The sequence below is a fragment of the Amia ocellicauda genome, chromosome 17, assembly GCF_036373705.1.
Source record: "Amia ocellicauda isolate fAmiCal2 chromosome 17, fAmiCal2.hap1, whole genome shotgun sequence".
NCBI lineage: Eukaryota > Metazoa > Chordata > Actinopteri > Amiiformes > Amiidae > Amia > Amia ocellicauda.
In genome coordinates, this window is record NC_089866.1 from 6,311,301 (window position 1) to 6,599,658 (window position 288,358).

Sequence of the window (288,358 nt, forward strand, 5' to 3'; positions counted from 1 at the left end):
GGGGGATCTCACTTTCAAAACTACCAGATGTTAGCCTGGAGTTTAGACAGCTGTTTTCTCAATCAAGTCCTATCCTTGGGCTTGGTTTTAAACAGTACAGCGCATTATGAATGACACCTTTTTCGCTAGTAGTATAGAAAAGGGGGCACAGTCGTAGTAGGAAACCTTTTTTTCTTGTTCTTCCTTTTTTCCTCTAGCAAAACAACAATCTTAAATTGCAAACCACACCCCACCGTCACAGGAGTGGGAGGAGAGCAGCGCCAGCCCGGCTATACTTACCCCGCCGCTACTCCGGCGCAATCACGTTTACTTACATCACTGGGGAACCACATCTGGCTCTAAAGTTTGAACTGCTCTTCTTCTTTCAGCGCTACTTTTCTCTGTCGGTGAGTATTTTTGAGCCCATGGATTGATCAAAGACTCGGTTTTGCAAAGGTTACAGAGATGTGTATGTCTTCAAATTGTGTTTATTTCCGTTTATTTGTTAAAACATCTACTTTACACACAAACACGAATGCACGTGTAGCTCAGCGCGCTTCTGAGATGAATAGATAATAGGGATTGTGTTAAGGAAGTATTTTAATGAATGTATTAACTTTAATTTCAACCACATTTGCCTTATGGTACTTAAAGGGGCGTTGCCCTCCGTGTGTTAGTCTGCATGTATGAATATGGAAGTTATGGCACTGCTGTGATAGTGGACTTTACCTTGTATTGTAATGAAACAGTGTACTAATACGTATTATTATTTGATATTGAGGACATTATATCCATTTTTCTTATTGATGTAGGATTTTTCGGCATTACTTTTTCTGATGCAAGTGTGGACATGACAGCGTGGACAGTCTGCTGTGCGTTTTTGCGCACTAATCAAGGCTATTGATTGGTTTTTGCTATTGCTGTTCTGGTTGTATGGGTTTGGGAAGAGTTCAGGGAGGTCTGGGGGTTGAAGTTAGCAACTTTTCTTTTTCTCATCCCTCTCTTACGACGCCGCCTGGTGTCACAAAGTGGCGAGGTTGTTAGAAAAAAAAAGTAAAAGTAGGAGGGTACTTTACATCAGTGGAAGAATAATAGAAATCCTACCTCTCCACGTAGGCGTTAAAGTCACCAAGAATGACAGGAACTTAGCATCTTATTTAGCTAGTTATTTTAGCATTATGTATGTATGTATGTATTGTGTTTAAAATTTAGCTTTTAGGTACAGTTTAAGATGTTGGGATGGATATAGCCTAGCATGCCTGGGAAATAGACTGTTTTAAGCTGTTAGTCATTCCAAAATACTATATAAAATCTCGTTGTCATATGTAGGTTGACTTTTACATCTGCTTTGCATGTTTTTTTTTTTTTTTTTTTTGCTGGGGAGGGCAGGCAATGGGGGCAGGGAGGAGCAGGGATAGGCATGCAAAACGGCAGTGGATATTGAAGTGTTCATGGGCTTGCCTTGATACACCATTGTCATTGCGTCCCTGTCCCTTAATCAATGACATTTGTGTCTAATATCAATGCCACTTTTCACAGCAGAATATATGCCTTGTTATTAGAAATCACACCATAGTGGTATTTCTAATTCAGTTTAAATCCACAATTCCTGCGCATTTTTATACCATTGTCTTGTTCAAAAGTACATCTTTCAACATTTCAGTGGCATTCAGGTCAGGTGACTGGGAAGGGCAATGCTTTAGTTTCAACACCGGTTATTCATATTTCTGTTTTAGATTATGGTAAATATCAAAACCACCTCTTGCTTATATCCACCGCATGAGGTTGAGGCATGGCCTGATTCTGCACAAATGTCCCTTCTGCTTTTTCACTGGCTGTTTGCTTTGGTTACTGACAGAACAACACCCATCCCTGGTTACCACATGCATGTTTTACAGAAGCACTACACATTCTGTCAACCCCTCCCATGTCCTTCTGCTCACATTGCCTCTGGGATCTAAAAAGTTCACACATTGTTTGAAGTGGCCATAAAACTGTTGTCCACTGCTGGTTTAAACATACGGTCCATTGTCTGTTCGTCTGTCTGTCCAGGCAGCTGATCTCTCTGAGATTTCTCATGGCTTTTTCTGTGGGGGTTGAAATGATTAGTTTTCTATCTGAAATGAGGCACAGTAGTTATATGGAACTGTCCAAGATGAAATGACAGTAACAATCACAGGATCCGCAGCTTTATTTTCTTTTAAATTTCATTAGTGTGGGATATTAAAAACAAAATGTATTTTTCCACATATTTATGTATTTGGTAGTGCAATATTGTGTACTGTGTAATGTTTTTCTGTGCTTGGTTAATTTGTTTCTGCTCTGGCACATTCCTCTGTGGTGCACAGGAAAGCTTTGGGGGCAGGGGCTGTGTTGTGCTTTCATGACTCTTAACAGACCTCGGCACAGTGGATTTCCGCAGTTCTGTCAAGTCTGAAGTTACTACAAAAACAGACTGGTTAGGGGGTGAAAGTTTGAAGCAGTTCTTGCTCTACTGACTTAGAAAAACACGTCTTTCCCTCCTTTTTTCCCCTCCTTCCACTTGAAGTAAGATTTAGTGCAATTCACAAAAGAATTGATTGATTCATGTCCTTGCAAAGTTTGCACGTTAATATAGCGTGTCGTTGACTGGCAACTTTCCCAGATGTGCTTTTCCTTGATGAGTATTTTTCAGTGTGGCTTTAAGATCAGATGGCAGTTAAGGTGTCACTAAATAAACCTAGGAATTTTTACACTGCTAACAAAGGGTGAGATTTACTAAGATTACTGTATATGTACATAAATCTAATTTATTTACAGTAAGTCATAAATCTTAGTCTTAATCTTATATAGCAAAGAAAAAGTTAAAAAAATGAATTATGTAGGTGTAACTAGAAGGTTTATTTGCAGAAATTTCTTATTCTCCAGGCGTTAAGAATATGCAAGAATACTCAGTTCTGTTAGGATAAACAATTTTGCTTTTGGTGAAACATTTTGACAGACGTTATTGTTTCCAGTTACACTTTTTAAAATGTTTAGTTGAACCGTCCGAGTAAAGAACGGACCATGATGCTTATCTGTCCATTGAAAACATGCTGTTTACTGCAATTTTTGAGATGACATTGTACATTTGCGCTTGGGCAATTTGATGGAATCGATGCTGTGAAAGTTTGGAAGAGGCCAGTCTCTCTTTGGATCTGGAAAAGCTGACGAATCTGTGATGATAAAACTTGATGGAAAAACATAGCATTCGTCTCTCTGACTCATCTGTTTAACCTCTTGGTTCAGGTCAGTGGTGTTTTATGCGTTGCTGGTGTAAAACGGCAAAGGTACAGTTTCTCCACTCATGTGCGCAGGGTTATGAATGTGAGTGGTGCTGTCCTGTTAGCCCTTTTTGTAATATAATGAAGCTAAATTGTATGAAAGCCGTAGTGCTCAACTCCTAACAGAACTATGACAAAGGCTTACAACAGTAATAACACCCACAAGAAAAATAAATGTATAATTAAGATAACGATAAGAATCCATGGTTAGTGTATTAGAGAGGCACAAAGGAATATCAGACTTCCTTCCTTGGCTTCCCCATCTTAGCCATGTTTGTTTTTGCCTTTTAAACTAAGAATGTGAGGCACATCTGGCTTTAATAAAGGCAGAGTAGAGGTCACGGGCGTATGTGTGTGTGTGTGTCTCAGAGTTTGGGATAATCTGCAGACTGCACTGATCAAACTGCACTGATATTGGGAGGGTTATCTCTGTCCACGGAGAAAGAGTCCAGAGTCTTCACTGTTACTAGAGTAAGTGGCTGGAGATGAGGTTCCCCCATTCAGAGGATCTGCCAGGACGTTTGGCCATGTGGAGCGGGATGGGGAGAGGCCTACCCTCACAGCGGCTCTGTTTCCATCACACAGTGACGGGGGAGGGGAGGGTCAGAACCTGTGTGGAGACTAATAACCGGCACATATGGCTCGTGCATCCGCCGCACTGCAAACAGAAGCAGTTGGTGCTTGAAAGCCATAGGCTTTTTACTAATGTGGTATTTGCATGAGGAGGCAAAACAAACATATTATCTTGATAGCTTATAACAATGGGAGAGGGAGCAAAAAGTTCTGCCTGGGAATGTTTTTTTTTAAATAAACAAAATGAATGACTGAATTTACCTCCTGACTCTATTATACATTTAGTTTTAGTTTTTTTTGCCTTTTTACTGGACAAATTTGAAAAACAATTAAGTCAATGGAAGAACCATTTTAAAAAGTGTGCAAAATAATTAGTTTGTGTAAAAACACTGATCAAAGTATGTGTTTGTGTTACTAGTGTGTGTTTGAGAAATTCCAAATGAAAGAGTGGAAAAACGCCCAGTAATATTTAATGGATTAGGCCTAAACGGTTTGCTTTTGTTACATGTGGGATTCATTATTTACATCAAGAAGCCTTCACCTGAAGAATTCTTTGTAAAAACAACACTTGAACACCTGAGAATGGAGGTTTTCTGTCAGACGTTTTGAGCCTTGAACTTTTTAGCAGTTGGTGGCAGATGTCTGGTAGATGAAAGCCAACAAAAGAACCCAAATAGTTCCTAAAACACTTTAAACACAGCTGGATTTAAAGGATTATTTTTCTTTGCTGAAGCGGTAGGGGGAGGGCGATACAGAAATGTGACTTAGTAATAGACAGCCCTGGAAATTCAAATAATAATGCTATTGAAAAGCACATGACTACTAGTTAAGAGGACAAATACGGGCCAGGGGAAGGCCAAGACGGTGATACCTCAAACAGGAAAACGGATTAATGGAGAGCTGACTAATGGGAGACAATATTGTACACAATGAGGCCCAGCCAATTTTCCACAACTTTGGCAGACCAGATCTACCCAAATCAAAGGTTAATGAAGTGTGCATATCACAATGCAATGTCATCATCTGAGCCATGCAAGAGATGCAGCCACTTTTTCCCGCCTGCTGGAGCAAGATAGTGGCTGTGTATGGGTGTGGCACTATCCAGCAGAACCACGTGCGACGTCTGTGCCAGCGACGGATATGGGTCACTGGTGGTCTGTGAAGGAAGTGTAACTACGGCACAGAACTTTCCAGACTCATCAGACAGGACCTTTGTCACAATCTGCCCAAAGATTGGTCTCAAATCCTCCTGCGAGATTGTTTCAATATCATTTGTACAGTACGCCACACAATCATTATTCAGCTGCTCCTATTCTTTGGTCTTATTTACATTTTATTTGAAGGACTCAAAAACCCAGCCCTCCCCTGGGCGGTGCCTCTCACTTCACAAAATATTCCTGCTGCAGGCCTTTGTCGAGTTCATTGTATTATAAAACAGAACTGGATACGGGCCAGAGAAGGGTTTTTCTATTTTTTCCCCCCTCTAAAAATAAGAAGTGGATGTGCAATATTTGGCAGAATTATCCAGTTTTGTTGGATGGGGGCATTGTCTGATCTGTGGAATAAACAGAGTACTTAAAATGGAGCCAGAATTTGGTCTACTGATTTTATTTAAAAATGTTAAATGCTCAGTTTCACATACATGCTTTATTTAGGACAGAGCCAGAATTGTACTTCTGCAATGAAAATATGTAAATTGTCGTGAATGTTTAGGGCAGCCGAGCCCACAGTTTCTCAAAGTGATGAATGGCTTCTTTCAAGTCCAGTGTTACTGTGTGGCATATACATAGCTTTGTCAACACAGGAAATGGTATGAAAAAAAATCTCGCACTGATAAAAGGAACCAATGGTCTGGCCCAGAGAAAGTGTCACCTAACTCCACCAGGTTTCTGAAAGATCAGGCAGTAGCGCCCATAGTGTTTGGACTTCATTGTTACTGTAGATCTGTTCAAGATATTCTGCAGCTTATGGGATATTTTTTGCATTTAAGCTTTCTAAACTGAGTGATTAATTATCTAAATAATTGGAGTCTTCTAAACTGAACTTCTCTGTCTTACAGGCACATCATAGCTATTTTACATAACCTCGATCCACTTTGATTGTGATCTTGTTGCTTGACTAATTTAGTCAACACATCAGAGGCCTAGAGACTGGAGTTATTTTCTGTCATACGATATCTTCACGTAATGTATTCCTTTATATATCGACTACAGTTCAGTTTCAGCAATACCACCCCACAGCTCCCAGTGATATAATCCTTTAGCTGGAGTCTTTAATGGAAATAAATAGAAGTATCCTTTCTGTGAGCCGTCTTGTGCGTATTTGGGCTTTGAAGATGATGAGAAAACAAAAAGCTCCTTTAAATAAGTTATATGCCTCTCCTGCCTATACTCAATATGAAAAGAGCAGTAAATCAAGAAGTACAGTAGGAATCCCGTGAAATCTGTAACTGAAGTTACTGTGGAATTGTCCATTAGCAATTTGGCATCGGCCTTCTAAGTATTGTAGTGTTTGGATTGCCATTGTGTTGTTGAATGTGTGTTATAAAGAAATAAATTCAAATACATTAATAATGCTGTTGGGAAACAAAACACAAAAAAATGGATACATTCCATATTGGGATTTATGCTCTTGTTGAATGATTTTCCCAGCTGTTGTAGTCATTCCTTGCGGTTTCTATGGATGATATTTGTATCCTATCTGATGCCTGCAAATTACATTTACGTGTTGCTCAGGCTGTTGAAATGATCTCACAAAGTCAACCTATTTGTAATGATGATGTACCTCAGGTAACCTGCTACTTTGTTGTGATATGTTATTTATGCATGATAGGAGGTCCATCTTTTCCTATATATTGTTTTCACAGTCCTGTATCCATAGACTGTCATTCTCTAGTCAAGGATTTATTCCAGTTTTCCCCTGTTGTATGTCTATATTTGGGGGGAGGGGGCTTTGCTGCTCAGGGCTCTGAATTCATGTTTCGTTTGTCGCTGTTTGGCTCCTGTACGTCACGGCTATTCGAACTGGGTGACTGTATTATTGTTATTCCAGCGATCGTGATTACACCTTCAGACAGAGCACAAGCTGCTTCAGTGTGATAGCTTAAACAGACTGCTGTTTTGGGTGCCGTACAAATGTACCAGTCCATAAAAAAACAACTTGAATAAAATCTAGTAGTACAAGAGACATTTCCCTTTCAGTGAAGCTTATGGATCAAACGCTGTCTTCGGTAATAATGCATTCTTCTGTCATATTTTCTTACCCAAAACCATCTCTTCCAAAATATTGGCGTTTGTGTTCCGCGCTGCTAGTCGCGGTGCAGATTGTCATCACAGAGCTGTCTGAGACGTGCAGATGTGTTTCACAGATGAGAAGCATAAGGGAAAGCGGTTATCTGGTCTCCTTGACCAAGCGAACTAGCTCAATATCTGTCTGCAGGGGAGCCAAAGAGACAATTGTAGTTTTTACTGCAGGTTTAATTGGGCCGCACACACAGGCCTGGTTTCCTGTTTGACATTTAAAAGCAGAGTTGTTATTCAATTCAGGGATAAATCAATTTCTGCTCCCTCCCGCACCCAGATTTTCCACTGTCTGAATAACCAATTTAGCCCGTGAGTCCCAATTTAACAGTTTTCTTTTTTGATTCATATCTGTTCCTAAAGACAACTTTTTTTTTTCTGAGGGATGTTTACATGTTTGTGGGCAGAGGTTAGAGGTGCGAGTTTTGTTTATGAGTTTCCAAGTAAATATGGCTACATGTGGCCATCATGTAAATTCCTGAAGGTGGGGTAGTGGATCTCCCCGGTGGAAAATCAACGAAGTTTTCCAGCTCCCAAGACCTCCTCCTTGGTTTTCCCTTTCCTGTCTCCTCCCCCCTTGAATGTCTTTCAAATGGCATTCCTTCGCAGACATTCACAGACAGTTACTCTGGGGGAAATCTTGGGCCTGTGCCTTCTACCTTAGAGATTTCCCAAGGATCTGACAGTTTAATGCTGCGGAAGGATTGAGCTCAGATATAGACAGACATATGTAGAGTGACAGAAAAGTCCTACGATTTTAGAAGGATTGCTCTAGGCTGAATGTAAATGTAGGCGATGCGTTGAATGATGAACGTCACGGTGAATTGGCTGTTCTCATTTCAACATCTAATTCAGATTTACAGCAATCGGTTCTAGGTGCAAACAAGCAAACAAACAAACAAGGAAACTAGATCATTCATTTGCATTTGAGTGGTGTGCTAAGATAAAGGTTTAGCCAAGCGGTTGACTTTCTGAGCCACCCTATCAAAAGACCCCTCTGAATTTTTACAGGGACGGGGGATATTTCTTGTCTTGGTAGTATCCTGAACCAGGTGTGTTTGTCTCATTTTGTGACACAAATGTAAGAGAAAGCCTAGGTAACATTATCACAAAAACATTAACCACCACACAACTGTAGTCACACTATATAACACTGTTATTCTGTGATTCATTTAATCATTTTTATTGAAATATACTTAAACATATTAAAACGTTTGCTTGACACTGATTCAGACTAGCGAACGCAGTAAAGATCCCACTTAACGAATTTAACTGATTACCACATATACGTTTTCGGTGAATCACGTTGCTTTTGTACTTTTAGTTACAGCTTGATTGAGAGTTAGAGGGGGAATCCGTTTCAGTGCGTAAGTAAGGAGCTGAAATGGGGTAAAACTTAAAAACAATAATGCATTTACAACGTGAAGCCTCGTTTATTTAAAGCGTGTGGGGAGATTTCTATAAATGGTCACGTTAAAAACCGTGGAAGGAACAGAACGCAGTTATATTGAGTTTTTCCACATTTTGATCATTTGTTCCACAGTTTTCAGCCATGGCTGGTTGGGAGATCTGGAGGTCTGCTGGAGACTGTGGCTTTTGTTTTATGAAAAGTGACATTAAAAATGAAATCCCAGTCAGCATTTTCCACCCTATCAAGAGGATTGGGCACAGGCTGTTTGGCACTCAGAGGGCCTGGAAGGCAGAGAGAAAACAGCCTTAAAGAGCTGACTGCAATTAATTTGCAATGCGATTTCAATGTAGTGTTTTATAGATGCTAGAAATTCACGGGCTTTGAGGGGAGGTTGACTGTTATTATTAACCCACAGGATTTTACATACCCTTTTCAGCGTACAGTATACATACACAAGTCTCCAAGACAAATGCTGAAATGTTTTTATGTTCCATCACTTATCAACTTTAACGGGCCCTCCAACCTCTAAGCCCCATTATAAGGCAGCGCTGATCCCTGTAATAACTTTAATCAGAACAACTGGAAAGCAGATGTTGAGGGAAGGAACACTAACAGGTAGCAGTGGTGAAATGAATGAGTGGACGAGAGCTATTTGTCTTGAATTGCTATGTTGAGTTTTGGATTTCTCAGTGTTTCGATGGCATGACTTGGCATCTCCAGTGAGAATAAAGGCTCTCAGGGTTTTAAATTGTGACTTGTCTAGCGGTGTGATGTATTAGAGTATGAAAAGCAAGTGTGATGAGGGAGGCAAATTTTTCCTGACTGGATGTCATCTTTTTGTGCTCTAAAAACCCACTGCTGGTGGGAGCTTATGATTTTGATGTCTTATTGCCTACGGGGTGACTTGCCGAAGGTTCTCGTACCTGGTGAAAATGGCACCACAAGTTACACAACTCAACTCATGACTGGACCGACGTGCCTTTTTTTGTTTTTGAATTGGCGTATGTTTATCTCTGTTTGTGTTACAGACACTTCAGAGTTAAGAGGGTGTCTCATGTTGTGTCATGTGCAGTTTTTATACATGGCGATTTAGGAAAATTTGTCAGCTTAGAGAGGTTTAAACTGCTTCTGTATGGTACGGGCTGCAGAAGATTTCATGCTCCTAACAAGGCATAGCGTAGCTACTACAATGGGACTGTTTTACCATAAAACCCTTCAGGCGGCAGCTGATGATAATCTTTCACGGTTGCCAGTACGCAAATACTTCAGTGGGAGTCCTGTCATATGTATATATTTTTGCATGGTGTCATCATAAGAAGTTCAGCAGGTAAATTTGATCTTGCTACACGTTTCAACACGCTGCCTTCATGTATGACATTTCCCTTGTTCCTCCAAGCATTAACCGTCAGAGCATTCTCTGCATCTTCATAGCAATATTGCATTTTTATCCAGATTTTAAGATGTTATTGCTTTATTCCAGGTTTGCCTGCAGGTCACTAGTAGAGTTTCCCATCAGATCACTTTGTTTCCAGCTTAGTTCAGCTATTCACACACCCACTTTCTTCTTTTACTTTCACAAATGCAATAATAGGCTTAGCAAGCCATTATTTCAAACTGTGAACACAAGTGTCCTTCTAGACTACAGTGAGATTTTTATTTGAATATGAATGAAAACTCCCAGCCTCTATCCTGTGAACATCAATATAAGCAGTTTTCTAGGTTTGATATAACAGAAGTATACCATCCAGCCCAGGAAAAGTATAGGCTGTATGTTTCTTCTGGTTGATTCTTGCATATTGCTCATAGGATAATCAACAGAATGAGTGCAAAAGCTTTTGACACTAGTTGATATAAAGTTATAATGTCTACAAGGTAAATGTGTTCTATATCTGTTCATTCTTAGTGGTTCTGATGTATTTTGTAATAGGCACAGGACAGTTATACATTAGTTGGTGTGAACGTTGGGCTGCTGTACTGGTTTTATTTTCTGCATTTCCTGAGGGACAATGGTAATACTGATGTTGTGGTACATTGCACTTTAAATCTAAGGTGCCTTTATTCTTTAGACATGCAACAAAATTGTACTAACCCCTCACACACAGAGCCAGTGGCCACCCTGAAAAAGATTGGTTTGCTAGTAATTAGTTCAGCCAGTAAATTGCTACTAGCTTTATAGTTTTATAAGAAGTCCTGAAGCCCACATGAAAACAATCGGAGTGGCTATGCATTTGTTTCTGTACAAGGAAATGTGTGTAAGCAAATAAACTTCATATATAAAAGCTCCCGAACTCCTCTGGCCTCTCCCTCCCTCTTTCCTCTGCTGTCCACGGGGTCTCGTTTCACTTCGACACTCCCTCTCTCCCCCACCCCCTCTCCTTTCCTCTTACATGTAAATGAAAACCAGGTGGTGAATGAGAACCCACTGCATAGAATTGAGTAGAAGACTGACTTCAAAAATGCAGAACTGTGAAGCGAATGTTTAGATTTAGAAAGAAATGACCCGGGCCTAACATAATACAAACATGAGTGTGCAACTCCTCTAAAAGCAGGTCTTTGTGGGAGTGGTTTTCGGGTTAGTTATTTCTCTGCTGGTCTTTGAAAGTGGCTTCAGACTGTCTGAAAATGACAGGAAACAAAGAAATCTCCCTCGTACAGATGCCGATATCCAAACAGTGTGTGTGTCTTTTGGAAGGGTGTTGGTCTGTTTTGATATTAAACAATGGGGTGTTAATTCACGAGGTGGGAGTTGTGGTAGTTGATTAAGAGTGATATCGGGGGAGTGCGTCGAGTGATGTCCAGTCCTTAATCCGTGTGATCGGGGGGGTTTGGCTGAAGTTGTAGGCCAGATGAGAAATGTTCTTTTGCACTATTACTGTCCTCCCAGGAATGGAGTCGGCAGCCTGAGGGTTTCCAAGAGGCCATGCTGGAAAAAAAGTGTTTCCTGTCAGCAGGGGTGGTTTCATTCTTGCACGGCTTCGCACAGTCGAGGAATCTTAAACCTTGGCAGCCCACTTGTTTCAGTGGAGGATATGAGTGTTGAAAATACATGAGTTTGAGCGTGGCAGTAGGCCTTTATTTAATTTATTTATTTGTTTCACAGCTGTTATTTTCAGCTTCAGAAATACGCACGTGACTGTAACTATAGTGCTAAGAGACTGATAAATACCTTGAAAAGTAATAGGATGTTAGCACAAGGTTTTGCACGATTTCTACAAACAAAAATAATGTTGATTCTGTAGATTGAGCCTGCCACTTTACCAGTTCATCCCAAAAACAATTAACGTTGTCTTTCGTAAAAAACGATGGATGTGCAGACTTTTACACTTGATCCAACGTTACTTTATCCTGCATTTTGTTCTCTTTAAAAGTCCTGTGATTAAGTTACTGACCTGAAGCTAAACAGGTGGGTGTGGAGAGAAGTGCCGAGAGAAATCAACTTTAACCTCCTCTGATAGTGACAGGCAGTAGCTGAGCCATTACAGACAAAGACTGTCCATAAGCCTTAATGCACCATTCATAGTGCTGTGAATCAACAGGGCTTTAATATCATGCCGTGATGAAAGTGCTCAGCTTGAGTTGTGTGTCTATAGAGATCAAAGAGGGTCTGATTGACTTACACGCACAAGAAGTGTTGAATTGGAAACACGTTGAAGGGAACTGCAACTAAAGTGTATTGCACGTACGTGGCATTCCTACTAATGCTGGCAAAACCCATTTCTTTTAATGCCTAGTTCACAGTTGTATATATTTTGTTTCAAAGTGCTGCTTTATTTTAAGATAATCAGCTACAATTTCAAACGGTTTTAAAAGAGTAAAACAAGAGTGATAAAATAGTGCAGTCGTTTTTATTGCACATTCAATTTAAAAATAATTGATGCAGTAAAATTCCTCAGCCACTGTATATAATCCGAGGTTTAGATTAATTACTGCGCCTTGGATTCCCTCTACTATGTGCGCAGACGAAGACAGCTGAAGATAGATAAGACACTTTCCCTTCAAACACATTTACTTGAACTCCCCCTCTCTGTCTGTGTCAGTTCTTGGCTCTTGATGTGCGGAGACACCCCCCCGTCCTAGACTGGGGGCTTCTACTTGGTTCACCACATGCCAACTATTTACTTTTTATTTAACTAAACTGAAAGAATGTTGAGTGTGTCTTTTTGGGGGGTGTTTTTTGTAATCGTCAAACAGTGATATTGTGCATCCTCCTCTAATCATTCAAAGCTCAGAGGCTTTGGGGAAAAGGAGGAATGTTTTCATTCAAAGCTGATGCACTTCATTATTAAAAGTACCAAATAAAGTTCCATGGATGAAGTCTGGAAATGAATAAGTATAAATGTATTTTAGTTTTCCCATATACTGCCGAGATACATCCGTTATTGTTTGTGTAGTTCCGTAGCTCTGGGCTAACATTAATTTTAAGGTGAAGAGGTAGGATGTCTAAAATATGCAGCCTTTGTTATGTGACACAGAAGACAGGTGGAAGGTAAAGATCCCTCTCCGTACAATCTCTAGTGGAGGGAATCCTGACAGCTCTGTGGTGTCTTGTGAAGGAGCAGGATTTTTCTTTTTCTTTCGCAGGCGTACGGGTGGGGTTTCTCCGACTCGGAGATAAACAAGGAAAAAGAAGAATTATTAATTTTGCCACAGAGCCACTCCCAGCATTAAAAGAGTTCACATAGAGGAATGCAGTGTGTTGCTCAATGTGTGCAAATGTGTCTGCGTCTGGATTGGTCAGGATGCTAAACTCCTTAACGCACGTCTTTTCATTACTTGCAGCAAAACAGAAAGAAGTTACCACTTTTTATTGTATGGGATTCATATATCCTGCTTGGTTTTGCCGTTTCAAATGTGATCTGTCACTTGACATTTGTAACCATTTTCCTATTTTTTTTTCTTTATTTTGTATAGATTCTGCTCTTGCTTTGATTTCATCCATCCACTTCACAATGTTGGTAATATTAGCATTTATTATCCTGTTCCACGTCATCTCCGCAATCCTACTCTTCATCTCCACAATACATAATGTGAGTAACCTACCCTTATTATGTATTATGGTTGTGTGTTTTTATTTAGCATTTTAGGTGTATAGAGAAAGGTAACTGAATTGAATACTTCAGTAGCATAGCAGTACCTCATTCAAGAACTACTGGTTCGCAGTAGTACACTTGATAAAAGCTGCCAAATATATCTGGGAAGCACGAAAAGAGGAATAAAACATCTTACCCAATGAAAACATTAGAAACGGCCGAACCCCATTCTTTCAACCCTACTTGAGCATTTAATGTTTCGCCACTTACTTACTCCAGCTACGGCGATGTGATCATTACAAAACAGAAGTACAAGGTTAAGTGAGTTAAGAGAGTCAATAAGTGTGTGCTAGGCAGAAAACGCAAGAAAGTTCATGACTCATATCCCTATTGCAGTTCTCTCCGGAAAAGCCAAAACTAGCTCTCAGGGGCTTTCCTGATAGGTTCTCAATGATGTAACTGCTCCCATCCATTTCTGTAGGCATGGTGGACAGGCACCAACTACATCACTGACCTATGGAAGACCTGCAATGAAACGTGTGTACCGATTCCAGACAGCAGCTCAACCAGTGCAGGTAACCAAGTGGTTCTTCTACAATGCTTTTATATCTTGTATAACCTATGGTACCCAACTGTGGTGTTAAGGTTTGGGAACTAAAGTTGATCACCAGATGCTGGGCATTAGAGCTTTAGTTAGCCCTTACACACTGAAAGGCTTAGTTATTCTTCACAACAAATGTATGGTTAAGACTACCACCAAAAATCACCAGCCACAGCCGCAAGTGCCAACTACTGAACTAGAGTTTAGCAAAATGTCAAGATCCAACTCATTTCTTTGAAAGAGTACAATCCCCGCTCTCTCTCTCTCCAGGCTACCTCCAGGCCGTGCAGGCAACCATGATATTGGCCACCATCCTCTGCTGCGTGGGCTTCTTTGTGTTCATCCTCCAGCTCTTCCGCCTGAAGCAAGGGGAAAGATTCGTGTTCACAGCCGTCATCCAACTGTTGTCTTGTAAGTTTCACACCCTTGCCGGGGGAATTAATGTTCCTTACATCATGGAAGACCTCAACTCTCCTCCGATAGCTGGAATGCATTCATGGAACACAAGATGGAAACCAAATGAATTAATCTGTCCTTGTCTCTCCTCTCCAGCTCTTTGCGTAATGATTGCAGCTTCGATTTACACCGCCGAGCACAAGAGCTTTCATCCAGGGAGTTTGAAAGACGGCGACTTTGGGTCCTCCTTCGTTCTAGCTTGGATTGCGTTTCCCCTGACCCTGCTCAGCGGCTTGATGTATCTAGTTCTGAGGAAGCGCAAATGAAGGACGGTGACCCCTGTTCCGCAAGAATAACCAACTGCCACCCGCAAGTCAAAGGAATACATTTTGTATATAATTCTTTTTTAAATGTATAGTGAAAATACAATGACAAAATATTACTAAGATTGCAACAATATATTAACAGTAGCATACTGGAAACCTATATAAAACTAGGAATTGTATTATATAGAAGTTTAACCCTTTTGTACCATTTTAAAATATATAAACTTTAACCCTATTCTTGGTGAAGCCATATATGCTGTGATTAAAAGGCTTAATAGCTGGAGTACTGATCGGATGTGCAGACTTGAAAACTAAAATAACTGCAAGACATCCACAAAACGTTTTGGTATTAGACTTGCCCTCAAGACATCCATTTATTGCTTTAACCACTAGACAGCTATAAAGTTGAGAAGCCTTCCATTTAACATTTCCAAGTTGTGAAATTGCTTTTTGGTTACACTGTCACCACCCTATTTTACGATTATCCTTTGACATGTGAAATCGGGCAGCGTTAGTACAATTGGGAAATGTTGCATTTTGGTTTAAGAGTTTCACTGACCTAAGCTTTATTAGAAGCCAGATCAAAGTACAATATGATGCAGCCACATCTGCAGGGCACTACGTTTTACTTGAAAATGAACATTAAATTATTTCATTGCAAAATTAAAAAGTGGAAAACTTCATACATAGGCGTTTTCAGTCAACCCACTAAGGCCGGCCGTGAACACTATTTTGTACACCTATGCGAAGCCAAAAAGAAATTCAACGAGGTATCTTAGATGGATTGTCATTAAGCTCCAAACTGAAGCCTACTGGAGCCAGAACACATCTAAAAGGAGAGCCCTGTGTTCTTGTTAAACGCGCTTCATTCGTGTGAATATTTTTCACCTAATGTATTACTCTACACAGTGAGTTTTTCATCTTTTTTTTTTTTTTTTTTTTTTTTTTTTTTTTAAGAACTTTTATGTTCAGTGTGCAGAATTTTGATCCAGAGATCTGTGTTCAGTTTAAAACAAATTACATTTTTTTTTTTTTTTAAATGAAGTTATACATTAGTATAAGGGTAATTTGAAGTAGATAGTTGGGAATCAGATTGGATTTCTTTTGTGTGTGTAGGTCCATCTATATAAATGGTTTTAGTCCTTAGGAAGGTAAAAACCACAATTTTGAATTGAAGATGCCAAAGTAACTGAAGCTGTATTTATTTTATAGATAGGCTTTTTTGCATTAATTTAGATTTTTTTTCTTCACAAAGTGTTATTACAATTTGCTTGATTTTTCTTTTTACCTTAATGTATACAAATTAAAATGTTTTGTGTTGGTAAATACTGAAGGGCTTTTAAAAACACCGTGGCAGCTTTTCATGCTTTGGGTCTTAAACGGATATAGATCTGCATTTTTCCAGTGTTTCCAGCAGAGCTTGACACCGAATCCTGCCAAGGGTTCGACATGTATGTGGATCCAATGAAATGTATTTTTACATTAAAAAACAACTTTGAAATCTTATGCAGGTCATCTTTCTTGGAAATCAAATGATTCTGTCGTCAGGGTGACTGACTGATTGTCAATCGTACAGTTAAGCAAGACATCCTCTTTTCTGTGATCAGATCTTAATGTCGAACGCTGAAAAGCACCAGGGGAAAGTGCTCTACAACAATGGCCCACATATCAGTTGGGTACCATAGGTCATCACAATAGTCAGGGGGAATTTACACACAAATAAACTACAATGACTTTTACTTCTACATTTGAACACTTTCAAACAGGCTAAACCACAGAAATCATTGCCAATGGTTAGGGTTTTTGGCTTGACAAATATTATAGCTACACATCCATTTACCCATTCTACTTAAGTCTTTTTGACAGGTTTACATACGAATGTATTTTTTAGATTTGCACTTCAAATGCAAAATATTCATCGCACAAAAAATAAAAACACGCATGACTACATACACGTTTGCTATGAAGCATACTAAAAAAAAAAAAAAATTCACTTACCAGATCTTTCCACCAGGGTACATTTCCGACCATCATCTTGTCCCCTGCAGAAGGTTAAGGTCTCTGCACCATCAGGTAGGTGGTCTTGTGCATCCTTCTTGGATCCAATATCTAGCACTGATGAATACTTTATTTCACCCCAAAAAGTGGAGAAAAACCATTCCTTTTCAATTGCCGTAGAGATGCCAAATCTTCACAGGTCATTTTGACTTTCATCAGGATATACTTTTATCTCAGATACTTTAGTCTCTCCACCCACAGAGCAAATGGATACGGGGTTGAATCTCATGGACCACCCATTGGATCAGGTGGTAGAGTATGTGGTTACATTGTCTTGACTTCCACAACAAAGGTCTTGTGGACCAACCAGCTACATAGGTCTTCTTCTAGAGAATGGATACAGCTCAGAAATGCCAATGAACTGACACCAGGTCTCTGCCGTCGACCAATTCCAGTCTAGAATCAGAGTTGATGCCAAATGACAGCAGCCAAAAAGGTACATAAATTATACCCATTCATCACAAAAGCCACAAGGAGGATCCCAATAAATAAAAGTAACAGCAGCCCACAGAGGAGGATAAACTAACTTCTACAGTTTCCGCTCAAAGAGCACTATGAACAGATCAGGTCAGTCTGCAAATCAAAATAAACACATTTTGCATCTCATTTGAGCAGCGTAACCGTTGCTAAGCAAAATACACATGTAACAAACTTTTAATGATTTTGCGTTACAGTAGAACAAACTTCAATATAAAAGGATACTTTTAAACTTACTAGAAAGAACAAAACAGACTGGAAGGGTCAAAGGTGATTGGGAAAATAAGACTGCTCACACTTAATTGAAATGTAAACGCCTAGCTGTATAATTGGGTACTGAATCACACAGTGGGGAAAAACTGTATACAGTACTCCATCTTTTTAATAGGTTTCAGCAAAATACAGAATTAACCATTTAGGAGTCTGCCACCAAGTGAAGAATTTATCTTCAGAAGTTTGGCTCAGGCCAACAACAAGGAACTAAAGAGTTTTTCATTTTGTCGCTATTCATGAACAATCTACATGTAAATCAGTTTAAATAACAAAACATCTGAAGTAAAAGTAGTAAGAAAAACATGTATAAATAAGCTTACAAAAAGTACACCCTTCACAATTCTATAGCTCCTCTAGGAAGAAGGGTTTTGAAGAGAGAGAACCTCAAAAGTTTGAATGTTTACCATATAAAACCAATATTCACAATTACAGAACACAATTGTAACGGACGCAAATTATGACCGTGTTCATGGCTCATGAGCACTGACCGACTGGATTTCACTGTAGGGTCCGTATCGCCCATAAATGTCCTTTCCTACAATTGCAAAACAGTATCTCCTTCCCGAGGCAAACTGCGTGAGCTTACAAGCCATCGGCAGCGGAAGGGCTGCAATGATGCCGATGTTCTTCCACTTCGACACGCAGCCATTGAAGTTCTCGTACAGCACGTACAGATAATAGCTGTGCATCGGCGCGGCGTTGGGGTCCATCTGCGCCACATTCCACAGGATGCCAATTCCTTTGGGGTTTTTGATTCTAGCCACTTTGAGCTCCAGCTTCTGAGGCAGATTAGTGGTGGCAGCTATAGGTGGGAGATTAGGTGGAAATGAAGTCGCAGGAAGAGGGGGAAATTTAGGATCCTGCAAAATAAAATGCATATCAAACCAAAGAAAATGCATTAATTAATTAATAAGGGCAAGAACATTGAGGTCAAAGACTGTCCATTACCTGACCAGGAATTATGTGAGTTACTGTGGAATCTGCAGCATTTACTTCAACGTTACATGGAGGCGTGGGCTGTGGACTTTCTGCTGATCAAGAGGCACGCAACATGTCAATAAGAAATGCTATGATAAAGCACCACCCCATAAAAAATAAATTAAACAAAACTGGTTATTTCATCGTGTTGCACAGAGGACATGAATACTCACCCTTGGGAGCACTGCAGATGGCATCTTTAACAGGCTGATGTATTGACTGGACAGTCTTGGTACAAGAGGATGCAGTATTTTCTGGGCATACAGCATTCTACAAAATATCCAGAAGACCCAAGTGTCTTTCATTCAAAAATGTAGCTTCACAAAAAGCTTAATCAAGTGACGTAATAACACATGAACAAGGTCAAGGTGCAGTGATCATTACCTGAGCTGGTATCGGTTGTGCCACATTGCGTTCCACACCAAAACCACATGGCGCTTCTGGCAGACTTTTACCTGCTGAAAAATGTAGGATCTATTTTAGATTGATTAAGACTTAAGTGTTATTTTAATTTTAGTGGTCTCTGTGAACTACAGGTGGGAATTTACAGAAATTGGGTTTTGTTAACAATTCAGAAACCTCTAATATGAAGTATAATGGGATTTCAGTATACTTAAAGTTGTGTGTGGGGTGACAGTGGAATTTAAATATAAAATATAAAACCGTAAGACATTACACTGAGAAGATTTACAAGGAACTGCTTCAGGAGCGAAGTCTGTGGGAACAGGCGCTTCGGGCTCTTGTCTGTCCACAGAATTCTGAAAAACAAACGCACAAAACAGGCCTGGGTAAAAATAGAAAAACTAATATATAATTCATTAAGGAGACTTATGCCTGACGAGTTTTCCCTTTTGATTGTCAACAAGCGAATGTGGACAACACAGCAAATCGATGCAGCTTTGGAACAAATGCCCTCAGGTGTTGAGGCAAGGACAAATATGTAGTGTGTATTCCAAGTATTTCCACATGGCACTCAAAAGCCAGAGCTACACCTGGACATATTAGCCTGCCAGTTATACTTTTGAACAGATTTCTCCATGAAATTCAAGCACCTTCGGTTATCATCCACAAAAAAAAAAAAAATCATAGTTTTCCCCCCACTCACAGACCTAATTTCCCACTGAAGGTCAGATACTTTACCGTAAGTATTAACTGCACTGTATATTGGATTTATGTACATTGTTCTTGAGGTATTTATTTAGTATGGATTTATCCCACCCATATAAATACACTGCAACAAAACTGCCAACACAGGGATACTATAGTGAAGTGTACCTGACTTCGGACCTGGGGCTTCTCAGTCACTTCCGGGATACTTGCTGGCACTGGTTCTGGTGGTGTACTGCCAACTGGTAAATGGGTTTATAAGAGGACAGTTAAAATCCAAAATATGTACACCTATAAATTCTATAGAAATAGATCTTCACTGCAACACATCAGCAACTATAACCAAATATTTATGCAGTATTACAAAGACCATTAATTGGATTTAAAATGAATGACTTGTAATTTTTACTGTTGATAAAATATTATACAGGGACAATGTTCATTTAATGTATACAATTTACACAATCCAGTTTTAATACGAGTAGATAAAAATACAACTGAAGGCCTAAATCTGCACATTGCTAATGACAATTGTACTAGGTCAAATCTGAACAGCCAAAATAAATTAATTTTAAAGTTAAAGGAAAATTTGTATGGTTAAAGTACCTGCTGCTTCAGTTTCCGAAGTGAGATCAACAACGCCAAGGTTTCTCAAAACTGAAACCTTAGGACAAACAGAAAATAAATAGTGTCAAATGTAAAAATACTAAACTGGAAACATTCCACACACACACAGTTTATCAAAGTTAATTTAATATTCAGTACTTAAAAATATGAGTAAAACAAACAAAAGCACTAAAAAGCCATCTATAAAAGATTACCAAATAAAACATTCTAATACGTTTTGGAAGGGAAGGGAACTATGAATATAAAATGAATACCCGATTCGGCACAACACTCCCAGCGTTCCTTTTACTTGGCATGAGAACGCCACAAAACACCACCTCGTTTTCCTTTTCTGCAAATCACAAATGAAAAGTCAATGCATTAAAACATACACTTATAAAAGTTATAACGAATGAGTTTCCTCATACTTCAGACATTGCACTGGTGAAACCAATGCCAATGCAGCTTTTAGGAGCAGTTTGATGGTCACATCCCCCAGGTGCAAGAGGCAGAAACCATGTAATCCAATTACGTAGAGTAAAACTAAGCTTTTTAGACAATTAAAATCACAGACGTCTGCCAACAAGTGGGTCCTGTAGTCTTATAAACAAGGCCCATAAGCAAGTACCCACTACAGGTCAATCTAAAATTAAGGTTTTTTAAAAAAAAAAAAAAAAAAAAAAAGGGGAATGGTAGCCTTTCCTATCTGGGACGATGTTACCAACTGTCTGCAGTGCTTTATCTTGTGGTTTCTCAAAGCTTAATATCTCCTGGTCATTAGATTCAGAACACTTTCATTTTCTAAAAGGTCCGTACGTTTCAGGTGCTTTGAAGTCCTTTTTGACCCAATCTGTCAGATTTGGACTATGACAAATGAGGTCTTCGCTGGGTGTCACTGATGCACAAGAAAACGGCCGATTGCAGATAAAACCATTGGCAAACAACGTCCTTTTCCAAGGCAAAACTGAATTCAAATGCAGGTGAGCATTTGGAGTCTCCTGCACATGGCACAGTAGTCCTTGGTTGAATTAAGTACAAGTTTAAGTATTAAGTTGGGAGAGCTTGGTTTGATCTCGGCCTCTTTTCTCCCTGAAGCTCTGGAGTTCTGAAATTGGTTTTAACTCGTGGTAAATGTTGCATTTGACCTTGCGTCTAAAATGAGAATGCCTCCTTTCGTCCGTCGAAATGTTTTCCAGCATTACTTGCATTAAGCAATGTCCCAGACGTTTCCCAGAAAAGCAAAGCAACGAAACTGCATTAGTAGAGAATACCTCGGGAGAAGCATGCTCTTGATCCTCTGGGTTTTGTAGAGGAGAAATGGCTGAAAGTTCAGGGGGTTTAGCCGAGCCAGGAAATTTAATGTGAGAAAGGGCTCTCCTGTACTTTTATCCATTGCGAAAGGAGCATATGGGCCATTGTCGGATAACCACTTCCTAGTTTTTAATATTTCTGAAGGATGGGCTTAAAAAATACAAGGTCTGGCTCAGCTATATGATCCACTTGAAGTTTCAGATACTGGAAGAAAGCCAGGGAACACCTCCGCAGTCACGTGCAATTTCTACAGGACTTCTGTGGGAGCACTGGGAACATTTGCTTCTAAACCCCGTCCTGCTGATGACTTGTAAAGACTCACATTTAACGATTTATGTATAGAAAAAATTAAACTCAGAGAAGCAGGATTATGGGGTGTTAAGCTCAGGGGACACCCTTCTACATGTTGCTGGAAAAATGCAGAAAGGGCGTTTTGTTGTACCATAGTTGTGGATTGTACATTATCAAACAATTTTTGATTTTGTGGAAGCAAAATTATGTCAGAATTATTTAACCAATCAAAGTTGTGAGAAATGTCCTGCTCTCCCCACCAACCCACAAGATTAATAGAAAGTAGAAACTGAATAAGCTGAAATCAGTGTGGGACACTGTCAATGTGATTTGTTTCCAGGGTAGATATAGGCATTTGTATTTATGACTAGTGGAGGCCAGTCAATAACAATGAAAAAGTCTCGTCATTTTAAAATCGACACAGTGAATGGTTTGCAGAATTGGTTTGACAGGAACTAATTTACTGGAATGACCTGAAGCAATCCATCCATCCATCCATTTTTGAAACCGCTCATCCCGGTGAGGGTCGCGGGGAAGCCGGTGCCGATCCCGGCAGGCATAGGGCGCATGGCAGGAATACACCCAGGACGGGACGCCAGTCCATCACTGGGCAACACACACAGACGCACACTAAAAACACCCCACGGGGAAAACATGCAAACTCCACACAGACAGGCCCACAAGCCGGGACTCAAACCTGGGACCCTGGAGCTGCGAGGCAGCAGCATTAACCATCACAGCACCGTGCCGCCCTGACCTGACGCAATATCATTCCCAATTTATTTTGGGATATTTTATTATTTTGAACCGACAATCATTGAGCAAATCTGTTTTTACTATTGATCGTGAAGCTGGGATTTGTATTGGCACGGTCATTTTAACGTGCATTTCGATTGTATTTTAAATCTACGGAAAGTAGACTATAGTTTAATCGTATGATGAAAAGTATTTGTACAGTTTATTTGGCATTTGTGAGAAGTAGTGAAATGTTGTAATAGACATCTCCCCATTTCCAGTTAGGTTCATTAACACATTTGTACAATAATTAGAAGATAAATCGGTCACTAATAATAGAATGTTAATCGGAAGCCAATTACGTCTACATTCTCTACCAAATGTGCAATGATGACCCCTGAAAGTAGAAGCAACATGTTCCCAGTCTACATTTTCTAGCAAAATGTAGACTGCTATCCCCTCAGCTTTAAATGTAAACTTTCTGGATGAAACCATGAAGATGTAATCACTACCTGGCATCAACACATGCACAGCTTAACCTCTTTGGCTGAAGTAAAGAAAAAAAAAAAAAAAAAAAAGTATGTTCAGTAGTATCTATATCTATACGCATGGATCTTCAGGTATACAACTGTACATTTTTGGAGCAGATTAAAATGCACTCAAATGGTCTAAAGCCCCCCCTCCACACTTACCTGAATGTCTGGGGTCTGCTACACACCGACTACGCAATATGGGCTCGCAAGATGAATCACGGTTTGCTGTAGCTGCCGATGTGCTAAACGACCGCAAAAGGAAAAAGGGGGGGGTTAGGGTGTGTGTAAATTATATAAAAATGATTCTGTATACTTCCACACCATTAAAATCAAGATTCAAAACAATAAATATGCAATATTTTTGACCTGCTATGTAACTGGAGTGATTGTTAAAATAACAATGCATTAGGGGGCTTCATCCATCAACAGGGCACAAATGAAATGTAAATATCTCATCGCACAAAACCGAAGTATAGACAATTCTATGTATCCATGGAAACTAACCTTGCAAAGTGTTGCGGTTCATCCTATTAAACCAACAATCCTACATTATGTAAAGCAACTTCAGCAAGTTCTTCCAAAATGTTTTACTACACTTGACAGGGGTTGATGTACCAAGAGGTAACTTCATAGAATTCATAAAAATCCCTACTCGAAGATGAATCTTCTCCAACAGGTAACCACAGTACACAGTAAACAGGATGAATAGGACTATGAAATGGGGCAGAATAATTATTTGAAATAATTGTGCAGTATAGTTTCATTTTATATTCAAGAGTATATAAAAGCTCAGCGGCTACCGATTCCTTAGCTTGGTTCTGCACTCCTGGGAGACTATGGTTTCTGAGGATTGTAGATGTACAAATGTAGGTGCCTTTTAGGTAGTACGCGTCATTTAATAAAGGCTACAATAGGGAAACAGAACCACAGCACCTTGAATGAAGGATATTTAAATGGGTAGGTAGGCAAGTCAAAGCTGCCAAATAAAAATGCACATTTCACTTTACATTGACTTAATATTCACAATTGCATAATGATCACGAACACACACAAACTCATCCCTCAAGGATGCAGTATTTAGTCCACTTTACAGCAGAAAATAGATGTGGGATGTTGCAATAGCCAGATGTCTGCATTTACAGGATTTCTGGCAGGCAAAGGTAAGATTTCAGGTTTTCTGAAGTTAGATACTCATGTCAACCTCATGTATACACAAGGTGTGCCAAATATTGAAGGCCATAAATTAGTCATTTAAAATACTAACCCACTTAAACATTTACGTTTTGCCTTCTGGTTATTAAATTCTAAAGTTATGCAATACCCAGAGTGCTGGTTACATCTTCTCTATTGACCGAGCCAGACTCAAAACACTAGATGGCACTATGGTCCATTTGTACTTCCCCCCTCCATCCTCTGTCCACAAAACATATCCGGACACTGGAGATGCACGAACAGTCAGGTGCGTTCCATTAACTCCTCACGCATTCCATCTAGCCACTTCTAGAATTCGAACCTGAAAGGAGGAAGAATACATTAAAAAAGCAGTTCGGAAAATACCTAGACATTGCAGCAACGTTCTGAGCTTCCGAAGTTCTCGTGTCGCTCGCCGGGGACTGCATGGACAGAACGATGTCCGTGGTCAATCCCGAGGAGTCCAGGACACAGGGCGGAGACGCTGCGGTGTCACGCGGTTTAGGTGTGGCAGGATTGGAAGGATCAGGTACAACCTATAAATAGAAGTAAAAGACAACTCCTTGAGATCTCAATCCTAAATTTTAGGAATCGAGCCTCGCTGCCCTTTAAAAAGCTTTTGCGTTTGCCTACAGAGATGTAGAACACTCTCAGCGTTTTAAAACCGAATACAAGCTAAACTTTAGACGTTATTTTGGAACCGCACTCCATCCCATTTTAGGATCTCGGGACATGCCCTCAGTATCTTTCATGGGAATGTATTAATGCATTATAAATACATTTTGAATATGCACTACTTTACATATGCTTTGCAACCGAAGTTTCAAAAGCAACAAATCTTCCAATAACCAGTTTAAAGTACCTTGTCAAGAACTGGGGGATCTTTGGAGGCCTCAGGTCTGACCCTTGTCACTGAAGACAGAACAACTTGAATCCTCCGCTTAAGTTTGTTAATTTGTGCCTGAAATAAATTTAATAAAATTGCACACTCATTTTCAATTAATGAATTCACAGATTTGTAGTATACAGTACACATTTGCTGTAAATGTGTGGAAGACAAGATTAAACTATTAAAAGATGCACCTCTGCTTCGAATTATTTTGGTTCCTATTGCCGTAAAGATCAAACTTGAGATGCATCTTGGCCAGCTAGGAAGAGCCTTGCCAAGTGATAAGATGAACAATAATACCAGTCAAAACGAGCAGGCTGAAGGCTCTTTACATGCTTGAATGGAAGGAATTCTAGCAGAGCTTTGCGTTCAAACATCCATTGCTAAACGCATCTACTACAGTGCACATCTTGAAAAATGAAATTAAAACCTCACTGCTTACTTGCATGTTGTTGACCATAATTTCATGTTTGTGACTGCAGTTTACTCTCTGGATTCGTTCCAACAATTCCTGCATCTTATTCTCAGACTGTTTCACCATAGCAAGGGTTTCCTGCTTAATCAGTTCCTGGATCTGAGGAGAGGAGGTGGATATTTGCATTTTTTAAAATGTATATACACAGACACACAAAATGGGATTTAACTGAAGCCCAAAAAAGTTTAAAGACTTCCCAGCTCACCTGAATGGAGATTCTTTGATCCAGTGTACTCTCTTTATTCTCAGCTTGAGAAGTTCTGGGTCGCTTGCATGACGTACTTTCTGAATGACATCTTTTCCTTTTAGTCATTACTTGGGGGAGAAAAGAAAAACGAGTGCTATTAAAAACACAAGATGGAAAGTTTGCTACACACACAAGGGAAAAAAACAGAAATGTACTGGACTTTAAAAGGTTAAATTCTTACCCTATTTGGAAAAAAAAATACTAGCAACTGAGGTGTCAAGCCTAATTCAACTCCGACCAGATCAGACGCGTCAGTTTAGGCGGCATCTCATCAGCAACACACTTGACTGTAAAGCTTAACAACTTCAAATATTCTCTGATGTGACCTTTGGAGAACAGTTGACCTTTAAGGTATCAGAAAAACAATGCGGCCCGTCAAATTTATACATTTACGGTAGGCTTAACCCCCATGGGTTGTATCCTAGATTGACCTCCGCTCTCATTTATGTGGTTTTCCTTTATAAAAATCAGTAAAGGTACTTACCAGCATCATCCTTGCTGTGCGTATCTGTATTGCAGTCCACAGAAAAAGCAGTGTGTGTGGAGCCGTTCATGGTCCTTCTGTTGTTCATCATCACTTTCCCCAGGTGGCTACTGGCTGCAATTCTCTCCAGTATCGGTACCACATTCTCCATTTCTGATGTGCTTACAAAATTATAATTGAAGTCAGCTTCTTTGGTAAACGCCTGAGCCTTGTGGTCAGATTTACAACTTTCCAAAGTGTTGGTTGACCAGACATGCACTTGGGAATCTAAATGATGCCCTAAAAACTGGGATGAACATGCAGTTTTAGCTTTGAAAGACACATCCATCCCAGTAGATGTCATTGCAGATCTAGACCCCACATCTGCAGTTTGCTCCAGGGCAGATTTATTGCAATTAGAATGGCAAAATACGTCTGTAAACGTGTGCATGTGTTTTTGATTGCTACTGATGACTATACTCTCGTTTTCAGGTTTTATATTTGGATTAGTTGGCTTTCCGAGAACATCAAGTTGTCCCCGACTAGACGCAGGCATGGTCTTCCGTGCTCTGCAAATCTTTCTCGGGCCTTCAGAGCCGTCCATGTCTGAAAGTGCAATAAAGGGGAATTGAGCTTGCTTACCTGCATGAACTTCCATCAAAATCTAGTCATGTGAAGGCCCTTTCTAGCGCAGGTTTTTGTTTCAACCAGATCCTACGAAAAGAAAACGCACATGGTCCATGAGGGGTTACCTGGACCGAATATCAAGCTTCATTCGGACCTGGGTGAAACAAGACCGCGAACTGATGGAGGAAACCAATACAGTCACCTCGTGTGAAATATCGTCTGCATTTTGTTTGCAAAAACACGTTGAAAACAAGATGCATACACAACTACGGTTTACATACAAGTTTACCTCAACACTTATGCACCGGATATACACATCCTTTCAAAATAAACCTAGGCTAATGCGGATTTCTGCAGTCCCGATAATTTAGTTATTACATCCTCGCTGCGAGAATGAAAAACAAAAGGCCGCTGAATAAAACGGTGGCCGACGTTAAACTGCAAGGTTTGTCCCAGCTCCCTTCCCGTACAAAACGCCAGTCAAGCCGAGCGTACGTTCTGTATACGATCATTTAAAGCGAGCGTGCTCTGCCGCTGGATCACGTGTGGTTTATGATCGTAGCCATGTTTTAACCTGCATGCATATTAAAATGCATCCCTTAGAGCATATTAAATGGTCCCAATAATAATGCAAAGTATAACCCGTTTAAAATAAGCACATATGGACAAGTTTTCTGCTTGCACCTGCCTACAACCCTGTTCCTTCTCTGTTGCTTATAGGTATTAATTTACTTCTAAACCCAGTGCTTTTCACTTTCAAAATGACTTATTTTAGTTAAAGTCTCCCTTTATTATCTCACGTTAAGCACACGCTACCAAAACATGACAACTTACCTGAAACGTCTTGTTATTCCGTGCTTTCTATCCAACTCGCACCCGAGCCTTTTCTTTATTTAGGAACCCTAAACAAATCAAGTAAAACGTACGTAAAGCTTTATAGGCAACTACAAAGCAGTCTTGCACATCATAACACCGGGCTTCAGTTACAACTCACACCTGGCAGGTATCATTAGACACTGAATCCACAGCACCTGCCTGCGTTGGCCGAGAGTGCGGCTCAATTAATGAATTTGCTCCCTCAATCGTACAGAAATAGTTCCTAATCAATACACCCACCCACACGGGTACTATTAGGATTTGATTTACAAACTGATTGGACCCATGTAACTGCATTAAGATGGTTAATAAATAATCAAGCAGAACAGAATAGAATACAACACCCAGAGCTGTGTTTGTGCATACACAATTAAACATTGCACCTATGATAAAACTTCAGTTTGACTGGAATGAGACTGAAAGGGATTTTATTATTTTATTTGTCAGTCAGTCTATCCAACTCCAAAAAAAGTAGAAAAAAAAGTATTTGATTCTACATAGTTTTCCGAACATAAACAGTATGTACTACAGTTGGTTATCAAGCAAATATGGGCTTTATGATACCTGAATGGATCAATTCATGGCTGCTGGCAGACAGATCATTTTATGTTGTCTTGGACAGATATAGCAATGGCCCGTACACATTAAGGTATCTGCATCTTGCTGACATCTAACAAAACTCTGGGCCAATGCCTAATCATTCACTTAAGACTCATTTCTGAGCCCCTGGCACTTTTGAAGTGGTGTATCAAATTGTGCCAAAAATGCGATCAGTCTGGGTTATTTTTAAGTGCCAGCTGTGAAATGCAGCTCTTTCAAAGTCACTTGAACACGGTTTCCATTCACTTATTGACAATGCTCATCGTATATGATCAAAGGTGCATTGTTGTTGGTCATTTAAAGCAGGTGAGATGATAATCGCAACTCGATCAGTTGTCAAACAACAACAAGCACAATCGACGTGCCTAGTCACATGTATATACTATTTGAATGAACCAGACCAAATTAAAATGATATTATTCTCTGTCTTCTCTTACCTCTGTTTCTGATTTTGGCTTCATCTTGTCTCCCAAGCACAGTGTACAGATAATCACATGCAATCCACTTGCTTCTCCCGTTTAACACTATAACATACTTAGATCACTTTCGAGGCCTGTTTGTCTGAGCGGTGATTTCTTTTCTTTCGCTTCAGCGGTCGTGGTGGAAGAGTCCTGGAGATGGAGTTTTGCTCAAAAGCAGCCGAGTCAAGATCAAAAAGGCGGCAAACTCCAGTAAAAAGCTTTTTATCTCCTCCTAAAACTCCAATATCCAATATATCCTTGAAGCTTCTTCTCCATAATGGCGCTTTCATCTTCTAATCATTGAAATGGGCAAATTGCTAAACTGCAGGCCGTGAAGTTCATCAACGCTTGCCTTCAGTTTGTTTAGTCTTTAACATTGTGCCAAGTTCTGTGCTCAGAAGTGTCTTCAGAAGTGACCAGCTGAAGTTGTAGATTGGCCTGACCTTGAGCTGTCTAGAGCAGAGAAGTATTTCTATGGTAACTCTGATAAGAAGAGGCCTAAAACTGGGGAGTTTTTCTTTAAAAAAAAGAGGAATGTTATCCATCTTTAGCATTATAATGTCACCCCAAAGTAGGATATTTTTTGAATCAAGAACAGTGTGTGATAGTATTTTTTATCAACTACAAAAGGTTCATGAATCTTTGAGTAGTATAGTTCATTATCAATTTTGAAGACCACATATTTTAATTTTTACCACACACACACACACACATATATTATATACTGTATATATATATATATATATATATAGTTTTAACTGGTTTAGTTATAGACATGGATTTTGTTTAATTAATTATGTGTTCTAACTTTAGATATTTGAAACAGTATTTATGTAATGAGCAAAACTGAGGTGAGCCATGAACTGTCAGAGAGACCTATTGTGTTCTCCAGTTGCCTGTTGGATAACATTTGCCATCATACTGAATTAATTATGCATTGATCTGAAATTGAAATGGCTGAAAATAAATATATAATAGTACCATGTACTCTATAGATCAAAAAGTGTGACATTAAATAATCCAGCCTTTCTAACTTAATAATGTATGAGGGGTTTACATAATGTAGGTTCTGTGGAGAGAGTACTTCCATGCACAGTACAGGAGGAGAGAGATGCCTAAATATAGGATTGGTGTACAATTGTAGCACATTTAAATAGAAGGGATTCAATTTAATTTATTTTTCAAGTGGAACAGAGTGTTGCGTTAAAAAAAAACTTACTGTAGTACAGTCCATAAGTACTTCTAGGATATTCATTTATGCAAATTGTTTCATGATTTTAGATTTGCCAAACAATTAGGTTTATTGTTTTAGTTCTTATTGTGTGTGTGTGTGTGTGTGTGTGTGTGTGTGTGTTCTGTAACAGATTACTTTCTCTGTAAGATCTGTCATATCTTGGGTTCTTTAGCTAAACGCATTTCAAAAACATTAACTTGTTTACCTGTAGTAAATGTTGTCGATATATTAATACCTGGATGTGTGCAGAAACAGTTGTTGATTGTAAAATGCTGGAAACAAAGATTGCTGTATAATGACTAATACAGTATTGTGCTTCTGTTTGTATGTGGGATGGTCTGATACATTTATTTTCTTTGAATGCATCCCTTTCGTTCTTTAAAACATCTAACATTTTAGCATCATTTCTTGTTATTGTTTCATTGAAGTCAGCATTAGTCAGCTTAGTTGAATAAACCTCACCGATCTGCCTCATTATGTGGTTGCCTATGATGAATGATACCAGCTTTGCAGGTTGGCAGTGCATTCCTGGAGTGACTTTTGTTTGACTTGTTTAGGGGCATGCCAGGCATGTTTAAAAGCATGTGGGTGGAATGGGTTACTGGAATAATACAGTTCTGATTGATACTGCTGATGTCGTTGCCTTGCATACATACATGCAGCCGGACTACAGACTCATAAATGTGTAAACGTCCTTGAAAATGAAATAAAAAAGGTATGGTTGTTATATCAAAAAATGCAATTTTTATTTGCAGTGCCTTTTTTTCCCTGCTCTCAACGTGGGATGTATTTTGACACCTCCATTTAACTTGTGCTTGGGAGACAGTATTATATAATGACTCACTGTCTTTTTTTATTCATCTCAGAAGAAAAAAACCCAGTGTCAGGATTTTGTTTTTGAACACACACACGCACACAGGCACACACAATAAAAATATGGATGTACAAAACACCCACTGAACCAACAAACAGAAATGTCAGGGGTAAGAATATTCCAGTTTACCCCATCCTTAAGACATAATATATACATTTAACACTTGGACGGTAGCAATACATTATTAATCTTCGGAAAAGCAGAATTCTTTGTGTTTGTAAAAAATAATGCTCCCATTTCTCTTACAAATGAAATGAAAAGCCTTACACATACCCCAAATACGTGGTAGCCTATATAGTTAATTATGTATTAATTCTGTGACTCCTATGGTTTCTTTTTCCTCCTGGTGTTGGTGTAGGTTACAGTGCCGCCTAGTGGTTGAAGTCGTGGGTTCAGAGCCAACCCCTCACTGCCTGTAGTAACACTGGGTTGGAGTGATTGCTGCACAATTGCCTGTACTGAAATAAGTGTATATTACAGTGTTACAGAAAATGAGGCGACTGGAACCAACTGTTATTGTGTAGCAGTTTCCACAGCATGGCTTAAACCCAAACTTTAACAAACCCTCAATGGAACTGAACAATGGATTCCATTCTGGGTAACTCACAGGAAAAAGCAAAGGCGTGTAATAAATGACACGCTTTTATTTTGTGACTTAGTCGATTGTTTTGGGTGGTTTGAACAGGTGTAAGGCTTTAGACATCAATGCAAGGTACAGGACTTCCTTCGGGTTGGGTGAAGGAAAGCTGTAGGGAGTTTCAGTACAAACAGTGTTGGCCTCCTTCCACTAATACCTCAAATCCTATGTAAATTGCAAAGCACTTTCTTCCTTCCCTGTTGCTATTGCTCTTGCTTGGATTTGTCGAAGCGAGGAGTTATTGGACAAATACTAAATATTCAGCCGAGTCCTTGGGGGCGACAGAGATGTGCTTTACAAATGCATTTTAAAAGTGACTTTTAACTGCACCGTCTGAAAGGAAGGGCTGGCGTCGAGTTGGGCTTGTTTTGCTGCAGTCGGTTTGATGTTCTCTGATGTGATTGGTTCACCAGTGGGGAGACTGCAGAGAGAGACGTCAGCCCCCATCAGGTATTCGAGTTCCTCAGGACGCTGGTGAAAGCTAATAGAGTATGCACTCCGTCTGCCTTCCCATAATTAAGAACAGTTATTTGCAAGTGAGGCATGCCGAACAAGCCTGGTGTGTTTATTTGCTGTGTGCCGGGTGAACAGAGGATGAAGTCGAGGGATGTCGTTTCGAAGGGCTGATATCTGATGTCTCTCCACAAGCCCCATAAGGAGACGTGACCCTGTACTTTTAAACTGTTTGGGATTTCTTGTTTCTCTTTGAAGAATCAGTTTTGGTACTTGAAGGCTTGTTTATTTTGTTTTTTATTTGACCTTGCATCTCTATAATAACACTTTCCTAATATTTTACTCTTTTGTTTTATTTCATACTTCTAAGACTTTCATGCTGAGGTCTACGTCTTCAAAATGACAGCAAATGGTGAATCAATTTTTTGGTGTGTTCTTTTTTAGTACTGAATTGGTATACTCCTACAGCATTTATGGGCTATTGTAAACTCTAAAAAACAAAAAAGCAAGCCTTCTTTGTAGTAAAAGCTTTCTTTATTTTTTTTGGAAGACCAGATGCCAAACTTCAAACATTGCAAATATGTAATACTTATGTGTGGACTCTCAAGACTCTTGGTCATCATACAGTAGAAGCGAAGCTATTTTAAGACTTAAGAATACATGTATTAATGTTTAATTTCAAACGACCTGGCCTCAGGAAAAGACCAAAGTCAAACTGTGAAGACTTTCCTGCTGGAGACGGCAGCACCATGCAGTGAGAGTTTCAGACAGATTCCCTGACTTCAGTGTGATATTGAAATTAGTGTTCAAATTAGGCACATGTCACTCCATTAGGATGTAATGCTTGCCTCCTAGTAGGTTCTTTATCCTTCTGTTTGCTTTGCTGCAACATTTCCAATCAAGATTGAAGCTCAACTAATGTCAAACTATAGCATCTGGACACCTAAATTGCCAGTCAGACTGAACGGATTTCAACTCAGATGCTTTCAGTCCAATCAAAGCTACCTGCTTGTCTCCAAAGAAACAGTGTGATGTATGTTCGTGCATCTGGGCATTTATTAATGATGATGATTATTATTATTATTATTATTATTTATAAAACACAGCAACAACACCACCTGGGAGCAAACTGCCAGTGTATGTAATTAAATTTGTTGTTTTAAGTGGGGGTTTCTTGTTACGTCTGATGTCAGTGTTCCTGTGGGTATTTGGTCTGAAAGATGGCCTTTTGCCCTGTTTTGGGGCTTGGTCGTCACTTATTTCTTGGAGACGAGGGTTTTATTTCCAAGTTCGTGAACTTGCAAACCTCAGTCAACACAGTCTCATTAGCAGACAAATTAGTGGCATTGCATTGGTTCTTGGAAATTCACTCAGATACCAATGCGTGCTCTCAGACCTGGATGTGGCTGTTAACCTGTGTGTCTTCATCTTATCAGCTCTAATTACACCTACTAACATAGTCTTATAATCTCATTTAGAGCTGTCAGATGCGCTCCCTCTTGCATCTCTCGTTAAGCCCTAATGTTATCCTTGTTTATGCAGATACATTTTAGTTTTGTTTTCTTTAAATATTTAAAATACCTTAATATGATCATTAAGGGGTAACAACTCTATGCATCTTTAGAAATGTGCAGCAGCAACAACAACAACAACGATAATAGCAAAACAAAGAATAAATGCACCATCCAAACTCTGGTTTAATATGAGATATTAGATAATGTTGTGCCAACCATATAAGTAACCAGATATGGCAACAAATGTATTAACAAAATCAATTATTTGTTCCTCCAAAATACTCAGGACAGACATTTGTTTGAAGGATGTTGGAAAATATGCAAATATGTTTAAGAAATTCAGCTTTGTAAGCTATTAATAAGAGTTAGGGTGAGAAACCCAGTGTCCTGGCCAAACTCCAAATCAGACTTTCTCAGTGTGGTCTACCTTCAGGTCCTCCCATAGTTAACAATCTAATTCATGTTTTGCTTCTCCGCCTTAATCTGTTCTATAGTTTTGGGATAAAATAAATCAGCCTGCATTGAAGTGGATTGGAATCCTCTGGGAAGAAAATAATAAATTCAAGATTAAATATTTTGTTTTAGATCGTACCTCTATCTCACTTGCTTGATCTGACTGCACAGACCACAAACAATGGGATGTTTTTACCCGAGTAACTCTACAAAGTTGTTTGAAATTATACAGTTTGTTATCCTATCTCTTCAACATGTTGCTAAAAGGAAAGCAAAACAAACAACAACACAAAAAATCACTGGGAATGACAGGAGGAATAAAATTACTCACAAAGGGCATTGGTTCCTAGGCTGCTAAGGTTCTTGTATGCTACAACAGCCTTCCCAAATATTGAATGGTGAAAAAACAACAACAATGTGGCAAAGAGAATAAAGAAAACATGTAATTAAGGTGTCAAAGCCAAGTGCAGTTTTTATTTCGTGACACTAAAAAACTTAATGAATTCTTATTTTAATTGAAATCTTTTCTCCTCCTCACATTTTTTTTAAAGCTAATAAGAAGTTTGTCTCAGTGTGTGTTATTTTTTTTTCATTTCAAAGGCAATGGTATCATCACTTCTTCCTGGGGATGGTAATTTATTCAAATCATGATGGTAATAAAACAAAACCACATCGAGTGTAAAAGCCTATTTTTATCCCGGCTAATCTTTTGTTCAGACAGTTTTTTTGTTTCTTTTTTTATAAGGCTCTGGTATAATTTAAGTAAAATAAGTGGTTTAATTGCCTTTTCTCTTAAATTTAGCATGGGATAATTAAAGGCATTTATGCACATCAAATGCAGTTTACATAATTAGATGCAAGTTCCTGCTAAGCACCCATTTCTAGATTGCTGGCATTAGAAATGTTCATTATATTTCTTCTCGTATTGTTGCTGTTGTCAAGACCATTTTGGTTCTCTAGAGGTCCCACAATTCAATTACCGTCCAGTACAACGTTGATTAAAATATATCTACTTGACATCCTTTACACCATTCTAGAGTCCCATATTGTATTTCTGTGACATTTCTCTGATTATCATGTAATCTGTTTTTTAAGAAGATATACAGCCAATTTCTTCCTGTTAACAACACACTGCATCACTTCTACTGGGGAGGAAATTGCTCACTAAATACATTCGCACCAGTGGTCATCTGAATGCATCAGCTGTTGTTTTTCAGCACTTCCATGTTTATGTAGCTGTCTTGGGTAATATTAAAATATATGTGTCTCTGCTTTGTAAGTGTTATTCTTGTTTAATGTGACTGGAATAGCAGAATTAGTGATATAAGTGTCCCCAATATGTCTTTTGTGTTTATAACATCTAATAAATGCAGTGGCTTTTTAGGCTCCCCAAGCAAAAATTAATAAGTAGGTTAGATGTAATGGAATACATTTCATATTAAATCATGAACCAATCTTTTATTTAAAGTTCCTCATGCATGGTTGTAGTTTAACTGTGATTACATGAATTCTGTTTCAGTTTAATTTAACCTAATTTAACCTACATTAATAGACACTAGACATATACAAACAATGCAGTTCTTATTATAATATAATGTTATATATATTATATAGTATAGTAAACCCCATACTAACTATATATGTTAGTATGGGGTTTTTATCCAGTCCTACATGAAAAGGCAGATAAGATTTCCATTAATATATAAATGCTGTTAGGAATACAGACTTTTTGGTGTGCTTTGTATTCCTGATAGTATATGATGATGCTGGGAGTTATTTATATCAATATGCAAAGAAAAGACTTTGACTTAAGGAGGATTCCAATAATTTCTCATGTTATAGTGTAAGTGAAGCTGCTTGATCTTTGTGCCGATAACAGGACATAGATCAGGGTACATTTCCCTTAAAGCGCTATAAAACTTGCTCCTTGCTCAAAATAGAAAGGAAATAATTAGTCTAAACATTTCCCTCTATGCATTGTTTGAGAATTATTATTTTTCTAACCAAATGAGTTAGATGTATGACAGTCAGCGAGAGAGGGGGAAGGGGTACACGACATGCTTATTATTCAAACAACCGTGGCTGAAATTAAAATGTTACACTCCATGGAATAGATTCGGAAGGCACGATCTGTGTTGGACATGCTCAGTTTATTGCCTTGTGTACCAATATAAAGGTCACGAATGTCCACAGCATGTCCTCGGTGCTTGCACTACAGTTAATTAGTAAGTAGATTATGCCTCCACATTGCAGCTTTCCTGCACGATGACCAGTATTTTCTGAAAGTATCCACAGAGAGAGCGAGATGGCATGAGGCCAGCTATCCTTATTTCTTACCACCACAATCCCTTCCCAGGCTCAAGCTGGCTGTCAGCCACTTGGAGGAGGTTTCAGATGTTCAATGTACTGCGTTACATCAACACAACACAGACGCCGAACAGTGAGCTGTGTTCCATTTCAGGATCTTGTAGTAGATTCATAAACAGGAACAAAGGAAGGAATATATTTAGATCTGAATATGCAAAAACACTCCGACAATTATGGTTCTGTGCATCTGCCAGTTGTGAACGAAGACCCTTTTAAACCCGTCTTTGCTTCCCTGAAGTTGCACAGACTTAACCCTACTAGAGTCGTACACTAGAACTTAAATCAGACTGTCATTACCTTGCTTTACAACACTGTTTCCTAAACCTGGACTTTAAATATTATCCTTGCTGAGGCAGTGGCAGAGATCTGTGAAACACACTGTATAGATATTTGAACACTACGCTGTGCATCAAATTTAAAAGGCGGCAGTGTCAGGAAATGCATCTAATGTTAGGCTTGAATGTGCTCTTTTCTGATTTCTAAGGGCTTTTTGTTGCAGCTTTTCACAGACTGATTTTCTATATGAAGGTTGGCGTTTTTCCACCCATGTGGGTTAAGCACATCCTACCATTAGTTTATATGAAGATGTATAGCTGTAAGAAAAGGTGTTGACATCTGCCATCGCTCCCCTATTAATACTCCTGAGTTCCATATTGGTAATGCAGTTGCACAATTCAGACTATGAAACTATATAATCTCACATTGCATGCACAGACTGTACTTGCGAGTCAATGACTGCTCTATTACAAAATAAGGAATCGATTTCTACATTTAATAACTTTCCAGCTTAGAGTTATGATTTGTTTTGACATATTACATTTACATGATTTCAACATCTTTTCTTTATACCTGATTTTTTTTCTTTACTTTCTGGGATGCTGAAGTATTGCTTCATATCAAGTCACACAGTCTAGTTCTTGAGAAAAGTCTCGGAGGGAGTATGTTTTGGGTACAAACAGTTTTATAACAAGCTAAGCTTTTTTAGTTATACTGTAAATAAGCATTGATTAAATCAAAAAGTATGAAAGCCTCATCATCACTCACACTTCATAATGTCTGAAAATTACTTGAGACCAATTCCAAAATAAAAAAAGGCTTTTAAATCCATGATTATCTCACCTGTTCTCACAAAAATCTTCTTAAATTAGCTCCAAACATCTTTTGACTACTAAATGCTTTTCCTTTTTTGACAGTTTTCTGAGTTTTATAAATTCAATACAACCAATCGGCATCTTTGGCTATAGCCTCATAGATTGTTGTTAAGGCCCATTGACTGTTGTTAACTTCAGTCCTTATAAATGACAAAGCAGATCAATCACCTAACAATCTCCATTTATAGTGGTCATATCTTATGTCAGACTCTGGAAATCACAACCCCCAAAACTCCTTCTTGAACAAAATGCATGAAATAATTTGAGATGGATTATTGTACTTTATAAATCTGAGATGAAAGCCTTCAAAACAGTTCAGAAAGATATGATGATGGGTATCTTGTAATAGAAACAACAGTTAAGTATCCTATTTAAGTTATCTTTTCGATTTCCAATTGTGAAGTATCATTAGAAATCTCAGCCATACCATCAAGAGACCCAAATAAGTGACACATCCACAAACTCTTCAGAACCCTGGGGAGTGAAGCCACTAACATTTTCATACAGACAATGATCGTTACTACACAAGAAGAGTTTTAAACATTTGAAAAACAAAATATTAAATATTAAAGCACTTACCAAAGTCCTGACCTGCTGAATAAACCCAGTCTTTTCAAGATTATTATCAGTTTGTCTTGGAGAACAATTTCCTATCTTGTCTCGGAAACTATCAGATTTTTATTTTTTATTTTTTAAAGACAACACAAACAAGGATTTTAGGCAACTTTCATATGCAAACAAAAATATTTCACCTAGAGCCCAATAAGTGAACAGTATGTGTCAGTAATTGACTTGATGTGTTAGTGAATTTGTAAAGACCTGTAATCCATAGAATCAATGATGCAGGCAATAGCCATAATTACACTACCAAGAACCATCTCAGGTTAATCGGTTCTACTCAACAATGAAGGTGTAATGATAATATTTAAGACACAGAATGGTTTATTACTAAGGTTAAGGTTGTGACTTTAGATATTTTCAGGAATGCTTAGATCTAAGGCACAGAAATCTAGTAAATTGGAAAAATGTGGTCATAATAAACATCTAAATACAAGTGGTACAGTAAAACCCCTTTGGCAAGAAACTAAAAAAAAACTCTTGACATAATTAGATAAATTGGGGAAAAGTATTATTAGGGAAATCAAACTTGATTACAATCTGACATATATATATATATATATATATATATATATATATATATATATATATATATATATATATATATATATATATATATATATCATTGGAGGAGCACACATATTTACCATTAAATGATTAAATGATCACCGACTCACTAATGTGTGGCACATTTATTTTAATGGAATTACTGAGTTATAGATTCAATTCACCATCCATAGTTCCAATGTACCACAACGGAGTAATGCAATCTGAGGCATTTAAACAGGTTTAACGGAATGTGCCTTACAATCCACCATTACTCATCTTAAAACTGAATGATTGTGATACATTTGAAATTATTCACTTCGAACAACGGCAGCACTAGTATGATATGAGGAACTGCGCATTTTCGGAGTGATTTGTTCGCCAGGGCGGAGGTGCTGAATGGACAGCGGCACTGATAATGTGTGTAGACTTATTGTCTGTATATTTGTGAATTTAAGTAAAGCAGTGTAGTACTTAAGACTAGGGTGGAAAGTACAATGTCTACTCATCAGCTCACCTTGTTTAACTTCCTAGACCTCGTTATTAATGTAAAGCATTAGATCCCACGGCGATCGACATCAGCCCCTTCAACAAGTGGCATTTGAAGTCGCTCCTCTTTAATGCATACAGGTCGTATAGCAGATTACTTACACTGAACAGTCGCACAACTGAAAGCTTAGACATTTCACCCTGATTTCTGTCCTGTAGCATACATATGAACATGCATTTAGGATAGATAGATGTGTGTGTGTGTGTGTGTGTGTGTGTACTCCTATACCTATATCTACATCTATAATTGAAAACGTGTCCCCTTGAAGCAGAGCAACATGCTCTAAGCCATGCTGTTCATGCATCGCTTCATAGTTTCTGAGCTAGCGTGCTGCCAAATGAGGAAAGTTAATTTCCAATCGGGCGGCCATCTGTGGCCTCACCAATCTAGGATATAAATCAGGAGTGAGAAGTCAATCCATTTCATTATTTTACAGGAGACAAGTTTGGGAGCACTACTTTTGTTTGCAAATAGAACTATCGGCTTGCATTGATTCTTTTTATGTTATAATTGTTTTCAAATATTAAACCGTGCAGAGATAGTTTGACTTCTAATATATCTATATTAGTTGCTTCACAAATATGCTATTCATTCAGTAACATAACTGGCATGTTTAGCTGCCTGTGCCTTTAAGGGAGTCACAACGCTGTGTATGGGATCCTGGTGGTAAAATCATGTCTGTGTTGGCATGTTCGTTGCAAACATCAGATACACATTTATTCAGCATTTATTCAGGGGGTTTGTCTGATACACTTCTGGCGATCAAAACCCGAGTCATTGCATGTGACGGGGACGGTGCCACGGTCTCCTGTGATCAAAAGAACCTACATAAAGTCTTCTTTCCACGGCCTTTAAGATATCTGCATCATAAAGTCAACCATTTTCAGATGTGGAAAGAGGGACCTGCATCACGCCACTAACTCGGCTTCGCGGTGCCTGTTGTCGCACACAGAGGATAGATAACCTCTTCACTGGGGTTTGAGGCTGAGGCTGCAGACAAAGATTCGCCATGGGGGTGGGGGGTGGGGGATTTCAACCCACAGGACCCACGTCACTGAAGAGAAGTTCAAACCCTGAGCTCAAAACGATTAAGATCAGCGATTGACTCAAGTGAACAATTCCCACGGAACCGATTCTCAGTTCCCCCTCTCCTCTACACACTGTGCTCAGATACACCTTGCTTTTATTTCCGATTTCTTTCCAACAAATCCCATGATATGCTGTTGCACTTACGGTTTGAACAATGCCAGTGATACCATTAGACTGACCTATGCATGCATTTGGTAGGGATATAAGGTCCTATTTCAACAATGCCATCGGATTGATTCCTGCTGGAAATATGGAATATGGAGACTGTGCTTATGTATTGAACTAACTGCATTTAATTGCCCACGTCATTGCATCCGCACCGTGCTGTTATTAAGTTGTTTTTTTCACATTGGAGCCGAAGTTGACTGCGTTGCACGACTTCCCATTCTTCTTTGCCCATGAGGTGCCTTGCTCTGGACCAGGCTGTAATTCTCCTCTTCACCTTAAGGATGTGTTATTGACTGAAGCCCTCAGTTCCTAAGAAACTGCGAGGAATGCAGAGTAGAGAGAGAGAGAGAGAGAGAGAGAGAGCGTGTGTGTGAGAGAGAGAGAGTGAGAGAAAGAGAGAGACGGGAGCTGTCCGATACTCCTGCCGCAGAATTACATTTTTAAATATCTAGCGGATTCATTCACATTGTAATTGTCCTGCCTTTTGCCACAGAGTGGGGGACCTCGCCAATGCAGGCAGAAGGAATGAGCGTGGAAAACCTGAACCCATAAAGACTGGTGGATTTATACGAAACAGGGGTTGTTTTTTTTTGGGGGGGGGGAAGAAGTTGAAGGGATTCTTCTTTGGAAATCATTATTGAGATCTACCACAGGGTTGTTTCATGGAAGAACCGGTTGCAATGTCATCTCAGATTACTCTCTTGAAGCTATGTGGAGAAGAGATGCTGTAAGTATATCAATTCAATTTCATGTGATAATCTTGACTTGGTCTACCCAGTCGGAGCTATACCATTTTCTCTCAATTGTACCCGTATAGTCATCAAAGTACTCTACAAGGCGTATGTTTCTGTCCTTTATCTGTTAGTATTATGTAAATGTTGGTATGCAGCCGTTTTTATTTTCCCAGTAAAGGATTTCCATATTTCTGCCCAATATTCAAGCTCTGGCTTGTAGTGTAGTCTGTTCTCTGTGGCTTTACCGTGGGAAGACAGGATGCGTTTTTAAACATCCTCTTTTTTTTAAGAAAATGCAGCATTTCTGTATTCGATTCCACTTGAAGCAAAGCATGAATATTATTGTCGCCTTTTGAATCACAGCTGGTGAAGAGAAATAGGGATGCATTTATGATTTATTCTGTAAAAATTAAGCGGCTTCTTCTCTCTTTTTTTTTACCTGCAAGAAAACTCGTGTCCTGATCATGTGCGCAGCTTTGTATTCATCCACTCTGTCTTGCAAGTCGCCTGTCTTTGCGGTTGCAGTAAATAATGCAAAGGGATCTTCTTTATGCGAGAATCATGTATGGGAATTTAAAGCATATAACCAGACAAGGAGAACAACCAGAATGATGGATTTGCATTTGCATGATAGATTTTTGGGGGATTTGTAATTCACTGCGGATTTTTTTTTTCTGTCTCTTTGTAGATCAACTTTGCATACTTTCCTACTGGGTTAGTTGCTGGCGTAGGGGGATCTGTTGGGAAATGCACGCCGGGATCCAGGTTTTCTGCCTTGAGAGTTGTATGGAGGAAAATCTTACTCTGCGGTGCCAGGATTCACGACATGCCAAACCTTCCAACATGCAAATCTGCAACTACGTTTTGTGACATTGAAGGTATGTCCTGGGGAGAAAGGGGGAAAAAAACTACAGGAACTATTGATGTTCATGTATGGAGAGAGGGAAGTATTGGTTAGACCGCTAAGGGGCGCTCTTGTATCATTATTATCGTCTCCAAGTAAATGAGAAATCAAAATGAATTCACATCTAAATTTCCTTTCATGCTTAGAATACAGTCACGTTGTTGGTACGCAGTTTTTGCCGGGTTTCTTCCCCGCCTAATAGAACAAATGCCTTTATTTGTATATATCGACTGAAAATAGTGTATTATCCAGTCTACTTATTATGCAGTGGTTGTAATTGCGTAACAAAAAATCCCTTTGCTTTTCAATAAACAGCGCTGAGATAAAATACATGCACATATACCCAAGGACAACACAAAGCAAAAACAGTTATGTTAACCAAATATTAAAATAGAATTGACAAAAAAACAGTAAACCACAAGTTGTAGTGTAAAACTGTACTTGGTGATTTACAGTGAAAACAAAATTGTAACCCAATTTATATTGTTTCTATATAACAAAGGTACATGCATAGAAAGTCAAATTGTGACGGTTATAAGATCTAATTCGGTTATATACATAGCGCATCACATATTATTATAGTAGCTGTATTAATTATAGACCGTTCAATTCCATTACATAACAAGCCGGTGACAGTGTACTTCTGCAATGGCATGTGAAACTACACGACAGAAACGAGCAAGCTTGTCTGTGGGATGATGGTCAGGTTTTTCAGTTGGGATGTGCATTTGCACCCGCAGAAAGTGCTCTGTTTATTGTCCGTTATGAACATTTCTAAGCAGATGGCAAGGTTTTTATGAAGCAGCTGGGACGGAGTTGTGGAGAGAGACCGCCCCAGAGAAAATTGATGTTTTACAGAAAGAGATTGAAAGAATTTAGAATAGAGAGAAATAGGTAGAGATCTGAAAATATCCTTTCATTAGTAATTGGAAGGGGTAGGCTGTGTTATGCAAACCTGGGGCCTTAATACTTACATACATACATACATACATACATACATACATACATACATACATGGCACAACCTCATTATCAGATTTAAAGTAAAACATGCCAACAAATCGATTGAATGGTGCTATGGTGGATTTGTATGGCCTAGTAAATAATACATAGTCCTTATGTTTGCTGTGAGGCTTGACTGGAGATGTCTTGAATGCACAGTAAAATGTATCACCACCACAATAACGTCATTTATGTCCACCAGCCTCAACTACACAACACCAGTTCTGAATTCATTCACAAAACATGGAGACAGACCATCCTTTTAGTAACAGTGGAAACAGTTTTTTCTGGAAAAGAAACTTGGTGAGATGGGAGTATTTTAAATGGATCTGTCTTCACCAGTTATTTATTTTTGATTTTGCATTGTTTCAGCCTATCCCCCAATAACAATTTGTCTTAGGAAAGTTTTGAACCAAAGACAGTTGTATATGTTTCACAAGTCTTGTATAGAATTATTATGATTTTTTTAATGTCTTGATTATTCCTGTCTATGATGATACTTAGTTTCAAGATAGGTTGGCTTTGCATTTTATTAAAGACTATTATTAGGTCAGTTGACAGATTAGGTGCTAACTGTGTATTTAGCCTATATATGTAGCTGGGGAATGTTTCAATCTATTCTTAATATATGCAAAGAAAAAAAAATCAAGCACCAAATCCATTTTGCAGTCTTACTGACCTAATGTAAATTTATTTAAAGGATCATGGTTGATGCAGTCATTTTAGGGGCATTTTGTTTGGTATTGATATTTCACCCAGTTTTATTGTACTGAAACACTTCTCTTGGTTAAATCACTGAAGCAGGACATTTCATACATACAAAAAGAGGAAGGTTTCTTGTGAATTGTTCTTTCATGTATTCTTTGTCTCTTTTAGTATTGTTTTTCTCTGTTTATATGACAAGAATGCCTACCATTAAACCATATACTATTCATAATAATATACATACTACCCACTCTACCCTGACAACATTTTAAGTATTCTTAACACATGTTCATTCAGCATCTGCATCATAGGAGGGCTTTGCTGGATGGCTGTGTGATAAATAAAATCTGTTTGGCATTTGTACTCCCTGAGTTTACACTTTTTCTTTTTCTTTTTTTTGGGTCTCTCCCTATCACGCTAGGAAAATAAGGCACTTGTTTCAAATTGTAGTGTTTTGAGTGATGGTAATTACAGGTCAGTAACTGGAATAAATTATAACTCTGGAGAGCAAATAATTAAATTATAATGTATTTGAGGAACTGCTTGTTTATTTTCGAAGTGAAGCTCTCAAACCAGACACTGGCTCTGCCGAATGCAGCTGCGATAAATGTGTTCAAGCCCAGGTTTTCAAGCTGATGTGATTCAGTTGAGTCGATCTGGCTGTGCTGAAGAGTCGTCTGATTGCTCTTAGAAACGGTTCCTTATCTCCTGCTGCATCTCCGATAGTTTTTTCGAGATGCACATCCGAGTTCCCGTCGTGGTGTTTGGCAATGCCAAGACCTGAGCTGTTCTATTGACAATCAAATGCAAGTTGGATGGTCTTTGGTGAGAGTGTAATCCTGTAGGTTAATCCTTTAAAATAATGATAATAATCATAATTTTACAATCTCTTTAAACTAGTTATAATAAATATATCTTTTCCAAAAATTGGTTAAAAAACACACAAAGAAAGCAAGAAAAACTTGTGAAACACAAGAACGACCTGCTTGCACCTGCTTGCTAGTTTGATACTGTCCTCTGCAGACAACTCACCTGTCTGAATTAGTTTTGTTCCTTGCAGGGATATGCCCTGTCTATGTCAGGATATGGAAATATATATTGAAGTTTGTGTGTGTGAGGCAATTTATGTCTGCAGTGTAAAACTACATGCGTTGCGTTGTATTTAAGAGTGCATTGACCCACTTGTGTGTTTGTGCTGATGTGTCCACAGGGGATGAAGTCGACCAACATGGGGAACTTGGGGTTGCTACTCCTGATGCTACCAGCTCTTCTGTCTCACGTTGGCTACGTCCATGGACTGGAGAAGGTCCCCATCCTGAACATTGCTGTCCTCTTGGGGCGGACCCGCTACATCTCTGACAGAGATATCCGGGCTCTGTGGAACAAGGATGACCCCATTGATGTCAACGTGGTGACACTTTTGGTGAATGAGACTGACCCCAAGAGTATCATAAATCATGTTTGTGACCTCATGTCTGGGACCAAGATCCATGGGGTGGTTTTCGGAGATGGCACAGACCAGGAGGCAATTGCACAGATTTTGGATTTTATTTCTTCCCAGACTTTCATACCCATCTTGGGCATCCATGGTGGATCGTCCATGATCATGGCAGACAAGGTAAGAATCTAAATCAATTTTACACTGGCTAACAGTAAGGAACTATACAGAAAACCATTCAAACTTTTGACAGGTAAGTAATGTGTGCAAAATTAAATAAATATATATACCAAGCCCTTAATATTTGGATTTTAAGACCCTTTAAACAAATCACAATCTTTTATAAGAACCTTATGTTGAAACTCGAGCAACCATCAGTCTTACCATCTCCATACAAGAGCATCTATTTGTTTATAGTCACAAAACAATGTTTACTAAAAAGACATGAAACCATTTTAAAGTAAAGCTATGTATTGATTTGATGTGGTCTTCAATAATGTATGTTTATTCAGTGATATTCTGCATGGAACAACAGGAGGAAAAAAAGCTTTCCATACATTAAAGGGTCTCATTGATGGAATGGATGGCAATGTCAGTTCTTGAAGCGAATTCTTTGATGGAAGATCTTTGACATGTTACCTTCAAAACTGACAAATGGCAGCACAGTGTGTCAGTAAAATACTTCAAATTTGGCTGTAAAAGTGTCAGTGATTTTTTAAAATAAAGTCAAACGAATAAATAAAACAGAAAAAAGAGTATGTCGCAAAATAAGGTCATGCAAAAGCATCAGAAAAGCACACAAAGCACATACCTCTGTCGGGTTCTGTGTGGCTGTAAGCTTCACTGATGGATTCTGGATAAATGGATACCATGTCTGATAACTCACTGTGGCAGCAAGACATCCCTGGTGTGTGTGGGCTGCTCAGAGCCAATATTCCCGTCTGCTGACCTTTGCCCTCTTCACTTATTCAGGTATTCACAGCTTAGCCATCCATAAAATGTAAAGGATTGTGACAACAAACTAGATCCATCACAATGTTACCATTTATGGAAAACCCTGCACCTAAAGGACATTTTTCTCTTTTTCTCAAAATCACATGCTTTCTACTGTGGCAAAATAAAGACACCTTTTATATTTACATCTGATAAACTGAGAGTTTACAGAGCTGATTTGAACAGATGTGTTAATTCCATGGATTCTTTTGGACGATTTTCTATACATTTTTTCTTTTACATACCATTGAAAAAGATGGAGGGGATTCCTCATTCAGATGACTCTGATAGGATTGAATTTGGTTGAATAGACAGTGAGCACCATTCTGCGAGAGTATTAGCTGATTGCCGCTAATTGAAGTCTTGACTGACAGGACGGTGTTTTGAATCAGCGCTCACAGTGCATTTAGCATTGAGAAAAGCCTTTTATGGCGGAGGAGCACAACATTATTATCATATTTCTTAGCAGACACCATTATGCAGGGCAACTTACAATTGTTACAATATATCAGATTATTGTCACATACAATTACCCATTTATACAGCTGAGTTTTTAGTGGACCAAACATACCTTGCTCAAGGGTACAACAGCAGTGTCCCCCACCTGCAATTGAACACACAACCTCCAGAGTCCTAAATGCTTCTCCACACTGAGGAGAACACCATGAGAAGAATGTGGGCAGACACAAAGAGTAGCGTTGTGTAAAAACATGTATTTATAAGTCTGGTCTTAAAGGAAATAGAATGGAATAGAATAGATAGAAAATACACCTGAGAGGAGAGGAAAAAGTTCAGAATAAGTCTTTAGAGAGGGTGGGAAATATTATAAACTAACTGAACAATCACAGCATGCTACAGGGACTGGATTCCATCTTTCTGAAGCTGGGAGCTCCACTTGCTAAATCTGGCATAACCTTGACCTCACAGCCCACTGAGCAGCGACTGTCACTCTGAGTAGGCAGGGGTTCACAGAAACACAGGGGTCTTTCCTCCTCCACTACATCAGCAGGATTAGGCAGGAGATCATAATAATTACAAGCATTTTGTGGAAATGTGCAACACCTAATTATGCAATGAAAATAATGCATTTTGGTTGCCCCCTACGACACACTTTTGTCCCCTATTATATTGTTGTTTTAGTCTCGTATAACAAGTTTTGGTCGGGTGTGACATTTTTTGTTCCTGTTTAATCCTGTAGCCATTTGTTGGCTCCAGTGTGAGACTTTGTGGCTATCCTACTTTGCCTGTCTTTTCCATATGGGGCTCACATTTGCCTATTAAATGGCCAATGATGAAAAAATGTCTAAATTACAATTTCCATTGTATGATCACTTATTATGATTATTGATAGTAATTATTATTATCATCCACATCAGTTTTAGGTCCTTGCCCATCTCTAAAGTGTTATTGTCTAAATTTGTTTCTGTTTTCATGGGTTGTATACAGCGTTTTAAATCTGCTTCTATTGGACTTAATGTGATCTTGAAAATGTAAGTAGATTACATCTACATTACATGTAAGTAGATTATATAAAGCTATACGAGCTTCAAGTTTTGCTTGAGTGAAGTTGGAGAAACGCTGGTTGATTCATGTATTGAACGTCTTAGATGTATGGTGGGAAGAATGACAACTGCTTAGACTAATCTTAAAACTATGCTGCATACTAGAATACATAATAATACATATTTGATAATAATTTCATAATAATTGTTCAAACAATAACATTATATAATTCACCTTTGATAAAGAGGCCAGCTAGTACTTCTACCACTAACAAAATTAAACAATAACACATTCCGATGATAAGAAAGGAAATAAAAAAACATAATTAATAAGACCATGTCATATAATTTTTGCACAATCACCACATGGTGAAATTCATCACATGGTTATGAGTTAAAAATAAATACATCAAATCACCATCTTGAAATTTTCTCTAGGTTGAATCAGTTCTTAACAAACTGAACAAATACATCGATAAATAAGTCCTGTATAGTTCAATGAACAATATTAATTAACTAAATTAATCACCTAATAACATTATTTTAAATGAAGGCTATGAATACATTCAACGACCACTGTATTATTTTGGAACAATAGTTTGTATATATATTAATTGAACTATAAAGAAACCATGAAAAATAGGAGCCTGCTGGTTATTAAAATAAAACGCTTCCTTAGAGATCTACATTAAAAACTGTTTGGCAGTTATTCTGGTGAATAACATTGTATGTCAAAACATAATCACAGCTGAGATTTCATTCTATAGGATGTGGTTTAAGTCTGGTAGTAATACTCACAAAGGGCACTGTGTTAATTAAAAAAGGCATCCATGTTGTTCCTGCGATTTTAAGTTTGAGGTTAACAAATCTTAACAAAACTCAATTTCATGATGATGGATGTGTGTTTTGGTTGTAGGCCCCCTGAAATAGATAATGGGCCAGAGATTCACCTTGTGGGCGAAATACAAGGAGGAATCTGTCTTTACTTTCATTAATGCCTGATGTCTGTCTAGGTGGTATTAATCTTTGATCATTAGACTTACTTGTTCTTGTCCCAGGGGGCTCTTATTAATGGTGAATATCATATAAACGTTTTCCCAGTTACATAGAAAGTTCACAGTAAGGAGGCAAACCTGAAGTAAGATGCCCATTTTTTTTACAAGAAAGGTATTACACTTATTGTAAATAAACTTGCACAGAAGAATCTTACAAATGTGAACTATTAAGTTAGGTATATCAAATAATTTGCTCTGTGGTTGACTCTTATAATTACCAGCAAGCCCCAAGTCCTTCAGAATTAAACTTCTTACTTTTCCAAATCATTATAATCCATGAGAAATATGAAATTCATTTTTCAAAAGATAACAGCAGTGTATAAGGGCTATTATGTGGGTGTTATCAAAAGCAAAATGTACTGAATTTGGCCTGGATAAGGGCATCTGCTAAGAAATAAATAATAATAAACCTTGAAGAATTGAGTTATATGGCTTGATCATGTAACTGGCATTTTTATGATTTCAGTATGTTATATAAATTGTTCTGAGAATCATTGCTCTTTTACTCTTTACTCTTGTTCAAAAGTGTGTGTTTCCACTAGTAAACTGAAACATTTAAATTATTTATTTACACATTCTAAGAAATAATAGTGAATAAGACGTATTGGTAATATAGGGATATGCGACTAAATAAATGTCCACAGCTGCTGCCACTTAATCAATGCACCAATGCATTAAAATAATGACTAATTGAGATGATTACAGGAATCGGAAGATTATTAATCAATAAGTGATTGAATTAAGCAAACTACAACACCCCCTTGTGGTGGGAGGACTGAAGCGCAGCCTAAGAAAGTTAGTCGCGTAAAATGCAGGGCTGGAGAGAATGGCAGGGGTTCAGGTAAGTGATTTCACCAATGCCATGTACCGTAGTTTCCCTCGTAATCTTCAAGGCAACATTCTTGTATAGTGACATTGATTGGTCTCATTTTCATGAAATGTCAAACATTTTCATGGCCAAGGTGCCTGTTCTGTTCTTTTCTACGTATCCCAGGCACTTGGAAGCCTTGATTTATTAGCACTAACAATCTAACAATCTCTGATCTGTAGTGCACAATAGTTTTACATTAAGACAAAACTTTCTAGGAAAATGTGGTGGTGAAACAATATGAGAACAACTCCACAATAATGTAGGATACCCGCATGGATAACTCAAGACTCTTCAGTATATTTTCTCTATGCGTGGCTTCTTTTAATGAATACCATATATTTTAAAAATAAAATATTTTGTGACCTCCGGGACTTGAACCCTGTGTTTGTTAGCAGCCTTGAAAAGCAGGCATTTCCCAGATTAAGGTTTGTCACTATGTACATCCGTCTCGAGAAATAATAATAATAATACAAAATGTCCATTAAAACAACAAGTCCCTCTGAAATGTCACTGCATCTCTTTTTCATCTCTCACGCCCACACACAATATCCCAGGATGTCTGTGGTTGATGCATGTGTACAGGTTATTCCAGGGGAAGATTTATTGTAGGTTGCCCTCATTAGAACACACTGAGCTTTATTGCCTTTTGTGAATCTAGCGCACTTCATCTTGTGTGTCCCAAGAGTCAACAACATCCTGTAATGTAACCATACATCTTAGAGGACCTGGCAAAACAGAGGGTCCTGAGAAATGGTAATTACTGACGGCAATGAAACTAGGAAATAATTGATCCAAATGGACACAAACTTATACTAAAAATGAGGGAGGGGGCTGGTGATCAATCATAAATAAATCCTTTGCTTTGGATACACAAAGAGACGCATTGCTCTCTTCGGGGCCTCAATTTCATTTAGCTTCCTTGCTCGTTAAAACATGCAAAGCACTCAAATAATCTGTACTGTCTGTATCTGGGGAATGTCCTGGTGTATGTATCGCACTAATATAGTGCACTTTTGGTAAAAAATTGGTCTCGCGGCTTTCAAATGGAATCACTTTAATGCTACAGATTGGAAAAAAAATTGTTTGGCTCCCTTGAGAGGTTCTTTAAACCCGGGCAAGAGCGCTGGTGAGCTCAGAAATTGTGCATTGTTATTTAAAAGTGGCTAATGAAGGACCTCTCCTATTCTCAGCATCAATCCTGCCTTTTGGAGACATATTACACCACAGTGTTCATTTTTTCACTGATGAATAGCAAAGCAAAGCGTATGTGGAATTGGACAACCAAGCAGTCCTGTCACACACTCCTAAATCAGCCATTAACTCCTGCGACATGCGCATCCCCTTTAATCAGGGCATTTTGCTGCACAGTAGGGTTTGGCAAAGGGCTGTGATTTATTTTCCCTCGCAGCCGAACTGACTTTGAGAACGGCAAATCTGATATGTGTATTCGAGGGCTGATTATATGTCTTTTTTTTCACTACCCTTGTGCCAGATTTCATTGTTTACAACTGGAAATCACTACACTTCAAGCAGAACCTCACTGTCAAAATGCTATGTCAACAGACTGGCGATAAATAACACCTTTGGGTTTTCCCTTGAGGTGCATTGTAACAGTAGCCCTTGTACACAACAAACCCAGCAAACAAGCAGAACTTCACAGTCCCTCCAGATGACCTTGTTTGATGAAATCCAATGGGACATTTGCAGATTTCGAGATGAACATGCAACTCTCATTTTGACTTTCAAGGTCCTCCTAGATTTTGAGTTGGATTCCTTCGCTGTGCCCTGTTGGTATTGCTTTCTGTGGAGCAACATGTGATACACAGATATAGCTGTCTTATGGTGGCTTTGCAGTTTTCCATTACTAAGCTTTGGGGTGTTCAAATTTGTTTTACAGAAGCAGACGTTACTGAACACAGTGCTCAGTGTAGACTTCCTCTTGACTCATAAAACTGTGCTGTAGGACACAAGAGGAACCCTTGGGAAAAGAAAGCTTTGAGAAGATCCTGGTGTTGTCAATATGTCTGCTTACTCGATACATATTTCTCTCATTCCCTGGACTTAATGTTTCCCAGCGTCCCATTGTTTATCCATTCTCCCATAATGCAATGTTTGTTTTTGTGTTTGAGTCTCTTTCTGGTTTGTTTCATACTGAGATCAACATCATTTATCCCATAGCAGTTGCAGAGCATTTAAAATACGATTAGGGAGGTCAAAGATCTTAATTTTATTATATTATACTACCGCTTTATTAGATTATCCAAGCTTGTAATTGGGTTGAATTTCTGTGCAAACGCGTAGCTTTTCCAAAATGGGCTATTGAACCTATGTTGACTCTATGCTTTATTTCCACCCTGTAGTTTAAACTGTTGAATTTCACAAAGGTCATGTTAAGTAAGAGAATTATACAGTTAGTTTAATGAGTTTACCAACTCACTGTTTCTTATGGAGGACCTGAATTAACTGCTATGTGTGTCCTTCCTCTGACAACTCAGAAGATGTTTGGTTTCAAATGACTCTGCAGATAACAATGAATGAATAGATTTCCACAAAATAGTTTTGCCAGATCTAGAGGAATTCACCAAAAATGCAGCTAAATTAATGCCTTCTTTGGTCCGAAGCTGTTTTCTATCTGTTTTATTTTTTGCCCTGCTATTCTTCACAATGTGGATTAGTCATCGGTTTCCATTTACATAATAACCTCAGATATTAGTAATACGCTTTGCCAGATGCGTGCTATTGTTATAAAGCTTGCAATAAAAACAAAACTCCTGTGATGTAGAGCAAATTGAATCTTTGTAGTGGGTCACTTGTTTTGGGAACAGAAAGGATGGCATTCTCTTACAGTGATGTGATTTTATTTTACAGCCATGTCTAATACAAAAGTATTGCTAATAACAAGTCAGAAGGTGTCTATTTATCTGCATGCTTTTCTATGTCAACCCTTTGTGATTTTAAGCATGTACGTCAACTGCAGAGCTCAGCAGTAGAGCGCGATACTGTCTTCATTTGTCCTCAGATGTTGTAAGCAGACATAAGGATTGAAATATGGATATCTTCACTAAAACATAACTACAGTTGCCATGCAAATAAAAGCTAACACCATGTATGGCTGCAAGGACAAGGATTCATCTTTGTGCTGAAGAAGAAGAACAAAAAAAAATGAATACAAGGATTTCCGCTTTGAGCTGCTTTTTAGCACGGATCATTAAAATCACCTAGCTAAAACTGTCAGGTCGTGTTGTTTGCAGTAAGGGTTCAGTGTTCGGTGGATAACTAAGGATTTATGACAAGATTTTCTCACTGTTTCACGAAGGCAGGTTTGACATTTTGATTGTGACCTGTTTTTTTCAAAACTGCGTGGGTGCCATGCAGATATGACTCATTTATTGTTAACTCATGGGTTGCAACTGCTTATCCGTGCACTTAACGGGGCCTCGTTGTCCAGCTCCAGAAGAGTTAAATTTGGACATGTGGCTTTGTTCAGCAAGTGTAATAAAGACATTTTTTTTCCAAGATGCAGAGTGCAGCAGTGCAGACCCTGAGGAAAAAAAAACCTCAGAGCGTACCACGGTATTTGATGTAACATGATAACGTTCTCTCGCATGCATTTCTGCCCCTCTGGTTGCAAAGTCTTCAAATGAAATGAGTTCAGTAATGATGCAGTTCTTGCCACACATTCATAGGACCTGTAAATGATTTTGGGGATTAAAAAAACAGACAAACAAAAACACAAACTGTATGTTTCAGTTAGTTATTACACTTACCTATTTTAAGGGAAATATTTGACATCCATACAAAACATGCTAAGGGCAATATGACTCTACTCTTCCTATTAGCTTGTTAATTTTCTGAAAGCAGGCTATTTCAAGTATGTAAAGCTTTTTAATTAGTATTCTTAAACATAGTTTTAACTGTGAAATGTCTCTGGTCCCTTAGAGTAAGCAGCACAATTGCACACTGTGATATATACACTGTTTCTGTGTGACCATTCTGTCTTAACTTAGTTTATAACCGTACTTCAATCAGAGAGGGCTTAATCTGTCAATAAAGTGTAAACTAAATATTACACTACACTCTACTTACTCAAACGTTAATTGTGGAGCACCGTTCAGGCACTGACATGTTGCACCCCCGGGCTCTCTGACTGCTCTACTCTACAACCTTTCCTTCCTTCTCCTTCATACCCAGTGGATTTTCTTGTATATAAAAGCACTGGTAACTGAAATCTTATCCGGGATCACTGCACTTCTGTATGAGATTTCAAACTGCAGCGTATAATTAACTCAGAGCTGCCTGGATGGGGACTGAAGACGGCCTTCTGAGAAGATTGATCCTTCGACTAAAGTTGAGATGGTTTGCGATCAAAGGAGAGACATTTCTAGTCATCCTTTGGGAAGTTAGATTATTGCCATTTATTTAAAGGTTCTGGTCAAACTGTCTTTTTCAGATGTATATTGGGAATGATGCAAATATTGGATCTGTGGGCTGGAAATGAAATGTATCTTCACTTGTTATCTCATTAGCTTCAGTATTTGGGTTTCATCCACAATGAAATCTGATCTCTGTGAATGAAAGATGATTTCATTCCTGTGCACAACAGCCTTTTCACTAACAATATTGAACGTCTGCTATATGTTTCAGTTGTGGTTTGTAATTATTATTACTTATTTTTTTAACAGGAAATTGCAAATGAACCTCCTCAGTCTTTATTTTAAATTGACCTGGATCTTTATTCACTTTTCATTTGGTTGTAATTTATAGTAAAAAAAAAATGCTAATGCAACAGGAATGCTGCCATGAGCCTTTTCAAATAAATTAGTTGATTGCCTTCCTGAAATTACACACTTACCTGAGTCAGCACAGAGGCCATCTCGCACTAATAGAAGAAGTTCAGTAAAAGGACCAGAGAGGGACTGACGACTGAATCCTTGTGCTGATAAACTGATATCTTAGGATCTCAATACCATTGTATATTAAGGATTAGAAACACCCCCATTATTCTGAATTATATTTTTCATTGGAATATTTAAAGGCATCTCCAAGATCATTCCACTCGTTGTACATCTCCTTTGCAGGTTATATATATATTTATATATTTATGTATGTATATATAGAATGTGATATATATATATATATATATACACCACATTAGAACATTGTAAAAATAATGCACTAGCTACAAATTAAGTTTCTATGGAGTCCCCAGATGTATTTGCTCTAATCTTTTAAGGAATTAAGTGATCAGATGTACTTGTCAGAGTATATTTTGGCTTCGTGCTTAATTGACCAAAAAAACTTGCTTTATAACATCCTTCAGGGCATATTGATAGTCTTAGTTGGGGATAATATTGTAGAAAAATATAAATAAAAGAGAGAAAAGAAAAAGTGAACATTAATATTACAGAATAAACACAAGATTATTTAAGGAAGTCTGTAAAACACCTCTGCGTGTTCGTAGCTCAGTATCTTTTGCACCCTCTCTGACACTCTTGAACTCTGCTAGTTCTCTCTGCTAGTGACACTAGTTTGTGTGGGATTTCATTCTGTACACTTTTCTCCTAAACAATTGCAGACATGATCAGTGAGTTTTAAATAATCCGGAAATGCAGTCCGCGTCAGGGCCATGGTGTGCCTGAATTCCTGCAATAAGAGACGTAGCTTTTAGCTTTAAATCTCATGGTGAAGATTTGTTTCGTGTGTTCTTCCTCAAATATTTAAATTATTGTTCCCTATAATGTTCAATACAGAAACTTGCAGTTCCCCATGATTTAATTTTCCAGTTGTTAGCTTTCTTTCCAGCTAAAAGAACTTCAGATTATACATATATACATATATATATATATATATATATATATACATATTTTCATCAAAGTAAAAATTATAATAAATGCTTTTTGATATTTACTCAGTGTGATCCCTCATCTGGAACATGTTATCATGCCTGTCCTCGCTAGACAATGGCCAGAACAAAATCCCCCACCCAGTCCTGTAAAGACCGGAAGATAGAAAAAAAATTATTTATATTTTTCTTCTTCACAAATTTGAATTAGACCGCTGAAGCATAGAATAACTGCAGAATTGCATTGCAAGCAACTTCCATGCTACCGTGTTTATTAGGGTAAAAAAAAAAAATCTGTTATGGCGTAGCTTCAAGTATATGTTGTCCTAAGCAATTTGGGGAGCTTCTGATTTTGGTATACAATAGGATTTTTCAAGAGGAAAAGGAGGTGTGGCTATTTTTGAAATGTTGTACCCTGTTCGGGTTAAGAACAATTATTTTACTTTTCAAGTCGAGATCTTCATCCACCAGTGGTTTGACAATATATGGGAATACATCATGTGTATGTAGATACACCACAGCCATATAGAAATATGTTCCTGGTATCCTGTCTGACCAGAAGTGACTGCTGCCTTGTTGTATTCTTCCATCCATTTAGAAAGCACATTATCCCAATAAATATGCTCTTCATACCTCTGGCTTTACATTGAAATCACCTCTACGACTGATATTTACTGCAGCTCGTCACAACTACAGAGTGCATAAAATAGTTTGCTTTTCTGCTGGTTCCTCCATCCCATTTAATTTTATGCTATATGAAAATAGTCCTTCTTCTAAGCACCTACGTTGAATCACAACCAATTATGCAGTATTGCAGTGGATGTACAGGGAAGGAAATTAGATTGGAATAACTTGCCTTTATTGCAAGAATCCCATATGGATGGTATTGAAGTGAGCTACGGCACAGGAGACGGTCACAGATGACGTGTATTAAATATTTCTCCCTGTTGCACAATATACCTTCATTAGATTCTCATTTTCTATAGTGTATGGATCGCTGGCGTGATATGATAAAAATGCTTATTGTTCTCAAAAGCAAGATTTTAATACAAATTCAGTCATGCACTCTGCATAACATACAAAACAAGTTAATATATACGGTACTGTGCAAAAGTTCTAGGCAGGTGTGAAAAAATGCTGTAAAGAAAGAATGCTTTCAAAATAGACGTTAATAGATTATATTTATCAATTAACTAAAAGTGAGTGAATAGAAGAAAAATCTAAATCAAATCCATATTTGGTGTGACCACCCTATGCGTTCAAAACAGCATAAATTCTTCTAGGTACACTTGTACGAAGTCAGGGATTTTATAGGCATATAGTCAGGTGCATGATTAAACAATTATACCAAACAGGTGCTAATGATCATCAATTCAAGTAGGTTCATGTAGGTTGAAACACAATCATTAACTGAAACAGAAAGAGCTGAGTAGGAGGAATAAAACTGGATGAGGAACAGCCAAACTCAGCTAACAAGGTGAGGTTGCTGAAGACAGTTTACTGTCAAAAGTCATACACCATGGCAAGACTGAGCACAGCATCAAGACACAAGGTAGTTATACTGCAGCAGCAAGGTCTCTCCCAGGCAGACATTTCAAGGCAGACAGGGGTTTCCAGATGTGCTGTCCAAGCTCTTTTGAAGAAGCACAAAGAAATGGGCAACATTGAGGACCGTAGACGCAGTGATCAGCCAAGGAAACTTACTGCAGCAGATGAAAGACACATCATGCTTACTTCCCTTCACAATCAGAAGATGTCCAGCAGTGCCATCCGCTCAGAATTGGCAGAAAACAGTGGGACCCTGGTACACCCATCTACTGTCCGGAGAAGTCTGGTCAGAAGTGGCCTTCATGGAAGACCAAAAAGCCATACCTCCGATGTGGAAACAAGGCCAAGCGACTCAACTATGCTTGTATACACAGGAACTGGGGTGCAGAAAAATGGCAGCAGGTGCTCTGGACTGACGAGTCAAAATTTGAAATATTTGGCTGTAGCAGAAGGCAGTTTGGTCGCCGAAGGGCTGGAGAGTGGTACACGAATGAGTGTCTGCAGGCAACAGTGAAGCATGGTGGAGGTTCCTTGCAAGTCTGGGGCAGCATTTCTGCAAATGGAGTTGGGGATTTGGTCAGAATGAATGGTCTCCTCAATGCTGAGAAGTACAGGCAGATACTTATCCATCATGCAATACCATCAGGGAGGCATCCGATTGGCCCCAAATTTATTCTGCAGCATGACAACGACCCCAAACATACAGTGAAAGTCATTAAGAACTATCTTCAGTGTAAAGAAGAACAAGGAGTCCTGGAAGTGATGGTATGGCCCCTGATCTCAACATCATCGAGTCTGTCTGGGATTACATGAAGAGAGGGAAGCAACTGAGGCTGCCTAAATCCACAGAAGAACTGTGGTTAGTTCTCCAAGATGTTTGGGCCAACCTACCTGCTGAGTTCCTTCAAAAACTGTGTGCAAGTGTACCTAGAATAATTGATGCTGTTTTAAAGGCAAAGGGTGGTCACACCAAATATTGATTTGATGTAGATTTTTCTTCTGTTCACTCACTTTGCATTTAGTTAATTGATAAATATAATCTATTAACATGTCTATTTTTGAAAGCATTCTTACTTTACAGCATTTTATCACACCTGCCTAAAACTTTTGCACAGTACTGTACATAACATTTTACCAAAGTATGATTAGTAGAATAAACACGAGGATATAGAATGTACCACTAATAAGCTTCATCTTCCATCTTCCAAAACAATCAAATCCTCCTTGAGAAGAAATTAACATTACTTAAATTTACTCTAATTAAAAAAATATGTTTTTTCATTTGATCTATTTGTAGACCACACCATAGTTTTTTCCACTCTCTGTACAGTGATATTGTAAGGCAGTCCAGGTTCTTTGGATTTGTGATTCTTCAGGCAGTGTCACACAGTTCTAAATTAACGATTTCCACCTCTGTCTTTTCGATAGACACCTGCATAAAGTGTAAACTACTTTTTGTTCTACTTCCTATATGTTCTTTTTCCTGGGGACGCTTTATAAAAATAGGTCTAAAAGGTAGAGAAGATGAATGACAAAACGGCTGCATTTTTCAGGGTCGGCTGTGACAAATGAGGCACCAGAGTTTAGCACTCGGGAGAGTTTCCCAGTTAGGTCAGGTATCTCAGGAGGGAAGAGGAAAGCTATTGTTATTGTCTGCTCCTCTAAAACTGGTGCAGGCCACTGTCATAAACCCAGACCTATATACATTTTCAAAGTAGGGCTACTGAATATGTCAAATACCCACCTAATTCAGTCAACCTGTACAAGTCAGTCACAAAAGGATCATACCTATTTATTTCTAGCTTCTCAATAACATATCTTTGTAATAATTTTATACATAGAGTTTGGGTAAGAGATGAGAACGAGAGGTGGAGATTCTTGGTGATTAGCAAAGATCAAAATTTAATTAATTGCATAATATGTTAGATTAATTTATATTACATGAAATGATAACTATAGTCCTAAAAAGATATTCATAAACATTTTTACATCTGTCTGATTTTGAAAATTGTAATGTCATCACAATGTCACAGTTTTTGTCTTCGGACAAGATTGATGCCAGCTTTTCTGAGAAAAATAATGAAGAAATGTAGTGTAACAAGCTAAAATTACATTTTTTTGAGTTTGTACATGTGACTATGACGTATATAAGTCCATCCATCCATCTTCGAAACCGCTTATCCTGGTGAGGGTCGCGGGGAAGCCAGAGCCGATCCCGGCAGGCATAGGGCAGGAACACACCATGGGACACCAGTCCATCGCTGATGACGTATAAGTAAGAATGTATGTAAAAAAACATACATATAGGACTCTTCCTATATCGGAAAAAAATTGAAAATTTATTAAATTATGGTGGATGTCAAAAACCGATGTGCTTTTTAGTATTTCACGATGTGATGTATCATAGCTTCCTGCAGAGTGAAGAAATTACAAAATCACTGGATTTGTCTTCACTGTGGCAACTCGAGTCAGTATTTACAAGTCAACCTGAGTGTTTGCATTCCATTCTATTACTCCCTGATAGTAATTATCCACAGACAACATGAAGTGTTGCTGTGTCCATGGTTGTGTGAAAAACAGTGAAGACTATTATTTTCTCCTTTCCAAGAGGAGATTGATGCACAGTGGATTATTATTATTATTATTATTATTATTATTATTATTATTATTATTATTATGGTAACAGATGGTAACACATGTATTTTACAAGGTATTGCACTCCTGCTTCCCTTGTTCTCTTGTTTATATTTTATGGTGGTGTTTTCAGATTACACCATATTCACGACGGGAATTTGTTTTTCGGTTATTTTTCTAGTGGAGAAATTGAGAGTAATATAGAATAAACAACACATTTCTTTTAAATTATAAACAAATTCATTTATACATAGGTCATTTTCAGTTGCCTACAGCAGTGAATGTTTTAATGTCAGTTTGAACAAAACTTGATAAGCAATTATATCGTTAGCAATAATATCTCTTTATTTTTTGTAGTTGGCACAGTGATGACAGCAGATCGTGGATTTTTTTTCCAAAGTGGGATAGTTTACTTGCACAGTTTACTCTCCACTGCTCATCTCCTCCTGTTTTTGGAAAGAAGAAGAGTAATTCAGTTTTTGTTTTTCCCGCACCTGTGGACATGGGAACACTTCATGTTGTCTATGGAAACTATAATTACTATCAAGGTGTAAGAGCGTGAAATGCTATTACTTGTGTTGGCCTGATAATAATGATTCGAGTTGGTGTGGGGAAGACAAACCTGATGTTCTTGCAGTTTACCTCTTGTTGTATCTAAGTTATGACACAACACTTCCTGAAATACTGAAAGAGCATACATGCTAGCTATTGACATTCGCCATGATTTAGTAAGTTTTAAAGTTCTACAAATACCTTATATGATAAAATCATACAGAATAGTGCGATTCATCTTACTTATATACTATACAACAAGTTAAAATGCATTTCTCTTTAGTCTATGCTTATTTTGATATCATTAACTGTATTCTAAGAATAGATGACACAAGACAACATATAAAAAACATTGATTTGCTGGAGATGACGGATGGAGATGAGTTATTCTAGCCCTGTGATCACGCTTTGGCTTGAACTTCGATCTCATTACTGCATTTGATAGAACTGGAGATGAGATACATTCTGTGAGAATGAATAGGGATTTTTCCTGTTCTGGGGGTTTGCAAATGTACAGCCATAGACTATGAGTCACTCCTTTGTGTTTCCATGTAGGCACGGTAGAGCAAAAGGCAACTGAAATGGACACAGAAATCTGTCTGTCTCTGTTAAGGTTGAAGGGGACTGCTAAAAGGCAGAATTACAAACCTAGCTTTGCATTTTAATTAGTAATTTGTTTGTTTGTTTATTCTTCACTCTGCGGGATAGGATTTTCATGCAACGTCAGTTCAACTTTGCACTTGGTTTGTCTTTTAGATGCCCTCAAGGCAAAGGCAAAGGGCTTAAATTAACCCTTCACAGTGGACAAAGCTCACTATTTGCAGCAGGGTACATGTATTTGGTTAAAGCTTCTGCCTGCTTTTCTAGATGAGGAGATGCCCAGAGACAGGTGGAGGTGAGGTGGAAGGATCCACCAGGAAGACAGTGGAAAGGAGAATAGTGGGGATGTGGGTTTAACTGGAAACCAGGCAGAAGGCAAATGAATAATACCAGCTGGTTAAACCCAAACAAAATGATAACATACACCTGAATTGATATACTTCAGCCTCTCTTCTACACATAGCCCCAAGATAGTAAACTGAGATGACTCTGTAACCATGTCTTCTATTAAACATCCCAGTGGTAGAGTAACAACACATGTAATAACCAACTGAGTCTAGAGAGTTCTGTTATTGCTTGACCTTTAAGTGTATTAAACCCCAATAGATGCATTTAGATGGCAAATGGAGTTTATTTGGCCAAGACTGGTTGACTAAGGGGACGAAGACTAAGGCCATCAGAACCTCCCCACTAGGTGGAATGAGCCATGGAGCTGCTGTTGGGGCAGGGTTTGGGCTGGAGGAGGGATGCAAAATGATGAATGCTGGGAAAGTGCGTTTGTTACCAGATACTTATGCTTGGCAAGGTGGAAGTCAAGTGTGAGACTTGGGCGGTCTTCCTCCTGACAGTTTAAAACCCAATTTAAATCCCCACCAGTTTAAACCTTGGAAAACCTTCTGAACTCTTGAATAATGCGATGACTGGTTCAAACAGGTTCACGACTGGAGAAATGTTAATTATACTCCATAGCTCGGCATATTTGTTGGCTCTGCTATGTGGGCTAAAATGCTGCTTTTGAGATTTATTAAAGAAATGCCTGATTAAGGGAGCACTTTATGTCTCAGGACTTGAGTTGCTTAAGCAAGGAGAGTATTATTTGTGTGACAAGCAGAAGTCCCTGGTAACACTGCAAGCATTAGAGTGGTATTATAGGTTTTGATCTTGGGGCTCTGGTATCGACGATTTTATTGAAAAAATAAATCTTCCTCCAGTGTTTACTGTGATGTGCAGTTACCCAGATTTAGAGATAACAGAAAACCTGTCTTCTCTGAATGCATTCGCCAAGAAGAAAAGGAAAAAGAAAGATTAAAGTCTGAACTTCAAAGCACTACTGACCCAACAATATGGTACCTCTCCTACAGCTCCCCCTTCAGCAAAACAAACAATTAAATATGAATTGCATTGATTAGAATATTTAAATGATTTATATAAATATTCAGTACATGCTTGCAGCTTGCGGGTGGGGGGGGTGGGGGAGGGGGAGAGGGCTGATTTAAAGGCAGATCTTTTTTTTTTGGTGGGGGGGTGGTTGGGAATAATTTAATTCTTTTCACGTTTTAGTTTTTTTAAACAAATCACACAGTGCTATTCAGTGTAGATATGTTCTCTATGTGTGGTGTATCAAACCAAAGAAGAAAATGCTTTGGTGTCTTGTGGTAGATAGAAGCCATGTTAGCAGAAATCCTATCGTATAAAAGCATCTAGTTAAGACTTATAATGATCATTTCCATAAATCCAGTCCCTATTCTTGGTAGAAGTGGTATCATGCATCAATATGGAAGTTATTAGCATATTCTATAAATGGGTTTTCAGATTTTTTTGTAGTAGTATCTCTTTTTAATAATGACATTTCCTTTTATATGTTTCCTGTCCCGAGAGTGCCGAGAAAATTGCATAAATCCATCAGGGACAATATCATCTGGTTACACCAACCTGAGTATTTTTACCTTTTTCATTTTTCAGTGTAAATGTGCTGTTCAATCTTTCTAGGTCTGCTGTGCTTTAGACTTTCCACAGACTGGTCATTCTTGGTCATGCAAGGAATACGTCTATATTTCCTCGCTTTTGTCTCCTATATGCTTTTCATTACTCCTGCTCAAAGCCAACTATATCCTGTGTGCTCAGCTCTGGCTAATTCTAGAATTCTAATTCCAATTGTAGATTCTAGAATTCTATAAGCACGGGGCTGCCCTTTCAGAATTAAAATGAACCTAAACTTAGTGCACCATTGTTTTACAAACCTCTTAATGTGTGTGACGAGGTGAGGTGGGTACTATTGCAAGGCGAGTGGAGCCTTACACAAATAAATAACTGATTGTAGTCGTCGCTACACCACCTAGTGGATTTAGGGCACTAGAACCCAGAAAGGAACCTCTGCTTCTTTTAATTGCTCTTCCACACCTCTGGTTCGAATATCCCTAGTTGCACCTTTTGAACCAGGACAACCTTACAACACCATGCACAGGACAGGCACCAATTTAAAAGCAATAAACAATTTATTAATACAAAGGGATCAAACACTAAAATAATAAAACAGGAGAGTCCTGGGGGACTAGAGTCTATGCTGATGCCAAGCACCCAGCAGTCCTGTTGAAGGTTAGCGAGTCCTCCTTGACTTCCAAAGGGGAGAGGACAGAACCCAGGATGACTATGTGGGAAAATAAAACAAGTGCCCTGCGCGTTCACTGTGCCAAAACACTTGGGAATTATTGACAAGATTATACTTGGATAAAAGAGTCCCGTTGAGAAAGGGGTAAGCAGGTTCATCAATCTGAGAAGGAAAACCTACCATTGCTGTGATTCTTGGACAAACTCAACAGTGTTGCTCGTGGGAGTGTTAGAAATCTAGCTGAAAAGAGGAATAAAGATGGTAAATACCTGACAGAACAATGAAGTCGTCACTGTCGTTAAAACCGTTCATCCGAGTTGTGTGCCACCTATGGAGAGCACAGAATGTTTCATTCCTGGATGGCACTGTGATCTTAAATCTTTAATTTTCCCATAACAGAGGAAATGAGAATACGTGTGGCAAGTCTGTCTGCCTCCTTTGAGAGGCTGTCGGCGCTGGGGGCCATGTGCTCGGGCAAGGAGGTGAGGCACTGATGAAGTGCCTGCCACCACTCAAGTTTGGAGGCCTAATCCAATTACTGAAAGTAAGGATTAATTAGATTAGTGAGAGCAGGCTTCTCAGTGGCCTTTTGGTGTTGAGTCACCGCTTTTCTGGGCATTTTTATTTTTATTCAGAGGTCAGTGGTTCAGATCCATCTGATGTTGGGTTGAGAGCAGTGGATAAGGAATCATAGATAGATGGGATTGCCTTGGTACTGTCACCCCTCTGAGATCAGAAAAGAAATTGGCATGGTCTATATTTAGACACTCCCTGAACTGAATATCACTCTTCTCAGGGCAGGAGCAAGTTTATTAGAGGCTGTGGAGAACGAAGCACTTTGTAAAATAATGGATTACAAGACACCAATTGGTTCAGCTCTTACTTTCGTATTGCTAATCAAATTGGAATATTTTACCATTTATTATATTATGTAAACTGCTTTGGACAGTTTTAATGTGTGCTCTGCTCTCTCTCTCTCTCTCTGAATTTTAAGCATGCCAACTAAATGTAATCCATCTACCCACAGTTAAAAACAATACAGTAATCTTATTTAATCTAGCCTCTGTCTGTGAAATGTCCATCCCTTTTTGTTTCATCTTAATGCCAAATCTTTGACCCATGGGCATTGATTCCAATCCTGGCACTTCTACAGATGAGTGATTCCTCGTGCTTGAACCTCAGATGCCAAGCAAACTGAAAGATTTGGGTTTAGAGCTGTAAGAAAAGACCATTCCGTCCAAGTCAAATCACTAATCTAGACAATGCACCTGATGATTGCTAATCTTCTGGTGATGCCCACTTTGCTGCAAGTCACAGTTAATCCTCCCGGAGCTGTGTGGGTAGGCTGGTGTATAAATAAAGCGGATGAGGTTTAATAATAGCAAGATACCAGTGTGGAGTGCATACTGACAGAGTGAGGAGTGGGAAACCACCCCCAATGAAACACTTGGGTTAGGAACATACAGTGATTCATCTTCCGCCGGTTAACGCTTTATCTCCAAGAAAGCCGGAGGCACATCGCCTTGTAGATTTACACACAATTACTGTTGAGGCTGTCTTGTCATAACACAATTACATTTTACATTCTTGACTCTGACGATGGCCCGAAGACACACAAATAAAAGGGCTAAGGCAGAATAACACCTGTGCCGATTGACATTATGTACACTCTGGATCCCATTGGGCCTCTGAGCAACTTGGGCTGCTGGGCCTATTTGGCATGAAATTAACATTAAAGAAAAAACTCTTTATAAAGATCATTCAACTGTGAGGGGATACTTTGGTGACTGCTTTTATGCCTCTCCTGGTCGTACCCTTGAATTTCATACTACCTGAGGCAGCTGGATGAGGAAGTTGAAGATAAAATCAAGGTTTCTGCTTCACATCAAAATGAGTCTCTGTGTAGAATAACAGCAGTGACCTAGTGGCCTACAAACACATGGCTCTCAAACTGATTTTATTAAACTTAATTTGACTTTTATCTTGTGAGACTCGGCAACTAGGGAGATAATTGATCCTATAAAGAGATCTGTCCGACAGATTTTCATTTTCTTTTACAACTGTATCAATGTTGTTTGTTGTTCCTTTTAATCTTCAAGCCCTGGGCAATATCTTTTGATTGTTCCAAATTTGGCAGCTATGATCAAAATAAACCCTCTATAAATAAAATCACGATGTTCATTGTTTTAAACCGTTCTTCCTCCAGAGGGTAGAAACCCAGTAACAACAAATTCTCATGTACCTTTAATTTATCAAGCAACTCCCTAAACAAGACTTCAGATCCCACCGTTGACTTCACGAGACCCTCTGCCCCAGAGCCGATAAATCACAGTGTTTAAATTCTGCTCGTAGTCATCGGATTCGTGTGATCTGTCTCTTAGCTAATGGCTGCACAAACTGGCACACCAAGATAGCCCATTCATTTTGTTAAAACAATAAGCGGGCGTGGGGTTATTGATCGCACAAGCCGTTTTGTTCCCAGCTAACCCAGATTACTTGCTTTCTCCCATATATCTTCATAACATCAATTATATGCACAGTACGGGGCCTAGATTAATTATCTGAAGAGCACCGCCTTCTTTGATTCCCACTGTGATCCTCCCAAAGGCGAGATTTATTGACCCTCTTATTAACTTCACATAATACTGTAAACACACAGTGGAGATGGATTGTGGTTTTAGTGCTCGCTGCCATTTACAGCAAAAGCATGAAGTGAAAAAAACTATCAAAATGGGTGCCGCTGGAAACTATGCTACTTTACTTGTTTGATTTCCTGAGGAAGGTTGTGCCTGTGAATCTGCAGCATTTACGCAATGTTTTCTTTCCCTCTCCACTCATAGTTTGAGACTCCTGAGGGATGGATGGGCTCACGACTATCTGCAGCTCCTGTTTCTCTTGTTTTATTTTATCCGCAGAGAATTGTAGATGCTCACTAGGATAATGTAGCAGCGGAGATGCAATTTATATTTTGTTGCACTTTTTATTCTCCCATAATGCATTATTTTTTCTATCTCCGGGCAAAATACCATTAAAGGATGCAACAACCGTGATGGCTGTGTCTGGGAAGAAAAAAGAAAAGAGGAAAGTGACGTGTTTCAACGGGTCAGTCTATTCTCAGCCGGGTGAATGTGACTCGACATGGCAGCCCAATGAACTGTGATCTCCCCCCATACTGTCTGAACTCACAGTTCTCCAGGTTAAAATAAATAAGTATACATGCTTTATTTGGGAGTGTTTTTTATCAGTTCGAAGCATCCATTGGAGTCTGATTCCATACTTTGCTGTAGGATTCTTCTCGAAAATAAATGTACGTATGTATTTATTTATTTAGTTATGAATACATTTGACCTGAGGCTGCCACAGGCTGTTTTCTCTGTTAAAAGATAAAGTATAGTATTAAAATTTTATATAAACACTTAAAGTATAATAATAACTTGTTAATTTATTGAGAACAGAATAGGATGCTATATATGTATAAGATGTGCTCATTCTACACCTGACATTTGAGATATTGTAGGACTCTTGCTACAAATATGGTTCTTGGGAGTTTTATTCTGCAGATACTAGTCACTCTGAAAATGCTGCCTCAGGATACAATACACTGCCAATGTTCTAGCAATTAAACTATAAGCAAGCTGTCCTGGCCTTGACACTCAGCAGAAGGTGTATTTACCATAAACCTCTGTGCTAGGTGATTCATTCATGACTTTGGACACCCTACCATAAAAAATAATAAGCTTAATGATGGTCATTACTTCATTTAATTTCCCCCCTGCTTCTCTATTCAGTTAGTTAGGATACGTCTACTTCAGAATATAGTCGGACGCAGAGAGTCATCATCTTTGCAGCGTTGACTCTTGAAGGTTAATGCCCCTTCTGCAGGATGTGGTGACCAAGCCTTTATGCATTCTTTAGACATCTTTCAGGCTGCGGCATTAACACAGTTACAATATGCTCCTTTTATCACCTCAGTCTCTCCACCAGCTTTATTAGGCTGAAGATCATCACGTATAGCACCTCCACAACTGAGTCTATGAGGCCATAAATAGTGAAGGCTTTCCCTCATATTGCAAACTCATCATTAACAAATTAAGAATGAAAACCTTTAGAACCAGTCTAGTGGAGAACAAGAATGCCGGGCCATGAAAACGGTCATGACTGAGTTAAACTATACTTTGTTCTTAGAGGTCAAGAGGTTTAATAGAAGATGAAAGAATATGACTCTGTCACATGTGTATATAATTCAAATATATGTGGAGACTTATGACAGCAGCTAAAGGTCAGCGGCGAGAAAGAAAACACAGCATCGCCGGGCGAGCGCTCTGCATTTTGATGAAACATTACATTAGGATTAGGAATGCTAGCTGTACAAAAGTCAAATGTGTTTCATTCTACTTCACTTAGAAACAAGATTCAGGGGCTCTTCAGCTTCACAGTCAAACGGTTTGATCCCAGGTTTTATTTTTCTAATGAATGTCTTGAGCTAATTCCCCTTCTGTGATTTGCTAGCAGTTGGCCTCCTTCTTGGACAGCTGCTGTGGACTCTACTCCGTGATACCCTGTTATGTGGCTAGTGAGCAGCAATTTCCTTTTCTCCATGGTGTGAAGTGGCCATCAAAATTGCCAGGATCTTGAAACAGAGTGAATTTATTTTCATTTTCAGGGTCATTTCACTACGGCGTCCTGGTGACCTTGTGGAGTACCGTGTCCATTAGTTCCAGAGGAGGAATGTTGACAGCCCATGCATTTCTCTGGTACATTTGTAAAATTTGTTATTAGGGCTTCGAAGACGGTATTTTTATTCTTGCCTCCAAGGCTTCAAGCAAAGACTTGGATCTTTTTTTCATTTTTTCTTGAATTAATTGAGCCACTTCACTTGCCAACTTGAATCATCCAAGGTCTTTTATCTCAGAAGGAGTTTCATCAGTCTTCATATTTTAACCCCTTGTGGTAGCCAATTTCCAGCGCTTTAATAAAGGAAAAACGAGAACAAAAAAGCATAGCCATAGCGCATCAATGTTGTGCTAAAATAATCATACAGGATCCTATGTAGATTCCAAGCCTCCTCTGCATAATAAAGACATTCTTTTGTGTTCCAGGTACTATACATGATGTATCGGGAAGCTATTGTATTTCCAAATGGTCCCCATGGGAGTTCACAGACGAGCTGGTGATACATCCTTCCTTCAGAGGGCTTTTCACATGTAGCTCAGATTCCTGGAACCTGGACAATAAGCCACTGTACTTAAATAAATAAATAGTACTTATCTGTCATTTTGTTCCCGTTCAATGGCACCAAGCCAAGACACTAATGGAGCAGATTCCCCTGCAAAAATGGCTAGCTAGCCCTAGAATGATCCATTACAGTTTTGCCAAGAACTTGAAATAGCTTGTATCTGTACCGAGATTTATTTTAGATTCATTTAATTTAGTTAGCAGCACCAGAAACTGCTATTGAAAGATAAATTGGGTCACTTTACTCAAAAGACTTTGTAAGGTCATGATCCCATGTTACATAAATAATTTTCTGAAGATTCATTTTAATTTTATTTCTTTACAGTAATTATAAGGTTAATTATTTTATAATTATAAAGTTAATCTTATGTTAGCTACAGGCTACGGAACAAATGCAGTGCTATTATGTGATTAAAGGGGAGTGGCTGGTACTGGAATCTCAAATTGACTTATTTTTTGCTTCAAAGTTTGCAGACGATTCTTTTAGCTGGATCTCTAAACAAGATATTTGCTCTTAAAGTCTCTTTACAATAAAGCATAATGTGAGTAATGACAGCTCACAATCTCCCTAGTACCCCATTAAAGTATCTATACAGTTATATGTCCTGACCTCGGCTGGGAGGCTGTGATTAAATCAAAACTTTGACCCCCCCCCCTCTATTAGAAAACGACAAAATTGTCTTCTAATTGTAAATCCAACCGCTATAAAGTACATTTTTGTAGTTTGCTAGGTCAAAGTTTTGATTGAATCTGGCCCCTGGTCTACCAGCCTCATATAGAGAATACTTGAAATGCATACAAAACACATTTGTATATCAATGCAATGGAGGGAACTTTACCAGTTGTAGATTTGATCACTGCAATGGCTACATTAAGGTAAAAACATAACTTTCAAAAACAGGGTTTTATACACCTGTACTGACTCGTTCCTTCCATCATTTGCATCATTTAAAGCATCTAATCATTGTGAGTATAGAAGGTTTTGTACATCCCAAGCAAAGGCTGATTGAAGGTGAGCAGATTTCAGTGCTTAAGAACCAGGGGAGATTCAAATCTGTTCTCATTATAGCTGGGTATTTGGATGCCTGCCATGGCATAGTTCAGCGCACACCGTAGGACTGTCGTTGTGTATGTAGCGTGCACACTTTGCATTTTCAGAGCACCTGTGTGGCTTGCTGTCCCTGGAGTCTGAATGGACCCATTTGGGGCTGACCCAGTTAGGAAACTCTTAAGGCCAACTAGACCATCTATAAATTCTACACAGCTATTTGAAACATTTAAAAGTCATTTAACCACTGAAGGGGAATTCAAAACTGCATGTTAGAGTCACGATTATATACACAAACTAGAATAAATGAAAAATGATTGAATTAAAGAAAATTACATTCCCCAATACCCTACTCAGAGTCCACAACATCTAATATAGTGTAGAAAACCTAATTTGGGTATTTTGCTTAATTTTAATGAGTTGTCACTATAATTTTAACCCTGCCACTCATAGTTTGTCTGCTGCTCATTTTGACAAGCCACTTGCTCTGTGGTTTCGGTTGACGTGAAAAACACTGCTGGTAAATTACAGGTAAATTGAGGAATGTATTCAATTAATAATAATCAACCAAGTAAAGAGAACAGGCTAATGGGAAAGACATCTGGTATCAAGTGATTATAATTTTTAAGCTCTATTTCTCCCCTGAACTACCATATGCTTTACCAAATGTATTAAGCTGTGTTTAGTCAAACAAAAATAGACTTTTAGTCTGAAATAAAGTGTGTTAAAAACTATGTGTAATGTGTGTCCTGGTGTTCAGGGTTCTTGAAATGGTTTATGTTTATGTATTTTTTATGAAGAAGGTTCTCATCTGTGGAATCATCCTTCCTGACTCTCAAAGCAAAGCCCACATGTAGCATAGTAATAATAGCAATAAAACAACAAAAACAATTCCAAGCCACCATTGTAAAGTTGCGGAAATGTTTTATTAGTATTCAAGTACTTGGTTCCATATAGGCAGTTAAAAAACTGTATTTATTATTTATCTCTGTGTTATTCTCTGTACAGACTTCAGCCTCCCAAGTTTGATGAATTTAAAATATTTAAAACTCAATAGGCATTTCTGCATTTTCAGCTTGCTACTGACTTCTGACAGTCTGTTTTGTTTGCCGACACTTTGTGATAAAAGGAAGTTTCCTATGGCACTTAATAAAAGAAGCAAAACCAAATACAAATAAACAAACACAAATCCTTTTTGCAGTCCCAAGACACACAAACCATGAACCTGCAGCGCTGTTGGAAGACAGCAGCTGCAGAAGTTATTTTCCTCTCGAATTTGGAATCCAGTGGGTTCCATATTTCTTGGCTTGTTCGCACCTGGGATCTCCTGTTCCTTTCCCAGCTTCGCCCAAAGCGGTCATGGTTTTGAAGAGATGAGCAATCAAACATTACAGTCACCAAAATAATAAGTTTCTAACTCTATCAAGAGTGATAAATCTTCGGTTACAGTATGTGCTGGACAGCAATATGTTGTACCACTTTTAATAAACAACTATATTCTATACAGTTAATTTCCACATACATCTATATTCACACACAATATACCTTATCTCAAAGTTTTGTAATGATTGTGTCTTTGAGTACATTCTCCTGATTGAAATTGGAAATAAATGCCTTTCAAACAATTAAAAAAATATTATTTGGATCTTAGGGCTTTGTAAACATAGGCATTGTAAACACAATTTGTATCAAGTGAAGTATCAATCTAAGATCAAGGAACAGTTTATTCAACAACATGGTATTTGGCACAAAATAAAAAAGTTATATTTCTAAATTTGGGAATAGTTTGCAGTCAGCACTTCTTAAAGCGCTCCATAATGACACTAATACCAAATCAACATCCAGTTATGTTATCAGAAGCCAGTCATTTTGCTCGTTTAGAGAGCAAAATGCAAACACACAAACACCAACAGAGAGACAGATGTGGAGCTGTAACCCAAAATCAAAACAATCATTTCCCTACTGCTTCAGGATTTGTTCATAGTTTACTTAATATCCTAGATATCCCACCATGGATCTGCTGACAATGAATGATAACTAAAAAGATTTGGAAATATAAAACAGAATATTTACCTGACTGAGTCACAAAGATGGTTAAAGCATGGTATGAATAATACCACCAGCCATGTGCTATCCTATACAAATCATGGCCACTTCATGTATCAAAGGATTATAGAGATTGAAGATTGAAGATTCAACAGTTGAAGAGATTAGTTTGATAATGATGATGCGAATCTCTCGGTGTAAATGTTAATGTTTTTCATTCTAACCTGTGTGAGAACAACAAATCACAAGGTGAACACTGTTATGGAGGATTATGGGTAGCAGCGCATGAGCCAACACTTTCTTAATAGCAAAGCCAGGAAAGGAAAGAAAAAGAAGAAGCAACAGATAAACCCTTTCATTGTATTTTAATGAACCGCTCACTGAGCTACATATGGTCAAGAGAGTAATGTCTTCGTAGCGGTGATTTATGGCTCTTGTCTGTAACTTACATCATTATATAAGGAGGAGATTGAGGGCGTCTTCGTGTACCGCAAGCCAAGGGTCCTGGAATCTCAATGCCTGGAAATTGCAATTTGCATTGTTATTGGGGAGGTGCGTGGCTATGGCTGCAAATTACACTGGCCGACAGGACTGATTCATTGCTCCTGCTGTTTTTATGCTAATGCTCTGGCAAGTGTAAAATGAAGGCCCCAGCAGGGGGTACGCTGCCCCAGAAATAAAGTAACAGCTGTGGAGAGCTGAAGGGGAGCGTTGCAAAAGTTATGCAAAGTGACGGTGGCACCGTGCTGCACAAGTTTCAGCGCACCTTTCTGATCCATATGCTTCGAGTCGGCCAGTGCGACTCGCCGCTTCACAGATCCGAGGTGCTAATTAGTCTGTTTTGCTGGGCCACTAAGTGTCAGCTGATGTTCAGATCTGTTGTTGCAAACAGATGAGGGACATATCATTTTATTGGGCTTGGTGTATTAACTCATAACTCCATAATTTGATCACTCAGATCAAGAGATGTGTTTAATTTAAAATCCATTAACTGAGATCAAATATGGACCATCAGGCATCTAATTTGTGGAAGTAATTTCCTTGAAGCATTAGGGTGGGTGTCTTTGCTGTATCTTTTTAAGTCACACCTGGATACTTATCTTACATGTAATAGGATCTGTACAAACACTAATTATGATTCTGTAGCTCGCAAAGAATGCTTTCTTGTCTTGTATGTATGTATTATTTATGTATTCCCTTTTATTTTAGTTTTTGAGATTGAGCCTAGATTGAGCCCAGTCTTAAGTTACCACACAGGGTTAGGGTTTGTGTTGGCATTGTGAAAAGTTGGGAGTAACTTTTAGAGAGGGAAATTGTAGTGTCCTGGAAATCGAGTGAATGGTTTTTCCAAGCATGGGAGAACAGTACATAACTCCCTGGTGAAGAATGTGTTACCAACTCATTCAGGACCATAGACAGCGCCAATCCCTCTAGCCTTGAAATCACTTGAAAACACTTTCTATTGTTTCTAGGATGTGCAGTTTATCTGCATTGATCTGTTTCTGTCTTTTTTGCATTCGAAATCCAGTCAAGTTGCTGTACCTTTTGTAGCCCTTGTAATGCTTTAAACAACCTGTCACATCCGCTGTTCTTGAAGCCGGCAAACTTGGCTGTGTGCTGCTCGGCTGACCAGAATGAGTTGTGTACAGTGTGGTGCAGTGCAGTGTTCTGCAGTCCTACCTATTTATCTGTTCTCAGCCTTTGTTTGAAAACACAGGGCACACTCCCCTGCATTGACGAAGCCTGGCTCTCTCTCGGTTCAGGCAGCTTCTTCAGGACCGAGACTGCACAGCCAACGCTTTTTGATTTGCCTGCTGGTTGTTAATGTTAAAGAGTAACCTTGACAATCTGTTTGTCAAGTGTCTGATTTATTGTAGGTTTTTGACTGATAGGTCTCATCTGCAGCACTGCACATGGAGATAGCCAGTCTGAGCAGGGTTTTAGCTATTATCAACACAGCTGGATATAGCGCTTTCTTTGTCATCACGTTTGCTGGCTTCCCCTGGGCTCTTGGCAAACACAGGAATGAAAACTGTTTTGCTGACTTGCCTTTTTTGCGATGCCTATGTACTAAAAAATTTACACCAAACATCCTCTGTTTTAAGAGATGGTTGGGAAATAATTTGCCATGTGCGTGCATTTCTCTCCAGAGTGTGGAATCACAAGGTTTCATGGCATTCACATCAGGTGTGAGGTGCCCACTAGAGCAGTTGTGAGTGGCATTTCACATGCATGACATACAAAACATACAAAACAGACAAATAATTGACTCCTGGTTGCGTGCTACATGCTTCTGAAAGCAATCAGAAAATTACAAACCTTTTCAGTCTTTGAAGGTCAGGTTCCGCTATAAATATTTCAGGTACTTCTAAAGGGGTGTTTTTTATTGCCCTTGTTTACTGTTAATGAGAAACTAAACTGAAAATATATTAGTTAAGTGTTGCAACTGAAAATAACAAAATGTTACGAGTTTGTTTAATGTGTGAAAGATTTTTTTTTCTTCAGGCACATATTAAGATAAAAACAGAGAAACACAATTTTTTGTAATGTAATGAAAAGAAGTGGACTATTTAGTTTGGACTTTCCATTTATATAAATAACTAAAATAATAAAAATATGTATGTATAAGGAGAGATAGACCGATAGATTAGACACAGAGATTAAATTAATATTAAAATGATGAAATTTTAAGAAAACAGAAATTGGGGAAAATTAAGTTATACAATAAGTAAAAAGCTGCAGTTAAGGTGGGTTCAGTTAAAACTTAACTCATATACATATTAATATACGTATTATATACATATTAACACTTCAATTAGCCTCCAATTCTACCCTACCCTACAGTCGGAGCATGGTAAAGTGAAGATTTGCAGTCATTAAAACACAGATGGTTTATGACATCATAGCATGCCTGCTTTGGTTACCATTTCTCTTGTAAATCACATGCTGGAAAGATCTCCAAATTGACTGAGAGGTTTTATCAAGCCAATAATTATTCCAAAGAAACAAACTGGGCTGTTTTCAGTTCACTTTCAGCTGAGCCCCATCAGAAGAGATGGCTGTGTGGGAGAGATTAGTGATGTTTAAAGTATTTAGACAGCAAGCCGACTTCATTCAGTTCTGTCTTGATACATCTATGGAAAAAAATGCCCCAGAGCTCTCTTCTGCAATCTACAGGTGCCTTAAAATGATTTCAGAATTAAGCAGCATGGTTTATTTATTTTAAATTATTTTTTAATCAGTAAACCTGTTGTTTTATATATAACAAAGACACTCATGTATTTGGTATTCTCTGTGCCCTAATTCCAGCATGCTCGGTGGACTGAGACGAGCTCTGGGTTCTATCCAGTGCTAATGATCTCCCAGTAGGTCAAGAGAAACTTTCCACAAGTCGGAGAAGCTGCAGACCAAAAAGAACTGAAGGTACTCAGGGGAATTTCCAATGCCTTCATTAATTCCGCAGTCTGATTTTAGAATAACGAGCTTAATTACATACCCAAGAGCTGTTTCATAGGGGTTGCACTTCAAACATAAATGGAAGTTTTGAATCCCTCACGCATGATGGACGGCTTTTGTACTTTATTATATAAAATCAGACAGGTACATCTTGGGGGCATTAGCGTTGGTAGAGAGCACTTAACACCAGGAAAGGTTTAAGGGATTTTGTCATTATCAATTAAAGAAAGTGAGACAAATCTCAATTTATTTATTTATTTCTAATCTTCGGTTACAGTGGAGGTGCTGCAGGTAAGAGAATGTAGCCCGTCTGGACTAAAATTAGATAATTATCTCCTCGGTAAGTTAATAATGCAACAAATCAGGGTTAAAACGATCATTCTTTTTAGTTTCGAGCAAAGTGCTAGGCCCATAGTGGGTATCTTTATCAAAGTATATGTTGCTTATACACTCATTTAATATGGTTTTGTGTAGCACATGAAAAATACAAGTCTCTTGAGAGAAATAATAATGAGTTTGAAGCAACCAACACAGTTTATTTTTATTTTTTAAAATAACCTTATATAGCTTGTAAGCCCATGGTACTCATATATAATGGTCTGCAAACAATCACCTTTCTAATCTTCAAACTAATATGGGTCCCAGCTAGACACATGAGGGTTACCAGATGTTAAATTTTGACCAGGACCTTCTAAGAGAGTTCAGATTTTACTAGATCTAATTGTAAATATTTAAAGGTGCACATTTACCAAGAGACAGTGGAAATGAATTAGAAATTAATTGGACATATTTTAAATATGACACAATCTGGATTTTATATGGATAGAAAACAAATTGGGGGACAGTTTGGAATGGGAATAAAAAATAAAAATACTTGTCCTGAAAGATTCCTCCACTCTCTGTTAAAATGTTTTTAATGGATAGGAATATAAGTTGTTAAAGCCTGGTGTGACTCAGACTGTCCTTTGAAACTAAATGCCATTTGCTCTCCCTAATAGTTAAGGGGATATTGAATGTTGAGAGAATAGTGGTGCCTGTTTTTAACTGTGCACCCAAGGGCAAGGATTCACTTTTAGCTCAGTGTGAGGAAGACGTCCTGCTGGATTGCTAGGACTGTTTCATTTCAGCGAATGTTCTTGATGGAGGTCATTCAGTCTAGTCCTGTGCAACTTCCCAATTGGCAAGATCAAAGAATGTGACTTTGTACATAGAGTTCAGACACCCAATGCACCCTGGGTAATCCATACTTTGATTACAGATGGTGGCCTCGTCGTTACAATATTGCAAACATCAGGTCCAGACTTTGAACTGGGTGTTCGAAGCGGCTCTCGCAGTGATGGGTGGACTGTTGTGTGATCTGAACCTGGAAAGTGTTCGGTCTTACTCCACAGAATTAACATCCAGGTTAATCTAAAGTGATTCTCTCGACTGTCAAGGTACAATACATCTGTTCGGTATTTCATTAATTAAATTCCGTGTACAGAGAATTGTACATGTAATAAATACCTGAACAGGTGCTGTAAATTAACCCTGTGTCATTAAGCAAGTGGTTCATATAATATATGGTGCACATGAACCATAACATTTTATTTTTCATCCCCAGGACTGTGAAAGATGACAATTTACTAGGAGCTAGGCATGATGGGAAAGGATGAGAAGTATAATCTGAGAGAAATGAAAAACATAATAGTTTAGACGGATCTTGTCCTTGTATAACATGAATGCCAGACATTTAAGAATTCAGTGTAAAATAGAATTGTAATACAGACAATAATTTACTAAGCCTCAGACTGTGGCTGTATAGGATTATTTGTTCCACCTTGTCTCTGCTGCGATGTGTTATCTCTGTCAAGAATTTCCTAAGCTTTGGGGCGGGTCTGTGGTCTTCTTGTGTAGGACATGTAGGACATCTTCATATTGAATCTGTTTTATTGTGACTTGTATTTGCTAAGACATCCATCCATGTTCCCCCTCACTGCTGTCCCACTCGGCACTGCTGGGGTTATTAGGGAGGTCCATAGACACAGCAAGCTTTAGGATACCAGCACAGCCCAAATGACTGAGCTCATCTCTCAATGCAGTGACGGCGTCTCTGTGACAAGCTGCTGGCTCTCAGACCATCTCCATTGCGGGAGTCTGACCACCAGAGGGCCACACACATCCCTCATGACGAAACGGCTCTGCACCCTGGCTGTGTGCCACCGTGGTGGGAGAAACAAACTGCATCGCTTGCTGAATGCAGATGTGTCATGCTGCCGCAACAGCCCACTAATCTAAGCAACCTTGTTAAACCTCAAACTCACCACGCTGCCGTGTTTTCTCCTTATTTGGCTGCAAAGCAGGAGCGTAGGATTCAGGCTGCGTATTTAAAATAAGGACATCTTCGTGCTGACACTCACAGTTTGATCTAAATATGGAATGTAATCATTTATATGGATGTATATGTTGATATATATTCATTTTTTCATTTCTTCCTTTTAAAGGCAGCATCCAGGAAACTGCCATTCTGCACAACAGCTCAGTTGTGCACAGATGTTGAATGTGAGTTTGCTGTCGGATCCCAGGCGTTGTGTTTGCACTTAGTAATGACCTCCTGCTGTAATTACTCTGGAAACACTGTGGCCAGTCCTGCTCATGAGCTACTCATTGATGCTCTTGCTAATGAAAGTCATATCACATTATTTCTGATTAGTGCTCTAGTTGTGACAGCACTAGCCTTTAGCGTACAGCAGATGTCCAAGCGGAAAGTTTGGCTTGTTAATTTTGCTTTTTGCTAAATCTCCCTATTTATGTAACAGATATTTGATTGGAGTTTTTCACATTGGGAAGAAGTTCTGTCACCATTTTTTGGAAAACAATCAAAATCCGATCAGTGCTTTGTTTATGTAGTCCTTCTACCTATAAGAAAAATTAACCCAGCATTCGATGTCAAGGATTCCCTTTGGTTTAGCATAGAAAACTGTTTCCTTATGCCGCGCTATATAGTATAACTGAATTTGGTTTGCTCTAGGCTAAACTATTTTTACCCTTCCATGAAAATTCATTCGCAATGAGAACCATGTCTTGGTATACACATATCTCAGGCTGGAGAAGAAAAAAGTTATCCTAGGTGTCAGGCTTTATCTCAACTGTACTCAATCAGATGAGCACAGTACCCCTAATTGTGTCTGCATTTTAGGAGAGATGATAAGATCGCTCTGCCATTGAAGGCGGTTTATCATGTCGGTAGGCATTTTCATATGTTCGATGCTTTTGCTTTATTTAAAGAAAGGGAGATTTTTACACATAGAGGGAAATACTATTTCCTTTCAACCTAACTAGACATGCAAGATGCAGATGCCTTTTCTCCCTAATAGGCAATTATTAATTATTTCCAGTTTACCCTGATGCCATTGATGCCTTTTATATTGACTGATGCAGGCAGTATAATTCTTTAAGTTTGTGCTCCACTTTTAAATAGGCCAGTTTAAGTCAACACCTGCAATAGAAAGCCATCGATGCAGAGCTCTGCTGCTGCTTTGACTGTCCTCTCGGGAGGCCCTGTGATCACACTTGCTCCGGTGGTGTTTGTTACTTCCGCTATGCATTTGCTTTCATTAAGTACACGTTTGTGTAAAGGGTGACTCAATTCATCATTAAGCGACGATGTTGGATGCTGTCGTTGGTCCAGCTGCAATTTGTGTCCCTTAATTAGTAGTAATTGAAGATTTCTCCATAGACAAATCTTTACACAGCTGATTAGTGTTATTGCTTGCTGAGATGCAAAGAGAAAGTAGAAAATCCAATGAGTTTTGTATGCGTGCTGTAATTTGACAGAATGGTTCTTAGGATAAAAACATTGGTTTGATTGCAATAAATATTGAATTTTATAAAGCACATTTATTGTATACATTTCCATTTTCACTATGAAATTAATTATATTCTGTCCTTGTACTGCTTTAAAAACCATTTCTGAATTCAGAGGACAGCTACAGAACTGGCCCCATGATATTCTAGGAGAAAATGGCAGGAATGCACCCAGAATCCAAACTCTTAATATAATGGGACTGAACATATGCATTTTTGTAGGTGAGACACATCGGTTGCAGCCTAGGTCTTTGCAGACTTGCTTCCCCAAAGTGTTAAAGCATAAGTGTCTTTGTCTCAAAGCATTTGCAGGGCTGGATTGGTGCACATTAATCGAACATTTGAAAGTCTTCCACCGCTCTGCTCATAGCTGTGTTTGGAGTAAAGTCAAAGTGCATTAAATCAGACACATTTTCCTTAGATTCTATAAATGTACTTTAATGAGCATACCCCCTGTTCCCACCCCAGAGAGACTTTGGATTCATTTGAATTAGCCTGTTGCAGCTAACAACCATGAAATCAGATTTGGTCACCCAGCCGATCTGTGGACAGAACGGAAAGATTGCACATAAATATTTAAAGCAACTATAGGTGTGTGTGTGTGCGTGTGTGTGTGTGTGTGTATCTATATATATATATATATTTTATATAGTTTCTTTATTTTATATATAGGGATGAGATGATTCGTGAATCGATGAATCGTGATACTTCTCAGTATGTGACAAACACACCATTCTTGTAACGTGCTTCATGATATGTTAAGCATTAGTTCACTAAAAGATGTTTAAAACAGCCAATCATGAGAAATATTTTCAGTTTGATGTATTTTGAAAAATGACTCGGCTATCTTTCGACGTAGGCCACTTTTTTGTGAATATTTAAAAAACGTATTGAATAGATATTACAGCTTACTGCCATACAAATATTTGGTACTTAATCAATCAATTTTTATTTGGTGTAGCTCTCTGTTCAAGGCTGCCACTAGGGATGGGACTGGCACACAAGAGGTTTTCACTTATTTCGATCTATAGCTATCATCTCTTCTAGAAGCATGGTCTCCCTTATCCAATTACTGACCAAGCCCAGTGTAGCTCAGCTGGAGAGATCTGACAACACCAGCCCACAGGGTCACGTGGCTGCCAGCCATTAATTATTTCTGATTAAAACCTGGCAGTGAAATTGCAAGTTTTCAGAATTTTGAATTAACTAAATACAATTGATATAGATCATACATTTTATGACGGCATATCGGTTACTGCAAGGCTTAATTTATGTTCTGGCCACAGATTCCTGTAACGGGGAGCTGCAGGGATATTGCTTCTCCTGTAATAATTACTGCCGCACTGTGGGGAATGTTAGGGTCCTGATTAAATGTGAATGACAGGGGAGAGCAATTCATTAATCTTGTACAGTACCTGCAGTGTGTGTAGTAAAACAGACTATGTGTTGTTGGTGGAAACACTTTCTTTGTGTTTCTGTTCGGTATTTGCTTATTTGGTATTCTGGAAAGGCACAGGATGGGGGCGTTTGCAGGAAAGTGTCTGATAACCATTTCATGTTGCTCACGACGGAGAGAGAGACAAGAAGGAGCAACTCATTAGCAGTAGGGTTTTAGAAATTAGAGAGACTCTGAGATGAGGAAGGCAAGGGGAACAAATGCAGGCTTTAGTTCAATCAGGCATGCAATGAAAGCAACCTTGAGGAAGAAAAGTATCCCAGGGTCTGAGGAGGCAGAGACCGCTGGCTTACAGAGTGGCTGTCATCTCACTCCTCTGGATTACAGCAGAGGCATTAGGAACGTCTAATTTTCATTGTTTCACCCCCCGCCTGTAAAGAAGAACCACCCCCTCCCCTCCGTCCACTAAGACAGACTTTTCAAAGAGAATTTGACATGAACTACCATACTTCCATTACAAGGTGAAGCTAGAATCAAGCGGTATATTATTATGTAATGTAGCACATACCTGTATCCAAAGGGGATTTTCACATTCTACCATGCAATGTGATACATATCAACAACATGACGAGGTTAACAGCATGACCAACTTGTTTTTAAATTAGATAGAAGAGTAGAATGGTCTCTGAAAATAAGGTAAGCAGATGCATCTTAAGGCGGTGCCCAAAGGTGGGACGGAAAGAAGAAGCGTTGGCTCGAAGGAACTAATTTACCTGTTTTTGCAACTAATGTATTTGTGTGTGCATACGCGTCCCTCAATTTGCATGTATGTTTACCAGCATACATATCTGTACCTGTCTACCTTCCTTCAGGGATCAAGATGTCTCAGCAGATTTCCTCCTTCCAGGTGCCAAAATCATCTTTCATCTGATCTGAGCTCTTCTTCAAAAAAGACAAATTTTGTTTTCTGATTTCCGAGGGGAAGTGGTTTCATACGTCAGCAGTTCATTCTAGCAGCTCGCTTTCTTCCTTGTTTTTTCATTGTATGTTTTATTTTGTTGAACCTCGAAGGTGTAAAGCCTGATCCAAGCTGGAGCTCTCCCAGCACTATAGTATTGTGCCGGCTGTGAAGGATCCAGGCTGCCAGACCCTAATCACATATCCAGACAACATGGACGTAGGCCAAAGTAGGCCTTTTAAAAAAGGTTAAAATTAGGGCATACCTCCTTCTTTGTGTAAAATACCTTATAAATAGGAAAAGACATAACAATTACATTCCATGAGATCAGGTTGATCGTAATTGTCATCTCTTATGGATTAAACATACATTTAAAATAACCCTCATCCTTCAATGACTGATTTCATAGCCCTAGAGGATTGAATTGAATTAATTAATTAATTAATTGATTGATTGATTTATGTGTGTGTGCAGAGAGCATTATGTCAGCCTAGACAGCAGGGGACCAGTGGATGAATGGAAATAAGATTTTACTTTTCCTCCTTATTTTTTTTTTAAGAAATCAGAAGCTGTCAGAGATACATGGTTTACCACGGGCATGCAAAGAAGCTTAATGGAAATTTGTGAAGGGGAACAGGCTTAGTGTTTAAAACAGAAAGCCTAAGAAAAACAATATTCCAGAGTTAAGGCTCCGAGTGCCACGGTTCCAATTGGCCGCTTTCCTCTGTCGCAGGGGAACGCTGTTTTCAATCCCAGCTCTTAAACTTTTGCCTGTGAATTCAGAAAGGTGTGACGCAAGATGCCAAGGTTAACACAAGACTGGCTTCTCGTGGTCCATATAAATCAGGACCGTCGATGTCTTGGAGGGGGAAGAAGGAGTGTGGGCAAAATTTCCTCAGTTTAATTTGTGTATAAAAGCACCCAAAAAGCAGGAAGTGCATTTTGATTTCCTGTGATTGTAGTTCTATTGTTATTGACATATTATTTACAGTATACTTGCCCTTTAGCTAAGTTTGAATGAGTCTCCTAGTGGTTATATTTTACACTTATTGCGGGAATGTTTATTCAAGACACGGGGTCATTAAGACTTTTTATGGCTGCCATTATGTGCATTGATTATACTGGCACTTTTCAGTATACATTCAGTTCCACACTCAGAACACTACAGCCTCCCATTTGTGGCTTGTTCTGTTGTATTCACAGCATCATTGTCTTTGTGTTTCTCTGTTGCTGTTCTTTTCTTCATTATCTGAGAGTGCCAGAACAGCACCCCTGCATTTTCATCTCATAGTTTCTGCTGAGGTTGCAGAAACAGGAGGTTTGTGGAAGGTGCAATTGAACTTTCCTTTATTAGTGAGCGCAGGCAACCATGCGGCCTTGAATGAACTGCCAAAAAAGCAGCTTACGAAAATGTACCATCAATGGGTGCGTTGAAAGGTGGAAGCAATATATTTTAATGGGATCCACGCTCCTCAGATAAAGAGATGATCTTCAACACAGTCAGGAGTTGATGAAAGATTTTGACTCCCAGTTGCAACATTAAAGAACACAATAAAATCATCTGGTGCATTTATTTCTCTAAGGATGGTTAAGTATGCCATTACTACGGTCTACGTTCTGCATGCAGACATAAAAATGTGTAAATGATCTTTTCAGTTTCTAATATCATTTTTGCAAGTTCAGGGAGAGCAAAACGATTAATATATTTTGTAGATTTTGTTGTTCTTTACATCATTATGATATTTAATATACAACATTGTTACCCTGAGCTCAGTTGGAAATTCAAGTGGCATTTATTTCCTACTCTATGGATTTATGGATTCTCCCAGTCAAATTAAATAAATATGCTGGCAGTTTTCACTAGTTGTTTTTCTAGTTTTGTAAAATGGACTTACAATATATTTGACTGGCAATCATATACTGTACAATCAATTTCACCCAGCATTCATTTATTTTCATCACACTCATTATTGTAGTATCTCGGCCAACACTAATTGAATAACTGCTCCCTCATGACAGATAATATATTACAAATAGCGTGTAAGTTAGGTGCAGCCATATGGACAAAATGGTATCATCAGATGCACTAAATTAAAATAACCTCTGAGGATCACAGTTTTTGCTATCTGTGGATGTGGCATTTAAAACTTTTAATTAACTGAGCCTAACAAAATGCACATTTGCTGACAATAAAAATATAATGACTAATAATAACAAATTAGGTTGGTGTGTTCAAAACGACTAATTATCCTTCTTAGAAAATGACAATTCCTCTGTAAAAATCCCAGTGAAGCAAAAGAAAAAGAAAACACAGAAGCTGTAGGTCTGGGCCTGTTCGAAATGTCATGCCAATCTAATCAAACTGCAGAATAATTTAAAGTGAAAAGCAAAGGCCTGTGTCTGTATCGTGACCACTTCTTCCAAGATGGTCTTTACTGCGTTCCTTTTTTTTTTTTTCTCTCGCGTGTGACCAGAGATGATCACATATGTTTGGCAGCACAAAATTCTCCCAAGGGAAGAATTGCCACTACCACTAGCAGGGTAAATACAGTTGTCACACAGCTGATTTGCTGTTCTGGGATTATGACATAATTTCCAAATATGTTTACAAAATTCTTCAACATGTGCCTTTGGACCTCCTGGAGCAGGTGCCCACTGTCCTGCATCCAACCAGGCTTTCCAGTTAAAGGGTCAAAATGACTGTTTTTTGTGTGTTTTTAAAGCTACATTCTGTACATTCTTATTTGCTGATTTGGCATATATGAAGAAAAGCAAGCAGTTTAAATGAATATGACCAATAACAAACTTCCACTAGTGTTAGGCTATGATTGTAGAATAGGCCGATGATCTTATCCTGTAATTGAGACTGATAAAGAGATTTATTAAATTCCGACAGCATCAATTAATCCAGATTGGTCTTCTGATGGTGTTCAATTCATCTATGATTATTTAAGTGTTACCTTAACACAAATGACTTTTGAGGATTATCCACAGCTGAAATACTTTCTCGATGCGCATGAGGTCTTAAAATGCGGCTTAAAAATGAAGACAAGAGAGGCAGGGAATACAATCTGATAGGGGCAGTGTTGTGGATATGATAAATGTTGTTGAAAAGGTAAAAGCCTTCACAATAAAAGCACTTCATAATAGTTAGAAAACGCATTCTGTGTGTGTGTGTGTGTGTGTGTTTGAAGATGTGCATTGAATTATAATTGTGATTATTATCATTAGTAACAGTAGTAGTAATAATATTATTTTTGGTGGAGGTTAGGATTCCAGATATTCCCAACATAGTGTTCAAGATCTGGATGCAAAGTACACCTCCTGCTGACCTTCAAAGACCGTTTCTCCCACTACAGTATTAGCCAGGTTGGTTTCAAATAAGATTACAAGTGGTGACATGGGAGCACCAACCCTCCCAGTAAGTGACGAGAGTGACGGAGGATTACAGGTGCTGGGACAAAGACGCAGGGGGATTACACGCGCTGTGTTGTGACGAAGCCAGGGGGAAGATTGAAAGATTGCAAAAATGCAGTGGTTTAAAAGGACATTAATGTGTATAATGTGTCTGCTAAGAAATGTAATCGTAATAAGGCATTTAAAGACCATAATTCTTCTCCAGTGAAGATGCAGTGTCATAAATGCTATAAATTAGGATTTGGCAATATCCCAACTGCCTGTATATTGTTGCCTTCCCCTGTCACATCCCGCGATCTCTCATGTAAACTTAAGTTGTGTTAAGCAAACAAAAACAAGATAGCCAACTCATCTGTGGTTGGTGCAATATTGACTTAAAACCCTGTTGATTTCCAATACTCCTGTAATGGGTCATTCTCATTTATGTTGACTTGATATCCTCTTTTAAAGCTTCCTATCGAGATGGTTTTGGTTGAGCTGTTTTGCAGGGGAGTACGGGATATGACAACTTTTGCTTGTGTAAAAATAGTCCACCTCAACCCCCTCACAACTCCCATCACCCCTAGCAGCAGCTTTGTTTATCTCTCCGCAAATCAATATTTGTTTCCGTGGGGTTTATTGAGTTGCACCATTGTTTTCCCATCTCAATATGCTGCGCTGATTTGTTTTGATCAGAAGGATCATGCCTGAACGCAGTGGTTTTGGGATAACCGAGTCATGCCAGGGAGCATGCGAAGCATAGGGCTCTCCTTCTGCCTTATAGTAATGAGTACAAGGTTATCTGAGTGGAGGTAAGCCATGTCCAATTGCTGTTATGACATATGCTTGGTTGGTTGACATTTGTTGACGTCAATGGTGGAAATTGTTAGTTGCCTCTAGGCTGCATAGACCAAAAAAGTGAAAGTTCCCTATATAAATCTGCCTCTATCTTTTATTTGCAAATTAGACCACCCATTCCCCCTTCTCCTTTATCTACTTTTAGAGTTGTGAGTTCGAAACAAAAGCTATAATTGCAGCTGTGTCATCCAGGCTTAATAGGTAAAACGAATGGTAGCTCCAGGACAAGTCAAGCACGTAATTTCATTAAAAAAATAATATTAAACATAAAATTGTTAATATTACTTCAAGGAATCTCAGTCCCAAATAACTAGTGGATTATGCTATAACTATTCGATCACTTTAGAACAGTGGAGCCCAAACACTGTCCTGGAGAGCCCCTATCTTGTAAGTCAGTCAGTCCAGTCAGTCACCCTCAATCACAAATTTTGACAGACTGGGACCATGTGTAAGTCACTGATCAATTAAGCAATTAGCTTGTTCAATTAAGGGAATTCTGGTCATTGAGGGCTGAAAAGGGTAGTTCATTTTCTTTATACCAAATCTCTACATAACTTCATTTCACAAATCACCTGCTTAATTGATCACAGTGAAATGGTTCCAGGTGTTATGAAATTGATCATTAAAGGTCACCTATAAATCCTGTTGGATAGGGGCCCTCGAGCATTGGGTTTGGGCAGCATGGCTTTAGACCATATCCTTTCTTTCAAAGCAAGAATTTCATGGAAAAAGTGTGACAGCTAATTTTTAATCCCCCTAAATACTGCACAACGGCCAGCTATGCAACTCCCTGAGGCATTATTACATCACTAAAATTACCTTAATACAAAACATAAACCGGAAGTTATCATAGTGTCCAAAAATACAAGCACAATAAAGGCTGTACACAAATAAAGTCCACAAAAGTGACCTGGGGCATGAGCAGTGCGCAGACTTTGGCTCTTGGTTGTCTGTTCAACTCTGACTGCCAGCTTCATTTAATGTCAGTTTTAATTACTGCTAGGGAACATGTTTTGCAAAATTAAAAAGGACTTTAAATATTTAATCTGGCGTATCCTGAACACATGGTTGAGCTTTTGTACATTAGCTTTCCCTTGCTCTTCTACAAACTTGAGATAAACTCACATCTCCCATTTTAATCTACCCTAATACCCCTCCTTATATGGCATTTACAGAAAAACTAGAGGCCGGGGATCCATTGTAAAACATGAAGTGAAGTGTTCAGCACAAATCGCGACCTCTGATGTTGTTATCGGTGACCTATGAACTTTGAACCACACTACCGTTTCAGAGGGGGATTTTGTAACTTGGAAAATGTAAGAGTAGGTCAACTATTTGTCAAGTATTCCCATGGTCTTTTTCATCCTTTTGATGTTGTGAGCAAAAAAAATAAGGAATAAAATCATATATAATTTAGTCTGCTGTGCTGCATTGGATTCATATTAAATTAAAAGGAGAACCACAAATAATTTACCCAATTTTAATTTCTCATAAAAGTATCTGTTAAGTTATTTATTAGTATGGCAGCATTCATAGTAGGATACATTTGGCCAGGGTGTTAAAAAGGGAGAAGTTGCAAAATACGTAGGGTTATTCTTCCGTTTGCTGCTTTCAAAAGATTTGAAGATTTTTCCAATATCTCTCTGACAATTTCAGCCTTTACAACAAGCATTGGTAAAACATTTGAATGTGTATCTATAGGTATTATTGTTACTAATAATGGCTTGCTTGTGTATTGGCATCTCATACAAACAGCACAACTTGTTCAATGACAAAATGACCAAAAAGCACGCCACCAATTACTCCCGATGTTATAATCATAGTGACACCAGCAACTGTTTCATGAGACAATCCCTTTGTGTTTAAGAGCACAATGTCTGTGACGGCGGAGTTCTGTTGTGCTAAAAATAAACATTGATTTGTACACGCTGAGCAAAACAGTATCCAGGTTTAGAATATTTAATTCAATAAATTGTTTAATGCAAAGCAAATGCATCTGTCAAGCTGTTCTTTGTGTAATTTCTGTCAGGAGAAATATAATAATGATAACCCTAGACACTGCAATGAAAAAATCTGCCAGCAACACTCCACAATTGAAGTCCAAAGCTATATTTAGGTCTACTCTCTCTCACACACACACCATTGTGAGAAATTGTGCCACAACATCATAATTTAAGTCACTACTCCCAATCTCTCCCTAACCAACTAGGAATCGTTTCTTTGATTTGCTCCTCTTCGGTGTCCTTAACAGAAAATGGGAACTGTGCTTGACCTTGTTTGACAGCTCAGAGCTGGGGAAGTGATTGATTGGTGATGATTTTTCCATACTTTTCTAGCATCACGGAAGGGTTGTCACTTGATTAAAGCAGTAAATTACACACTGACAAATAAAATTATTTATTGAGTCCAAGGGCTGGCTCTCCACACAGGCTTTTTCATATGAAAACTACTCCCTGGATGATTTCTAATGCTTTTGGCATCAGAATTGTTTACCCTTTTAAACTTGGGGGCCAATTAAATAAAAAATGTTGGCATGCTCTAAGGCCAGAATCTGCGATAGAATCGCAGGTCTGCATACCTTGGGACCACGACAGGCTGTATTAAATTTAAAATATCTCAAGCAGCAAATGGGGAGGAGACACGCTTTGCTGGTGTGGCTTCTGAAACGTACAGGCAGTGAGAGAGCCAATCACATCAGCTGTTATTCAAGCTGAAACAGAAGGTGGAAGTCACAGATGTAAATAACATTTACTAACTACAGGCATTAGGCTGAAAGCAGTTTTATGTATAAACAAATTTAAGTAGAGTAGTACAAGCAGAGTATATTTAAATATTTATAAGTAGAAGAAAAAGCATCTAATGTTAAATAAAGCTGTCACTGTGCTTGTATAGTTAAGTGTATTTGTGTTGGAATCTTTTGCATACCACGTACACATGAATAAATATAATGGTCTAATTGTGATGTCACATTTGTGGCACCAAAGTCAGTTTTATTATTTAAAAAGTCAAGGGACACAGCACACCTTTTCTATTACGTAACATTTTCTGTTAAATTAAATCTATTGTATTTTGTTTGGAAACGTGGTTATTGATCATATGATAAGAACCTTCTTTTTTAAACATCATAATAATATTTAATACATAGCAGTCCCTACACACCTCTTACCACTCCCACGAAAGAGTAACTGAAAGATATGTAAAGAAACACATTTTAAGTAAATAATACAAAGAACAAAAGCAAGAGTAGAATAAATGAGTCAAACACATTGTAAATAATAATAAATTGACACATTGATGGAAAAACATTCTTATAAAATGCCATGCAATATTAATATTTTGTCTCTCTGTGTACAAATGATACATTTGGTTGTATGTAGTGTAGTGAATGCCTTTTCAGTTACTGTATGCATTCTGTATTTTCACTGTACACACAAAGGTGTGTGATTTACGTGTAACACTCAGATTTATTTTACATTTCCTGAATTTGCTTTTTTACACATTGGCTTAACCACGAGAGGCTTTTAGACAACTTCGAAAATATCTAAAACAAGAGGAGCTGGAAGCACATTCGCAGGTTGTTTTCTCGCAAGTATTTTTTCGATTTAATACCCTAGAATGTGACCACTCCCTGGGCATTGTTGTACGAAACAAAATCTGTGAGAAGGTCGTTTGGCACTGCAAATCATTTTAGAATTGATACCACGAAAGATTAGCAGCATGAAATCCATTTGCAAAAATGCCACTAATGCTTCTGCGAGCGATTCGCAGCGTGAACAGTTCTTATTTAATCAGGCCCTTGGTCAAAGTTTTAAAATGAGAAAGTTGAAAACTGGTGAAAATTGTTATACAGTAAAATGTAACCTTCTCGCACCTGTTAGGACTTAATCATAAAAGGACAATTCCAACAAGTAACTTTTAGTAGGGATTTAATCAGAACTTTGACCAAGCAGTTCTGATTACAAATTACAAATCATTCACTGATTTAATTTTCATGTTTTTTTCTTTTTCTTATAAAAAAAACCCATCAAGTACTGGGTCATAATTTTAAACTGGCCTTTTGACACTTATAGCCTAAGAAAGCAATGCTGGATTGAAGACTTTTTGTAGAAGAACCAATTTCATATCTCCTGTTCGTCCTATTGGCTGATTTTGAATTGCCACTCTATAATCCTATCTTACCCAGAGAGTTGGCGACCCCACAATCCAAAGAGTGTTCCAAACATAGCTGACCAATTGCCCCCTAGCAGCTCAGACTCTTAACAATCCTCAGCTCAATAGAGACCTACATATTATACTGACTCTCCTTTTGACCTGTCCTATCTTTCATTCTAGTCAGGTGAGCCCCAGAAGGGCAGAAGGGATTTTAAACAGTTATAGAGAGATGTGAGTCCAAAGATATGGAATCTTTTTTATTTTTTTTTACATGGAATTAGTAAGAGTATAAATTATTTCCATCTCTAAATCTTTCTGTTCCTGTGAGATAACAGTCTTGTAGACAGTACAGAATTCCTTGTATAGGTTAGACACTGTGGAACGAGCCAAACTTTTCTGACATATTTAAAATATTTTTCTAAATTTTTAAACAGTTTATATACTTCTCCTACACGGCCAAATAAACCTGGAATTAGGAAAGTTATTTCAATCTTGGTGTAACTTAAGCATCTGATACCAAACATTACATTTATCTGTTCCTCTTGCCTTTTTATTTGCTACTGGTGATTAAACTGGTGATTAGTGTTTCTATTCTATATAGTATCTAGGCTGTGCAATTTTTTCGTTCCTCTACTTAGCTTATATCCATTTTGTGAGTTAAACTACAGAGAAGGTTAAAAGCGACAGTGAGTATTTTAATTCCTCACAGTGAGGTTGTTAGTGGAGTTCCACAGGGATCAGTACTAGGGTCTTTGCTTTTTCTAATCTATATTAATGATCTGGACTCTGGGATAGCTAGCAAACTTGTCAAATTTACAGATGATGCTAAAATAGGGGGCTCAGCAGATACAATTTCGGCAGCACAGGCTATTCAAAGGGACTTAGATAATATTCAGTTGTGGGCCGACACCTGGCAGATGAAATTCAATGTGGACAAGTGCAAGGTATTACATTACATAAATCTAGGAGTCTACGTGGACTCCTCACTTTCTCTATCCAAACAATATGGTGAAGCAATAAAAAAGGCAAATGCACTAGTTAGAGCTCATCTGGATACTGTGGACAGTTCTGGGCTCCACACTTCAAGAAAGATATCGCTGCTCTAGAGGCAGTTCAGAGGAGAGCAACCAGACTTATTCCAGGTCTGAAGGGAATGTCCTACTGAGAGACTGAGGAACTGAACCTTTTCACCCTGGAACAGAGGAGACTACGTGGGGACTTGATCCAAGTCTTCAAAATCATGAAAGGTATCGACCACATCAAACCAGAGGAGCTTTTCCAGATCAGCAGGGACACACGCACCCGGGGACACAAATGGAAATTGGGCTTCAAGGCATTCAAGACAGAAAACAGGAGACACTTCTTCACACAGAGAAGCATCACAATCTGAACAAACTCCCCAGTGATGTGGCTGAAGAGACAATTTGGGAACATTCAAAAACAGACTGGATAGGATCCTTGGATCACTTAGTTATTAATGGACACCAAACGAGCACGATGGGGCGAATGGCCTCCTCTCGATTGGACACTTTCTTATGTTCTTAATTTGTTCAGTAAAATGAGAATCATTTGATGCCAATTGTGTAACTTTCCATATTCCATATTCTACTTTTTTTATTCAGGCCTAGGTGACCCAGCATTTTGGACTACTAGATTTGGTAGCATCCACATTGACCACTGGCCTTGTGGTTGCATCATGTCGTATTTATGTGTTGTGCTTAATTTAAGTCTTTCAGTGTCAGGTTAAGTTCAACAGAGCTGACTTGTCAATGACACAAAGTGCTTGACGCAAACTTCCCAAGGGTAACATTTGTCTGGTGAACTATGACAAGCCCCGATTACTCTTTAGTGTTTTCTGGCAGCCAATCAAAATTAAATACTTATCAGTGAAAAGCTGAATACCCTTCACTGAACAAAATGTAATTTAATCATTCCAGCTTTGTATTTACAACATGGCAGTTTTCGCAGCGATTCCCCATGGGGCTCTGTGACACAAGAACAACATTTTTTTTTTTAAGTTTTTTAGGCTTTTTTTTCTTTCATTAGCTGCCTTTATATATTAAGTTTTTGTCTGTGACAGTGAAACGAGATTAGTGGACTGACCACATAATTTTATGTTATGCTGAGATTTTGCTTGTGTCAAATTAATTATGTCGGTCCTAATTAAAGTTATTTGATTAAAGTGTTTGAGTGCTTTCACATAATTCATCTCCCTTTACGCTTTTCAAAAAGCTGACAATGTACTTTATAATTAAAGTTTAAATGCAATTTAGTTAAAAAAAATATTAAAAATAATATTACATAACTGAGACATTTGTATTATGTATTTGTATTACTGAATGGTGTTTGACAGTGTATGAGCTTTTTTCAGGTATCTAATCTGTAGTCAGCTGACGACTGTCAAGGAGCCATTAAAATGATTGTAAATGATCATATAGCACTCACGTAAACTATGCCTGTGGGACACTTACTCTACATTTATCTTGGGAAGACTTCCCACGCCCGTCGTGGTGTCCAGATATGCTGAGAACGAGGAGTCATTGGTCAGACCTATGACAAGTATTTTGAAGCCTTTGGTAACATTTGCCCCCATTTGTGGAGTCATCCTGTCTTATTTTAAAGCACAGAAAGCCAATCTTGACTTTAATCAAAGAACTGAAGTCTAAAATAGGTGGAATTTGATGTTCTTGTTGGTAGTTTTTCATGATTAAGGGCCGGATTTAATAAAAACATGGACTCACCCACTAATTGCAAACTACACACTTTTATGAGTAGAAGAATGTAACATCTTAGAAAAGAACCGTGTAGGTTTGTGGGTCAACTTTTTTGTTTAAGCCCAGCCTAAATCCGGAAAATTCAATAGCTTCGTCTGCCATTAGTAATATATTTTATTTTTTATTTAATAGATAGATTTCTATCTCCTGCTTCCCTCTGAAATTCGAACTTTCTGGTGTTTTGAAATGTAGAAAAGCCTGTTTGTTGTATCGTATGACTCCCGACAGTTTAGTTGACCACCTCATTTGCCCAACAGAAAGACATCTTCTGCATTTAAACCTGTTGGAAATATAACACCATTCTGCTCTTAAATGCACCCCTGCCTAATCAACCGTACCCATATTTTCTGATTTGATAAGTGGGGAGTTAAGAGGAACACTCGGTTTATCATCCGTGTTACACCAGAAACACAGAAGAGCCATTTTCGATTAGGATGAGTAACATGTCATATCTTAAATAAGGACAGTCTTACGGTGAGTGCAGAATGTGATATAATCCAATCTGATTATACTGGAGAACAGCCCAATTATCACTGTGACACACACTGTACATGAATTCAAAGTCCATTTCACCACTCATGAGGGCATAGCTGCAGTGAAAGTGGGTCTGGTTCTTCCTCCTCTCTCTCTCACATTCTCTGAGGCTCATAAAATATTGAGTGAACTGTCACAAAAATGATCATAAATGGTGCAATTCTCAGAATCAAGACAACCTGAGCGATGGCGCTATTTATCGAGAAGCCATCAAGCACGTTAATATGCAATCTCGCCACCCCCCTGCCTGCCGACCTCTGTAGAGAAAGGAGAAAATACATAGCTTGGCTGTTGAGTGTAAACATATTTGTTGTTGATATAATGAACTGTGAAAAAGTATGGAAATTGCTGATCATGTTGAATAAGAACGGACCTCTGTACTCTGTAGGCACTCTAAGCAAACCATGTCGCACATAATGAATGTGCTGAACAAGAAATGCATGTCTTGTGCCTTCCAAATCCTGACTTAAATTAGTCATACAGGCAGTACCTTAACAATAACAGTCTATAGTTTGTTTTTTTCAAAATAAATTAAGAATCAACTTCTAAAACTAGCTTATGGCCTTTGCGAATTCTAGTGAACCTTAGAATCATGAAAGTTTTGTGACACTTTACCGCGCCCTCTTTTTTCTTGATGTCTGAACAACAGAATCGATTCATTCTGCACTTTGCCTTTCTCATCAAGCACAGACAGGCTCATAGGCACGTTGTGAGTGTGGATATAGCATTGGCAAATGCGAGAAGAGCTCTCGTTTGGATCTGGTTTATTAATCCTCTGAGAAGATGAGGATAATTAACATACTGGGAGGGATGAATAAATGTGAGTTACTTTGGAGCCATCACAAGATCTATGTCCAGCTGACTCTTCAGTCCACGAACTCGGATGCTGGAGAATGCATTCAGGGATTAATTTGGTCTATTTAAAAAAAGGAAATGTCTTAGCAGAAGTGGTGTGCAGAGGCAAAATATTATGTGAACTTTATAAGAAAATATGTGGAAAAACGGAACACAGTCTTGCTAATATAACAGTACCATTCCCATTATAGATGGGATCATCGGGCCACTACTTAATGCTTTGAAATTTGGAGAACTATTATGAGATAACAGTCTCCTGCCTGTCAAGACCAAGAAGAGGGGTTTGGATTATAATATTATTTAACAGATGTAGATTTGCTATGTTGATGATAGAAGACTGATGCATTTTTAAGTGATTTGCAATAAGAAAGCTAACATTTTGATAAAGGAGTACACAATATAAGAATTCCTATTCGGAAAGTGAATTGCCTGGCTAGTTACTCCTGTGAATATGGTATATTGTTTTCATAGAATACATCCATAAACTGTTAGGATTTATGTGTTCATATAACACTGTAGTCAGGGTACTGTTATACATAATGTAGTATACGAACTGTTCATTACCAGACTTGATATCTGGTGTCTGGTGACAAAAAACACATTGTGAGTGAAAGCATCAGTTGTTTTATGTTCCTCTTTTTCACGTCTCCGGTGTCTGTTATATAAAAACATCGATTGCTGTACCGGAGATGCTAAGTTACTTAGAATTCTACTTACAGGGAAGTCTGCTTCTCAGAGATGGAAATAAATTTTGGCGTACGTGGTCTGTTTGAGTGGGCAACGCTCCAGGTTTTCTGCTGTCCTGTGTACTTGCCCTGCTTCACTCTTTAATTTTCATTTTATTATGTCTTAAATGCATTTTACTGAGGTAATATGGTCCAGTTTAATGTGTTTAGTTGTACTGTGCCTTGCTGGGTGAAGGCATAATATAATTACAATACTTACCGTATATCCGGAACACCTTAACATCGATGAGATTGAAGAAAGTCATCGAGCAGCAGTGCATGTCCTGTATTTTAGTGATGCATAATTACTACATTAACACCTTATTAGTATTGTGCCTAAAACAAGCACCTGTATTAGCACCTTAATTTCTACTTTTAGATTTGTCTATATCACCTGCTTTGCCTTGAATGATCTAATGATGTAATTAATTCTGGGATTAAAGCGAAACTTTGACCAACTTTGACTAATTGCAAATTAATCTTTTAGTTAATGGCAGTTTTTTTTTTTTTTTTTTTTTTTTAGTACAGAAGAAAGAATCCTGTGACAAAAACAAATGCTGCTACTGAGCCCTGAACATGTAACTCGTAAAAAAGAAAAAGAGTGAAAACCTGCAGTCTAGCAACAATACATCTCTGCGCTGTCACTGACCTATATATTGCGGAGTGCGGTTCAGCCCACTTGTGTAGAGAATCTTACCAAAAAATGAACTAACTAGAATGTGACATATTTGGCATTTACACAAAGAAGGCCAAGCAAACTGCAAATAAGCCCCATAAGCATGCGATCCTGAAGAACGGCCAAGCTTTGTCATGTGAAATAAAACCTCTTAGTTCAACTTAGTTTAAAGTATATGAGCCAAATGAAACTACTGATGTATTGAAACAAAAATAGATTAATACAGATTACCTTTTGCTAGCAGTAAAAAAACTGTACCTCATTTTAAGAGAAAGTCTTTAGTTCTAGTTCCATAAACAACATCAAGATAGGGGTCATAATCAAAAGCTTCTCCTTACTAGCACTATCAACAAGAACATGGTCTTCAGACTCACACGGACGTCTGATTATTATTGTGTTTTTTAACAATTATGCACCATTTGACAACTATACACTCTTTTTCCATCTCTCTGGATGGAATAATTGCTGCAGGTTTTACCTTTGCCTTTTAAGAACAGAAAAAAGCCTCTAATTACCTGAATCATTTGTTGATTTCAAGAGCCATAAATAGGAAGTTTCATTGAAATGATGACACATGTGATATTGTCTCACTATTAGCAATTAGTCAGGCCATCAATAGGGCCATAGACATGTAATGTATATTTAACATCTGACCAGCATTAAGAGTCTGCACTTATGGTGTTCTGCTACAGAAACACTATAAATGCATTTTGTTAAGTGCGTTTCGCCTTGAAGCATCCACGCAGAAGAGCTTTTCAGCAGTGCTTTAAACAAACAATTTCATCCTAAAGGGGGCATTCACCTCCTAGGTTCACAGATGTATTCATTTTTTATTGTTTATATGTAGAACATATGACATATGTTGGTGTACATTTTGGCAAGCCTACAAGGTTGCATGAGCTTGAGGTTTTTGTGTGCTTTCTCGTCCTGCACTGTATTTGCACGACATCTAAAGTACGGGATGAGTCTGTTACAAAACAATGCTGACTTCAATCCGGCAAAATTATTTTAGGCCGGAGTACGACCCCCTGCAGAGTTACCTCGGCGAAAGCAATGTCAATGAACAGAGACTGTGGAGAGGACTGAACAGAAAAGCTGGTGTTGGCAATACAGATACGCAGTCATGCACACAGAGAAAGAGAGAGGGAGAGAGAGAGAGAGAGAGAGGGAGGGAAGGAGGGAGGGAGAGAAGTCACTGCTCATACAATAATCAGTTCTCCTTGTAGGTTTCAGCACAGGGGGGTGTCTCATTTGGCCAGTGTACGCTGCTGCCATCTTCCATTTTGAACTTTTACTTCTCTTTAACATTTATCTGAATAATCTGAATGAAAAAGAAGGAGATCACACAGTAGTATGGATGTGGATGGTAGCTCTTCATAACTTGATGTTTTATGAATACAATACAGTCTAGAAACCTTCAGATTGACGTTTGAGCTGCAGCTGTATGTTTTAAGAGTAATATTTTACCTTACCAGATCAATACACATGTATGTATGTATGTATGCATGTACAAAATTATTCAAACCCTGATAAAGATGAAGAGAAAACACATATGTATTCATGTATGCATTTATTTATTTACTACAGAGAAATTACATCCAATTTCCTCAACAAAAAAATTAAAATAAAAAATAAAAAGCCCCTATGTGTTGGAGCTGCCCGTTTGGAGTTCTCATTGCCTCCCTTCTGTTTCAAAACCATCCTTCCCAATTGTGTGCTACAACAAAACCAATCTGTCCATCTTTAGCTCCAGTCATGCTTGGCAAACGGCTTGATCTCCTTGAGAAGGAGAGCGTTTTCCCCTTGCGGGGGAATGAGAGCCACATCGCAGCTGCTTCTCCGTTCCCAGTGCCAGCTGCCCAGAGTCCTGTGACTGTAACCAGTTCACAGTGGCAGCTCTGCACCGTAGCATACCGGAGCCGGCCGTGTACAATCAGGCTGTGGACTGGGGGCATGCATCTAAAAAACACACAAACAAACAAAGACAACACGACCAAAGGAAAGGGTTTCTCCGCAGCAAAAGTGCATCCAATAAACACGAACGCCTGACGTAAAGCTGATTTCCCCAAAGATGAGCCGAGCGAGCAGTGTGTGAGCGAGCGCAGTGATGAGTCTTGGCAGTCGTGGCAGCTCTGCGTGACAACCAGAAGTTCATTTCAGATCCACTTCCCTCTGCTCACCAGAATGTCCTATTAAATGTCAATGGCAGCCCTAAAACATTTCGATACCCTTTGAATTGAAGCCGAGAGAGCGGGGCATTGGAGTTATAGATATTCAAATGCAATAGATATATTTGTACATGTCTCTGTGTTTCAGTTTACAAGTTAATGAACATGCCTTATTGTGTGCTGATGTGTATAATCTGTTAGCATGATCATAAGGTCACAAAATTAACTAGGAACGATAGCATCACAAAAAAATGACCAATTGTCTTTAAGGAAACTATTTGTTTTGTTTTTCATTTTCATTATACCCCAGCTACAGTTTTATTAATGCTTGAGAGCATGTTTGTATATCAGATACAGATAAAGTGCTTTCTTTGTACTCTATGAACAATAGTAGGACATTATTTTATATGTATAACAAACCATTCTAATTGTAATTAAGCCACGGGCAAATGCATTTTAAACCAGAATATATTAAACAACTTGACCTGATATATTGTTCTATGTGGAAATTGGAGAGCTTGCTAAATGCTTTAATAATACTTCAGGGAATGGTTTCATTAATCAGAAATAAAATAATTGTACTCTTTAACTCGATATTTTGTATTTGGGTATGAGTAAAGATGCAATAATTACAAAAGCAAACACAATGAGCGATTGCATAACAACCCACAAGCAGCTGAGGAAGCAATGGATTAGAGAAAATGTGATTTTGTGAGAATATGTGGTTTTGTTTTTCTAGACACAGTAATTGCAGTGCATTGTGGAGTAATCATATTGCTGCATAAGGAATTGCTCTTTTAAATATATTTTTGGGACAAAACATCTCTTTTGACTCATAGCCGGTTGCCTTTCTTTATTGCATTTTTTCTGTACATGCAAACAATGGCTGAACATGTAAAATATCTGCACTACTAAAGAGACAACACCCTTCACCATTTTCAGGTTGAAAACTCCAGTTCGGTAGGTTATTCAGTTAAACAGGGGCGCCCTGCCAAGTATCTATTATAGTACATTATAGTACATTACTATCTGTAAACAGCAGGAACTAAATTCCATTTATGCAAATTGGTTGATGTAATATCTTCCCAAACAGAGGTCAGAGCAATGATGTATTCTGATAAACTAATGCAATAATTATAAAAAATACCAAAACTGCTTAATGACATTTAAAAACACTTTGTTATTATGTCACTATACATTTCTACATTGTGAGATTCTTGTTTCTCACATGGAAATGTGGATGTCAAGTATTATTCACTTTTAGCAATATAGATCAAAAGTATTTCAAAATCAGCCCTAGACTAATTTACAGTGCATTTTTTGTTCCTTTCAAAATGTTATTTATATACTTACAAACTGTGTGATTGAGATTGTGATTGTGTGTGTGTGTGTCCGTGCGTGTGTGTGTGTGTGTGTGTGTGTGTGTCGGCCTCTGTATAGTAGAAACATTTCTCCTTTTTCTCAGAACCAGACTTCTTTCAAAACATGTGAAAACGCTTGATATGGGTGTCTTTAAGATTTAATTACCTCGAGTCTGCTCCAGCTGAGCTCATTTTTTAAATTAATGTTAATTACGTTCAATCAAATATCAATTAAAAGAAGACCTATTATTTAAAATGTTTGGGACAAGTTGCCTGAAGAGGTTAATTGGTTTTAAATGTAAATATTGATGAAACCCTGAGATTAAAATATTGTACCTGAAGAACTGTTACATTATTTTCATTAGAGGCAATTCCATTTAATATGTAAGACAAGCAACTAGTGATAATTACTAAATATATGAAAGATAATTGATCGAAGTTGTATGGTTTTACTGTCATAAATGTAGAACCATTTGCTCAGTTAAATGTTGCATTTAAAAGTTGAACATTCAAAGACTTATATCCACCATTAGAAAATAATAATAATACAAAATATCACTCAATTCTGTTTGTCTGAATCCTCATTCAATGATTTTGAAGAGGATGATGATTACTTTTGCAGTGTAAACAAGAAATATGAAGCGAAAGTGACAGTCATCCTGTCAACTGTATTAGCATAACTCAGGAGGCAAATGTTGTTTGTTGTTGTTATTTTTATTATTATTATTATTAAAAATGGAAGTACCACTCTTGATGAGAGCTAAGAGGACTATATAATCTCATGTTAACGAGTCCCCTGACAGCACACACAGGTGAAATAATCACAATTTAATCAAAGTTGGAGGACATTTAGATATAACCAGTGGGGAACATTATAGAAGTTAATGAGAAGACAATGTTCTCATTAACAGATTGGGGAATCATTTAGCTCACTAACATATGGTAAAAGGATAAGTCGATCACTGCCGCTAATGTAGCCCTGATATTTTATTAAACACCTTCCTAAAAAATAAATGATAGACTGCACGAGTCGTCTGGGGCATCTTGTAATGAATGGGCCGAGCAGCTTACAGTACGGGGTTCAAATTAAACTCAGTGAACATCAGCGACACTTCCCAGCTCATGCAGAATGATGGAGATTTTAGACCGCCCTGCTCTGATTGGTCAAAGATGTTTCAGAAAAATGCTTCATTAAGTTTCCTTCACTACCTTCACTCACAGGACAGGCTTTCAAGTTCCTGATCCTAAGTTGTGCTACTATCTTATTTCCTCCCATCCAATTTTCTAGTCGCTGTACAAACACCTTTATGAAACGCGACGCTAATCTGTTGTCCATCTTAATTAGGCTGCTTTCACTTAGACTGTACTTACCAGGTGTGCTCTCGTGATCCCATAAGTCCAACATGGTCTTCTCATTAACTGTAAAGTGCCATTCAGCTATTCATTTGCGATCCTTAATTCCTTAACAGCTTGATCCTTAATTCAAGTGCAATCATGCACTTAGCTTTGATTCGGCGCTGTACTGAACTTTGCCGCACGCCCAGACAGAGCTTTCACAGAAACACAAGATGAATAAATCCATGCACTTAGATTCTTTTAAAGTATATTTTAAAAAATGAATACGATCTCTGCAGTAGTTTCGGCAATATTACGGTCGTTCATTACAGTATAATCACAATGAAGATTAAGTTTGCAAAGCAACACTATACAATCAGTTCAGAGTGCCAGACAGAGTGTTTTGGTGTCTTGACTTCTATATATATACTTCTTGGAAAGAGCAGGTCAGAAGAAAATATCAAAACCAAGCAGTAATGTTTGTAAAATCTGATTTAAGTCACTGCATGACACCAACGTGAGCCGTCATGTCCTAATGAAACTGCAATGTAATAAGAATGTAAATTACTCATCTCTCCCACTATCTTGACTATAAAGTACTGCATGACGAAGCGCTGGCTGATAAGATTTCCATAATTTAACAGCTGTTACCACTTCCTCCTGTAATATAAATATATAATGTTTGCTCTAAGTATGCTTAATATAACCAGCAAATATAGAGCTTGCATGTATTACCGAGAACGTAAGCATTTGCATACTGATAAAAAAAACTACTTATTTTTCCAAGCCTCTGGATTCTGTGGAATACTTTATTTCACGCTGCAACCAGCTGAACCCAATTAATATTTTATAATTGCATTCATTACATATTACATTTAATCAAAAGTTTAAGCCATTTGTTGCAGGTATTGCACTGACTGAGTATGATTTATCTATGAAGCTCTGTGCCTTAAAGCGCTCATAGAGGTATGAGCTCATGCACACATATTATCCAGATATTGCAGGTTCCACCATAAGGAAACTAGATTCAAGACATGAAATAACATTTCAATGTTTCAATTATATATTCTTCCTTACCGATGCCAGATACTGTAACATTTCTTGTGTGTGAAACTGGTATAAATGTATTTGTTTGAGTCTGTAATCTAACACAGAGTCATGATCGTTGCCCCAGGCATTTCAGGGCCTTGAGAAAGCATGGCAAATGTAAGACTTTGAAGAAACAATGACAGTATTGTTGGCATATGCTGATCATGGGAAAATAAATTGGAATCGGCAGGGATGTGGTTGACAAGCCACATAATACAGGGGCTTTGAATGGATCCCTACATAACACTGAGTAAACAACAATCCATGTTTGATATTAATTAAAACCCTTCTTCAAACGTGTCAGGCAAAGCTAGAGAGATTATTTGGCAATTTTCTATGTGGTTCCTAGACGGTTGATTTTAAATCATTTAAATATTTATACACCGATCAGCCATAACATTATGACCACCTGCCAAATATTGTGTAGGTCCCCCTTTTGCTGCCAAAACAGCCCTGACCCGTCGAGGCGTGGACTCCACTAGACCTCTGAAGGTGTGCTGTGGTATCTGGCACCAAGACGTTAGCAGCAGATCCTTTAAGTCCTGTAAGTTGCGAGGTGGGACCTCCATGGATCTGACTTGTTTGTCCAGCACATCCCACAGATGCTCGATTGGCCTGGGGAATTTGGAGGCCAAGTCAACATCTTGAACTCGTGATTCATCAGACCAGGCCATTGCGCTGTGGTCCAGTTCTGATGCTCACGTGCCCATTGTAGGCGCTTACAGCAGTGGACAGGGGTCAGCATGGGCACCCTGACTAGTCTGCGGCTACGCAGTCCCATACGCAACAAACTGCGATGCACTGTGTGTTCTGACACCTTTCTATCAGAACCAGCATTCACTTTTTCAGCAATTTGAGCTACAGTAGCTCGTCTGTTGGATCTGACCACACGGGGCAGCCTTCGCTCCCCACGTACATCAGTGAGCCTTGGCCGCCCATGACCCTGTCGCTGGTTCACCACTTTTCCTTCCTTGGACCACTTTTGATAGGTACTGACCACTGCAGACTGGGAACACCCCACAAGAGCTGCAGTTTTGGAGATGCTCTGACCCAGTCGTCTAGCCATCACAATTTGGCCTTTGTCAGAGTCACTCAGATCCTTACGCTTGCCCATTTTTCCTGCTTCTAACACATCAACTTTGAGGACAAAATGTTCACTTGCTGCCTAATATATCCCACCCACTGACAGGTGCCATGATAACGAGATTATCAGTGTTATTCACTTCACCTGTCAGTGGTCATAATGTTATGGCTGATTGGTGTAATATCTATATTCTTGGACCTTTTCCTTTTACCCAAACCTAATAATTAGTCAGTTGTTGGTGTTGCATTCCTGATGCCTTCCTCCCCATAGTGCCATTTCTTCTGTTTTGGAAGATATTAGCTGAATGAATAAAGAAATAGAGTCCAAAAGAAAGGGAGGGAGATCCCCAAGTGATGACAAGGACAATGATCTGGTTTGATAAATCAACATGGGTTTTGGTTGCCAGATGTAGGTTTTCATGAGCTCCTTATTTAGGTCTTTAGACTCTACTGTAGTCATTAGAATGATATCTGACTGGGGAGGTGGAGGAGGCGTTCAACGGGAGAGCAGTCTTTGTGCGTGTGTAGCGTAGGCTCGCAGTGTGGTCAGATTGTGTACTGCAGAGTATGACTACCATCTGATCACAGGGGCTGATTTCAGATAGTTATATAACGTGGGATGGTTCTCCGCGGATCGGAGAGATGTGATTCATTGACTTTCACATTCGGAGGCCTGTGTTTAAATCCAGCCCTGACTCAAAATGACTAATCATCGTTCTAACAACTACCCAGGCCTCATCTGAAATCAATTTGGGTATCCAGAGTCATCCCCAATAGATGTTATTTTTCCTCTGTTGTTAGACACAGAAACAATGTGAAAGGAAACTACAGGCTGGGTAAATCCCCCGCAGGAGAAATATGTGTTCACCTTTACAGCCTTATTAGGAAATCTTTTGTTCTATATGTTGCTGGATTTTTCTCCAAATTATTTTATTTTTGTAGTTGTTGTTGCTGGTGGTGCTTTTGTTTGTGTTTTTTTTTTTTTTTTGGTTGAGCAAAGCAGCTCATTTGTTTTGTTTTAAAAATAAACAAAAAGGTGGTGATAATTGTAATTACACTGTCTATTAACATGTAATCACAAGACTATTACATGGCAGCTGAGGACAGCCTTGTAAGCACTCATTGTAATGCCTTCACTTCATCAAGAATTATATAGAGGAAATATTATTATTAATAAGAATAATATTATTAAATTTATTTGTTAAATATTATGGTATTATATGTGTTATTCTAGATATACTCTTGTTTCATCTTTAACATGCCTTTGTATGCAGATATCTGGTCTATCTTCTATTTTGTTGATATTTTTTATGGTCGCATTTGCTCATTTTCTTGTTTCACTTGATTCTTCAGGACCAGAAGTCCACCTTCTTCCAGTTCGGGGCTTCCATTCAACAAGAAGCCCTCCTGATGCTCAATATAATGGAGGAATACGACTGGCATGTCTTCTCCATAGTGACTAGCAAATTCCCGGGCTACCAGGATTTCATCAGCATCCTCAAGAGCACGGTGGACAACAGCTTCGTGGGATGGGATTTACAGAACATGATCACGCTGGATGCGGTCGCTGGGGACACCAGGACCCAGATCCAGCTGAAGAAGATCCAGTCCTCTGTGATCTTGCTGTATTGTTCCAAAGACGAGGCCGCGTACATTCTGGAAGAGGCGCGCTCTTTGGGTTTGACAGGGTATGGCTTCAACTGGATCGTTCCCAGCCTGACCACTGGGAACACCGAAATCACCCCTGGCGAGTTCCCGTCTGGAATGATCTCGGTGTCCTACGACGAGTGGGACTACCCTCTGGAGGCCCGGGTGCGAGACGGCCTTGGGATTATAACCACAGCGGCGGTCTCCATGCTGGAAGAGTTTGGTGACATACCGGAGGCAAAGACCAGCTGCTTTGGGCAAATGGAGAAAACAAAACTGCCTCCCAGTGCATTACACAAGTGAGTTTAACTTTGAATATATAGTAAATATAATATATATATATATATATATATATATATATATATATAAAGTAGACAGGGAGAGTCATATCTATCTATTTATCTATTAATCGATCTATTTATGTAAGTCTGTCTGTCTGTATGTCTCCTCTTCCATCAGTCTACCTGGCTATCATTCTCATTGTATATGTCTAAGCTATTCATGTTTATATAGCGTATTATGGTTTTCTATTATATTCCTGTGCAAATCTGTGGTTGACAAGACAGCTTGAAACATTGACATAAGCCATCCGAAGCTGAAAGAAACTAGGAGGCTGCTGCCATTTAAATGGTGACAAATCTGAGCTGATTACCCATAGGGGGATAAGGATTATTGAATTAGGTACACACCAAGAACCATTTGTGAGGGATTTTAAGCACACTCTCGATCCAACAAGTACCATAGATGAATGATCGTGGAAACAGACTTCCCATTCTTGACTTTCTCCCGGGACCGAAGTGCTGTATCGTCAGACTAATGAGCTCAACTTTGTAACATCTTGCAAAAACAACAGGGAGCTTCTTGGAGGACACTTGGAACATTCATAAGATTTAAAGAGCTTTCGCACAGTTCTATCCTTGTGTGTTTTATTCTTCGGTGTAGTTTTTAGAAGTCTTAATTAATTTCTGAGGAAGCTGATATAGGTCTGCTGTCCATCTAACTATCCATGGTTATCCACCTGAAAAAAATAATAAAAACAGACAAGATCCATTTACCATGACAAAGGGCGTGCAGTTTTAATGGACGTCTGTGTCTAGTAATGTACATGTTTCCTGGCAAAACCTTGGCTGAAGATCAGAGCGTCATCCAGATGGCATTCCTTCAGCACAGAATGGCCCATTCTGACACATTCCCTCAAATTATCGCTTGTTTAATTGGGCAAACATCTTGTTTACAAACGAGGCCCTTGAAAACTTATGATTGTCTACCACTTCCACAATTATTTGGAAAACCCTAGTATATTTTATGAATCAGGTTCCATCATGTCAATTACAAATCGACAACATGAATCCAAACAACATTAACATGGCCGTGAATGTTAGATTCATATACAGAAAGGACATCTGATGAACCATTAATTTAAGTTCATAAAGTCATTCTAGTTATAATTTTTCTTTCAGCACAAAAACATTTTGATATATGAAAATATGTATGAGCTCAATTCAATTAGGCTTGCATTTTTCAACTGATGCATAAAGTGCCTGGTTTTTAATGAAACTATGTTCAAGCTATCGTTCCTCTATTCTACAATGTTATATTAACTTAAAAATGACATATATAATGTCTTTTAAGTTAACAAGACAAAATAATACTCTCAAACCACCATTTATTTTTTTTTATTTTTTTTGCTTTTCATAAAAATCTGTGCTCAACAGTATTTGGATCACTAAAACTTAGTGCCAGTTATATTTATTATCCTATACAAAAAAGTATGCCAGGGGTTCGTACAAAAATATAACTCCATACATCAATATGTAGGTTTGTGACAGATTTATGATGCATATCTCTAGAAATCTTTCAAAAGCAGTTCCCCACCTTCTTTATCCTTCATAAATCTGCAAAAAATACTATAAATACCTGTCAATAGGGATACAAGAACTTCACTACAGATGTTCCCCGCCTGTGAATTATACAGTAAGCATTATGAATAGGGTATATTTCAAATCAAATAGCTAAAAACCTCTCTTGAAGGAAAAACAAAAGTCAGCCTTTTTCCTTTCATGCAGTAATTAATAAATAGGGTCATTAAATACATGATTAAAAAATAAATTGACAAAAAGTCAGCATCACAGCAAGATCTCTGTTTGTAATACAGAGGTAATATTTCAATGGCTCGGACTGAAACCACGGAATGAATCATCCATCCAGGTCGCCACGTTGTTTGAAGGAAGATGATCCTCTGCAGAATGTAGTGAGACACATCGTATGCTTTTCATTGTGTCTTATTAGTGTGGAAAGTGATGCGTTCAGATGAAAAATTGCCTACTTTGCTGAAAGTCTAAGATTACAAAGAACAACTTGCTCAGTGTCACATGAGCGGCTAGCAGGAACACCGTTTACCACTCATGTATAAAATACCACATAATAAAGGGTGTTTGGATGGTAAATCTTGTAAACAGTGTATTCTAAGTTAGGTCTAGTACACACATGCAGTGTGCTATGTGGTGCTGTATTATATGCCAGAAAATTTGTTTATTTCATTTTTAGTGAGAATTTTATGATTGGATTGGATACAAAATTGTGAAAGTGTAGCCATGAACCATGAAATAGCTTAATAACCTACACAGGTTTTCTGTCATGGAAGCATTTGAACTGAATATTTCACCAGTGAAGGTTTGAGCTAAAATACCCATTATTGATGTTTTCCTACATACGGAAATCAATAAAATTGATTGATTTAAAACTTTGTGTCACACAAAATTATAATTGTCCATCGATTATTTTAAGGCAGTTTGAAACTGTATCTGGAAAACCACATTTTTTGGTTTCATGGCCTTTTACACAAATATAGACTTCAGCAATCTCCCCCCACCTTGATTTCCAACCCTTGTGGTCCCAATGATAGTTGTTCAAAAACAGCTTATATATTTGATCTTAATACAGTTCCCTTTACTAAACTTAATGAGATTCAATAAACTTCTCAGAAGGATTTTTGTTTTACAACAGTTTGATATTTTTTATCATAGTGGTAAATTATAAGTTTTATATATTTATACTTCAATCTCAGGTATTAAAGGCTACAGTGCTAAACTTCATTAAATTGCTTTGAAGGATATATTTAAAAAATAAATAAACAAACAAAAAGACTACCTTAATCTCACATATAGTCTCCATAGTCAATATTCCATTGGCATCAGGACACAATATGTATTACTCTCATGCCGAAAGGAAAGGCATATCTGATTTATTCAGAACATTTTGTGTTTTTAGACAATCACAGCTGAACAAAAAGAAAGATTTCAATTGTTGTTTTTATTGTAAATGTTTTGATTGTTCCAGGAGGCAATAATTACAGCTATTGTCAGCACAGCAACCGATCTTCAGGTTGCAATCAATCTGTTTGAGCAATAATCCCTGTCTTTGCTTTTAATAAGAATTTGCTAATTCTGTTTTTAACTGCTGACTATGTCCCATTGTGAAGACAATTTTAAATTACTATTATGCCCAGAGCAACATTTAAATGGTGCTATCTATAACTCCTTTGATGGCTCTCCAAATATCTGAATAAAAAGGAACCAAAGTTTTGCCCTGTAATTTAATTCTGTGTGCAGGAGAATTAATGATGCATCTGTGAGCTTCACAGAAAACAGGAAATCTGTTGATAGAAAAGCAGTGGGTCTATACAATTTTAATAGAAAGTCAAAAATGGAAAAAAGCCAAGATGGACATTTTTGTAGAGGTGGCAGATTTTCTAAGAATGTTTTACTAATGCTGTTGCAAGTGCTGATTTTGCAGAAAACACATTTTCATAGCATCCATAAGGTAAATAGATATTACAGAAATTATGGGATGCTTTGTTAGATCTATAAAACACAGCAGTTTTACAATGTAAACATTTTAAAATGTTATTCTTTTATTGATTAAAGTAATTGCTTATTACAAAGTAGTGACTCAGTAACAGCAGTAGTTCAAATAACAGCCTTGGACAAGAAGCTTCTTACTATATATGTCTTAAAGTTAGGAAAACTTTTGAAAATACTAATTGCATCAAGAAAAGATCTCAATGCAAATCTTGCAGTTTCTGGCTCAAAACCTTAGTCATTAGGGACAGCAGGCCCAGGACACCTTGCTTGTCATCTTTACAAGGCATTTACAGAAGCTGTGGGTTTCTGAAACAGTTAAACAGACTAAACAAATAACTACTCAAGCACATGTAATACTATATGACACTGAAGTACCTAACAAATAGAATGAAGCTTTGAGATACAGGGCTTGAAAAACACGATAACAAACAAGAAAGCGATGAAAAAACAGTGGGGTGCTGAGAGAATAACATCTCTACTACTCCTTGGTCATTTTTGTCATCATAATGATCACACGCCTGCGTTTTTTAAAAATTGAACATCTAAGAGCACAGATGCTGCAGAAAATTGTGAGCTCACTGTATGAGGAGTTAATTATAACATTAACCAACATTTTGTGCCTGGCAGGATGTGATTTTCAAATACTAGTACACTTAAATGTAATCCCCCTGAAAATCAATGTAACTCCTGCTGGAAAGTCTAGAATACATTGTCTCATTACTTTTACTTTTTTTTTTCTTAATAACACACCTTGTAATGTTCACGTAAAACATTGTTAAATTAAAAGTAATAACTTAGCTATTATATGATAACATGTATTGAGTTCAAATGTTAGGACAGTTTCTAACTGAGTTGATTAGCTTATTATAATTTAAGCATTGACAATTGCAATTGATATACCATTTAACTTGTCAAATATATGTTTTCCATTGATTTCATTTTTCATTTCTGACCCTTTGTAGCACAGGATTATAGACAGATGATGAAGAGTCCTTAATTAAAACTTCAATCACAAAACAAATGTGAGATTTTCCTTATTGAATTCTTTTGTAATACATGTTTTGCTTCATTACATTAATGTCTAGGAAACAAATGAAAACAGATTAATTGACCTGAATTACATCCCCAGCAGAAACAAAATCCTGTTCATTACTATATCGCTCCCCATGCTCTCCACTTCTCTGATCTGAGATTTTTTTATGCCATACTGCCCTAATTGTTACTGTTGCTGAGGTTCTATTGCCCCAGATTATGTTGAATTCTCCGAAGTAGACAACACTGGGACATGGACTCAATCTGCCAACTTTGACTCTCTTCATTTTTGGAAGCAGCAGCATATTCCCGAAGCCCTGGGGTAAAACGCCATGAACTACACCGACACAACATCACGATAGTCTCTAAGTGGTTAAAACCGAGGCGAATCCTCTTTGTGGCATTGTTGGTGATAAAAAAACGAGCGTGCAGCGTGCAACATGGTTTGTTTAATGATGTGAATCACATGACAGCACACAGATGTAGGGAATGTAGATGGAAACTAATCAAGCTAGGCCCGCCTTCTAAAGGAATCCAGTCAAAATGGCTTGTGAGAGGCGAGCAGAAAATCTTCTAAACTGCAATTATACAGTTACACAGCCCTGTGAGCACAAACAGCCAATGGCTGCTAATATTGCCCTGCCTCTTGTTGGTTGAACTCTTGTAATTAAAGCATTTATTCATTTAGCTAATCTTCAACCATAGATCAGCAATATTTATAAAGATAACTCCATTATGAAGAAAAACTATTTATACGTCAAATCCAGTTATGTAACACAGTCGTTGACATAAGTATCAATACAATGGTCTTACATTACTCAATATACTAGGTTTAAACTTGAGTGGATATTAAGCATTTATATTTAATATTACATGTAGATAACACACACATTTTCTATGTTATATAGTTTCCAGTACATAATTCCTAATAATTTTACTCCTTACTCCATATGCTGTTCAGCATAAACTCTTAGTAACAGACGAGTGGGTTAGTTAGTGTATTTCATTGCTCTTGTACAGATATTCTAAACAAACATATACAGACAGATGTTCAAAAGGGGCAAACTAATAACTTTGTCATTTGTAAAGCCTCATGTATTAAAACTAAATCACTGCATTTACTTTCAGAGGTGCAATTAGTGGATACATGATATACCCTTCAAAAGAACAGTAAGTGTCCAGAATAATGTTTTAGAAATTACATTGCAACCATCTTCTTATGTTCCCTTATAAACGCTGTTTATCTTTACAAAGTGAGCATTATGTGAGCAGTACCAAGTTAGTGTATTTTATTGCTGTCTGTAAATCATCCTAATTGATTCTTTAATGATGAATGCATTGTATGTATTGTTTGCGCAATGCAATCTCATTAAAGTTTCGCCTCGTTGCAACATAGTTCTTAATTAAAGGCCATTCTATCTTATTTAATGGACATAAAGGTCAATAAATTACAGGGTGACCCTCCAGACAGACTCGCATTACATAATTCCCCCCACCCCCATGGCCTTCCAGGAAACCAATGTGATCTGCCATTCTCCTAAAAGCACCAGGCGTTTTTTGTTTTTAATGTACAGAAAATACTGCTGCACGTAATACTTAAAGCAATAGATTATTACACTTTGAAAACATATTTGCGTTTAATGTCATTGCTGTCTTTTATCTCAACATGTCTTGTTGAAAGCAGAATCCTGTTCTTATTGTTTTGAGAGTAGTCCCTCAGTCATGTGTAGCACAGCACAGCAAGTACAGAAGTGTAGTGAAAGGAAGTTAGATTAGCCTACAAAGAATGAGGAACTTAAAGAGCAAAACCATCATTCAGATTGAATATTCTGATCTCTAATTAGGGTCGGGTCACTGCCAAAGTCGATAACTCCTCTTCAATAATTTAAAAATATATATTAATTCAAATTTAGTTCATTTCTAATTTGACATTATACCCAGTGGCCATCTTTCTGTTTGGGAGACATATTGTGTCCCATGTACTAAACTGAAACGCAGTCGAGCGCACCGGTTCGAGTCTTTTCATTAATTCATTCATCTGCAAGATACACCCTTTATCCTACTGACTTTCAAACATCTGCACAACCCAATACTGATTTATCCTCTACAGGAAACAGAGATCATAAAACAATACATGCCTCTGCTACAGCCAGCCAGACAGCCAGCCTCAAATCCATTTTGCATACTGGAAGGAGAGAGACTAGCAGCTCAACACAATACCAACCCCTTTCAGGTTTTTGGGCCGAGAGAATTTCAAACCCTCTGACATTTTGGTACAAAAGGCTTTCACGACAATCTGTGTGGACTGTTGAATATGATAAGTAATGTAGGCTTGCACAGGTCAAGTCCTCCGCTTGTGCGATTGGAGAAGCTGTTGGCAACACCGTCACTCTCTTCTGTTAAAACTTGGACAGAAGCCTAAATTGAGCTAAACAGAGCGTGATCTCTGCAATGGTCCGCTGCTGATTGAGCTCCTTGGAATCTGTGGGACAAATGTCTACAGTTCTGGATGCCAAGAGGATCGTAGTGTGACCGTCCAAAAAACAAAATTGGATTCAGTCTCTTCCTGCAAGTTTCTGATTCTAGAGTCACATAGTTAGATCACTGATGCAGTCTAGTAAGTTAAATTTGTCTTATTTGTCTTTCAAACTACTGATCTATTGAAGGCTAAAGTATCCATTCTTACAAACAATACATACAAGATATAGGAAATAACCTTTCACCTGGCAGTCTTAAAACATCTAGTTTCTGGTGTTAATGTTTAATGCTCTCTACAACGCTCTCTAGAGAAATCCTGTTAATTGGGTGTACAATATATCTGTGCCGATCTGAGCAAAACTACTTTTCATCTGCTTTCTGCAGGACAAATCAATTTAACAAGCAATTCGGCCGTTTAGAAACCTTTCCGACTCAAGTAGGCCTTGTCTCGTGAATTGATCAGCAGATTGTATATCTTAAGATTTCTCACTTTGCAACCAAGTAAGTACAAAGCACCCAGTCAGAACGGGAGAATGATAATTCTACATCTGTGTGATCTTTGAAAGATTTGCTCACCTAAGCCTTCCTTTGGGCTGGAAGGAAAAAAAAGTTTTTTGTCAAGAAGGCTTTGATATATTTGAAAAAAAAAGAAGAGAACAATGAATGAGGTTGAGAATGGTTTTACTTTTGTAACTTGCGATACATTGAACGGCTACAGAACATCAATTGTGGGTCATGAATAAATTCATTGCATTTTACTTTCAACAGCCATTACTGCAGGAGGAGGAGGAGGTGGAGGAAGAGAGGTGTAGGAGTGAGAATTTAAGTGCCTGGGGCCCCATGTAACCCATGTGTCATGAAGTACACTTTGGTTTTCAGATGCCTGAGGAATACCAAAATAAGTGGTTGCGCCGGGAATCTATGGCGGTCGGGGATTCATCTCAAGAGATGGTTTCAGCAAGTAATGTGTACGATGGAACTGTTGCGTCATATTCTAACCTTTTAATGGTGGAAATTATGTGACAGGAAATTATAGGTTTTGTCAAATGCCTTGAATTATGTCAAAATTAACTGATTTATTCCAGTTGATGGTGGTCATTTCACCCTGTGGCTCCCCTGAAAATGTCAATCTAATGTTATCATGGTCCATCATGGTCTCACATACCTGTTTCTCACACAACAGCTCAGACAGACTGTCAGATGAATGCAGAATCAGGCTATCTCTGAGAGTAATAAGGTTCCCTGCACATATTTAATCTGTGTTAATATGATGACTGAATTAGGTAGCTCATTAGATGCTCAACGGCTCATTAATTTTTCACTGAATATTTGTCTTTTAGATATATGATGAATGTGACCTGGGATGGCAGAGATTTGTCCTTCACAGAAGACGGGTACCAAGCGAACCCCAAACTAGTTGTCATAGTTTTGAACAAGGACAGGGAGTGGGAGAAGGTAAGGTCACCTCTGCTGGAACTGAATTGAATGCTGTGACAGAAGCAAGCCGTGTGTAACAATGCAGTTGGATTTGAATGACATTTTGCTGTTGATTAATTGCACACAGTTCTGGGATCAATGCACCAAGAGAAATGTGAGACATGATAAAAATGTACAATTATGTTAATCTTTTCCAGATATTGAAAAATCTAACCACAACATTGTCGTCCAGGGAGTCTCGGTGGAGATCAAGTTGCGTTTCTGCAGCATTCAGACACTTTTAAAAGATCATTTAAAACATTTTTTAACGCTGTCTTAAAGTGTCCAACAATGTGTTTAGTTAAAGTACAAATATACACATGGAGATACTAACATTGTTGGGATGTCATATTTTGTAAGAGACATTATTTAAGCATTAGTCAATTCAAATGGGGAATAAATAATAATAATGAGAAGAGCAAAACAGAGGGGGGGATTGATCTGTGGGGTCTAGCCTGCAGTTAATCAATGCGAGTCTTACTCTACAGAAATATATTGACAAGATAAAGCCAACACTCACAAAACAGATGGCATGGCTTAAAAAAATGTGATGACTTAAAAACAATTTACTAGCATTCCCAAGAGATGAATATTCCCTCAGTCTGGGAAAAGTGAATCGAGCAGTGAAATTTGCACAAACATCCAAAGGGGAATAATAAAGGCACTTGCATTTAACGGTGGACAGTTACCAATGATCTTCATTTCTAAGCCTTTTCAGATCATTAAAATGACCTAAAATCATCATAAAAACCCTTGCCAGATATTTCCTTAAAACCAAAAAAGCAAATACAATAGTAAGCTTTAGAAATAAGCATGAACTGTTAGCCAATGTTTATGCTACTACTGTTTCTAAAATTACATATTTTAGATGTGCTACCGCTTAGCTCAACGGAACAGCTGCCTTGTCAGGAATGTGACACATTTATTAACGTCCGCCGTGTATTCTGACACCAATTAGGTGTAGCTCTAGCAAAAGTGCATTAAGTAAGAAGCGGGGAAAAAAATAAAATGTGACGACTCTTTCAAAGAGGCAGTGCAGGCCTGCCATTCTCGATGCAGTGTGTAACCACAATGATATCATTTAAATGGTAGCAAGAGTGCTGTAAAATATAATTACAGTACAGTAAAGCTAAACGTACTCTGAGAGCTGCGACACTCATATTTGTGTTAAATGAAGTCCGCACCTCTCGAAGTTCCCACTTTATTATCTGCATCTCTTTCCCTCATTTCACAGTCCTTAGTTCTGCATGATGAGATATTCTAGGTGCCTCTCTTGACATCAAGTTTGCTTTTAGGTTTTTTGGTAGTGCTGGGCGATGGTGCTGAATGCGCATTGCTAAGCCGGGGATGCAATTACTGAAAGTAGCAGTTGTGGTAGGAATGCTGATCAGTGAATCAAATGCTGTTTCATTTTTTTGTTTCACGGAGTTGATCTCTTTAAGTCCCCCTGTCTCTGAGGATCCCAGAGTCAGCTCTGATGCTGTCACGCTCTGGTGGATGCCCACTGGCCACAACACTATCTTGTGCTTTTCTTCCCCGATCATCAGCAAACTGACAGGTGCAGAGATCAAGTTGTTGTGATGCCAAATTTAATCCTCAAAAAAATAATTATGTTAATTAATTCCACGTCAACATGCTGCTCATTGACGTTGATAAAAAACAAAAACAAAACTTGTGCACCATTTATTCTGTGTTGTGCTGCAAGCTTTTTCCTGTGGTTCGCCTTTTCCGAGATTTGTGGAGGAGGGAAACAAGGACTTTGCAAAGCCTGTACTTTGATTGTATTTACAAAGCCTGTACTTGACATTACTGACAAGAGATCAGGGCAATTATATATATACAACTACACTACAGGTCAAAGGTTTGGAAGCAAGAAAATATGTAGATCCAATGCATGCACCCTAAACTAATTTGTTATTATTATTTATTATTATTTATTTCTTAGCAGACACCCTTATCCAGGGCGACTTACAAAATAAGCATAATACAAAGTGCAAAAATACAGTGCAGTACAAGGCATAACATATTACAAATTCCAAGGGATGCGATGAGGGGGCCCAGGGAGTGAGTGTAGAGAGAGAACAGGAGGGGACCCAGGACGGAGCCTTGGGGAACGCCTGTGAGGAGAGGTTGGGGGGTGGATGAGGAGCCTCGCCATGTCACTTGGTAGGACCGGTCGCTGAGGTAGGAGGAGAACCAGTTGAGAGCAGTTCCAGAGATTAAAAGGTCAGCGAGGCAGGAGAGGAGGATGGAGTGATCGACAGTGTCAAATGCTGCATAGAGATCGAGGAGCATGAGGACTGAGGAGAGGGAGGCCGTTCGAGCACAGCTGAGGGAGTCAGTGACAGCCAGGAGAGCCGTCTCAGTGGAATGAGCTGTGCGGAAGCCGGATTGCAGAGGATCAAGAAGCGAGTGATGGGAAAGAAATGCAGCTGACGGTGAACAGCACGCTTGAGGGTCTTTGATAGGAAGTAGGGAGTAGGGGTGGTAGTTCTGCGGAGAGGTGTGGTCAAGGGTAGGATTCTTGAGGAGTGGGATGACAGCAGCTTGTTTAAAAGCAGAGGGGAAACAGCCAGAGAGGAGTGAGGAGTTGAGGAAGGAGGAGATGAAGGGGAGTAGAACGGGAGAAGTCAGGAGGCGAGAAGGGAGAGGGTCCAGGGCACACATTGTAGGTTTGTGACCTAGGAGGAGAGAGGAAAGATCAGAATCTAAGAGAGGTGAGAATGAAGAAAAGGAAGCTTGGTCGGTGGGAGACTTGTTAAGCAAGACACACATCCTCCCCAACTGTACAGCTTTGCTGGTAAAAGTGGACTCACTGGACTGTACTTTATTTGTATTCCTTTTAAGACAGTAAATATTTCAGCATTCTTTTAAATGTAAAAATGTATTTTCAGATGGTCTACAGATGTGTATTGCCACATAGAGCTCTATTTATGTGTTATTTTGCTGGGAAAAAAATCCATAAAATAACACACTTCCATCAGAGAAAAATAGAGAAAATGCTCGCACAAGGAATCTCCCCTGATTCCACTGGTGATGCACATATTTTTTAGACAATATTAACTTCCCATCCCCAGGCCTACTAATAACGCAGCTACCTGCTTTCACTCATCAACAATTCATTTGCCGTAGGTGAGTATTTTATTATTTATTGTAGTTGTGTCCTTCAAAAAGGGAGGAATAGTTATCTAAAGATTACTGATTGTTTTTAGAGAGAATTCTGAACTCTGATAGAAAAATCCAACTCTAGGCGATATAAAACACGTTTCCTGCTAAATTCCTGCCTCCTGGCAAGTGTCTGCCACCCTGCAATAAAGAATTACTGGGGAGAATCCTGAATTACCAACAGCTGACATTGATTTATTTTAATGGGAATTAACGTGTCATCATGTACCCAGTAGGCAATACAGGAAAGGAAAAAACTCAACTACTGTTTCTGAACTGCAAGTTAAGTTGTTTAAATACAAACGCAGTACAATTATAAAATTATTACAAATGCAATAAAAGCCTGGGTTTCGTCATCGACGCAAAGCTGAACTCTTTCACTTTTCCTTAATGGGGTCTTGTGCCCTTTCCTAAAATCTTTTAAGACGTAATGCTTAAAGTGATCGCCTATTGTTTTAGAAACAGTATTCAGAATACTCATCTGCCTGAGTTACTATAATGCAATATTCAGATTTGAATCTGAATACGTAACAGCCCTACATATACAGTGAGGGAAAAAAGTATTTGATCCCCTGCTGATTTTGTACGTTTGCCTACATTCTGAGAGTGTAGAAACAGCTGTAGGGAAAGGTGACAAATTCAACATCTGGTCTCGGACGTCTATTCAATTTAACATCATTATATTGTCTCTAGACATCGAGGCCAGAAAAGGAATGGAAAGATGGCCAAACCTAGAATTTGTATGATGATTATGATTAAATATGTCACTATGTCACTATTTCTATAAGAAATTATTTCAGAAATATAGCACAATTCCAGGGTGTTTTGAACTAAAACATATTATTTAGTGAAAATCTGATTTTTGACGATTTATTATTGCCAGTTTTCAATCTACCCTTCAAGCAATGTAAAACCCACTGTAGAACAAAACAAATATAGAATTCATTAGTAGTCATTGTTAATGTTAATTCTGTGAGCATTCTGTCATTGGGTTCAATCTTGTCTGGTAAATTAAATCATCACTGTGCTGGCAGAAAGCTGTTCTGATTGACTCATAATGCTTATTTAGCAGTAACCTAACACAAACCAGTCACTGTCACTCTGATTTCACTGTCCTGCTCATGCTGAAAAGGGATAGGCATATACATTGAGGGAAAAAAGTATTTGATCCCCTGCTGATTTTGTACGTTTGCCCACTGACAAATAAATGATCAGTCTATAATTTTAATGGTAGGTGTATTTTAACAGTGAGAGACAGAATAACAACAAAAAAATCCAGAAAAATGCATTTCAATAAAGTTATAAATTGATTTGCATGTCAATGAGGGAAATAAGTATTTGATCCCCTATCAATCAGCAAGATTTCTGGCTCCCAGGTGTCTTTTATACAGGTAACGAGCTGAGATTAGGAACACTCTCTTAAAGGGAGTGCTCCTAATCTCAGCTCGTTACCTGTATAAAAGACACCTGTCCACAGAAGCAATCAATCAATCAGATTCCAAACTCTCCACCATGGCCAAGACCAAAGAGCTGTCCAAGGATGTCAGGGACAAGATTGTAGACCTACACAAGGCTGGAATGGGCTACAAGACCATCGCCAAGCAGCTTGGTGAGAAGGTGACAACAGTTGGTGCGATTATTCGCAAATGGAAGAAACACAAAATAACTGTCAGTCTCCCTCGGCCTTGGCTCCATGCAAGATCTCACCTATTGCAGTTTCAATGATTGTGAGAACGGTGAGGAATCAGCCCAGAACTACATGGGAGGATCTTGTTAATGATCTCAAGGCAGCTGGGACCATAGTCACCAAGAAAACAATTGGTAACACACTATGCCGTGAAGGAATGAAATCCTGCAGCGGCCGCAAGGTCCCCCTGCTCAAGAAAGCACATGTACAGGCCCGTCTGAAGTTTGCCAATGAACATCTGAATGATTCAGAGGAGAACTGGGTGAAAGTGTTGTGGTCAGATGAGACCAAAATCGAGCTCTTTGGCATCAACTCAACTCGCCATGTTTGGAGGAGGAGGAATGACCCCAAGAACACCATCCCCACCGTCAAACATGGAGGTGGAAACATTATGCTTTGGGGGTGTTTTTCTGCTAAGGGGACAGGACAACTGCACCGCATCAAAGGGACGATGGACGGGGCCATGTACCGTCAAATCTTGGGTGATAACCTCCTTCCCTCAGCCAGGGCATTGAAAATGGGTCGTGGATGGGTATTCCAGCATGACAATGACCCAAAACACACAGCCAAGGCAACAAAGGAGTGGCTCAAAAAGAAGCACATTAAGGTCCTGGAGTGGCCTAGCCAGTCTCCAGACCTTAACCCCATAGAAAATCTGTGGAGGGAGCTGAAGGTTCAAGTTGCCAAACGTCAGCCTTGAAACCTTAATAACTTGGAGAGGATCTGCAAAGAGGAGTGGGACAAAATCCCTCCTGAGATGTGTGCAAACCTGGTGGCCAACTACAAGAAACGTCTGACCTCTGTGATTGCCAACAAGGGTTTTGCCACCAAGTACTAAGTCGAAGGGGTCAAATACTTATTTCCCTCATTAACATGCAAATCAATTTATAACTTTTTTGAAATGCGTTTTTCTGGATTTTTTTGTTGTTATTCTGTCTCTCACTGTTAAAATACACCTACCATTAAAATTATAGACTGATCATTTATTTGTCAGTGGGCAAACGTACAAAATCAGCAGGGGATCAAATACTTTTTTCCCTCAATGTATATGCCTATCCCTTTTCAGCATGAGCAGGACAGTGAAATCAGAGTGACAGTGACTGGTTTGTGTTAGGTTACTGCTAAATAAGCATTATGAGTCAATCAGAACAGCTTTCTGCCAGCACAGTGATGATTTAATTTACCAGACAAGATTGAACCCAATGACAGAATGCTCACAGAATTAACATTAACAATGACTACTAATGAATTCTATATTTGTTTTGTTCTACAGTGGGTTTTACATTGCTTGAAGGGTAGATTGAAAACTGGCAATAATAAATCGTCAAAAATCAGATTTTCACTAAATAATATGTTTTAGTTCAAAACACCCTGGAATTGTGCTATATTTCTGAAATAATTTCTTATAGAAATAGTGACATAGTGACATATTTAATCATAATCATCATACAAATTCTAGGTTTGGCCATCTTTCCATTCCTTTTCTGGCCTCGATGTCTAGAGACAATATAATGATGTTAAATTGAATAGACGTCCGAGACCAGATGTTGAATTTGTCACCTTTCCCTACAGCTGTTTCTACACTCTCAGAATGTAGGTTGTATAAAATCTTCCTGGACTCCTTGATAATAAAACACATTGGGAGTGGAGGGACATGACAGATGCATTGTTCTGAGAAACATAATAGGACTGTAATGCTGTTCAGCACTGTACTCTGTTGATATTAATCTGACAAACTCAATCTATCAGCTTGAACTGCTACGGGTGCAGGCTATAACCTCAACAGTGATTTACGGCATCGGTGTGCGGCACCAATATCTGTAACCCTGTTTGTGCAGACTGAAGATGTGTAACTATAGCATATGTCTACACTGTGTGGTCAGCAAAGACTTAACTAATCATATAGAATTATCCCCTTGTCCAATATGGGTTGAGCCAGTAAAAGTAAAGGTCTAGAATTAGGTGTAGATCAGTGAGTGAGATCTCTTAAGCACAAATTAGCTAATTGAACATGGTTTTTGTAGTCATTATAGTCTTGGAGACTTCGAGACATCTGCTTAGAAAACAAAAGGTGCTTCATTCCTCATTTAATACTTCAATTTAATACATCGAAACACTCAACAGCATACTGAACAGGTCTTAGGATTCACCTATCTGATGACAGTTTAACTGAGAACACTACTTAATAGATCCATAAGTAGTTGTGGTTTATTTATTTATATATATTTTAAAAGATTAGATATAGCTTTGTTTTGTTTTTTTGTCTGAAGCTCAATCTACTATAAATTCTGTACTTGTTTAAAAAGAAAAGTATGGTACAAAAGTGCATAGAAATAATTCAAATTTCCGATTTGTATTCTCTTATCATCACAGAAGGCGAAGCATTTTATTGTGATAGAACGGATGTCTGGATAGATAGTCCTCCTGGTATGATTTGCATCAAACAACACTTCTAAACATAATCAGTGAGTGTAAGGAGAAAACAAATGACAGCGACAATCCAAGCATTTAATCTTAATTGGGTTATTGCTTCATATTGCTAAACAGCACTATCCAATTAGACATTTGTGTGAAAAATGACTGCTCATTGTTGCATTTTCATATCGAGATATTATCAACAGTAGCAAACTGCTAACAACAGTTAATTTCTTATTTAAACATGGGAATCGGAAAATAATGAACTCCTTGCCAAGTTCCTATTTGTTCATCAATCCATATCATTCATTATTGTATAGATAAATGCACACTGGTGAGGACAGGCAGCTATCCTTCACAGAATATTGCACAGAACCACGGACATGAATCTTAATATGGAGACATGTTACATGTTAAAGTCATGTTGGTTTCTGATTATAAAGAATATTAATAAAGTCATATAATATATTATTCTTGAACTAGTATGTGCTACCACAGAATTAAAAATGAAATAAACAAAGCTAGTATCCAGTAGTACAATGCCAACAGCTAAGAGGGATTTTGATCTATGAAGGAGGCTTCCAATGGGGCGTAAATCAAATGAAAGTACACTCTGAGACTTTGTAATCCCGGTCAGATTTTAAGAGATGAATATAAATGGTTTCTGATGACAGATTTTGTACTACAATAAAATATCTGTTTGTACTCCAGCAAAAGATTTATGACAGTCAACAGTCCTACTGTTGGTTAGAAAATTGTTGTACAGAAACTCAACCCCATTCTTGAAAAACACAGTGGCTGTTCTTGAAGATTTCAGGATCTGGCACTCAAACAAAATAATAGGAACAAGAAGAGCATGTATGTATATGTATGTATCTATGCATGTATATATTCATAAGATATTTATGGAAATGGCTGATTTAATTTCTGTTCAAAAGAAAAATGTATCAAATTGAATCAAATCTGCGCTCCACCCTGTTCGAGAAGGAGCGCCTGGATGAAAAAGCACTGTGCCTGTCATAATAAGGTGTGCTTTACTACAGAACCATTTGTACAAAAGTTAATGTAGCTAAGAGACAGGGAACAGAAGCCACATATCAGGAGATGCACAGAGAGCCATACGCAACAAATTGAAACGGATGAAATCCATAACTATGCCGGTGTATATGGAACGCTGCTTGCTCAAGGCTTGTTTGGCAGGTAGGTGCTTATGGTGTGACTGGAAAAATTATAATTAAGTCGAGGCCTTATGTGCTTGTCAACCATGGAGATTTATAGCACATAAGGGCTCTGAATAAGATACACTGTCAAAACGGTGTTCAAAGATAATAAATAGAAAATAGAAAATAAATGCCGGTGTCCTGTGCGTTCAAACACAGCTTATTTAGAATCCCGTAATATTATTTAGTCTCCTTGAATAATTGTCTCTTGAAAGAGACAGTAGTTTTCCATTACTGAAAATAAAAGTCGACAATTTGGCCAAAGCTCAGTTCCTCTTTTGGGAGAGGAAGAGTGACAGTCACTCCATTCAGAGCTTAAGCAGTTTTATGTATTCACCGATGACAATACAAGAAGTATATACACAGATCAGCCATAACATTATGACCACTGATAGGTGAAGTGAATAACACTGATAATCTCATTATCATGGCACCTGTCAGTGGGTGAGATATATTAGGCAGCAAGTGAACTTTTTGTCCTCAAAGGTGATGTGTTAGAAGCAGGAAAAATGGGCAAGCGTAAGGATCTGAGCGACTTTGACAAGGGCCAAATTGTGATGGCTAGACGACTGGGTCAGAGCATCTCCAAAACTGCAGCTCTTGTGGGGTGTTCCCAGTCTGCAGTGGTCAGTACCTATCAAAAGTGGTTCCAGGAAGGAAAAGCGGTGAACTGGCGACAGGGTCAAGGGCGGCCAAGGCTCACTGATGCACGTGGGGAGCGAAGGCTGGCCCGTGTGGTCCGATCCAACAGACGAGCTACTGTAGCTCAAATTGCTGAAAAAGTGAATGCTGGTTCTGATAGAAAGGTGTCAGGACACACAGTGCATCGCAGTTTGTTGCGTATGGGGCTGCGTACAATGGGCACGTGAGCATCAGAACTGGACCACGGCGCAATGGAAGAAGGTGGCCTGGTCTGATGAATCATGAGTTCAAGGTGTTGACTTCCCCAGATCTCAATCCAATCGAGCATCTGTGGGATGTGCTGGACAAACAAGTCCGATCCATGGACGCCCCACCTCGCAACTTACAGGACTTAAAGGATCTGCTGCTAACGTCTTGGTGCCAGATACCACAGCACACCTTCAGAGGTCTAGTGGAGTCCATGCCTCGATGGGTCAGGGCTGTTTTGGCAGCAAAAGGGGGACCCACACAATATTAGGCAGGTGGTCATAATGTTATGGTGTATATAAATAAGAAAGGCAAGAAAAAAATGCAATTATTCTGAGCGCCTACTTTCTCAGTGATTCCAAAGTTTGGCAGCATTATTGACCAAGGGGTGCAGGTGGAGGATAATGCGCACTTCCGAGCACAGATATCAATGGGGATATCTCTCTTTCTGTTATCTTGGGGAGAGAGTACAGACAGGGACTGTGACAGCAGCATTTGGAATTAGACACAGGCAGAGAGCGATGATCCGATTCAGTTCAGAACGACCCATGCCCAGGAAGGAGATGATCTAGGGAGTACATTGTTTATAGGCCGCCTCCTGATCTGTGCCATCTGCGTTCGAACCTTGAAGACTCGGGTGAAACTCAAAAATTCAAACCATAGTATAGAATACCCACAGACTTCATAAGTAGAATAGGTCTGCAGCATTTGACAGGTGCTTTATGTCTCAGATTGGTCCCTTTCCAAAGTGACTCTTGTAGCACACCAGGCTCAATTAAGACCCTCCATTTACCTCAAATGTGGCCAGCTGGTAGGTGAGTTATGTGCTTCTGGGCAGTTACTCGTGGGGTTGACAGCCACAGGCAAACCTCTGCGGTGACAAGACAGCTGGGCATGTTTCTCTAACCTTATTCTCACCGATATCCAGCTCCCTGCCATAGGGTTGAGAAGCAGACCAAACAGTGCTGTTGAGTAAATATGTTCTGTTTCGGTAAAAGAACAAAACAAGCAAACAATAAAAAAAACAAAGACAAAGAAAACTCTGAATATCTGCTCCCTGTCTCACATTGAATTAAGGCACAGGGCCTGCGTTCGACGATCCTGTTACTGCTGAAGCACAATTCATCAGTCTCCTTTCCCAGCAAGTGCGCACCACTGCGTTCGCCTGTCCGTCTTCCTTATCATGGTGCCGATTTTTTTTCCTTTTTTCTTTCCCCGCACTCTGGGGATTGTCTGTCATTGCTTTCGATACTCCACCCACACATCTGCCCGCCACCGAACAGCCATCTGCCTCCTCCTCAGCGTTAATGTTCACACTCAGCTACCCCGGCACATTTTGGGTTTGAGAGCAGTTTACGGCTCTCCCTGGGGCCACCTTAGTCCTCCTGCTCCGAGAATGTGCATCGTGTGTGTGTGTGTGGGTTCATGATATGCTAACACGAGAGTATCACTGCTAGGAAACAATAAACCTCTTTTTTTTAGACTAATTATTATCTCTAGAGAGGAAAATCCAAGTCTAGCTACCTGCAGAAGAACAAACAAAAGGCACAAATGCTCTCTTAATCACCTTATTGAATGAAACACACACACATTAAAAGTAGATGCCATTTTACCACAATTGACATTTTATGGTGCGTGTGGGTTTAATTCCTTTTTGACAGTATATTTGTATGAAATGCACAAACACCATTGGCTTCCGAACAGCATGTCCCTAAGGGGGTGAGAATTAGTAGGCGTAAGTCATAATTAAGTCCGTACCACCTAGGCTGGCAAAAATCTCTGTGAATGAAGCTGTAAGATCAGAGACTGGAGGCAGAACAAACTAGCTGCGGCTCAGGAAAGAGTCAAATTAAAAATGGCTATCAGTGAATAGATTCTGTGGTACTGCAGGGTTCAGTATCGTTCCACAGAGAAAATTAACGAATCTGCTCCTTTACTAGGAGGAATAGAAACTTGTGGGAGACCACTGCTTTATTGATCTAGTGCTCAAAACACAGAAGGGGAAAAGAAACAGACCTCCAGAATGTATTAAAGTCTATAATTGGTAGGAAAGGTAAGGGCCACTGACCTGCACTATGTAAGACACGGAGATAGAAAGATCATTCTGTTTCAGAGGTTTGTCTCTCTTCGCTGTTTCAGAAGCCCTTGTGTGTAAATTTGGTCTGGGGCAACAGGTTGGAAAGGAGAATGACGGCACCACCATTTTTTACTTTGTTTTTATGTGCACTGACATTCAGGTATAGACAGAAACCTTTGGGGGGAGACAGCCGAGGGGATTACCGATTTCCAGCTTCACAAGAGCAGTTCAGAGAAATTATATTTGTATGAAGTCTAATAGAGCAGTTATTCTGATATTGTCAAAGAGAAGCCCTGGGAGAAATGTAAACGAATCCAAATTTATACTGTGTGGCTACTGATGGCTTAGTGCCTTAGGCATCATCATGATGACTTAACGATGACTTTAAATGACTGTAATTAATTCTGTTGATAAAGACACTTCAGAATGTAGCATTTCTCCACGTAGAAATGTTATAAATAAAAGCAGCCAACATGTCCATTGTTAATATCAAATCTGTCAACATGTGAAAATGTCAGCACCCTTGTATCAGATCAGATTAAAATAAAAAAAGTTTTAATATGTTCAGTCTTTCAGGAACTTTGTTAGGGAAACGGTCGACAGGTGTTCTTGGGGCCGTGGAAATCTCCTGCTCTGCTCTGTATGAAATGTCTTTCAAATTAATAGTGTTCGCATAGCCAAATGCCAAGATAAGGTTGTTTCCAGACAAGGCTGTTCGCGATCAAGATTAAAGAGGTTGAGAGGAGTAGCGACGCAATGTTTTCTGATTTGATGGTTGCATTATGAGGAAACCATTTTACCCCACAAGCATCGTGGATCAAGTTGTTTCCATTAGCTGCCTTTTATTTTTTTTGTAGGTGTACTTTTTATGGATTACACATTTTCCTCTGTCTTTAGGCCACTGTTATTGTACTTAGCACTGTAAAGCACATCGGTATTGGAGTGGTTGTATTGTGCAGCTCATTTGGTTTGGGGCCAGTTCTTTCTTGTGGAAATCTCTGCTGAGGGTCACTAATGGCTTACTTGTCAGGGCTGTCGGGCAGCTCTTGACATTGCACATTAATCTGGATATCACAGATGATTTTGATTCCATTCTCCAAAACTGCAATGGCATGTCTGTCTAGCCGTACTAATCCATATATCTTTGTGACCTGGCCAAGACCTGTAGCAAATTGGTGTGGTGACTAAGCTATATAAACCCCTAGCAGATACTGAGCTCCTTTGTGTTTTTTTTTTCTCATTTTTTATGAAGTGAAACTCATTCAGGGCCCCAATAAACTGGAAGACATACCTTCACCCCCATGACAATAATGGTAAAGCTTACTTGTATCACTATATTGCCCTGTAACTGAGAAACCAAAACACATATCAGTATGGTTCTGAGTCTGCCATATGCAGTGCCTTTCATCTTCATATTTTGTTGCCTTTTACACTGGAATAAACATTTAGTAAAATTGCTTTTTTGTTACCTTTCTCTACACATCCTACGCTTCCACTTCCAAGTGAAAAAAACCCTCTAGAAATTTGTTGAAAATTAATACAAATATGTACTGAAATAGCTTGGTTGGATATGTTTAATTGTAATAGCAGTCCTAAATTAGCTCAGGTGTAACCAGTCACATTCAAAATCATAGACCAATTTAAGTGGTCTCCACCTGTGTTAAATTGTAGTGATTCACATTATTTCAGGATACAGCAGGTTCTTTAGGTTCACTTGAGGGTAGTGCATTTCAAAGCAGACCATGAGCAGCGAGAGCATTCAAATGAACTCCAGTTGTTGAAAGGCACAGATCAGGGGATGTGTATAAAGAATATCAAAGGCCTTGGATATGCCTTGGAGCACAGTCAAGACGATTATTAAGATGTGGAAAGTGTCTGAAACCACCAAGATCCTGCTTAGATCAGGCCGTCCCTCCAAACTGGATGACCGATAAAGAAGGAGACTGATCAGAGGTGCTACCAAGAGGCCAATGGCAACTTTGCAAGAGTTACAGACTCCACAAATCTGGCCTGTATGGTAAAGTGGCAAGAAGGGAACCATTACTCAAGAAAGCCCACCTGAAACACTGAGGAGGTTGTGTAGTCTAAAATTGAACTTTTTTGCCTAAATGCAAAACATTGTTTGGTGTAAACCCAACACAGTGCATCACCAAAAACCACCATCCCTATTGTGAAGCAAGGTGGTGGCAGCATCTTGTTATGAGGATGTTTCTCAATGGCAGGGACTGGAGCACTTTGTCAGGATAGAAGGGAAAATGAATGGAGCAAAGTACAGAAAAGTCCTTGAGGGAAACCTACGGCCAAACAGTGACGGAAGTTCACCTTTCAGCATGACTATGGCCTAAAGCACACAGCCAAAGCTACACTTTAGTGGCTAAGGGAATACAATTGTAAATGTCCTTTAGAGCCCCAACCTAAATCCAATCGAAAATGTATGGCATGACTTTAAGATTGCTGTCTATCAATGATCCCAAGGAACTTGACAGAGCTTGAACAGTTTTGTAAAGAAGAATGGTTAAATATTACCAAATCTAGATGTGTAAAGTTGCTAGAGTCCTAGCCCAACAGATTTACATTGCTACCAAAGGTGCTTCCACCACGTATTGGGTGGAGACTTATCCAATTATTATGTTTTATCATTTTATATTTTTAAAACATATTCTTTGTTCACAAAGAATGGTGTGTAGATAAGTGGAAAACATCCTCATTTAAAGGCATGAAACTGAGGCACTGACAGCAAAATGTGAAAAAAATACCTCAAGGGGGTGTAGACTTTCTATAGGCACTGTATACTTTTGAACATGAGCTCAGAGGATTTAAATGAATAGACCACAGTCATCACTGCTTATAAAATGCTTCCCCTCAGTTGATTTCATTGCTCAAATACCTCTAAATAGGTTAACATAACATGCAGAGTAACTTCCTGGGAGATAGAAGCAGTTCATTTTGTAGTAGTCACAGGCTCTATAACCAAAGTTAATTTGATCCACCAGTTCTATTAATTAAAAAGAACATCTTTAACGAAGGAAGACAAGAGCATAAATTGTAGCTGAGTACTCTAATGAAAGTGTCAGCGCTCCATGGCATGGCGCTGATGACGGGTATGTCCCGGTGTCTGTGTATAATCTAAAAAGTCAGGTATGGCAGAGAGAACGTGTCACAGGGAGCCAGAACTTGAGACTTGGTAAAGATTTAATGAAAGGAATTCCAGTAGTGCTGCAGTGCTATAAATAACTATGTCGCAAGCTGACTTCACACCAAAGGCAAAGTTCGGCTTAAAGAAAATGAAGAATAGGTCTGCAAGATTCAAGAAACAATAAAGGAAAGTACTTCAAAGATTAAGACCAGGCTCTCTCTGAATGCTAATACAGATCTTCAATTCAAGGTGTTAAATACTTTTGCACACTTATTTATTTCATCCTACAGTTTCGATTTACGTTTAGTCTCTTCGAAGAGGGATTGTTACTAGGTTGGTAGAGGGATGTTGCTCTAGCTAAGATCTGCCAATTAGTACACTGTTTTATCAGCGGATGTGTCATTTGAGAGGGAGAGAGGCTGCTTCCTTGCAATACTTAAATATGTATTTAACTCCACCGTTTTTACCTAAAGCTTACACATCAGAGGATTCTTTGAAACGCACGTTTGTTCTGTTCTCATAATGCGGAGCAGTGAACGGGCATATTAGGAAGGTTGTACGGCTCCCAGGAGTGGGCAGCTGCCAAGCCTTGTCGAGTGCAAGGTGGCAATAGCTGGGGGCAACTTCTTTTCAACCCTGTTTAAAGAGGCACCTTCTGCCTGTCAGGATAGCTCACTCCATCAGTCAGGAAGAGCAATGCAAAGGAAGGAGTTTATTGAAGCCGTTAATAATCTCTTTCAAAGGAGAAGGCATGTGGCATTTTGTTTCATCAGGTTTCTTAAAGGAGAGATCAAAGATCGGTGCTGCAATGCTAGGCTCCCGGGGTGTTGTTTAAAGTGTAATGGGCTGGGGGAGGTGTGGGGGGGATTGGGAAGAGTAAAGTGAACAGTAACTGAAGAAATTAGAGAGTCAGGTATATGTAATTAGTCACTTGATAGATTGTTTTAATTATTATGATGAGCCTGTCTTTAACTTCCAGGTTTTCTTGTGTTGAACAAAAATACAGGCCACCAAAGCACTGGAAACTGTGATTTGTTTTAATTTGAATGTGAATGTCATATGCATTTATTTAAAGTAGGCTATATTGGTGTGTTGTTGGAAATTAAATATTAACATTCCAACAACAGCCATGGTATTAAAAAAACCATGAAGGTCCAAATGCGTTTTGTATTTCATGTTGTAATTTTAAATTAAGTGTTTTTTTGTCTGTGTCCATATTGTTCTATTGAACAAGTCAGACAAAAAAAGAACAGTGTTAACTTACATGGCTTGCCATCGCCTATGGCATCTCGTTGGACTTGCAATATCCAGTCCTAATATAACATTTTCTCATCTCCATCTTACTCTGTTGACTCGCTCGGATAGGTGGAGGGTCCCTCCTCATAGGCCAACATGTACATCCTCAATCCAAGTCTATAAACAGGCCAAATACTCCATGTCATACCTATATAATATAATCTCTGGAAAAGCAGGTTTTGTCTCGTAGAAGAAATGGTAAAAACTGAGGAAAGAGTAGTTCCAGTGGAAGAACAGAAACAGTCATCTGGAATCCATTACACAGGCTTTGATTCAGATTCCCCTGATATTGCCTCCAATCCTGGAGCTCGGTGAGTGTGCATTTTCACAGATGTGGTTCTCCTCAACAGCTGGAGAGACATTTTGAAAACATCCTGCACAACAAATGGCAGGTTAAACATACCTCCCTGTAGGATACAACTTTGAGAGACAGAGAGAGGGAGGGGGAGAGAGAGAGAGAGAGAGAGAGAGAGAGAGAGAGAGAGAGAGAGAGAGAGAGAGAGAGAGAGAGAGAGAGAGAGACTGTGTGGCTGGAAATTTTACGACTTTAATGTTTAATGTGTTACGGTTAAGTAAGGTAAGTGATGCTAAAGAACATCTGTTAAAGAAAAAGTTTAGGACAATCCCACTGCCCTTCTCTTTGTATATCAGAGGGAAACAGATTGTATACATATGAAACATGCCATGGTGGTACAGCATTGTGTTTCTTTTAATGTCATTTTTAGATAATAATATGATTTAAGGAGAGTTATAGATGATGATTTAAGTCGAGGGCATTTGAGCAAACAAGAAAGAAAATTGTCAACCTGATGCTTTGGCGTCACCTAAAGCAACACAATTCCTGATACCATTAACTGCGTTCAGCCACACTGGAAAACAGTCAACTTCTTTTCTATTACCTAAGCAATACAATTACTGTGAAATTAAGCATTAAGTGGATTGTATGCGCCATTGGTTTGTGAAGCTCTGTTTGAATTATATTTACCAAATGAGGTAATTTTGATGCACCAGAGAATGTCTCAAATTTAGCAGAAAGGTGTAGATGAATCGAAGCTCACGAAATTCAAACTGCCCAGACTCTAATTAGCCTTTTTCTTTTCTTTTTTTGGGGGGAACAGTAGAATCCTGTTGTTAATGAGCACTTTTGTTATTTGGCATACACAAGCCCTTTCTTTTGTGATTTGGTTCATCCCATTTTCCATTTAGTGGCATTTAGAGATAGTCTGCTTTTATCTATCTGATGCCTTTTCCTTCATCATCATTAAGGTGCATAGCATTTAATGAACCTGTTCTGTGGTTCTAATTTACATGCAAATTACCTGAATTACTGTATCCATGGTATTCCTTTGGCAAAGGAGATAAACACAGCCTTTTGGCCCCCCAGTGTAAAATTAAGGAGTGCGTCTAAAAATGCAGTCTTCTGCTTTGACATCACTCGGCTAATTTTAGGATAAGGCAAGACTATTATAATTACAGGACACTTGGTTTAAATATGATTGTGTGTATTACAATAGGCCAGTCACAAAAAATAGTGCAGACATTTAAACGATTGCAGTGGCTCGTGGGATGTCATGCTGTGTGGACTTCAGTCCTAAATGGAAAAGTAAAGTTTTAGATAACTGAATGCACCGTAAGGGAAACTTCAAATGAACAAGAAGCAGTGATTTATCACAGTGAAAGCTTGCGTGTACTCAGTGTAATCTATTCCATATAATTAAATAGATAATATTTAATGAAACGTTGGCATATCCATCTGTCTAACACATGTGATGTATAAGTCACATATAAATCCTAGTTTTTATTTTTTCACTACCACCCATATACCTGTTTTGTAATTAAATGAACTATTTGTGTCAAGGGTATACAATTGTTTTAAGATTAAGCATTTCATATGGTATGGAGTAGAGGAGATGTTTGTACTTTTCAGATAGTATACCTACTGATTTTTATAACTTATAAATATATACATTGTTAAAATCTCTATGAAATGATTTTATCTTTTGCCATTGCACATCTGCTGAGCATGGTTTTATATCTTGCTGCATTGAAGACGTTTCTATGAGTTTAAAAGTTCCTGAGAAGTAATTATACACTGATGGGAAAGATCTCCAAACCACCGATTCAGAGATAGCAGGTGTTTTTAAAGCTGTCAAGGGCAGTTAGTGACCGTTTTCAAAAGATGCACTTTGATGATAAGTCAGCTTAAATATGTCCTCTAAAAGTAAAAGAGAGTTGGGTCCTGTTGCATTTCAAATGTATTGCAGAATATTATTTTTTCTTCCCGTGCCGAAAGACTTAGGTGTATCTAATCTTAGGGGCTGACTGGACACTCACTTCAGTGTGTTATTAATAGATCACTTTTACTATCAGCTAGTCATCAATAAGCGATCAAGTAAATGTCCACCAAGCAAAAACACATTGATTAATGAGAGACCTGGGATTTAACACAAATATATAATGGCTCTATGGTCCCTGCCTTGCTAGAGATCACTTAACGCTGTGCTAATGATCACACCCGTGCTGACAGCAATGGGAATGCTTGGTGTCTCGTTGGGGTCTGCTCTGTAATCAAAGGTCTGCTGGAGATGTTACTATGCAGAATTGGTGTTGGTCTCTATAATACTCACATACCCTTGACAATGCATATTACAGAGAAATGTGCGTTTGTGAATATTTAAATAGTTTGAGATCATTCCCATCTTGTGCGAAATGTGGATACATTTAGTTTGGATCGGACAACCAGTTCCAACCATCCATATACCGTGCAGCTAGGCTTGACTTAAATTGTTCCACTTAGGTTACACTCAGCAAAGGAACCTCTTCAGTTAGGTCATGTGCTTTGGCCCAAGCAATTTTTCCCAGATCCTAAATGGTATATACAGTGCTGTAAATTAGCAGTTTTTGTATTATACAGACAAAAAGCACAGACATAAATAACAACTGTAATATAGGTTTGTTATGAACGTGTTTATTTGTAAAATAAAATGTCAAATTAACGTAATTTCTGTATATTAAATGCTATATTTTCTATTTACACATTCATGTAATTACATAAGAACACAAGAACATAAGAAATTCTACAAACAAGAGGGGGCCATTCGCCCCATTGTGCTCGTTTGGTGTCCATTAATAACTAAGTGATCCAAGGATCCTATCCAGTCTATTTTTGAATGTTACCACATTTTCAGCTTCAGCCACATCGCTGGAGAGTTTGTTCAGATTGTGATGCCTCTCTGTGTGAAAAAGTGTCTCCTGTTTTCTGTCTTAAATGCCTTGAAGCCCAATTTCCATTTGTGTCCCCGGGTGCATGTGTCCCTGCTGATCTGGAAAAGCTCCTCTGGTTTGATGTGGTCGATGCCTTTCATGATTTTGAAGACTTGAATCAAGTCCCCACGTAGTCTCCTCTGTTCCAGGGTGAAAAGGTTCAGTTCCTCAGTCTCTCAGTAGGACGTTCCCTTCAGACCTGGAATAAGTCTGGTTGCTCTCCTCTGAACTGCCTCTAGAGCAGCGATATCTTTCTTGAAGTGTGGAGCCCAGAACTGTCCACAGTATCCAGATGAGCTCTAACTAGTGCATTGTACAGTCTGAACATTACTGCCCATGTTTTAAATTCTACACTTTATATACCCTAGCATTTTGTTTGCATTTTTTATTGCTTCTCCATATTGTTTGGATGGGGAAAGTGAGGAGTCCACATAAACTCACCTTGATATTTCATACAACTTAAACAAAAAAATAAATACATAATAAAAGAAAGCCTATGAGCTGATACACTGTATATATGTCACCATAAAAATATATATTCAGTTATAGAATAGAATACATTCCTTTTAATAAAAGGCTTAACATAAAACTGGAGTAACAGAGCTGTGTAATTTTATTTAAACTAGACCAATGAATCAAATAGCTGTTCTGTCCAGGAAAACAATAGAGCAGAATGAAACATAATACAATACAGCCTGCTTTTAAATGCCAGGAGTGCCAGACTGTAAATATAATTTGAGGAAAATGTAATGCATTTTTCTTAGAAAATAAGATCATGGTATATTCCATCAATAAAACCCAATAGCATCCTTACAAACAATACAAATAGTTTAATGTAAAAATCTATTTACAAGATCGGTTGTTGTAGACAAACAAATGTTGAGTCTTCACTGATTTAGTGTCGTTTTTTGTTGTTGTGGGGAATTCCTTTCATTCTACAATACATCATATTTATCCACAACAACAAATAAACAGAGGGAATGATTGACTGACAGATGAGAAATGCCACAACGACTGCAGCATTGTGACTTGATTTTAAGGTTATTGGAATTTACTGCTGAGATATCATCCAGCTTTCTCCGTGTGTAAAAAGTTTATTTTATGGTAATGTGCAGAATTCTCATTTTCAAACTTGCAGAATTATTTAAGTTGGATATTTGAAACATCTTACTGGTTTTGTGAACAGGTCAAACTGTATAGTAGTGCTGTGGGTTTGGTCGCTGTCATCTTAATAGAAACACAATTTAAGCTTTAAGAGGCCCTCGTACCCATTAGAGCAGAAAAGCTTGGATGCAACAGAGGATAATTTTCATCCCATGGGAACGCTGACACGATAACTAGCATTAACCTAAATTTTTTGTGACATGGGTTAGTACCACTTGAGTTCCAGCACTTTGCAAATCAGATGATTTCTCAACCAATTGGCATTGACCCTGCTTTTCAGAAGGATTCGTTTTCTATCAGGGTTCTTGGCCACGAATGGAAAAGTGTTGCAGGGGTTCGCCTGCGTCCTTAGCAGTCTCCCTGCCTCATAGTAGGACTTCTCTTTCATTATGTAGGAGATTCTAACAAATTTATGTTAAAATCAGTAATATTGAATGGTTATCTTGCCTTTATGTGGCAATTTAAGTATCATTCAGGTCAAGTAATGCTTCAGACACCAGCTATGATCTTCAAACTAAACCTGATTGGTGCCTTTATTTTGTATTTGTAATTATTTTTTAATCTGTTTGATTATTCATAATTTTTCTACTTTTGGAGGTTTATTTCTGCTGTCACTCCTTGCCTTTACAGCTGTAATTAACCAATCTGTAAATGATGCTGTAATTCCTTCAGAGAAAAGAAGACTTGTTGAAAGCAAATGTCTTCGCGTTAACAATAAATAAATATGAATAATAATAAAAAACAAAACAACTGCAGATTAATGGAATGGATTTATTAATATATTCTTGATTCGTGATGAGATCTCTATGATTTCACTGAGAAAAAGGCATTGATTAACAACCCTAATTATAGCATTGAACAGCAGAAATAATCCACGAACACAAACTAACCTAATTATGAGAAGGAACTAATGGGGAATTTCTTACCATGTGTTTTCGTGTGTCACACATATTAATATTAATTCAATCAAATGTGCTGATAAATACCTAATTTTATTCGGACAAAGGAGGTACTGTATTAAGAAAAAAATAACTAAATGCAAAAACAAAGAGAACATCTGAACATGTGTGGAGAGCACAGCCTCGCCTGCACTCCAGTGTAATGTACCTGTGAGATCCAGGCCATTTCACTCTGTGGCAGTGAGTGAGTTATCTCTTGTGTTTAATGCCGGGTGACTTCCCCAATTCCAGCCCGGTCATAGTTCAACAAGCAGGCTGATGGAAGTGTCTTGTCGTTGCAGATGGGCAGATGGGAGAACAAGAGCCTGACCCTGAAGTACCCCGTCTGGCCTCGATTCAATTCCTTCGGAGACGCCGAGTCCGACGACAACCACCTGAGCATCGTCACCCTGGAAGAGGCGCCCTTCGTCATCGTGGAGAACGTGGAGCGCCTGACCGGCACCTGCATGCGCAACTCTGTGCCCTGCCGGAAGCACATCAAAGAGTGAGCGCTCCTTCTTTCTCCCCTCAGAGCTGTCGGTTGTTCGCATTGTGGAATATGAATCCCCTCACATTGCTACAGCTGCTAAAATGTAACTCTTAATGTATTTGTCATTAATTATATGCATATGCATTGAACATCCACAAGGACTTCAAAAGCCCCTTACATATTTCTTTCTGTCATTATTCTTACATAAATAAATACATAAATAACATTATTCTGTAAACCCCAGACTGTTTCTATGCTGAATTCAGTTGCGCAGTATTTAGCAACCTTTAGATAACCCTGTAGATTTGTATGTATGTGTTTGTGTATATTTATTGAATATATACTCTATATTTCTTATTCAAGCTGATTAAATTAACTCTAACATCCACTCAGATACTTCCTTCCTAGTTCCAGAATGTGCTGAAGGAAAACAGCGAGACGCACTCACATACGCATCCCAAATCCCACGCTGGGCCCACATGCATATAGGCCAATACACTTTCCATTACATTACTTAAATAGCACAATTCCTTTTCAAGCATTTATTGTGCCTATTTGGAGAGTGAGTGCTACAGCAGGTTTAATGATGCATGTGGAAGCATTTGCAATAAGCATAACAGTGCTGGGACCTTCTTGAAAGAAACATTTCCCACTGCAGGACTTAAATGGCTGCTGCTGAAGTGTTAACATGCTCTTTACAATCTCCCTAACTTCCCATTAAATGAAAAAAGAAGAGGTGTTTGAGCATCCAAGAAATTCGCAGATCGAGGGAATGTGCGGATGTGTTGTCGGCGATGGGGCAGTGAAGTCGGTGGCAATGCACAAATTAAGGCGACAAGTTCTTGATGAGAAATGTACGTTTTAAGCTAACTCAGCCTTTAGAAGATATGTATATAAGAAAGGTTATAACTGAAAGGAAGCTAAATTTGTGTCCATTTCCTGAAGGAAGCTCATAAGTCTACTTCAACAACATGGCGGAGTGCCCTAGTTTGTTTTGGACCCTCCATGATTCTCCGTATGAAGGATGGCTCCCGTTTTCCCCTTCACATGCTCATAATTTTCATTTGTGGACAGATACCCTCCTTTTGAGGTTGACCTGGTCAGTACCTCTGTGGATTACAACACCTGAATCGAATCCCTTGCCTCTCTCCTGTTCGTGACAGGAAGATTCGGTTTAATTATCCTGTCTGTGTAGGGAATTCCTTTGAGACCCGGAATTATTCTAGTCACTCTTTGAATTCTTACCATTACAGAAATATGTTTTTGTGTTTTTTTAAGATGGTTACTAAAATAATTGAAAGTACAGTGTCCCAAATAAGGTCTGATGTGATTCATAGTATCATTTCTGCTCTTGAAATATTGTGCAGATAAGGAAACCCTTTTGATATGTATAATGTACATTCTTCCTACCTTGCATGCAACTAAATAGAGTGTAAATCTTTTGGTATTTCCTTTTCTGTTGCTTCAATCTTTGCTGCCTGTTTGTGTATCATCCATAAATTTAAGAAGATTATTAACTATACCAGGGTACAGATCATTGATCCAAATCAGAAACAGCAGGGGACTAAAACTGAACCCTATGGTAATCCACTAACTACCAAAGTTTTCATATTTTTCCCTTTATCAGTGCTACACCATTTTTGTGTGTTTTTTTCACATTAAAAAGTTCAAGGAAAACATTTGCATATGAATGTTCTAGCCACTGATACTGAGGACGGCCGCAGAAGTACCTGCTTAAAAATGCCCACAGATTATTGTATGTTCTTGAATTTGGCGAAGGACTCACCAGACTTCGACATGATTGCAAGTTTCCAGGGAATACGGGACAGGCGGTTGTGTCCAGGCCCATCTGAGGAACACAAGCTGCAATGAAAACATGCCAACAATTCTACTCCACATTCAGAGAGCCTTTTAAATCACAGCCAGTAAAAACAAATGGACTTGGCTGAAGGTACACTAGTGTTCTCAGTACCATCTATTTTTGCGGTCAGGAAACGATGTCTGTACACTTGCTGCTCAATATGGCGTGAAGGCATATGACATCTATGGGCGGAGGACATAACCCCCGCTATAAATTGCCTTTCGTCTCGTCTGATTGGCTATTATCAAACCCTATTATCAGCATGTTCACCTTTAAATCTATGTCAGAATTTGGAAGATTGAAATGTGGAGGTGAACACGAACATCTGTATTGGCTTGGGTTGTGGAGGTTCACCATAGAAGAGGAGCAGATGACAGTACTGAGAAGATGGGGAAGAGGCTGAAGGGATTTTTCTGCACAGTTGTCAATGCAGTTTGTTCCTGTGCACCATGCTAATTTTTGACTTAGAAAACACAGAAAAACCAACCAAATACAAATGTGCTGGGATTTCTCTCTGGGTTAGGAGCATTTTCTGCAATCGAAATTGGCCTCCTTAGACTCCCGACCACAATATCATCAAGATTGTACAACATTGTTTTGACAGGGAGAAATGGCAGGCAGTAATAACAGTCTGAAACACAGGGGAGAAGCTAATACTGCACTGCAGGGAGCCGAGAAGGAATATCCCAGGAGAATATTTAGAAGAAAAAAAAAAACCTTCAGCATTGTACTTCTTGGTTTTATACAGTCATGCAGTCACACTACACAGCAGCTCACACTAATTAGGGTTTATTATACTTCTCATTAAAATCCTGCCACTGCTGTCAATAAGATATCTGTATTGATTTATATATGTGCGTATATATGCTAGGGCTACACGTATAAACCTAAAATGCCCTATTTCGCCAAATGTCTCAAGACTATGCTAGACACAGTTTGCAGTATGCTTTGCCATTCGGGGAGGCATATGCTTTGTGCCAGCTTGAAGTTTTAGATTTCAATCTTGTTTTCCATAGAAGTGGGATGTGTTTTGTAATGTAAACAGAAGGTTCTCTCTCTGTTTATATGAATGACTCCATGACACTAAAATTAGCCATGCTCAGATTGAACCGTTAACGTTGACATAATCTCCCGATCAGGCACAGTCACAATTTCAATCGATGCACTGCCAGTCTGACAGAAGATCACAATTTAAACATGCGTACCTGCTATCAGAGGCTTTGAGCTGAAGTGCACACATTACAAAGAGTATGATCAAATACCCAAGCAACTCTAGGCACTCTTAGCTCAAATACGTAAGTCTTTGTTTCTCCAATTTTTCCAATTTCTCCAGCTGACACTTTCTGCGTTGAAGGGTGTGTGACTTAATGTATACGTTTATTAAGATAGTGTTATTGATTTTGTACATTTTATTTAACTTTGACCTCAGAAACTTTTTTGATTTAATTAGATTTGTCTGAGGTTTCTTTGGATATATATTTTTTCATATGAAACATTTGGAAAACAACATGTGTGTAGTCAGTAAACACATTAAAGAATATGTGCGGATGTATCCTAATTTAAGGATTTTGATTGATCGAAGCATTCATGTACGGCTTAGTGCACCGCCACAAAGATTGACTTACGCAAACAACGGAGATTGTGTTGATTAGTTTTTAGAAGGCTAAATCAAGTAAAGCATATGCATTCTTTCATGAGTGGGTTTGAAAAGTACGACCCAAAGCATCATGGGAATGTATCTAATGCGTCAGAAATACTGCTGAGGGAAGAGATTGAATTTTAAGAGAATTTTGCTGAGATGGTAAAACTCATGGCTGTGGTATAGTAAAAGGAGGAAAGATTCTTTAATATTTGTCACACTTATAGTGTACTTTCATAGACCAATTTCACCTAAATACGGCAACGATTGCTGCAATTCATCAGTTTCTCTTCGAAGTACATTACTTCATTTTTCTATTTTTATTTTTTGTCTAAACTATTTTGACCACCCTAGGTAGAAGAAAGCCATGTGTTCTTTTGCAATGTTGTGTCCATTTAGAGGAATTTGTAAACTGAGAAGGTCTGCACACTAGGTTGGGATTATTTGGAGACAACTCCCATACAAAAACTGATTATTAATTGCATTAGTGTAATTGTCAAGTGTGCAAATGAGTGAATCGTGCTACACATATATTTATACTATTTTACTCAATTAAAAGAGACATGTAAAAAGACTGAATCATCCTATACATTTTCCTTCCTTCCTTTTCTTGTTCTCTTTCATTAATTTTCCTCCTCGGATTAATGCTTTTTTCTTTTTCACTCTGAGTTGTTTTGTCTCCCAGGAGCTATGTGCCCTCCCTCACACAAGTTTCCCATTTTGAAGTAGAACATCAGTGTTTGGGAGAGAAGCCACTGTTACAAAATGGAATTGAACACATGGGGAACAGTCCTGTGGATTAGTGTTTTTTGCTGTACATGTTGAATAAATTGACATTTTAAAGTAAAACAACAAATCCACATGTGGCTAAACACGGGAAGCTTTTTAAAGCACTCAGTCGTGTTTACTGAAACAAATTTGGAAGGACCAAAACTTGTAAACATGTAACAAAAATATATCTTGTATGGTCAAATATTGCTTTGTTGTTTTCAAATCCATGTGCTCAACATCATTTCAGTGGATTAGGTGGGCCAGGCACAAATATGAAATGTATTTGCCGGACGAGTTTGATTTCCACAAACGACAAACAAACAAACCCAACCAAAAATAATAATGGCACGGGATCTTCACATCTGTGAGAGACCTTGGTAATGGATTTGGAATTTTTCTGATCGGGTACTCATCAGAACATTAAAAGGGAACTGCACCTTTTTTTTTTGTATTATTCTGTTAGCTGTACACCGATCAGCCATAACATTATGACCACCTGCCTAATATTGTGTGGGTCCCCCTTTTGCCACCAAAACAGCCCTGGCCCATTGAGGCATGGACTCCACTAGACCTCTGAAGGCGTGCTGTGGTATCTGGCACCAAGACATTAGCAGCAGATCCTTTAAGTCCTGTAAGTTGCACGGCGGGGCCTCCATGGATCGGACTTGTTTGTCCAGCACATCCCACAGATTGGATTGAGATCTGGGGAATTTGGAGGCCAAGTCAACACCTTGAACTCGTGATTCATCAGACCAGGCCACCTTCTTCCATTGCTCCGTGGTCCAGTTCTGATGCTCACGTGCTCATTGTAGGCGCTTTCGGCAGTGGACAGGGGTCAGCATGGGAACCCTGACTGGTCTGCGGCTACGCAGCCCCATACGCAACAAACTGCGATGCACTGTGTGTTCTGACACCTTTCTATCAGAACCAGCATTCACTTTTTCAGCAATTTGAGCTACAGTAGCTCGTCTGTTGGATCGGACCACACGGGCCAGCCTTCGCTCCCCATTTGCATCAATGAGCCTTGGCCGTCCATGACCCTGTCACCGGTTCACCGCTTTTCCTTCCTTGGACGACTTTTGATAGGTACTGACCGCTGCAGACCGGGAACACCCCACAAGAGCTGCAGTTTTGGAGATGCTCTGACCCAGTCGTCTAGCCATCACAATTTGGCCCTTGTCAAAGTCGTTCAGATCCTTACGCTTGCCTATTTTTCCTGCTTCTAACACATCAACTTTGAGGACAAAATGTTCACTTGCTGCCTAATATATCCCACCCACTGACAGGTGCCATGATAACGAGATTATCAGTGTTATTCACTTCACCTGTCAGTGGTCATAATGTTATGGCTGGTCGGTATATATATTGCTATAAATATGTCGAAAATAGTCTGAAGTTAATATATATCTAGGAAAACTGTGATTTTTGAACACATAGGCAGCCACCATCTTCTCTTTAGCTGACAGTCAGTGACGTCATTGCGGCTACACAGGGCTGTGTGTCTGTGTGTGGCAGCGGCACTCACTGTCTGTGTACAAACATGCCACACTGTGTGGCTTTTGGCTGCACAGAACACAGTGGATACTGTCAAAAAGTCAAATTTCACTATCAAGATGACGAAGGGGAAAATAAAATTATTCCTCTTCCCAAAAGATCTGCAATTTGCCGGTCAGTGTGCTGTAAATATGGGTCCTGACGTCGGACCGATCAACACATTTCTTGATTTAGTTCAGCCTGATAAAAGGCCCTACAAATTCAGATATGTATCAAAGGGATAAGCAGAATTAACGAGTGAGTAGGTCTAGTGGTGTTTTTAGGATTGATTCACGAGACATACAATCGCAAAGGCTAATCACAGCTGAGAAAGCAGAGGAGGGAGGGAGAGGGAGAGAGAAAGTTTTCTGGGCAGAGTGGGGGCCACATCTGTATTAGTTTGTTTTATATTGTTTGAAAAAAAAACTCTTGACTCTTATTACTCAAATTGTAGTGCTTTGTAAGCCTGGTGTGTGAACAAAAGCACTTTGCACTTGATGCTAGTCTGAAGGCAGTGCGGGCCACCACTATGTCACGTTTGTATCATAGCCTTGTTTTGAAATCCAAAATGGCGCTGCCCATAGGGAGAAAAAGTTAGCTGAAACGCATACAAAGTTGTAATTTCTTTAAAATGGAACAGATGACGAGTGTAATGTAATTGTAATATATATAGCTAACAGAATAAAAAACTAAAAAATATGGGGTGCAGTTTCCCATTAAGTAACTTTTATTTTACACCGTATTGATTACACATTTCACATACTGGTTTCCGTAAATCTGTTTAGTCTCCCAGGCAGATGGGGCTCTGAGGCAGTTGTGCTGTTGACGTGGTTTCATTTCCAAACTGGCAGGAGCTAGAAACACTCTCTGACATCTCCCTGAGGGGCGTAGTGTTTAAACTGTGTCTGTAACTTGTATGTTGGAAGCAGCACTTGCTCTAGCTTTATACTCTGCCATTTTGAAGTACGAACAAGCTTTTTAAGAAGAAGAATTTCAGGAAAATTATTAAACATATATAAAAAAAATCCTAACCTACGAAGTCAATAAACACTGGACCCTTTCAGGCAAATGAGTATACTTCTTGGATTTAATTGAATCTTTGAAATCGTGCCTGAAAATAACTTTGAGATTGTGCCTTAGAATTACTAGATGCCAATTCAGAATCCTAATGTTCAAACTCAACTTTAATTGACTTTGAATAGGAGTACATTTATTTTTACTTTACTAATACTTAATTGATTTTTGGTGTTTGCACGATGAGTTAAATATTGGTGTATTTGCACAATAAACTTATCCTCCTAATTTCTGAAAGTCATGAAGGAATAGTAATAGCACAACAGATAGAGAGATTACAAATATAATTTTAATTAAATATATTTATATATGCACATGGCAGTTTTCCTTTGGAATTACAGTTGGACAAATTGGTTTAAAGGATTAATAAAGATCTCTAAAAACACCATGTTAAAATGACACTGTGCCATAGCCATAAAACAAATGTAATGCCTCCTCATTAAATTCATATGTGGCTGTGATGCCGTCCTGTGGAATGCAAGCTGTTCCAGGTAAAGACAACAATTCTGAAGTATGCCAGAAAAGCTTTTGTGTTTAATAAAATACAAATCTTTATTGCACTGTAAATATAGTGGTATTAGTCTTCACTTGGGGAGACTTAACAGCCCTTGCAATTAAGGCTTAAAGATTGCTTCTCTCTTTATGAAGCCGTGTGAATCACAGCCTTCTGTAATAAGAAGCTCTGATTGGCTTTTTTTCTCCCAATCAGAGACAGAGAAACTCTCAGGAGGAGCCTTTAATTCAGAATAATTAAGAAATTGTTCAGTGCCAAAAGAGCATTTTCCCTCAGAAGACCATCCCTTCCCACATGTTTTTGTTTTACATGGCTATTGTTAATTTTTATAAAATGCTAAAGCAACTATAAATTAACAACAATCAGCCACGTCTACACAATCAAGTCTGTTTTAATCTTTTTTCTAATGAACCCTAAACGCAGTGTGAAAATAAGTCAAATCTTTCTGTATGTTGACTGAGGAATGTAGTCCTTCATTTTATCAGTACAACTGAAATTGCTTCATATCCCTTTGGGAATGATAGTAGTCCATATCTGTACTCAGTGTACATAGGGTGCATTCAAAAGACAGACTTAGCAGTTTCTCGCCATGGTAAAGCATTACTAAATATCTGCCCATCAATACATTCAAATGTTTTCAGCACTGAGCAGAGGGCATAATTTATTTGGCTTTCTCAAAAGATTGTCAGATTCTACTTTACCGATTTCAGGGCAAGTTAAAATGAATTACTGTGGGATGTAATGTAGTAATAAATGAGAGATATGTAGAGATTCATGTGTTAGTCTCAAATATGAAGACATACTTGGTATGTAAATGTAATATATTATGTCTAGAATGGATGAATAGAATGTATAGGAGCGTATGGATTAAGTTACCAGTTGAGAACTACATACTTTAAATGGCATACAGTTCATTTGCACATTTACTCAAATTCTTTTTTTAATATGACTCTCCGGATTAGCAAATTATGAAGGTTTAATATATGCTGCACTTCAACTCTTAAAATTTAATTAATTGTGAAACACGAATGTTCTGAATTAAGTGACATTGATCCTTTATTATTATTACTGTTTTGGTATTAACAGCAACACCACAGAAGAGGGGGGAACGTATATCAAGAAATGCTGCAAGGGGTTCTGCATCGACATCCTGAAGAAAATCGCCAGGAACGTGAAATTCACCTACGACCTTTACCTGGTGACCAATGGGAAGCACGGGAAAAAGATCAACAATGTCTGGAACGGCATGGTTGGAGAGGTACGTGGCGTCTCTATTACTGGACTGATTTTCAGACTTGCTTCCTGGTTCTGGGCCCTGTCTGAGCTGAATGTCAATTGTGTTTTTTTTTTTGCACAGGTCGTTACCAAGAAAGCAGTGATGGCCGTGGGCTCGCTTACGATCAATGAGGAGCGTTCAGAAGTGATTGATTTCTCAGTTCCCTTCGTTGAAACGGGGATTAGTGTGATGGTCTCAAGAAGCAATGGGACAGTGTCGCCATCGGCCTTTCTAGGTAAGCATTTCTGGACAATTCAATACAAATTAAGTCGGTTCGTGTTTACAGTCCTCTAAGTATGTAGTATGTCTCTACAGGATTTAGAGAATGCACCAAAGGTAATGGGATCATCACCCTGTTTATGCTCCAAATAAGTATTGATTCCTGTTGATATAAATCCACTTTTTATGAACATGTTATAACTCACCTTACACACAAATCCGAAATGAACTCTCTCCCATTAGACGTGAGACATAAAAAGGGTCCAATCAGCAGAAGAAGTACAAGAAGTACAGCCTCATTGACATACTCCTTTTCCCAGCAACAATATACTCACGCACACTTGGTTACATTCTGGTGGCTCATATTTGAATTAACATAAGGACGGTAATTACATGGCTTTGCTGGAAAACCCCTGCAATGGCCCCCTGCCAGATTCTCATTCACTGCCCACATCCAACCAGCTTAATCTTCCAGGCTTTTCATTATCATAGGTGTTGGCATTACTGGAGTGTTGGGATTAGAGTTTTTGACGCGCTTCTGTGTCCTCGTTCCCTCTGCAGAGCCCTTCAGTGCTTCCGTGTGGGTGATGATGTTTGTGATGCTGCTCATTGTCACAGCGATGGCCGTCTTTATATTTGAGTACCTCAGTCCTCTGGGATTCAACAGGAACCTAGCACAAGGCAGAGGTAAGACAAAAAAGACAATACAGTCCAAGCAACACCTGTTATGGCTTTTTCCAGGGAGCCTTGCATCTCAAATAAAGCTCAATGTTGGGCTTGCACAACATTATGTAAGAAACTTCCTTCTCTTAAAGGAAGTAGAAGTTAAACTGAACATTGAGGAGTTGTGCTGAATGTAGACAATAGTATCTTACCTGTATCATTTCCCCTCTCTTTCTTCTCTCTCTCTCTCTCTCTCTCTCTCTCTCTCTCTCTCTCTCTCTCTCTCTCTCTCTCTCTCTATCTCTCTCAAAAAATATATATTCTGTTTAAGTGAAACTGAATTTAAATGTAATGTTTTACCTGCTTTTTGTATCTCCCATGTTTATACACACTTTACATCTAAATCACAGGCTTGATTCACATCAATGAATGCTGCCAACAGTCTTTGGTAGACATTCACAATGCATTTAAATAATCATCTGTGTGTGTGTGTGTGTGTGGGGGAATGCATTGCCGAGGACCACAGCGATTACAGGATAAAATAGAACACCATGCAGAGATTTTAATTTCTTTGGCTTGCCTTTCTATTATACAAGATATCTCCGTCAGATTTGTTTTTTTCTCAGTTTAGCCTTTCATAATCCGTTTATCCTGTTTTTATCTGCTTACAGCAGGAGTATAGGTTTATCTCACCATCGGCAATGCTCTGTGCTATAGGAAGTGCGCAAACCAATCTCTCAAAAAGATAATCTTGGTTATTCAGAGTCTGGAGTAAGGTCTTCACAAGATTGTTGAAGTGGATGTGAATTGCGTCTGCTGTGCTGGGTATCAGCTGTAATCCTTTGGAAGCATCTAACTGGAACCCTGTCTGTTTTGAATCTTTTGGCAACATGCATGAAATTGAAAAGCTTGCCGTCGGTTTGGTGTTTACTTCCCCTTGAAGCTCTCACAATGTCATATTGCCAATGGAAGCTGCAGTTCAGTATAATGTCTTGGATCTTCTTCTTAGGATTCCTAAAAACCTGGTGAATTAAATATGTTCCCTAGTCTACTTTAGGCCTCTTCACACTAGTAAGTAGACAAGCTATGAACCAGCTGCGCTGTACTGTTCTTCATGTGTGGGCGGGAGTTTTCTCCTCCAGTGATGTATTCAAATTTGATCTTTGTTCAAAGTGTGCTTATTCTTAATACATTAGGGATTGCAAAGAATCAGTGGCTTACGCATGCAATACATACTGTTCACACTCAATTTGCAGCCTTTAGTATTACCTACCCCTCCCTTATTAGGAAGCGATTAAATTATTCATTTCATCATCTTTGGGTTTTTATTTTAAAACATGTTGGTGAAACAAAAGTTCAGCAGTAAATTATGTTAGGGTGATAAAATATTCATGGTGTGCTGAAACTTCAGCAGGTCTTTAGCAGAAATGTCAACTCTAACAAATTAGCCATTTGGTACAGATGTCTGTACCTAAACCTGCTGCTACCAGGGCAAAAAAATAAAAAGCTTTTCAATTTGCATGTCCCATATTTAATGCAGCACTGTACTGTGGCTATTGCATAGGATTACAGAATATACAGTATAGATTTGTATTCCTAATTAAAAAATAAAAACCCTGATAGACTTGCAAATGGCGATGCTTGCAATGCTTTCTGTACAGCAGTCACACAACCTTTCTGTTACACAATTCAGACCATTCTTAACCATTTCGCATTGGATATTTTCCTCAGATCCCCATGGGCCTTCGTTTACCATTGGAAAAGCCGTGTGGCTGCTATGGGGTCTGGTCTTCAACAACTCTGTGCCTGTGCAGAACCCCAAAGGAACCACAAGTAAAATCATGGTGTCAGTGTGGGCCTTCTTTGCTGTAATCTTCCTGGCCAGCTACACAGCCAACCTGGCAGCTTTCATGATTCAAGAAGAGTTTGTTGACCAAGTGACAGGACTCAGTGACAACAAGGTTAGTCTCCAATAATAGAAACTTCCTTCTGTTCTATTTGCCTCATCACTTCTATGACTAATCCCAAAACGTGAAGACTAATTTGGTTATGATTGATATCGGCTCATTAAGATAAGTGTAATTGTTTTACATTCAGCAGATACCTTGTATATCTGATCATATTCCGGATTTTGTAATTAGTGCCAGTCGACCTTCTCCAAGGAACTTTTTGCACACAGCGAGGACTCCACATGATTGTCATCGAAAAATGCAGCGACATCCAATTGTAAAGAAGCCAATAACTGCCAGTGATGAGTTTCAGGAGAGACACTTAATCCATTGTCTTGCTTATTAGGTGATCTAAGCTTTTCAGTTTCTCAGCGGAGCCATGTAATACAAAATAATTACTTTCACGAAACAAAAGGAGAGGTTTAACTCTTATTAGCGGCATTGCTGCTGTGGAGGGTAAAGTTCTTTTCTCTCAAAAGAAGAGAGCAACATTTTTGAAATTTGATAAGGCAGTGCAGATTTAAATTGAAAATGGATAAAACTTCTGGTCTGCTAAATGCAATGAGCACGCTGAAGTTTGACCTAACTGGCTTTCATAGCAAAACAAGGCAATGGAATTGTTTAAATTCAGCTTTTAGTTAATCACGTTTGACAAGTGAGCAACACAAGGGAGTCATTAGATGCTGAACTCCAAATATAATAACATTGTATTGTCACTGTATAGAGAACAAGCACGATTATATTATTTATTTATTTTGTAAACACGCAGAGTGAGATGTTTTTCACCTCATTAAACAGGGCAGCTTAATCATTAGAACTATGTTTAGAATGTAAAATATGCTGGATAAATCAATTCAGAGAGAAAGACCATGTGTTGTAATTGTCAATGTCTTTGAGGAGCTTTAACACATCAGCTAAAGATATCTATAGACGCTATTCCCAAACGTAAGGGCGGGACATTTGTCCAGAATTTGTGTCGATTTCTTTCTCTATTCATCTCTTCTTGATTCTCAAGAGAGTGAATGAGGATATTCAAGAAAATTCCTGTGTCAGTTCTCCAGTATTCAACTGAAGTTGTCCTAAGGGAATGCATTCAAACAAGCATCTTGAATATTTAATTTACATACCAATATGCCTCCGTTTGGGTTGCCATGGATAATTCCCATCCCAGGTTATTCAATTACTTCTCCTAATTTCCGTCAAATGTTTTCTAAAGACAGGGAGAGGTTCTTTTAATTCTCCCTGTTTCTAGAAAGCATTCTGAATTCTGTGGGTTTTACTGTCATAGCAGTTGGTTTTAAGGTTGTAGATTGACAGTGTCTAATAAGAGGTATGTTTCCACGTACGCCATATTTAAATTACTAAATCACCTAAACTGTGGTTGTAGAACATGGACCTCTTTTTTAATGTTATTTGAGATCACAGATTGAAGGATAATGTTACATTCAACAGAAGAACCAATACAAAAGGCGTCTATTTTGGTATACTGTACTCAGTTTGTATTCGGTATCTTGTAGGATATAGTAGTACAAACATATCGTACTATGACAGTTTTAATTTAGCTATATCATAAGAACACAGAGCAATTTACACCAGAGTGTATTCTTAGTGTGTAAATTACTAATAAATTTGGAAAAGGCGACGTGACTGACAATAGGACTAAAAACATTTATTTCACTGTTGCTACTCTTTAAAATAGAGTCTCTCTGTGTCCTGGCATCAAACAAAGCATCAATGCAATAAAATCAAGGAGGCTAAAGCTGTAGTGTTACATAATCAAGAAGAAATTGCATAATGAGCAATGAGAGGTCTGTGTTATTAAGTAAAGGTCTGTGGATATCTCAAATGATGCATTTGCTAATGAAAAGGCCCGAGGCACACACCTAATTTCCATGCTGACACCAACTGACATCATTCGATCTCGGGAAAGCTGCTCAGTTAAAGACACAAACATGCAAATGCACAAACCAATGAAAAAAAGAAACCAATGCATTCTTGTTAATCAGTTATTCCCTTAAAAATAATATAGCACTGATTCTTTCTTCTTCAAACAACAGTATACACCTAATTCGCATCGGTGACCTAGATAACTGTGTTTAGTGAGCTTAAAAAAACAACAAATCTAGTTAGAACTAAGTAGAAGAAATGTGTTTACATTGAACAGGAAACCTCTCACTCAGTTTAATAGTGTTGCCAGATCAGTGTTTCGGCACACAGAGCAGGTCTTTATGAGGTTTGTCCTTTTGTCACAGTCAGTAAAGATTATGTGCAACATTCAAGATGTTGTTTGTCTTGTGGAGGCTGTGTTTCAAGACAGGGGCTGTTAAGGGCAAATCAGAAAAATAAGCCCCTTTAAGAAGCAAACATTATTATAGTGTACTATTTGAACAGAAGAATACCCGAACAAACCTAAAAAAACAATCCTTTGGTACACATGAGTTGCCAGTATGAAGGAACTTAATTTAGTTGGTCGTCTTGTCTAGCCACATCCGGCAATTCTCTACACAAGCGGTTTAACTGCTTCCCAATCTAATAGTATTTGTTTACTTCCAGCGCAATTCTGCAAAATATCTCTTGGCATCTAGTGACTATATTTTTCCAAAATGTGCAGGAGGCATCTTCTGAACTTCATATTGTCTCATGCATATTGTGTCTTTCACTGCAAGAAATGTAGCTAAACCGTAATGACACTCAAGTTTGCTTTTTTGTACAGTTTCAGAGCCCATATTCCTACTCTCCGCCCTTTCGGTTCGGGACGGTTCCCAATGGAAGCACAGAAAGGAACATCAGGAACAACTATCCCGATATGCATCAGTACATGGTCAAGTACAACCAGAAAGGAGTGCAGGATGCCCTTGTCAGTCTTAAGACGGGGTAGGTATTGCTTTATTTATTATGATCTTCCAGACATTTCCCCTACAGCATTCGTTTTTTGTTTTAATGTGACTAACTCACTTATATGTTCTTAGCCATTCATGTAGACATGTGGGGGTTTTGCTTTGCTGATTAGATTAAAATGAATTCAGCCACAGCTCAAGGGCTGTGCAAGGACATGCTGCTTTTCCAGCAAAGTTGTTTTAAAATCCCCAACATTGTGTACATAGTTTTAAGGAGCTTGTCTTCTAGAAAAGCTTAATTCTTCCACTGTTTGTTTATTTTTTATGTTGGTTTTTCTTTTGGTTGTCGGTTTTTGTTTGGAAAATGCTTATAGACCACTGAACAGACCATTGTAATAGCTTTTTTGTAACGCAATGAGAAGCAACGTTGCAGTAAAGGAATTAGAATAAAATCGATGTAATAAAGTTGTATTCTAATTAGAGTTAACAGGAGTGAATTTAAGGGAAGCTTTGAGATCATGTGGGAGGAAGAGAAGAAAAGGAAATGAAGGATAGTCTAAAAGATTAAGGAAGGGATACAATGTGAGGCACAATTTGTGCTGGCAGGTTCAATGTCAGATAAAGAAAGGGAACAACCAGAAATAATGAAAAAAATATATATTCCGGAGAAAAATGTAGCTTGAAAACAAAAAACAAAGCATATTTGTACAGCCTTTATATGATGGATTACACAAGAACGCAAACTCTTTTAGTCAGTTCGTGACTTTTTATATAGCTGTCCAAGTTACTTTTTCTGCTTGTTCTTCTACTAAGAATGATTATTTCTGTAGCATGGCCTAGAAACAACACTGATGCATTTAGGTTGAACCACAACAGGCTTAATTTAGGTGTTGCTTAGGTCATTATGAAACGCTGCAGTTAAAAATGAATACAGAATAATGTTAAATAAAGCCACACTGTGACTGTATATTCTTGTGTCTGATCTTTTAACATTAAGGAGATTTAGATTAAACTTGAATCCCAAGACCTACATATTGGATATTTAGTTATATTTTGATAAAACAGAATATCAGTAAGCACTTCAAAGATAAGCTGAATCAATTCCTAAGAGGCTAAAGACTTCCCTTGAGCCAAAATGTATTAAGTATTTCGGTTTTAAATAACTAGCTTACTCTTGAAATACACAAATGGAGGATAGAAAGGAGTCCGTCATCAAGGCCGGTCTCAGAGTAGCGTGCGAGACATTTGCTTTGGTGGGTGATTTTGTTTCGCCATGCGTGGCATTTCCCAACAAAGAGACGGAGGCAGTGCACTGTCGTTGGCCCTGTGTGTGAGTGTAGTATGTGAAGAATGTTACTTTAATAAGTTTGAGTACCATTTGTTTCCTCCAACAAATGTATTGACTACTGAGAAGCTTCATCGTGGAACAAATGTGTTGAATTATTTGTGTGTTCGTGATGGCACACAATTCCTTCAAAGCGAGTGTACAAACTGAGAAACCCTGTTGCTTTTTTTGTGTGGATCCTGTGCATTCTTTCAATGTCTAGAAATGATTTAGGTAAGCAATCTTTCAGCCGCCTGTGAACAGAGGATGGATGGAATTTCTCGTACAGGAATGCTACTCAGTCTGTGATTGGCAAGCCAAATGATCATTTAGAGATATCTTTAATTCATTTAAAGATATCTTCAAATATTTTTAGATATCTCTAAATCATTTAACGATGTCTCATGTAAAAGTAAATTTATAGATATCTCTAAATGATTTGCAGATATATTTAAATGATTTAAATATGTCTTGAAATCATTTAGAGATATCTGCAAATCATTTAGAGATATCTGCAAATTACTTCCTGTTTATTTAGAGATCTTCAAATCACTTCCTGTATGTATCACTTCCTGTTAACTTGTTAATTCATTTCTATGTAACTGAATGAGGAAACAGGAAGTGGTAATCTCAAAATACAGGAAGTCATTTGCAGATATCTCAGAATGATTTAGAGATATCTCAAAATGAATAGGAAGTAATTAGCAGATATCTCTAAATCATTTAGAGATATCTGCAAATCATTTAGAGATACATTTGAAAAGCACCTTATTTAGATATCTCTAAATTATTTTCAGATATCTCTAAGTCATTGAAAGATATCTCTAGATGATAATTTGGCTTGCCACAGTGATTGGCTTCGATGACCCATGGGCATAAATTGTCACTATATTGTCTCTTTACTGCGCAGGGAGCTCATGTGGAACTGTGAACAGCGCTTGAGGGTTATCTTGCTGGGATCTGAATTCTGCAGCAATTAGTTTCAAATGACGAGGAACTGCCGGGTACAACATCATTAAATAACGAAGGTTCTTTTTATTTTTTCAACGCATCCCTCAATTACTCCCAAAGAAGTCTCAAGGCCGGTCTTAAACACTAACTGGCAAATTGAATGCTCGTACGTGGAATATCGTGTCCTCGTGTTCACAATCACTTCCTTGTTCAGCTGCTGAAACAAAAAATTTGGTAACGTACGTGGGGGTGAGCTGTTCTCTGCTACATAAATGCTGCATTAATTATACATGTAAGAAATACACTCATTTATGCATACTTTTGAAGAAGAATGCCGCTCTGCATGTAAGCGAAATGTGAAATTAAATCAGATATGTTATGGGAATAATTAAACATAAAAAATGTATACATTCTGCACTCATAGACCGTCTGTGTGCAATTGTATCCTTGCTTGGGGGATGGAAACAGGTTTGCTTATATCAGAAGCCCAATACCTGTCATGGCTGAAGAACAATTTCCGACGCTGGTGCTGCTTCAGCCCACAGTATCTTTGTGATAAATGTGAGCGATTCTCATTGATTGACTCCTTTAATGACATCGTGACACCGTTTTTAGAATAGAAGACACCTACATGCCCGTCCTGCGCACAGTGATTACCTCTTACGTTGAACAACTAAAAAAGGAGACACACATGACTCTCTGGCTCTCGGAGGAGAAATATTTAAATCTGAAGCTCTGTGTGGGTAGTCTTTTGTGAGCAGCGTCAGACTCTTTTAGAATTTAGCTGGCCTATTTCTTTCTTCCAGTGACACTTGAGAAGCAAAAAAAAAAAACACACGCCCGGACGATCCACTAGGGATATCCTTTATTCACTGAAGGCATAACCTTGAAGCTTTCCTTTCTTTTTACACCTTCAATGCCCTTTCAAGTGCTCATTAAATTACATTAAAATTGTGCTTTAGATGCTTAAGATCATGACTTCTGTGTTCAGCCATAATATATTTCCTGTTTGTGCTGCAAAAAAAAATGACTAGGCCTCAAAAGGACACTTTGCGACTGCATCATCGACACCATCATGAAAGCCACCCTCTGACCCCTTTGCGGTTCATTTAGCTGACGTCTGCTGGTCAGTGTTTTATTATTAGGCCTATCCACTGTGCTGTTTGAATCTAACTCGCATTAAGGTTGTAAAGGTCTCATGAGTACATCTTGAAAGATCAGGGGCTGAGTTTAAAGCAAATGCAGTGAAGTCTGGTTTCATAACATTGACTCCATTGGGCTGCTGTTGTGTTTGTTTGTGTTCTGTTGTGTACCCGAGTTAACTCGTGGCACTGCTGTTTTATTGATTGGAAAGCCTTTGAAAGAGCAACTCTGCTGCGTGTCAGTGAATAAGTAAAAAAATCGTTTGCAAGTCATGTACCAGAATCATACTGTTGTCACTGACTTCAAACGTTTTGACTGCATAGACAGAAGGCATACAAAGATTGCTGACTTTAGCAAATTCCGACTAACAAAAACTTTCCAAGACCCCGTCACCTGCTTTTCACTTATTCCGTGTGGCTGGTGCAAAGACTGCACTGAAACATAGCCATTAATTAATATTAAAACTTTGAATATGATGGTGATGATGTTTTGCCATGAAACAAATCAAGACATTAATTAGCCCAAGCAAGGGCACAGCATTATAGATCAAATGTTAAGTTAATATTGATTTGCTTGTGTGAAACGTTTTATTTCACAGAATTTAATTAAAGTTCCATGACTACCTGAATTATACATAAGTATATATAAGGGATTTGTTTCAGATTATTAATGCTAACGCAGTGCACTTTTAATATTGCCCTTGTACCCTTTCTTAGGTATCCGGTCTTTCAAAACTAAGGGAGATCTTGTCACTCATCACTCATTACTGCTTACCCTTCACCTGAAACCCACTGTTTGATTGATAGCGGACAATATGTTCAGCAATCTGTTTCCGATTTCTTTGGGAGGTCATATGTGTGTGTTTTTTTCCTCTTTCTTTTCCTGAAGCAGCTTCTTCCCCTACTTAGAAACTCATTGAATCGAAAACACTTTCTATCGTGGCAGAGGGGTCTGGTGTAATGATATAAACAAAGTCTGGACTTAACAGCATCATTATTAAACTGTATAATTAACCCTGTTGATGGTGTTTGCCCCAGAGGAACTATGCTTCAATTTCATTTCTGTAAACAGAACATAAAAAAAAGCTCTACCAGGAAACACAATGGAAAGACTTATGTAAAAAACAAACAAACTGACGCACTTTGATATTCTTACAAGCTGTGAATAAGATTCTTCAAACAAACATGATTAATACATTTATTCATTTAAATGTTTAAAAAGCACAGTACTCAAATTCACTTTTGTAAATTCTATCATTTTTGCTTTATTTTAGGCAGATCTTCACATTACAGTGTACTCCTCTATTGTAACAGTGATGTGTGTGTCAGGCATCTTAATTAATTGTTGACACAGAAATGAGCAGCCTAACACAATACCAATCAGCCATGGCCATCCCTGTTCCTAGACATCCACAATCCTGCAGGTTTTATTGGCCCCTCAAAACCATCTGTCTTTGAATACCTTGAACACATGGCCATTTTGACTGATTAAGCCCAATAATTGAATCAATTAAGTAAGTTAATGGTCAGGATTAAAGAAACACCATAACACACCGTGACTCTTCAGGGCCAGGCCAGTCATGCACCACATGTAAAAATACACATATTTAAAGGTGGACTACTGATTTGTATAATCTCTCTACACACATAATTAGGTCTCTGGAGCTTGTCTTTTTTTTAACATTAAAAAATGTTTGGGAATTCACGCTCCTTTGACCGTTTTGGTGGCTGCTCTTATTTATTCTGATGTGATTCATTTTGAAGCCTTAAACATATAAAAATTGTCAAAATGTCAACATGGTTTACATATATACTTTTCAAGAACGCGTGTGCATGCGCTTCAACCCAAACCATGGAGGAAAATGTATAGGCTTTCTATGGTATACAACTCCTTTTTCAAATTCAGATGTAATCTTTATTCTTATTTATGAAATATTTTCCTCATGGTTTGACATCATCTTTATCTGAGTCTTTGCAGTCCCATTAGTTCGTTAATGACATGTCATGTAAGGCTGGCTCTGGGGATCAGACACAATTTGCCTCCTCGATGCTTCAGCATTCATGCATTTATGCAAATATTGGTAGATCCTGTTGTGTTGGTTATTCTTTTGTGTTTGCTATGGACCAACTTATCTTTTTGAATTTGCTTCTCTTTTGAAAGCTGCGGTTGGGGCCTTAGAAAATAGTTTCTCATTTTCTGTGAATTTGCAAAGAATTTGTATCTCTGCCTGGTGAAGCATGTCAATGACTCGGTTTGATCGGAAACCTAACAACGTGTACCGATTAAGATCTTTTGGGTATTTTGCATGTAATAATAACATTTGTAATGTATGGTGGTGCTTGTTTGAAATACACAGAAAGCACCTTCTTTGAATCATAGTCAAAATAATCATCTGCACAACAGAGAGAGATAGGGAGAAAAACAGAAACCAGCAAGATGCATCCCCTAGTGCCTGGCAAAATACCATATCACACTCAAGGATTCGAAACAACAAACTGGAAGCTGTTATTCTACATTAAACCCAATTATCACGTCAAGTTGGCAGTGCTTGGGAAGCAGTTGCCTCCAAAACCTTCCTCTTGTGCAGTGTTGGTTATACTATCCAAATAAGAATCTGTAATAAATGTCTTTCTGTGGTATGAAGTGTGATGGCAATACCTCCGATATGCCTGTACTCTGACCAGTTGCATTTCTCTTCCTGCAGAAAACTGGATGCCTTTATATACGACGCAGCCGTGCTAAACTACATGGCGGGGAGGGACGAGGGCTGTAAGCTGGTGACCATTGGGAGCGGCTATATCTTCGCCACAACGGGCTATGGGATAGCACTGCAGAAAGGCTCGATGTGGAAGCGACAAGTTGACCTGGCAATCCTGGCCATCATTGGAGATGGTACGCCCCGTTGAGCTCTGCAATCAAAGTGACCCTGCTTTCCACAGGGAGAGCAAGGGACTCCTTAATTGCCTGTAGAAGACGATGCATACAGGCAGAGCCCAAGGCACAGTCATAGATCGGCAGGAATCGATGCAGGCAGTACAGCAGCAGTGTCTATTTCTCCATACCACCCACATACAGTTTCACTCACAGGGTTATATCAGGAATAAGTACTTGTATTTATTTAATATGTGCTACACAACAGTACAGGGAGTATTTTTTTTTTGGGGGGAGGCAAGTTATAAATCTTAATTTCATGTGTATCCTATCTGTGCCAATCAAGTGGGCCATTATTCTGTTACTCTTTAGTTCCTCTCTGCACTTATGTAGGTCAGTGAAATGTTGAAGTGCTCGCAAATAAGATAAGGGAAAAAATCTAAAAAGAAGTCAAGCCTGAATGTACACAAAAGCATGATGTTCAGTTCTGGCTCACCCACATTATTCTAAGTAAGCAGGGAGGGATATGTTCGTCCTTAGCTGAGCAAAGGCGTCATTTTACTTAATCCCAAACTGAAACTGGAATAAGTGTACGGGTAGAAATTATTGGAAAAAGGATTCCCGTTTAGCTGCTGCTACAATGAAGACATCATCATGTCACATCATCTGTTCAACTTGCTAGCACTGTAAGATTGTTGCCAAATGCTGGGACCAAGGTGAAATGATATAGTGCTAATCTTGATAAATGATACTGTCACTCACTTTGCAGCTGCACTTAGTACATAAACATTGCAACAAGGCATGGATACTGCAATAAATAATTACATTCTATCACAGGAGAACTTATCATTACACAATACTGGAAAAGGCAATGTAAACGCACACTTCAGAAACTGGTCTGTGCCTAGTTTCATTGACGCCTTGAAAACTGAAAACAGATTCCTCAAATACAGCGTGAATTTTATGCACAGCCCACCAGCATGAGCCAGTGATAACGGTATCCCATTAACCTCGTGCGCTGAGAATACAAGACACTCCTCAGATCCTGCGATACACACCTGGGCTGAATTTTTGCTGTCCCCCACAGGTGAGATGGAGGAACTGGAAGCACAGTGGCTGACTGGTATCTGCCACAATGAAAAGAATGAAGTCATGAGCAGCCAGCTGGATGTGGACAACATGGCTGGTGTCTTCTACATGCTGGCGGCGGCCATGGCCCTGAGTCTGATCACCTTTGTGTGGGAGCACCTGTTCTACTGGAGACTCCGGTACTGCTTCACTGGGGTCTGCACTGGGACACCTGGGCTGCTGTTCAGTATAAGCAGGGTAAGATCAATGCTCCTCGTAGTTTATCATCTTAAATCAGTATATTTTAAACTGTGAGATGTTGAAATGGTCCCATTGTAATCTTTAGGTCTTCAGAACTTTAGGATATATGTATTTGTGAACTTAATATATGTTTATTAATGCATGAATGAAGGGGCAATGCTGTATCGCCTTGTGCTCTGTAGTCAGTTATGCAGAGAGCTGAATACAGTATCTGAACATACTTCACGCCACACTGAAGCCTTGCCGATGTTCTTAAAAGATAAACAAGAAAAATCTTTACAAGCAAGCCCTCCCACCATTCTTGATAAAGAGCACAGTATTTTTCCTGGCTGTATTTAACTTCTCGGTCAGTGAGTTCCCAATCGATATAAGTTTTATTGTCCACTGTGGTGTCTGTCGACCGCCTCTTTCTCCTGAGACAGTGCAAGTCAACAACCCTGTGATTTCTGATCCGCATATGTTAATTTTAACAGACGATTAAGGGGAAGAGGAAACGTGATGCATGTTATAGAACAGGGGCTGTGGTATCGCTGAAATCTGCACTAAAATACAGTGGGATGTTTTTGTGAGTTTCAAAGATGTTTTGCTGGGTACTTCACGTTGCAACGGATGCTCTAGTTGCTTTGTAAAAGAACAAAATGCTAGTATAATGTGAAACCCAGTGAAAGTTCACATTGCACATATGTGTCTGTTAAAACTGGCCTGGAGGCAGTAAAAGCACAGTTTGGAAAGGAAAAGGAAAGTAAAAGCACATTGCAAAGTGAACTTGTCAGCCGCGAAGGCACAACATGATCCGTCCAAGAATAATTTCCCTAAGATGCTTTTGAATTAAATTGAAAATGTAATTTTGTGAATAAAATAAAAAGAGGGGGGAAAATATATAATTATAATAATAAACAGGCTAAAGATGCTGTTTCACCTTTGTGAGTACATTTAAGTTGATCTGCTTAAAGAATTTAATCAATCAGTCCATTATAAACCTTACCTTTATAGAACATGGTACTAATTAAAAAGGATAGATGGTTCTGTGAAATTATTCATAGACTGGTTCAAACAGTTTTTCGTTTTTTCACAATTCAGGTTGAGAAATTGATTAAAATCAGCGACTTTTCTATTGCGCAATATATGTCCTCTAGTAAAAAGTTCAATTTCCTTTGATGTAATGGTTTTGCTGAATTGGCCAAATTAAAATGAATACTAAAGTCTAAACATTTCGTTTCTTTATATTTTACCATTTTATTTAATTTCCTCTCCGGCTGGGTATGGATTATTATTTTTCATGACCTGCAATGAATGTACATGCTGTGGCCTTTCAGTGATATAAAATGCCTTGCCTGCTTCTCGTTCTAGTATAATGGTGACTTTGTTCATAGGTGACCTTTTTTTATATAATCACATTGCTAATTAAAGCTCATTAATAGACATAAACCTGATAAAGATAATTCATTAGTAGTATTTTTCATCATGACTTATGATTCTATCTTATGATTGTGGTGCTTAATTATTAAGTATTAGTTTATGTTGAATTAGCTAGGTTAACCCTGTGAAATCCCAGTAGCCTTTTTAATACCTTATCCAGTCCTCAAACTGGACCCTAGAGGTTGGGATAATGCATGAAAACTTTTAGTCTTAGGGTCCCTAGTTAGGCCAACCTGTTTATTTGGCTCTGTGTTTCTTTTCCAGGGCATATGGAGCTGCATTCATGGCGTTCACATTGAAGAGAAGAAAAGGTCCTCTGATTTAGATTTCAGCAGTCCTCAGGCCAACATGTTGAAGTTGATTAAGTCGGCCAAAAACATGACCAACATGTCAAACCTTACTGCTTCGAGGATCAACTCCCCGAAAAGGGCTGCGGACTTCATGCATCACGCTGGGCCGATGATAATGGACATGGTGGTGGACAAAGGGAATTTCATATTCGCTGACAATCGGAGCTACCCCCCAAAGGAGGCGCTCTACGGCGACACGGCAGACCTGCAGGCGTATATCGGGAACCGGCACAAAGACAATTTGAACAACTATGTTTTTCAAGGGCAGCACCCTCTAACCCTGAACGAGTCGAACCCCAACACGGTGGAGGTGGCGGTCAGCGCCGACACCACGCAAGGTGGCTCCAAGCCTAGGCAGCTGTGGAAGAAAGCAGGTGAGACTCTCCGTCAAAGCCAGGGCTCTATCCAGGACACCCTCCCCCCAGATGCCAGGCTCTCGATGAAGAGCCAGCGCTATCTCCCCGAAGAGGCGGCCCACTCCGACATCTCTGACTGCTCGAGCCGCGCAACGTCCTACAAAGACCCTGACAACAACCAGAAGCACCACAAGCCCAAGGATAATTTTAAAAAAAGATCCATGACGTCAAAATACCCTCGGGACTGTAGCGAAGTTGAGTTGTCCTACTTAAAGAGCAAGCAAGGCGTACCCACACGTGAAAAGATATATACCATAGACGCAGACAGGGAGCTGGGTTTGCATGTAGATCAGCACCATTTCAGGGAAAACAGGGCGCTTCCAGAGGATTTGGAGTACCCAGAAATGTACCAGGACCACAATGACAACTACAGGAAAGCAGAACCCGTCATCCATCTCAACAGCAGTCCTCTCCACACCGACGACCTCATTCCCAACAACGAAAACAAATACAACATGTACTCCAAGCATTACACTTTGAAAGAAAAAAACGTGAGCCCCCACGAGACAAATGATAGGTACAAACAGACTCACTGTCGGAGCTGTCTCTCCAAGGTGCCAACTTATTCTGGCCACTATGCTGTCAGATCCCCTTACAATCGGTGTGAGGCCTGCCTGCACATGGGGAACTTATATGACATAAGTGAAGATCAAATGCTTCAGGAAGCCATTAGCCCAATGCACCAGGATGAAATGTTCACTCACTACTGGCCCCAGACTGATGGCCCACAGGTACAGAAGAGGAATAGACTGAGGCTCAGCAGGCAGCATTCCTTTGACAATATCCTTGAGAAGCCCAAGGAGATTGACCTCGGTAGACCAGCACGAAGCGTTAGCTTGAAGGAGAAGGACAGGTTTCTGGAGGACAGCCCTTATGCAAATATGTTTAACATGAAACCTGACAAACTGTTCAGCAGCAAGACTATGCTCTTTAACCACAACCTGGAGGAGAGCAAGCGCAGCAAGTCACTTTATCCCGACCACACCTCAGATAACCCCTTCCTCCATACCTTTCGAGAAGACCAGCGCCTAGTTCACGGGAGAAGTTCCTCGGACATTTATAAACAGTTGGCGCCAGTCAAATCCAGGAATGACAACAACTTGAGGTCTTCAGTAAAGTCAACAGCTTCCTACTGTTCTAGGGATGGGCGGATACCGAATGACATGTACATTTCAGAGCATGTGATGCCTTATGTAGCGAATAAGACTAGTACGTACACCACTCCCCGTGTTCTAAATTCTTGCAGCAATAGACGCGTATACAAGAAAATGCCTAGTATCGAGTCAGATGTTTAACTTCTTCATTCATCCGGTTCTATATTATCCCACTTTAGGATGCCATAGTCATCTACATCTCAAAAAAAAGTACCCAAGACTCTCTTAGAAAACAAAAAGTAAGAGAAAAGAAAGAAAAAGAAAAAAGTATACTGGATAATCGCAGCTTTTTCTACCTGCGATATGCTACACTTCCAGGTTTCATTCATGTATCAATAAGTTAATGCCATACGGGGCTTGCCAAAGGTTTTCAATGTTTTAATTTAACTGTTTTGGTAACGTTTCTTGGACTCGGGATGATTTTGAACAGACAAGAGATTCTGGTGTTAGCCAAAATAATTGCGGATTGTCTAGCAGAGGAGTGTTCGAGTCAGGTGCTGGCTGGTCCGACGGCAGGGGCAGCAGCTCAATGTCTTCCTAAAACGATGACGTACTGATAAAGCAGATGGACCTGATGAAGTCTCTTCCAAACCTGCAATGGTTTTAAGAAAAACAAAATCAGAGCTGTGCTGCGTATAAAGATATCTCCACCAAATATCTGGCATGTCATGTACAGAGATAGTTAAAGCAGGAGGAGGATGTCTTGGGATTGAAAAAGTGCTTTCACAGTTGGTCTTAACTCCAGGTTTACAGCTATGAACCCTAGGCAAATGAAAGTATGGTACTTAAGAAAACACAGCAACATCGCTTTTATTGTACTAATATAGATGTGGGATTTTTGGCTTTCTAGTCCCTTTTTTAAGATGGTTTAGCTTTTAGCTTATTTAGTAGCACACTTTGACCATTAGTTGACATCCCGTCTTTGTTTCTTTAAAACAATTATTTCAAATAACAATCAGGAATAGATTTTGTTTTGCATGTATTATTTTGGTATCAGAAAAAAAGTAAATACATGAAATCGAAGTGATTTTTGCTGATCTAAGGTGGATGCCTGTGCAATCATAACTTGACCCGTATTTTTTAGCACAGTCTAATGAAACCCATTGTTTAAAAAGTTTAAAGAAATCGAAGCAGTGCTGATGAACATTTGCCAAGTCCTCATCGGACAACTGATGCTTTTAAGTTGGGTTCTCTATCTTAAACAGGGTAATAAAGGTTTTAATTATATGTAAAAATATATTAAAATGAATCTCACAATATCATTTTGCTCAGAAAGTATGTTTGGGAGCTGTACACTGTGATAATGGCTGCAGTCTATTTTCTGATGTAAATTGCCCTCTGGTAGTACTAACTCAAATCTGTACATCATACAGATTTTCTTTTTTTATTTGTGAACACAAAGAAGACATGTCTGTTTATGCATTACTTTAAGATAAAGAATGATGCCACAAACTGTAAAAAAAAAACTAAAAAAACACAGTTAATGAACACAGTGATTAATTTCTTGGTTGTCCCTGTATAGTCACCGAGACATATCAATGTTATGCCTGAAATGATAAACTTTGGGTAAGCTAAAAGTTTTAGGGAAAACTGAACTGAAGCCCCCCGAGTCCATCATTCACTTAAAATGACCACACTATGGGACATTTAGCCGGATGTCTTATTAGGAAAACATAACGGTAAGCTAATTTTAAGCAAAAAAGCTTGCAGTATTGTCCTGAAAACAACTAAATAAAACAAGGGATACGTCTTAGAATAAAGAGAGGTGTTTTGAAAGGTGTATAGTAGATATAATTTAATTTCTCAACCAATCTGCATCACTTTATAAATGATAGGATACATACATTATAAATGAAGTCTTAATATAGCACAAAGTTGCCACAAAATATAACTGGGTTTTGTGGCTACGTGGGGATAAACCAATATACGTTGGTATGTATATATATTTTTTCAATTAGGATACTGGTACAATACTGTATATGCAGATTAGTAAAATATTTATTTTTCTTTAGGTAACAGGGCCAATACTTCAGGCAAGTGATCACGTGAGGAACAAGCATGCTAGTGATAGAATTAGTAAAATGTTTGAAGGAATGTTACTCTGTTTTATGTTATCTTCACTTGTCTTGTCCTGGAGTATGCATTGCATATGCTGCACAGTGTATTGTAAGTCTAATTCAACGTCTTCCAAGCACCTGTCTTCCTGTGAAAAGCTCTGTCACACTGTCAAGGGAACTCGTGAGATACAGGAAGCCTTGCTTTATTCTTACCCTCTTTGCATACAGCACCTTTCCCATAGCCAAGCATTCAAGCACACAGCACCTAAAAAGAAGGCAAACACGATCTATAACACACAGCTCACGAGAGCAGACGACACGGTGTGGAACACTAATCCCTTTCACCATTTTTATTGACTTTCAATAAGCAAAATATTTATCTTTGCAGACGTCACTGTTAAAGTCCATGAGAAGACAATGGAATCAGCCCTTTGTTACAGTGTGAGCAGACCCCCTTACTGCACAGCGAGCATCGGTGGCATTTGAACATTGTCTCCCTTTCTCAGGGTGGATGCCAATGTTCCTCATTTTACATCTCCAGATTATTCTCTCAGAACACCGCGTGTTTTGGTCTGAGAATCCCTTTCAGCTTACCCACAGTTAAAAGCACATTTCAGCGCGCACTAATGCCCTATGTTATGTGCAATACCATGGGAAGATTCTCAGTCGTTAAAAAGAAAAGCACTTGTTTGTGTCAAAACGATTACATACTGTACTCCCAGGGACAGCCATCTTAATGTTTGAAAGCTGCTTAAGGACGCTGATATTTGAGCAATATGCACATGTAAAATATCAAGTTCCAATTTTGTCCATATTAGGTATGTATTGATTTCACACTATTGATTATCCATTACTAGTCATCTGTTTATTTGATTATTTTAAATGGTTTTAAGAACCCTAGTGTAACAAAAAAAAGTAGTTTATTTGCATATTAAAGAGTAATGGCATGTTAAAACCCTACCTGTAATATGTCCAGTAGGTTTTTATAATTTTATGAGCACTAATGATTTGTAACAAGGATGTATATATACCGTACATATTGGAAGATAAACATATTATTCCCCATTTGACACTATTGGTTTCAATGCGACAGAGTTGGCGTACCAGCCAGCCTGGTTTTCAATATATTTGCCTATACTGGATCTTTACCTCACTTCCTGGTAACGGTCCATGCTGTAGGGTACATATGTCCTAGCTCTTCCTTGCTTGGCTGATGGAAATGGCATCAGCTTTGCTTTCCTATTTTTTTTTTTTTTTTGCTTACATGCGGGTCAAAAACTTGCAGATTTTTCAGACTTTAAATATAAAGAAGGAACCCTCTTTGATTCTGCAATGCCTCCAAAGATATGACCTTTTATTTCTTCCTTTTTCGGGGGTGGGGAGGGGGAATACATTTTCCATTCACATTGATTGCCGTGGGGTCGTTTCTTTTTGGTTGGATTGTTCGTTCGTTTTTTAATGTAACAAAGGTTTAAAGAGATATTTTGAATTTAGGCACCTGTAGATCACTTGTAAATGAATATACAAAGACTTCATCATCTTGAAAATAATGATTATATAGAGTAAAAGCTTTTATTTTTATGTGTGAATATCATAGGATTCTATATAGTTAGCACCAGAATTTCTGTAGAATAGGACATCACCCACAGAGTCTGCATTTAAGTGACACCTTAAGAGATTTTGATTCTCCACTGGGCTGGCGTAAATGATTTTCAGCCTTGGACTTTTGTAAGCTTGAGAAACATTTGGCAGTGGGGGGGTGGGGGGTCGTCATCTGTAAATATCCTCAACCTAATTCCAGGTAGGCTTGGATCAAGCATGCCTAAAACTGTTACAGATGCTTCACAGAACAGAAGGGATACAAACAATATGGGGACTGAACAAAGAAGAAAAGCTTTATGATTAGACTTAAAACCAACAAAACGTTTTATAAAAACACAATTTGTACTTGTTTTTCTTTCTCTCTGCACCGTACACAGTTGATATGAACAGAATTAACGACAGCCTTTTCTCACTGACAGTAGTGTACACCACTAATTTATTTACTGCGTATTTAAATCATCTCCTGCCATTCCTGTCACTAAGATCTACACCGTTCTTAGGTTACGTGGAATCAAGTATAAATAGCTTTTGTAATATAGCAACGAATGTGAAATTTAGTTATCTCAAACACAGATGATTTAAATTAGAAAATCATTAGTTTAGTGTATGCAGAGCAGTTATTAAGCAGTCAGTAAACTGAATAATCGACTTTTCACAAAACAATTAGTACTTTCTCATCTGTAAAGGAATGGCCATTAGTGCTTGGTCTTTTATATATCCGTGTGGATGATGTTCATCCCCTCAACAAGGTACTTTTGCTTGAGGAGAACGGCTCAAGCACTAATCGTACCTCTGTGAATTTCCATCAGAAACCAGTACTGAAAACTACAGAAATGGGCCACGATAAAACATCGAGAGCTGGTACTGCCCAAAAGCATATAACCTGGATAAGGCTGTCTGCCAAGAAATAAATAATAAATAATAATAACTTTAAAGCAAACAAACATGTCTAAACTAATGAAAGAAGAGGTATCCATCCTCTGTTTAATTAATCAGAGCTGAAAATAAAATGAAGTAACTGTATCCTCACATAGCTAAACTTCGAACATTGTCTTAATCATGTCTCATAGAGAAATTAAATCAATAAGGCTTTATGACAAGTGCACCTTTGGATGTATACAAAAAAACACAACATGAGACCAAGCTTATTTCTAGAAGCCCTTCCACAAAGCCAAGCATTTCAGTGGATTGTATTTTTAACAGGCTACTGGTTAGCCTTGTTTATCAGTTTTCCTCATTTTCATATTTTATTTTTAATGATTACATACTAATAAAATAATAGATAATCTAGAGACCAGCCGAAGTCACAGGAAGGTCCCCTGGAATGACACAAAGCCCCTTGTGAAGGCCTCTGGTAGAGTCATAATCACCGGATTTTACCATTCATTCAAAATCATCCTTGCCAAGCCATATTTTTATTATTTTCTTAATCATTCTACCACCAGTCACCCACCCACATTAACAACAGTAAAGTATGTTATAATATGTATTTATCCAGCTGTAGGAAGCAGTTAGTTGTTAGTTGAGATAAGATACATTTTGGAGAAATCTAACCATATTCAATTCAGCTTGTTTTAATTATAATATTTGTATTTTAAGTTTTGAGCTTGGCAATAAATGAAAGGGTTTTAGAGTGCAATTGGAGTGAGGATGAAGTTTTTTTCTTTCTTCACAGTAGTGGGTGTTTCATGACTATTGTAGTATCATTTAACAGCTAGAACTAGTAATAGATTTTTTTTTTTTTTTTAAACAGACTAAATTTTCATTGTATTTTCTTTTTTTCATTTTCCAAACAGGTCCCTATTATTTTGGCCAAACAATCTGAAGCTTTGAGAGGATGGATGTGATAGATAAATAGACCTGACCCACACGGAGAATACTATAGCGCTGGGTGCTCTTTTTTTTTTTAACATTATAAATGGTTGCATGTACAGTATGTTCACAAACTGCTGGATTATTTGCACTTGTAAAAGATGAAGGAGCTATACCTTTGGTATTGTGTAAAAATAGGAATTTAGAGGAATCACATTAGAGGAAGCAATTGTTTAAAAAAAATCACTTGTGGTTACTGTTGGATAATCACTTTCTCTTCTGTGCATTGCATTCATATTTTATGTAGCTATTTAAAGTAGAAATTATTTTAGAAAGATGTTTTATACTTAGGGGGCTGTCATGTGACTATAAACTAGTTATCACTGAGATCATGTGACCTTCAGCCTAAAAGATAAACTTTTGGTAACAAAGCATTATCACTTGTGTATGTATAACAATGTCTTAAGAACTTTGGTTTGAGTTCTGATTTATCACTTATACAAAGCTGACACAAACTCTCTCGCATTAAGTGAATCATTTCTGCTTTTGGCTAATTGCATGAGAAAGTACTAATTCAGCGGGATGGTTTTAAGCATATCTCCTGTTCTCTCTGAATTACATCGTTCCAATTTTTTGTAACATAAATATAGACTAGATACCATGGTTGTCTTTAAGCTGTATTGTGTTATTCTCATTTTTTTTGTATATGTAGATCATGCTAAGGGAATGGGTTTTGGATGATTCTTGTGAAATGTAAATACTATGTCACTGAAGGAAATGTGCAAAGTAACAAGATGTAAAAATGTAAATAAGTAAAAGTTTCATTTTTCTAATAAAGGCTCTTTCTGCCACTTTATATGAATACTGTATCAATAGGTGACTGCTTATGACAACTGAGAATGTAACCCATTTCACAGCAGCTGGTTAAAGACACAGTCCTCCTAGAGGGAGAGACATGAGTCCTAAGTATGGGGGATTATTTATACGTCCACATGACTATTGTATAACTTTATTTCCCCCAATTTCTGTTTTCTTAAAATGTAATAATTGTGGAAAACACATTTTAATATTCATCTAATCTCTGTGTCTAATCTCTCTCTCAATCTCTATCTCTCTCTCTCTCTCTTATACATATATATTTTGATTATTTTAGTTATTTCTTTCCCACTATTAGAGACATACACCACGTGGATGTGTCTAATATTCTCGTCAGAAGGCCAATAGCCATTCCTTTAGCTGGGACTAATAAACTTCAGCAGCGATTAAAGAAAAATCTATAGATGATTATAGCTCAATAGTGGCTGAAATAAGCTCAATGAGGTATTCAAGACTGATTTCCTGCTCAAGAAATTCTCCAATTCCCAGGGTAGAGCTGTGCTAAAAAAAAACTCTGAAGACTACGATACAGTATTTTTAGAAACTGATCTTTGTACTTAAAGCGTCCTTTGAAGTTGTGCTAAAAGACATTCCAGAAGGACTGCTGTAACAGCCCAGGCTCCGTACTTCTGATAGGGGTTTGTTTGAAGTCCGTTTTTCTTTCTTATTAAAATGTGTAAATCTAACATATTAGAGAACCAATTAACAGGTTTTGTTGCAATATATACAATATTAAAGAGTGACTAGTACATTTTCATATATTGCTTAATTTTTACAATAATTATCATCATAATTATTATACTTTAAAATCATGATTTCTGTCATAAACCTTAAATATAACTATTATTATTCATATCTATTTCTTGGCAGACACCCTTATCCAGGTCGACTTACAGTTTTACATGCATATACTGTATTTAAGATACATATCCTCAGATATGTATTTATTTATTTAGTGAGGAGTGAGGAAAATAACACACTAAACAAAATCTTGTTTCAAATAGTATCATAGCTGTATACGTATATATATATATATATATATATATACACACACACACTCTTGTTTGGGTAGTGATAACTTTGGGATACACTTGGATTTTCACAGCAATTCTTTCAAAGTGACACGATCACATCCACCCATAACTCACGCACTTATTGCTTCTTGACAGTGTGATTGCTTTCATGTCATAAGCTCAGCTCTTGGGCATTGTCTCCCTTGGCTTATTTATGTTGCCCTCAATGTCTGTATTTCATGGCGTGTGACCTCAGGAGCAACCATGGATCTCAACAGATTCTAACCATATACTGGGTGGGGAATTCTGAAGTTTTACCAACTTAAATCCCAAATTTTCTATTAGTTATGTGCTATATTTATGGGGTTCTTAAGAAACATACATAATATACACCCCCCCTGTTGCAAATATTTTGAAATTCCACTACTTTTACCTGCATAAGCATTTTTTTAAGTAAAGTATTTCTACATTGTTAAAAATCTAATTCTGGCTCGATTCCACAGAGAAGATAAGAAGAGGAAAGATTCAGTTTGTATAATTTTCACAGCCATTATCCACCTTTCCTAGTTATTAAAGTTGAGCAGGTGCCCCTTGAGAGCCATGTTTCCTGGGAATGTAACAAGGTCACCATCATGCTAAAAGAAGCACTACAACAATTCAAACCCCATTAGAATAGTCACACTTTCCCTACTTTTTGTACTTACTGCAGAACAATGGCCTGTGACAACGTGGTCGGGACTATATGTCCACTGTGTATTTTATGTAGTAATATATAGGTTATGTACATTTCAATGTCGTGTTCAGAATTATAAGGACAAGTTACAGAAAGCATATAACAGTCAAGCACTCCAATTATTCTGCACGGTACTGTGCATTGTTAAGACCGTAGTTTCCTCCCATGCAAGAACACCTATAGTTGAACCTTTTATTTAGTTATTTGTTTGTTTATTTAAAACAACACTTGGGGGGCAGCTACACAAGACCATACCTACTTCAAGGTCTCTAATTTATCATTTGAAAAGCATTTGAAAATATGATCAATCATGACCACAAAAACAGGGAATGCAAAATGTTTCCTTGTTGTTCTCCTATTGTTTGGTTTTGTTTATTTGGTATGCCACTTAAACTGTTGATAAAAAAGTCAAATGCTTCACAAAAGCAAGAACAAATTAATATAAAATATTGGAAATCAATATTATTTACTGTTGAACCTAAACTTCCTTAGATCTACTGCTTCTACAGAATAGATAATTAGTTATGTAATGAGCAGTGATCTTATCAGCTGTCACAAACATCAATCAAATATGAAACGTGTCAGAAGAGAAAATGTGAGAGTCAATCAAAACAGTACAGACTGTTTTTTGAGCATCTGGAAAATTGAGCCATTCTGTTCAAAATGAAAATGTTCTCATTTGCAGTTCAATACAGATCTGTGTTGTACATGCTGTTTCTCATTAGGATCATGTGGTATGTGTATGGAAAGTGTAAAATGATCATTTGTCAACTATAATGAATGACTCGTCTGTCTCTCACAAAGTCTTATAAAAGTTAAACATACTTAGTAATTAACAAGATGCTGTTAGTAATGGACTCTACAACAGGTTGGGAATACTCTTCAATTTGCAATTAAAATATCTGTATAAGCATTACACCCAGGTGAAAAGCTGATGGCTGTTTCTTTTGAATATATCTGAATATTTAATTAGCATGCCTAACTCCAGGAAACAGAGCGTGTGCCTAAGAGCAGCATACAGTTCACGAACTTTCTTTAAATATCATCACTATTAATTGGCACAAAGTCCCCCAGATGACATGCTTCTGAATAATGCATGAACACTCATCAATTCCCAACTCTCACTGAACCCTGTTCACGAACATGCACTTGGATTCATATGACTCCTAAACAATTCACACACGGGTTTATACAGAAAATTAGGCCTTTTATGCACATGAACGGTTCATTTGCTTTTGGAAAAAAGAAAGGAAAGGCTTCACGGAAACCCCATGATCTGTCACTTTTATTATATTGCTGTGTGTATTTCCATCTCCGCCACGCTGAAATATACTCCCAGACAATGCCAATTGGTTGACGATGAATATCTATTAAAAAATGTACTCCATCACAGTTGGGATATGCAAAGAAGTGTAAAACAAAAAGATGACATTACGTACATAACTCGATGAACGTATCTACCGCAGCAGTGAAGCATTGCAAACAAGAATGATGCCACAGAGTCAAGCTGGATCAAATTGCGATGCTGAGAGATATCAGTAATATATTTTGTCCTCCTCATCCTTTAAAAGATTTTACAATAGTTTTTATGAAGGGGCAGTTTTTTTATTAAATTTTGTAGTATTACTTGTAATTTGCTGTCACGTCTCCGCAACACGCCATGTTGGGATTCATTTCGATAAAGGGCTTTGTTTTGTCAGTAAAATAGCAGAACCAGCCCTTAACTTCATTGTGGTTTTATTGCTGCTGGAGATGAGACGTGGAAAGTGGATAACGTGAAGACATAGGCAGCCTGTCAGATGTCTGGAAACTAAAGTCTTTGGTGTTTATGCTATTGAACTGATTCTGCAGCATTGTACAACTTTTTTGTGTGCAGAAGAAAAAGAAGATACTATAGTTTGCCAGTGATTTGGCCTTGAAACAGTTCTATATAAAAGATCAAATAAAATAAATTACGTACAATTATTTTAATGCTTTGTTCCGTCATTTGCTAACTGTGCTGTGCATAAAGGGAACAAAGAGACATTTCATGTTTTTATTTTGCTTTTTTTTTCCAGACCTGTACACTTAGCTTATCAGTTCTCTCTCACAAAGCTTCCCAGACAGTTTATTCAGGTGCTTCATATTTTAAAAGACACAACCTTGAAAGTTCAATGAGCATGAATTCTGTTCGGGTGAACCATATTCTTTCTGTTTTTGCCTTATGATGAGAAGTTATCTAATCATTTCTTCTGATTTAGTTTCGAGTCTTACCTCTCTCTTTATTGTTATTATTTTCGGTCTGCCCAGTACAGTTCAAATGAAGATTTGACTGGCAGTATTATGAACATAACAGATAAATAAACATATTACTCAAATCCAGCCGTGGCTTAAATAACATCCAAAAACATTTCACACAGATCACTGATTTTCCTGTATATTCTTATATTCTGATATTTTTTTGTTCTGCAAACTGCTTAAGGTTAAAGCTTAAATCTAATCTGAGTCGAAAAAAACCTTATGGAAGATATATAGGAACAAAATGGATTCCTGAAGCAGTCCTGTAGGATAAATCCATTAAGGTTCTCACCTCAAATATGTGTATGTTTTGTTGTTTGTGTGTCATTAAGTGTGTTCCTTTTTAAAATGTGTTTAACCATTTATTATTTTTTCTTCTGATATTTCGGTACAGGAATACCTAGTATGAACTGTAGCTGAAAAAACGAGGTCATTTGTATCTCTAGGCAGGGAGTTGTTTTTACATTCTTAGACAATTTGTTTTTCTCAACTTCAACTTCCTTCATGGAACTTTAATCTAGAAATGGAGCATCAGACAACATAAATCAGACTGCTATTCTCTACACTATGCAATGTTATATTGTGGGGCCAGTGGTCCTCCATCCAAAATAGGCAACCATTATTTTCACAGGAAAAAACATCTTACGAGACGAAGACTTAAGAGCCAAAGGAATCCACATGTCTTTTCCAGATGCAAAACATACTATGGCAGTGCAATGTGGGACTGGGAGATATTGACTCTCTACAGCAGTTAGAGTTTACCTGTTTCTAGAATGACCTAAGCTTAAGATGTGATTCTGCAGTGCAGGGAAGCAAAATGGAAACCTTAACTCTTTTAAACCTTAATACAGACTATCTAGCACTTGAATTACTTAAAAGGGTACAATAAATCATTACATGCCCAGTCTCGTTTAAGCAGTACTGAAGTTGTAATTAATTACCTTTACAAACTGGCCAAGGAATGCTTGCTCCAGATAGATTATTTTCTATAATGGATGTTTAGAGGCTAATAAAAATGCCTTGGATCCTCTGCAAATGTTTTCCTCTTTTCTTTTTTCAGGCCATCCTTGATGTATATTTTGTATATGGTGTATATGGTTTTGTATAATGTGGCCGAATGTAATGGATTATCATGTATTCCTTCATTCCAGTCACCACATACAATCTGACAACACCGTGAACCCACTCTGGAGATGTTAGTGAAATTCACTAGGATTGTGAGCTCAAAGGCTAAGGGGTTAATTGCATTTATACATCTGATGAATATATTTAACTCCACGCTCAAAAACAGAAAATTATTGTCTCTCAAGGCCAAAACAGAAATAGGGCACCGACTGTTATATCTGTTGATGTGATTTTTATTGAAAGCAGGCTGCACATATGCAAAATAGCATGTTCATTGCATCCCCACCGGAAGCATTAAGTGTCCTGTTTCTCTTGCTGTTGTACACGGGAGGTACTCAACATGTCTGCTATAAAGTGCCATCGTGTTTTTTTAATGCTGCATTTTCTGTTGATATAGACAGAACTAAGAGAAAAGGTCTTCATGTCTAGATTTTTCTCTTAGTGTTGATTATTTCTGTAGGTAAATATGATTTCCGGACTCATTTGGATTCATCCATAACAATAGTATATATTTATAGGTGATGAAAAACAGGACTTAAATAGGAATGTGATTTTTCCCTGTGCTTTTCCTAATGCACAGAGAAGAGCTGATGACTGCACACATTAGGTGATGCTTGGGGCAAGCAGCTAGACCATTTAAAGTACAATTGTACTCATGCATTTCCAACATAGGGGTAGGAAATATTACATTTTGAGTTACACATATAAGAAGCAGAGGGTCCCAGTGCAAATGAATGGAATGTTAGCATTTGGCAACCAGCTGTGTTTCCAGTATGATTATAAAAACAGAAGCATATCTGGGTCAGACTTTTGTATCAACCCAGCTGACTGCACTGGAAGTGATTAACAACAATTGATGTTGAGTTGTTTGGGTTTCTAGGGCTTGTATTGAAATGTATGCCTCCAAGCCCCTGCTCAGAACTATTAATCAAATCAAGTGTTGATTTTACAGCCTCATCAATGCTAAGTGTATCGAAGCCCTGGTCTTCGTATGAGGTAATGGCTTCCTGTCAAATCTAGGAGGCAGCTTGTATAAACACAACTGAAAAGAAAGTTTTACTTTCCATTAGCTTTCAATGCAGATATTAATTTCCTCAGATTTATATGGCCTATCCATGTATCATAACTCCATACTGGATAATAGTTATGCCAATTTTATTCATCTATTTGCCTCCTGGATAGGAACAGTTATAAATCAGATTGTATACTCTCTGTATTGGTAAAGGCTTCTCACACTCTGTGTTCTCACAGCAGGAGGCATCTGAGTTTTTAAATAACCTGCAGTCTTTCTGCATTATATTTTGCTGAAGTTATCGTGGCATGACTAATTATTTTTCCTTTCAATTCAATGTGCTTTCGTCAATTTCCGCCAAAATGGTAAGGTTGAGTTGTGCACTGCGATTACTGGCAATCACACCAGCCCAGCAATGCATAATCGTTTTTCGTTTTCCTCATGCAATGGTGTGTGTGGGTAATAATGACATTGTAAGGAATCCATTGCTCAGTGCCTGCTGTCGAGGGCACCAACACTAATGCATGCAAGCTGTTGACACCCACTCCTTTTTTATTTTTGTTATGTGCTGCCGATTGGAAACCCCCTAGTGCCGCCAGAAAGAGCGGTCAAATAAAACTCTCCTACCAGCGAGAATGCATGTGGAGAGAGAGAGAACGTGTGTGCAAATAAAACTATGAGAACCAACACACAGTCCATGCTGAATAACCTGCAATTAGTCCCCGATGATTCACTGTTGGTTGTTTACACATTACAGAATGGACAGTGTTTGTAGCTGAAGTTTAAGGGCCGTATTCCAAACCATTTAAGCTCATGAGTTATTGACAACATAATTGAGCCAGGGTGACATTGAAGCTTTTATCTCCAGTTAACTCTCTGGGGTTTTATTTTGCTCCTGCTGGGCTGCAGCACATTGCCCACATCCATGTTCACAGCCTCATTTTGAGAAATTCTTATATGCATCACGTACAGGCCACTTCACTGCCATATAGACTAGACCACCATGCAGCTGCAATTAAATTAAAGAGTTTAAAAACATAAAACGAACACAGAGAAGACGTTATAAGGGCTCCTTATATGTTTGAGAATTTAATGACCAACCCACATCCTGCGTTTAATGTTTATTATAGTTGCAGGCTACAAATTGGCACAATCTGTAACCAGCTATAATGGATAAAGCCACCTGTTTATACTATCATGCCTGTAAGGCAAAAAGGATAGCACTAAGTTACACACAAATTGCTATAAAAACAAGTCCATTAATCCTTGAAACAAATAGAAAACACAGACACATTACTAACCCAATTTCTGTTTGGTGATATGCAATACTGCATTTAGGAAGATGCACAACTTTCCAGCTGCAGCCGATCTTTTGTTTTTATTTGTTTGTTCAGTATATACTGTATTTTAGTGAACAAAGTCACGCTAAAACTGCTGACAGGAGTGGTTTGTGATCTGATTTCACCTGTGCTTTTCATTGTGTTATGTCATGTTACATTGAATCCCATAGCCGCACAGAGGATGACTGCTCTTGTCACGGCTGCGCAACGTTACATCGGTCTTGTGCTGGTAGCATTTTGACTGACACAAGCTCACACCATAATAATTATTTTACATGTGGGCAAGGAGGCAGTTGTGCCATTTTCTCTGCATTTCTTTTTCTTCTGATTGCTTAAACAAAAGGGAGAAAAAGGCTTTTTACAAACATTTACAAATGGTGTAGATCCAACTTCCATCATTAATTTTTACAACCCAGCATGCATAATGGACATTTTCATTAATTCAGAGCAGGGGTTTTCAACTTTGATGGTCAGACTGTAATGGCCTTCAGGTTTTCTTTCCCTGGAGCTCCTAATTATATAATTGCTGTAACTGCTTAACTGTACTAATTATCCATTGTTCTCCTAGTTCAAAACAAGTATAAAACCTGCTGGATGGTGTCGGTTTAAGGGAGGGAGTTGAAGATCCTTTAGGCAGGGAATTACATGATATGGAGAGAGAATATGTGGTAAAGAGAAGCTGTGTGGGGCACTTTTGGAGTCACAGTCATGTCTGTGATAGCAAGTGAGATAAACACATACTAATAATATGTATAATAAGTTAACTGGCATGTTTGTTTGTTTATGTAGTGGCAAAGCAAGGGTTAACAGAAAGTGGAACTTCTATATCCCTGCATTCCAACCTGGGAAACCCTGTACTTTAGGGGCCTAGAAGTATGGTACCAGCCCTTCTGAGTATAGAAAGTGTTTTACTTTTCTTAATTTAACTACTTTTACATGATTAAGCAGCACAACAATCATATGACAACATTTTATAGAACATCCCTGCAAATATTGTGTTGCATTCAATTTTTTGAAAGGTTTTAATGGGCAAGAAGGACCATTGAGTTTCCAAGGAACAATCACAACTACAATGCTTGACTTTCAAGAGGGAAAGAAGAGTCATTATATCTTCTCCTCAACAAGCTCCAGTGTACTTGTAGATAGGTCAGACTACAGCAGTTTGATCATTGTACACTCTTTAGTTTTGTGTGTGTTTTGAGATTTAATTAATTCAAGCTGAGTTATTTCACTGTAGATCCTCTGCTTCATTCCTTTGACTGTTTAATTTTTTTGGCAAGAATGTTTTTTTCTTTAGTCTTCCCAGTGCACGGCTCGATCCCTGAACATATGGATGCTGTCCAGAATATTTTTACTTTGCATGTTGTTCTACTTCCCAGGCAAGCATATTCTACTGAAACAAATCCAACTGCACTTTTACATGGTTAACTCAACCACATATCTCTATATTATTCATGCTTCATTCTGGGTGGTAAAAAAAAAAAAATGTTGTTTCAATTTTCTGAAAAAAGTTAGATTCAGCCTTTCCACATGTTCAGTTCTCCTCTGACAAAGATTGATATTCTCTCTCTGGAGTGAGCATCCTGGCTGTGCATTGGACACTTCTGGAACATCAATAATATTCAATGGATCATCACCATCAATCTGGTGTTTGCGCACCAAAAGTGGATTTGTAAGACATTTCAGCTCAAATTCATAAAATGTGTCACATCATTCAATCTGCATCCTCTCAAAGGATATTAAATATGATTACTAACTAAAGGTTAATGCTTTTAACATTTAAGCTTTGCATTTCTTTATTCCAGCTTTTCTAATAAGGCAAAATATACTAAAGCTATTGTATTGTTTTATTTTGAGTAATTCTTGCAGTACACGCTAGATAATATGTAGCTACATTAATTACATTATTTAGATTTCATTTGTATTTTTTTAAATTCCTATTTTGTTTTCAATAAGTGGCAAAATTATCATCTTGACTAATCCAATAATGAGTTAATAAATAGTTGAGTTTTTGATTGGATTGCAAATCATTACAACCAAGGATGGATTAACCATCATCTCTACTTAAAAAAGACACACAACAACTAACATTTTTCTTTAGTCTGATCTTCATAGAACACATGTACTGGTTGCTGTGGCTATCATGAAGTTTAAACATGTACTGGGGAATTACACCAATAGAGTGCAGATAAATATATAAGACAAGAACAGTAAAAACAGCGCAATGGCATCTGTTTGCCAACATGGCAAAATTTTCACTCTTTTAATCAAGCAATCCTTTATGCCGTGAGGCATACAAAACAGCGACAGTGGGTTTAAATAGGGAATACAATTTAAATAGCTACAATTGTTATGATTACTCTACTGATTTTAATTATGGTTAATATGATTACTTATGTCAATATATTATGGTGGGGCTTTATTCAGTATTTAAATAGTATTTAAATAGTGCTTAACATCTGCTGCCCTTTGCAGTATGGTCTTAAAAATACAAAATCTATTTCTCTGAAAGAATCTAATTGGAATGCAGGCATGAATTCATCCTTCTCTTTTAGAGTTTTTTGGCTCTATCTTAAAGGCCACGATACACTATGAAATTTCCATGAAATCCGAATGCGTTCGATTTCGTTAAATTGCATGAAATCTGCTCGCTGGTTTCACTGGGTGAAATCAGATGAAATCGCACGCTGTATAAAGGGTGTTTGGAAGTGAGACTACTAGTGTTTTATATTGAACGCGTACTTGTTTGTTAATTATATCATTTCAGGTCCAAATTTGTGTTTGGCTTCTAATTAAATGTATTTATTTTACTGTGATTCATCATTGTAATGGTAGTATTGATGTAATAGAGCACTCAAATATGTGTATGTATATGTGTTTTTGCAATTAAATGTATGGTTTGTATTATTATTAACTACTGTATCCAAAATTAAGATATAGATTATTTAGTTTTTTCTCACCTTTTCCAAAAAAAGCGAAAAGCAAAAATGCGATTTCATGAAAATAGGGCTCGGCTCCATTGCTTGAAATTGCAAGAAATCGGATTGTCGATGAAATTTCAAGGAAATCGTGGGCTGCATTCGAATTGCATGCAATCGGATTTCATGGACAATTTAATAGTGCATCGTGGCCTTAAGAATGTTGTGCATGTTATGCATGTTAATTATTTTGTATTTACAGTGAAACATATAAAGGCGTTAAATTGAAAACCAAATCAAGACCATAAAGGATAGACAACATTGCATTGATGTGCTGAAATAAACTGGGAGGAAGGCGGCGTCATTTTAACCAACATTAAGAAATAAAATAAAATCGTTAAGATGGATTCTTTTCTTGTGTTGACTCCTTGGTACTTACACAGAACTCCCTGCCAAATGAGCCGGTAGTATTTTAGCCCTTGGGCACTTTGTTCCATTTCTATGATAGGTGTTGTACCTTTCATAAGAGGACATTCACACAACACTGATCCCAGCCATTACTTCCCTGGCGCTGTCAGCCTGCAGAGGGAAAAGGCCCAAATTCTCCAGCACTGTTAGACAAAAGAAAAAAGAAAAAGATTGATCTATCTGGAGTGCTGTGACTAAACGAGTGATTCTGTAACACGGTGCAGACGGGTAGCGATGGGACAGCGAAGTGCAGCCCCCTTGTCGAGGGGCGCTGTGAATTCTCTACATTAAAAAACGTACACAATCCCTTTGAAATTAAAACAATTAAAATGCAGACGTATTATGTTGTTTAATTAAGGTCTTACGAGAGGGGAATTGTGCTGCGTGGTATATTTGAGAGTGAATACATAGGCTATGCAAGCAGAGGCCTGGGCCTGCTTGAATGAGCTATAATCTCCTCTGGAGGGTTTTTTTCTGCATGTTTCGTAACAGTACCTTATGTGCTGCACAATTCATGCAGATAACCTTTGCTGTTCGTGTTAGCTTGTTTGAAATAAAGAGCTTAACAGAGCCTCTCTTGTCTTTGCCTCCTTAAACCCATCGGAAGCCCTGGAAATTAAGGAAGCAATATTCTCTCCGTTCTGTTTCGACACAATACAATTTATCCTCATATCTTGGACTCTTCAGAATACTATTTTTTCTCTATTATGTTATGAATGTGGCAATTAGTTTTTATGCATACCTACCTATATATAATATACAAATACACAAACATGAATGTGGTCATTTGTTTAAATATGTGTGTGTGACATCAGCATTTAACTCCCATCTGGTTTTCATCCAAGAATTGAACCGCATTTAGTCTATATCATACCAGTTCAGACATTAACACAGAATCAGGCAAGATCCGCCACATAATCTGCAGCTGAGATCTTTGTATTTCATAGGGGCTGCAGGTCACAGCTGCCTGGCTATCTCCAAACTTGGGTTTTGTTTTGTGTGCGGCTCGTCACATATCCGTTAGTTTTCATTACTTTCCCCGGGATTTGTAGCAGAATAATAACCTCCGCTGTCACTTTAAGCACCACAAACATCATCATTACAATCAGGGGTGGTGCCTCGTTCCTCGGAGTCTGCAATTTAATCAAGATTGTTTTTTTATTCATTTAAATACATGCATGTCTGCAGACAAGCACACTGTGACCGATAAAATACAGCAAGACTTGGGAATGGGGTCCTCTGTGTCCTACTGGGATACAGTAGTACATATTGACATACAACAGAAATTTTAGCATCTAATTTCAAATTGTGTAATGCCATAATGATGAATCACTGATATGGTTTATCCATGCATTTATCAAAAGCTTTATGACTGTCCCAGATCTACGTCTGTCAAGCTCACAGACTGTAGTAATCTAGTAAATGTACTGCCTACAATTACTCATTTGACACACATAAAGTTTTAAAGTAAGATGGAAAATATATAGCTGTATGTATATAAAGTACTGAGAGGAAGAATGTTTTTATTGTTACAACTAGTTACTTTGAAAGTGTTCTAGAAGTATTCTGGAGAGAATATGCAGAGTGCTTAGCCGAGTGAACTCATTATGCAATCAGAAAAGCAAAACCAACATCAAACTATAAGACCTTTCAGACATTTTTGTGGTTTGTCTTTTGATTTACATGAAATATAAGTATTTTCATCCTAAATAATATGTAACATCATCTACTGAAATCAGAATTTCAGAATTTGTTCAAATTAACAGTTGGTTCAGTGGTTTAATTAAATACAAATTACATATTTTAAAAAATACTTTTCTTTCACCTCTAGAGTTGATGGCATGTGTGAGGTGTTGCCTTTTATTTATTTTAAGTGTCAGGTTTTCCTTTTAATGTGAACCTCATAAATGTTGACATTGGCTGCAATATTTCCTTGAAGCTATATTTCAGAAGAGTGATTTTGTCCTGCTTTGGTGATTTTACTGTGCAGATGCAATATACAGGTTTATCTTTATTGTGCTGGTGATGTTGATAGTGTAGAAGATTATTATTATTATTTCAGTCAACACAATCCTATTTCAGATTTTTTTTCTTGAATGTTTTCTCCATCTTTTTTAACCATGTAAAATCTAGCCAAATTGCCCATAACTCCAAATATTTTAAACATAGCAATGATTGCCCGCTGTTTCAAAATCCACCAAGCATATGCTACTGGACATACACTGCCCTTATCATCAAAGGCTAGTAGAACCACGGACCAGCAGGCACAGCTCTTATAGAATAAACCATCACTTGTAATTAAGCTTATCATTCTGTCCATCACTGAACATGGAGAGCTTTAACACAAACAAACACACACACACACACACACACACACACACACACACGCACGCACACAAGCAAAGCATGCAAATGTGTGTCGGTCACATTTGGCCGCTGAACATCACAAGAGAAGCATGGTGCTCTTTACACAACCATATTTCCTGTCTGTATGGAAGACCTTTATTTTGGTTTTGTTCTTTAGGAGCTGAGCAATGACATACAGTGAGGGAAAAAAGTATTTGATCCCCTGCTGATTTTGTACGTTTGCCCACTGACAAAGAAAATATCAGTCTATAATTTTAATGGTAGGTGTATTTTAACAGTGAGAGACAGAATAACAACAAAAAAATCCAGAAAAACACATTTCAAAAAAGTTATAAGTTGATTTGCATGTTAATGAGCGAAATAAGTATTTGATCCCCTATCAATCAGCAAGATTTCTGGCTCCCAGGTGTCTTTTATACAGGTAACGAGCTGAGATTAGGAGTACTCTCTTAAAGGGAGTGCTCCTAATCTCAGCTCGTTACCTGTATAAAAGACACCTGTCCACAGAAGCAATCAATCATTCAGATTCCAAACTCTCCACCATGGCCAAGACCAAAGAGCTGTCCAAGGATGTCAGGGACAAGATTGTAGACCTACACAAGGCTGGAATTGGGCTACAAGACCATCGCCAAGCAGCTTGGTGAGAAGGTGACAACAGTTGGTGCGATTATTCACAAATGGAAGAAACACAAAATAACTGTCAGTCTCCCTCGGTCTGGGGCTCCATGCAAGATCTCACCTCGTGGAGTTTCAATGATCATGAGAACGGTGAGGAATCAGCCCAGAACTAAACGGTAGGATCTTGTTAATGATCTCAAGGCAGCTGGGACCATAGTCACCAAGAAAACAATTGGTAACACACTACGCCGTGAAGGACTGAAATCCTGCAGCGCCCACAAGGTCCCCCTGCTCAAGAAAGCACATGTACAGGCCCGTCTGAAGTTTGCCAATGAACATCTGAATGATTCAGAGGAGAACTGGGTGAAAGTGTTGTGGTCAGATGAGACCAAAATCTCAACTCGCCGTGTTTGGAGGAGGAGGAATGACCCCAAGAACACCATCCCCACCATCAAACATGGAGGAGGAAACATTATGCTTTGGGGGTGTTTTTCTGCTAAGGGGACAGGACAACTGCACCGCATCAAAGGGACGATGGACAGGGCCATGTACCATCAAATATTGGGTGAGAACCTCCTTCCTTCAGCCAGGGCATTGAAAATGGGTCGTGGATGGGTATTCCAGCATGACAATGACCCAAAACACACAGCCAAGGCAACAAAGGAGTGGCTCAAGAAGAAGCACATTAAGGTCCTGGAGTGGCCTAGCCAGTCTCCAGACCTTAATCCCATAGGAAATCTGTGGAGGGAGCTGAAGGTTCGAGTTGCCAAACGTCAGCCTCGAAACCTTAATGACTTGGAGAGGATCTGCAAAGAGGAGTGGGACAAAATCCCTCCTGAGATGTGTGCAAACCTGGTGGCCAACTACAAGAAACGCCTGACCTCTGTGATTGCCAACAAGGGTTTTGCCACCAAGTACTAAGTCAAAGGGGTCAAATACTTATTTCCCTCATTAACATGCAAAACTTTTTTGAAATGCATTTTTCTGGATTGTTTTGTTGTTATTCTGTCTCTCACTGTTAAAATACCATTAAATACCATTAAAATTATAGACTGATCATTTCTTTGTCAGTGGGCAAACATACAAAATCAGCAGGGGATCAAATACTTTTTTCCCTCACTGTAAACTGTTACCTGGTTTTAATCCAAGATCCGATGGTCATATTTTTTGCATGGTTCTGTTCTCGGGCCCATCCTTCAAACCCCCACAACCCCCCCAAGCATTCACAATGAGCCTAACAAGTGGTCTTTGCCTCGGTATCATAAATGTTTCAATAGCAATAATGTCACATTCCATAGTGTTCGTATTAGGAGCAGTTAAACCCAAGTAAGAGTAAACCTTTGCAAAAATGTGAGACGCGTATTATAAACTCAAGATCTGGTCCTCGGGGGCCTGATGTTACTGTATCTAATCCAAAACCATAAAGCTCAATAATCCAACAGCTGGAGTTGTTATTTATGAATTTATTTATGAATTTATTTATGAATTTATTTATGTATTTATTTATCAGCAGATGCCCTTACCCAGGGCGACTGACAGCTGTCACAAGAAATATCTTTCAAAGCATCTCAGAATACAGTAAATGCAATAAAAGCAAAATACAATAAGATAAGATAAGTCCTAGAACATATGGGCATGGAACAAGTACGACATACAGAGCCGAGGGGAAGAACAGGCCGAAGTATCAACATCACAGAAGCCGTAACAGTAAGAGGATTGTGCTAAAGATACGTAAGTTATCAGGGGCAGAAGGGAGCATAAGTAAGAAAGTGCATAAAAACAAGAGCACTGAAATGTCTGGGAGATGTTGCCTGAGGTATTACAGGTACAGTCTGAACAGGTGTGTTTTGAGCAGAGTTTCAGTAGGTAAAACACAAAGATGCAAAAAAAGCACAACCAGCACATCATGATACGCCATTGGAATCGCCATTTTCACTGTCTTTGCCGTCAAATACATAATGGATCATTGTCTTGCTACTCAGCATGTTCATTCATTGCTTGGATTGCCTTTCTATAGTGTAAATGCGAGCCCAACGTACCAAACCATACCAGGCTGGCACAGTGTCGCCCCAGCACAGCTCGGGTACGCTACTGTAAACCCAGCATATGTGACAATGGCCAAACATCGTGCACCGTGATTCTCTGCAATTCAAGAACCGAAAAGATTTTTTTTCTCACTTTTGAATGGATTTTAATGTCCACAAGATACTGGACAAAGTGCAGCTTCAAACAAATGCATATTTGCTTGCCAAACCTGTGGGAAGTGTTTTTTTGTTGCTGTTTTTTGTGGCAAACAAATGAACAAGAACATCACCCACACACACGGCAGTGAGGTGACCTTACGCTGAAGGATTTGCACACATTCACTATTACAGTAAATGAAATCTACATTTCATCAAGTTAACTATCAAGGTTTATTTTATTTTATTTACAGAGCACTTAAAAATGTTTGAAATTCTGTCGGTTGGGAAATTAAGTAGACTGGGACATTTTAAAACAAATCATGCCAGTATTTAAATACTTGATTCATAAGTTACATTGAAATTAAATATACTTTATGCACATGACCACTTATGGTATTTATGTAATCCTTTTTGAGTTACAATAGAGTGCAAACACCATCATCATGGCTGAAAATATTTACTGTAGTCAAACCATGGCACACCTATATAATTGTCTGCATACCATATCATTGATCAATTACAGTTTAATCATAATTTAATTTGTTTTATATTTCCTGAATGGAGAAACACCATTTGATCCCCTGCATACTAGATTGATTTAGCTTAATGGCAATTCTAGAAGTATCCATAGGATTATATTAGAAGCAGCTCCCATAAATCTTATCTGACTTCTTTGAACAAACCACAAAGTAAGAGCTGTACCTTGATTTGAGACCATAAATCAAGATTAATTACTCTAGAATTGAAATAAATGGCTAATTAAAAGATCTACGTAGGCGTTACCAAGCCTTACCAAGTTTAATCACTGGAAGTATGTTGTGTTTCGCCTTCAAGGCCACCACGTTCTCCATCATCTCTGTTAATCCTCATCTCAAGTCAAGCGCTGCTTCTGCCAATCCAATATCCCGTCCACAGATTTCCCACCTAGATACCGCATGTCAGGTCCTCTATCCAACCCCTCTGATTTACTTTAATAGAACACAGAAGTCAAGGTGAGTGCAATCTTTGGCCACTGATTAAAGAGTTCTATAAAATCTGAAGGTTATGGCCTTCTAGGACAAGGGATAGAGACCTCTGATGTACCTGGTGTGAAATGTTAACAGGCAATCCTGAAGTCAGTGGTTGTTTTTCTAGGTGTCATGTTTATGAGAAACAAACGTGGCGTTGCAATTCCACACACTCCTCACTTTGGCTGAGGTCTTAGTACATGGCTTCATTTAACTGCCTTTTTCTTCTTTATGTGAAACAACATCCAGATAACCTGTATTAACAGTTACCGTGTTTTGCAATAACATGTTTCCTATGTAGCCTAAAACTGTCGATTTCCACCGTGTTCCTTTTACAAGAACAGAACCTTTTTGACGCACAATTTAGTCAAAACAATATATGTGTGTGTTCTGTGCTTTTATTTTGGTTGTAACTCTATTTCTAGAAGGATTAGGTGTAAAACATAATCTCAGATTCCAGCCCCCGCCAGCTGAATGAAACAAGAGGATTATCTTCCCCCCATTATTCATCTCCAATTTTCTGCACCTGTCCGTCCCTCCACCTTTCATCAGCTTGTGTCCCTCCGTGCCGCAATAAGCTTGACCAGCCTCGTGGGAAATCCACATGCGTGTTTGAAATCGGGTCAAGGGTTAAAACGCATAATCTTGTCAAAGCAGCATTAATAATTCGAAGAGGTTTTAATCCACTTTGGGATGAGTGTTCTAAACCTGTAATTTGTTATTTACCCAAAAAATAGTGTCATTGCCACACAATACTCAAGTAAGCCATTCACATCCCTTGCTTATTTAAAACACCCAAGTGACCCACAGATTAGATCTTATCTGGCCAACAGTATATTAAATCGGACACCTATCTGGCCTTTGGTATATTACATTGGACATCTCGTCATATTTTGGTATGGAATATGATATTGCTTTTGAGAGTAGCATGAGTTGACTTAATACGTGGGTACGTCAATCTTATTTGTAGGAAACCTATAATCTCAATAAGCAAATGGTCACGTTGAAATCTTGTGGAACGCCCCGGTATAATCCCGAACTGGAAGATGGCAACTTGAAATTCTTTCTCTGTGATATTGTGAACTCTACTCTTATTTTTACCTTCACCATTGGTCAAGCTAGAGATTTTGTAGCCTTTTTTTTCACAATTTATTACAGTGAATATATTTACCTCCACAGCCCCCTCAAGTCATTTCTTTCATCAGCTGGTGGAAAATAGCAATTGTTCCTTCTCTTTTGCCCTAATATATCATACGCACGACAGAGTCCCCACACAACGCACACCTGCCCACCCGGCAATCAAAACGTAAATGACATTGCCAGCAGCCAAATATTGTTTTGCATGTCATAAAGTTAATATTCCTTCCTCTCAGAATGCTGAGCTGTAACAGCAGACGACTAATTGGTTCTGTATGAGATGATGTATGCGATCTCAAGAACTGACACCGTTGGTGAACGGTTTTGTGCGGTTGTTTTTCTGTGGTGGCAGTAGTGGTGGTCTTTGTTTCCTTTACGATGTCATTTGAAAGGAAAAATAAGGACATTAATATTCCTATACTGTGTCTTTAGATGTGTTTTAATCTGAAGACAGCAAAGATGTCAGTGTGATACAATAATCCATGTGGATAGAAAAGGAACCCTGCAGCCAATCACTACCTCAATGAGTAAATTGAATGCAGATTAAGCTGACAGATGTACTTGGTAATACATTTTATACTTTGGAATTTAGTAGGAAGGCTACATGGGGGGTTCTGTAAATGTGCTCTGTGAAGTTTGAATTCTGTGGTAATGATGGCTTCCACTGACTTTCTGTCCTGTGGGTAGAGGAATCACATGTTCGTCATCATTAGCTTTAGCTGAAGAACTGCTAGTGCACTTCTCAGCATACGTACAGAGGCAATATCATGCCTGAAATACATTCGGTTTTGTGTGTTGCAAATGCTAAATATTAGTGCTTGGAGGACACTTGCATGAAGGCTTTGCTCTCCTCATCAAGTCCTCGGCAGAAGTGTTCGCAGGTTGTTTAACATCAGTGTATCGACCATTTAACAGCGCTGTGCCAACATCATTAATGGGGATTACAGCGCAGTGAAACCAACTGGCAGTGCGTGCTTGCGTATGAATGTGTCATAATAACAGCAGGTTAACAAGGCTGAAGATGATGGCTTTTACAATACAAAAGAAATAAATGCTTGTACTCCGAGGGTTTTTTCTTTTTTTTTCAGACAACATGCTTTTATTCACCTTGGATGCCCTAGTTGAAAACAGCATGATGAGCTTATTCTTCATGTTATCATTTAGGGCTGAGTTTTAGTTGCTAAATCCTATTACACATTGCTTCTGAGCGTGTTTATCAGTTGAGAACTGCTGAGCTGTTTAGTAAGTCAGGGGTATGCATGAGGAACAATTAACAATATAACCCCGGCCTCCGTCAAACGCTTACATCCGGTTTTGTTTTGATACCCACAGCTGGTTGTTTGCACGCTGTAAGTCTGTGATTGGCTCGGCTGCTGAGCTCCCAGGAGCCAAGTTTGTGGAATTTCTGAAGGTTCAGTGATGATCCAAACATGATGATGAAAAAAAATTAAAAATAAAAATCGCCCCATCTTTATTGAAATCACACACTTATACACAATACTCCAAAATGTACATCCTCAAATAAATGTAACTGTTAAATTTGACTACAGTGAATGGGAAAAAAAGGATGTCATGATTGTAAAAATACTTAAGCTGTGTAATTACTGCTCACCCAAATGTCAAATATTTAATTTGTAAGCCAATGTAATTTCGTAAGCCAGTTTTACAAGTCCTGCCATTTGAGATTAGCTTTTTAGGAGGCTCTGTGCTTTCTTGCTTCACTTAAATTTATGCAAGAAATCGGTATTAGAGAAAATTGTTGCCTGTTGCTTTTATTTGTAAGAGTCTTCAATTGGTTAGGTCTGACTTTCAGTGATGCAGTAGCCAAATATGTATCTATTATGCATCAACTTAACTTAGAATAGACTCTTTGTGCTGTTAGCCAAGGATAAAACAAGGGATCTCTTAAGAGGATTTGGGCTGATGCCATGCTTTCTTTGCAGAATATTGACTAAGCAAGGCAATAGTTGACAGAGGTTTGCAGAATTAAATGTTCTCAACATTCAACTGCATTTATTTCTTTATTATTATTAAAATCGCTTCCTGGGAAGCCGTGCCAAATTGTGGGGAAAGCTGACTTGGCAAAATACATTCTGCTGTTAAACGCAGCAGCTGTTGCTGAACCCCTGTATTTCATTTTGGACCATTTAGTTTTTAAAAGCTCCTATGGATTAATTTATAAAATTACTTTGTGCCAATACTCCTGGCAGCTGAAGTAAAAAACTGGTTATATGTTGACCTCAAGCTTCATTCAATCAGTGTGTTTCCTGTGATAGATGCAGGTACTGGGTTTATATTCCTTGCTTAAGAGATTGTGTTATACATTAGATAGAATACAGTATCCATTAGTTTGCACCTTTGTAACTATGTTGTGGAAATAAAATAAATCTGTGATTAAGATGATTACCTTATATATTTATTTAAAAAAAATAGTTAGGTTACCTGTTAGTGAAGCACAAAGTATCCTGCTCCTGTACACATTGTTCAGATTTAGTTTTTAAGATGTTATTAATGATGTATGATGTATAGACATGGTCCAACTATTCCAGTAAATTAATCCAGCTATATAATGCAGTTGTTTATTTTATCAGTCCTTTGTTGGCAAAACCAAAACTGCTTAATACAATCAGCAATCATACAATCTATGGACTTTCTGCTTGTACAGTTAATATTTACATTGTGTAGTTGGTAACACTTTACAATAAGTCTCCCAGTTACAGTGTATTTAGATCGTAGGTACTCATTAACTACATCTTTACTTACTCTGAAGAAAAGTGCAATTATGCACTATTACAATGTAATTCAAGTGTAATAATGATTAACTGTATATGTAAGTACACAATTGTCTGGTAAGGATGTCCACTGGGAGGCTAACTTTGGAGCTATACCGGGCATGTCCCAGTTTTTACACACTAAGTACATTGTAATAAAGCATAACTACACTGTACTTAAGAGTAACTACAGATGTAGTTGCTGAGTACCTACTATGTAAATACACAGTAACTAGGGAGACTTATTGTAAAGCATTACCGTGCAATTCATATGCTGTACTAGTAAGAGATAAGTCATATTTGTTTTGTTGTTGTTGTTTTACTCTGTATTAATCAATTAAAAATAAATGAAATTGTTTGGTATTTTTGGATTCAAAACACAGATAATATTAATGCATGGATTGGTATTTTTTCAAAGAGAATTCAATCTCTGTTGCAACACTTCTCTTCGACAGCAGTGCAGTGCTATTCCATTGTACAGAGGAGAGTTCGTGTTTAAATATTTAGCTGATGTCCACAATGTGTGTATCTAATGTATTTCTGCTAATCACTAGGAGATGATGAACCACAGTATTTCAAATGGACAGCCTTCATGACAAAAGGCTTATTGGCGATGTTGAGTGCTATGAGTGTTAATGGCATTTATACACGCACGTAATGTTAAGGGCATTGACACCCAGGGAAAATATCAATCATAACAAAATGAAAACTAAATTATTTCACTGACATGTCCAATTTAACATTATGCTTTTTAATGTGTTTCTAATGTAAACGTTCAATATAGCCTATGCGTTCCACTCTACTACTTTCTAGAATTGACAGCATTCAGTACGACCTGGAAAATACTGTCCACAGACTTCTGATGATTTTTTCCCTGTGGTTTTGTCTGTTTTCCTCCGTATTTTTTTTTAATTTTGTTTAATTGCTTTATTTGTGTGCTAAAGACCAATATAATTTTTTCTTTCTAGCCTTCAGCAATTGTTTAGTGTGTCCTTTTCTGCTTTGCATATGCCTTCTCCTGAAATGTAAAATCATATTTCTCTACTTGCAGTCACTTTCAATTTCCACAAAAGTTATCTGGGCAGCCCCCCCCTTACTCAATGGATGACTTTTTCAACATGATGGAGCACATATTAAAAAATGTTTTATGGGTTCTCTTGTACAGTTAGTTGAGCCAAGCGGAATCGCATTTCCCATAAAACTCAAAGCTATTTGTTTTTTCGGAAAGGAATTATTTTCTATGGCGAGGAAACGCATTTCTTGCAAGGGCAGGAACTGTATCAGTAGCTGTTAATCATGATCATTTCAGGTAGTTTTCTGCTACTGTTGAACTCGCCAAAGTGTGGTTATTCGCAACCAGGAGTGATTTTAAACAAAATGACCGAGATGGTGTGGGACCAAGGAAGTGGCAAACATGTTTAATGCCCATAGTGGTTGTTCCAGATTTGTATACATATATAATACAAAACTCATAATGACATTGCTCTAGATTTCAAAAGCCTCATCATGGCTTGGATATATGATTATTTTTGTACTCATTGAGGAGAAAATTGCCAGTTATTGCCAGTTAGTGAGATAAACTGATTGGGTTCGAACAGACAGCTGTTGAGTCCTCAGCAGTGGAGAGAAAATGAATATCTATTATTCGTTGCACATATATGTCTGTGCATTGTGTCATCTTCATTTCACAGTAAATCTTTCTATATTAGGAATATGTGCACCCACTACACTGCATCAATATACATTTCGGTATAAATGTGCATTAGCATTAGGAACATATGTAAATGTTTTTGTAAAAGGTTTTGTAAGGGAACTGTTAAAACAACCCACCCGAGCCTAAGTAACCTCTCAAAGCATCCTAACATCATCCTGATTTGTTGTTGCAACCAAAGTGTTAATAAAACGTGAGCCATTTGTGCTGGTATGCTGTATTCAAATCAAGCATGAACATCCTTTGCCATAAGGGAAATGCTGTGCATACACTAAGAAATCCGGCACGTGAATTATTTTCTATGGGCGAGGAAATGTGTTGTGACAGCAGATCAGAGAGGGGAGACGGCTGTGACCTGAAGATGAGCTGAGAGTAAAAAATTGCATTGTACACTGAGTCATAAAAGTGACACCATCTCAGGGAACAGATCATCTGAAAGGAAATGTGACATGTTCCATGCTGTATTTTATATTTTTAGGATATCAGTTTTTATTATAAGTAGTAGTAGTAATGTAGTAGTGGTAGTATTAGCAACTTAATGCACTAATTATGGTACAATATCAATCCCATTACTATTATTATTAACAAGAATGTAGTTAAATAACATAATGAAAAGGATATTAAACACAGCTCTGGCTGCTGAAATCCTTTGTTTACAACGTGTAATAAAAAATGGAACAGTGGCAATTTTCAGGCAATAAGAGGTAAAAAAGGCACTCCTCCGGTTATAAGAGTCACCTTGAGCATGCAGTAATACATTCAGGCTGTCCATGGCGCTGATACTAACACTCTCGGGGACTTGCGCTATTAAGGTTGGTGAAACCATGCCTGTGGCTGGCTAGCTACTGTTCTGAATCAGTGGAAGACATGCTCTCAGTCTGGCACACTACTTATTTTCTCCACTGGAAAGCTTTCAGGAATAATTTTGTCTTGTTTTTTTGTTTTGCTTCCTCGTGGTTCCGTTGCACTTATTAGTAGACTGGAAAGGTGAAGAGCAGGCACTCTTGAATGGGATTGTAGTTATACATCGTTCTGATTTCCCACGATGCTTCAGTCCTCGTATTTCTATTCTCTGCTACAGCAGTTTCAAATGAATTTGTGCAGTATTAAAAATGACCATCCTCTCTCTGACAGATCACTACGCCACTGTTTTATCCCAACCCATGTATTCCTGCATCTGTAGAATGAGTAAAGATTAGAGCCATAGTAAAATGATTTGATATTTAAAGTAACTGATAATTGCTTGAACCTAAGAACCTAAGCTGCATTTAAAAAATATTTTCCTTTAATGCTTAGTCTTTTACACCAAGAACCATCACACACATTACAGAGGAAAAAAATACTCCTCCATCTGTCCGTGAGCATGAACTGGAATAAAGACAAGGACATTTAGCTCTAGAAGTGTGCCTTGGGCAATTTAAGATCCTCCAGTACTTTCAGAGTACTATAGTAAATTAATATACTTGTAATTTGCAGGCTCTGCAAAAGTCTAAGATTAAAACATACAAATGCTTTAGGTGCTCAATAAGAAGGACATTGATATGTCAGGCCTTGATATTGGCAAACTGATGTGTATACATACCAGATCTGCTTCTTAAATCATTTGCTTCAGGTCAAAAGTTGCAGCATATGTAAGACAGAGTACAAAAACCTGTGTGTGCTCAAAATACGAAAAAGGGCAAAATGGGGATCTGAGAGCACTTTCCATTTTTCATTCTCTGTTGTTTTTCAGATTGAAATGGATTGCACTTTGTCTAATAAGGCCCGTTGTAATACATCATGTTCTAACCCCTTTCTATCATGTTGATTGTCCCATGTTGTAGATATGAATCTGGTACAATTCTGGGATCTGATACAACAGACAAAGAAACCTTCCCGTCGCTTTTCAGACTGTAACCGCTCAGTGGAATGCATTACAATCATGTAATTTTTTGTGGCAGAAAGATTATTGCTATGGCTTAGATAGTGAGAGAAAGTATGCATAATAATATTTTACCTGGGTAATTTACTGTGAACCAATCCATTGTATAACTAATTCCTACTGTCTTTGTAGTAATTAGAGAGCGAGAGATGGAGAGAATGTAAATTGCAGAAATATTTCTAAAAAAGTTACTTCTAGTGTAATGACATACTTTTAGTTTTTGTAATTATGGCACTAGAACATTATTATTATTTTGTATACATTCACAGACTGTGAGTTCCAACACGGTGAACACAGTGGTGTTCTTGACCAAAGATTGATCTTAAGTGATTGCTTTTGTATAATTACACCATCTTAGATATTGTATTTTCTGTGAATTGAACTGTGGATGTCATTTCCCCCCATAGTCGATTAATCAATCAGTCGGCAGTAACTAAATGCCAAATGCAATCCATGGCTGATGCACTTAGAAATGGTACCGAATCGATATTATATTTAGGGCAAAATGACACATGGGGTGGGGGAGATTAATAGAATGTTTCTCAGATCCATACGACTCATTTTCTTCCTTTTTTGTGAGAAAATATATGGCATACAGCAGGATTGATGACTGGAAGTAATTTATGTTATATCTAGAGCAGGCTTATGTAGTATGTTAATCTCATTCTTTCTTTATGTTGAACTGTATATGAACACGCACCTATTTTAACAAAAAGGCTCAGCTCAATAAATAGGCAGTTGATTGCTAGAAAATCCTCTGATTAAATATATATTTCAAGGGCCGCATGATGGGTATACCTGAGCTATGACATCGTTAAAGGATCCTCCTGTCTCTCTCTCTTTTCGCTCTCTCTCTCTCTCTCCTTCAAAAACTCATTTTCATTCCAGATTTACAGAGCCCTGTCGATTTAAGCCTCCCATTATGCAGCAAACCCTGCTTGCTCAGTTCGGTGATGTGTCACACTAACTCAGGCCCGGTAATATAAAGGGTTTCTAATTGAATTGCTCGTGTAATGCTGCACCCCACAAGACCACAATTAGTGATGGTGTGGGGAATGGCCAAGTTAATGTTGGCTGCCAAGTGTACTTTTAAGTCATGCTGATGTTCCCTGGACGTGGGCAGCCCTGTAATCCGTCCCTACCTGTTTTGCTATCTGTCTTTACTTTTTGCTGTGGAGAATTGGAAATGTGAGTTCACTGAGCCTATCGCACCCACAAGGCTCCTGGATGTGAGAGGTGCAGCCAGAGAGAAATGTGGATTTGCTTCTGGGCTTATCAGGTGCGGACAGATGCGAGCCCTGCAGTCCTGTTCATGGGGTTTGAAAACCTCATTTCTTACCTGAGCTTGTGTTCTAAAACGGGAGAGATAACACCACTTAATACCGTGAATCTATTTTCTTGTTGTTGTTGTTGCTGTTTGCTTTCTAGAATTTTAAATGACTTGACCAAAGAAAATTGGACAACATGTTTTTAATTATCCTCTTATGGCCAATAGATGTTTGCTTGTTTAATTCATTTTGTGTGTGTCTATGTGTGTCAATAAAATACTTGGTTTCCATTCATATTATTATCACTTTTCAGATTTGTTTGAAATTAATATTTAAGAATATATATATATATATATATATATATATATATATATATATATATATATATATATATGGTGATCATTGTTTAGGTTATGAATATCTTAGTCTTGCATTTCATGTTATTCATCATTTAGTTTTTTAGAAACATTGAATACATAACAAAACAAACTGTAAAATAAGGCATGCGTTGAGATTTGTGTAAAGAATCCCATGAAAAAGGTTTCAGAGAAAACTAACTAATTTATCAGGCCACTTATAAATCTTATACTCTAAAAGAAACTGGAAAAAAAAATAAAAAAAAAATAAAAAAAAATATATATATATATTGATCTAGATGTATTTTTTCTGACATCTTTAATCCATGTAACAGTGTTTCCATTTTGTGCTAGGTTATAAAGACACTCAGCGTGCAGGAGCCAGAAACCAAAATGTAAGGTAATTTCAATTCATCCAGAAATGTTACACTTGGTCCTAAAATCTGGGAAATACAGTGCAGTACATGAATGTTTCGACGGGTGTCTTGCTCAATTTTTGAAGGCAGATCACAGTGGCATTTACTGTTGCTCTTCTGAGGGCGTTTCACTGTGTAATTTTGCTATCATTGCAGATTGTCTGTCATTTTAAATCTGTGTATCGTTTCATCATTCCCTGGCTTTGTTCTGCACAAAGATGCAAATATATATTGGGACAATTCAAGCACTTTCAATTGCCTTCAAGCTTGGAGATGCCTTGTGCAGCTTTTGGGTGATTCTGTGTGTGTTCAGAAACTAGGTAGCTTCCTTTTGACCTGTCTTTCCCTGAAAATCAGACATGTGAATTGATTATATCTTCCTTTTCACGAGCTAAAGCAACTCTCTGCAGGTGTTACTTAACATTGCAAGCCCATACTGAACCCCCCGAAGACCCGACTTAGTGTTAAAGTACTTAAAATGTAGATCTTGTTATCATTGCAGTAAAGTGTTGTGAAGCAGAATTTAATTACTCTTCCCTTGAAATTGGAGAGCTTTGGAGCACTAATCTTGGTATCATGAAAAGAAGAAGATAATTACAAAGGACTTCTCTTTAATGATGTTTGATATACCTCCACATTCTTAGTGGAAGTGCATGGTACTCATGGTGAGATCTTTCAAAAGATCCAAAACCTTCTAAAACCATAGGTCAAAAGACTTTTCAAGTGGAGGAGCACAGAAAAGACAAAAACACACAAAAAGGAAGAAGAAAAAATAAAAAAAGAAACTTTGGCACAGTTCCCAAACAAACTTGATATTTCACACTCCCTATAATGTATAGCTATTAGATTATAAAATACAGTTCATGTGATGTAGCTTTTTTTTAAGCAGCTTCATTTGTAAAGAAGAAAGATGTGTCAATATAAGCCTTATGGGAAATGTTTCTACTGGGCTTTTAAAGCTTTTAATCTTAGGGTTCTATGTTTGTATTAATACTGTAAGTTGTCAATACGTACAGTAGCTAAATATTTAAAAACAAAATAACCAATCATTTAATGCATTTGTGCAAGGTTATGCAAACATTACACACACACACATATACACTCACCTAAAGGATTATTAGGAACACCTGTTCAATTTCTCATTAATGCAATTATCTAACCAACCAATCACATGGCAGTTGCTTCAATGCATTTAGGGGTGTGGTCCTGGTCAAGACAATCTCCTGAACTCCAATCTGAAGGTCTGAATGGGAAAGAAAGGTGATTTAAGCAATTTTGAGCGTGGCATGGTTGTTGGTGCCAGACGGGCCGGTCTGAGTATTTCACAATCTGCTCAGTTACTGGGATTTTCACGCACAACCATTTCTAGGGTTTACAAAGAATGGTGTGAAAAGGGAAAAATATCCAGTATGCAGCAGTCCTGTGGGCGAAAATGCCTTGTTGATGCTAGAGGTCAGAGGAGAATGGGCCGACTGATTCAAGCTGATAGAAGAGCAACTTTGACTGAAATAACCACTCGTTATAACCGAGGTATGCAGCAAAGCATTTGTGAAGCCACAACACGTACAACCTTGAGGCGGATGGGCTACAACAGCAGAAGACCCCACCGGGTACCACTCATCTCCACTACAAATAGGAAAAAGAGGCCACAATTTGCACAAGCTCACCAAAATTGGACAGTTGAAGACTGGAAAAATGTTGCCTGGTCTGATGAGTCTCGATTTCTGTTGAGACATTCAGATGGTAGAGTCAGAATTTGGCGTAAACAGAATGAGAACATGGATCCATCATGCCTTGTTACCACTGTGCAGGCTGGTGGTGGTGGTGTAATGGTGTGGGGGATGTTTTCTTGGCACACTTTAGGCCCCTTAGTGCCAATTGGGCATCGTTTAAATGCCACGGCCTACCTGAGCATTGTTTCTGACCATGTCCATCCCTTTATGACCACCATGTACCCATCCTCTGATGGCTACTTCCAGCAGGATAATGTACCATGTCACAAAGGTCGAATCATTTCAAATTGGTTTCTTGAACATGACAATGAGTTCACTGTACTAAACTGGCCCCCACAGTCACCAGATCTCAACCCAATAGAGCATATTTGGGATGTGGTGGAATGGGAGCTTCGTGCCCTGGATGTGCATCCCACAAATCTCCATCAACTGCAAGATGCTATCCTATCAATATGGGCCAACATTTCTAAAGAATGCTTTCAGCACCTTGTTGAATCAATGCCACGTAGAATTAAGGCAGTTCTGAAGGCGAAAGGGGGTCAAACACATTATTAGTATGGTGTTCCTAATAATCCTTTAGGTGAGCGTATATAAGACATAGAACATACATATTAGGCTGCCATTTCAATAAGTATATCAAAGCAATGTAATTTGAAATAATTTAATTCTTAAAATTGTGATAAAAAATGCATTTAAAAGTTGATGAGCAGCTCGTGCTCTGCTGAACTGATGTTCCTCTGCATTGTAAGAAGATGAAACGATGTTTGAGATTTGTCTTACGTTTCGGTGCTTTCTAGAATTTCTTTTCTCTTTTTTCTTTTTCTTTCTTCTCTCCAAATTAACAAAGGCTAATATTCGTTCCAACACTTTAGCTTTTGTTGCTTCCTGTATTAGCATTTCAAAAGGAGCTGCTTATTATCCCATTTCTGATAAGGCAAAAGAGATTAGAGGAGGGGTTTGAGAAACTTTGTGTGGTTGCCTGGTGCAGGGCCATACTCAGATCTGACAACATCAGATCCCCTTTGAAGAAACTTTCAAGGGATTAGGGCGATGGGAATCAGGCACTTACACAACGAGGATTTGCCTAGGTCAGCAAACTGCAACGAGGCTGAAATGCCTCAATAAACTCATGCTAAACTGGTATTAACCAATATTCATCTGCTTTACTTGAAATCCCACGACAGTAAGAGGAAAACACTCCACTTTAGACATTTAGAGCTTTAGACATTGAGCTTCTTCCACTGAGAACTTGAGGTAACACAGAAGTGGTTCCCCTTTAGAAAACAAGGGAAGGGAAACTTGGAGAAAGTCGATACTTATAGACTGGTTTCTTTTAAGGTCTATCTACTAGGGCTGTTGTGTACAGTATGTTTAATGTAAAGAATGCAGCTTTTTAGCCTTTAATTGTTTGTCCAGTGACCTCTAAACATCCATCACTAAGATCAAGTGCTTTGTAGCAGTGGTTGTGTTTCTCTGGAGTGCTTTACGCATTCTCCCGTGGTGAAGGAAAACAAGCAGGCTGCCTTTCTTTCTTTCCACTGTGATGTTTATGTCCTTCATGTGCCTGTAAGTCAAATTCCAACATCTTTGATATTGCAAAATCACTGTACCTGTAGTACAGAACTTATTGTTTTGAACACTGGCTTGTTTTTCCTTCGAGTATCACGAATGGATTGGATGAGTTCAAATGCTATAACTTATTTCTCATCAGATGCTTCCAATTAAAGGTTGTTTCCCTTTAATCAGCTGTAAGTGTACAAGTTGTAATGTTCTTGGCTGTCCCAATGGATCAATGTATGTGTTAGTTTAAGGCATGTATAGTACATGAGTGCCTCATTTATGTATTTTCTTACGTACATTATGAGAATTTTTCAGGCTTTGTTCTCATTTGCAGTATCAGATGTTACCAATATGTATTATGAAACATAGGTCTCCCTAAAAAGAATGTTAGTTTGAAGCACTTCATCTTGTGACAGCATTAAACAAAAACACACACAGTAAAAACACATTCTATTGGGCACCATAGTGGACCTTATGTCAGTCCATAAATTCATAGATAACCTTTTAGAAACCTGTCTGCAATTAATGAAAGATCTATGGGAGCATGAGAGACATAAAGTAGCTCTTAATGGAATCACTGAAGCCATAGGAAATCAAGTTCACAAGCGGGACCATCTGTCATTGCCCGTTTCGGTTTAACTCTTAGTAGTAATGGCAATTGTCAATTCCCCTCCTACTAATGGTAATTACATTTCAGTTGAATAAACTAAAGAGTGCTTTACAAGTCTACATTGGTTTGAAGTAAGCAAGCATCTTCCCAGTTTCTGAATTCAAACATTTGGGATGGAAGCTAAAGCTAAAGTTTCACTTTGGATGTGCTATTGTGATCTTTTTCTAATTCTTTTACCGTCCCTTATTTGTGTTTCATGCGTACTCCTCCAGTAAGCCTTGATGGACAGCTGGGGCACAGCTGTGTTTTGTTGTCATGGCAACATTATCTGCTCCTTGTTACACCTTGATGTGGGATTTTCATCAGATTGTCCAAACAAATAGGATAACCTTGACCATTCCTATCATATAATGAAACCCTTATGTTTAATTTAAGTAGGATCATGCCCTCACTGAAGAGTCTTTTCAGATGCTTATAATTGGCTACATATAGTAACCTCCAAATATTTGGTGCACACTTCATATTTCCTGATTCAAAAATATGACTGTTGTATGACTGTCAATATTGTTTACATCATTAGCATAGCTGTAAACAAATGACTACTCTATAGTAAGCTGTATTATTTTTAGTTGCAGAAAAATCCTGAAATATCTGCATAGCCTTACAGAATCAACTTCCATTACACTTTGTCGAGGGTCTGACTTAATTCGGAGGCCGCTGTCTTTTTGAAAGTATATTTTGTGGGAATTATTTGGCCATTGATCATGTTGTTGCATTCCCTCTGGTCGCGGCCGTTTGGAATGTTGCCAGCGTTCCGAATCATTAGCCCCGTTGGGTTGTTACTGGGTATTTTGTTTTGTTTTCCCTTGCTATGTATGAAAACAAAATTGCTATTGACAAATGTAGTTATTTCTCCCTACATAAGTGTTCACCAGAGCACGAGACCCTCATTTTCCATACCATTTCAGCTAATCAGCCAATTGCGGCCAGTGTTTCTACTGCAGTGGGTTTTGTGACACAGAGTGAAATGACTGGAGACCGAAATGAAAAGAAGCTCTGCGTTGCAGTGTGTTTCTGGTTTAAAATGAATACCTTTAAAGGTTACACGTTTGTTACACTTTTATGATACTTAATTACATTAGAAATATAATTATATTGTTTTCTAATGTGTCCATTACCATTTGAAGGAATTGTTATGCAATGATATTTTGTTAATGACACCTAAATGAAATCTTAAACTATTGAAATAATGGCGCTCATTTAAAAAGCGCATTGGATCTAAATTATGTTTTGTTTTTGTTTTTAAGAGAAAAAAATCAAAATTGAAAGGCAAAATTGAAGATCGTTGTGAATGCAATTACTTCCCCTACCACCTAAAGTTAGCATTTATTCTTGTATAAGGTTTTAAGAGTTGTACTTATGTTTATCTACATTCACTCTGCTAATTTGATTGTCTCTGGGTTTCTACTGAGATCTCCTTATAAGATGTTTGTCTGAAATGAAATAAGAAAGATGAGATATAACCCCAACACCTAGGCTAAACTTCTAAGAGCAAGAACAAGTTGGAAGTGGGCTTCAGCTTTAAAAATGTATGGCAGCCGAGGTAAAATATCTCTTTAACCAACATATGAAGCTGTCTAAATGCAGATTATTTTTGTTAAGTTCCTATGATTTAATAATTAAATTAAAAAAATAAAACCTACTGTTAAGCATTTATATAATGATGTGAAGCCCCCAAGGCCTCATTTTCTCACCATGTTTAGGGATTCCATCTAATTGATGCTCCTATTTTTCAGTGAACAAGCACAATCCGAATTAATTACTGCTACCTCCCAGAATGCAAACAGTGGTTAAACAAGGTTTCAGAACAAACAGACACACACACACAAACAAACAAAAAGTTACATTTGTGTAAATGAGTCTGGAAAAAAATGTTCTTCGTTGTCTTCTGTTCAGCTGGATTATTTTTCCAATCTAGGTATTTTGCAAACTAAAGTGTGACTTATGTGTTTATAATTATGGTTATGTATGCTCAGGTTGATTTCACTTTAACATCTTCCTGAGCACCTTTTCTAATCATGTAAGTCTGAACTCAGCTGTTCCCTGGGATACTCACATGGTCTGTTTGTTCCTTGCCGGGTACTATAAGTGAACACATCCTGAAATAGATTTTAAATATTAACCAATGGCTCTAGATGTTGCTCTATAGATAGAGATTCCCTCAAATGTACAATAATTTACATAGTCATAGTGCAGCCGTACCATTTGAATGAAAGTGTATCTTGAAAGATAAAATAAAACGTGCACTCAGGTGCATCTTATTAAATGAAATCATCATGGTCGGAAATAGGCAAATAGGACTAAATTGATTCTAAACATACCGAAGGTTGACTGACAGCATATAGATAACCCATTTTGAGCCCAGATGATCAGTTTAATGCTGACATAAAGTAGTTATTGCATTTGGCATTTAAAAAAGAAAAACTATCAGCAACCCCTAACTCGTTCAAGTGTTACTTACATTCACCACCATTTTCTCGTGCTTTGGAAAACACTTTTACTTTATATCCTCTAAATATAAAACCCCAAACAAATTTGAAGGACTTCAGGCACATATTAGCATTAATCACAACACCAATGTATGTTACCGGGGAACCTTTCAACATACATTGTGGTTGTGATTAATGCTTTGCCATTCTAAACTTGAAATGGTTCATGTATAATTATAGTGGCAGTCTTGTTAATTTACTTATCTGTAACTCCGGGGGGGGAGAGTGGATGTAGGCTGGGAGCAGGTTCAAGAAATCAATATCAATAAATAAGGTCCTGCCAACATCTATGAGAGATGTTTTAAAAGATCCCTGCCGAGCTTCAAACCTTTGACTTTGAAATTAGCGGGTGGGCTTGTGTACAGTACTGGCCTTCTCATATTAAATATTTGCTAGTGCAAAATTCCCACTGCACGCTAATTGAATCAGTATGAAATTGTGGTCTGCCATCAAAAGCGGTTCATCATTTCAATTTGGGAAGGAGATAAGACTCATGGTTAAGGAGCTATCAATGACATGAAAAGAGCATTGTTGTCCACCTACAGTCCACCTGGCACTTAACTATTCTAGGCTTGTATGGTCCTCTTTAGCTACTGTGAGTCATTGTGATATGAGCACGTATGCTAACTATCCTGAGAACAGAGACTATTATACAGATGTAACGTATACAGTATGCCCACAGAGGGGATATGTGTCAGGTTTTCTTATTGCGTGGAAACTGGCAATTAGTAAGGAGGTGAAAATATATTTTTAATCCCATGAACATCTGAAAATAATTGATACGCTTTAAATATGGTATCATTTCATATATCTACATATACTGTATTTTAACTAGTTATCTTTCCATACATTTGTCTAAAAACTGCTTTTTATTAAGAAATTGTATTTTATTGTATTTATTGTATAAAATGAGTTATGTTTCAGTACCATTTTTCTACAGTTGAACAATATAATTGTTCTTTCTGATAAATAAAATACAAAATGATATGCAACTTTGTTGAGCAACGCTTGAAACTGACATAGCATGGATGAAAGTTACATAAGCCAGAACTGTTTGGATGTCTGTTTGTGACTCACTGTTTGTTTGTTCCTAACTGTGGAGTAATATTGGTTAACTTTCGCCACTTCCATTTGTTGTGTTCACATGTACTGGGATGAGCATACTCATGTTGTGACATAAATACTCAGCCGTTAAATGTGATTGAATCTCTGAAGGGTGGGTGTGAAAGAAAGAATATAACTGTCTGTCCCTCAGGATACATTTCAGTTACAAGGGAAATATTTGAGGAAATGGGGAAGTAACTTATTCATGTCTTTCTCTGAAGCACCATCATTTGCCAGCTGCTTGAGGAAGCCTGAAAAAGACTTCAGCACTTTGACTTGCTTATCCATGAAATAAATTGGATTTTGAAGCCACAGACTCTTCAGTATCTTTCACATAATTATGTCATTTCTATAATGTATAATTTAATCTGATACCCACCAGGCAGATTGAGAGGTAAGAGACATTTTCAATCAATCAATCAAATCCTTTGTTTAACAGTTTAGCACCAACTCAAAAGTACTCCACAGCCAAGGGGAGAATTGCCAGAGCAGTGTAATTACAAATATTCACCTAGCATGGATCATATTATGTTCTATGAATCGAACAATGCAGGCACAATGCAATGCAATACCACACAAAATAAGGCACAGATAGATATGTAATAAGAAACAGTTGACCATGAACCTCCTAATTAAGAGATTTTGAAGACAGACAATGATTTCATAAGAGTCAATGAGCAATGACCATGACAAGGATTTCAACATATCAGGATGCACGTATGTCAGAATATAATAATAATATTGTATATACAGTGGCTGTATGTATGTAAATAAAACTGTAAAAATAAAGTATCTCTATAATATTTATAAAACATCCTATTTCCTGAAGCAAATACTTTTGTTGGTGTTAATCTTTACCTTCTTTTCCTTTTTTATTGTCTCCATGGTGTTAATTAAATTCAGTTTTATTTCTCAAAAGGCATTCATTACAGAATGCACCTGCTTGTTGCACTGAGCTCATTCTTTCCTTGGATTACGGTTATTGAGGTTGTTGTTTGTTTCACATACAGGGAAAAATATGATAGCAGAGAATGCAGATTTAAGGATTTTAAAATGTAGTTTTCAGCTAGTCCCCTATTTCAGTTTATTGCAATTTAGATATAATTAATTATTGTACTGTTTAATATTTTTAGTTGAGACACAGTAGACAAAGACAAATAGACAATAGACTAATCAAAAATCAGTTTTCCCCATTAAAGTACCTAATAATGAAATTCCAAGTATCCATTTGTAAAAACAAATGTCATAACCTAATCTAATAACTTCAGCTAAAACAAACACTGTGTTAAATGTAAACATTTTGAATTAATTCACAACATACTAGTGGTATTATAGTGTTATAACATGGTAATTACATGCATACTATTCTTACAATTACTGAGTGGTTTATGTTTTTTCCATTCCTACAAAAATGGTAGTCAGTCACCTTCTGGCTTTCATTCTCTAAAATATCCTTTTTCTTTTGGGGGGAAAAACCTCCCTGTGTGCAACAAGCAACTGGGAAGTAAAGGAACTGTTGAATTGTGAACAGTAAATAAATAAACAGTCATCTTCTACTTCACTGAGTAATTGAGATGGATTCAAATCAGATATGACATGTGGTCATCATAGTGTATAATTAATAATCCCTTTGCAACAAAAAGATAATTAATTGATTTATACACCTCAAGGAGCAATATAAATAACTCCCAGTGTTCAATATTGACCAATACTTTCTGCCGTTGTGTGTAACAATAAATATAAATAAATCCATAAATAAATATAAAGCAGTGTCACAGAAATTAGTTAATGCCTTGATGTACATCATATGCTAAATAAATCATTGGACTGGATCCACACAAACGTAAAATGGATATATCTCATTGCATCATTGATGTACCTACCAAAGACGATGGATTAAACACAAAGGAAGTGACTTTATTAAGAATGTGTTACTAAAATCAGCAATGAGTACAACTAAGTACACTTTTCCAGTATCCTCCTAACACAATAATTTAAAAAAAATAATATAAACCTTCTCTATGAATTACTGTATGAGCATTAGCCCCATATTACTGGCACCAGCCTCCTTTACATTTAATTCCTTACCGAGGCATGAGCTCAAGTCACGCATCTCTGCTTGCATTTTTTCCACCAAAAAAACAATAGAAGACTTTTAGTAAGACTTATGCAGGCACAATAGCTATATCATTATTTGTAAGGTCATTGAAAATGTTTTCCACTTTTTATCCCCAAGTTGAAATACTCAGGTCAGATTAGTTGAATGAGCATCAGGCAAATTGCTTTCTCCAACCTGTGGAAAAGCCAAGGTCAGTGTGAGTTTTGTAGTTGTTCCCTGTTGGTCATAAGCCACAGTCCAGAATATCAAAAAAAAAAAAAAACAGCACAACTGGTTACATTGAGCAGGAAATGAGGACCCACAAGAGTACAGCGGCATGACAGCACTTATTTCGATTCCAACAGGCCCGTTGCTGTTTAATTCAGTCTCATTTCCTGCATGTTCTGAGGCAACAGTTTGTGCAATGAGCCCTGTAGCCCTTTGTTATTTTTCTGTTGAGTGATTATCAAACTTGACAATAAATGATTGGACCAGACGCTCAAATAGAACATTTTACAGGAGATGTATAAAGGGTTATTAAAAGGATGAGAAATTATGTTTGGAATTGAAAAGCCTAGACTGCGCCCATTTAATAGTGAAATTATGAATTTGACAAAATCTTGGCTTCCGTGCGGACGTTGAAAAGCAGAAGACCAGCAGAGGTCAGACTTGGGAAAGGAGTAGGGGCTGAATCAACCTTGTAAACAAATTCTAATTTCACACCGGGAATGTCTGATATTGCTTTGGTGATTGCTTTGCAGATTTAATCTACGGTTTTGTAAAATGCAATATGAATGCTCAAAACGGTTCTTTTATCACAGCCTTTTCAAAGATTGACACCTGCATTAATGTCAAAATGAAAGGTGTGTTTACTTGAGGTCATAATGAGGGACAGTAACTCGGGGAAGAATTTCGCTTAGTGTTCATTTTGCTGAATACATTCAGTAAAATTGTCCTTGAATTATTTAATCTTCATTTTTGGATTCTTGCGTATTTTGGAGTGGAAAATAGGAAATGACATTAGTTGATTTCCTTTGTATTTATTTAAATATTGTATCTTGTTAATTACCAGCTGAGAAATGTATTGCTGGGAGGCAGAGGGATTCATAATAACCTGTAATTTAAATACAGGTAAAACAATAACCCACATTTATAGATTTTTTTTAAAAAAAAGGTGGTCTCAAACATTGAAATTCCCCTCTTTATCTCTAACCTCTAGTTTTGCTGTAATTCTGTATTGGTTTGAATAACATCACCAAAGTTAGGCTATTGTACTGTGTGTGCTATTGCTGCGATGTCATTTTTAATTTATTTATTTTCTTTACTTCTTACCATTTAAAAAATGAATAACATATTTGATAATCTGGCCAATCCTGTTTAAAACAAAATTACTCTTGACATGGCCATGGCCCATAATCTACATAAATTTTCATCAGAGACAGAAAACAAATGTAAAGTTGAATTTTAAAGGTCAAGTTTTGTTCTAAATCCAACTTCTGACCTTTTTACAGCACAGTTATTGCTGATAGAAATGAATACTGTATTTCCATTTTATTGACCTCAAAAGACTCTGGAAAACAATTCACATGCCCACCAAAATTTACGGTCTGTGGATAATAAAAATCAGGGCACAAGGCAGAGTTGTGACCTATGACAACATATACTCAATAAATACATGTAGCCTGGTATATATTTACAGTTTACAAGGTGTATCCAAGAATTACATTTGTTTTATTTTGTCAGCCTCCCCTCCTGCCATTCTGTTATATCAGTGTCAGAGTTTACAGTGGACATCTGCTTTATTGAAGTCTACGGTTGTACTTGAAAAATAACTTTTTCTGAACTTCGATCAAGTCTTTAAGCAAACTAGGGAGAGAAGCATGATGGGTAAAAATCAAGTCCTCTTTTGTGCAGAACAGCTTCTTTAAACAGAAGGCAAGACATTTATAATTGCTAGTCAGTCATGCTCTATTTATAGTCTTTCCTAATTACTGTGCTCATTTATTATTTAAGGAATTAAATTTCACGATAAAAATATCTTAAGTACAGATGAGTGCTCAAGAGGTATCACCTTTCTTGAAGAAAATGTAGAAAAAAAACTAAAACTATCTAAAAGGTCAGCATGTGCTCTTTTTAATATATATATATATAAATACCACCCCCTTCTCACAAGTAATTCTCACAAGCAGCAATCATTTTCTGTCATTTAAAAAACAACAATGTTTCCTGTACCATTTACACATCTGTCAGTCATATGAATTATTATTATTCTTTTAATAATGTGTAAAGCAGAAAATAAGGCAAGGTAACACAATACAATTAGCCTCAAGGTAACAAACAGTGTGGATTCAAAGTGACAGCAATAGACGTATCATAATTTGTATATGAGTAATTTCTTAATAGTTACCCTTTATTTTATAGCAGATTAAACAATGTACTGCAAGGATCTGAAGTAAAGCTTTATCTTTATGCCAACGGCCAGTAATCAGGACCTCATACAAAGTTTTGCCATGGGGCTTTGCCGAAGTAGATGGGCTTATTGGTTGCCAACGGGATTTTAAGCAATTAAAGAGGGATTTCCTTGCCAACTTTACTGATAGATGCTAATCAGAAAGGAATCGTAACGTGTCTAGCATGCCTGTAGCTACTCCAGAAAGATGGGTCAGGAAAAAATGTAAGGTTACTCTGAATGATGGTCACATAGACACACGTCAGAATCAAGGAACACTTCGTAGAATCATAATGTTTCATGCCGTATAGTACACACTGTTAAGATACAGCTGCAACTTTCTCAGTGGTGTTCTTTGCTTTGATGTTATTCCTGAAGCTTACTACCTTCCCAACCACAGGTACTGCAGACGTCATCTGCTCACACAGAGTATGCAGGTCTAGCTTTTCTTAATCAGTTTCTACTGAGAATATATATATATATATATATATATATATATATACTCACCTAAAGGATTATTAGGAACACCATACTAATACTGTGTTTGACCCCCTTTCACCTTCAGAACTGCCTTAATTCTACGTGGCATTGATTCAACAAGGTGCTGAAAGCATTCTTTAGAAATGTTGGCCCATATTGATAGGATAGCATCTTGCAGTTGATGGAGATTTGTGGGATGCACATCCAGGGCACGAAGCTCCCGTTCCACCACATCCCAAAGATGCTCTATTGGGTTGAGATCTGGTGACTGTGGGGGCCAGTTTAGTACAGTGAACTCATTGTCATGTTCAAGAAACCAATTTGAAATGATTCGACCTTTGTGACATGGTGCATTATCCTGCTGGAAGTAGCCATCAGAGGATGGGTACATGGTGGTCATAAAGGGATGGACATGGTCAGAAACAATGCTCAGGTAGGCCGTGGCATTTAAACGATGCCCAATTGGCACTAAGGGGCCTAAAGTGTGCCAAGAAAACATCCCCCACACCATTACACCACCACCACCAGCCTGCACAGTGGTAACAAGGCATGATGGATCCATGTTCTCATTCTGTTTACGCCAAATTCTGACTCTACCATCTGAATGTCTCAACAGAAATCGAGACTCATCAGACCAGGCAACATTTTTCCAGTCTTCAACTGTCCAATTTTGGTGAGCTTGTGCAAATTGTAGCCTCTTTTTCCTATTTGTAGTGGAGATGAGTGGTACCCAGTGGGGTCTTCTGCTGTTGTAGCCCATCCGCCTCAAGGTTGTACGTGTTGTGGCTTCACAAATGCTTTGCTGCATACCTCGGTTGTAACGAGTGGTTATTTCAGTCAAAGTTGCTCTTCTATCAGCTTGAATCAGTCGGCCCATTCTCCTCTGACCTCTAGCATCAACAAGGCATTTTCGCCCACAGGACTGCCGCATACTGGATGTTTTTCCCTTTTCACACCATTCTTTGTAAACCCTAGAAATGGTTGTGCGTGAAAATCCCAGTAACTGAGCAGATTGTGAAATACTCAGACCGGCCCGTCTGGCACCAACAACCATGCCACGCTCAGAATTGCTTAAATCACCTTTCTTTCCCATTCAGACATTCAGTTTGGAGTTCAGGAGATTGTCTTGACCAGGACCACACCACTAAATGCATTGAAGCAACTGCCATGTGATTGGTTGGTTAGATAATTACATTAATGAGAAATTGAACAGGTGTTCCTAATAATCCTTTAGGTGAGTGTATATGTGTGTGTGTGTAATGTTTGTTTGTATTGTATGTTGAGGGATATTTGATATGTTAAACCTCAACATGAAATAAATACACTTTACAGAACAGATGTTTACCAATGAGAGGAGATCAAAATTAATTAATTAGAAAGCTTTATGAAATGACTGTATAGATGTATGGATTGCAAATAAAAGAAGGGGAAATGCCAGGTATTGGATGAATAAGCCCATGTCATGTAATCCTGTATAAAAGACTGTCATTCTGGTGTAATCCAAATTACAATCATTTGCAGAAGGGAAACTCTCTTAGGGATTGTGCGTGAAAAAAAATAAAAATAAGTAGTGCTTTTTTCTCCATTGACCTTTTTAAAAGCAATTTCCAGAGGGGGGTGTAACATATTTCAGAGAACCTGAAATACTGCACGACTTGTCATTTCAAGTTGACCTCACACTTTAACTGACAATGATCACTTTTTGCAGCAGGTTGTTTTGCCTTTATGGGAAAATAGAAAAATAAAGATACAAGCAGATTTCCCCGGGAAAGATGGACAAAAGCAAAGCAAATCCATAAACCTCTTGACATTTTCATGACCAATTTTAATCTATAACCTACATTTGCATTGGGCAGGCTTCAGTGAAGTACTTGAAAACAGTATAGTGTTATTATGTGTCATTATAGATTCTAACTGCAGAATGAATAGTCATTCCGATTAGCTCGGATTACCCAATGTTTATGGGGATATTGTTAATCCCTGTATGAACTCAATACTGCAATAGATTCTGTAGACTCGGGTCATTAAGGTGGAAACAGAAAGATCAGAGATATAGAATTGATTTGTTTTTTATCTGTTCTGTGAGAAGTGACACTAGTTTTGAAAGAAAGTACAATAATCTTTCTTGTTCAAGTCCTTTGCTGTATTACACAAGGCAGTGTAATCACCTTGCAGAAAAAATATAAGCAGATGGAGCCATTTGACTTTAGAAAATGGCTCATCAAATTCCAGAGGCTTGCTTGCCTGACAAGTTCATAAACATATTCCAAGCTGAAATATGTATGAATCTGAGGGTAGATCAAAGACCGTATTAAAATAAAGCATTAATGTTTTTTCATGTGCACACAAATGTTGATTCAAAGTCTAAAAAGTTCACATTCAGCTTAATTATTTTTTATTGAATGATTTGGCTATGATCTGGGAATTTGATCTGGGATTTTAATTATAATCTAATACAGTCTGGTGTAATAGATCTGAAATTGATTTTGCTGTTCCACAGCGTAGCAGGGGTAAAATAATGTATATGAGAAGGACAAACTCCTCGCCAAATGATGTATTTTGTTTTGTGTGTATGGGAAATTGTTTCTTGTTCTCAATATGCTGCTTTGGACCACAGAGAATTTATAGAGTGCGTGTGGATTCCATTTGTTCATAAAATAAAGTACAGCCATTGCTAATTCCTCTTATATAGCTCTGCAAAAGGTACGCTGCATTGGGAAATGATTATCAATTTACAATGAGGTTCCACTAAGAACAAATGTGTTAAACAAAATGTATATATGATTCATGGATACAATATTACCACATGCTGTATGCCTATCCATTGCTTTAATTTCAACCTTCATATTGTCTTTGAACATTTCGGCGGAGCACAGTTGCCTCCACCCCTTCTCATAAACTCAAAAGAGAGAGAATGAGGGAAATGATACTTTGATATTTAAATCTACTTTTTACTCTTTCCTTTTGGGGCATTGATCATGAAGTTTGACATGCAATTAAGAGCTTTTTTCAATATTACAACAGCAAGCGGTCAATAAAGGAGGAGGTGAAACAGATAAAGGGCAAAAATGGAGGTATCCTGGAAAATGAACAAGATGTGGCAAATATTCTAAATGAGTATTTCACAGAGGTTTTTACAAAAGAAAAAACAGATGACATGCCACAGGTTGACAATCAGTCCAGTCAAACCCTAAGAGAGATCAGGATAAATGAGGAGGAGGTACTAAAGGGACTAACAGAATTAAAAACAAACAAATCATCTGGGCCAGATGGGATGTTTCCAACAGTACTTAAAGAAATTAGGGAAATTATTTATAGGCCGCTAACTCAATTATTCCAAATGACACTTAAAACAGGGGATGTGCCAACTGACTGGAAGACAGCAAATGTCATACCAATCCACAAGAAAGGGGACAAAACTGAGACAGGAAATTACAGACCAATCAGTCTCACCTGCATCACCTGTAAAATGTTGGAGAAAACGATTAGACAGAGAATAGAGGAGCATCTTAATGAAAACCATATTCTTGGAGATAGTCAACATGGGTTTAGACGAGGCAGATCATGTCTTACTAAATTATTAAAAAATGTTGAACATGCAACTGCAGCTGTAGATCAGGTGAAAGCATATGATATGATATACTTAGATTTCCAAAAAGCTTTTGATAAGGTTCCACACCAAAGACTGATCCTCAAATTAGAAGCTGTAGGCATTCAGGGTAATGTAAGTAGATGGATTATGAACTGGTTGATGTATAGGAAACAGAGGGTGTCGATTAGAGGAGTCGCTTCTAACTGGAGTGAGGTTGTTAGTGGAGTTCCACAGGGATCAGTACTAGGGCCTTTGCTTTTTCTAATCTACAGTGAGGGAAAAAAGTATTTGATCCCCTGCTGATTTTATACGTTTGCCCACTGACAAAGAAATGATCAGTCTATAATTTTAATGGTAGGTGTATTTTAACAGTGAGAGACAGAATAACAACAAATAAATCCAGAAAAACACATTTCAAAAAAGTTATAAATGGATTTGCATGTTAATGAGGGAAATAAGTATTTGACCCCTTCGACTTAGTACTTGGTGGCAAAACCCTTGTTGGCAATCACAGAGGTCAGACGTTTCTTGTAGTTGCCCACCAGGTATCTCAGGAGGGATTTTGTCCCACTCCTCTTTGCAGATCCTCTCCAAGTCATTAAGGTTTCGAGGCTGACGTTTGGCAACTCGAACCTTCAGCTCCCTCCACAGATTTTCTATGGGATTAAGGTCTGGAGACTGGCTAGGCCACTCCAGGACCTTAATGTGCTTCTTCTTGAGCCACTCCTTTGTTGCCTTGGCTGTGTGTTTTGGGTCATTGTCATGCTGGAATACCCATCCACGACCAATTTTCAATGCCCCGGCTGAGGGAAGGAGGTTATCACCCAAGATTTGATGGTACAAGATTTGCCCCGTCCATCGTCCCTTTGATGCGGTGCAGTTGTCCTGTCCCCTTAGCAGAAAAACACCCCCAAAGCATAATGTTTCCACCTCCATGTTTGACGGTGGTGATGGTGTTCTTGGGGTCATTCCTCCTCCTCCAAACACGGCGAGTTGAGTTGATGCCAAAGAGCTCGATTTTGGTCTCATCTGACCACAACACTTTCACCCAGTTCTCCTCTGAATTTGCAGATGATACTAAAATAGGTGGCTCAGCAGATACAATCTTGGCAGCACAGGCTATTTAGAGGGACTTAGATAATATTCAGTTGTGGGCTGACACCTGGCAAATGAAATTCAATGTGGACAAGTGCAAGGTAATACATGCAGGTAACAAAAATGTCCACTATAATTACACTATGGGAGGTACAGATCTAGATGAAGTAACGCATGAGACCTAGGAGTCTATGTGGACTCCTCACTTTCTCCATCCAAGCAATGTGGGGAAGCAATAAAAAAGGCAAACAGAATGCTAGGGTATATTGTCAAATGTGTAGAATTTAAAACAAGGGAAGTAATGTTAAGACTGTACAATGCGCTAGTTAGACCTCATCTGGATACTGTGTACAGTTCTGGGCACCACACTTCAAGAAGGATATTGCTGCTTTAGAGGCAGTTCAGAGGAGAGCAACCAGACTTATTCCAGGTCTGAAGGGAAAGTCCTACTCGGAGAGACTGAGGGAACTGAACCTTTTCACCCTGGAACAGAGGAGACTACGTGGGGACTTGATCCAAGTCTTCAAAATCATGAAAGGCATTGACCACATCAAACCAGAGGAGCTTTTCCAGATCAGCAGGGACACACGCACCCGGGGACGCAAATGGAAATTGGGCTTCAAGGCATTCAAAACGGAAAACAGGAGACACTTCTTTACACAGAGAGTAGTCACAATCTGGAATAAACTACCCAGTGATGTGGCTGAAGCTGAAAGTTTGGGAACATTTAAAAATAGTCTGGATAGGATCCTTGGATCACTTAGATATTAATGAACACCAAACGAGCACGATGGGTTGAATGGCCCCCTCTCGTTTGTAAACTTTCTTATGTTCTTATGTTCTTAATTAAATGTGTGTAATTGCTAATGAGACCAGAATCTATTTTTTAGCAGCTTACCAGGTTGGTGTGCAAGCTGTTTTTCGGGAGTATTGTTTTCACCAGGTTTGGGAGAACTTAAGTATTAACCATGTGTCTCTATCTGAAGTCTGTCTATCTGTTTTTTTAAATATAGATCACTATGAGATGGAAGGAGAAGGACAAACATTGTGAGCTTTCTGTGAAAGGTTTATGTACAACTAGACAAACAAAAGCCAGTAGATCCTCCTTAATGCTTAAAGAATGAGTGAAACTGCCCATAAAATGAGTCAATCATGTGGCTGGTTTCCCAGGTCGCTTAGCATTGGAATGAACTTGGAAGGAAAGCTGGAGCGAAATCAAACTGAAGGAGACCACGGGGTAGCTAAATATTGACATTATTCTGTATTTCCAGCTGATGATTGATTCTAGTAGGGAATGTGGGAAGGAGCTCTTGCAGATTAGATCTCAAGATAAATGGCATCATAGCATAATGTAGTCAGATGAGGTACACAAGATATGCACCATTAATGCTTACCTCTGACTTCTTTCTCTAGCAAGACTCAAATTAAGAATGTTCTTGAATTTAAATGATGGTGCCTTCTCTCAAATGCATGGACGTTTGGAGGAAGACTGCTCTGCGAAAATGGGCAATGCTATAATTTGTGCAGGCCAAGCCTGGTAGCATAATTGTAAAAGTTAAGACAGATTGTGCCTGACAGATAAAAACAGATTGTAGTTTAGAGCTTAAAAGTTCTCTGGTGACTTTTGGGGAGACTAAAAATTGTCAACACAATTTCAAGGCAGGACTTTATTCCCATCTGTGCTCTTTGTACTTTCATGGGCTCCATGCAACTCAACCGTTACAATTACAATTATTTTCAGGTGGAATAACATTGGCTGAACTGGAAACTCCAATCCCAAGAACACACACAAAGGACACGTTTGAAATATAGGCTACATCATGTTTTTATTTAGTTTATTTATTTTTGGTCAGGATTTCTTTCTCCTCATGTAGGTAAAAAAGGTTACCTTGCAAGAAAGAATTGCCATTTTTAAGAAAGAATGAATAAAAGCCATAGGGCAATGTAAAATCTATAATGATTCAAATGTGGCCTGAAATGCTTGATACATTTTCTGTAAGCTTCTGTGCACCAGTTTCTAGATTGTTTGATATAATTGCTGTGCCTGTCTTTTTCACAGAACTACAAGACAGTTTCGAATGTTTGTAATTTCCTTTGTACTATAACTTGCTTTTTGATTGGTTTCCAGAGGAGTTATGTTGACAAGATTATATAGCCAAAAATGAAGACAGGCTGTCCTTTGACACTTTCTTTTTATGATGTAAAAAATATTTGTATGACTTGTAAAGAAAATACCTCCATGGAGTAGAGTAAGAAATGCAAACTCATGTGTTGAATGTATCTGAAAGTGGGTTACTGAAAATTGGGAGGCTCCCAAAACTCACAAGTAATCTTAAAGAATAAGAGGATTGTAATTATTCAATCTTTAAGGGGTCCCCTCAGAGAGAGATGTGAAGAATCTGGACCAAATATCTGTAAACCCAAGGATTATCAGACAAGTTCTCAGAAACAATATATGGGAATGGATTAAGTCACTACCCTTGATACCCTACTGGTATTAAATGTGAATTATCAGACACATTTGTTTTTACAATAATAGAAATTGTCAAAAGCAAAGGGCTTTATCTACAGAGACTCTAATTGTGACCATAATGCAGCTTTGGTCATGTTCATGAAAACAAATTACCAGTCCGTAATAAGTTATGGATGTATATTTAATGTTTGCCAACTGTGTTTTAATTTAAAACAGATTACAGCAGAATTGCTTGACCAATCAAAGACGCCCCCAAATATAGTTTGACAATTGCATGTTTTGATTGCATTAAAACCCACCTCATGATCTCCTAACAAAGGGACTCGTTGCCAGGCATAGAGTTTTCAATCTCATTAGTTGAGTCTGCTTCCATAACGACATTAAACACAATTATTACTTTTAGCTGATTAAACTGTATTGAACACGCAGAGGAGTGTGGGGGGGAGTGGCATTCGTTAGGGTATAGAAGCTGCCTGAAGGTAATAAAACTGAGCTCTCTGAAATGTTGCTACTTATCTGTGCTTTCAAAAACTTTCTAGTGAATGCTTTTCAATCTCCATGTAAATCTTCTTTTTAAGTCTTTAAACCAAAATAGCTTTATGGAGGTCCATCGAGTGTGTAATCTGAAGGCTTGATATCTTACTGATGTGAAAAAACAGCAGTATGATACAAATCTAAGCCTAAACTGTCAGTTACTTTCTTTTTTTTTACTACAGCTGTTGAAAATATTATATGCGCCAATAAATTGTGTTAAATTCTGGGTGGAAAAAATGTAAGCTACAGATTTGTAAGACCTTTTGCAGCTTGCTCGATAAAATGAAAATATTGTAAATTAAAACATAATAATAATAATAGATGGATCACAACGCTGCAAAATTCTAAATCTGATGGAATGGATTCCCAGTTTGTGGAATAAATGCAGTAAAACTATATGACTTTTCTCTAGAAAAGCTTATTCACTTTCTGATACCACAGATGAGTGCATCAGAGCCAAATTGAAATGTACATTTGGAAGCTCAATCCTAATATCTTATGCAAAGTCCTTGATTGGTTCATTTCATTGATTTAGGAGAGTATCCTCAGGGTGTACTTTACAGCTTAATGGTTTACAAATATACTACCATGTTTCATGTTTGCCCTTGATAGTAATACTGTGTTTTTAGTCTCTGGAGATGATGAGATCTTCACACATAGTCAAGTGGAACTTCAATCACCTGCACACCACCGTGTCCTGCAACATCTGAGGGTTACACCCCCTTCCCAGAGAAACATCTGTGCATTTTTGAAGAGTGGGATATTCTTGATAAGGCAAGTTAGAATTTCACAGGCTTTTAACTGAGGCATTATTGAACAATTCATGCATTAATAATGAATTATTTATTTAAGTTTAGTTTATAATATAGGATTTGGAGACCAGACCATAAATGTGCTCTCCTAATTATTTTCTACATTTAAAATGGAATATTAATCCGGGTCTTGCATATGTATAAGTAATCAGTCAAACACCAAAATACTGAATGGTATAGCTTGGTTTAAATTAGTTTTTACTTAAAATTGAATACATACAACAATATCTTCTGCAAGTAATTAATTATATGACACAGATATATAAAGAGTATATGCTCTTCTGTTTAATATATTATCAGAAAATGACATGCTTGGAAAGGAACAGTTAATATTTAGGCCAGTGTACAACTGTGCCATTGGGAATAACTTAGACCTGCACATAGTTTCTGCCAACAAGAATGGAGTAAAAAGCATAGAAAGATCCTACAAAACCAGGATAAGTCTTTTCTGCAGGTTGGGGCAATTATGTAGGTCAACGAAGCCGACCCCTTTTTGAAAGTCTGCACTTGACAGAAACAATTAAATTAAGCTGCCCTTGTTTCCTTATTTCACCAGATCACTCTGCGGACAATTCCTCCTTGCAGAAGCCTATCTGCAGTCTTCCCTGTGACATGTTGTGGTGATGTAATTGCAATGGGCTTGGCGTTTGAAGTCATGTATGTAGCGAGAAGAGAATAGATGAGGCATGCACTTCCTCAATTGTTTTCTCTCTTTGGGGATTGTTCTTGAATACTGATGAATCATCCCACACTGACAGGTATGAACATTAATTGGACAACAATTTAAGACTAAGGGACTTTTCTGGTGCCCCTAAAAGCTCAAATGCAATGTGACATTTAGAGTTATCAAGGCGTGCACTGTACAGGAACAAGAAATCCAATCGGAAGCAGCACAGATCTATGAGGTGCACCAGCACAGTAGGAGTACAGGTCGGTCCCTGGTGGGTTTAGCCAAAGCAGAAGGTTATAAAGATTTGATTAAATCTATGGCAAGGAATTTCAGCGCATGCACACACACACACACCTGCATTATTAAACCTTCATATGTGGAGGGCAGACATATTTAGCCTAATCTCTACTTTCCCCCCCTATTTATGGTTCCATTTTAAGCAGGCAAATATCCAGGGTTGTTTCCATTATTTACAACATTGCAGTTAAGAGAACTGACTTTACTAGGTGGGGAAGACTGATGATGCTGACCCTTTGTTTGTTTGTTTTTTATCAAGAGGCTTAATATTGGACCTGAAATAAATCTCTCATCATTATTTCTCATAATTCCAAGCTTAGATACCCTGTGAAGTTAAGAAATTACAATGTTATCGATCAAGTATTGATTCTATAGGAATTGAGTCCTGCGATGTACATTTATACTGTTCCTTTTATCCCAAAGTAGGTTATATATGTATCTGCAGCTATGCTATGAGGGAGGGTTGTTAACATGTTGAGACAACTTACGAGTCAAAGGAGCAGTATGCACATTGTTTGAATACATACATGTTCCCATATGTACAGTTAATTACAGAAAAAAGAAACAACATTGTCATTAGAGGCAGATCTCTTTAAACAGCTTAGCACATGGAATTGTCTGAAGGGTAAATCTTTTTTATTTTTGGTTGCTCCCAAGGGAACCCTGCAAATATTATAAGGACACTTGCATATGGTGTGGTCAGGGATTAATTAACTGCTCCCCACTCCAGTGACAAGAAGTCAGAGCACTCTCTCTTTACTTCTGTGAATTCCTCTGTCCTTGAGAACGCCTGACTCCCCTGTCACATGATGGTAGACTTGAAGGTTGAGGTCTACCTGTCTGAAAAGAGAAAGGACAATGTGACATAGCTGGCATGTTAGTTATATAAAAAGTGTGTCATAGAATTTTTTTTTTATTTTATTTTAACTTATTTTAGTGTCTGTTATTCCAATGCGACACCAGAAGCCTTAAAAGGAAACTAATGGCAGCTTTGGTTGCACAATAATTGTTGCCATGCAGTGATCAGATGTGTTTATAGTTAGGACCTGTAAGAACATGTTTTTGTTTTTCCATCAATGTTCTTGGCAGCATTTGGCTAGTGTAAGCTCCTCTTTAATTGCATCCATTGTTCTGTGTTTAAAGGGTAACAGCAATTTCACCATAAGTATTGCTCAGATTATCCTGTAAACAGACAGATGTTTGACGTTCGGTTGCCAAACATATTATGATTTCCACAGGTTTATGCTTGGTTTCATGCATTTCAAAGGCACTTCATGAAAGCAGGAAACATCCAACACAAACGCTATTGATACTTTTTATTCTGCCATTGAATCATATAATTAATTGGATAATGGCAGGCTAGCCTGAGCTGCACTGTATGCCAAATGTGACTTGCCACATTGATTGAAGCTCATTCATCCTAAAAAATGCAGAGCTTCCAACTTCTCCCCTGTTATTAAATAATGTAGTGATTATTCTGGGGACTTTGGATAAGATTTGAAAGGTAAAAAACTTGCAAATTTGCTCATTTGTATGGGTGTGGGTGTACTTGAATCACAGTGGGAAGTCAATCTTTAAATATCTGATTAAACAAAAATGCTTCAATCATGAACTGAATAATACGAAATGTACAAACTGGGCATTCAGCCAGCCAGCTCCTGATAGCCTCTTCAGGCTTTTGTGTGCTGAACGATCACCAGACACAAATCTAAAACACAGTCTGCACAATACGCAACATGGTAAACACCAAGGCACTTTGTTGGTCAGCTCATTGAATAAACAGCAAGTCCCTGCTGTGGTTTTATGTGCTTGTAAATCTTCCTTTTCAAGAAATCGGCAATGAAGAACCAAGGATAGTGGGCATCTGTGTCTTACCTGGACCCCAAAAAGTAATCCACTACATGTTGTAAACTCTAAATCAATCACTTTATTAAATCTATGTGTCTCGTTCAGCTACTCTCTCTAGATTTTTCTCTTTCATTAATGGAAGACGCAAATCAAACTGAGAAATATAACCAGTTTGATGATTAAGGATGGGTTTGACATTGATGGCTATTTGATTGTATTCGAGATATCTGTTAAGTGCACAGTACAGCTTGGTGTCATATTCTTACATAAGCTCTGTTCAGAAGTGAATGTAAAGAATGTAGGGTCCAGCGTTGAAGCATGCTCGATCATACCGTTCAGCCAAATACCAGATCGAACCTAAAAATAGCCCACTGTGACAGAGCGATTCATCTTTCCGTGGTACATTTGTGCGCTGCGCTGCAAACATTACATTTGGATCTATGGGTCAGTCCAATATTGGGTAAGACTAGCTTATAGTTAACAAGCCCTTTGGGGGGGAAAAAAAGCAAACATCGATTAAGTGAAGGCTGGAGTTGCCATGGGTCATTACATACTGTTCGATAAATATGTAGGGAAACAGATTTGACAGTGACCTGGAACTTCACCAAAGCCGGTGCTGATATCACAGACAAATTAGATAGATCTTTGTCTATGACAACAATAAGCTGTTTGGTCTACTGTAAAGCACTCATTCTTCTACTTCTTCTTGCAAAGTTAACAAACATTAGTCTATAGCCTTTCACAGCACGGGAATGCTTTCAAAGATTCACTCAGTGTCTGAAACCCGGTTGTGTCAATGAGTCTTTACACAGCAAGCAAGGTTGCATTGTCAATACAAAAGCAGCATGTAAATATAAAACCGTCTAAAAGTGTTTTAATTATAACTGTTAAATACCACAAATCCACATAATAAAAATATATTCCGATCATCTACAACAAATCTGTCATTTTAAACCATATTGATTTCAGAGCAACAGAACGAGTTGTTTTTCAGAGGAAAGGATAAATCCGTGCCTTTCAGCGCAATGCATCTCAACAACAGCCCTTCCTCAGAGAAATGTCTTTCTCAATTTAGTCTCGGATCAGCTAAAGACAACGTGTGGTTAATTCAGACATGTCCTCGATATCCTCTCAACAGGGATGGCGCATCGGAGATGTAGTGAAAACACAGGTCAGACAGGTTGCCGGCTGTTAGAGGCCACTAGTCAAGCTGGGCGTAATTCTAATGGAGTTGTAAATGCTGATTACGGGATGGTAGAGTAATTTATGTGATCAGTTCAACCCAAGTAGTGTCTTCTGACAAGGACAAGGGAGAAAAAAAACTCCAGGATCCCAAGGTACAAACAGGACCGACAGCACGTCTCACAGTGGAATTGATGCTGTTGGATGCCGGGGATAGACTCAGTAGAGAACAAGCAATCGGGATGCTCCCTTCATGAGAGATCCCTGTTCAAATATAAAGGCCTTCACACCCCTGGACTCAATCTGCACTGACATCCATGGTGGGATTTCAACCGGTGGTCACATGGCAGGTCGGTTTCGACTGACAGTAAATATGTCTTGCCACAGTCATCTTCTGCACATTCAATACAACATCCATAAATGAAGGGGAACTAAATTACCCACACACTATTGAAACATGCTTTTTTTATATTCTTTTTTTATAACTGGTATATATAATTTTATTACTGGTATATACACTCACCTAAAGGATTATTAGGAACACCTGTTCAATTTCTCATTAATGCAATTATCTAACCAACCAATCACATGGCAGTTGCTTCAATGCATTTAGGGGTGTGGTCCTGGTCAAGACAATCTCCTGAACTCCAAACTGAATGTCTGAATGGGAAAGAAAGGTGATTTAAGCAATTTTGAGCGTGGCATGGTTGTTGGTGCCAGACGGGCCGGTCTGAGTATTTCACAATCTGCTCAGTTACTGGGATTTTCACGCACAACCATTTCTAGGGTTTACAAAGAATGGTGTGAAAAGGGAAAAACATCCAGTATGCGGCAGTCCTGTGGGCGAAAATGCCTTGTTGATGCTAGAGGTCAGAGGAGAATGGGCCGACTGATTCAAGCTGATAGAAGAGCAACTTTGATTGAAATAACCACTCATTACAACAGAGGTATGCAGCAAAGCATTTGTACAACACGTACAACCTTGAGGCGGATGGGCTACAACAGCAGACGACCCCACCGGGTACCACTCATCTCCACTACAAATAGGAAAAAGAGGCTACAATTTGCACAAGCTCACCAAAATTGGACAGTTGAAGACTGGAAAAATGTTGCCTGGTCTGATGAGTCTCGATTTCTGTTGAGACATTCAGATGGTAGAGTCAGAATTTGGCGTAAACAGAATGAGAACATGGATCCATCATGCCTTGTTACCACTGTGCAGGCTGGTGGTGGTGGTGTAATGGTGTGGGGGATGTTTTCTTGGCACACTTTAGGCCCCTTAGTGCCAATTGGGCATCGTTTAAATGCCACGGCCTACCTGAGCATTGTTTCTGACCGTGTCCATCCCTTTATGACCACCATGTACCCATCCTCTGATGGCTACTTCCAGCAGGATAATGCACCATGTCACAAAGGTCGAATCATTTCAAATTGGTTTCTTGAACATGACAATGAGTTCACTGTACTAAACTGGCCCCCACAGTCACCAGATCTCAACCCAATAGAGCATCTTTGGGATGTGGTGGAACGGGAGCTTCGTGCCCTGGATGTGCATCCCACAAATCTCCATCAACTGCAAGATGCTATCCTATCAATATGGGCCAACATTTCTAAAGAATGCTTTCAGCACCTTGTTGAATCAATGCCACGTAGAATTAAGGCAGTTCTGAAGGCGAAAGGGGGTCAAACACAGTATTAGTATGGTGTTCCTAATAATCCTTTAGGTGAGTGTATATATATATATATACTTTTTATTAACTGGTATATATTAAAAAGTCTTTATTTCTTGAAGAAGAGAGAGAGAAATGTATAAATTAAAACATTATTTCCTTGTAAGATGGTAAAATATGGTTAAGTACTGCCCTTTCCATATACATGCCTTAAGGTGTGATTTAAAAATGGTGTAAGGTCAGTTTCAGCTAATCTGACAGAGCCCTGCAGGGAGAAGCGGACACTTGGGGCATGATAATGACGGTGATAAAAACCCCTTCATGCTCGGCGTCCTCAGGGGGTTACGGTAGGTCTGCATTTTGTCAACACCACATTTAAGCAGAAACATAGATGCATTAGGACAGGAAGTGGTTTCATGTTCCTCGCTTTGCTCACCTCCTGCTACACCAAGATAGGAAAGTCTGTGTGCTTGCATGCTTCTCATATCATAAGGTTTTACTGTTGATCTGCACTATACTTTCTCAATCCATTTCTCATTTGTGGCACCAGGGAAAAGATTGGAAGACTGCAATTCTTGTCTTTAACAACTTACTACGTCATCCTTTCTAATGTGTACAGAAGAGCTCATCAGCTAACAGTAATGTAGCTAACAAGGATTGTCACTCTCCTCTTCCAGTAGACTGCATTTCATCCAATGGTTCTGACCTTTGCTCCCACTCCTCTCCCATCTCTGTCTGTGTTCATTGCTTCTTCTGAATTTGAACACTAATACAAAACATGCATCATGAAATGAGAGCTTTAAAACATATATATATATATATATATATATATATATATATATATATTAAGGAATAAGGTGTTTAAACATTTAGTGCTATTCATTTAAGGGTAATCAATGAATGTGTAGGCATGATTCTGACATTTAACTACATTGCTGTATTCAATATCAGTGATAAATAGTTGTATGCTTTCGCTGATGGTCAACAGGAAACTAATAGCCTTCATTTCCTCCCAGACCCAATAGGACCTCAATTATTTTTAATTGCTTATGCACATGTGTGACACCGTGTGTGGTTGGACATGGTGTCTGAGCTCTAAAGGCAGGGCTCAGGACACAAAAGAGTGAATTTATTTATACACAGTGTGCGGGTGCTCAAATAAACAGATTCAGCAAACAATCAAGTCCGTAATCGAAATCCAAGTTCCAGTTCTAATCCAAAGTCCATACTGTCACCATCTCTCTGTCTCTCTCATTTCACTCCATCCACTCTCCATAACAGGAAACTTGTTAATTCCTGTTTTATTGAGGGGGGGGGAGCCAGTCACAGAGGGAACAGCTCTTCAGGAATTTTCCTCCCCCGAGGTCCAGGAAGGTGAAGTCCCACTCTGAACGGTGTAACCATTTAAAATCTAAGTAGGAGGTTTCTAAACATTTTAAAAACAGCACCTGAAAGAGACATCAGACAGACCTCAGCCGTGAAGACTTATCCCGTGTACAAATACAAGCTGACATCTTGAAGGAAGTTGATTAGATGTGTATGTTTATAAACTAGTCCAGGTTGGCAAAATAAACAGAACATTTAGAAACCCTGGATAATGTATGACGCTATAACCTTGCTATATGCTGTACAGGAAACCAGACTTCTAGTTGGTCCATCTGCAGATATTAATATATTTCTAAGCAGACCTAAGCATGAATATTTAATTGACTTAATTAATGAGGAAGGCGCCTGATGATAAAAAGTCCTCCTTTTTAGCAGAGGAGATATAATTAAAGATATCAATAACTATTTGCAGGTCCCTTTGATAATTAAATTTAACTTGAGCAGTAACTGACAAAACAGATATCAAAATCTATAGGATCAATGCACAGCTGACCTTATAAGCATCTTTAAAATCCCAAAGCTTCTTAGCAACTATTTACAGCTAAAACTCTCTCCAGAAGAACTGAACTGCACAGCTATCTTAGCCCATGATCCTACAAAATATTTCAAAGCCTGCTATTCCCAATTTGACATTTGTAGCCTGTCTGGGGTTGTAGACTGATCATGTCAGATCTTATGAGCTGAGCAAGACAGGGGCTGGTTTGTACTTTGAAGGGAGACTTCTGAGGAAAGATCAAGACTTTGCTGCAAATAGTGTTTGAGCAAGTGTTTCATTTGGACAACAACATGCAAACCAGTGGCAGGTGATGGGATACTGGTGCTTGGGCTGTGGTAGGTGTGTTGTCTTTCTGTAGAGATGTTAAACAACAAACACTTTCCATATGTTTCACATTTAATGGTTTTCATAAACCAAGGGGACAACACCCCGACAAAACAGCCAATATGATACTGAAGAAAAACTTTGTGTTGAACAATCAAAAAAGACAGTCTTACATCTGCACCACTTCAATGTCTGTCATACAATTTGAATAGGTCCAAGTGCACCTGATGTATTCCGACTCAATTTAGATTTAGAAATAGTGTGGTCTACCTGCCCTTAAATGCAAATACACAGACCCCTTCCAGCCTAAACTCCTACGAGAGACTTGCTGCGGGTGTGTGTCATGTCGGTGCGGTGTAATCCTTGGTTATAATGAAAAACCCTGGATAGATGTTCTATTTCTCATTTAAGTGATACTCAGTTCTGAAAGCCTTGCACTATTGTGGAAAATATTTGTATTATCTTTATGAAAAGATCATTGGATTGCCCGTATCTGTATTAAAATTGCTGAACTGGTAAGAAATATGCCAGCGATGTTTCTGGATGACTCAGCATGTACATAAGAACAGGAGAAATATAAAACGATGAATTGAATAAGGTAATGCATTGAGCAGGGTTTTTTTTTCAATCTAAATAAAATATATACTTTATATGTTTTTCCCCTTTTACTGAATGCCTTGCATTTGTCAGACAACACTGAGCAATTTCTTCCTTTCCTTAGCACAAAGAAGTCATCTGTATGCCCAAGTGTAACTCCCTATTTAAGATGAAGTCTATTCAGGTTGAGCAGCTATGATGAGATCTCTGAAGTGCGTTGTTCTTAATGAGACGGAAAGCTCACGATTCCAATCCGAATTGAAATGTGGCCCCGCCAGTGAGCCCAACTAAACGCTGCCTTTCATTAAAACAATGGCTGAACTGCATTAACAAATATATTTTCCTTTGAATGTGCTGAGGGCTGGAGAAAAATGGCTCACTGGCGTTTGATTTATCATGGGGAAAACAGGAATTGAGCTCAACCCTCACTATTACACTGGCACGACATCAAAAACACTTGTAAAAAAGAGAAGGGAAATCCCTGTGGAGTTGGATTGCAGCTAAGCTTCACACGTATGAAGGCTTCTGTAAATGACTCTCAGGATCCAGTTGCGCTAGGGTCTTCCCTTTAAGGAGTGGCAAGAAATGCTGGAAAATCACCTGTTTCTAAGAACAGATCGAGTCCCACACAAATGTGTGATCGTGTGGCGTTACCGTGGTGCTTCCCAATCAACACCGGCATATTTCTTCTGGATGCCACTGGTACAACTGTCAAGAGTCATCACCTTTTCCATTTAATCACAGTAGAGAAAGCCATACTCCCCTTCATTGAGCATCGCTACTGCTCTCCTGTCCTGCTGTCAAGTCAAGTTTGTCAGGACTGTGCTTTATGAGGGGGGTGTAGTAGTCTGGGAAGGAATCCACTGCACTGGGTGAGAATGATGGCCGACTGGAGCAAAGACATTGTGTGAGCTTCTTCAGGAGGAAGATAATCTACACAAGTATAGTCTACATAAACGTATCTGTGCATGCACATAAATGCAACATATACGAGACCTAGAGTGGGAGATGTATATGTGTGTGTATCATTGCACACAATGGCTTCAAACAAAGAATAACAATATGTGAAATAAATTGCAAATCCACATAATATTGACATTTTAACTTAATGGCTTGGACAGATGTTTAGGAAATGTTATGACTATCAAAGTTCTGGTTTTCACAGACTGAATAAAGGCATAAAATGTGCTGTGTGTGTATCATAGTAATGTGCTGAGCATATGTGACCCACTTCTATGCTATGGCTGTTTGCTTTCTCGGTTGGTCGTTTCTGTTTTGTGTGGTCTGAATTTGTAAGCATCTATGTACGAACTGAACTGTGTCACTTAAATGGTACATCGAAAGTGATGATGTGCGACTTTTGAGCGATCCATTTCGACACTGTCAACAGATTTCAGCTCTTAAAAGAATCATATCATATTTTTAGTGCTAATACATGCAACCTAAATATATATTTAAGTTGGTGTGAAAGAATAAGTAGCACTGTCTAAAACTGCATCTGTTTGTGCTGTTGTTCAGCAATCCTCAGATAGATTTATATTTTTCTAATTAATTCTTCTAATTTATCAGAGATGAAAATTCTACCATCTGCAGTAGCCCAGCAGGCAACTGATGATTGTGACTTTATAAGAAACAAAACACACACACACACACACACACACACACACACACACAAACTAAATATTAAATAAAAGAGAAACATTTTCCTTAAGGCTGACATTCCCTTTTTCCCACTTCACTGCATTCCCCATGTTTTCGGTTTTATTTTAAGACTCCTCTGCAGCAATGTAGCTTTTTTTGTTGTTATCTTGCTATATGGAGGTACAAGGTCATCAAAAATGTAATGTCTTTTGTTGCAAAAGATGAGCAAGGAGATCGTCTCAATTTGGACTCTCTCTCTCTCTCTCTCTCTTTTTCTCCCATGTGGCACATTTTACTTTGCATGTAAGTGCTGCATATGTATTAAGGTCATCTGCCCACTTGGTTTAATATTTATCTCCTTTTGTCTGTCAGAAACTGTTCTTGATTTCTTTTTGCTTTGGTAAACCTAGTAAGCGTCAATGCTGGCTGGGGTCCTTGGGGCTTCTCACGAGTGTTTTCACCACCAAAGCAGTGATCATCTATGTGTAGCTTATTTGTTTGGCACAATTAGAGTGGGAGTAAAAAAGAAATCGGGATTATGAGCAACAGACAAAGTTCAACTGTGACATTGGTCTTTACTTTTGCATTTTAAAAAATGAATAATGTTCCGGTTATATTAATTCAGACAGGCGTGCTCGTCAATTTTTGGTTTTAAAGCTTCATAAAAAAAAAAAGAAATGTTTGCATTTTAGTATGAATCTTTTTGTAATTTGTAATTGTAGTTTATTTGAAACTTGGTTGTTATCTGTGATGCATCCTTTGTGGTACTAATGCTACAAAGATGCTTTAAACTCATGGGAATTTCCTGTTACAAGTAAATGGCTTTAGAAGGAAGAATTCTCACATTTATTCTACTTTCTAAATCTCTCAGAGCCATTGAAACATGCCATTCAACCAGCACAGTTTTTATTTCACCATTTTAATAGGCAGTATGAAGACTTTGATTGTGTGGGCTGCTCCTGGGCTCTGTGGGGTGGTTGCAGTGGAAGGCAGATCTATGCTCTTGCTCTGCTGTCACATACTGTTGCCTACTCTATAATGATATATAACAATAGGTTGCAACCCACTAGTTAAAGCAGGCAGGGGTGGGGGCGGAGTTTTGTCTGAGTGACAATATACAGAGGCCAATAGGCAGCTTTGTTAGTCAAAGACTTCATGAGTTCCCCATGGTAAGGCGCTATGTCCTATCCCCCTTTGGGTAGTTTTCTCGATTTGATAACACATTCATTATTTATATACATTATATACACACACACATACATATACAGTGAGGGAAAAAAGTATTTGATCCCCTGCTGATTTTGTATGTTTGCCCACTGACAAAGAAATGGTCAGTCTATAATTTTAATGGTAGATGTATTTTAACAGTGAGAGACAGAATAACAACAAAAAAATCCAGAAAAACGCATTTCAAAAAAGTTATAAATTGATTTGCATGTTAATGAGGGAAATAAGTATTTGACCCCTTCGACTTAGTACTTGGTGGCAAAACCCTTGTTGGCAATCACAGTGGTTAGACGTTTCTTGTAGTTGGCCACCAGGTTTGCACACGTCTCTGGAGGGATTTTGTCCCACTCCTCTTTGCAGATCCTCTCCAAGTCATTAGGCTGACGTTTGGCAACTCGAACCTTCAGCTCCCTCCACAGATTTTCTATGGGATTAAGGTCTGGAGACTGGCTAGGCCACTCCAGGACCTTAATGTGCTTCTTCTTGAGCCACTCCTTTGTTGCCTTGGCTGTGTGTTTTGGGTCATTGTCATGCTGGAATACCCATCCACGACCCATTTTCAATACCCTGGCTGAGGGAAGGAGGTTCTCACCCGAGATTTGACGGTACATGGCCCCGTCCATCGTCCCTTTGATGCGGTGCAGTTGTCCTGTCCCCTTAGCAGAAAAACACCCCCAAAGCATAATGTTTCCTCCTCCATGTTTGACGGTGGGGATGGTGTTCTTGGGGTCATTCCTCCTCCTCCAAAGTTGATGCCAAAGAGCTCGATTTTGGCCACAACACTTTCACCCAGTTCTCCTCTGAATCATTCAGATGTTCATTGGCAAACTTCAGACGGGCCTGTACATGTGCTTTCTTGAGCAGGGGGACCTTGCAGCCGCTGCAGGATTTCAGTCCTTCATGGCGTAGTGTGTTACCAATAGTTTTCTTGGTGACTATGGTCCCAGCTGCCTTGAGATCATTTACAAGATCCTCCCGTGTAGTTCTGGGCTGATTCCTCACCGTTCTCATGATCATTGAAACTCCACGAGGTGAGATCTTGCATGGAGCCCCAGACCGAGGGAGACTGACAGTTATTTTGTGTTTCTTCCATTTGCGAATAATCGCACCAACTGTTGTCACCTTCTCACCAAGCTGCTTGGCGATGGTCTTGTAGCCCATTCCAGCCTTGTGTAGGTCTACAATCTTGTCCCTGACATCCTTGGACAGCTCTTTGGTCTTGGCCATGGTGGAGAGTTTGGAATCTGATTGATTGATTGCTTCTGTGGACAGGTGTCTTTTATACAGGTAACGAGCTGAGATTAGGAGCACTCCCTTTAAGAGAGTGCTCCTAATCTCAGCTCGTTACCTGTATAAAAGACACCTGGGAGCCAGAAATCTTGTTGATTGATAGGGGATCAAATACTTATTTCCCTCATTAACATGCAAATCAATTTATAACTTTTTTGAAATGCGTTTTTCTGGATTTTTTTGTTGTTATTCTGTCTCTCACTGTTAAAATACACCTACCATTACAATTATAGACTGATAATTTCTTTGTCAGTGGGCAAACGAACAAAATCAGCAGGGGATCAAATACTTTTTTCCCTCACTGTACATACACAGGGCTGGCAGCCGGTGCTGGGAATTAAACTATATATTCTGACTGCCACTTTCCTCGTGTCTTAACTAAGTTCAGTAAACTAGAATCTTTTACAGTTTTCCCAGGGCCAAATCAGTGTTTAAATAAATACATTTAGGTCAATTAACCATATTCATTAAATTAAATTAATCATAGATTGGCATTGTTTTCAACGAAGGGGCTGAATATTGAAACTGCACATATTGATATCTATAAGGTTACAGATGCATCTTGTAGCTCCGGGTCTCTCGGGTCTTAATACTTATGGTTCTGTCTTGCTGAGGGATTAGGAATGTCACATTAACATAATTTTAACTGTACACACTGGATATCCTGATTAAATTGGATTAAAATGGGAAGTATTGCATATTAATGTGATAGTGCTGTTTTGTCATATATAGGCTGAAGCATCTGTCAACCTCGAGCAACACTGAAATCTGCAGCCAGTCAACGAGGTCAAAATGAAGATGGCTGAAGGAAAGCGAAAAAGTAAGTTCAAGTGAAATTGTTTGAGCACAAAATGTATTTTCTTCAAACATCATGTCCGACGGCAAAAAAATACCAAAATAATTTTCACACATCTGTTGCCAATAAAAAGTTATGAGAGTGAAGTGCAGTGTCCTTGAGGTAATAAACTATCCTATATAACAATTTGCCATCTGTGTTCAACAGTTCCCATTCTATGAAAACTACTAATGTTGTTATCAGACAGAAATCAAAACATATTTAAAGTCAATCATCTCCGAGGATGTATTGCATGATTACAGTTCCAGTTCTTGGGGGGAAAAAAGTCCAATTTGTAGCAATAGATGCAAGTGATAGTGTTTTTTACTTCTTTATTTTCACATACTGTATACATTTTAAGATGTGTACAGAGGTTAGAAATGAATACATTGGAAATTAATGAATCAACAATATAGTGAACAGATGTGATTTAAAAGCGGGAATGGCAGTCCTTATCCCGATTACGTGTTAAAACCATTTCTGCAATTGATGAAGTGGAGTTAGTAGAAGATTAGTTTGATTTTAAAATTTTATTCCAACATTGTCTATATCTTGTAAAACAAGACACAAGAGGAACAAAACAGCCTACGCATTGGAAAACTCATGAAAATTCATAAGGATTCGAGCTAAGCCTACTCAGGATTACTAAAAATAGTGAAGAAAGTTCTATACGATGGAGGTTAAAAACTGTCTGATTTGTGTTGTTGACAGCATTCTGATGAGCATGGCATCCTGGCCTGTTCTTCGGACTTCCATTTATCATTCAGCGCTGTTTTGAAAATGGACTCCACTAGACCTCTGAAGGTGTGCTGTGGTATCTGGCACCAAGACGTTAGCAGCAGATCCTTTAAGTCCTGTAAGTTGCGAGGTGGGACCTCCATGGATCTGACTTGTTTGTCCAGCACATCCCACAGATGCTCGATTGGATTGCGATCTGGGGAATTTGGAGGCCAAGTCAAAACCTTGAACTCGTGATTCATCAGACCAGGCCACCTTCTTCCATTGCGCCGTGGTCCAGTTCTAATGCTCATGTGCCCATTGTAGGTGCTTTCGGCAGTGGACAGGGGTCAGCATGGGCACCCTGACTGGTCTGCGGCTACGCAGCCCCATACGCAACAAACTGCGATGCACTGTGTGTTCTGACACCTTTCTATCAGAACCAGCATTCACTTTTTCAGCAATTTGAGCTACAGTAGCTCGTTTGTTGGATCGGACCACACGGGCCAGCCTTCGCTCCCCACGTGCATCAATGAGCCTTGGCCGCCAATGACCCTGTCGCCGGTTCACCGCTTTTCCTTCCTTGGACCACTTTTGATAGGTACTGACCACTGCAGACCGGGAACACCCCACAAGAGCTGCAGTTTTGGAGATGCTCTGACCCAGTCGTCTAGCCATCACAATTTGGCCCTTGTCAAAGTCGCTCAGATCCTTACGTTTGCCTATTTTTCCTGCTTCTAACACATCAACTTTGAGGACAAAATGTTCACTTGCTGCCTAATATATCCCACCCACTGACAGGTGCCATGATAACCAGATTATCAGTGTTATTCACTTCACCTGTCAGTGGTTATAATGTTATGGCTGATCGGTGTAAATTCATAGAAAACTTTCAAAATTGCTGGTTAATGATATTCACTGGGATATTTTAAAACTGAAGTAGCTGGGTTATTATATATTTTTTTCTGATTGCATTATCTTAACTGCTATGCACGAGGAAGACTTGAATAAACTGGTAGCTGCCACACAGCTGTATGTCCTCTTATGTAACTGTGTACATGATATTAACCCCACTGAAATGTAAAGGGTAAGCTGGAAGTCTGCACCTTTTGTGTCAGCCTCCAAAATATCTTTGATCTCAAAAAAATCCTGCTATGTAGGTTGCATAGGTGTTGTCATAAATTGAACTCCTCGCACATCAAACAACAGCCTAAGTTGTTTGGTTTGCAAAATAAATGGGTGTTCTTGCGATTGCTGATGACTATCACGTAAGCCCTGCTATATCTCCGATAAATTGAATTTACTCTGTGCTGCATTTATTAACTGCAAGGGTTTTATCACAGCCTGGCAGGCTGTTTGACCGTTTAAGCCACATTTCCACATATACTTTTTGAAACTTATCTCATTAAGCAGGTTTCAGGTAATTCAGCATCTTCATATCAAAATCCCATCTCTCAGTATTGGGCAGACATACTAAACAGCGGTGTTATTTTTTTTATCCCAGAAGTGGCAAGTCATGCTACAGTACATAAAAAATAAAAACAATGTGGAAAATAATGGGAAACGGTAAACCAGAAAGGTGAGGCAAAATGATTTAGCTTTTTCTCTTCAAATGTACCTCAGTCATGACCCACACACTCCCTCCTGCCAAACCTGGGCCTTGGCCAAGCAGGGCTGTACATTAGGATGTGTAGTGCTTGTGTGATGTGGCCCGAAGCCCACTAGGGAGCAATTGAATATCGTCAAACTCACTGCTCTTATGACCCTGAGCTTAATTCCAGCTGGGGCCTCTAGAGATAAATGAAAACTAGTGTAGCCCAATGCACCATCAAGTCCATTTGCATCACAAATATCATAATTGCACAGTAAATCTGGGCGCCGCACAGATTGATTCTGAACACCAGTCGGTTATGGGAAAGAAAAAAACAAAACAAAAAAAAAGACATGAAAAAGAAAAAAGGTGATATTGTTTAAAAAAATGTTTTCGAGCACTTCAAGGTATTACAAGCGCAATTGTCTGAATTAATTATTTTTCTTGTCATTTCAGTTTCTTTTTTCTCCTCAGCAGTTTTGTCCTCTGCCTTAATGAGCCAAAACATCAAAATTAAGAAATGCAATCTCCTTATAGCATAATTGTGTATGTGTCTGGTGACATTTACGAAGGTTACTTTATGCCTTTTGTAATGCTTTTCAATGCACAGCTATTAAACACACAACACCCGTCTCTTTATCAGATCCCATATGCCAGCTCCTGCTGCGGGGCGCCGGACTGTCAGGGTTGTTTACCGACACAAAGTCTAAACAGACTTCTGTTCTTTATAAGAGTAATAATTATAACAAAATACAGCTGCTGATGATGCATTTTAAAATAAAACTAAAATCTATACACATTACTCGGTTCATTTTGATATTTACCCTATTAGTCTTTTGTTATGTAATCATATCTGATGCATATAAATTCAGCTTGTGCTGCTATTCGTCCATTCCGCTGCATAATAAAATAATAAATTAGTAAATTTAGTAAAGCACACAAATCCAACCCGATTGTGTGTATTTCTGCTCCCAGTAGAAAGTGGTACTATTCCCTGTGAGGTAGCATATTGGGCTTAATTAGAGTGCATTAAGAAATGAGTGTTGAAAAAAATCACCAACAAGTAATTGCATATCTTTGCATTTGTTTTTCCACTCCTTCATCTGCAATATATTATAACAATGTGTTGTTTATTAATAACGAATTTGTAAAATCTCTGAATGTGTTCCAGCAATAGAATGCAATAGAATAAAAGTTAAAGCATGTGTTTAATTGTATACTTTATGTTTATTTCCCCCATTATCATTTGTAGGGCAGTAGAGGTGGTAACAGTCTCGGTTTTATGCTTTTATAAACATCTGTATTCTAAAAAAATAAATTAAAAAAATGTAGGTGAAGGTTAATATGCTGTGCGAGTATTGTTTGTATCAATACACAACAACAAAGCACACTGTGCTGAGACAATAAAATTGCTACCTGCGGCAATTGTGCTGCAGTGTCACAGCGTCACAGCTTGATGAGATGCCAGCCGGCTTCACTGGGGCTGGAAAGCAGATGTTCTGTGTGTTTAGTGCTGCCCCCTGGAGGCCAGTATAGGTGGTGCTTCGTCAAGACTGCTCTATTATGTCATCCTCTGTGTAAACGTACTCACTCACAGCACAGGGGAAGTACAGGCAGTTTGAGAGTCTTCATTTAACTGATAAGGAAGGAAGTTACCTTTTAAAATGCTGTTTCCCTATTTCATGACCTATGTATAATTGTATTTATTTATTTTAAACCTCGTGGGTTTTTATAAACTGCCATGGCCTTGCTGTGTACTGCAGATACTTGACTGGGCACACCTTGATGTAATTCCCCACTGATCTGTGACTGATCCATCAAATCAGCTTTCATTTTCCGTCGCTTCAGCCTGAACTTGATCCAAAATCGTCTGCCAGGTGAAGGGCCAATGCATTAGTCGAAGGCACTCAGTTAATTCACCGCGCCGCGCTCTGCATGCACTCTTTATGATTGCCGGCGGAGAGTTCGCCTTACCCCAGCACAATTTTATCCCCTCCACTTTCTTACCAAATTAATATTAATCTCCAAAGATCCAACCTGCCCAAAAAATGCCCCAGATCGCCAGAGGAACGAAAGCTGTTGCATTGCCTCTGAAAAGCTGAAGGATACTGGAAGGAAACGGTGCGATTAAAATAGTACAGTGCTGCATTTGGAGCCCATGAACCCTTGTTTTAGAGTGATTACTCAAAGCCCAGACTTTGACACAATGAGATCATTTCTGCTGCGAAGAAGGAATGCATTAAACATTCTAGGCCAGCAGCTTTGGGAACAAACACCAGATCATGTGCCTGCTTTATTGTGTAAAGGATTTGTGCCACTCGGAATTCCTCTCTGTAGGACTTGCGACTTTGTTCCACCACACAATGGGAAAAAGGTCAATGCGCAAGGAGGTGAGGAGAGTGTTACATGGAAACTGCTATACTGGGAGATTCTTATCCCTCCAGCTAACGTATGCAGACAGGGGTCCATGCAAACCAGAGGGAATGTAACGGAATAAGAGCGGTCTCTGGTTTGTAGTTCATAGTTCTTCTGACAAAGCCCTGGAAAAGGGCGGGATTTGAGTGCCGTCACAGGACGTTGTGGCTCTTGCAAGGGTGACGTGCTTACGGGGGAGGGGGAGCAAACCTGTGATGTAGAAAGTAGCACACAACAGGGGCTGCAAACGAGTGGGCATCCAGGGAGGATTTGTATCACGACACTGGAATGAAGAGACTGTCATATGCAAGTTGGTAAAGGCAGCTTGAGGGTTGGGTGTCAGTTTTTTTATCCCACCCCCACCACACAAAAAAAAACACACACACAGGCATACACGCATGCCCCTCCTCCAAACACGGCAACTGAAGTTACTGAAGTTGCATGTCAGCAGGCATGTTGTGCCTAAAGTCATATAACCATGATGATATGTTGCTTTGATGCACTTCTTCCTAACCTCGGGCTGCTTTGCATTTTGCAGCACACGAGCTGTTTAATTAACACAGTAACTATTGCAGTACATTGCAGCTGTCTTTATCAGCATAGTGTAAGCTCTTCTGTTTCAGTAGTAGGAGGAGTAGGAGCAGTAGTGTTTTACTGTCATTTTGTGATATTGTGCCTTTTTGCTGTGGAAAAAAAACAAATCCAGACATCAACTCAAGCTGTAATACTGCTCTTTTCCTATGATGTCATTGGCAGTTTTCACTGAGTTGCTTGGAAGAATACTATTCATCGTTGTCATCTTTTTCAGCCAGCGCCTGAGAAATGCTACATGCTGTTCTTTTCACCAGACACAGGATTTTCCATTTGAGTTGAATGGAATAAATGGAACAGAAGCACTTGGCCACAGTAAGAGGAAACGCAGAGATTTTCTCACAATCGTTCCTGTGGTGGCCGTAGAACAGTTGGATTTAAAATCACGCTCTTACCCCTGATAATTTCTGTTCTCATACCATCATCTCAGAGGGCAGGTCAAACCCCCATCCAAAAATACATCAAAAAACAAGGCCAGTCTATTTTATAAACTTGCTGTTCCATCCCACCCCCTCTTGGTCTAGATAAAGTTTTATATTCTTGATATGCTGCCTAATATCCCACTCCTGGCAAGTCCTATCTTTGTTAATCCATATCAATTAATCCTGTGTAGTGAAGATAAAAAGTAGGCATCTTGTAAAATTACAGTCTGTTTGCTTTACGTTTCCAAATATAGGTTGTGCTGTAGTTTAGTGCCATGATTGCAGAAACCATGGTAGAACATTCCTGGCTCAGTGGATAAGTAGGCCACTGTTTAAAGTACACTCACATCCCACCTACCTTATCAAGGTCAGCTACCTCTTGGAATTCGTTATACATCATTAAGTGTTTGCTGTATTTCAGTAGACTGAGTACCAACTACCTGGACTTTTGTGTAAATTTGCCTCAGATTCCAACTGTGTATGTACGTTCCCATAGGTTATATATTGGAAAGCATGTAGTTATAACAACATCAACGACTGCAAAATGCAATATGTAAAATGTGTATGTAAAATATATAATTACTGAGTATTTGTATTATATTTGTTATGATTTGCCAGATAAAATGGTACCGATAGATATCAGTCCATGTCTATCCAAAAGATAGTTTTATGCCCCACCCCACCCCAAAAATGTCTGTGAGCCTAAAACATTTTCCATTGGCATTTAAAATGGGGTTCTTTTCTTGTATTTATTTATTTTCACTTATTTATTTGTTGATGTAAAACATACACATGAATTCGCAACACATGCACATTCAAAAAGCAATGAGTAAATAAAAGCGGCTTATTCGAGCATTACATGAAAGACTCTGGGGGGGAATTTTCTCATTGCACCTGGGATTTGCTTCACCCAGCTGTGGGAAGTGTAAGATCTCCAGTTTCCTCTCAAGACTCCGCAGTGTTTTTAAACACGTGGGATCCAAATTGTAACATTACTAGGTAAAATGCCCAATTTTTTTTGACAACTCGGTGCCTCTTCCATGTTCTTGAATTGCCAAGTAGAAGAGTTTATCTATTTGATTTCTGCATCATAGATCATCACAGGCAGTGCAGCCACCTAAACACAATAAAATGAAGAGGAAAAAACGCATTAAGATGCATTCACTTCACATTTCCTTGCTCTTGCTTTCAGTGTGGTGTGCCTATAAGTATAAAAAAAATAATCTTTTAGGGTAATATGCACTCTGCTGGCTGTTACTTATAAAACTGTGGATTACATACAAATAAGAACCGAGTGAGCAACAGGTTTAAATTTGACCGTAACAGCTTCACAAAGGAACATGGGCTAAAGGTGCATAGACATGTTTTAAAGTCAGGGCACAGCGTATTAGCCAATTAATTACTTTGTTTACAAGTAGCCTTCAGAGGATGATGAATTATGAGGGGGAGCCGGATCGGATATTGTGCTTGGTGTGGGGCCAAATGCTGAGTAATGAACTTATCTACTTACCATCCATTGATTAATGCAAAGGGAGCTGAGCATGGTGTTTAACTGGAATAGACAGGGCACGTTGAAGAGATGTTGATGCTATGAGTGGGTGATACATCTCTGCTATCCCAGCCTCTTCCCGACTGCCCCATCAATCTGATTGAGCTGTAAAGGAATCCAAAACATAAAGGATGGGGCCGATAAACTTTTAATATGAGAACAATACAATGAACCCGAACCATTTCTCTCAGGGTTCAAGTGTGAAGTCAGAATCTCAGGAAGGAGGCCGACAGAAACAGATTGATGATGGTATGATGTTATCAACAATGATCTTGCATAGGCATGCTCATATTATAGTTCAATAATGGTGGGGGAAGAATAAATTAAGAAACACACACACACACACACACACACACACACACACACACACACACACACACACACATATGCACACAGGTCCCGTAAAGGCACACGTTTTCATGTCAATAAAAGCTTTCAAATGAATTGTGTGTCACGCTGACTTTCATTGGGTTCATTTTATGATCATCAGTCAGACCTCAGTATGAGTTCTTTTGCCTTTAAACTTCCACGTATTTTACTGATATATAGAAAGAAGTGAACTCTGGGATTGTGCTGTGAAACTAGTGTGCACTGTACTATTTATGGGAGTGTCAAGAGCTAATAGCTTCATCTGAGCAGGTCTCTGGACAAAACCTAAACCAGTGTTTACCAAGCCAATTCTTTTTGGAATCAGACTTGGGATCAGGACTGTGAAACAGTTGCACCCCTGGTGTCTTCTGGTTGTTGTGCTTCCCTGCCCACCCTTTCATTATTTTCATTATTCATGGTTTGAGTTTGAGCAAATGTGCCATTTATGGAAGAAAAAAATATTTAAGCACAAATTGCTGGTTATGCCTATTCTATGCTTATGCCTGCTTCTGGGAGGCAGCGCCCCACTTATGACCAACCGCTTATGAGCAAGCTCAGTTATGATTTAGGCTGGAATTTTAGCCAAGGTATGAGCTGCTCCTATTAATGCCATTTGGGGCGGCGAATTTAACATCCATATTAGTGTTTCCAGCCCGGGGACCCTGGGTTTGGCATTGGTATAAAACCAGGATTGAGCGCAACAGTGAACTCTTGTATACTTTCATGTATGTTTCATTCAGTGAGAAGATTGAAGCGGGAATGTTCATTCAGTAACCTGCCGGCAAAACTTACAATATAATTGAGCACTATTGCAAAATACAAGGTGTTCAAGAAAAATGTTTAGATCCAAGCTCAGTTTAGTTCTACTTCCTACAAGAAGTAAACGGCCAATCAGCCAAACAAGGTATTGCAAACAGCTGGGGGTTCTACAAGGTTGCTTCAGTATACAAATGATCAATACATAATGTGAATTAATAAATAATAATAATAATAATAATAATAATAATAATAATAATAATAATAATAATAATAATAATAATGCAGTTTGAATGGGTTTGTGTTTAATTTCAGCTCCACATAAAATACAGACACAAAAAAGGCGTTTATTATTTTACTTATTTAGTATTACCTCGTTGATATGGCCAGGGGTTCTAGTTTAATGAATAAAAAAGGGAAAATACTAAGATTGCAGGAATTCAGTCAACTAATACATTTTGTGTGTGTGACAGGATGAGGCGTGTGCCTACAAGGTACCATGGTGCACCCGCTGTGCTGAAAGCATTGTATAATCGCATTCGAGAGAGTGAGAGAAGCGCCATCAGAAAAGTTTAGAGTGAGCTTAATGTTTTTAATTTACTTATTTTTGTTTCGATATTACTTATTTTTCCTATTTATATGCCTATGAAATAATTTGTCATCAAGCCCAGGTGCCCCGGGGACCCCGGGTTTATTCATTTTAAACTCCAAAAACCCGGGCCTGGAATTTTCTCCCGGTTTTGTAAACACTAATCCATATATGCAGTTAGCACCTGGACAGACATGATGGCGGTGTACAAAATATTGCTATATTTATATTTATATGAACCATTTATATGAACCTCCATGCACTCCCCGCTGGAGAAAGGATAAGGAGGGGGTGGAAGAGAAACTAACGTAGATGAGTACACTGGTTAATGATCCCCCGTGTTGGCAACGTCCCCTGACCATGAATTTGACCCTGACTGTGTGAGAACTGGAGACTCCGGTAAAACTCACTTTTGGTTTATGGACTATGACTATTGTTTTGCATTTGCAATTTGGAACTGTTTTAGATGTTTAGAGAGGGATCTGATTACACTAGGAAGCCTAAACAAGGAGTTAGGATTTTTATCGAGAGCTAACACTGTCCTTCCCTGTGTTACAGTAAACGATGACCAAACAAGAAATGCCATTGAACGCCATGCTGACACTACAGCAAAGTCCGTTTGAACTGAGAACTGGGCTTTAAGATCAGGGCCCAGATCAGACATACAGCTCTGGAAAAAATTAAGAGACCGATTAACATTGATTTCTGAACTTGGAGTGGTCTCAATTGTTTTCCAGAGCTGTATATGACCATACATCAGCAAAACAGTGACACCAGGAAATTGTACAATCAGACATTGTGAAGAACATGGTTAGAGAAAAAGCCCTGGCTGTACTGGTACACAACACATAATGCGCTGTTTTGCTTTCCATGTCTGCTGTTTTGGAAAACTGCTTCAGAGGCGCCTTGACTGATCAAGGGGTGAGCGACATGAAGCACATCTCACAAAAGACTGAAAAGCATGAACACAGTGAAACCCACATGCAGAATGTGGTAACGCTAGCAATGTGGGGTAAAGTTAACGTAGCTACCCAACTGGATGAGGACTATAGAAATGCAATTCAAAAGAACAATGAAGAGGTAGGCAGGAACAGACACCTGGCAGTGTGTATCTGTTCATGGAGCCCAATTATTTATACACAAATACATTCACTGACGTCATGGTCAGTCCCATAGGCCCCTCCCTGCTTTGGTTAGTATCCTCTTTCTCAGATAACCAGGATTTGATGGGTTAAAGTAGATGGGTTAAAAGCAGAGGCTCATGTATTGAAAGGTAGAAAACCATTCCCTAGAAATTACATTCCTGTATCATTATAAATTATGCATCTTTCATAGTTTAGCAAGGGAGGGGGGAGGGGAGGAACATTAAACTAAAAATTAGACTGGAATTTGTGTAAAAAAATGGCAACTTCCTAAAATAAGCAGGTGGTAACCCGGCTAAAAACATCTTCAGGTTGTCTCCTTACATAATGCTAATTTAAATTAATGAGGCCTTCCTTGGATATTGAAGTCAGAAAGACACATGGGAGAGACAGAAAAGAGAACAGCAGAGTGCATCTGTTAAATCCCAGATGTAACTTAAAATGTTCATTAGCAGATCTCAGTATTTATTTTTTTGCTCATATTATTTAGCAAAACAGAGTCCTTAGGGTGTCATAGAATCTGATTAATTTTATGAATTTATATGTACTCATGTGGCATTTTGTTATTAACATTGTGTACTCCTATTCCTGTGTCCTTATTTATTTCCAAGTAAGGATCTCATCCCACCCTTTGCTTTTGTGATTTCTCCTCTGTTCATTTCACCTTTGAAACCCAGTGCTTCTGTTAACTGTTTTCATCAATCATAATCGAAAAACAAATTGTTCGATTGAAGCTCTCTGCAAGCCGAGGGGGGTTAGTGTCTTCCATCTGCTGGCTCTCTATCAAGCTTCCTTTTAAGGAACGACAAATAAGGGTAAATGTTCTATTTTTCCTTGTTGTGCAATGGACTGTTTTTTTATGGCTTGACATATAAGGTTGTGGACAGAATGAACAGATCTGAACATTGAAAATACAGCGACAACAGCTTTTCCACAGAAAGCAAGCTGGATGTCACTTCACCTTGTTTAAAAAGTGTCCCTAGCAGAAGATCTCTAGAAGCAGTGTTGTGACATCACGGCCACGCTCTTTACCTGGCGAACCCGGCAACTCTTCTCAGAAGCCTGTTCGCTGATATAACGTCAAATAAGTCACCAGTTCATTTGTTGTGTGTCTGTTACGAACTTCATTGGAGCATTATCTACAGCATTTTATATCATGGATGCAACATTTTGTTAATTTATCCATTATTGATAGATGACCCAGTAAGGTCTATGGACGGTAGTGGGATCCCTAGGTGGCAGAAAATGCTTTAACTTCAAAGGAATACAACGGGAAACGATCCATTATCATTTGAGTGAACTCTGAAAGCAACTGACCTATTTTGGTCCTGGTTATACCCAATTGATTATGCATTTTTGCAATGTAATATGGGCAATTCACTGCTCACATATTTGGCAGGCAATCCTTTCACTAGAAGTGTAAAAAGCAATTGATTATTGTAGGCTTTCTCCGGAAAGCATTTTAAAATCTAAATATGTGCTATCTGTAGTGTATTGTATCTCTGCAGTGCCACTAAGAGGCTTTTCACTTCTTTACTGTGAAACAATATCCTCTCTAAATTTAGTCTGAGGTCAACTCCCTAAAAATATGAACTGGATGATTGTTTTGGCCATTTGTCAGTGTTACCATTTAGCTATATGGCACAAGGAACATTTGTGATGCATCTATAATATTTTCTGAGAACTCCACATTGATTCCCAAAGGCATTGCCTCCCACAGCAGAGAAATATCATGATTTATTTTGTGTGCAATATATGTGTGACTGAGTGTATATATATATATATATATATATATATATATATATATATATATGTCTGTGTGTGTGTGTGTGTGTGCGTGCATGTGTGTGTGTATACATATACATATATATTCACACACACACTCACACACTTTTCATGTAAACCTTTTTTCTGTCTCTCTTTCAGTTGCCCTCATTTCTGTTTAGACATTTAAAAACAGCAAGAAAACAGCAGACAAAAAAAATCAGGCTTGAGGTTTTGGAAGGGGTGACATGAATAGAAGGACGTAATCTGGTAGAATTGCATTTTCAGTGACAGTTTGGAAATATTCATAGAAATGCTTTGACAATATCCCCTACGGATGATTTAATTTAATTTTGTGAAAGATACAGCTATGCTTATATGAGCTCCTTGGCGTAGGAGATGCCCTGACAAAATTCTTTGAAAAACCACAGCTTTGGTATCACATGTATTATAAATAGGAAACTTAACAGAATACAGTGAGGTAACCATTTGGGTTATTCATGGTACGGAGAAAAACAGCGTGTATATATACAGTATATATATATATATATATATATATATATGTTTAAGCTACAGTCAAAGAAAGTGTCAATGCTGCACATTCTAAATGAACTGTTCATTACAAATATGATTAAATATACTCTACATGTGTGGCTGGATAATATATTGCTACCTTGGATGTCTTTCACAGAATCTAGCAACCTTTTCATCGGTATAGATCTGCTAAATCTGAAGGGCAGATGAGGAATCTCCACTAAAACGAGAGAATGACAGTTAATTGAACCAAACAGTCACGTAGAGGACACCCCTGTGGATGGCACTCATTCACTCATGCAACAGGACATGCAAACTGACACTTGTTCAGAAAACCATTAATTAAGGCACAGTTATAACATAAGAGGTTCGGAATCAAATACATTGTGCGCACCGACGACACCCCCTTTGTGTATAAATAAACAAACGATGACATCTCCTCTTCATGGAGAGATACGCTAAGATGGAGATGCTCGCTGAAGATGAGAGGCAGCAATGCGGTAGGTGTTGTAGGCAGATTAAATACCTTTTAAACGTTAGCCTACTGGGAAATGCATTGCGCTACACAGAGGATGACAGGAATCAACAGGATTGCATGGGAACAATAGAACTGGAACACCGCAGGCAGACTGGGAATTGCAGGACAAAGAAGCGTAATAGTTATCTCTCGCAATGGACTTTGAGGCGATGGAGCTAAAAACAACATTTTCTCTATGGATTTGAAAGATATGTATATGGAGGCCTGTTATGTAAATCAGAATATACACCTTACCAATGTATAGATTGACTATTGCTAATTTGATTAGGCCTGAACTGGACAGACTTTTTTCAGTATAATTAATCTTCTCCACCACAATCTGACTTTAGGCTTTAGGGATTCCTTATGTATGCCAATGGTTTTGGCCTATTGAGTTTGAGACTTTAATCCAAAGGGTGCATTTGGTTTGGTTCCCCTTTCCGAACATAACTCTGTATTATAGCTTACTAAATATTTTGTAAGTGTTGCAGAATATATATTTTTACTGCTGCAAAAAATAATAAGTAGAGGAGTTGCAGAAGATGAATAGTTTCTGCTTCTGGTTTAAGTTGGGTCTCAGGTGCCTATTAAACTTGCATGAGTGAGCTGTGATGGGATGCTTTTACGGTGTGGGGCTCTCAATTCAGCAAAGTTCTTCATGAAGGTCTTTTAGCTGATTTAAAACTTGTATTTGCAACAGAGAAAAAAGTTTTTCAATTGCTAAATTTGACAACCACTCTTAAAAACACAGGGACAATATTGTACTAAATTGCCAATTAAACTACTTGCATGTGTGAAATATTTGATTGGGAGACAAGTGTTGAAACCCAAGCAGCCCAAGTGTGTATTAAGTTCCTTCATTTATCCACTAAAGTACAATTATTGGAACATACATGGTGGGATTTTTAACTTGTGTCCCAAATGGCTTGTTGGAACAGCCTATAAATCAGCAGTGTTTATCAGAAGCTGGGATGTTTTCGAGGTGAGCCTGAGGGAGTCAATTTAAAAAAAGAAAAGAAGTACAAAAAAAAAAAACTATACATAGAAGGAGGATATTTATCTGGGGACAACATCAAACAACTGTGGGTGTAAATCTCAGATGAAAACCTGTTTCAATTATAAGGCATCTATGCCATTAAACTGGAAAACCATCAGATAGTTACATAGATGTGGAATTCCATAATTAGACAGCCAGAGGCGATGAGAATATCTTTAAGTGAAAACATTCCCTCCAGGCCGTTTGGCGCAGGGCTGAGATGAGCCGATAGCCCTGGGGAAACCTCGAAATGGTCATTTTTCTTAGCCATCCGAGATGCAGCTTTGAGACGTGATACAATTACATCCCTTATTATCCCAAACTGGCGACTGATTTACTATGATGACAGTTGTGCATTAGAGTCGATTGAAGGCAGGTTTAAAGTGCAGGTAGGCTTCTCCGATTGTCAACCTACATAGTGATCAAGAGCAAAATCCAAGCTATGACCTGGGTTTACATGATTGTTTAAATACAAATCTAAACCAATAGACATGCACCCCAATAAAGAATCCAACATTACATAGAAAGCTATTACATAGATTTTAAACCTCAGTTCGGTCACTCAACATTTCTGGAAATATTTCAAAACAAAAACATCCAGAATTCAATTTGCTGGCGGAGAGGTTTTCTTTTCTTTCCCAGGTTGAGATCTGCTGTGTTGCTGTACAAGCTGTTTGACAAGACATATCTGTGAAAGGTTTAATTGTCCCTTAAAAAAATGCATTGTGTAATCGAACTGAAGTCCTTGTCAGCAGAGCTCTGTGGCATTTTGCTGGTATTTCCAGGGGTCATGCATAATCATGCGATCTTGCACTGAAGTGAGTGTCTTATCTCTGTTGGGAATTCCTCATTCAAATAAACGATTTGCTGAAATAAAATTACTTTCAGACTTTTTTCCAGGGAGGTGTATGTTGTTGTTTTTTCCTGGTGTCCTTTTAACGGTTGCTTTTCTAATATTCTTTTCTTTATTTATTTGTTTGGTCTTTGTGATTCACCTGGTGGTGATTGTTTGAGACTACAGCAGCAATTTCAGATTTAAATATCACAATATCAACTCCCCATGGGATTCTGAAGAAAAATATGTTTGTTTTGGGAATTTTTAGGTCACTCACGAATCATTCGCAGCGAACCCCACTTGAAGAATAAACGGTAATCCCACAGTAGGGTTTTCTAAAATATCAACCAGGAAGTCCAATTTAGTTTTTCTAGTATATTTTCATTATTTGAATGATCTACATCAACTTTATCAAGTCATAATATAATAGGATGTGTAATGGGGCTGTTCAAATTAAGCATTAAGCACTAATGAGTATGCAGGCTCTAGTATTATAGTTATTCAGTGTGCTTTGAATTTGTAGCAAGAAACTTCTAAATTTGTTAAAAAAACTAAACAAAAATGTAATTCAGTTGTGTTTTCTATTACTTGTGTGGTTCATGTCATAACAAGATGCCTGTATTCCTTCACCACATCCTGTTTGGTGTTCCAGTCCTGGCCTACACTCAGGTGGAAATGTAAAATGGTTCTCAGATGTTGTTCGGTATCTTGCTGAGAGGCGCCGCATACGGATAATGCCTCTGTATGGAAGCAGCCTCCGAGAATCGATGGAGCCGTCAATAGTCTTGCTAACCTGCTGGTGTGTTAGTCATGTCGAAAGTTTTCACGGCCACCACAGAAGACAACCCCTCTGTGTGATCTCCTAGGAGGCTGGCAAATGGTTTAAGCGCAATCTAAATAGGCACGGCCCAGCAAGGGCTTTTGATACGTTCAGGTGGCTGGCAAGCAAAACACTGCGCACTATACAGAATGCAAAGACGCCAGCCTTGCTTCACTCTGCCCGATTTCAGAAATTCACCACCCGAGGGAATACACTCTGTGCACAGTTTGTGGCATTTCTGAATAACAAATATCATGCAGAGTATTGAAAATAAAATGTAATTTATTTTCACGTACTGGAAGTGAAGATTTCAGCACTTGGGATTTAATGTTATTACTTGAACAACATGTGTGGTTTAAACTTGTTTAACGTGTAAAAACCTTTAAGAACATTTAGAACATTATAGAGACTTATTTTGTGTTCAAGTATGTGTGTTTTCTTCTTGTAGAAAACAGAGGAATATAATGCTTTATGATCTCTGGTTCTAACAAAGCTAATTGACAACATGTAATTAAACCATTACTTGTTTATCAATATATAATTGTGTAGACTGTTTAAAAAGCAATGTATATATGACATCTCTTTTAAATGTCCTTTCCTGAATGTCTTTGTGACTTAAATTCCATCAGACTTCATTTTAGCACGGTGAGTGGTTCTTCAGTGCCTGAGCACAATGTGGAAGTTAAAATAGAGAAGTGATTTGGCAAGTTGATTAATCAGCATTTTTGTTCAAAGACTTTTTCAAACATTAACATATGTTTTTGCACCATTGGCACACTTAGACACACTCAAGAGGTTGAATTAAATGTTATGTATTAAAGGAATGTGGATTTTCATTTAAATATTCCTACCGTGTGTCTATAGATTTCAGCTGATGTTTGCAAGAAGAGGGAAAAAGGGTCCTACAGGAACCTACAACTCTATTTCAAATAATCTATATTTTAATTAGACTCCTGTAAAAGCAATCTGAGGTAAATCTTGCTGAGGCATCTTTTTTTGTCTCACATTCTGTTTATTCATTGGTAGGGGTGTATTACACAGACACACACCAAAACTAAAAGTTTGTGTTTGCTCAGGGTCAGCCCTTTATTTCCCTTGGGAGTTTACAGGTTTGTTTCCTCATTTAGAGACCCGAGTGATTGTGGAAATAGATGGAATGTTTTCCCAAGCTGCTCAGTGGAGGACAAATAATGTAACGTACCATCAAAATGAAGTCTTTTTGTTGCACAATAGACACAAAAAAGAAAATAAGGCATGTGTAACGGGCCTCTTAGTGTGTGTAAAATAAGTATTTTACTGTGATATAATCCCCCCTGCGTCCGAAGACCAAGCGTTTGGTGTAGTGGTCAGGTCTGGTCTCTTTGTTGGGGCTGTGTGGATCAGGGGCTCAGAGACGGGCCCGAGTCTGTGATTCAAATCTGAGTGGGGTTGTGTTAAGCATACAGGGAGGTTCATGGAATCGGACGGTCTCTAGCAATTATGTTTTCCCAACGCATTGTTTGGCCAGTGCTGGTGAACACTTCCGAAGTTGAATTATATTTGAAAACAGTGCTAAACATCCTAATTCTTGGCTAGACATCGAAAGGAAAATATATCTTCCTAACGGCTCCAGTTTTATGTCCCTGCATTTATAATATTGCTCACACCTGTGCATGCTGCTCTGCAATGTCTGCATCAATCAGGGCAGTTGTCATTGTCTGAACTCATTTTGTCTCCAAAGTTTGCAAGAGTAACTGTCTAATGCACTGTGAGAATTAATCCAACCCCACAGCCAATTTAATTCACAGGGCTCTTTAAGTGTGAGGTTTCATTTTCTGAAAATATACACGCATTCACGGAAGTATGGGTATCCAGTGTACTGAAGTCTTCACAGTCTCTAGTGTCCATGTTGGGTTTTCTTTCACTTACCCTTTGTGTTTTGCGATTGTTGGAGAACGCTGCAGGATTCATAAATCACCCCACACTCATGTATATTGTGGTAAACATTGCATAGATGCAGATAATGAACTGTTAATTTCCTGACATTTAAATCTTGACTTGGGCTGGCTGCTTTGGCAGAAGAGGTGTGCATATGGAGTCTAATTGATGATAATTGTTTATTAATTACCATGTGCTGAATGTCACTGAATACAGGCTGCTGAGTAGACAACTATGAATAGTAGGCTGCATCTGAGATCTGAGCGGAAGACAAGGAGAGAGAGGTATAGATTTTCTTTAGAGAGGTACTTGCAAAGTGGAAACGAGGTTTGATGTCCCCTTTTCACTGATCCCTGGGTGGTCTGGGTATCGGCCCCCTCAGAGAACTTAAATCTTTGTTTTTATTATTTAAATTTGCATTAGGGGTACTATATGAAATCCAGAACTGTATTGGACTTAGAGGCTGATATATCAGTGATTTTCTTTATTTATTCTTCCAGTGAAAGTGCAGTAACCTGAACAATGAAGGTTAGCTAAAGGTCATCCATCCAAGGACTAGTGTGGTTTTTGTGCCAACTCAGTCCGAGTTTTTTTCAGTCTCTTCCCCGTTTACCGGCACCTCAAGTGTCTGGAGCCAAGGTTCAACCTTCTGACTTCACTCCCACTCTATCACTGCAGAAAATCCAGTTTTAACAAGTTGGACATGAGGTATGTGCTTGTAGAACAGCCCAACCTGAGCAGAGTAACACAAGACTTGCGTTCAGTCAGGCTTCAAAAGGGGGTCACACACTGTCAGGTAATGCTCAGAGTAAAGCTCAATTACTCTCAGGTCAACAGCATTGTCAGAGCGGCGTTTCACCTGTTTCAACAACATCCCTCCATGCTGTGTCACTAACAGATGCACACGGAAATGTCTACTGACTGCCCCCGCCCACAAACCCCCACCAATCCCACACAGTACTCTAAATATAGGCACTCTCTCTGTGAGAAAATGTAACGTATTACAGCGTTCCACCTGCTTTTTTCTTCTTCTCAGAGGATTCAACAAATCTTTTCGTCTGTCTGGGACAAGGAAAGCAATGGAGAGGGTGCACATTGCTGAAGTAATGGTAACTATATTGAATGCATCAGAGGTTAAGCATGAAAAGTGTTGAGACCCGTGTCCTTTTGTCAACCTTCAGAGTAGATATTAATAATGGGCAAAGTATTTCACTGACGCAAATACCAAGGATGTGCCACAGCCACTCCCAGCAGACTATCCCCACCTTTGTATCTCTGTGTGCAAATCTATTATTAGTTGCCTGTTTTGTTAGCAGTCTAGGTAGTTCATGTATTATGCGCTTTCTTTCTTTTCCAGATCATTTGGAGGGTTTTGAGGCAAATCTGGCAGTATCTAGCACAGAAGGCAGCGATAAGCATTCCAAATATGCACATATTTCCTGTATAAACACTATTAATCTGTTTCACCATCATATACATATTATTAGTATGAATTCTATAGTGTGTATAAACCCGTAGATGCCCAGTTTTTAAATTTGCTTTGCTATTTCTGTCAAGTGGTGTAAATCCTGCATTGAGAATGTCATCATATCACATTATTTAGTCCAACCAGGAAAGCGACATACCTTGAGCAGTCAGAGGGGTTAGCCAGTGGTCAGCTTTAGTGCTTCACAAGTAGTGTTCTGTTACTGTCGTTTCTGTCAATCAAAAATGTAATAGAATGATTATTGTAAATTGGTAAAACTTTAAATTTATCCCTCAAGTAAAGTGTTGCCTGAAAAGTTTATATGCAGATAAACAGAAGTGACATAAAGTGCTTGTGACTGCAGCTATAGCCTGTAGGGCCGGGGATTCAAGGGAATATTGTCGAGTGGCTCCCATGCAATGGTGTAGGTCTTGGTGTCTGATTCATGTCACCGCTGTGATTTAGGGGATTGCTTTCTGTTTAATGATGCTGCACCAGGAAGAAATATCATACTGCACAATAAAAGTGATGACACTGGTCAGAATTATCTGTGGGAATGAAACCAATCTGTTTATTTTTCTCTGCTCAATCTATGATACATCTTGAAATTGTGTGTGTGTGTGTGTGTGTGTGTGTGTGTGTGTGTGTGTGTGTGCGTGTGTGCGTGTAGGTGGGTTTCTAGTCTTGTATGTTCACCTAATAAAATTTCCACTGCTTCATATCAGCCCGAGTAGGCATCACTAATACATAAAGGGGGAAAAAGATAATGTACACATATGATTTGATGGGATACGATCTGTTATAATTTATGAATGCCAACAGCATTGGGCAGGATAGATATGAAAAGAATGATTTTATTGAACCCAGGTCTCTCCTGTTCTCTGTAATTTAGTCAATAATGGCCTGTGATCCCTAATGTCAAATTCTTTTGACAGTCCTTTGAAAACTGATGTATTAATGTCACTTGCATCCATTTCATTTGATTGTGAGTCAGTAAACTCTGTCTGAGTTGTGTACGCAAGCCGCTCCTCCCTCAAGCAGTGCTATTCAGGTGACAGCGTGTTAAAGCTTGTGATAGAGAGATGATGCTACTGGAGGGTTTACTCTTTTAGCAGCACAGCAACAAATTCAGATACCAGAATCAAAGGTGTCACCTATTTTGAATCTGAATAAACAAATAAGATGGTAGATATGTTATGTAAGCATTTAAACTTAGTCAACTTCACTAAAGAACACAAATCAAATGTAGTTCTTTTTTTTTTTTTTTTTTACAGACAAAAGGTCTACAGATTATTTCAACTGTTTTGTGTACTTTAATTTACTTTTAAATAATATCTTGGGCATTTACCAAATCCAGATTTTGACCTACCCATGAATCTGTACCCTAATGTATCGTTAGAAGCCACTGTATAATATTTATAAATCAAAACGCAATGGCGTACAATGTATTGTGCAATTTGTGGGTGGATCAAAGTTTTGATTTTGGCTTAGGGCCTTGTCTAATGCTATTAATACACATTGTGTTATTCCCTAATGGACATGCTGGTTTTGTATTAATGAATGTTGGTATTCAAAATTGATCTGCGGGTATTTGTATCAAAAATCCAAGACATGACAAATATGTTAGAATTAGTCTTGAGAAATTAAGGGTTTGTTGAAACGTGTAATTTCTGCTGTTAATACTTCTGAAGTCTAATCATTTGCATTTTCAGAAGAAAATGCAGATTTGCACATTACTATACGTCTTAATTTTCTTCGGCTTTTTATCTCCCCTGTGAATCAATTAAAAGCAATAGCATCTTGACAGGATAGCTTATTAGCTTAATTATTACTAGACGTAGTAGTCACCTGTTTCTGCAGAAAGTGGGGCTACAGTTTTTTCAATGTTTGTGTTTTATTTTCATGAGTATTTTAATACAAGTTTTCATTACGACAACATTTTCATAAGGTTTAATTAATATGAATGTAAATGTATGCAACTTCAAATGACTGTATTTGTTTGTTGCCCTGCTCTGATATGAAGGTCATTGTAAAAATGTATCAATAAACGATGATGATGATGACGATGATGATAATAATAACAACAAATGCATGACTGAAATTTTAAGAGCAAAGTCATGCATTTAAAATGGCAGCACACACTCCCGTCAAGCTGCAGGGTTTGGATACTCTTGTGAGCAGATGACCTTGTTTGTTTCATTGAATACTTACCATGTCAACATCAAACAGTTCACATTTTGAAGACTGTAACATGTTTTGTAAGAGCAAGGGGAATGCAAACTAAGCTGAAAACCAGAGGACAAAGACAACCTATCGTGAGCAGCGCAGATCTGATTGTCCACCAGTGCACATGGGAATCAAAGTACTTAGAGATGATATCTGGCATGTATCTGTGAAGATGAAAAGCTTGGCCTCCATGCCAGTAGCTGCAGGCACGAATGAGCAGGGTTAAAGAGGGTCTGTCTATCAGCAGACTGCCGCATGTGTTTTAGGGTTAAAAAAGGAACACACACCAAAACTTCCAGGGGACTGACATATTTGATAAACGGTCTACAGAGGGATGTGTAGACAGTGGCTTTGACCCTGACGAATGTGTTCTTCTGATGAGAGAGGAATGACTATTGATTCTGGAGAGTAGTGATTGAATGTTGGCGTGCCTATTCTCCAAATCTGCCTTTTCCATGGCATTGATGCAATCTGACAGGGTGGTAATCCAAGTTCTGCTGACACACACGCGCCAGGATTAGGCTGAATTCCCTGTGATGGTACCACTTAAATGGAGGCTTAACTTACATAGTGCAAGTGGATATTTGGTTGGGAGACAACATGTGCCATTGTTGTTTTTTACATTGTTTAATATGGCTCAACCTGGATGAAGTAATCCCAGGGAAACAGAAATTAATTCTTGAGCACGTATCAGTTTATGCAAAATCAAATCCCTTGACAATGCTGTTTGAGTAGGGTACTGCACACAGCTTATCATTTCAGCTCATTTACAAGTCTTTTGATGTTAAGTCATGTTTTCTAAGTTCTGTTGACAAAAACAATGGGAGAAATAACTAATCCATTCTTGAATTAAGTAATTTCAAATGGTGTCATATTTTCAGTGTATTAAATATTTTAAATAGAAAGGGGGTCAGCTGATCTTGACTGAAAACAGGACATTATATTTCATAACGACTAAGATAATTGCCCATCTCTGAGATATAATAGTGCACACACTCAATATGGTTTTAAGAATATTTAGAACTTCCTCTTGTGTCTGCTGTTATACCTTTCAACTTCCCTTTGAAGCAAATAAAGCATCTGTCAGGAGCCTGGCAGGTGCTGGTGCCATTAAGATGTCTGCGATTCTTAATGTTGTGCATTTACTCGTTCCTGATTTTCTCGTCTACATAAGCTGCTTTTCTGATGCTGATATTATTTTGGGATGGAAAATAATTACCCTGGCCTGATGAATGCCTTCAAGGCTTGGCTGTCTGCAGTCTGCATGGCTGACTGATCTTTAAATGTCAAATTACTTTCCTAACTTGTGTACGACTGATTTTGAAATTATATTTGTCTGATTATATTTGACTGTGCTTTGTGTTTTATTTGTTGTAACCTATATACATATTTTCCCGATCTCAAATCAAGGTGGTGTAAGATTCAATTTCAATGTTGGACACTTACCCTTATTCGATTGTTTTGGGTACTTCCTGTACAGAAACTATTTATATAAAACCATTAGATTTGTGTCACGTTTCACACTGAGCAAGTATAGTAATCACTTCCGCTCCTTCACATTGTGAGCATAAATCCATCCATTGTGGTAGAACTGAAGCTTATTTTTATATACCACCATTTTATACCTGTTTACACTGATGTTATTCATCTATGATTATTGCTATTGCTGCTGTGAAATTCCTCTTCTCAATCAGGCCAGACGCTGTTCCCACTTTACCCTTCTCCTTAAATATGGAGTATTTCAGTTTACCTCGTTTATTTAAATAATTGATTTCCTCCCCAGAGATGCTTTATGAACACATTCCTTCCACAGCTCTTCAGTGTTGATTTGCCATGTGCAATGTTTATCAAGTGCCCCAGTCCGAGCAGTTTCAATACAGCATTTAACACATGAAGCTGCATGTTTCTTAGCATGTACTTAGTGGCAAGTCACAGCCCATATCCTTCACCAGCTCTCCTACTCGCAGTTTGATGATGTCTTCTGCTCTATTTATTCACGAGTGCTGGAGTGCAGTAACATGCATTGTTCAAGCTGCAGAAAGAAACTTAATCCAGTAATGCAGAGTTGAGGTTTAAGCATTAATGCTCAGCCATGGTGCAACGAAAGGGCATTTAAGATCCGTCTATCTGGAGGTGTACATGATGTGGGAGGTGATTGTAGAGAACCTGGACAGTCAATTTAATGACAGCAAGTGTATTTTTCTTTGTTGGAAACACAAAATCCATCCAATATAGAGCCTTGATGGAAAGTATAGTTTATAGCTTTTTGGGCAAATGTGGCACTTCTGTTTGTCAGATAGCCATCAAACACAGTAATGAGAATAAAGCTGTCCTCAATTTAGCACAGCGCCAGTCCTTTATACTGCACTGCTTTCAGACGGGCACTTTGCCAACAGGCCTCAGGGAAGTGCCAATCAGGCAAAGTTGTAAGATACTGAGGGAGGAGGGGGGAAGCTATAATCCATCTGAAAACCAATGGTATGAAAACCGAGAATACAAACTTTATAAATGTAATGAGGAGAGGAAATAATGTATTTTTATTTAGTACAAAATAAATAAACAATGGCCTATATTACACAATATAAATTGGACAAATTATGTAGTGTCTTTTAATTTCCTTAAACGGCCTTTTTGGCAGTACATGCATGTGTCCCATAATCCCTGCGGAGGGATCCCTTGCACCTCACCACCTGTTCTTTGAAGATATGAATTTACCAATGAAGCCTCTTACCGCTCACTCTGCCAAGCGTGTCTTTTCGCTGTCTCGGGTCATCCCAAGGCAATGATCTCCATAGATGGTTTGAGCAATTACACTGGTCTCCTCCTGCAAGGAGTTAGACTGCATCTCCTTTACACCTGTCTCAGCCAGCACCCCGTGGCTCTCACAACAGCGCTTCATTCCTGCCATCGGTATACTTTTGTCTGCACTGCTCAGGTTGTCCTCAATTTGTTTTTATATGTTTTCATTATTTCTCTCCAGCGCTTCCTCCAACAATCAATTGTAATCTAATCTAAATTGATTAATCAAATGTATCTAGTACACTAACAACAGGATTGGACACAGCGAAGAAAAGATTACAGAGGTTTCTGTGAAAATCTGATCAAATTGCCTCTTTAGAGTCCGTTGAAAAAACCACGGTACTTGAAAAAACAATTGTTCTCAAAAAAATTTTTTTGCTCCATAATTGCCAGAAAATTTAAAGTATATGTGTAACTAATGTATCCATTTCCACAGTCATGGTAATTGTGATTAATATAATCCAAAATGGGGGAATTGTTTGAATCAGTGTATTGTTGTTGTTTTCTTGATGATCAGTGATTGCTTTCCTCAGTGCTTTTCTCCTACTTATTAGAATGGCAACTGTTTTACCTTTTTAATGTTTTTATTTCTTACAAAAGGGTGCTGTATTAATTTGGGGAAATTCATCTGGAAACAGGCTGGACAATTCCACAGTGAATGGCAACCTTCCAGGAGAAGAAAGGGGTCCGATTGAACTTTTTGCATCTGAAACTGCAAGGTTGGGATCTCCCCAGAGGAGGCTGAGGAAAATACACAGTATGAGTATGTTCTCTCCATGCCCCACAGCACCCATCACAGAATGACATGAACTCCATTAGAATTCATTTTCACCTGAATAACTACATTTTGTGATGGCTGTTTGTATGAGCTGTAAAACTCTAAGTGCAGTAATGGAGGTTCATAGCTTGCCTGCAAAGCCTTAAAGGGATATTTGTACTTATCTGAGCAGCATCTGAAGCCTGAATGCAGTTTTTAGATCCCTGTATCTAAATTTATAGCGAAATACCCGGATTGCAGAGTATAATTTCTCTGAAGGACAGCATGTCCTTTGCAGGCTTGCTAACATGGTTTTAATAATGGAGTGTCCATCAAAGCTGCTGTTCAGAGGTGCTGGGGATGCTGATAGCATGCCAAGTACCTGCTTTCTGATTTCAGAGGTGAGCTTTTCCTGATTACCCTTGATTTATTATGAGATTGCAATGGTTAGTCAGGAGACATGTACTGCATCCCCAGATACAAATTAAAAACAAAATGTTTAACCCCTTTTCATCAGCATTTTCATCTATTCTTTTAAATGGTTCAGCATCAACAAGGGTAAGAAATTGGGATGCCGAGGATATGAATGCCCTGGGAGCTGGCACTGATCTTTTCATGTTGCCACTATCATAATTACACTGTCCCCTGCTTAATATGAATAATACGCATTGCTTGTGCTTATTTATAGAAACACAATTATTAGACTTTGAAGATGGTCTTATGTTATCATTCATAAACCATGTCCTGGGATTGAAGATTACATAAGGCATTGTGGGCAACACAGTGCTCACGTATTATTTACTTGTCATGAATAAATTACCAAAAGTTAACATCTTGGTACTAGTAGGTTTGGTAATTGTATTGCTGTATTATTAAATATAATGTATTATTAACAGTTAATGTTTCTATGCTGTACTGTATTATTAAAATACTCCTCATACAATCCCAAGCCCCTTAACTTAATGTAAAATATTAAAATGTGATTTTGTTACTCATCCTTATTTTTATTATTATTATTATTATTGTAATTGTATAATCCATGTTGGGAATGATATATGAAAATGTATAACTATACATCATATTTCAGTTTTGTTTCTTGACATTTAAAATGGGTGTGTGCCCCCCATCACATTTTCTGTAGAGACACTCTATACAGTATTGTATTCAGTAGGTATCTATCAGGATGAGAACACTTGTTTATTGTTTACCAATATTTATTTTACATGAAAAATTAATGCATCCCCTGGGTGTCATTTTAAATATTATTGAATCAATTCATATCCTACCGAAAGTGCCAAACCCCTTCTATCGCCTCGCAACCGACATAATTATTTTGCTAAACGACTTGCTTACAGCGAGATAGGTGGCACTCATGAAAATAGCATCTTTACTTCCTTTCTCTCCCATCATCCTGTCTTTGTAATGTCTCCCCAGAGTGTAACTAAACAGCAGCGTTTGACAGAAACACTTCAGGAAAGAAAGCAATGCTACTTGACTAGGAAGAGCATTTATTTATTTATATGAATGCAGCGTTGAAGATGTATTTACATTTTAGTGCTGCAGTGATTAGACTGTCCAAAAAACTGCAATCTGTTGCTTCGTGGTATATGTTGTGCATTTTCCTAGGTCATTTATTTGGGGAAATGGATTACAGCTTACATTCTCGAAGTAGTACACAGTTAAGCATCCAATTAACAATTATTTATTTATGTATCCTCTGTAGGGTACAAGATAATGTTTTACACACAGAGATGTAAAAATCTTTAAGGGCTAAATCAGCTACCACAGAGCTGGCAGAGTGAAAAAATAAAACAGTCAAAAATCTGTTACTACTTGAGATGATTGCAATATCCCTAATGCGTGAGGGAGATGCAGTTTAGCACTGTATGCTGACATACTTCTTGCAGCCTCTGATTTTTATTTTTCTTCCCTAGATGATGATTAAATATTCATTAGCAGCCTGTTGACAAATATTTCATCATCCGCAGTACTAGCTGTCCACAACCCACTAGTTTTCACACTTTATTTTCGCTTGTTTTATTAATTATTAGTTTTCACATTTGTTTTTGCACGAGGATATTTCCCCATCACGCTGCTGCTCTTGTGAGCCGGGCTCCTCTCATTCCCCCGCGCACAGAAGAGCTACTCTCCTATAACTTCCTCTGTGTTTTGAGGCTTACATAACTATATCTGTATGACTAACACCCAAGAATACAAATGTCCAAATGTGGATTTGTCTGCATCCTAAATATTTTATGTTTCCCATCCTGCTGCTTAAATGTGTACATTCAAAAGCAGCAACAACAGAGTGTATACAAAAATGAGAATGGCTTTTGACCTTCGATTTATTTTGACTCAGTGTAAGGAACTAACTATACAGTGCAGCTGTCATTGGCTGACACTGCGTGGAAATGTAGAGTTGTATTGTTTGTTTGTCTTGAATTCTTCCTGGAGCAAAGCTTAAAGAAAAACAAAAAAAGCTCAAATTCTTAAATACATACATATGCAGAATTTTCAGTGTTCAAAACCTGACACTTCATCTGCTTGTAAACATGTAATTCTACGCATATACGTATATATCAATTTTATAAGTTGTTTCAAGGCCGTTTTTATTTTTGATCTGTAAGAAGACCGTTATTTTCTTCCAGCGCATTGCAGAGGTAATCTCATAAGTATTCTGTGGATTTGTTAATGAGATTGAAGGGCTTCACAATATGCAAAAGAATTTGATGAGGTTTTTTTCTTTCGAACACTCGGAGGTCATTCGGGGCACACAAACTGTCAGAGAGATTATGGAGAGATCCTCTTTCTAGTCTCAGAATACAGATGAGAAACAAATCCATTTGGAATTAGAAAGCTAAAAGGATGAAAAGTTACCATTATGCTGTTTTTTCTTTTTCTTTTTTTCTACTACTCTCTCAAAGCATTAAACTTTGACATTTGGAAACAGGTCTAAATCCACTAGAAGTTACTGTGACTCAGTGATTCAGCTTTTTTCCACTTACATTTACTTCATTATGATGGTGACTGAAACTCACTTTCTTTCACATTATTTACTGCATTTCAGTTCAGATATCTGTTCTCTTTTTTGAAGAGAAGTAATGTTTTTTCCATGAGAATTGTATTGATTTGAAGGAGGTCGGGAAAACCTTAGTTAGTTGAAGAAACCATTGAGGTACTGACCTTAAGTGACCATCCTTTAAATTAATATTAATATAAGCTTCCCAAGCATATCTCCTTCTTCCAATTTTTTATTAAAATGTACATTTTAAAAACAGAAATAATTTGATGTATTTCTACATTGGAAAGCAGAGATATTATAACCCGAGAGGAATTTCAATATAAATGTACAAAAAGTAGTAAAGAAAAGTTCTCATTTTAATGCTGTAGCATGTGCCATTAAATTGATCCTTATAAGAAAGTCAATTGGAAATCTCTACATGATTAGCTCTTTTTTTCTCATACCTAAACATACTGCAGTAGGAAATAATATCCCCAGAGTTAAACTCTAGTATCACAAGAAAGAATAACATTAATGCAAAAGTATCTACTCTGAGCTTACATAATGTTACCTATATTCACCCATATTTGGAAAGTATAGTAAAGAATATCTTGGAAAGATCAGCCTGCTACAAATATTAAGGAGACTCTAGAAATATTAAAGACTGCCCTGTGTCTTTATAGCCACAGTTCAAGCAATATATCCAGACATTCTGCGCTCAAGCATTACACCGCGGCAGTCCTGTCATCTGCAGATATATTAGGAGTAGATATACTCCGTGTGTTTATAACAGTACAAGCCTTTCCTGCAGCTCATACATCTGAACTATGTGATTTACAGATGGTAATTGTATTATTTAGGAAAGTGTATAAATCCCAGCGCCTACCTTATAAAACCTGTTTTATTATCCTATTACAGCTAAGCTTTCTGAGACTCAAACACAGCTGTGAGAACTTGACTCTGTCCTTCAACTGTTTACACTGGTTAAGGTACTGCGTTCCTTACTGCTGTTGCTTTTCCACAAGGAGAATATCTAGGTCATGCTAGGTATGAAATAATTGAAATAATACACATTTTGGGCTTAAGATCAGCTGTATGAACATGCTGGTTTATTATTTTTATGTTTTGCACAAAATAATTTGCTGCATGAATGGAAACCTGGTAACTGCTGGACATTTGGTTGGTTGTTTGGAGAGAAGGCTGAGGTAAAGGGTATGATTTACTCTGAACTTAAATATGGGTCTCCGTCAAAATCCCAAAAGCTAAAGACTTTAACTGTAGGTACATACTATATACCGAAAGACGTGTCAAACAAAGCTGGAAGATGCTGAAATAATATGCATCACATTAGATTTAACAAAGTAGTAGTCAGCAGTAATAGATATCACTTGCTCCACGTGCTTTTTAAAGGATTACGTTTACAAATGCCTGAAGCACCAACAAGTACCACTTCTGTTGGGATGAGTGTAATTTGATTAAATATCTGGAGTGAATGTTGTCAGAGATGTGTACAGGCTGTGTTTTTCTCCACAGTGTTCAACACAAAGTTTCTCCTTTAAGCCTAAATTGACCTCTTCACCTCTTCATGTCTCACAATATTTGATTGGATGTTCTTGTTGATCCATTGTTGTCTTACTCTGAGTGAGCTCCCTAGCCTTGCACTCTGAGCACTCGGCTTCATTTCAGGACTTTGGTGGCCCGGCTCTGTAGGGGAAAAGGAGAATGGTGTAGCGAGGTTGCATCGTATGTTCTGGAACTGGTGATTCGGCCAAGGCAACATAAATCCACAGCTGTAGAAGAGGCTCTGCACAGCACTCGAAAACCTCCCAGTTGCTCTTCTCAGACACTTTGAGAGCTGTCTGATAAAGAAGCTGCGGATATCCTGAAAATGGAACTCATCCAAGACATAGTTACGTTCTGCTAGTTTTTATTTTTAGTTGTGCCACTACATGGTGTCCGTGGGAGGAAAAAATTACTTTCTAGATGTATTAGAATAACTCAGTTACTTTTGACATTTAAGCAAACATTTTAAGAATCTCATTGACATTGATAGTTTGTGTTCGAAGTTTCCCCTTCCGCCCAAACAGGCACACAAAGTCATGCGCATCATTGCCCAACTGCCATATCGATATCGAGATAACGAGATGATCAAGTTCACCTCATGCTTGCTGGATGTGTTGACACAGTTCACCGATATCTTGGACCTTCCTCCTGTAGACCTTTTCTGCCATAACGCTCCAGATTTCAGATGTTCAGGCGCACTTTTAAGAAGGTACTTGAGTTCCTTTTATAAGTCAAGAGGTCCCTTTTTTTTCTTGAAGAGGAGTGCATTATTTGTCACAGCTGCAACTGAAACCAACTGCCGGCCAAAATCTCCAACCTGCTGTTCCAGTTTGGCACTGCTAACTGTCACGCTTCACGTGCCTCAATTGCACTCTTCAAACATTGTGTATGCACAGGGAGGAATGTAACAAACCAGCATAACTTCATTTAATGCATCTTAATTAACTGCACAGTTGTGCCAGAGAAGAGAATGCAGATAGCAAGTCTTTTATCATTCATCACTAATTGTGAGCTTGTGGTCTTTCCTTTCTTTTGTAGGCTCTCGTTATTGAAAGGGCAGGGACATCTAAACTGATTGTAGTTGTGTTTTTGCAATATCACTCTTCTACACAAAATAGTCATGAGGACCTTACAATTACATTTTTCATATTTAACAAGGGTGTGGTAGGCATTGGAGAACTTGCAGTAATCCGGAGCATAGTTCAATAATAAATAAATAAATAAATATGCATTAGCGCAAGAGTGCTGAACAGCCCAGAAGATTAGGTTGCTGTATTACAGGTGCAGATTCAGGTGCAGGTGAATAGATGCATCTTGGGTAATCGCCGGAAGGTGTTTAGGGACAAGGCTGGAAAAGGGACAGGCTCTGGAGGGAGGGGACCAGTGAGTCTTCTGGCACCAGGAGACTGGAACCCATAACCCTCTGGGTCCTTAGATTACCCTGTGATGCATAACAGGACCTTTTCTTTCAATTGTATGTTTACCTAATATTGCATTGAAATTACCAGTAACTGTAGACTCTAACCACAGTTTGAGTTGGGTTAAGTGCCTGAGTGCGTGTCTTCCCATTGTTACAGCTCCTTTGTCAAACTCAACCGTCCATATAAGGGCCTCCCCGATGTTGATCCGTGGTGCTGACTCAACCAGCGCCCTGCATCATTGATGAGCCTGACAGTCTAGTGTGTTTCTCTGTGTGCCTCATACTATGCGATCGATGAAACAAAGCTAGACTCAGGTTTTCAATGGACCACCTTGTTTGGATTCCTTTATCTCCAGATACCTGTAACCTTGAAGAAAACAACAAAAAAATAAAAGAACCTGCAGAGTGGAATAGAAATTAGAAATGTACTCTATTTTCTTTTTCCTGATGTCTGAATAAATTATTTGGTAGCGATGCAATTATTTATTTGACTTGAGGCATGTTCAAGGATTCACACAACAGAGACATGTCTCCTCACATGGCGTTTATCTCTCTCCCTTCCTGCACAGCAGCTATTTTATTGCAATAAAAATCATTAGCCTAAACCGTACCTTCGATTTCAGGAGTTTTTTTCATTCACTGTGAGTTTGATGCAAGATAACCGGGGGAACTGTTTTTCACAATACAAAACTGTTTTTGTTTATAAAGTGAGATTACACATCAATCAAAGAACTTCCTGCAGAACATGAATGTACATCCTCGCAATATTACCATTTAGCGTCACGATAATGGGAGTTGATAAGTCTATGCGCTTATTTCGCGTTTTTAAAGTTCTGATTTCCAGGTTTGCTTAATTCAGCATAATATATCACTGCTCTGGAATGGTTTATATAGGCCGTTAGTCAAATACATTCAAAATAAATGTTCTATCTGCAACATTTAACTGAACATTTACGTTTTAAATGCCTAGCAACCAATAAATAAATAAATAAATAACCCGTGCTCGTTGCTAGTGTCATCACAGCAGATGAGCTGTCTTCCTTCTTGATGCCATATGGTTAAGACAGAGGAGAGAAGCTGCAATGGAGGTACTTGTCACTGCTCATCACCTCAGAGGCCTTCATTAGAATGGAATTCCATGTGACATTGCCACGGGCAGCAGGCTTCTATTTTCAACCATCTGCACTCCATACATTTCTCTTCAGACTTTAGGAATAACAGGTTTAAATGGCCCGGCTACTGTTTGGCAAATGGTGTGGGAACCCATTCTATGGGATAAGTACCGCACTGGAGAATGCAATTCATAATACATGTAAACTCTAACTTCACATTCCTGGAAAGTAGTGTGTAATCGTTCCGTTCTTTGTCCCTTGATGAAAATGAAAATGGCATTGCGTTTTCTGGTTTGTTTTTTCTGGGTATGAATTAACAACAGAATGAGAGGGCCAGGTTGACGGGTTAACTCATAGATCTGTCTCTTAGAATCGCCTTCCAGATGTAATGTGTCACTATTTTTAAATACTAGAGGAGTTGATTTAATTAGTCACTTTCATTATTAAGCCGTTAGTCAGTTTCACGCAGTGCAGGAACATGATTCAGGATTTATTTTTATTTGGTTTTGGGGGGGTGGCGTTCGTGTTCGTATTTAGTGAGAGAACAAATTTGCTTAAGTTGAAAGGCAGCACATAATCACAAGATAATAATGTAATCAGAGAAGGCCACTCCAAAGCCACATGTTCCTGTGAGTGTGAATTTGATCATCACTCCTGCGCTTGATGTTTAGAGATAGATAATCACCATCATTGTGCTCAGGGGCTGCGATGTGAGAGTTTAATATCAGGGGACTCCACGGGCCTTTTCAAGGGCCACTCGGTAGGTAAATTGTTGCCACCCAGCTGAAAAATATCTGTCCAACCATTCATCACCAAATGCAAATTATCTGCTATCAAGCATCTTATATGTATTGTTGTTGAGTTGTACAGTACTGTAAGTGTGTAGCTGTAAACCCCCTCTATTGATTCATACTTGATAAATAAATCCCCCCTTCATTATTCTGAAGGGTTTTTAAGAGCCTTACTATAGAGTAAAACTTTAACACATAATGACGGGGGGGACGGGGATGTAATTTACTGTGCTCACACTGCTGTTTCCCTTCAGTGTGCCATAACCATTCCTCTATCATAATTACAAGACTTCAGTGCAATATCGTTTATTACAGTGAAGCATTCGAAGCAAAATAAAGTTTTGTTTATTTTGTGGCATCCCAATTTACTTTGCCATCTGTAATGTTAAAGATCTCAGTCTGTGTTCTGCTGTCTTTCAAAGCAACCACTCAAGAACAAACGTGACAGCTGGGTTATATAAACATGTTGACTGTATTTTTTTTTTGTTTTTTTGAAGAAATAGTAGAGAAACTGTAGTCATTGTGCATCTTCAGAAGCATTTAACCATCTGCTATTCTGAGCATGTCATTACATACTTAAATAGCTCAGCTGACCAGAAGTGAATCTGTCACATTACCATTTCATCTTCTTTAACAAATATAAATAAATAACAGCTTCATCTGACATGCTCATCTTTCATTATACAATAGTTAACTAAGACAGAAAATTGGGTATTGATATTACAAGAAGGAACACAAATTCTTAGTAATTTTAACAGTGTAAAAACATTTTAGAACAGACCATATCATTGGCATAAAAATATTATAACTATATATTATCAATATATTTTTTTAAATATTATTTATAATGGATTTTACATTACATTACATTTACATGTAAAGATGGATAGGGCTTTTATTTATATCAATATTATATAAAAAGTGTTTATGCTTACTGGTATCTTATTGTATCTTATATTTTCAAATGCATTATGATACTTATGGGTAACAGTTGCTACAATTTGGCAAATTATTATTATTTGTTTCTGGGTTTTTTCAGGAGCCAGTATTTCTTACATGACAAATTGGAGTCGTCAGCTATGGCCACCAGCGCTGCCTTTTCATAGAACATGTGTCTTGGCGCGTGTCACAGGGTTACACAGAACTTCTTCTCCTCTCCGCTGTCGGACCCAGTGTTACATTTCACATGTACCCTGATTATATTCAGCCTTACTTTCCACCCAAACCACTACATGGGGACGGAACATCAGTGGTGCTTTGTCTCCTGTCAAAATATTCATTTCTTGCTCCTTGATGTCCTGGTGCTTGACAGTTGCCGCCTTGCTTTCAACCTAGTGGTGACTAGCGCTGGTATTTATTTTCACTCCGAAATTAGCTTCAAGGCTTCCATCTGCTCCATCACAGAGACATCATTCCCAGTATTGCCCGCATCCATTTGTTTGGATGTGGCTGCTGCACTGACTCTCCGGCAAACTTCCCTCTCTTCTGGGCTGCATCGCTGCAATTACATAACCATTTAATAACATTATGTCAAGGTTGCAGTGGTTTGGAAATAGTGTGGTTTTGAATGGTAGCCAAGCCTGCACAGATGTAGGCTTTTGTTACTTTATTATTAGTCATAATAATAATCATAATTGTACTAATAACGGTGGAAAAAATTGAATACAGATCTCCAGTAAGGGATAGGATAGAGCAATTGTGGTACAAACTTAATATTTATATTTTAGTACACAGCCATGTCTTTTTCCCGTTTGAGTATAAAGCTAAACTTAATTGAGGTGAAATGAAAAGTGTTGCAAGCTCTGTCTGTCCTATGAACCGTATACCTTGGAAGCAGCAGTCTAAAAAGGCTACGACATCCTCCTTGTCTAATTGCCGATTTATGTAATGTCTTTCAAGGATGAATTATGAAGCAGGAGCAGCACTGCCCTTTTGTTCCCGGCTTCATCAAGTCTACTGACCTGATGCAAAAAGCCGCCTTTCCCATACGCCAGGAAGGGTCGCCACTAACACATGTTCCAGTCACCTGCGTTCAATGTCAGCCCAATACAAACACTTTATATTACAAGATGGGGCCACTGGAACAAAAATGCAAGCATCTCCCAAGAGAGGGAAATGTTAGGGAACGCGGGTGTTTTTTAACCCGTACTTCTGTACCGTAGCTTAATTTCTGTTTAACCAAAAGCAAAACTGCATATTGTGCTTGTAATATTTAAGAAGTGCATACTGACCTTCAGTATTGTAACTTACCTGCAGTAGGAGAAAAGCAGGAACTCCAGTGCTGTTTCACGGTATCTGCACACTATTACAGAGTGGTTTAATACAAGCTACCTCTGGGTTTCCAAGCAATTGACGTTGCAATTCTAAGAAAACACTTCTTTCTAGGACATATAGGATGGCTGGTAAATATTTCCAATTTGTCTCTCTATATCTGCTTTTCCACCAGAAACATAATTTGCAATGACCTCAATAGTTTTACTTTCGCAAACACAAATTGGTATTGGCCACCTGGTTAAACTTATGGTGGGTTTGTGTAGATAACTTGTCCCTTAATCTTATTTCAAGCAAATACACCTGGTGCATTTAAATGGGACACATTACTTCAGAGGAAAGATGTATTATTAGACTATGAATAACAGGCTTTGGCTTTATCCCATGTAGAATTGTATCCTGTTTTCTTAGGGGGAACTGGAGATGAAAAGGATGTTGATAGAAAGAAGATACCTCCAGTTATTTTTAACTGTGTTTGTTTCATGAGGATCAGGCGCTTGTGCATAAGAGTTATTTTTAACTGACTGCAGCAACTGTAGATGTCATATATGTAGCAGACAAAAAAAAAATCGCATGCTTCATTTATCATCGCATGCAACGCGTCACATTCTGCCGTGTACTCGAAAACCATTTAAAATGTTAACGAACACCTCGTATCAATTTACGCTATGATTTTCCTACATTGCTTGTGCTGGTTTCGCTGATGTTGCCAAAACATGAGCAAAGAAAATCTAATCTCCATTCTCTCCTTCAGAAAGAAAGTAGTGGTATTTGTTATGTAGAGTCATCAGTTCGAGATTGTGTTGCTCATTGTCTTTTTCAATGCAACAGCTAACTTTCCCTCCCCTCTCCTCCCTTCCTTGCCTTCAGAAGAATGATGGAGATATAAAATGTCTTTCAAAGCAGAAAATGATCTGGGAGCAGTAAAACAAGTCACCCTGTAAATTAGAAAACGAGTGATGAAAATCACAGAGCGTACTGTCATTCAGTGTTTTTTCTTTTCTTTTCTTTTTTTCATTTTGGTTGTATTAAAACCTTTCTTAAGAAATTAATAATCTCTCATGTTTCTCTGAAAAACGAAGACAATTAAAATTAAGAAACTTCCATTATAACTTCCTATGGCAATATGGTGATCTGACCATTGTTTTACATTTTCATCTCATATCTCACAAGATTCCTCAAGGTTTGTAGAAATGATTGCCAGACATTTCCATAGGTCATGATACAACAAACTCATAAGTTTCCCCCCCTTCACATTGATTAAAATTAGATGGACGTACTGTCGGTGCGTCTAATGACGTAATTCTCATATCTGAAATAATACAATCCTTTTTTAAGCATAGAAAAAGTGATACGATCTTTTCAAAGACCATGAAATAAAACAAATAAAACTAAATAAGAAGGGACACTTCCAATTCCTACAAGAGAAGGCAACTTTGTTGAGCTGAGACCGACCTATAGAAGTGTTTAAATTATGTGGGCAAATCCTACAGCCGACTAGATGTGTGATGCTTGCTGCAATAATTAAAGGAGGGATGTGTTGTTTTTAAATAATTAATTCAGAAAAAACTGAATTCTCTGGGCAATTGCAACTGAAAAGCTTTTAATTTGAGACCCATATTTACATGACCTCTAGGCATTCGTGATGATGTACATTGTGTATCTAATTATCGTATAAGTTATAGCAAGATTCCTTTCCCAGTCCTCCGTCGGTGTGCGTTTGTGTGTGGCCACTTATTACCTACGACGACTCCATCGCAAAGGTTATATAAAGCCATTTGCAAGACGTTACTGACACAACCAGCTACAATTAGAGTTATTATAATACAATCAGGGTGACTGCTCTTAGTATTCTGGCAGAGTAAGGGATAAGTCTTGAGGTGCGCAACCCAGCAGAAACGGCATTGGTCTTTGCTGAGCTAAACCAGGACTGCAGGCGAGAAATGTAATTGATGTATGTGTTCAGTTTCTCTGCTGACAGGATTAATTAACCAGAACAGTGCAAATCCAGAGAGTTGTTTTGTTTTGCAAGCTGGTGAGGTCATCTCAGCTGGGAGTTGTCGCACAGGTGACATCTGAAAGTGCTTACTGACTGAAGGGGGCTGGAGGGAAATTTCTCTGTATCTTTGTCAGGCCAGGTTACTGTATGACAGAAGAAGCAGCCACCAGCTTTTACATCTAAGACATTTACTGTGTGTAGGAGCACTGTGCTGACACCCCAGAGGAAACATCCGAAATATGGCAACATTCACCCGTAATTAATCACGCAGTACCAACAATCCATTTCCCTTATAATAAACTCTTGCTTGCTCCCCATATTTTAAATTAAAATTGATCAGGTTCATCTCATTAATCAATGTTACCAATACACTTAGTGTTATTCCAAGCTTTCATTGTAAAAATGTACTGAAAGGGGGTGGGGGTTGGTGGTTAAGGGCCATATTCCTTTACATAAACTAATTATATTCACAGCACATCCCTGTCAGGAAATAGACTGGGGGGCAAAAATCATTATCATTAAGAAAAGTATTAAATACATGTGTATTTTTTACGGAGCTCTCCCAAATTAAAGAGTAGTATTCACACAGAAATTATATGAACTACCTGGAAGAAGGAGAGCAGATGCCAGCACTTCTTGGTTTGTCTATAGCCTGTGATAATAGACAATCTTTTAGTTGTTTTTAAGAAGGCAATAATATACTATGGTAATATAATGTATAATATTACATAATCAGGGGACACGTGAAAATATACTATAAGCACAAGGCACTCATGTAACATGGTAATCTAAATATATAAAAAATACATGTCAGCGTAAATAAAAGATTACATCGTAGAGCCGACGTTGAACTTGTTGCAATTTACCTACGTTTAGTTTAATCCCTCTGAGTGTAGTCCATGGCATTTAAAACCATTCAGACGTCTTGGATGACAACATGAGTTATTTTTGTTTTTTAGGTATCTATATATGTCACACATCAGAGCAAACCTTTGGCTGAGACACGGTGTCAGGCCTGCTAGTTCCTGTGATTTTTACTACGGCACACAGACGATGAGCAAAACATGCAAGCCGTGGCGTTACAGAGTGATGAAAGCATACAAATTCAGTTGAGCCTAGCTTAGAATATGAGACTGAAAAATAACTTGGTGCGATGCGGCATCATACGTGCTGAAGCAGAAAGATTTGGGCTAACACAGTTGGCCAGCAAAAAACATTTTACATTGAAATAGCTGAGCAGGTCTTAAAGATTCAAATAAGATGATTTTGTTTTACACATGCAAGTCATGAAAAGAGTGATTCATGATTGTGTATTTGTGACAGCCTTCTCCACCAAGCATTTAATAAGTCTCCCGGCCTTTTATAACAAATAACAAGCAAATAGGCACATATATCATGACAAGGTGAAAATCTGAAGTGTTTTTATCAAGGGCTGCGATTGGCAAAGTGGGTACGGACTGTGTGTACAGCCTGTCAACCTGACTGCTTGATTAAATGTAGTCAGTCAGTCGCCAATCATTTTGTCGGTTAGTGCGGATGACCAAGTGGACTTAAATTGATGTTTTTCCCCGTTCTGATTGAACTGATCGGATTTTAAACAGCAGTAGCATCTGATGGTACACTCTCTCTAAACAAATAAGTTCACTATCTGACCTTTCAGTGAGAGAATACAATTTATTCTGTAAAATGCTCAATTCATGTATACAAATGAATGACATGATAATAGTAGGTACTCAGTTCAAACATATTTTTAAGTTAAAGAAATAAAAAATCATAATCCCGCCCCCCGTGACCATGCTAGCTTTTATTAATGGAGCTTTTAACTAAACGTGACACATTTCAGGACCCTGTTCTGTCATGTTCCATTATGGCTGATATAAAGAAGTATGCAGCTTGCTCAGACAACTGTGTTATAATTACATTTTTATGTAGTCGTATACAAAAATATTTAATTTGCTTGTAAGACTCGGTCCAAGTCTCCTGCATTGTGATAATATCTAATTCATGCCTTTCATGTTAAGTGCTTTTTTTAAAAAACATGTTCTATCGCCCATATGAAATTGACCTTGCATGGCTGCCTTAAGATTGTGATTTCCACACTACTGTTCTACCTTAGTATATTAGACTCGGGTATATTTGCCGAGCTCTCTCTTGATTCAGTTTTATGTCCCCGTTTTCAAGTGCAAATACCATCACTGCAAATTCTTGTCTGGCTTTTATTTTTTTATTTTTTTAATAATGATCTTATAGAAATTCTCTTTGTTTATGACAGGCTCTCTCTTTGAGCCACTGGTGCCTTTGATCTGACTTTGTTGTCTTACATTTCCTCTGTGCTTTGAGCTGCATTTGTTGGCAAACCTTTCCAAGGTTCTACTTTTCTTACCCTCTACAAAATATTCACGGATACATTGATAGGTTCTCTACTTTGCAGTCCCTTCAATCCTACTTTTCTAAAAGTAACTATTTTTACATGTCCCGAACTGAGAGAGACATATCTATTGTGTTTTTAATATGTATTAACATCTAATTTAAACATTTAGTTGAACTGTGTTTTGTGAATATCTTCTAAAAAAGCTTGTCCTCAAATATCTGTGTTTTAGTAACTCATGAATGATCTCTCTGTCCTGCATTATAGGCTTGTCTATAATGGGGCTCTATAAAATCCTAAAACCATGGATTCATTGAACCTGATTTAAATGTCAGTGGTGTAATATCTTTGGGGGACATTCATTTCAAGTCCAATGGTGAGGTGGGGGTACTGCCAACTTGATGAAGGGAGGGTTAAGCAGGGTGGAACAGGTCAAAGAGTGTGTGTGTGTGTGTGTGTGTGTAGGGCGGGGGGGGAGGGTAGGGGGGGTATTTCACCTCATATGTAGCCTCTATGAATGACCATGTCTTTCATAAAGTGACGTCTATAATTGAGGGGCACAAATTCTCTCAATATTGGGGGGACAATTCCCACCCTTTCCCCTTAACTTAAGACTCCTATGAATACGAATAATGTACTTTAGAATCAGTAATAAAAATGTAAGTATTTTTGCCACTCATTTAACCCCCAAGCAATCTGTGGGTTTCCCTTTTACAAAATAAACAAAAACCGAAGTATCCTCTGCAGGACAACATCATAATTATTGGATTCATTTGCAGCACAGCAAGGCTGTACATTGCCTTTAGTGCCCATGGTATTGGCAATGCAACATTGAGCTTAATAAACATTATTATCTCCACTGATCTGTTATAAAAACATTGTTAATGCATTTTTTTACATGTGCACAAACTGTGCAGCTGTATCGTCGTGGGAGTCTGGTTATGTAACAGCAGCAAATTAAATCTGATGAGTTTACATTAAATTTAAAGACATACGGCTGAAGATGGAGTATCCAAGGCAGCAACAACAAAAATACCAACCTCAACTGGATTCAAAAAAGGGTTTATTTAACGGTTAAATAAACATTTCTGCTTTGATTCAGTGATTTACATCCTTGGATACTTCATGAAAATTGTTCAAATTATAGCTGTCAGCAAGTTTGACAGAGTGAGTTTGCATTATTTGCACAAATCATTTGATATATAATGTAATGTCTATGAACTAATCTTGTTTACATGCTACTAAATCAAAACTTCTACAATTTAACACATTTATACTTTGCTATTAGCACGTGGGTCCAAGTTTTGACCCCTCCCATAAACTTTAGTAACTGTAAAGTTTAGTAACTGGGGTGGTTATAACCATATTATAACATGTATATGTCACATGTTTAACATTAATAGAGTAGCTTTCAGATAGAGGATGCAGACACTTATGTCTTCAACAATGCATGTTATGCTAAGATTTAATTATTAAAGCAGCAAGACTATTGTATATCCTTCACAACATTTCAATGCTAGTGTGCAGATAATGTATTTGTATTGTAAAACTGGGTTTAAAATCTCACTGGAACTCTTATGTGTTGCTTTTCTACCAATTTATAGATGCTTGGTTGCTTTGGGATGTCTGTAAGATTTTTTTAATCCAAAGGTTCTTCTTTGTTCATACATGTTGTTATGCCGGTATTACATTTTTCATAACAGATGGGATTCTCCTACGTTATTTAACATTAGCATCAGAGCGTATTCCCATTGTTCCAAGCTGGTATTCTGAACAGAGTTTAAAAATAGAAGTATTGCAGAAAGCACTTAATAAGATGATGTAGTTTTCACAATCAAAATTATTCTAACACAAAAATGCAAATATATATTTTATGTATCTATTTATTTTTTAATGGATGCTAGCCTTCAAATTTTAAATTATTTTATTATATTTGTTTTCTGGGTGTATACATGAGTATACACCATGAAATTGCAAAACACTACATTTTAAAGATTCTTAAACCATTGTTATAAATGGAGTGTAGTAAAATCAGTCACATCAATTCCTGGAATAAATGTTAATAATAAATATTATTATTATTATAAAAAACAAGCTAACACTATAATTGTTTTATTTGAACCTACATTCATTTGGTGAAGGTCTCCCATTAACCACAGTATCAGCAAAAGGACGAAATGCTACATTAGCAGAAGGAATATGTTTAACTAGCAAAATGGTCACATTCAATCCTAAATAGCAGCCTTCCTCCACTGCAATTAAGAATTCTAAAACCAGACATAAAAGCTACTTCACTACAACAAAAAATCATAGAATTACTACAAGTTTGTGTGCAGAATTGAATATTGAATTTAGCAAACAGCTGAAAAATATGACGTGAAAGATTAAAATGCTTCTTAGATTCTACCTGTATGGAATGTCATTACTTTTAATCTGAAAACAATTTTGAGATGTCACGTATGAGAGTCATTAAAAGACCATTTCATCCTCCAGTTAAATGAAAAATTAATCTTTAGTGGCGAGAATATTAAATGAGTATATTATTCCTTGACAAGAAAGGGAACAGTAAACAAAGGCAAGCAACACGTCTCTTATAGCTTTTTCAGACAGGCTGGGTTTGCTTTCTCTAAGAAAAGAAGAGAAAACAAATGTGGTTCCACTTTAAATTGGTAGGCAGCCCTTTCCCAATACAAGCAGTGTGTCAAAGGACTGCTCCTGTGTAATTGTTTGGAAGATACCAGATAACAGCACACTGTAAGTAACAGTAATTATCTAGCTACAATGATTTCTTGGGATTTCATCGATCGAAAAGTAAAAATGAGATCTTAATCTTTTTTGATGAAAGTTTGTGAAAAAAAAACTAATTGTATTATTATTTGACTGCAACTTCCATTTACTTTTAATTTTCACATATGTGACTCACAATGCAGGGGACCAAATGAGGGAATCTCCTGCCACTGCAATTTAGTCCATTGATCAGCTACCTATCAATGAAAGCAAACTGAAACGTGCCGTATGGTTCGCCACACACATTTCTGAATGCATTACCTTGGCTTGATTTTTATGAAGGGATTAAAGTCATGTCTGTAGCCACCAGCTAAGTCTAATATGCTCTCTATGGATTGTGTAAAACATTCCGTGTGTTCTTCATTTATTGATCTTAAGCACTGCTGAAATCTCACTATACTTGTTACGATCAATACAAAATTATCAGCGTATCAAGGAATTGATGTGTCTTGTAAAAAAAATGGCTACTGAATCTTTCAAGTCATTTTTCATGGGTTCATAGTTACTCTGGACGCCCTGCAGCGCCACAGTCCAAGTTTCTTATGAAAATGTCTTGCTACCGGTCATAAAGAAAGGCAGAGAACTGGTCACAGGTATATTTTAAAATGCATTCAATTTGATATGGTTAAGGATCCATACTGTGAACTGTTGCCTGAAGATATAGTATTTTTAGGGCCACCTTGTCACACTTGTTCCCTAATCATTTTGATATTCTAAAATAAAATAGAATAAAAGTCACCTTTACATCGTATTCTCTGGAAACCCTGTAAGCTATCACCTTTCTGCTGCACAACCTAATCTATTTGTTCATACAAAAGTACATATGATACTGCGCACCGGGGCCCTCAGACAATCAAAAGCATTTAGAGCACTCCGCAGACAAATGATCTGAAACTTGTTTAAAAAAACATAAAAGAAAACCTACAGTAATACTAGGAAATCAAAACCACATTCTCACATCTTACAGTGAACTACCCTGAAACCGCCTGCAGGTGAATGTTTTTTGTTGTTTTATTTTCCTCCCACAACAAGAGAACTTCCAGAGCCATGCATTTATTGTGAGTTATTGTGCTTAATTATATGAAAGGAGAAATGCTCGGTCTGCGCTGGATCCCTCTCATTGTACAGTGGTTATAGAACAATGGGGAGACGGCATTATTTAATATCTGAGTTCCTTTAATTGAAATTGATTTATAATACATCACATACTCAAATAAGCCATGGCCACAAAGTCTCCATTTATATCCCTGTTGGATTAAAGGATATTAGACTCTAAAAATGAAAGCCTGAATTATTATTTAATATGTACTTATATGATATAAGTTGTTTAGCCCACAACATGTGTTGTACTGTTCTCTGATGTGTTGTGTGTTCTTTATAACAAGGAAATAGATTACAGTAACAATAGATTCTGAAAGATCCAACAGAGCAATTCAACATATTGTTGTATTTTTTGTCTTCTCATATCAGACAGGGTTTGCAAATCACTATTGAAATGACACCCCTAATACTATGTATCTATATACAGTATATCTATCTCTAGTAACAGTGAGCTTCTATGACCATTGTAAAATCTGGTTAGAAAGTGATCTCTTGTTGGCAAATATGAAACTGAGGGAGAAAATCTCTTCTGACACTTATACATTGTAAACAAAGCCCCAACACATCACTCCCTGTAATAAGATCTGCTTTTACAAACATTAACAGTTTTTTCTTTTCACAGACCCACAAAATCGCTGTTGTTTAAAATATGGTTTAATCATGTTTAATGGTTTACTCAAGGCTAATTGAATTACTGGAATGGTTATAGACTTATAATATCCATGCTATCAGCAGCTGCTTTAGGCGAAACACCTATCATGTGCAGTGTTGACTAATGAATTCCTAGCAGCTGTGCGGCCCAGGGGCGGCACGCCCGATTTCTCTCACTGACTTTCCAACGCTCCACGCTGAATCGCAAATGAAAGACTGCGTTTCAATCAATAGCGAACTGAACAAAGAAGGTGTACCATGTGCCTCCATGACTGTGTGAGCTCTGGCCATCCTGTCTGTTCGATGCACACACGCTGACACTGACTGCCTACAAAAGTATCGTGTCGGCAACAGGATTGGTCCTCTGCCAGCTAATGTGCAGGAACAAGTATGGTTATTATTAATATATTGTCTCCACTTAGATAGGAGATGGGGAAATTGATTGACTTATCAGGGTAGCCAAATTATACTCTTTGATAAAAAATAAAATAAAAAATGCAGCAAACAATTAAAGGCAATTTTGTACTAATTTTTAAATACAATTTGCTGACTAACATTACACATTACACCATTTAAAATGTAAAATGATTTTTGTTTTTGTTATATTATATTACAAGCTAATCTTAGGACTATACTGTATTGCAGTAGTGCTTAGGAACACAGTTGTACATTTATGTATTTGCCAGGCCAGCACACAATTGTGCTTGATTAGTTATGCCTGGACTAACAAGCAGTGATTGATTGGTTAATGACTGGAGAGACGGGACACAGGGGTTGAGGGAGGGGTCAGGAGCAATGTGAATTGTCTAGTGGTTATTCTTACAGATATACACTCTATTAAAAGTGTAGTGCAGGCCATGGGTTGAAAACAAACAGCGTTGGGTTGCAGATGCAGCCTTGGTTATCTGAAATGAAGAAACCATTCATTGAAAGATAAGCCCAACCTATTCTTTCTAAGGAAAAAAAAAACTACACCAAGATCAGTGTAATTCTCTTCAATCGAACAGTGTAGAAAAGCATACACTCAATTTTTAGGAGGTTTTCAGCTGAATCAACCCTCTCTCTGTACAGAAAGTCAAGTTTGGTCAAGTCAAGTCAAGTAACATTTGTTTGGGAAGCACAGGCGTGTGCCCTGTGTACACTTCCATTGTGAAATTAATCTTGCGGATGTGCAACGTCTACAAACAAAATCGTGAATTCTCAGTGAAAAGACCTTAATGTTTAATCCTCTAACTGTTCTCTGCAGCAGGTGACATGTCAGTGCTTTGGATATAGTAGCATGCCTGACCTAATTTTCTGAGTCTTACATGAAATTAGTCAGAGCGTATTAGCAATCTGTGCTCTATATAAATGTACATGTACAGAACTGGAGACTACAGAGAGACTGGACAAGCAGATCATGCACCAATTTACCCAGACATGTTCATCAATGTGGCCCTTTATTGTGTCCAATGCTAGACTGTGTGACGTGGATTTATCTCCTCATTTCTTACAGATATTTCCTGTCATGTGACTTCCATAATACGCTTTGGAACAATATGGAAATATCTGACATGGTTACTGCCCTACATTTAAAATATATTAAGTTAGGGTTGGAGAAAGATTTTTGTATCTTAAGGGTAATCTTCCTCTTAAGTAGGATATTGTCACTGTTCAATCATTACCCTTTGTCATACAACTGCCTATTTGATCTACTAATTTAGTCATTTAGCATAGTGTACCTTTGTTTTATAATAAAGAGTTGTTTGTATCTTTTGAACTTGTGTTTATGTCCGATTTATCTTATGAATTGAGCTCTGCTGGTCAAACATCTTATAAGAGTTACTTAATGGTGGAAAACCAACCCTTACTATAAAAATAACGCTGTGACTGACCAACAGTTACATTTTCAAAAAACTGGCAAAACTGGATTCTAAAAAGCATTTAATACACAACTATAAAGTATATAAAGATGCTAAGGTAAAAAATAAAGAAATGAAGGATCTCCCCTCCCCTTAATTATTTAAAAGACATTCGCAAATATTGCCTTAGGACAACTGAAAAGATACAAATGTTGTTATTGTATGCACTGAATTAAAGTAAGACTGGTGGAAATGTACAGATGTCCTAACATTTAAATGTCGAATATCACTGTGTTTAATGTTCTTCATTTGATAGTGTTTCATGGAGTTTTAAACTGAAGTTCAGCAGGGAGATTTCTCGCCTTACCAAGCATAAGCATCCAGCAACAATGGACGTCTTCACGCTTTTCGCTTTGCATCGCTCCTCCTAGTGGCTGGGTTGTGAAAGCCTCGTCCTCGTGGCCGGGTCATCGTTCCCTCAAGTGAGTCTAGGCCACAATAAACACTATTTATCTTCTACATATGTCTATTGGGGTTTGTCTGAACTCCTGAGTAATGTTTAGTGTTTGGGGTTATCATTGCAGTTCTAACTTGATTATTTAAACTGTCGTCCCATGTCTGCTATAATCTAATGTTGCAAAACATTTGAGATCTATAAAAATAACTAGCACCTCGGCCACTAAGCTATAAACCTCACTTGGTAGGTCTATTTATCTGCAGCGTTTCATGAAAAAGCTATTCTTTTCCCCCGCTGTTATTAGGATTTGATAAGTCTCTTATTTTCCCAGCTGGCATAGTGTCATTATGGTACATGCATCCAGTGTTATTGATTGGCAATATAAAGCTGCAATGTTTTGATTCTATTATGAAACCTGTAGGGTGAACTGCGTCAGTGTAATTTTGCTTACCCCTCAGTCTGAAATATTAGCTTAGTGAAATGGAAATAAATGCCTTGGACTCCTGCCTGCTTTCATATCTGATGTCTTTCAACGCAAATATTTTGACAGTGCAGGAAAGAGCAATAAACACTCGACCTCTTGCTGTAGAGACATCGACAGTACCTATCTACTGCTGGTTTTTCATTTTCCTCTGGTTGGTGGCCGGCACGAGCCGAGGATTCTGGGGATTTGCCATCTCTTAAAGATCTCTGCAGGTCCGCACTTGGGTTGGTCTGTTTGCGAGAATGATGGAAGTTACGTCCTCCCACTCATCTGTCATCCCTGTCTGAGGCACCTGCCGCATGCAAAACCCATCGCACAAATAGATCTCGCAGTAAATCATCTACCTCGAGTCTACGCATGGGTTTTATGCGGAGCCTAATTTGTGACATTAACCTGTTCAATCTGAATTATAGCCTGGCAGAGCTATTAAAACAAAAACAGTCGCATGAAGGCTGGGGGCTATTAGGGAGCTCGTGATGTATGGGAATGTTTCAGGACATCAATGTATACATTAAATTGAATATTTCAGTTGAGATCCCTAGTTGCCAAAGGCCCATTCAACTAAAGCCGGATTGTATGAATGAACTATGGGAAAAAAATGAAACTGTCAAAACTAGTGGCTAATGTGTTGGTTAACATCCTGGTTTTATAACATATTAGGGTGTTTTTCTTTGTTTAATTGTATCCATTTAATGTATTAGTCTGCATTGGAGTATGGGAGGAGAAAATAAAAAATGTATGATCTGAGAAATAAGTACAGTACGGTTGGTTAGTTTCCATATAATTGAGGGCACAACCTTTATTACATTCCCCTTTTATATTGTCATTCTACTTAAACAGATTCACTTACAAGCAGTGTTATATTCATGTCTCATTACATCGCTGGAATCGTAACATACTGTATATCCCTCCTTTTTGTGACACTTCTCGTTTAACTACAGCCTAGACCGACCCTTAAGGCAGCCAATGCGCTTCCTCAGACTAATACCTAATGAAAGGCCACACAGTATCACACATGGTTGACATTTACCTCTGTGACAAATGCCCTCCAAAGCAGGTGTTAAAGAAGGCCTGATCTGGAATCAGAAAACACATCAATGCTTTTCGGAGGTCCTAAAAATAGACCTTATCCAGTTTAGCTTCTGTTTACTTCCCTGTCAATTATTTATGTTACTTTCCAGTGTATTTCATTTAATGGCTGGAGATGTCTTTGCTGAAGCTGCTCTTCTATTTATATATTCCAAATTTATATTTTGTAATTTGCACATATGCATATGTATGTATATATAAATAATCTATTTCGCTGCTGTTTATTAGTCCTATACCAGCATAGCTCATGCTGTTAGAGGAAACCCTGTTGCCTGTTTTGACCTCAGACTTATTATGGATAATTGCCAGTGCTTGATATTAAAAGCAAAGTGAATAAGAGGATGATGCCATGACGAGAAAGAGGAATGGCAAAGAAAAAGTCACATCAGCTACGAGATGCCGCCCCACCCCCCCCACAACTGATTTACCCCTTTACTGCCACCAGATGCACACTGCAGGTTCACAATGTTGTCACAAATCATGACTGTCGCTGAAAAAGACCACCACTACACGAGTCCCCCACCGAGAGAGTTGACACTGAGCTCCCACTGCACCTCAGAGAAGGTAGAGGTCAGTCACAACTCACAATCTCCTCTTAGGGTGGGAGATTGTTATTCCTCGTTAGTAGTGCTTTATGTGGCTTCATTATGAGACAATCTGTGACAGGCCTTGCTGCTGAACTGTTGCTATGCCTCGTATGTATTTATATGAGGGTGGTTACAAAATGCACCGCCTACATTAGTGGCAAAGACTTGCTGTTGAGGCTGCTTATAGTACGCTGAGAGTACTGAAACAGCTGTGACACGGTATGCTCCATTGCTTTGTTCCTCATATACATATATAGATGCAGAACGTCAACTTTTTTAACTGGATTTTTCATGGTAATTGTAATGCATTACGGTTAGTTCCTCTAATGACACAAATGTAAACAATGGAAGCCTAATATTGTATTATTAATCTGGTAAACGGTGTTAAGGAATAATTCAGCTACAGAACAATTAGTCTTTGTAAAAGTGAAATCACGCGTGGAGTTGTTCCTGGCAAATCGCACACGGCATCCGATGCGACTGCTTTTATTTAAAGGCGAGATTAAGTGTAAAAACTAATTGCTCTATTGAAGGCGGCACAGCCAGCTTTTACAGGGTACGTGAGAAAAGAGCCATTCCTCACCAAAGGGGAAAGAATGAACAGAAAATAATTGCTGCTTTGTCACAGTAGCAACCCTACTGCAGATAATATCCAATTTGCATCTTGTGAAATAATTGTTACTGCATAATCAGAATGTAACTAGCTAATCAAAATGCAATTGCTATTAAGGACGGGGCTTCATAAAAAACTATTTATTCACATTCAGCTTTTTTTTTAATGTATTTATGATGTTGCATCTAGAACACTTGACCATAGTTAAACCAATTCCATTTCAGGCACAACCAGGTTGATTGATTTGCAAAGTGATGGGTGGACTATTTACTTTCCAGGTTGATTATCACACAGGAGAGAAATGATGGAACAAATGAACTCTTAACCGATTGAAAATATGACCCACAAGCAGAAAGCTGTGTGAAAGCTAGCCCGGCTGACTGGAGCGCATGTGGACTCATTGGGTCTCTGACAACCACTTCTGACTCAAACACTGTGTCATCGATAACAGCATTAAATATGGCCCTGGTGATTTAGGGCTTCAGAAATGCTTCATTCTTTGCTTCACCATCAGATCACTTGACTACATGTTGTGTCTGTTTCGTGGTACACTCTGTGGTCTTAGCAAATCAATAGGTCTTCATTCACTCAGGCAGGTCTCCAGCTGTATGTTGTGAGTGCTTTTTTAAAGACGTTTCTAAAGTACATGTGGATAAATGTGTACATTGTCAGAGGCAATTAGTACAGAACCCAACACAGGCGAGTCCCTCTTTGTACCAACAATGCTGTTTTTATGAGCAAGTCAACTCAGGTAAGCCAATTACACCTGTTTAAATTCTCTTTACTCATTCTTAAATTGATCCCCCCCACCACTTCTTTCTTTGTTTGGTCTAGCTGCACTCCAGTCTTGCATACTTAAATCTGTTCTACTTCGCAGTATTTCAATAATTAATCTCAAGGCAAAAGAGGAGTCTGTCGTCAATATTTAGTATGCTGAGGGTAATTTGGTTTGCAGGCAAAATGAGTTTAAGTACCGGAGGGGACAGCAGCCTCTCCCTGGATCACAGCAGTATTTATGAGAACTTTATGAGAAATATGACCTTGCTAAAATAATAACATTTAAAGGCATTGGAGTTCATCATCAGTATATAAAATTAAGTGCAAGGGTGAATGTGTCAAACAGCTTCCTCGACACATGCGTTTGAAAGTAATAAACTATGGTATTTTAAATATCCTCACTTATCAGCCATAAAGAAAACAAAAATCTACATTCACTAAAGTGTATTGAAATGGTATTTCATATTGTACAATATGAACTTATTACAAAGTCAGACTAAGGCTTGGGGCTTTTGAATTTCCTGTCCACCCAAGGAGAATCCTGGCTGTTAATGCTGCAAATTGCCACGATTATCACTATTATGATCAGCTGATTCTGAAACGGGAATGTGTATGGCTCGGGTCCAAATCTGTTTGAGTTAAGGTGACCCTGCTACACAAAAGGCTCTGTAAAAGAGTCCTGGCAAACTGCCACCAGGGAAGAACTGCTGACTGGCGGAATTTAGTTAGATTTAACAAGTGTGTGCTAGTTATTACGCTTGAGTTAATCTTCAATTTTCTCAACTTTGTTCTTAAAAAAGAATACAAACGTGAAAGGGCCTGCAGTTGGGGCTCAGCTCTGTTCTCACCCTGCCAGCCCTCCCGCGTACACTGCTTTACTATTTCAGGTGCAAGCAGCTTATTTTGGCATATTCAAAATCCATCACCATCTGCAGGCATGGCCATCGAGGTCCGTGGTTGCCTTTCTGGTTCTGGTTCTTATTTTGATCTGGAACATTGACTTTTTATAAACTTTAGTAGCAAAAAAACAGAGAGAACTAATGTTGGATACATAGGATTTCACCAGAGTATTCAATTGAGGGGAAAAATCTGAATAAAAGCATACATAGAGGCAGTAAATGATGACCACACTTACAATACTAATCCAATCCCCATATTTCCAGCTGCTGTGAGTGAATTAAGAACTTTTTGAGTGAATACAAATTGAATATTGACTGTGATGGACATACAGCTCTATAAGCATATACGCCATGATGGTTCTCTTCTGCCATAACCCTAAAGATTGCAATGCCCCAAAAGCACTGGCAAAGACATTCCCTTCAGGATATTTAGACTTTATACCCCTGTAAAAATAGCCTGCCATAACTGGTACAAGGAACACTGCGGGTGCATACAGCAGCTCCCTACAGTAAACCAAATGGGAACAAACAAGTGACCTAATTGGTTAAAAACAGGTCATTATACACTACCAGAAAGTGCCTGCTCCTAAAATACAGATTTCAGAAGCCGAAGGTGCAGCACAAGCATATAAACAAAGTACATGAACGATTTCTTCTGCATGCCGACATCTCTTCTTGCTTGCGTTCAAAGCTTATGTCGCATACATTATTTGCGCAGATCATTTCCACTCCATCTCAAGTATAATCTTTCAGATCGGGTCCTTAATCGTGCCTTTTAAATAATGCATTCAATATAGAGGCGGATTAGGTAGTCTGTGTATTATCATATGGACGTATTTTAAACTTTAAACTGTCTGTAGGGTAAAAAAGGGAAATTACTTCTTATCCAGCTTGAACAGAGAAGGGGACACATCTTCCGAGAGAGCACAGTAAACACTGTGATAATAGCTAGGGCAGCCCCATCTAGTGGTGGACCTAGGGAAAACACCGAAATAAATACAATGAAAAAACGGAGATTGTACATCAATTTTAAGTAGATATAAAAGGATTCATTGACGCAGATGCATTACATTTTAAACAGATCCATAAAGTAAGCTTTATAGACTTATTTTTTATTTTCTGACTTAACAAAATAAAGTCTTAAATGCAAACTCATGGAAGGATCAATGAAGTTGCTTATTTTATGAACGCAAAACAATAATAAACACCATTCATTTAATATATAGTTTGGTCATTCAATATTAGCATGCCCTTAACAGTTTTCTATTGGCAATACCCATACCAGTTAATACAGTCCCTTCTGTCCTTGCCATTACTTTGATTTTGAAGTATACCCCCCAGGGATTCTGTAACACAAAGATCCCCCAAAATCCTAATAAATAGATAGATGATACATACATACATAAACAGAATGCATCTGGAAAAGCTATTGAAACAGACTGGAATCACATATTGGTCATCAAGGACTGGGCACACCTGCACCATATGCCCTGTTAAATGTGATGGATTAGCCACATCAGTCATCTGGAACAATCAGAAACCCCTTCTGTTACACATTGACACATTCTGAACGGCCCATTTACTGTCCATGTACAGTATCGGAACATGCTATCTGTACAGTATCTCTTCTCCTCCAGTTCCAGGACTCTTTGAACACCATATGGGTTTTGATTGATGTAATATCAGATATTTACAGACTCTAATCTGGGTTATTACATGTAACTTGGAGATCTATATTGAAATTGATGAAATCCAAATTTCAGACCACCCACCAAGAGCAAATTCCAAATGTGTCACTTGATGATGGCCTCCCATTTGTCGGGGGCTTCTTGCCTCGGCCCAGAATGGAAAGCTGCTGTCGATTATTGGTTTTGGAAGCTGTGACGGGCATGTGGGTTGAGGTTTTGATTTAATCTGGGCCTGTGTTATGAAGTCTAAAACCATGTACTGTATTGATCCTGCTATGCTGAGCCGTATCCAAATATTTAAACTGCAGAATTCTCCCTTTCCAGAATATCTATCAATAAAGAAACTAAGGCAATACATTCTCTAAATGTCAGCTGCCAACCTTCACAGCTACCCCCACAGAAATGGAGGGAAATAATTCACTGAAGTAATAGTTATTTGGACTATTTTTAAAGACCTTTTTTGTTTGCATATCAAAGCTCGCCCCTTATAAAAAGATGAGTACAGCACTGATTCATTTTATATGCATGATATTTTTGAAAGGAAGTGTTTTATTCCTCTGTGACGATTGTTCTTGCCAAAAAAATGTTTTTGAATCAATGAAACATTAATAATTGACTGTTCAGGCTCTGATGCCATCAAAATATGAAGATTATTAAAATGTAGTGTTGTATGTTATCTTGTAAATTTGTGTTTATTATTAATTTATATTTAGGGATGACTTATCTGACCACAGTTGAGGCGTCATCTATACCCACAAGGATTGTAGAAGTTAATCTAGGGATTTTATGTATTTATCTATTTGTTTGTTTATTCATTGTTTTGGGTTTTTTAATATTTAGATATGATGATCATTGCCATATAAACAAAATGGCTTTGCTTGCTACCAAAACCACAGAGCAATTATGTGTTTGAAGTCAAAACCATATGCATAAAGTCCCAAGTACTCTAGGGGCTGTGCTGTAATTGTAATGCAGATTATGAAAGGCAATTTATTTTGTGGACACACATTTTTGAGACTATTGTTTATTTGTTCTTTGTTTTTTCAGGGTTTCAGTCTATCCACACACAGTCCTGTGTTTTCTGCAAACTTGTTTGCCCTCTCTACCAGTTTTGTACTATGTTTAAACTAAATGCACTTTATTATTTTATGGAAGGAGAGTTATAAAAGAAAAACTGCCGGCAGCGGCTAGATATACCTTTCTCTATTTTTATTTGTAGCACAGTGTTGCAGATCTGAATACAGGCTTCATTTTCATTCCTTGCAAATCACTGAAATATTGAATTAATGAATCGATTCATTAAAAGACCAAAGCTGGAGCTGCTCGGCTGTGGACTGAAGCATCGTGTTTCCTGAGACGTTTCAATTGTTTTAATCTGTTTGTTGCTGAATCAGCAAACAGAAGGGATTAGATTAAGAAGTCTCCGTTTGGATCAATGCAAATAATGGCTCCCACCTTTGACAAAAAAAGAGACAGAAATTTGAAATGCAAGTGAACATGCAAAACATTCCTTTAAGTATCTTTACAATGTTTGACTACTTTAATCTTCTTTTAGAAAAAAAAAGGAGTTCATAATCTTTACAATCTACAGAGATGGCATGTCACAGTTATCAATCCTGTTACCTTAGTTTAAATCCAAAAGATTATTGTGTTTGCTCAGAAATTGAGCAATGATAGGCTATGCTTTTGTGATTATTTTAAAGATATATTCTTACACAATTTGTTCCCCTTAGTGCTTTAAATGTAAAAGGCTTTGTTAATTTCCCCCATTTTTTCCTATTTTTTATTGTCCCTTTTAAAGCCTTGAACTTTAACCATTCTATACAACTCTTTACCACTGTTGTTGCTTTTATTATGCAATTTTGTTTTAGGATAGCAGCATATTGGGCATGATAATTCATGATCTAGTGCAGTACCCATGAACAATATCTGCAATATTATGATATTCTCATACAAAGCCTGGAGTTGTAGTCAAATCTAATGCCTATGAGCAGGACCTTCAGGCAAGGTTATCCAAGATGCTGCAATCTGAAGCTGGTTTTGTAGGCAGTGCCTCACCTCGGTGTTAATATATCTGACTGTATTATTTTATCCTTTAGTGCTTGCTGGGGTACGGTGGTCCTTATGCAACAGATTCATGCAGTTTTGGAGCGAAATTTGCTTCTAGGAGTTTAATGAGCCACAGTGGGCCAAATTACCTTCTCGCAAGTCATTTCTTTATCCACTTACAAAAGCTGACAAGGGGAAGGGAAACAATATAAAAGATAGATAGAATAGAGAATTTAGCAGCAGATTCTTTCTGGAATGTGAATTTGATGTAACTCAATATGCTTAGCAGATGATAACAAAAGTGGAAATAGTGGGGTATACTTGTATTCTTTTTCTTCAATAATTTGAAATTGAAGTTGTAGGGTTAGAGTGACCCGAATAATATCCGGAAAATAAATGTATATATTTGTCTGTATCTCTCACTGGCACGGATCTATAGAATTCATAACCGTTTTTATTTGGTCTGGAAATCTGAGCGATCAGAAGAGAAATCAGCAGTAAAAAATCGACCAATGCTGCATTGTGACATTTCACAACCATCTTTTATTTGGTCTGCTAATGTAAATACATTTTGAACCAAATTAACAACATTAACTAAAGTTGCTAGAGCTGTATTTCCTGTCATGTTAGTTTTACAGTAATAAACTACCTGTAAACAGTAAATCTAGAATTTTGCAATAAAAAATATATATATAATAATTCCATTCCCTTTCACTGGTGGAATAATGGTTCACCTCTGTAAATAAAGCCAAGCTGAAATCTCCCTGAGATTATTATAGCCACGGAAATAAAATTAAAGTGCTGTTAACAATTTTTTTATTTTATAGATTTCCTTGTTTCTGCCGTCTGCTCAGAAAGAGATCGGATGTAGCCCACAGAGAGATAACACTGTGATGACTCAATGTAAATTTTCTCCCTATTGCTATTTCATGCCAATTTTATGTGAAGTTGTATGGTCTGAAATAGAGCTCAGATAAGAGATATTGCATTATTAACACGCTCCAGCACTTCAGCTGAGTATAGCTAATGGCTGTGCAGTTGTGGGAGGCAGTCTATAGTGGCTGGATTCATGCTTAGTCAATAATATAATTTGTAATGGTACCGATGACAGAGAGCAAAAGCATAGCGCCTAAACAGCAAACAGGATGCTTGTAATAGATAGGAATAACCATCAGAGCATTTCAAAGACTCTAATAATAGAAAACGGTGTTTGTGTCGAAAACAAAAACTTTGTTGATAACATTTGTCTTTGTTTTCTATCGCTTAAGCCTGGGTTTCTGTTTCTAGGTGTTTGGAAGAAGAAAGGCTTTCATTACATAAGCTGAACCAGATATCAGAATTTGCAGATTTGGATTACCAGTTTTCCTAGTGTATAAATATTGGATTTATTTGAATGTAATGTAATTTGTATTGTTTACTTTGTTTACATCATTCAGCCATGTACTTTACACTGACAGGGCAGATGTTTGGAAGGGGTGATGAAGTAGAGGGCATGACATTGTTAATCATTTATATAATTTGATGAAAGAATTGTTGTATGTGTCTCTGTATATGAGTGTGTATTTTTATTTTTATTTTTGCTTTGTTTAGATTTTTTTTACAGAGCTGTGGAGCAAATTATCCACTAATGCTATTTTTCCAAAAGACTGACCTATTTAACTAGTATATTTTGATTTGCAACGCCTACATTGCAAGAGTCTCCCCCTAAAAAATACGCTACAAACACACACTCCTGTGGAATATAGGCATGCACAATTATACATATGTGTGCAGCGTTTTTAGAGTTTAAAATCAATCTAGAAGGAGAGAGAGCACATGACAGCGTGTAGGCGTCAGGCAGAGAGATGCAGAGACGAACGAGTTGCTGATTGTGGGCTTTGGAAAGGCTGTTGGTAAGAAGACTGTCTTCTGAACCCTCGTCAGAAAGCGGAAACAGAAAACCCTACTTGGCGAATTTGCCTTCTTGCCAAGGCCTAGCCAAAGAGCCGAGCCTGTGAGCAGCATATGTGCTTTACTCTGCTACATAGAATACATTTATATCACATTGTATTTAATGTATTCTTCTACACCATTGCACCTGAAGGAATGTCTTATCTGGCTAATGCAGTATCGATCCCCTGCATTACAGAGAAGGAGAGAGAATATGTTGAGACATTGAGAAGCATGCAACGCACCAAGTGCACGTCTGGGTGGGGAAAGCAGTCTGTTTTAAATCAGCTGTTCTTAAATGTATTGAGTAAGTGAATAAATAATCAAATAACATCAGGTTGAACAGTACTACCATGATCTGTATCCTAATACCAGCACCTATCAAAGTGACAGAGATCTGGGTGTTTGACGCACAGCCCGGAGTGGAACCTGCAACCACCAGATGTAGAGGTAGATTACACTGAACAGCGACAGTTCATTTTTCAGATTTGTTTTCGTTATCTCCAACGGAAAGGTGAAACTACCTTTGTTAACAGCCTTGCCTGTCTTTTCACACACTTTTATTTCAGCTGTGGCAGCAAATTGCGTGCAGCTAATGAAATGCACGCAGGCCCGAGTTACAGGAAGGAAAGTGACAGCCGCGGTGGCAAGGTGAGTCATGAAGCTTCCTGGTCTACGGCACTTCTCTCCGAAAGCTGCCTTGTTTATCCAATTATGTGAATGTGCAGAGCTGCAGTTTCCCGATAGTTGTGGACTTTTTAAATCATAAGCGCACACGTGGGAACTCCGGCTAATACCCTCTTGCACAAATTTTGCTTGTTTATTAGTCCATGTACCTAAATCATGTTCCCATCTCTGGGATTCAAAGTGCTGCCCTTGCCATTTTTGAGAAGAAATGGAAACTTCTCTTTCCTGAGGTCAATTACTCCACCCCTGTTGCCTAAAAGTGCTACAGCGCCCTGAGAAAACATTGCAATAATAGTAACATACTGGAATTTGAGGTAATCGAATTCTAATCTTGCTGCAGCAGGGCCATTAATAACCACCTAGCACCAAGTGTGTGAGGCTTTAATTAAGAGGGGAATAGCGTCACTGAAAATTGAAAATTGCAGCTTACAGAGTATATATAAAAATACTGAAAATTAGATAGGTTATTATTTTTGCCCTGCTTCTTTCATTAGGTGTATTGATGAACCAAACAGCGTCATTGTCAGTGTTGAGATTATTAGCTCTGGGCATTTCCTCCCACTGCATAGGTGCTCCTGCAAACTGTAATTAAAAGTGCAATATGAAAGGCACTAATCTGCTCTAATGTATAATAATGCATGGAGAAATAAAAAAACAGTCTATTAAGTCCCTTGAAAATGTAACCTTAAAGGTCTTATGGCTATCCATACATGTTTTACTCTGTCTGCCTTTTTGTTTCAATGTTGTTTTGGTGTATCCATCTTTTCTATTACACCTTTTCCACTTTTATTGTTTATCAAAGGACACAAAGAATATTATTTTAAGAACAGAGACTTATTAGAAAACAAAAACCTGCTCTTCTAAAACCAATGCCCAGAACTTAATGACTACTCCTATTTAAAATGTATTTGTCTTTGTTGAATTTGGAGATTTGGAGTCTAAAGAAATGCGAAGTGTTACAGCTCCAGTACACAAACACGCTAAAATGGACTGACTGTCGAGGTTACCACATCCATTTCTGTCATTTGGGAACAAGAGGCGTAATCAAAGACCAGGTACAGCATAGGGGCAATGAACTGTCAGATATGTCTGTCATCCTCCATCGAACAACCCCATGAGCTGACAGGAAAATCACACCTGATAGATATGGAAAGACAGCAAGATTTTAGCTGAGCGCCAGATTACTCAACTGCCTCCCATTTTCTACATTGCTTCTTTTTCTTTTGCTTTATTGTTCTTTTTCAAGTGGAGACCTCCGAGGCAGAACTACCTTGTATGGGAATATTGGCGATATACACTCACCTAAAGGATTATTAGGAACACCTGTTCAATTTCTCATTAATGCAATTATCTAACCAACCAATCACATGACAGTTGCTTCAATGCATTTAGGGGTGTGGTCCTGGTCAAGACAATCTCCTGAACTCCAAACTGAATGTCTGAATGGGAAAGAAAGGTGATTTAAGCAATTTTGAGCGTGGCATGGTTGTTGGTGCCAGACGGGCCGGTCTGAGTATTTCACAATCTGCTCAGTTACTGGGATTTTCATGCACAACCATTTCTAGGGTTTACAAAGAATGGTGTGAAAAGGGAAAAACATCCAGTATGCGGCAGTCCTGTGGGCGAAAATGCCTTGTTGATGCTAGAGGTCAGAGGAGAATGGGCCGACTGATTCAAGCTGATAGAAGAGCAACTTTGACTGAAATAACCACTCGTTACAACCGAGGTATGCAGCAAAGCATTTGTGAAGCCACAACACGTACAACCTTGAGGCGGATGGGCTACAACAGCAGAAGACCCCACCGGGTACCACTCATCTCCACTACAAATAGGAAAAAGAGGCTACAATTTGCACAAGCTCACCAAAATTGGACAGTTGACAACTGGAAAAATGTTGCCTGGTCTGATGAGTCTCGATTTCTGTTGAGACATTCAGATGGTAGAGTCAGAATTTGGCATAAACAGAATGAGAACATGGATCCATCATGCCTTGTTACCACTGTGCAGGCTGGTGGTGGTGGTGTAATGGTGTGGGGGATGTTTTCTTGGCACACTTTAGGCCCCTTAGTGCCAATTGGGCATCGTTTAAATGCCACGGCCTACCTGAGCATTGTTTCTGACCATGTCCATCCCTTTATGACCACCATGTACCCATCCTCTGATGGCTACTTCCAGCAGGATAATGCACCATGTCACAAAGGTCGAATCATTTCAAATTGGTTTCTTGAACATGACAATGAGTTCACTGTACTAAACTGGCCCCCACAGTCACCAGATCTCAACCCAATAGAGCATCTTTGGGATGTGGTGGAACGGGAGCTTCGTGCCCTGGATGTGCATCCCACAAATCTCCATCAACTGCAAGATGCTATCATATCAATATGGGCCAACATTTCTAAAGAATGCTTTCAGCACCTTGTTGAATCAATGACACGTAGAATTAAGGCGAAAGGGGGTCAAACACAGTATTAGTATGGTGTTCCTAATAATCCTTTAGGTGAGTGTATAAGAGGATATTTAAATACCTCTTCAGAATTAAGCTGTGTGGGTTGAAATTGTGATCCAATTTGACCTCACCAGAGTGCAACTACTGTATCAGTCGGGTTTCTTTTGTGCTCAGCAGCGAGATAAGTAGTTTGGGAGTCCCACGATCTCCGAATGAATTCCATGTGTGTTTCTGAAATCATTCCATCGAGGTAATTTATCACAGATCACTGGCAGATCACATGAAACATTTATCTTTGCTTCCAATACTTCAGCAAGTCTTTCTGGGAAGGCATCCACAGAGTCCTTTATTTACCCTTCTCAGCAGCACACTGCCTTAAGTCCACCTTGGCCCCCTTTTTTATCGGAAATTGCTACCCACTCATCCAAGCACATCATGTGTTTTCAATACCCTGCCCTAAATTGTGCTCTAATTCATTTCCTCCACCCCTTCAGTTTGAAAATTGCCCCTAACTTTGATAGCTTCTGCTGTCACATGCTGCACAGTAGAGAACAGTGCCTATATATTCTGTAACCCTTTAGGCCCTGGGATGAGACTATGCATGTGTATTTTAGATTTGTAGCTGCCCTGCCTTTAATATGTCATAGCAGATTTATTTTTGAACACTTACACACATAAAATAAGTGCTTTGCTTGTTGGGCTCTACAAATGTAGTAGTATGGCCAGGAATATACTTGGAAAAATGATTGGACTAATGAATACAGCAACATCCACTTGCCTCAGTCACTGCATATGAATGCATATGAATATATAAAAGCATCCTCATAAGAGCTCTTTGGGAACTATAACCATTAGCAACAATTAACTTTTACTGCTCTATTGCTTACTAGTGGAAAATGTATATTAATGTGCAAGGTGTGGCTTACTGTAGAGCTATTGTCAGTGCCGTTTTGACAGAAACATGTTGATTTAGCCAGTGATTTAGCTATGGGTCCTTGACATTTCTTTTGCTACGCTTGCAGTTATGGAGCCACATTGGCTTGTATCATCATTAACCTTGGAGAATCCCCTGGTGGGCTGAGAAATTAATGAACTGCAATACCACAGTGAAAGGTGTTGCC

General features: G+C 38.3%; 3 protein-coding genes across 8 annotated transcripts; 2 read left to right on the forward strand and 1 right to left on the reverse strand.

Annotated features, from left to right (window-relative positions):
* The first annotated feature begins 237 nt into the window (after nt 1–237).
* On the forward strand, nt 238–16,423 carry emp2 (epithelial membrane protein 2). Its single transcript, XM_066689205.1, has 5 exons — nt 238–386; nt 13,476–13,591; nt 14,076–14,169; nt 14,466–14,606; nt 14,748–16,423. The coding sequence occupies exons 2-5, from the start codon at nt 13,514–13,516 to the stop codon at nt 14,915–14,917; spliced, it is 483 nt and encodes a 160-aa protein (XP_066545302.1). The 5' UTR covers nt 238–386; nt 13,476–13,513; the 3' UTR covers nt 14,918–16,423.
* Nucleotides 16,424–17,816: 1,393 nt separating this feature from the next.
* atf7ip2 (activating transcription factor 7 interacting protein 2) lies at nt 17,817–29,492 on the reverse strand. Of its 6 annotated transcripts, none has more exons than XM_066689789.1 (17): nt 29,092–29,492; nt 28,013–28,080; nt 27,194–27,265; nt 26,573–26,725; nt 26,047–26,156; nt 25,809–25,940; nt 25,340–25,438; nt 24,844–25,013; nt 23,446–23,528; nt 20,692–20,768; nt 20,417–20,474; nt 19,979–20,052; nt 19,380–19,461; nt 19,088–19,161; nt 18,877–18,973; nt 18,674–18,756; nt 17,817–18,585 (listed from the first exon to the last, which is right to left on the reverse strand). In XM_066689789.1, the coding sequence occupies exons 3-17, from the start codon at nt 27,207–27,209 to the stop codon at nt 18,193–18,195; spliced, it is 1,701 nt and encodes a 566-aa protein (XP_066545886.1). In that variant the 5' UTR covers nt 27,210–27,265; nt 28,013–28,080; nt 29,092–29,492; the 3' UTR covers nt 17,817–18,192. The 6 variants fall into 6 exon arrangements, with proteins under 6 accessions (XP_066545886.1, XP_066545887.1, XP_066545885.1 ...); XM_066689790.1 differs by having other exon boundaries at nt 26,573–26,733; XM_066689788.1 differs by lacking the exon at nt 27,194–27,265 and having other exon boundaries at nt 19,395–19,461; nt 26,573–27,157.
* Nucleotides 29,493–45,584: 16,092 nt separating this feature from the next.
* Nucleotides 45,585–166,609, forward strand: grin2aa (glutamate receptor, ionotropic, N-methyl D-aspartate 2A, a). The gene is made up of 12 exons (XM_066689909.1): nt 45,585–45,731; nt 104,101–104,693; nt 113,108–113,222; nt 134,796–134,998; nt 143,462–143,633; nt 143,733–143,886; nt 144,432–144,557; nt 146,265–146,494; nt 149,196–149,356; nt 155,442–155,629; nt 156,696–156,934; nt 158,621–166,609. The coding sequence occupies exons 1-12, from the start codon at nt 45,585–45,587 to the stop codon at nt 160,415–160,417; spliced, it is 4,125 nt and encodes a 1,374-aa protein (XP_066546006.1). The 3' UTR covers nt 160,418–166,609.
* Nucleotides 166,610–288,358: the final 121,749 nt, after the last annotated feature.

Bases quoted from the DNA above. Each gene is read 5' to 3' on its own strand.
- emp2 (XM_066689205.1), top strand. From the start codon at position 13,514: ATGTTGGTAATATTAGCATTTATTATCCTGTTCCACGTCATCTCCGCA. The intron at 14,170-14,465 runs GTAACCAAGTGG...CTCTCTCTCCAG, and splicing joins CAGCAGCTCAACCAGTGCAG to GCTACCTCCAGGCCGTGCAG. The intron at 14,607-14,747 runs GTAAGTTTCACA...TCTCCTCTCCAG, and splicing joins CGTCATCCAACTGTTGTCTT to CTCTTTGCGTAATGATTGCA.
- atf7ip2 (XM_066689785.1), bottom strand. From the start codon at position 27,155: ATGGACGGCTCTGAAGGCCCGAGAAAGATTTGCAGAGCACGGAAGACC. The intron at 20,475-20,691 runs GTATTCATTTTA...GTTTGTCCTAAG, and splicing joins GGAGTGTTGTGCCGAATCGG to GTTTCAGTTTTGAGAAACCT. The intron at 19,162-19,379 runs GTAATGTCTTAC...TACATTTTTCAG, and splicing joins TCCTTGTAAATCTTCTCAGT to CAGGTAAAAGTCTGCCAGAA.
- grin2aa (XM_066689909.1), top strand. From the start codon at position 45,585: ATGTCTGGGACCAAGATCCATGGGGTGGTTTTCGGAGATGGCACAGAC. The intron at 113,223-134,795 runs GTAAGGTCACCT...TTGTCGTTGCAG, and splicing joins AGGACAGGGAGTGGGAGAAG to ATGGGCAGATGGGAGAACAA. The intron at 146,495-149,195 runs GTTAGTCTCCAA...TTTTTTGTACAG, and splicing joins CAGGACTCAGTGACAACAAG to TTTCAGAGCCCATATTCCTA.